The sequence below is a fragment of the Vanessa cardui genome, chromosome 29, assembly GCF_905220365.1.
Source record: "Vanessa cardui chromosome 29, ilVanCard2.1, whole genome shotgun sequence".
In the NCBI taxonomy this organism is placed as follows: Eukaryota; Metazoa; Arthropoda; class Insecta; order Lepidoptera; family Nymphalidae; genus Vanessa; species Vanessa cardui.
Window position 1 is genome coordinate 7,137,332 of NC_061151.1, and position 241,966 is coordinate 7,379,297.

The following is a 241,966-nucleotide window of genomic DNA, read 5'->3' on the forward strand; positions in this document are numbered from 1 at the left end:
AGATGTCATGTCCCTTGTGCCTGTAGTTACACTGGCTCACTCACCCTTCAAACCGGAACACAACAATACTGAGTACTGTTATTTGGCGATAGAATAACTGATGAGTGGGTGGTACCTACCCAGACCCAAGTAAATTGAAGATAAAATATCATTATCATTTATTTATCCTACTAATAAATTCTAAATGATATGAGGCAACTTGGCTCCTAATTAAATAATTATTAGAAACAAATAACTTTGGACGTCATATCGCGCTATTATTTATGTTTCTGTTTACTAATGTAATAATGAAATGTATTCACGACCAAGTGTCAAACGACAGCAACGCGTTCTCTCGGCGAACGGAAATAATATATCATTCATTGAGATGTAATGTTACGAGAACAGAAAATAACCTTAGTTGATTAATATAGTAAAATTGTTTCATCTTCGTCTAATCTCGTCCTAGTTTTATCACCCCAGTATTAAAATATAATAATTTTATATACGATATGTTATTGTGAATTTATAATGATATATAACACGAATTAAAATTAGAAATATTTTTTTTTTATAAATTAACACGTGTTTTTTATATTGTATACAAGTTTTTTTTTATCTGTAAATACTCATAACAAATCATTGGTATTGGCGGGAAAAAGTTTTTAAAGTTGATTTTTCTTCTATAATGGTGATTCGATATTGTTTGTGACGCATTTATGCATAACTGCTGGAAAATCATTTGTGCCCTATATGATTTGAGAAGACATTGTCATTAATAACAGCACGCATCAGTTTAAACTTTAACCGTCGATCTGCCATAGGACAATGCGAAAAATAAATTGTCAATTACTGTAATCAGTGTATATTATGAGTTTAAAAATGGTTATTTATTAACGAAAGTTGAAAATAATACTTAATTTATTCAAAAATCCATAAATAAAACTGCATATTTTCAAACGATTGTCACGTGACACGAAACGCTACCGAATTTTTCACGGGGAATGTTCCGAGGAATTGTTCGGATTAATCCCGGCTGCTGAATTTCACCTTCGGACATCTCGTCAAAATTCTAAGTTTCACCCGCACCTCCTTGATGTCCGAAAATCCACAACAGCGCGATTTCTTAGACATTTTCTGCCTCGCACAACCACTCTGTGGAACCAGCTTTCGCCGGCGGTTTTTCCGAACCGATACGACATGGGAACCTTCAAGAAAAGAGCCTACTCCTTTCTCAAAGGCCGGCAACGCACCTGCAAGCCCCCTGGTGTTGCAGATGTCCATGGGCTGTGGTAGTCACTTTCCTTTAGGTGAACCTCCTGCTCGTTTGCCACCTATTCCATAAAAAAAAAGAAAAAAAAACGCTCCTTATTGGCCGGGCTTATGATGAAGTCACTTGCTTGTTAATATCGCTTTACGATATGTACCACAGATTAAAATTGACGGGCAAGTGACGTCACTGACCCCATTGCAGCGCCATATTGTCCAAGTAGCGTTTTCGCGCGCTAATTAAATATGATATTTTTCGGAAAATGTGTACTAGAAATAAAAAAATCTACTTTTACTGGGCTCCTTAACCTCTATTAAATAATATAAAATGGATTTTAAAAGCCAGTCAAATAGCCTATTATTATTGTATTTCCAAATATAACAAAAATAATTGGAATAAATTTGAATCGTTTCGTATAATAACAAATCGACAAGCTCAGTAGATATTACTCAATACATACGTCCTGTACGTATTGCAGTTTTTACTGAATGCCGCTATTAATGCAATGATCCTCTAAATATTTAACTTCCGAGCAAAATGTTTTCTATTTAAGTAAAGTAGCGTTTATACCGCTTCAGTATAAATTAAGCTCATTAAATATTAGCGGTGCTAACCCAGCTATGTATTGACCTACAGTCGGCCATCTTAAATGCGTCATAAGACTCGTCACCTTTCTAAGTAAGCCTTATTCAATGATTCGTTATATCGAGGCGATATGTAATCTCATTAAAAGACTGTTTGTTTATAATAAGTGTTATTTATGTGACGTATTATAATGTAATTCAACAGTGATTATGAATTGCACGTAGGGTTGCCATCTCTAAAATTTGGAAAACATATCAACACTTATAAACATATTCAATGTAATAAAGAACAATTGAAAATGTCATAAATTACCTTTTTTTATTCATTCATTATATTGTCTTCTCCATCGCACGTGACATTGGCGAAATACTCTGTGCCCTCTTGGCGCAAAGAAAAGCCATTAAAAAAAAACAATTAATTCATTATTTCAATAAAATAGTATCATATTACAATTTGTTACAAATTGTTTATATAAATAAAACAAATCCGGTGCTACCCGGACGGATGGCAACCCTAATTGCGCGTAATATATGTACTTGTAACGCAGAGGCTCATACAATAAAAACTCTCTCATATAAAGTAAAGTTACACTGGATTACTTCAAACCAAAACAACAATATTAAGTATTGTTGTAAAGCTGTTGACTATATGATTGAGTTGTGCTAGACTGGCTTGCAGTATAAATATGTACGGTTTCAGAAGTTTCACAGCCGTTTTTGAAATCGCGCATGCGCAGTCTTGTCTGTAAAGGCCCGTATTCTCCAGTATTCGTAACTTGACAACTTAAGAAGCCTTTAGCGTTTAAGTAATTACGTTGTGGTTCATACAGCTATTCTATAAGAACTTACTCGAATCTCACCACAGACTATAACAAGTCAATAAGTTATACCATAAATTGACAGTAGTTTCAGTATAACATTGATATACATGTAAAAATAGAGTATCATAGTAATCAATTTGCTACTAGTGTACAAAATTTAATTGAGTTTGGTTTCCTTAATCGTACCGATCAATCTCTTATGTTTCTTCTGCATTCTACGTAACAATGGCTGAATATCGGGACAACTAAAATCCAAGAATTGAATTGAAGCCGGTTTTCAGTTATAAGAGTGACTTCTTACAGAATAGTTAGCTGTTTGTTCTTTTCTTTTTATTGTAATCGTCGCATGCTCTCGTTTTTCACTGCATTTATTTTTTACCTACAAAAATGTGCTATTAATTGTAATAATAAATATACTATAAATAACAAGTTTTGTTTTATTTTCTTTATATGTGTGTATGAATGCTTTATTGATCAATATATTTAATGTATTTAAAATTATATATTTCAAAGGCTCATATAGCTCATTGTCTAAATAAATTGGTAAATTCAGCAGAAAAAAGCAATTAATTTTATATACATTTATTAGATCCCTTAATTAATTTTTATTATGTATTGAAATCAAATTTCACATATTCGAATAACAGCCAATAAGAACTCCTTTACAGTATTACTGTATCGTTTTTGATGCGACTAGTAACCAGAGATGATCATCCCCTTTTCCACTTGATCAGCCTTCTCCTTGCCGGTCAGCATTTCAATCAGTTTCAGTCCAAACCAGTAAGCAGTGCCGGGACCCTGGTAAGAAATATGTTACATATTAGAATTATATTATGTTAACAAAATAATGTATGATATCAAATCGGAAACGTTATGTCTATTTCATATGGAAAATTATTGACCAGTTTGATACGTTACGGCTACGAAATTATTTCGAGTTATATGATTGTTTAGACAGTTTTAGTTAAGAGAAAATTTCAGGGTATCAGCTTGGCTTTATTAGTAGCCTATTTTGGCAATAAAATACAACAACAACAGCCTGTAAATTCCCACTGCTGGGCTAAAGGCCTCCTCTCCTTTTGAGGAGAAGGTTTGGAACATATTCCACCACGCTGTTCCAATGCGGGTTGGTGGAATACACATGTGGCAGAATTTCTATGAAATTTGTCACATGCAGGTTACCTCACGATGTTTTCCTTCACCGTTGAGCACGAGATGAATTATAAAGACAAATTAAGCACATGAATCAGCGGTGCTCGCCTGGGTTTGAACCCGCAATCATCGGTACGATATGCACGCGTTCTAACCCCCTCGGCTCCAATAAAATACAATTATAACTGAATAACTTTAATAAATATGATTTTATCTGTTTTCGGATAGATTATCATTACGAATATGCGATTGATTCGTTAACAGTTACGGAAGCTCCCTGACTCATATCTAACGTAAAGTACATACATTAAAATACCATGACAGATGACTAATACCATCCAAACCATCAATCCAATGACTTTGGTTTGTGATGCTGCTTCGATAAAACACGTGCAATCAGATCAAAGAAATAATAATAACAATAATTGTATACAAAAATAGCAAAGAACCTGAAAATGGCCAGCTAAGATGAATTATCAGGAGGCCCTTAGAAAAAATCCCAAACATCCAGCGGAGTAAGACTCACTACAGTCTTAAAAACTGCAAATTTCCCACTATAAGACTTGAGGGGTGGGCGATATTCCAATACATAACATAGTCTGGCAACTACGAAATTGATTCCCTTAACTAACACAGACTAAACATACAATGAACATTTGACCATGTGATAGTTTATCTTAGAGTAATTCTCGTCTGATTGGTTTGTCAAATTAGACCAGCTTGATGACTGGCTTCTCACGAGGAGGATGACCCCAAAACTACTTGGTGGTAGAGCTTTGTGCAAGCCCGTCTGGGTAGGCACCACCCACTCATCAGTTATTCTAACGCCAAATAACAGTACTCAGTATTGTTGTTTTCCGGTTTGAAGGGTGAGTGAGCCAGTGTAACTACAGGCACAAGGGACATAACATCTTAGTTCCCAAGGTTGGTAGCGCATTAACAATGTAAGGAATACTTAATATTTCTTACAGCATCATTGTCTATGGGTGATGGTGACCACTTACCATCAGGTGGCCCATATGCTCGTCCGTCAACCTATACCATAAAAAAAAAATGTGATAGTGTAGCAACACTGACCCTGCTGGTGACGATATTGCCATCCACGACCACCCTCTCGCCCTCCACGTAGGTGTAGTCCGATGTGATCTTGTCCTTGGTGGTCGGGTAGGATGTGACGCGCTTGCCCTTCGCCACTCCGTGCGCTACGAAGGCCGTGGGCGCTGGAACACATAACAAGAACACATCAATTAATTGACAATAGGATATTTGACAAAGCGAAAAATAAATTCTGAATTATTGTAATCAGTGTATATAATGAGTTTAAAAATGGTTATTTACTAACGAAAGTCGAAAATAATACTTAATTTATTCAAAAATCCAAAAATAAAAATGCATTTTTTAAACGTTTGTCACGTGACACAAAACGTTCCTGATTGGCCGGGTTTATGATGAAGTCACTTTCTTGTACCACAGATTAAAATACAGGAAAGTGACGTCACCGACCCAATTCCAGCGCCATATTGTCCAAGTAGCGTTTTTGCGCGCTATTTAAATATGGAATTTTTAATATGATATTTTTCGGCAAATATGTACTAGAAATAAAAAACACAACTTTTACTGGGTTCCTTAACTTCTACTAAATAATATAAAATGGATTTTATAAACCAGTCAAATAGCCTATTAATATATAAGTGACATCAAGACTGATGGTAATCAATAATCTCCTTACTTTCTCAGAGTAACATCAATAATTATTTCTAATAAATATTCACTTATATGACCAATGTTATAAAAATGTTGGTTGATTGCACTAAGAGCCTTTCTCTGTTTTTAGTAGTATGTAATTTTACTATTATTTTTTAATCATGTTTAAGAAAGATTCACAAGGCGGCCTTATCACTAAAACAGTGACCTCTTCCAGGCAATCTTAAGTTAGAGAAAAGACACAGATATAGGAAAAGATAGAGGTGTACAAAGCAGATATAAAATAAAATATAAATATAGTAAAAACTTCGTAAGGTTTCACTATACATGCCTGTCAGTCCGTAAGTCAGCCTTACTAAAGATTAATGAATAAATAAAAATTCTTTTAATGATAGTTTATGTCTCTCACCGGCACATATCGCGGCGACTATCTTCCCGGACTTCTCGTGTTCCTTTAGCAGAGTACCCACGACGTCAGATTTGGAGAGACGCTCGGAGCCCTCCAGTCCACCAGGAAGGATTACCTAGAATAAGAAAATACAACTCTCATTCATATTGCATAAAATTATACACAACAAGGTTAAGTGCTGCGACCATTTACATCGAATATCTCTTACTGTTCCTCGCAAACATCCCCGAAGTTACATAACAAAAATATTCCATACTCCTATCACGAAAACTCGTCTTGGAAAACTGGCTCCGATAGTGCGCATATGTGCTCGACATAATGAATTGGCAAAAGTTATACATGGCATTGACATCTTTCAAGATAGCTTCATTACTTTTAGAAAAAAGCTCATGGATTACTTTTTGTTAGCTAAATAGTGCGTTAAATTCCTGTTGTTTTTTGTTTTTTTATTTTTTCTTTTTTTTCTTTATTTTTTGTTTTTCTGTTATATTATTTAGTTATTATGTTTATAAACAACGATAGCATAGGTCAATTTTTTTTTAAATTGTATAATATATTTTAATTTCAACTTTAAACAAATATGTTGACACGATACATACATATCAGAAGTTGTTTTTCTTTTTTGAATGTTGTGTAAGCCATCAATTAATATGTATATTGTTAGTGTACTTATTAAATAAATAAAATAAAATAAAAAATACAAGTATTACAAGAAAATCATTCGAATCAAAAACAATTTTATAACAGGAGATTATGAAAATATTTAAAACTTGATATGTATAAAATAAATATAAGTCATATGCCTGGCCTAAAGTCTTCCTTTCTTCGAATTTGGTTTACTAAAATTTTGAAATTAAATAGCTAATTTCGAAATATTAGTAAAGCCAATAATCCCAAAATAATTATCATCAAATGATTGAGGGTATATACCTATATAAAAAGCAAAAACAAAATACAATCAATTTACCATTAAACAAATTAAAATAATATATATTCAGATGAAATGAAACAATAACAAAAATACTTTTTGTATAAGTATGCCTGTATCTAGACTCAGGTTGTTATAATTCAAGATTGATTATACAATAATTGTAAATACTAATATCAGGGTAAAAGCTATCTAAAATACTGGTAGAGATGAAATATTGATAAATAAAAAATGCTGTATTGTAAAGTTACATCAATAAAATTAATTTGATTTGATTTTATTTTGATCATGGTAGGTAATTACATTTATCAACCATAATTTTATGAGTGGTACCAGCCTGCTGGCTATCATAGATATAATAAAGAATAAACATAGCTCAGAGCCCACTATTGGGCTCAAAAAGGTTTTTGTAATTAAAAAAATATGTACTTTATATTTTATATATAAATAGAAAAAATGTCATACAGCATCATACTGAGGATTTTCAGCCAGTGCAGCAGCCAATGATTTGTCTGGCACGAGTGTTACTTGTCTAGAGCATAGAACAGGGGCCTCTCCGTCTAATCCAGCGAGGGTCACTGTCACCTGGGAACAAGGTTGGATATTAAGTAGCTATGAATAGATAGCTATCTTATGTTGTCTTCTGTATCTCTTTCAGCCTCTCTGTATGCAAATTACATTAAACGAATATCATATTTAAGTACTTTTGAATCTTCAATATTTAAAATATTGTTAATAAAAATAAAAAAGGTCCATGTGTGCTATATGATTCAAGATGGCCAATCTCCACATCACTGAAGATCTGCTGATTAGTCAATAAAAAATAGTAAACTACCTACTACAAACAAATTAAAAATTAAGTAAAAAGGGATGGGTAACTGTGAGCCTGTGTATGTTATGAAATATATAATAATATATAAAAGATGATTTAAATTTAAAACTACATATTCATAATATACATTCTATCACGAAAAAGTAAAAAACTCAGTTGTTGCATTTTTCCATTACACATAAACAAATCACATGTAAAAGTCAGCAATCTTTTTTCACATCTTTTGTTAATATACAATAGAAGACTCACACCGCCCCTCCTCAGCATATCAACAGTAATGACTGTCTCCATCTCTTCAGCACCTTGAGACAGAATCATTAGTGCTGTTTTTGACATTGTTGATGATGAGAATGACCTGTAACATACATAGGTTATTATAAGTAATATCAATACATAATCTAATTGACGCCTGCTTTTCTCACGTTTTAAGGGTAGTGGTAGGTGTAAGGCATAAAATAGTATCGAATATCGTTCTTTGGAAAATGCAAATTTTAAGAAATTCGGTATAATAGTATGGCCGTTATAGACCGATATACCGATAGAGTTACTTTCGCATTTAAAATATTAGAATAGAAGTATAAATTAGCTAATAAGAACCTGGCTGGCTCCGAACTTGTCTATTAAAATAAATAAGTATTTTTAAAAAAATAGTGTTTTTTTTTTAACGAAAGGCCGGCTAAGGTTATATTTAAATTCATAGACTACGTAGGTATTTGAAATTAAAATAGGGTAAAATATATTAAGACTTACTTAGGTTGCAGCCAAACAAAATCAGCAGTATATTTAGTGGTCAAAGCTAATTGTGATATCGATTTATGATTTTTCGTACTAAATCGTTTGAGTAGAAACACAAACATTAAAGTGTGATAATTGACAGTTAACGTCAAGGTCAAACAATTTTATCAAAATTTTATAGAACAAGAACTTTGATTACGTAATTCAAGAGCCTAACATATAACTGATTATATATAACTACATTATGTCTAAAAATAATACTTTTCACAAATATATTTATTTTTATGATAAATACTTTTAAATATTAACATTAAGTCTATGTTTGGATATTTTTTTAACATAGGTATTATTTTCTTATATGGTAATCGTAAAACCAATGACAAAAACGACAGATGTTCGTTGACGGAAATTCTATAATGTCTATGGCCAGCTTCCTTTCTTTTGCTCGCTAACGTCAAGCGAACAAAAAAAATATTCTTTTTTTGTTTTATTACTTTTACGAATAAACTTGACCTTTATAAATGAATCATGTAATTTCTCAACTCCGCTAACATTTGGTTTTTTCCTATAATTTTTTGTGATTGTTTTCAGTTATTAATAAGTGTAAAAAACATTGTTAGGTTAGGAACTAGACGTTATAAAAAACCCATAATTCTCATGTATGTCAATTAAAATATATTAAAGTAAATATGGATTTCGTAAAACGAGAAGACAACAATATATTCGATGAGGAAACCTACAAAATGTACTTGGAAACTGTAAGTAATAAAAAAACTTTTCGAAACTTGTTCAAGATTTAAAACTTTTTAGTACTTCGCTAATGATACAGGCTTAAATTATCACGAACCCAATGTAATATAAATTTAAATAATTATATTGCTTTTTATGCTCACTAAATTAAAAAATAATACGTAATAGAAAAAATAGACGATTATTTTTTTATCTGTACAGGATAAAATGTTTTAAAAATTAACTTTAAAACAAAATAATCCCTATCTTTTAATTTTAAACTTTTAAAAGCGAATTTCCTTCTTAACTAGTTATCTTACTCTACGTCAATTTCATTAAAGTATTGTTTTATTTCAGTTGCAGAAATCCCATATGATAGACACACCAGACTACCAACACACCGCAATATCTATGGAACAGCTGCACCAAGCTATGCAGTCGTCCCTCAACTCCAGCTCACTCGTTCACAACTTCCAACTGCCGTTATCACCAAGACAAATGTCCACACTCATGCTAAAAACCAACCATATAACAAGATCACTAAATTTCAACGAGCTACCATCACATTTACCAAAAAATCTGACCATGGAAATGGAGCTGATTTCTCTACCAAACGATTTACCTCATAATCTCCGGCACGATGATATGTTAACGCAAAACTTGTCCAGGAATCTAGATATAACACTAGCAAGGTCGATGAATAATGAATTGGAATTACAGAACACTCTATCTCATGTACAGAGCTTACAAGACCATGAGTTATCAAGAAATATCGGTGCAGAGTTAAACCATAGTCTAAGTAGAGTCAATGAATTATCACAAAATATGGGTCGTGATATTCCACATGAGCTGGGGAATGAAATTGATTTGTCACACTTGAGTCGGCAAAATTTAGAGCCCGATGTTATATTAAGTCAAGAAGATTCTAGAAGAAGTCACTCGGTCCAAGCCGCTGTTGATAGTCATTTGTTGGAACAACAGTTGGTACATAGATTGGAACAAAACATGGCCCTCAGGTTGGACCAAACGTTAGATAGATTAGACCAACCATTAACCCAACGTATTGACCAAACATTAGCTCAGAGATTGGATCAGAATTTACCACAAAGATTAGATCAAACATTGGCTCAAAGGCTGGATCAAAGATTATTTAATCCGAACTTATTACACGAGCAAAAGCTGGAACCAAATGAACATTTGTATTCAGTTGCATGTCATATAAAATCTGAACAAGAGGACGATGGGTATTTCTATGACAATATGAACCAAGGCATGTCAAACGCTGGATTAAATGGTAAGAATGATTTTTCTTTTAAACAAAATACTCTAGGATTCATAAGTATATGAATATTAATGAATTACAATTGAGATTATTATTTTTATTGCCGAGAACATAATAAACTGCATTTATTTTCATTGTATCTTCAAGGATTAATTCAAAATTTGTGTTGGTATTTTTATATATTTTATCAGACATCAATTCATAATAAACTCATCCAAATTAATCCAGTAAAAAGTTATTATGCATGGTCATAGACAATATATGTTTATAAACACTTTTTAAAAAAAGAACAATACACTAGTTGCATATGATGTGTAAAATCTCACAGATAACCTTTTTAACAAGCAACATTAACATTATATTATATCTAACGGGCAACCCTAGCTCGCGCGCTCATTGGTCGAATTAAATAGCGCGCGCTTCACCGGTTATCCGTTACAAACTTCCGTCCCTTGTCGCGAAATCATACATAACGATAGTAGGACAGCGAGGATAGATGTCATATTTATAAAATGTAAATTACAAGAAATAATATATAACACGATTTTAGTAAAGATGTAAAAATATTCAATCGTACAAGAAAATACGTCGTTTCTTTTTTTTTTAACGTGACGCAAACCCTTGACATCCATGATATTTTAATTAATTTGAAATTAAAGAACACAGTGAATGGTGTAAATAAATGTATCTTCGTGGTCGAGTAGTGTGTACACCGGTTTTCATGGGTACGCCACTCCGAGGTCCCGATTTCCCCGTCGATGTAGAAAAGTTCATTGGTTTTCTATGTTGTCTTTGGTGTGGGTGTGTGTGGTACCGTCGTAACTTCTTATTTTCCATAAAACAAGTGCTTTAGCTACTTTGGTATCAGAGTAATATACAGTCAGAGTAAGAAAACCTTCGTCAGTTTTCAAATTCATTCCTTTATCAAGTCTAAAACTCTTAGTACCTTTCGAATCTAAACATCAAATCACTGCGACGCAATATGTCATTCTCGATCGGTAAAGCAGATTATCGCTCATACCGAGCACACGAAAATAGATCTTAAGGTGACGAACCTTTTCTAACCCCGACTGTACATGTGTGATGTGGTCCAATATTTATTTATTTTATACACACAAAAGCGTTATCGTCAACTCTCCTGGGTGATGCCCATAGGACCACGACAAAACCGCTAAACCGAATTTGATGAAATTTGGTATGAAGCAAACTCCAAGAAAGGACATAGGACTTTTTTGCCTAGCACATGACAACCAATACCCTAAAACGCGCGCGAAGTAGTTCCTATGACAATAAAAAGCTTATTTTTCTGTATGAACCTTCTGCAATTAAAATTGTCTGGTCATCAAATAAAAAAGGGCTGTATCAACTATAAATATCTAGTTTTTTATCCATTGGACCACCTCGGCCCTAGTGACAATGATTAAGCTAATGACACAATACACCGAGTATTGGGAATTACCCACAGATAACATTTATCGTAATGAAAATAGATTTGACTAATATCATAATAATTGACAATGTTTATCCTCTTTTGATTTTGATAATTCGTGCTTGTGTCATAGCCGATGTTGTCCAGTGGTTAGAACTCGTCCATCGTAACCGATGATTGCGGGTTCAAACCCAGACAAGCACCACTAAATATTCATGTGCTTAATTTGTTTGTTTGTATCATCTCGTGCTCAGCGGTGTAGGAAAATATGGAAACATGTATGTATCTAATTTCATAGAAATTTTGTCCTACGTGTATTTCACCAAACCACATTGGAACAGCGTGGTGGAATTTGTTCCAAATCCTTCACCTCAAAGGGAGAGGAGGCCTTTCTTTACGCGTGAATGTGTTATTACAATATGTGTGTTAGCTTCTTATTTTAATGTTATAAATGTGTTTGTTTATTTTTTATTATGCTTTACAAAACAGTAAAGAACGTAGGGCATCTAACAACTGCCCCTCCCCCTCCATAAACGAAGCTGCGGGCGAGTACTAGTTTAATATAAATCTTTAAATTAACAAAATAAAAGTACCACTTAAAGCCTACTTAACTAAAAATTTTTTTTTTTTAATGGAAATTTAGTCTATGGTTCCCTCAACTTCTATATGAATTGAATCGCAATGAATGAAAAGTTATTTATACGCCATTATGTAATTACGCGTCAGATAACATATGTTTAGAGTCAGTGTTATCATTTCTCAAGATATACAAGGCCAGAGAAATTTATAAACAATAGTTATATATATGTAAAATACTACACACAAACTTTCTAAGAACACGTTATTTTATATGTGGGGTGTCAAGATGTAGACCTATGCTTATATATATTTTTACAACAACAAATATTGATTTATAGTCACTACACTCTTTACATCCAAATCTGTTCAGGCATTTAAATATATGGAATAGAGAAATTCATACACATATACGAGAGAGAGATATTAGTGACACGAGATGGCCCAGTGGTTAGAACGCGTGCATCTTAACCGATGATTGCGGGTTCAAACCCAGGCAAGCACCGCTGATTCATGTGCTTAATTTGTCTTTATAATTCATCTCGTGCTCAGCGGTGAAGGAAAACATCGTGAGGAAACCTGCATGTGACAAATTTCATAGAAATTCTGCCACATGTGTATTCCACCAACCCGCATTGGAACATCGTGGTGGAATAGGTTCCAAACCTTCTCCTCAAAGGGAGAGGAGGCCTTTAGCCCAGCATATACTCTATTCAAACTTTAAGAGGAAAAAATTGTTTATTTTGCATAAACAACATTTGATGACAAATTGACGCGATATCATTGTGCGAGAGGTATCTATGATTCTCGTTATGGATTTACGAAAAAAATGGCGTTTTGAACGTCACCGAAACTTAGTCCAGCAGTGGACCGTGTACGGGCTGTTACATAACTATTTTGTGTACACAATTTATTACCTTATTTAGTTTTACCCTTGATTTGTTTTATTTTTCGTCGTTATAATAACTTTTGACATATTTTTTAAGTGTTTTGATTGTGATATGCTTTTTGTCTTATTCGCTATACACATAATAATATGTGGAGCATATAATAATTCAATTAAAATAAAAGATTATTTAGAATAGACTGATATTATCTCCTCCTCGCCTTGTATTAAAGGCATGAGGTAGACTAAATAACCTTCGCATAATCTATGCTTATCAATAAAATATTTAATTTTATTTTTTCAGGTGAAATTCCCCAACAAGCGGACCACAGTCAGCCGAGTTCGAACCTCCATCACGATCAAATATACTCCCTGTATAACAATCAAATACCCATACCGGCTTTAAATCCAATAGATCTATACTCCCGCCAACAGAACTACGTCCAAAACTACATCACCGACGTCTCTCGAGAAAATCCTCAAAACTTAGTCGTCCATAGACAATTTGACAACTCAAGTCCGTATACGGAGGAGTTTAAAAAGTTACGTCAAGATGGCGAAGGCGGGAAAAAAGATTCGAAAATCGAAGAGCCGAAGGAAAATCTAAAACCGACCGATCAGAATAAAATGTATTACGAATATTCGAATGATTATATCGTAGCCGAGAAGAATGAAAACGATCCCAGTTCGAATAATAAAATATCGGACGAGTTGTCGATGAGTATAAAGGGCGAGTATGTCTGTTACAAATGCAACGAAGTCTTTCCATCGAAACGCTTGTTGAAACAGCACGCGAAGACTTGCGAAAACGGCGAGAATAGTGAATTAGAAAAGTTGGGTAAATTCAGTTGTAGCCAGTGCGCTTATCGCTGTCAATCGCCGGCGATATTGAAGATACACGAACGGACGCACACCGGCGAGAAACCCTATGCTTGTACGTTCTGCGACTACAAATCCGGTCAGAAGAACAACGTCGCAAAACACATCCTCGTTCATATGAAACAGAAACCTTTCGGTTGTCAATACTGTGACTATCGCTGCGCCCAGAAAAACAACTTAGTGGTACACGAAAGGACTCACACCGGTTACAAACCGTTCGCGTGTCCGTTCTGCGATTACAGAACGGTTCAGAAACCGAATCTAGTTAAACATATGTACTTACACACAGATCAGAAGCCCTTCAGCTGTGATATGTGTAATTATAGATGTGTGCAGAAAACTAACCTCACGAAACATAAGCAGAGACACTTGAACGAGAAGGACGGTGATAAAGTCGATAGCAAAGTCCCGATCAAGCCCTACAAGCCGAGACAGAAGTCGGTGAAGTGTCCTCATTGTGTGTATAGATGTGTTCAGAAATCTAGTTTGGAAAAACATTTGCAATTCAAGCACAATGACATAAATAGTGATATTGTTGATAGTGATTGTGGTCTGAATTTAATGAAGAATACAAGTGACAGTATACAGAATTTGAGTGTTAAGAAAGCTGATTACGAACTGCCGCAAGATAAAGTGTTAGAACCTGTACCATTGCAGTCGTAGCACAGCTTTTAGTGTAAATAGTTTTTTAATTAGAGTGACTGAAGTTAATTGTGAGTTTGGTTTCCATATGTCTGTATGGAATGGTGCAAATGGTTTTATTTTTGCTACGTAGCTAGGTGAATTATGAAGGGATTGTGTGATTTATATGCGGTGTACTTATAATGTTAATGCTCTCTTTTCTGTGTTTTTTATTGGGTGTATTATATTTAGTCAATTTTTTTTTTAATTAAACAATATATTATGGTAAGATTGTTACGAATTTGTAAAACTTGATACCATTTAAGTCTATATTAGCATAGACTATTTTTTTTTTTTGTAATTTGATTGTCAAATGATTACTGACTGTGACAATATTAATTCAAGCTTATGTTTAATGTCTTGGAATTGAAATTTTTTTATAAGCTAGTCAATTGTCAAGGTTTCATTTAAACCAGTTTTGGATAAACACGTAATTATTTAACAATAAATTATGCTCAAGATTGCTTTCCAATAAAATAAGGTTATTGTTTGTAGAGAATGATGTGGCATTCTGTAAAGTAACAACCATATGTTTGAAGTAATTAATGAATGTTATAATTATTTTTTTTAATTTTCACATGCTTATTTTGGCAATTTAATAATTTTTATAATTATATATATATAGGGCCTATATACAAAATATTGCCTACATTTTGGCTCATAAAAGCACTTTATATTGTACATTATACTGTTGCAGTTATCCTGAAGCTACCACCAGTTCAAAAGCAGGTTATGCTTTACCATTTTGATTACAAAGTACATAAATAAAGTACAATTAATTTTATATATCCTTTTGGGAAATCAAATAATACCAATAATTATTTATTAAAAACCTTTAACTATAATATGATGAGTAATTTGTAAATTACAACATAAAAGCTATTTATTTTTGATGTTTCAAAATGACTTGAACATATTATTGCAACTATTTTCATGAGCGCTGAACGAAATAATTGTTTTTTTTTGGTTGGTACTTTGGTGCTGTACAGAGATGTGACTTAGCTTTACAGAGTTGTTGCATTAAGAAAGTGCAGTTGATTCTTAATTGACCTGATTGATTGAGGATCTTTAGCCACAGTTATTGTCTATTCCATGTAGGAAAGGCCTAAATTAAATGGCAGATGTATATTTAATGTAATATCATGTAATAAACAACTCAGTAACTACAGAGTGTTAGGTATGGAAAGCTATATGGGTCTTCACCGCACTAGTACTGTATGAAATAATAATGAAAGTGCTACTGTATATGGACAGTACCTTATAATAGCATTAATTTTGATTGAGATGATTCATAGAAGAATGTAGAAGTACCTTTCTTTAAAAAGGATGATTAAGTTTGTGTGATGAGTATGCTCAGTATAAATTTCAAGCATTTTGGATAACCTATATGCAAAAAAATTGTTTTTTTCCGTATCACCAATGTTTAAAGCAAAGCCGAGTTCATAATAGTCAAAAATTATTAAATGAATGTATCTTGATTTGCTGATTAACTGGTAAAGTTTATTAAATTATGTAATACAATATTTTAAATTTTATTAGTTTTGTATCGAGTATTGAAACAATTATAGAATCAAAATTAAATTATTACATATTTAAGTAAGCTCTTATAAAGAATTTTGTCATGTCACAGGCCTATTAGTCTGCCACTGGTTGTGAAAGTAGATTTTATTGAGAAGAACCATGAAAAACTCTATAATTACATTACATTAATTACTTTTTCTCAAAAGTATGAGCAATGAGCAAAGAATTAACATAAGTAATTGTTACTCTCCGTTACTTGTGAACTATTTTATCGTTTGATAAATTATTTGATTTTGTCAATTTGTATATAAAGGTCAATGATATTCTAATAAACAGATATGTTATATCCATACTAAACAACAGAAAAAAGTGGGCCGCGCCGGGGACTGTTTATTTTAGTTTATTTTTACATTTCCTTAAAATTAAAAAAGGATAGCTTGATATAAAACAATAAGTAAAAGGGATAACTAGATGTTTTAATTACGCAAAACGTATTACTACGTAATTATGATGTATTATAACTTATAACTACGTAAAACGACTAAAGGCAAACGTCCCAATTAGGACGTTTTCTAGTCTTCACTTTTTGCGTGTTAATGAGATCTGTTTACTAGAACATCATTGATAAAGGTTGAATTTATTACAGGTTTTACAAAATATAATCAAGACTGTCAAATTATAGTTATGTATGTTTTTTCAAGGTAAAGTTTAATTTACAGCATAAAATATAGTTGTTGTTGAGTGAGATCGTGGTGTCTTCTTCTATTAAATTTGAAATCAATAGTGTAAGGAAGAGAAGTGTTTATCGATCAAGTAAATAGCATTTATAAGTAAGCCCAATATGATTGATAATATGTTTAGTCACATTTTAAAATATTACAAGTAAAAAGGAGCAGATTAATATTTTAATTATTCTTTTTAATATTTTACGTCGTGCTTTCTACCACATGATTTTATTTAAATGTTTCGAAACATCGAAAAACTTGTGAAATTAAACCAGTATATATTATTTGAAGGGAAAATATTTGACATATACAAGATTTATATTTGCTGGTGTCTTTGTAAGGCTTGACCGCTTGAAATATATCGCCTACGCTTATTAATGGATTATCATAAAAAAAACAATCATAATTTGTTAATAGAAGACTACTGAAGACTATCTTTTACCAAGCTAGTTTCATTTCATTGGTTGACAATTATAAAAGACAAATGCGTAAATTATATTTATTCCTGTATTGAAATATTTATTTACATAGATATTTTTTGTACTTGAGGTTAGTATAGTTATAAAATAGTTAAATACCGCGAAAAGAAATACAGACAAGTTTGACAGTTTCTTGATTTGTAATGTAACAGATTATACGACAAAAAACTTTGTAAAATTTTAAATTAGTAACGATAGACTTTTATGGTTATAAATAATTTTGATTAAAGACAAAGTAGAGAGTTATGTAAAATATATTTTTTTAACTTAAATCGGTTCCATTTTGGATGGAACCTGTGTCGTCATAATATTGAGACTATTCCACAAAACGAACTACCAAAAGAAAAATAGCTCTTGTGTGTTCAATGACGATGTGTGATGTGACATTAGTCTTTCTAGACGCCGGATTGGTCTTGTAGTACGGGACAGCTTACACAACCAATAGAAACAGCTCCCTATCGCGCCGTTCGACGCTATTCGTCGCTATAGATTCTCGCGTCAGTTCGACCCGAGACAGCGAGTGCGTGTAAAGCGACGCGTCGAATTGACGAATATATTCGTATGATATTACAAGTTACTACGTTTGAGTAAAGATCATATTCGCATGAGAAATAAATATTGATAATTTGGGAAAGCGTACTCAATTCGGATGTGATCGGTTTTACGAATTTTGCCGGTGTGACATCTAAGTTGTGTCGTACTTACTATTCGCATCGACCATAAATTAAGGGTTTTTTTTCTTAGGAGTTCGCTTCGGGGAATCGTCTGCGAATGCCTATAGGCTGTGATGGTATTTCCATAATAAATTAGCGTTACCAAGAGATTTTAATGTACCTAATGTTTTGACATCACATTTTTTTTTTCTAATTATAAGTTTTATTTTAAGATTTCTAGTGATATTTTTTAATGTTAATCTTTTCTATGTTCTTTTTATAATTAAACGCCGCTTACCAAAGTGAATAAAGTGTTTGTTTAATATTATCTGCTTGTTAATACCCTTACTAAGCACCGTTAACAAAAAAAATGGCGAAAATAGGAAATTTTCTTTTTAAACTTAGACTACAACAACAACAACAGCCTGTAAATTCCCACTGCTGGGCTAAAGGCCTCCTCTCCCTTAGAGGAGAAGGTTTGGAACATATTCCAGCACGCTGTTCCAATGCGGGTTGGTGGAATACACATGTGGCAGAATTTCTATGAAATTTGTCACATGTAGGTTTCCTCACGATGTTTTTCTTCACCGCCGAGTACGAGATGAATTATAAAGACAAATTACGCACATGAATCAGCGGTGCTTGCCTGGGTTTGAACCCGCAATCATCGGTTAAGATGCACGCCTTCTAACCACTGGGCCATCTCGACTCAAACTTAGACTAAAATTCTTTAATTTAACATAGAAGCATTACATTAACTTATTGATGGTCAAATTAAAATCTGCTACCAGTTCGGAAAAAGGAACGCCCTGACCTGAGAAGAACCGGCGAAAGAAACTCAGCGGGTCTTTTTTTTTGACAAATTAATTAAATACATTATTGTGTATGAATAGTTTCATTCCCAAGGTGTGCTATCAAACATAAACTCACTAATTGTATAGTAACCTTTCGCACACAAGCGTTCATTAACAATTTTTTAAAATCGTCAACAGAAGCATTTTGAACGCTTTCTGGGATCCTGTTGTAGAAGCGTATACATTGCCCCACAAAAGAGTTACTGACTCTATGCAGTCGAGTAACAGGAGTAAGAAGAACTTTTAAGGATCGTTGGCAAACAAAATAATTGCTTATCAAATGATTACAGAATATATTCTACGTGTTTTCATTTAATTTATATTATAACGAATGATTTCTGTATCTGCTTGAGATACTCTGCTAATAGACTGATTGACAAATTACCATGACTGTTGGCTAATACTGTTAACTTTTTATAATACGCCGCTAGATGGCGCTTTCGACCGAAAATACCTGTTCGATTTTGCTAGTAATGTAACTAAACCTCTCTTGCTATGTATTACGAATAAGAGTCAAGATGAAGTTACTTTATGAATATTAACAAACTTTATACGAAAAATTATGGACAGATTTTTTTAATATCCAGACTCTTTCTAGTGGGTACATTTAAGGTAGATCCTAAATCCTGAGTTCCTGGGTTCGAATCTCAGATCGGGTCGATGAGTGTTTTTCTTGCGAAAAATTCAGTAGTATTCCCAAGTCTGTAAATCAGAAATGTGCCCAGTTCCGTGTCTTAAGCACGTAAAGTGTCGTATATGCTTTCCAGTCGTGGATTTGGGATTATTAGGAACTAAATGTAATACTACAATTAATTACACATTTACAGAAGGTAAGGTAACACCATATAAATTTCTCAGTTGGAAAAAAGCTCATCTTTCTTTAGGGATAGAACTTAAATTTTATTAGCAGGTTGTAAATATGTATATAAAGAGCTGTGAACCATGAATGTTTAAAAATCGTTTGATTTTGTTTTAGTATTGCTATTCAATAAGAGATGGCGCCTCAAGTTAAGTAGCTTCTTAACAATAGATGGCGTTACTGACAAAAACATTTTTTTTCTTAAGCTTTGCGAATAAATGAAAAGCTATATTTACGATCTACTTGTTTTTATATCTATTTTTAATTGTGTCCAATATCAAGACTTAATAAACAAATATATTAGTCACCGACTTGATGTAATCGTTATATACCTAATTATTTATACTTTTTTTATAACATGCCCATGTATAACCAACGGTATGTTCCTTTGTGCCTGTAATTACACTGGCTCACATACACTCACAACAATAGCAATAATTGCTATTTGGTGTTAGAATATATAGTGAGTGCATGGTACATCAATTAAGTTTTGGTCTAATTAATTTAATATCTAGAAGATATTACCAATAAGACATCATCACGATGAATATAACCATTTTTGATAGTTCTTCCTACAATCATTTATTTCTCATCATTGTCTATAATAGTTATGAGATATATAATATTAATAAATAAGGCATATAACCAACATAAGACCCTATATGTACATAATAAAAAGTGTAGAGTTTGTACTCTTTGCCTTTCAATTATGATAGAAAATATAAATTTAGTTGTCTTTCATTGTCATACACACATAGATTATTTTTTCTTAGATTTAATATGAAAAGTGTGTTTCAAACGTTTGATATGAGTAAATATGTATTGCGTTTCTAACTTTCTTCACTGGTTAGGAATGTAGATCATTCCGAACCGGTGAAATTTCTGCTTTTAATACCTACAAGCTGTTGGAGATCAATAAAATATATTTTGATTTGATTTCAGTTCAAAAATAAAGACGACATATTTACGACTATAATTTTTTTTAAATTAAGAATTGTATACGACAAGAGATTAAAATTATACAGCAATAATTTGTAACTGGGACTTTAATTTTTTTTTTATACTGAGCGAATTAAGGTAACTTTAATTACGGCCGATACAGAGTTTTAAAACAGGATAAACAATAATTAAAACGCCGTACTATTACAAAACGAAACATTTTCCCGCCATCCGTAACAGAAACAATTAGCGAGCTTGGAAATTCGAATTTCGAATAGATTGACGTGGCCCGAGGCGCGGTCAGGCACACGCTTCCTTCATTTAAATCAATTTGATTCGGTAACTGGCAACACTGGGGAGTTTTTAAAAAGTTTGCATATCGAGCTACGGACGCTACGGACTGAATATACGTTGCTTTTTTTTTGTGAGCTGAAATGCAATATTGTTTTACGAGTGTGTTTTAAATAGATATACAAATTGGCTATGCTATTTATATAATTTTAAACTGTTTAATTTTAAATAAACCACTATAATAATTGGAATTTATTATCAGTATTTAAATTCAGATCTTCATATCAAAAAATAATAAATTTGTATGACACAAAAATATTTTACTTTTATAATTTTAATATGGCTTTTTTTAATATGATGACGTATTTGATTCAGAATTTATTTCTACTCATAATATAAACATTTCAGATGCTTAGAGTTTAATATTGAAGGATGTAAACAAAAGTAACCTCATAAGAAAATGTAATTTAAAAAAGAAATAAAAGGAACCGGGTAAAGGCATCCCATTGTGGAACTGTCACTTGCAAGAACATTATCTTATCTGTATTCGTCTTTCATCTTTTATCTTTCCGGGGTTACTGAACCCGGACTATATTATCTGTGGTATTTTTTATAAGAAGGGTAAAGATGTAATAGAAAAATTTAGTTTTAGTAAAATATTCAATTATCTGTTTCGTAAATAATTTAGGAATTTTATTCATAAACGTTTTATTAACAAATGTTATTCCTTTAAAGCAGTGAACTTAAATTTCTGTCGCATAAGATACGGGTATCACTAGAGGTGTAATCTTGTTTTTGAATAATCAAAGATTTATTAAGAAATTATTATTTTAATGAGTAACATAATCTTGTTTGATCAATTTTGTCTTCATAAAAAATATAAATTGACTATATTTTTCTGAAAATGTTTTCTGTACTGCATGCAAGCAGAAAGTAGAGATTCAATTAATAATAAATCAAAATGAACTTTATTCAAGTAGGCTTTTACAAGCACTTTAGAATCGTCAATTTACAATTAAGTGAAGCACCGGTTCGGAAAGTAGATTATCCAGAGAAGAACCGACAAGAAACTCAGTAGTTACTCTTTTTCAACATTTAAAAAATACAGTCATGTTAGTGAATTACACATATGTATATGTATGTGATATATCCTACTTGGAAGTCCACAAGTATTAATTCCACACTTTTTTATCGTCTGTATAATGTTGTAACGAATAATATGCTTTCCTTACAAATGTATTTTTTTACAAATGATTTAAATTTATGGAACGGCAAAGTTAAAATTGTCTGTGGAATTTTATTATGATGTCCGTGGACAAAGCCGCGTGCAGAGCTAGTTAGAAGCTGTTTTATCTGAACAATTGATATTGTTTACATGAATTCCGCAACTATCATTTATCAGTTTGGGGTCATTTTGTAACAAAATCCTGTAACGGGAGCCAATGTAAAGTGCTTCGGTAAATAAAGAGGGGGACTCCAATCGTTTGTTTTCTTGTCATGCGGTTTAAAGATGCCGCTGACTGAGTATAGAAGCCTTGGAATATACATAGGCTTTATATATTATATATTAGTATTCGCTCGCGTTTCATGGCGTTGGTTGTCTGAAGGAGCCCATGCCCTTTCTAAGAGTTCAAGTTTACTTTACACAAACAATAACAACAGCCTGTAAATTCCTACTGTTGCTAAAGGCCTCCTCTCCCTTTGAGGAGAAGGTTTGGAACATATTCCACCACGCTGTACCAATGTATGGAAGGAGAAGACATGCTGCTCCGACCCCGAATAAAATTGGGATAAGGGCGGGAGGATGAAGATTTCATTTAATAAAAAAGCAGATTATTACAGAGGTTCTGCATGTTGATCTTTCACGGCTAAACCAGAGAACTAACGTAGATGTAATTAGGTACGAAGCAAGCTCGTTCCAAGCCATTTTCTCAAAGGTAGGCCTTAGCCCAGCAGTGGGGAATTTACAGGATGTTGTTGCTGTTGTTTGCTGTTTGTACGGCAATTAACCCTACACAGTTGAAAAAAGTAAACAATTTAAACTGACCTGGAAATTGAACCCAGGAACTCGAGCTAGCCATACACTAGCTGTATTTAATATACCGCTCGTATGTACATCGTATACTCCATTCCATCAGACAATATGTAGTAAATAAAAGTCCATTATGTGCGAGTTGTGTGTTAGTTTGTATCGAATGTGAGTAATTTGCTCGAAACATAATACCTTGCGATTTTGAGAGAAACGCCGCAGGGGTGGACTCTGGCTGCGGAATATTTATTATTAATGATTCTATGATTGCAAGAACATAACATAGTATAAAAGTAGTAGTAGTAGTAAATAAAACAAAAGTAAATAACAGTGTATAAAACTCTGAATAAATTCATACATATAATAAAATTGAAGTATCTGTAATATTAAAATAGTCCTTTTTATATATATGAATGTATACGCGGTACATATACCAAAATAACATTTTTTACAATTTTTGTCTGTCTGTTTATTTCGGCTAATCTCTGGAACGGCTGGACTGATATAATAGGGAGTAACTTAGGTTACAATATTTTTTTGTTAAATTCAAGCTAGTTGCTAAATATAACTTTCAAATACTTACCATCAAGTGACTTATTTGCTCCACCTACAAACTCAATAAAATAATAGTTAATCTATTTCTTAATGATACAATATCAAATGAAATCTTAACATAGTATAAAACAAAGTCACTTACTGTATTCTGTTGCTATGTATGCTTAGATCTTTAAAATTACGAAACGGATTTTGATACAGTTTTTTTAATAGATAGAGTGATTCGAGAGGAAGGTTTGTGTATGTAATACATGGACAATATAGTAAAGAAATACTAATAGATTTAGAAGTTTCTAATATAATGTCGTAGATAAACAAATTCTGTAGTATATTTAGTATAAATATTGCACCCGTGCAAAGCCGGGGCGGGTTGCTAGTTTATTTACATATTCTTGTAATAAATGTGTTAACAGTAATTTTGTTTTTCTAGTAATATATTATTAATTGATAATTTGAAATGTCAGAAAAGAGTATTTTCCAAACAGGTTTTATATACGATTCAAAATAAATTGTTTTGTAAATGTTTATTCGGATGTTACTTAAAAATAAATGCCAAATATAACATTTCATATTTGTCCTAATTTATTTTACTTCCATGCCCTAGCTGGAATTATTCCATGGAAGGTGTGAGTCATAAAGTATCCAATATGGCGGCGGAGTCCGTCCCCGGCGACGTCAAGCGGCGTGTTTACAGGCACTACGCTTGTATGTTCACTATTGATGGCTGTTGTGCGATGCTGATAGTTTGGATACGGCATTTAATTAACATTTTAATAATATTGTTATTTATTTAGTATTTAATAGCTGTGCCCGCAAGCTTGTACGCCTTTGAATATAACAAAAAAATATATAAGAAAATTGCAGTGTCTGTTTGTAATAATAAAATAGCACTTTATTAGTCAATGCATATGTATTTATATACGGTACATATACCAAAATCACATTTTTTACAATTTGTGTCTGTCTTTCTGTCTGTCTGTTTGTTCCGTCTAATCTTTGGAAAGGCTGGACCGATTTTGACGGGATTTTCAATGGCAGATAACTGATATAATAAGGAGTAACTATGGCAACAAAATTATACTATTTTTTTTGTTAAATTCAAACGCTGTTCACAGCTAGTTATAAAAATAAAGTACACATATGTGGCTATTCTGAGTTTCAATTCATAATCATCGCAATATAACACAAAAGGGCGTATGTTATGTCAATTAACTAACATCATACACTGTTTCTACTCTGGTTATCAATAAGTTGATATTGGTCTTTTAAGCACGGGGTCTCAGGAATATCCTATGTTCCACTATCTTCGCACATCTTCGCGTAGTTCTGACGTAACACACTTTAAACAAACATTCAATTTATCACAAGATGTAATACAACTAAGAAATACAAGACATAAAGTATACTGAAACGTTGTGGGTGATTCATTTGTGAAGTATTCCATTAAAATGAACTTAGTTATTTTTATTATTACATTTATTAAATGATGGTTTCCATGTTTTTTATTTTTATTTGGTGGAGCTCGATATCGCAAACTTGTTTCGTGAACAGGACATCGTAGATAATGTCGAAATATCGAGCTTTCGACATTATCTACCTTTCACCAACATCAGCCTGTAAATTTCCCACTACTGGGCTAAGGCCTCCTCTCCCTTTGAGGAGAAGTTTTGGAACATATTCTACCACGCTGTTCCAATTTGGTTTGGTAGAATACACATGTAGCAGAATTTTTATGAAATTAGACGCATGTATGCTTCCTCACGATATTTTCCTTCACCACTGAACACCATTTAAGCACATGAACATTCAGTTGTGTTTGCCTGGGTTTGAACCCGCACTTATCGGTTAAGATGCTCTCGACCACTCAGCCATCTCGCCATCTCATTTGAGCAGTAACAATATTTATTTGTATATAATTAAGGATTTAATGTTAATAATTTTTATGTTAATAATTGCATACATTTAATTTGGACACAATAAATATAGTGTGGTCTGCGAACAGTAGGACCACAGATAATTTATGAAAATGTTTTATTATATCAGTTATACAGACAGGGTTATTGGTAATTCGACGTATATCCTTTAAGAGGATAAGGGTGACTATTTGCAATAATTCTAACCCCCATATGCGATGGTGGGAATTCGTATTCGAACACGAACGAATTTGTACTAAAGGTCGCTCTTTAAAATTCCCACAAAATTAATTAAAAATATCCAATATAAAAAATCTTACTTACTCACTTAACCTATTTACTTAATACAAGTTTAAAATAAAATTTAAATACAGTTCAATAGCTAAGTTATAAGTAAGACATTTTGTAATATAGTATTATTGTGTTAGTTTGAAAGGGTGAGTGAGGCAGTGTACTACAGGCACACACTTAGCAAATTAGGTCTCAAGTTTTGTGGCCCATTGGTGATGGTGAATACGGAACCCAATATCTAAGGATTATTTACAGAATTTTGCTGTTTGGCGGTAGAATATAGCTATCATGTCAGTAATGAGACCGGCTTACTACCGAGTTGGTAGATGTATAAGGCTCCGGCCTCGCTGATACTAAATATTATATACTGATACTACAGTAATTATTGATCTACGACATCACATTAGAAACTTCTAAAATAATCAGTGTTTCTTTACTATATTGTCCATGTGTTATATACAAAAACCTTCCTCTTGAATCATACAATCTACTTAATAAAAACCGCATCAAAATCCGTTGCGTAATTCTAAAGATCTAAGCATACATAGATACAGACAGTGATAAGCGACTTTGTTTTATACTATGTAATAATTACACAACATATGCAGATAAATAATAATTTAAAACACATGTCTTCTTTGGGAAGAAAATTTGACAACTATATTATGAATACAAAAAACTTTAAAAAATAAACAATCCAAATTTCTCGCGAGTGAATCTTCTGGTTCAATTATACTCAGAGTGTTTGGAGCACGACATTGTTGTTTTTTAATGCGTTCGCACGCAACACGTGTAATTGTAACAAAATGGCGTTATAGACATACCTGTTGGGATTAACTCTGAAAAAAGTTTTAATCCAAAAAGGCTTTATAGGGCCACACGCAACTGAGTTATCATGTCTTAAAATAAAACGCGTATGTTTGTACGTTGCGATTCGTATCTGTTATTTTATATTTCGATTAATTAATAAATAGATACCGTGACAGTCAATGATGTTCTAGTAAATAGATATGTCATTAACGCGCAAAAAGTGAAGACTAGAAAACGTCCTAACTGGGACGTTTGCCTTTAGTCGTTTTCATCATAATTATGCCAGTAATACGTTATAATACATCATAATTATGTAGTAATACGTTTTGCGTAATTAAAATATCTAGTTATCCCTTTTACTTATTGTTTTTATCGAGCTATCCTTTTTACTTGTAACGAAATGTATGGTATATAAATGTATGGGTATAACATATCTGTTTGTTAGAATATCATTGGTGACAGTTGATAAAAATTTGTTTTTAAAATGACTTGGGTATTGTCAAAGGCAGGCCAACATCAGCCAGCTTTTTCTTTATATAATTAAAATACTGGCAAGAAATATGTTAATATTGTATCGTATTTTTAGAGTTGCAATCCTCCGTTCTGGTAAGATTTATAGCACTCAGCTTATGACGGCAACTTGAATGCCGCGGGGTTCAAGATCCAAGGCAGATTTTCAGTGGCCGACGTACAATAATTGCCTACGACGGAACACTTACAAATTTTAACCAATTTAATTAATTTAATTTGTTCCAAGTCATCAAGTTGCCTATCTTTCATTCTATATTGAATTTAAAAAAGTTTAGTATTGTAATTCGTAACAAGTACGTCATATTCTATGGCATTTTCACGAGTTTTAAGTTCATTATGTAAAGTATTTTGTATATGATTTTACAACATGTATCTAAAAATAAGAAGTTTTCTTTATAAGGGCAATTTAAAAATATTTGGAAGAGTGTAGATTAATTTTGTAAGTAAACATTTATAATAATTATATATTACATAAATTATCACATAATCCCAAACAATGTTTATCGTTGAAAAGTTCAAAAGATTTTATAAAATTACATTTTATTAAATAAAATGGTAGAAGCAAGATCATATGAATACACTAGTATAGATTCCGAACTCCAAAAAGTCACCCCTTCTTATTAAAAAAAGGAATAAACGCATGAACGCACCCAAAAAAAAGAACAATGGCTGACAATATGGCTGGCTAATTTGACATTAAAAAACGCGCCAATTCAATTGTCAGATAATTTATCGATGTTTTGATAATAAACGTTTTGAAACTAATGATGGGCCTTTTTAAATTCATTCTCTCGTATTTAGAAGCTATAAATAATATTTATTTCACGCAACAGTTAATTTTAAAGATTAAAATGTTAATGTTTTCGAATTGTCATTGTTAACTCATATGAAGAGTTGTTTCGTATTTTTTTTTATCTGTGCCTGTTTTGTAAGAAAATGTTTGTCAAATTAACCGGCCATGCATGTTGAGGATACTTTATTCTGGTTAAAAAGATGTTGAATTTATTTAAGCTAAGTTTCTTGATAGAATAGTATTCTATAAAGAAATATATTTATGAAAAAAGAGTTAAACAGTTCATGTACTTTTATTGTTAAAAAACAATATCGCACATAATCGAGAATGTTTATAAATATTATTGTTGCACATTATCCAAATTAATTTTCTCCATATTAAAATATTAAATAAATATAATCTGTCATTCTTCTAGCAATAATGAAAGCGAACTATTTTTATCAAGTTGTAGTATCCTATAACTATAATAAAGCTATATTTAAATATAACATATGTATTTCTATAAAAAAAATATTATCTCCTGATATTATACATGCGAAAGTAACTGTCAGGCTTTTACGATTAAGCCACTGAACAGATTTTGATGACATTTGTTAAGGATTACTCCTTTTGCATGAAGTATGAACTGAGGCTTCTTTTTTTATTTACCGAATACCAGTCGAAAAATTAAAGTTTTAAATTGGTGTTAAATAAGGCAAATTTATTATTTAAATAAAATTAAACGTATAATTATAATGATTAATGTTTTATCATATTTGTGTTGTTAAATAATAAAAATAAAATTCTGCTCAAATTACAAAACAATTACAGATAATAAATACACAAGTGGATAGAATGTTTATTTTAAAAGGTGACAAATGACAGAAAGGGTTTACACTTTACGATACTTTAATATAACATCTGTGGGGTCGTAACTTAGGGAATTCAATGCGTTACTATTGATCAGTAATATTTATAACGGATTTCCGAACCATTAGTTTATTTATTGATTTTTTGATTGTACAATAAATCGTTAAAATATTTTTATTTAATATTTTGAGATATATTAAAGAAGCTTCTATACAAAATAATCTTCAATTAAGACTTGAAATAGTTTTGTATAAAAAATAAATGTAATGATTTATAACAGTTTGATAACGTTTGTTTTTTTATGTTAAGAGGTCATAAGTATTCTGCCTCCTTCCTCTGGTTCATCTTAAGAAAACAACAGGCAGATAATTATAGCAGTTTATTTAAAAAAATACATTATTTTAATTCACATTTATTGATTTTGTTTTATTTGACCAACACAACTTTCTGATTTTTATTCGTTGAAACGAAAATTTCTGACTTCGTTTAATCCGCCATTTTGCAAAGGCTGAAAAAGGTGGGAAAAAAGTGTAAAACAACAGAACGCTACAAAATAGCAGCTGCCTGAAGCAGCCTCTCGCTTTGATTGAGCCTCCCGCCTATTTCAAATTTCGAACGCGTTTGACACGCCACGGGAGAAGTTCAGGTGTCGAGCGAATATAATTTTTTAAAAGTTTAAAAATGGAACGCATATTTTTTACTGTGTATTGGTATATTTGCACAGACGAAAAATCGTGTATTTATATGAAGTATGTTAACAATAATGGTGAAGATATTACTAAAAATTTATTTAATATTAGTATTTAAACAAAAGAGAAAAAAAACTTTTGATATATACTATTTGCCGAGACTTATAGCTTTGGGATTTAAAACTAATAAATTTTAGTGTGGATTTCCGAAAAGTCATTGTTTTTTATAATTATTATCCAAATGAAAACTCTGAGTTTTTTGCCCGGTACGACGCTTCGATAAAATTTCGATTTTGGCTGTCTAAGAAAAATCATAGCGACTAATATTTATTAAAATAAAAAGAAAAAACGACTGTTGCTTACTCCTCGATCAATTCAGTATAAAAAAGTTAAGAGTTAAAACATTATTGTAGCACAAGTAGGTCACACCAATGACAATGACAATTTCTGTAGGGGACTTATTTTATTTTGTCTCGTAATAATTACCAACGATTTTATGTAGCGTTAACTTATTTAAAAGTTTAAACTAGTTCTCATTACAATAACGCTTTGCATACAGGCAGACGCATATGTGTGATCTTATTGCCGCCATAAAAAAAAAAGAATAGGTTGGCGGACGAGCATGTGGGCCACCTGATGGTAAGTGATTACCATCACCCATAGACAATGACGCTGTAAGATATAATAACTATTCCTTACATCGTCAATGCGCCAACCTTGGAAACTAAGATGCTATGTCTCTTGTGCCTGCAGTTACACTGGCTTACTTACCCTTCAAACCGGAACACAACAATATTGCGTACTGTTATTTAGCGGTAGAATATCTGATGAGTGGGTAGTTACCGAAGTAAATATGTGAGTTTTATTAAGGAGACTTAATTTCAAATTATCTACGATTTAAATTTATGTCTAAGCATAATTACAACACCTCGCTTTACCCACTGGTGAAAGGAGGGCTGGTTCGTTTGCCCAAGGGATCGGATAACAATTCAACGATGAAATACTGCTAGTATTCTTGCCACCATTCCACGCGGTCAATTTTAATACAGTAACGAGTTTTAGTTCGTATTTAAAGTCGAGATGGCCCAGTGGTTCGAACGCGTGCATCTTATCCGATGATTGTGTGTTCAAACCCAGGCAAGCTCCACTGAAAATTCATGTTCTTAATTTGTGTTTGTAATTCAACACGTGGTCGGCGATGAAACTAAACTTCATGAAACCTGCATGTGTCTAATTTCATAGAAATTCTGCCTCATGTGTATTCCAGCAACTCGCATTGGAACAGCGTGCTGGTGGTGCTTAGCCCAGCAGTGGGAAATTGATAGGCTGTTCTTGTTGTACATATTTAGGCATTTATTGTTATTAATTCTTATGTTAAAACGACCTCCGTGGTCGAGTGGTGTGTACAACGGTTTTCATGAGTTCGCTACTCCAATGCGATCTCCGGTTGAGTCGATGTAGAAAGTCATTAGTTTTCTATATTGTCTTGGGTCTGTGTGTTTGTGGTATTGTTACTTCTGATTTCCCACAACACGAGTGCTTTAGCTACTTACATTGGGATCAGAGTAATGTATGTGATGTTGTCCAACATTTCTTTATTATAATGTGCAAGATACTATCTTCAATATTCAAAACAGTAGCCCACTGCACTTGCAAACTCAAACTCAAATAACTTCATTCAATATAGAAGCATTACACTTTCTTATTGATGGTCAATTGAAACACTACCACCGGTTGGGAAAGAAAATACCCTGACCTGAGAAGAACCGGCGAAAGAAACTCAGTGCAACTCATTTATCAGACTCTCTTGCCGTCTCGCTCGCACAGCAGACGTCACAGGCACGTGCCGATCACGTGACCACTTGGCGGGATTTTCCAAACATGTGCGTTTATTTTATTGACAGAAATTATCGTGTTCGCTCCGGACTTATTTATTTTATGACCAGAGATTTAGGAATATGTTTTATTTAGTTAAATAAAAAAGTCTTGTCATGATTTTTTAAGTATACTTATTTAATTTTACTTGATATAATAATATTTAGTACTGCTTTGATTCCGTTTGCATACGGTAAAGAGAAGGTTTTTGGGAAATGATATACGCATATATAACTTACCATTTTGAAAAATTTATACAGATTATTAAGACTAAATTAATAAATAAATCATATTATTCATTAAAAGAGTACTTTTTAGAAAGAAACGCCTGGAGTTAGGCCCGGGTCCAATCATAGGACACACTAATTACTGTAAATAACAGCATTGTAAATCTGTTTATATGAAAATAGCAACTATGCGAGTTTCTTGCCGTTTCTTCTCGCTAGAAGCTGCTGCCGTAACGGTGGTAGTATTTAAATATTGACAATTCAAAAACCTAATTGTGAAGTTTACTTGAATAAAATTGATTTGATTTTTTTTAAAGTTAATTTTTAAATACGTTTTTAATTGAGATAACATTTGTTAGTATGATAATTGATTCGGTTATCGACACCGTATTGTGGGACTCCCGTCACTTCCTCTCGTGGCGTGGTGCGGCGAGCTGGTACTGCCTGGCACGAGAAAAACAAAAGACGGTGGATTTTGAACGGGAAGTGGAGAGGAAAACCCTCCATACTAAACCATAAGCTTCAGAAGCTAGAAAATCACGACCCTACGCACATTTTTTATTTGGTATCTATAATTTTAAAGGGTAATTATTAGTTAAAGAGCTATGGGAAAGAGGTGAGGTACCGATTATTTTTCTATGCTCCTGGGGTCTTGCTAACCTAGCTACACCACTGGGTAAAAGTATTATAATTAATATACAATAAGCGGATTATTAGTATATGTATCGATTGCTAAATTAACATAGTGACATAAATTAATGTTATGTGAGTAGCTTTATTACAGTCTGTGTATTAAAATTGGAATATAAATATGTTATACTAGCGGCTTCGTTAGAGGGTATTTGATATATATATATATTAAATGATGAAAATACATAAACAAACAAACACAAGTAAATATACAGGCAAAAATCAAAAAAATCAAAATCAAAATAAACTTTATTCAAGTGCGCTTTTGCAAGCACTTTTGAATCGTCATTTAACAATTAAGTGAAGCTACCACCGGTTCGGAAAGTAGATTCTACCGAGAAGAACCGGCAAGTAACTCAGTAGTTACTCTTTTTTTTTTGACACACAGTATAGCAGGACTATCAGTGGTAGTAGTTGTTCATATATAATTCAGCCTACTTATATTATCTTCGTTCAAAGACAAATACGCTGAATTATTAAAAAATTTCCTTTATTCCAATGATATTCTAATAAACAGATACGTTATATCCATACTAAACAACAGAAAAAAGTGTCCCGCGCCGGGGACCGTTTATTTTACATTTCGTTACAAGTAAAAAGGATAGCTTGATAAAAACAATAAGTAAAAGGGATAACTAGATGTTTTAATTACCCAAAACGTATTACTACATAATTGTGATGTATTATAACGTATTACTGGCATAGTTATGATGAAAACTACTAGAGGCAAACGTTTCAATTAGACGGGTGATATACTGATAATAAATATACTACAGAATTTGTTTATTAACACACATTAGAAACTTTTTTAATTATCAGTGTTACTTAACTATATTGACAATGTATTATATATAAAAACCTTCCTCTCGAATCACTCTATCTATTAAAAAAAAAACCGCATCAAAATCCGTTGCGTAGTTTTAAAGATTAAAGCGTACAAAGGGACATAGGTACAGAAGAAGCGACTTTGTTTTATACTATGTAAAGATTATATTTAAAAATTGATCAATCTGTGTTATATATATTAATGACATATCTGTTTACTAGAACATCATTGCTTTATTCATAACTAAAAACAATTCTTGTTTCGTTGATTTGACGAGCGACCCCACGATATCACGCTAGTCTTTCTAAAACATCTCCAGGAGCAATTTATTTAATCTGCCCTAAATAGTGGTGCTTAGATCAAACGCGCCGTGTGCGTGACGTTAGTGGGGGGGAGGGGGTTGTTCGACACGTGTGGTGCCGTCTGGTCACCATCGATCTGTGATTTTTTGATGTTTACAAACGCTGTTATTGCAAGTGTTATTTGACTGAGTAAAATACTTATCGAGTATTAATTTTTTTTAATTTTGTTACATATTTTGGCTCTTTAAATTAAATAATTAATTCGATTTTGAATTGTATAAACAAGTGAAATTCAATAGATTAAAACAATATAAATAATATGGTAGGTTGAAATGCGAGGTATTTTCTAATGAAAGCAATGAAAACATAGAAAAAATGTAATTATCTTACAAAGCATAGTAATCAGTATCAGCGCCAACTACAGAGTTAATTACTACGCCGAGAAAAGAGTTGCAGGTTTAGCCGCGTTACTGCAGAAACTCAGGATCTCATTCTACAGCAGAGTAGCATGAGTAACAGCATAATTCTGTCCTCTGTATTGCATATCATCCATCTAAAAAGAGAAAGAAAGACTTACAGATTACAGATACTCATTTTGTTTTTATTGTTATTTCTTTTTATTGTTTTTAAATTTAAATGTACGTTTTGTGTCTATGGGTTTGAAATTGCCTGGAATAAAGAATATTTAATTTAATTTTATTTACTTCTATAACTGTCAAGGTGATCCCATCAGTAGTTTTATCCAGGTCTGTTCCAGGAGAAGTATTACGGACAACTACAGCCTACTTGTAAATATAATATCTATGAAGCAAAGTCTCTTTTATCTACACCCTTAGATCTTTTAAGCCTTCTTCTTCGGCTTTTTATTTCTAATATTTTTATTTTGTTTATAGATACCTTATGTGTAAACATATAGTTTTGACGAACTCCGTCGTCGAGTAGTGAGTGCACCGTTTATTTCTAAGTTGTCTCGGGTCTGGGTGTTTGTGGTGCCGTCGTTACTTCTGATTTTCCATAACACAAGTGCTTTAGCTACTCATATTGGGATCAGAGTAATGTATGTGATGTTGTTGGTCAACTAGATATTAACTAACATGACTTTGTATATTTTAAATGTTGAAAAAGAGTAACTACTGACTTTCTTGCCAGTTCTTCTCGGTAGAATCTACTTGCCGAACCGGTGTTAGCCTCACTTAATTGTTAATTGACGATTCAAAAGTGCTTGTAAAAGCCCACTTGAAAAAAGTTCATTTTGATTTTGATTTTTTGACCTACTGGCCAATACGCTGCCAACCTTGGCAGCCAAGGTATTATGTTCCTTGTGGAGTTACATTGGCTTAGTCACTCCTTAAATCCGAATACTGAGTACTGCAGTTTTGTAGAATATCCGATGAGTGGGTGGTACTTACGCAGACAGACCGACTCAAAACCCTACCACCAAGTAACTATAACCATTTCCTAATATATTACTTATTATATTTTTACGTCATAACTAGCTGTTCACGACATCGTGTTTGAATTTAACAAAAAAGTTTTTGTTGTAACCTAAGTTGCTCCTTATTGCACCAGATACCTCTCATCAAAATCAGTCCAGCCGTTCCAGAGATCAGCCGGAATAAACAGACAAATAGAAATTGTAAAAAATTACATTGTGGTATTTGTAAAATCCAATTTTATTATGTGTATAGATTATTCCGACGCAGAATAATATCTAAATATTTTGATATAACATCATGAATTCTGTATGAAAAACACCTAAAGGCGTGACCACACGACGAAGGTGCTAAATAAATAACCTTCCCTGGTCCCGACGTGTCGACACCTCGGTATTTATACCGCGCACCGCCCCTTGGGGGGTGATGGGATATTTTTTTTCTGACGTTCATTTTGTTAGCAGTTCATTGTTTTAAACTTCATTGCTCTTAAAAATATATTAATATGATATACATATATGTATATATGTAAAGCAACGTAACTGTCTCTAATTTAATACATTTTATTTTTATTTTTCGAGTTTTATCTTAAAATCCTAATCTATAATAATATTATAAATGCGAAAGTAACTCTGTCTGCCTGCCGCTCTTTTACGACCAAACAGTAGAAACGAATTTGATGAAATTTGGTATGAAGCAGAGTCGAGATGGTCCAGTGGTTAGAACGCGTGCTTCTTAACCAATGATTGCGGGTTCAAACCCAGGCGAGCGCCGCTGATTCATGTGCTTAATTTTTCTTTATAATTCATCTCGTGCCCAGCGGTGAAGGAAAACGTCGTGAAGAAACCTGCATGTGACAAATTTCATAGAAATTCTGCCACATGTGTATTTCACCAACCCGCATTGGAACAGCGTGGTGGAATATGTTCCAAACCTTCTCCTCAAAGGGAGAGGAGGCCTTTAGCCCAGCAGTGGGAATTTACAGGCTGTTGTTGTTGTTGGTATGAAGCAAACTTGAATTTCAAGAAAGTACATAGACTACGTTTTTACCTATCACATCACAACTAAAACGCAAGCGAAGCCGCGGGCAACAACTAGTACTATATATGTTATAGTTTTGTTTGATATTGACGCTTTACCTCGAAACTAGAATAATAATCTTAAAAAAAAAATGCAAACACATGTCTGTCGTAAGGAGAAAGGCGATCAAGCCCTTTTCGATCTGCTTGATCCTTTGGCTTTGTGTAGAGATGTTGGATCACTCTGCATCTTCTACCGATTTTTTTACGGGGAATGTTCCGAGAAATTGTTCGGATTAATTTCACCTTCGGACATCTCGCCAAAATTCTAAGTTTCACCTACACCACCTTAATGTCCGAAAATCCACAACAGCGCGATTTCTAAGACATTTTCTGCCTCGCACAACCACTTTGTGGAACCAGCTTTCGCCGGCAGTTTTTCCGAACCGATACGACATGGGAACCTTCAAGAAAAAACCGTACTCCTTTCTCAAAGGCCGGCAACGCACCTGCATACCCCCTGGTGTTGCAGATGTCCATGGGCGGTGGTAGTCACTTTCCATCAGGTGAGCATCCTGCTCGTTTGCCACCTATATCATAAAAAAAACAGAGAGTCTAACTTCTCTCTCACACACCGGTGAAGCCTCGAATTATTTTTATTGTATATTTTCAGGCATGTCTAAATCGATATATTTCTGATATCTATGGTTTCAATACAATTATGAATGTTTGTATGTGTGTGTGTTTGTGTATTGTGTATGTGTGTAGGGAGCGTTTAAATGTAATAAAACCGAAGATGGATTTTCAAAGTTTATTTCTCACATGGATGACATAAAATTATGTTATGTAATTTTTCAAACTTAATTAATATTTACATATTTGGTGCATTTTAAGTTTATTTTAAAATTTATTTAAACGTGTTTTATTTATTTTATACAATTATTTTGAATGTTATATAATCATAAGTGTAGGCGATTTACATACAATCAATATATACTTTATACACAGTAATACATAGACTTTTATTAAGAAGTAAATACAGATTTATTTCCAAAATTTAATTTGAAAAAAGGTTTTAAGCAAAGAGATACATAACAAAATTTAATTTGCAAAGCATCATCGTTTCTTAAGCTATATCCAGATCGACGCCATGCTGCGGCCACACTTACTGAATTTTAAAGTATTACTGTATAAAGTATTATTTGCAAGAATTAAAAATATATTTTACACTAGAGAAATTATTTTTTACTTATATATAATAATGTTATTGATTTATATTACACTTTATTATCTATATTTACAATTGATTCATAAAAAAATGTTAGGTATTACAGATAATAAATATTTCATAACTTTTTTAAGATTAAATTACAGATAAAAAATTAGGTATTAAATTAACCGGTTAAAACCAGATAATATCGGCTAATAGTGACAGCTCATTCGAAACAGCTATTTATGTGTGTGTGCACAAACACAGGTGAAATGTGTCTTTAACCCATACAAGACAACATAAGGAGTTTTGGACAAGATATCAATGCCGAATTCGCATTGACAGTTTAATGTTGACAATTCAAAAGGGTTGGTTACAATACTATCACTCCTGGGTTCACTCAGCAAGCCAAGATAATCTAGATAATCTAGTTGACAATAATTACAGCTTATAAGTACTCAACAACACCTGTATAGTATGTAAATATATGCCATTGCTGTATATGACGTTATCAAGAGCCAATCAGCGACGCCTAAAATGACGCGCAAAATGCCTCCGATTGGTCAATATTGTTTTCCCTCTATCAAAGAATATTGAATATATATTCATCAAATTCAAATTTTGAATGTACTTCCAAAAAACGCATATCATCCATCCATCTGATACTGTATAATAAATTAGACTTTCTCATCACATATTATATTTATACATATTACCGTTACGAAAATAAGCTCAAAGGGAATATTGTATATGATAATCTAAGGAAAGCTGATCTATATAAGACAAATATTTAAATAAATGATGTGAAGCCATTTCTCATATTAATGGCGTTTTCATAACAGATTTCAGATCGGCCGGAGGTCTACGCTTTTCGGAAGTTTACCCAATGATGCATCATTATCTTTTATATCAAATCTTTACATAGTATAAAACAAAGTCGCTTACCGCTGTGTAAGATCTTTAAAGTTACGCAACGGATTTTCATGCGTTTTTTTTTATAGATGGATGGATTTGAGAGAAACGTGAAGAAACACTGATAACATTTTAGAAGTTTCTAATATCATATAAATAAACAAATCCTGCAGCATATTTACCATCAGTATTGCACCCGTGCGAAGCCAAGCAGGTCGCTATAGTATTCAATAATGCAAAATTTCATCCCAAACGCTGTTATATCTATTGAAATATTAGCCGATATTATTCTAACTCATGAAATTGTTGTTATGTGTTAAACAATTATAATATATATACAAACACACACATATACATAGACTCATATATCTCATATATTATGTTAAAAATTACAAAGATCGATTACATTATGTAAAATGTTTTGTAAAGTTTTATCTAACTATACGGTAATCTCTTTTTGTAGAAAATGTGCAACAAAAAAAAAAAATCGTCAATGTTAATTTGGTTATCTTTATTTGTTTATTGCATTCGTAAATTGCTGTACTGCATGTCGTTACGAGGAATACGAGATCATCATCTATATCCATACTAATATTATAAATGCGAAAGTAAGTCTCATTTGTCTGTTTGTTTTGCTTTCACGGCAAACCCACTGGACCGTTTTAAATGAAATTTGGTCCAAAAATAGTCCAGAGCCTGAGAAAGGATATAGGCTACTCGAAAGCAGTGGGTAAGAGCTAGTATTTTATAACACGGACTCTATAATATGGAATAGGTTGGCGGACGAGCATATGGGCCATCTGATAGTAAGTCACCATCACCCATAGACAATGACGCTGTAAGAAATATTAACTATTCCTTACATCGTCAATGCGCCACCAACCTTGGGAACTAAGATGCTATGTCCCTTGTGCCTGTAGTTACACAGGCTCACTCACCCTTCAATCTGGAAGACAACAATACTGCGTACTGTTGTTTAGCGGTAGAATATTTTATTGGAGGTTAATGCTAGCTGTTTTAAATTTGAAGATGTCGCTATGATTATCTACACAATTATAAAGTTAGGTTAAAACTATATTGCAGAAGAAATAATAAATGTTATATTGCTAAAATTTAAGGGAAAATTTAATGACAAAAGAACGTAGCTAGATACGTCTTTTTGAAATTAGATTAGTAATATCAAATATAAAACCGTTAGATACCGTTAGATTATGATCTATCTCGCACAATTGTAAGCTGTCGATAGATTGTGAATGTTTATTCAACTTACAATTAAATGTGTACAATTTCGATAGTCCATAATATTTCAATTAGATTAGTTTTTATAAGATAATTGAAATTTACTGCGACATATTCTAAAAGTCTCGAAAAATAATGAGTTACATTGTAAGCAGTACGTTATTGTTGACCATCTCGCGACATAGATTATCATCTAATAGTATTTACAATCTTACGGTGACATATGTCTATAATATCGCGTCTTTTAAATTGTATCATTATTTTAGGATTTTTGTTTGTTTGAAGATTTGATATTGTCTTTTGCAACAACTTTTTGTGTAGTCTACGTTTTTGTGAATAGGTGTGGCATTTGTTAGTGTTCCCGGACACCATTTTGACAGCCACTGACCGAATGCATTAAGATGTACACTTGTTATAATTAGGCAATTAATCTATGGCATTAATTATAAACTATGAAACACGTCATGTCACATTGATCTCCTCGTCGGAGGCGCTCGCGTCGCTTTCGTAGTCGTCCTCCTCCATGTTAGCGAACACGTTTTCCCGCGCGAACAGACCGCCCGCGGCCATCTTGTCGTCGTAGCGGTAATCATTTTGACAGTTCGAAGTTGTTGTGTACATTTTGTTTTTGATTTCCTCGTCCTCGTTCGAGACCGGCGACATTTTTGGCTTGTCTGCCTCAGCGTCGGACAGGTCGGGGTGCGGGTTGTTTTTGTTGGGTAGAGTCTGTTCCCTGGAGCCGCCTGACGCGAGCAGTTCCCTTTCTTTCGAGTTGCGCCATTTCATGCGACGGTTTTGGAACCAGATCTTTACCTGTGAAAAGAGCAATGATTCAATAAATAGATTGAAGAGTCACTTAACCTAGTGGTTATAAATAAAAATTTTAACAAAAAGAAAAACCGACTTCAAACAAAACACTATCTTAAAACAAATAAATATGCACTAAAAAGTAATAAAAATAATTGCGTATTGAACATATTTTTAGAGTCCTCCTAAGTAAAATGAAATGAAAAATATTAGACTACTTAAAAGTCGATTTACGATTATATAACGTAGTTATAATTATTGTTATATTTGGAGCCGGTGTTTGAGGTTAGACCCTTGGAGAACATGAGAGAGATGAAAATCTACCACGTATCCATTAACTAGCATAGGTGTAGCTCCGAAACTTCACTTCAGCCCATCAGAATAAGGATTAGGAAAAATCTTGTCAATGGAAAATAATAAAACCACATAAGGTATTTTTGCGAAAATGTGTTTTAAACTTAAGTTAACCTCATTTAACGTGCGTATAATTTTGGTGCCTAATGCCTTTTTACCGATTTCAACCACAGCGATCATTCTATACTGACTCCACTGACTGGCAGGATACTACTCACTCTGATTTTCTAATAGGTAGGCAATCTTACACGGCTCAAGAGCCATCGCGTGTAATATAAAATTCCTAATTCTTGCTTTTGATAATATGAGACTCAAAAAGCGTTATAACTTTTATTGACTTGAAAGCATAACTTGGATTGCGTTTAGTTTAAACAGATCTGCTACTAACCCTTAAAGTTTATTAAATATTTTAAATATGTAACAAAAAAATAAAGCTTTCAAATAGTAATCTGAATATCATTTATAAATGAAACGAGCTAATGAAAAATCTTGTATTGTAATAACTTGTGACTTTTTTTTAATTTTTAATTTTAAAATAAAAGGTTATTATACAATTAATGAGTTTATGATTGGCTATTTCAATTCATTTAAATTGTTTATATAATACATTAGACAAAAAAAAATATCCGCTGAGTTTCTTTCGCCGGTTCCTCAGGTATTTTATTTTCCGAACCGGTACTGTTTCAATTGACCATCAGTAAGAAAGTGTAATACTATATTGAATAAAGCAATTTGAGTTTGAGTTTTTGATTTATATAGGACCAAACTCAAATTAAACCTTCCAAATAAAAGTATTCTAAATCATTGAAACATGTGTTATGTTAGAAAATTACAACCGAATCGAGGACCTCCATCTTTAATCTATTAACTGTATACCAGATGTCAACTGTCAGATATTTTTTTTATAAATGAATATTAACAAAATCCGACGCGTGCGTGATTCGAATAAAAATACGAAAAAAAACTCCATCATTATCGTTAAATTTGTGAATTATCATCAAAGGGGCAGTTTTTATGACATCGATTCCTCATTTTCTGGTTATTTTTGTGAAATCTAACAGTTTCGCCGTGTATTGTGCGGGTGACGGCTTATTGATGGCGGGGCGTGGCGCGCTCGTATGTGACTTGTACATTTATAGCGAAATGAGAATAATATTTTCTAGAAAAATATTTAATATAAATAAAATTGCTAATAAAGTCTTTTACTCAAATTTCAGATGATTCATTCATTCGAATATGTTTGGTTTGTGAACAACCATTATGGTTATGAATCTGATGGACTGGCAGAGTCGAGATGGCCCAGTGGTTAGAACGCGTGCATCTTAATCGATGATTGCGGGTTCAAACCCAGGCAAGCACCGCTGATTAATGTGCTTAATTTGTCTTTATAATTCATCTCGTGCTCAGCGGTGAAGGAAAACATCGTGAGGAAACCTGCATGTGGCTAATTTCGTCGAAATTCTGCCACATGTGTTCCATACCTTCTCTTCAAAGGAGGCCTTTAGCCCAGCAGTGGGAATTTACAGGCTGTTGTTAGACTGGCAGAACAGGTCGTTTTGCTATGTAATCATCATCCCCCATTTATATTGGCGCTTTAGTGACCTAAGAAATATATGTACCATTGCCTACAATCCTACATCGCCCATGTACCACCAATCAAGGACACCTGTGTAATATCCCTTGTGCCTGTAGTTACACTGGCTAACTCATCCTTCAAACTGCAACTCACATATGCTAAGTATTGTTGTTTGAGGGCAGAATATGTGATGTTATTTATGATAAATTAATTAAATTTTAACTTAATACGTATTATAGAGGGCTATTCGCGCAATCTAAAACCTAGGAGCTAAAGAATCGTTAAGGAATAAATTTAAAGAAATCAAGATATTAACTGTTCTTTCTCAATATATATTCTGCAATGTTATGTATGTACGAAAACATATTACTGATTTCATGAGAAAATGTGATACTCATAGCATTGGTACAAGGAACAAACACAAACTTGTTACTCCTGTTACTCGACTGCATAGAGTCAATAACTCCTTCGTGGGGCAATGTATACGGTTTTACAACAGGATCCCAGAAAGCGTTCAAAATGCCTTTATTGCCAAATTAAAAAAATTAAGGTGTGCAAAATATTATGAAATTATTGAAAAAAATTTGATTTGGTTGGCTTCAGGGCAATAATATAAAAATAAACCAACAATAAATAAATACTATACATTCTAATGGCGTATTTATACAAATAACAAAATCAAACAATTAGCTTTGTCTTTCGTCGTTTTAATTTAAAAAAAATCTTCTTGTATTCATATATGTTTCTAGTAAATATTTTTTTTGTGAAAGTAAATGGTATCCTCGGCATTACATACGCTCGACTTGCATTCCAGCTATTTTTGTCCGAATCGAAAATACCTTTGCTTATTAAAATTATAATACACTTTTTAACGTTCACACATGTTACAACCGTTATTTCGAACCAGAGAATTACAACGGAGACATTATCAAAAGCCAAAAATCTAGCATAAAAATCGACACGAAATCAAAATGACAAATCACTCTCACCGAACGGAACCAATCAGTTATTGATCGATTTTGAAATTCGAACGAGTCATTTGTCACTTTTGATTGTCGAATGTTTTTTTGGCGCGAATTTCTGATAATTGAAACGTGAGACAGATTATACATGGATGTCTAAATTGACATTATCTTGATAATGATATCAATACGATTAAAAAAAAAACTATTTTATTTTCTCGTGGAAAATATTTTAAAATAATTATTTTTAATTAATACTTGGTGGTAGGGCTATGTGCAAGCCCGACTGGGTAGGCACCACCCACTCATCAGTTATTCTACCGCCAAATAACAGTACTCAGTATTGTTGTGTTCCGGTTTGAAGGGTGAGTGAGCCAGTGTAACTACAGGCACAAGGGACATAACAACTTAGTTCCCAAGGTTGGTGGCGCATTGACGATGTAACGAATAGTTAATATTTCTTACAGCGTCATTGTCTATGGGTAATGGTGACCACTTACCATCAGGTGGCCTATATGCTCGTCTGCCAACCTATACCATAAAAATAAAATTAAAGGAACGGATTTATGGGAATATAGTATAATTGTATAATACTGGTGGTCGTATCTTAAATTCGCAAATTTACATTGGGGAAACTTGGAATTTCAATGAATCTATTTTTTATTTTTGTTGCCAAGATTGTATGTCTGTATTTTGGATGTTTTGGGGATGCCTCTATTTACAAATAAAACTAGCTGTAACTACGGCTTTACCCGCGCTTAATTTATAAAACACAAACTTCCAACCCCCGTTTTAACTCCTGGGATGCAGTTTTGTAAAACTCTAGTGGTTCTCTATATCCTGTAAGGAACCTGCCAAACTTCAAGCTATTAATAGCTAATTAATGAGGGGTATTTCACTTTTATAAATATAACCGACCAACCGGCGTTCATCCAGCACTTCACTTGTTACGTAAATTTATAAAGAAACAATTGTCAAGCGCTTAAATCACTACACGTTATAAAACAAATTTTCTCCTGCGTCTAATTAAACGCGGCTAACTCAAAAAGTATTAAACCGATTTTCATAAGATTTCCTCTAATTGATGACGTGATTTATGAGGAAGATGCGCAGAGATATAACGATAGTTGAACCACCACTTGGAAGAAGGGAATAAACGCCACTTTTCGACATATTCACTTTTATACACTCTTACATTCTTTAGACGTAGGACTAAATATTATACATTTAAGGTCTGTCGGTGAATAGATCAGGATTGATATTTTCTTAATAAACATTGATGTCCTATAAGTTTATAAGTTGAAAGCAAAAAGTTATGAAGTTTTTTTTATCATCTCCGTTCGTATTTTTTGCTGTCAAAAAAACGGTCAGATTAGCCTAACCAACAACTACAACAGCCTGTAAATTCCCACTGCTGGGCTAAAGGCCTTCTCTCCCTTTTGAGGAGAAGGTTTGGAACATATTCCACCACGCTGTTCCAATGCGGGTTGGTGGAATGCACATGTGGCAGAATTTCTATGAAATTTGTCACATGCAGGTTTCCTCACGATGTTTTCCTTCACCGCTGAGCACGAGATGAATTATAAAGACAAATTAAGCACATGAAACAGCGGTGCTTGTTTGGGTTTGAACCCGCAATCATCGGTTAAGATGCACGCGTTCTAACCACTGGGCCATCTCGACTCTAATTTGCCTGACCATTGAATACGAATTCCTGTGTTATCAAGATCACGTCTTATGTACCCTTATGTCATGTAAGCTTATCTTGGAGTACTTAAAACCGCATGTAGCTCACAGAAGCGCGCCTTCGATACCCCGGGCCCCTTATACCCCGGGCCCCTTGACCGACACGTACTCGCACATTTAGCGACAATGCGCCAGATGACGCGACCCTTTCTGATTCTGACGTTAGTGATGGGACAGACGATGAGACGTTTAAAATGTCGATGTTTTATTATTTTCTTTCCATATAAACAAATGTTTCAATCGACTTGTTAAATAAAAATTGTGAATGAACATAGCGTTTTTTCAATATTGATATTTCCTTGTTGTCAATATGAAAAAGAAATAGGCTGATAGTTTTTAAGTTACATAACAGAAATTGCGAAGTTTTTGTCTTTTTTGTAACGAAATATAGATTCACTTATTTAAGTAAATACATTCATGTTTAAAGATCACTCTCATAGTTAAAGTAATTTAAAAACAAACGCAGAAAATCAAAATACATTTTATAATAAAAAGACTAAATGTAAATTATATAAAACATTAACTTAGTACAATAATTTCGCCCAAATTGGTTCAGGGTACTCTCGCAAGTGATTAGTAGATATACATAGTCTCATGACAAATACTATATTAAGTACAATAAATATCTAAATTTATCGATATCGAATATTTAATAACAGCCCATCCCTTAATAAGACAGGGGTGGATTCGACTAAGAATTAATTACTCTTTGGCATATTCACTTTTATTGCGAATTATACGGAATAAAGAGATAGGCGCGACTGACGCGGAGGGGAGGGGGGGGGCGCTATAGTGCTGTGATTATGATTAATTAGCTTTGAAGCTGTTACGTCATAGTTAGAAATGTAATAAGACATTTTATGTCAAAAATATCATTCATTCAGTAATTTAGTTCTTAGTATTTTTTGAATTTGGAATCAGGAAGATTATATTTAACTGTTTTAGATTGTTTCTCGATTACAGCTTACCGTAAGTTAAATATGATTATATTTATAACCGTATGGAGGCCAAGATATATATGTATGTATATTTTGTCTGTATGTTTGTCTGTTGCCTTTTTCACGGCGAAACGATTGCAACAAATTGATGCAATTTGGTATAGAGCAAGCTTGAGGTCCAATGAAAGATATCGACTACTTCTTTAAGACTAACTTGTAACGTGGAGTTTGTAGCCATTTTCTTCTATAAATCAATTAAATGTTATAATTATGAACAACATCAATATATCTTTTTTTATTTTTCAACAAGCCCGGAGTCCATTCAACGTAAATAACATAGGAATCTATTTCGACGTTCGTCCAATGAATGATTTTCGGACGTTCGCGTTCCAAATTTGAAATATTCATATTTGGTATGAATATTCAAACGGCCCGCTGTTTACATTCACGGCGTTCCAATTTCGAAATATTTGCATTTATTTATTTTGAATCGGGAACTTTTTGTTGGCGCGGTTTTCGCGGTTTGATTGACACGACGCCATGTTTGTTTGTTTAATTTCGCGGTAATATTTTTTTCCCGAATGTATTTGCTTAGTCAAATTTTGTTTAATTTAAATAGTGTTCGTAAATATCTTTTTACAATAACCCTTTTACTGTTTCGATCACAATGACTGACATGATACTGTATGTTTATTTAATTTAAATGTCGGGTACTATTTGAGTGTCGTTTTTTTTAATTTTATTGTTAAGCTCTGGGAATATAGTCAAAAACTATAATTCAATTTAAATATATTTAAAAATAAGTTTAGATAAATAAAACAGATGAAATAAGTAACGCTTAAATTCGTCATTACACCAAGCGGCCCCGCGCCACAGATAACCAATAAAGCTAGCACAGATTAAACCATTGTTTGGAACAATTAATTCGAACAAAGCATAGATTGACTTGATAGGACTCTGAAACTAAAGATGGCGGTCGGTGGATTTGAGTGATGTTAAAAATCTTTCATAATTTAATTAGATAAAATATACTTAATATTGAGTGATTTGGAATAGTTTAATTTGCTTTTTTTTAATTACTAATTTTATTTGACAGTATTTTATTATCTGTACAAGGAAAACAGTAATAAGCGATATAAGTTACATAGCTGGTGGAATATTTAATTATTTTTGAAGTAGTAAGTAGATATTGTACATTATTTTCTTAATACGTATTACTAACTCATGTCATTTTCAATTGTGAACACACACTTTTTTGGTATTGTTGTGTTCCCGATTGAGAGGGGTGGGGGGGTAAGGTAAGCCAGTATAACTAGAGTGATGGTGATTACATCTTATTTTTCAAGCTTTGTGGAACATGTAAAAGATTATTAATGTTTCTTACAGTGGAAATATCAATGGTGTGGTAACCATTTACCAGTATTAAAATATAATAATTTAATTTTATGTTTATTATGAATTTAAAAAACCTAAACTTAATATACGTTCGACATGAAACTTATTTATAAAAAAAAGTAAATCTGAGAATGATATAAAAATTTAAATATCGAACGTAATAAATATAAAGCTGCTTCCACACCCGCGGAGCGTGTCCGCAATCTTGGCGCGCTGCTTGCGTTTGACATTAAATAATTGTTGGGCGCCGACGGGGATGGCTGCGGTTAGCTTCTATTAGACACGGCTGTTTATTTTCCCTTAAGAATTGTTTTATAACATAATTTTATTGTTGTATTATTTAATAATACGTATTTACGTACTGAATAAATAAATACTTTAACAAAATAATTTTAAATGTTTGTTTGTCTGACATTTTTTTATAAACTGTATGTTTTATTTTTATGGTCCTTTGTAATCTTAGTCTAGGTCCATTATTGATAGATATTTATATCAATCATGTGTTTATTGAATGAAGTCAGTGTATAAAAACATATAGCAACCGTATTGTGGTTTATATTGGCTATAATTATCTATCTATACTTGTCTGAACTTGATTCGGTTGGGATCCACGTATTCCGTTTATTTTCATTTTATATTACAACTTAAGAAGATCACAAAACAAATTAATATTTTCCGTTTTAATAAAAAAAAAAATTAACAGATCATTATCAAAATGCTACTCACAATTCGATGAAAAAAAAATCAGTTTAATATTGGTGGTAGTTTCTCTTAATATAGTTGTTAAATGATTCAAAACTGCTTGTAAAAGCCAACTTGAATAAAGTATAATTTGAGTTTTTTTTTATTTTGCCGCTCTATCTCGTTTCTAGGTCTATAGTTGGGGGAGGAAGTTGGAATTTATTTAATGACGCCGTCCTGAGGGGTTGAGCCGGATTGTGATGGGCGCAGACATTTTTTTTTATATATTTTTATCGCGAATTAGGAACCTTTGTATAATCTTTGATGGTAATATTTGAGATGATATTGTTTTTTTTTATTTATTAGATATTTTGGAAGCTCTATGTTTTATATATTAATGTTTTTAGCCATTTAGAAATTCCTGAGTAACTAATGGAAATAAATGAGTTTTATTATTATATGTTTATTTATGATAGATTTACAGTAGATATATGTACACTTATTCATTACTAAATTAAAAACAATTAAATAATCCGTCTTATACAAGTATTGACCACAGATAAACACAAAATCGACAAATTAAAAAAAAAATCAATTGTCAATATGGATGTTTTTGATTATATGATATCACAAATTATTACGTTAGCGTAAAGATCATTTTCCAATAGGAAATAGACTAAGATTGATTATTATACATTTAAGTATTATATATTTAAGTACAAAACAAATTACGATTAGTTTCTATTAATTTTTTTTAAAGCTAAATCGCGAATAAAAATTACATAATAAAAATTTATTAATCTTGTGGTAGAATTACCAAAACAAACCTACTTATATTCGTGGAAATTGGGATTATAGATAATTAACTTATAAATATATAAATGAGAGCTATATAATGCTATTAACAATAGGTACGACTTTAATTCAGATTCAAAAGTCCGCGCTGTAACAGAGAAAGATAATTATAATAACGTTTTTATTTTGCGTTAATTTACCGTTGAAAAACTAATACATAGCTTGTTGAGATATATATTAAAAAGCTAGGAATATTTCGTCGGTCGTGTAAATATAAACTTATTTATGTACGTATGTGATATCAAAATCAATTAATTACACTCTTTCGAGTTAATATTATAAATGGAAAAGAGTGTCTATGTCGATAGAAGAAGGAAAAACGATAAACAATCCTTAGATCTAGATACGTATTTCATACGGTTTACTAATAAGCAATATTATGCTCTACTAAGATTTGATTATTAACATATCCTTATTTATAATACAGCACTGTTACACTTAACTACATTTATCCATTTTAGCTTTACTTCCAAAATGCCAATAACAGTTTCGTCGACGGTCAAAGCGGCAGTTTTTCGCAAATCCGCAGCGAATATCACAGAATAATCAAGCTCTTGACCATGACCAATGATAACTAGCTGTAAAATGTTTTTCTCCTTTAGTGGTTGCATCTATATTAATATTATAAATGTTGAAGTAACTGACTGTCTGTCTGTCGATCTTTCACGATCAAACCGCTTAACCGAATTTGATGATATTTAGTATGAAGCAAACTTGAGCTCCAAAAAAAGACATAAGCTACTTTACCTAACATGACAACCAACCTCTAAAACGCGAGAAATGCCGCGGGCGACTACTAATAGAGTATAAATCAATCAACTGTCATAAATATTGTATACGTTATAAAGTCCAAAAAGACGTAAGTAACCTAACAGCTGTGATCTCATACGCGGGTAACGCCGGGGGTAGTAGTATAAGAAATACTATAATAACATATATTTAAATGCTGAAGATATATTATGCGTCATGAGATATGTGCGGGTAAGCTACGGTCCGGGTGCTGCGGCGACCAGCGGCAAAACTATATCAGATATCCCTAAACTTCGTGTAAGGGATTTGTGGACAGACGATGGGCGCTATTTAACTGTTCTGAGTAAGTTTCTGAGTAAATACTTACTGTTGACAATCGATTGAACACTAAATAAAGACTCTAAACTCTATATAGGTACTTATATTCTTCTCGAAGGAATCTACTTTCCGAACCGGTGGTAGCTTCACTTAATTGTTAAATAACGATTCAAAAGTGCTTGTAAAAGCCCTCTTGAATAAAGCCTTCACACGGGTGCAATACTGATACTAAATATACTACAGAATTTGTTTATTTACGACACATTAAAAACTTCTAAAATTATCAGTGTTTCTTTATCTACTATATAGTTCATGTGTTATATACAAAAACCTTCCTCTCGAATCAGTCTATCTACTAAAAAAAACCGCATCAAAATCCGTTGCGTAGTTTTAAAGATCTTAGCATAAGTACATAGATATAGGGACAGAGAAAGCGACTTTGTTTTATACTATGTAGTGATGAGACGTATGTATATTAAAGTTATCGGAATCGATTAAGGTAATTCGTTTATCATCGATTCCAACCACTTTTGTAGAGGGTAATTAGGATGTGCTTTGTGTAGACTGTTCAATAAAAATGACGACTTAAATAGAAGTGAAGTTGTTATTGGAAGCTTGGAAGTGAAATTAAATTAAATTTATGGAATTCTGTGAAATGGTATCATGTTGTAAATAAATAATAACCTAGGAATTGCTTGTATAACATAATATGGAACCATGTATCAATTATATGAAAAATGTATACTATTTGGTTTATTATCTGTAGTCTTCATACAATTGAAATGGACTTTCATAAATGGCCTCACATTAAATTTCCATGAAAAAACTAGAATCGCATATATATTTATTTAAATTCAAATAACCCAACTGATGTTTATTTAACGTGTTTCTTTTACATGAAAGCTTAATTTCAAATTTATAAAAAAAATACGAAATCTAATTCAGGATTACAATCGTAGATCTAAACCCACCTTTATATCAAACAAATGTACGAAAACAGTAGACCATAAACCACATTCGAACTGCCTAATCCGAAAACATTCAATAAACAGTAAAACCTGCTTGGAAGTATCCTATAAAAATCAGATATCATAAAAAGGCCGGTACGAGAAACCAAACGCAAAAAAAGTTAAGCGCTCAACGACCAATACGACGCGCGGATACACTTTTATACGATACAAATCGTCCAATAGAATCGCGTTTTAAGACGTAACACGGAGTATACGACCGTCTCTCTCTAACTTATACGTTAAATATACTACCATTTCGCTTAGATGCCCTGTCTTGAGCAGTTTAGAGGTTATTTTGTAAATTTATAGGTGTCATAGAAATGAACTTTTTGTTTAGTGCGCAATTTCTTTTTCATTTGTGTTTTTATTGGGTTGAAATGATCGTCTCAATGGCCTGACGGGTTATTTAGATCAGCGTGGGGTTGAATGGCCATTATTAAATCAGAAATTTTATTTTATAACAATACAATATCGTACGCGTTCGTTCGGTTATTTCTTCGTTAAATTTGAATTTTTAATCTGTGAAAATTTCATTGCAATCTAACACACATATTATACTTGTATTAATAATGAACGTAATATTAGTTTTTTATCATCGTTATGGTATATATTTGTTGCGAGTAATATTATATTTTGTCTAATAAGACATACATCTATAATATTTGTAGGAATCTAGCTAGCTATGCATATAGCTAAGTGATGACAATTTATTAAGCTTAGAGTAGGTTTTAAAGTGATAGGCAAGTTATTTGGACGATCCAACGAGTCAATGGTGATATCAATGAGATATACAGTCAGTGTAAAATTCGGATACTTTATTGTTAATTTCCTTTTTAGCATTAAAAAAAAAACTATGTTGAAAATAATTGAATTATAATTTCTACTCCATAGATACACACAAGTTATATTATACATAAAGGCGTTAAGTTTTGTTTTTAAATCAAAATTAAAAGTATACGTATATACAATTTAATTCAAGTGTTGTTTATAAATGTTTAGGTAGGTACTTTTAGCGTTCAAGAAGTATTAATATTGTCACAGCGTATTATAGAATATTGATTACATCTCATCTTATAAAAGCATAAATTCTATGAGAAATTAATTCATTAAACCTATGCCCAAGTGATTGAATGAAGTTTTAATTCTTCAGGGGAATGCCTAAACTTTTTCAGTGTTCCTTCACATTAGAAAATACTAGATTTGATTAAGATTTAAATACGACAAAAAATGTTTATTGAAATGGCAACACAATGATTATAAATGAAAAAGTTGCAATAATTAAATATGATGTAATATTGACATAACTAAATATATATAAACTACTTTGCAAACATCTAAGTGTCTGTGATACAACAATAATAATCGGCGGCGGTTGATGGTAAACGATTATTCACCAATGACTCGTACAGACACGTATACAGTCTTAGCTAATATAGGAATTTGATTATGAAAGATTTCCTCAAGGATCCCACTATAAAATCTTGGTCAATCTTTGTCAAATATAGATAGCACCATCCCTAAAGTATCTTTTTCTTAAAAAACAAGAATTTTTGAAATCGGAGAACTAAGTAATAATATCACAGATTAAGTATAACATCGTTACATACTCGTTACTTGATTATAACCTTACAAAATTATTTCGTCAAGTGTTGCCACTGTTAAAAACGTATACTTATTTGTAAGTAAAAACATCGACGCAGTCTATATATCCGTGTAAATGCCCCCATATCGGAATAACGAATCAATTGTCGTATTATCTTAAGCCTACAAATGCTTTGTACACAAAATCTCAAAATGCAAATAATATGTAATCGTTGGAGCTTGCAGGCGCGGCTGTTTCTGACGCACCCCTTGTTGGGGGATGAAGAATTTTTTTGTAACACGCTCCCCCGGAACATGGAAGCAATATTTGATATATCATATTCGTTTGCTTTCATCATTTACTTTACGATTTTAACTTACGGAATTTGTAACATGAGGATTATTATAATTGAATATAAAGTAGATTATAAACATGCCAGGACTTATTTAATTAGTTTTATTTGTTAATATTATTATAGAAGCAACATATATTTTAATATATTTGTAACTTTAAATAACGACATAATTTAATATTTATTTAAGGCTTGTAAACTTAGTACCTTAGTCTTAAAAATGCAGGTTAAATATTTAAAAAGTATTCATGATTAAAATGACATAACATAACAAAACATAGCTGTCAAAATAGTTTCTTTTTAAAAATCTGATCGCAGTTCAAATTATAGAGGCTAAAATTATTTTTTTTATTACAAAAAATATTTTATCTGTTAACGTTGAAGAGTGAACACATTTTTAATAATACTTATATCATTATTATTTAACATATCGATGTAGGTATATAATTACGAGTCGAGATGGCCCAGTGGTTAGAACGCGTGCATCTTAACCGATGATTGCGGGTTCAAACCCAGGCAAGCACCGCTGATTCATGTGCTTAATTTGTCTTTATAATTCATCTCGTGCTCAGCGGTGAAGGAAAACATCGTGAGGAAACCTGCATGTGACGAATTTCATAGAAATTCTGCCACATGTGTATTCCACCAACCCGCATTGGAACAGCGTGGTGGTATATGTTCCAAACCTTCTCCTCAAAGGGAGAGGAGGCCTTTAGCCCAGCAGTGGGAATTTACAGGCTGTTGTTGTTGTATATAATTATAGAATGGGTTTTATAGGAACTTTAGTACTTATTTTAAAGATTAGGTTAGGTTAGGTTACAGTACCTGGCTGTCTTTCAGTCCTAGTTTCTCAGCGAGCTTCTTCCTGTCTGGCTTCGAAATGTATTTCTGCACTTGGAATCGCTTCTCCAGACCCTTTCTCTGCAGGTCCGAGAAGACCGCCCTCCGCATCATCCCACGTCTGGGTTTACCTTTGTAACATATTAAAAATCATATTTAACAAACATAAGGGATATTATTCGTAAGAGTTTAGTGGTTTTTATATTCTACAAGTTTTATGTGTTGGTTGTCATGTGTTAGGCAGAAAAGGTAACCTATGTCCTTCCTTGTTGTCAAAGTTTGATTCATACCAAATTTCATCAAATTCGGTTCAGCGGTTATCTCTGACTGTCTGTCGCTCTTTGACGACCAAACCGCTGATCCAAATTTGATGAAATTCGGTACGAAGCAAATTTGAACTCCAAGGACATAGGTTACTTTTTTCTTAGACATGATAGCTAACAGCTAAAAACGCTAGCGTAGCCGCAGGCGACCACTAGTACTCATATAAAAGTTTCCTTAGTTATACTTGTGGCGTTAGAGTCTGTCCGTTAATGGACGATCGTTGAGACAACGCTTTTCCAATATAACGGTGATCGAGACGATTTATCGTTGAATTAGGGAATCCTTTATGATAAGACTTTTAATATCGTTTATTTGAAAATTAGTTTAAAGCGAGTGTTTGGTAAACTGTGCTATCTCTCTTTATCATTATTAATTTGGCTTTAGAAAGAAAGAGACAGCATCGTTTAACTCAACACACGCTAAGCATTTAAATGTATACTGCTACTACTGTGTCTGCTTAGAATAAGTGCTAGACTTGATTAATTATTTTTACAAGAAAGCGATGTTTATATAAAATACGTCGACTGTTTATTGTTGTATTGTTACGTTAGGAATCGTTACACTGTCTCAGCAAATGGATTTTAAGTTATTAAAATACAATTGGATATCTTACCTCTAGAACTATGCGCCCAGGGAAACCCACCGGGCAATGGGAACACTTGTGTATGCGCCTGCGCAGGCCTCACTGTCAAATACAAGGAATAAAATTAAAACAAATATGTCAAGTAAAACAAAATAAAACTAAAGTAATGGACTCTAAAAATACCTCTGCTGGGGTAACAAAACTATGTGACCAATTTATAAGTGCCTGTGAGAATTGATTATAATTATTTAATAAGATATGTGTACCTATTTTATTTAACACAGTTTGAGATGAATGTTCGTGGTGGTTTAAAGTGATACGGATAGCCGAGAAATTATGTGGAAAGTGGCTTGTAATGCGGAGGAATGAGAAACGTATTACGAGGAAGGCCTTGAGCATGGATGTGGATGGATATATAGGTAGAGGACGACAACAACGATGGATGAATTGTGTGTAAGATGATTTGGTTAGAAATAATGTTACTTGTGAGATGAAGACATGCCGCGCCGACCCCAAATAAAATTTGGATAAGGGCAGATACACAAGACTATCTTGACAACTTATCATGAGAATGAACCAAACATTTTTGAAACCATGGCACCTCAGTGATGAGAACGCGAGGAGCACTTCTCAAAAGGAGAGAATAAACATGAGATAACATTAATGGGAGCCGACCATAACAGTTATAACACACATTTTAAATGACACATAAGTTTTAAAATGTTAAATCAATTTTGGCAGAAAGGGGCGAGTTAGTTGTCTAAATACCGCGAAATCTTTATCAGTATTGGTGGTTTGGCTTATGCTAACTCGGGTAGGCACTCATCAGATATTCAACTGCAAACAACAATAAAAACCACCAACAACACAATATATTTATTCAAGTAGGCTTTTAGAAGCACTTTTGGAACGTCATTTAACAACTATATTAAGTGAAGCTACCGCCACCTCGGAATGGAGATTCTACCGAGATAAACCGGCAAGAAACTCTGGTTACTTATTTAATATTTAAAAATACAAATCAAATCAAATCAAAATAAATTTTTACGAGCACTTTTGAATCGTCATTTAACAATTAAGTGAAGCAAGTTTGACAATGATTAGTTTTGATCTGTTCCAAATTTGAACGGTAAGTCTGCCAGTGTATCACGCACAAGGGACATCATATCTAGTTGGCAATATTTGCTTCTTTTTTAATATAAATTAATTCATGTTACCTTCCCTAACGCCAAAGCCCAGCGGTGGGATCTTAAACAGCTATAAAACACACATAGTTAATCATGCCCTCATAAAGTGTTTTCGTTGTAACGCTCCATTACACGGAAGTAATCTCTTTGTATTGTTGCTGATTTTTAATGTTGATCGAAAGATTTAGGGTCGGAACAACAATGAGAGAGAATTATTTGTAAACCAAACGGTCTATTGTTTGCTATGAAAACAGATCTTCAAATCGGTTTTTTAACTGCTTACAATATTGCACGTGTTGTTAAATTACAATTTAATTGTTTTGACGCCATTTTTGATATATGACTATAATTTTTAATGAGAACCTCCTCCTTTTTTGAACTTGATTGGCACACGGTTACATCGTTGTTAATTTATTTATTTTAATACTATTTTATATATATCTTGCCCTTTTCGATTTCTTTCTTATCCTGGCAGGGTCGCCATGTATTGTTGGGTTTACTAGTAATTGAATGAGAGATGTTCACTGTTCTGAATACGTTTATTGACTGCCCCGTCTTATACTTAATTACATATTGTAAAGTACTGTATACCTAAGGCTAAGCACACACTACACTAGTGACCCGCCCCGAACTGCTGCTCAAACGGATGCAATGCTGATACTAAATATACTACAGAATTTGTTCATTTACGACATCACATTAGAAACTTTTAAAATTGGCAGTGTTTTCTGACTATATTGAACCTGTATTATATACAAAAACCTTCCTTGAATCATTCTATCAATTAAAAACCCGCATCAAATCCGTTGCGTATGTTAACTTTGCCGTCTCGTAAATTCAAATCGTTTATAAATAAATAAATTTTAACAAAAAGAAAAACCGACTTCAAACAAATCTCAATTTTAAAACAAATGAATATGCACGAAAAAGTAATAAAAATAATTGCGTATTCAACATATTTTTTAGTCTTCCTAAGTTAAATGAAATGAAAAATATTAGACTACTTAAAAGTCGATTAACGATTATATCATGTAGTTATAATTATTGGTATATTTGGAGCCGGTGTCAGCCACGGTGCCCTTGCCCCAGCAATCAAAAGAAAGAAGCGAGCCCCTTGATTGATCCAGTATATTATTGTGTAAAAGGTAATCTGTAAAAAACATATTTGTTAAAGTATTCTCGTATTGTTTTTTGATATATATACTGTAGGGTTTTATTGGCTGACACCGACTCCAAATATAACAATAATTATAACTACATGATATAATCGTTAATCGACTTTTAAGTAGTCTAATATTTTTCATTTCATTTAACTTAGGAAGACTAAAAAATATGTTGAATACGAAATTATTTTTATTACTTTTTCGTGCATATTCATTTGTTTTAAAATAATGTTTTGTTTGAAGTCGGTTTTTCTTTTTGTTAAAATTTTTATTTATTTTTTGATTTTAAGTGAAGCTGATGTTGACTAACTAATTTTTTTAATATGGATAGATTAAGCGTTCCGTTTATATAAGTCAGAAACTACTTCGAGGACAATTCCAAAGGAAACTTGCGAATAAAGCAAAAATAGACTTTCGAAAATGCGGATTTAATACGTCACGCGGCGTAAACTACAAGGATCCCTCGAAAGAGCTGTAATCGAACTCAGCAAAAAAACTTTGAAAAAGACCAACTATATTTCGTACATCATATGACATCACATCACATACACAAAATTTGATTAAAGACAGTAAGAAATTCTGCCCCATATCGCACCCTAACTGCGAGCCGAATAGGAGTTCCATCACTACATAGTATAAAACAAAGTCGCTTTCTCTGTCCCTATATCTTTAAATCTACGCAACGGATTTTGATGCGGTTTTTTTAAAAGATAGTGTGATTCTAGGGGAAGGTTTGTGTATATAATACATGAACAATATAGTAAAGAAACACTGATAATTTTAGAAGTTTGCGATGTGATGTCGTAAATAAACAAATTCTGTAGTATATTTAGTATCAGTATTGCACCCGTGCGAAGCCGGGGTTGGTAGCTAGTTGATTATAATATTCGACTATGATAATTACATAAACATAACCACATTACGGAAGGTGACTCAAATATCCAAATAACCTATAAATAAAAGATTCGACTGAGTATCGCTAACGTGCTCCACAGAATTGTTCCGTTCCCTTCCGTTCCGTTACTTTGTCATGGATCCTGTGCTCAGAACCTTACCAAACTTTCACCAAATTACCCTTGAAGTATATATTTTATAATAAAAAAAGAATTATCAAAATTGGTTAACGTGATTTTCAGTTATTCACCTATTTGTCGCGCATATACATAATGCAAATTTAAGACTTATGTCGTTTTCACATGGATACCATCATCAGAAAAAAAAAAAATGGGACCCCACGGGACGCACTACCTTTCAAACAAAAAAAAATTATCAAAATCGGTCCACCCAGTGAAAAGTTATGAGGTAACAAACATTAAAAAAAAAAAAAAAAAAAAAAAATACAGACGAATTGATAACCTCCTCCTTTTGGAAGTCGGTTGAAAATATAGTACATTGGTAAAAAAGGCGTATTATTCGATACAAGATTTTGTAGATGATAAAAAGGCGTGGAATTAATACTACCTGTAGACTTCCAGGCAGGATATATTAATTTAAATAATTGTATTAACTAACAAGACTGTATTTTTTTTTAATGTTGAAAAAGAGTAACTACTGAGTTTCTTGCCGGTTCTTCTCGGTAGAATCTACTTTCCGACCCGGTGGTAGCTTCACTTAATTGTTAAATGACGATTCAAAAGTGCTTGTAAAAGCCCACTTGAATAAAGTTTATTTTGATTTTGATTTTTTGATCACAATTGAAATGTCTGATTTACAATTTCTTTCTATTTTTGGTTGATTAATTATTATTTACAATATATAATACATTATTTAGTTTACGATTCTTTAATCTAACTACCTATAATATTATTAACTTTTCTTTGTTACTTTTCATAATAATATAGAGCATCAATAACTTTACTATGTTAAGACAGTTGTAATATATATATTAGTTTTAATATCTTTGCATTAAGCTAAAGTGATTTGTTGGTCCTTACCTAAATAGGGGTGATGACAATGGGCCAGCAGGTGCTGAAGATGATGTTGGACAGGTATGGGCCGACTGGCGATGGGCTTTGCGATGGGCCAAGGATTCCCAAGCACCGGTTGGCGGTATTCTGTTAACAAAAATATTAATTTGTATTCAATTCATAGAAATATATGTGTGTGCATGAATGCATAAAATATATACACATAAAATTATATTTAGACAATATCAGACAAATATAGATATGAGACAACATCACATACATTACTCTGATCCCAATGTAAGAAGCTGAAGCACTTGTGTTATGGAAATCAGAAGTAACGACGGTACCACAAACACTCAGACCCAAGACAGCATAGAAAACTAATGGTAATCTACATCGACTCGGCCGGGAATCGAACCCGGAACCTCAGAGTAGCGTACCCATGAAAACCGGTGTACACACCACTCGACCATGGAGGTCGTCATATTATAATTGATTTCAAACCGATCGAGAATATCAAAATCCAAATAAGAAAAAACTATGATAAGGATAAATGTAATTATTTCAAGAGCCGCAACAAATTAACAAATGAATAATTACCTAGAGTTCTCTTACTAAGCCTTTTCTCTTTAAGGGGCAATTCAAATAACATAACAATACCCGATTACCTATATTATAAAATTCTACGCTTCTGTAATACTACAACAACCATAACAGCCTGTAAATTCCCACTGCTGGGCTAAAGGCCTCCTCTCCCTTTTGAGGAGAAGGTTTGGAATATATTCCTCCACGCTGTTCCAATGCGGGTTGGTGGAATACACATGTGGCAGAATTTCTGTGAAATTTGTCACATACAGGTTTCCTTACGATGTTTTCCTTCACTCGCAATCATCGGTTAAAATGCACGCGTTCTAACCACTGGGCCATCTCGACTCGTATTGGTAATACTACACTTGTGTACTAGCCATCGAGTAGAGTAACACGTCACTTCGATTTGAATGTCCAATTAATTTTATAATTATCATACTCAATGTCATAACACATGTGATATTTCACACTCGTTGCGGTGAGATTCGAGTATCTTGTTACATAATAGCCTACGGAAAGACAGACATATCTTATTGTATTCGACCGATCTAATAAATCAAATCAATTATATTTAAGTAAACTTCACAATGAAACGTTTTTGAAACGTTAATGATTAAACACTAACACCGTTTCGGAAAGCAGCCTCCAGCGAGAAGAAACGGCAAGATACTCGCATAGTTGCTCTTTTCATATAAACAGATTTACAATTTCGTTTGTTAATGCTTTTTGTTTTGCGATAATTAGTGTCCTGTGATCGATTTTCAAATTGCTGGCGATTTTTTTTTACAAAGTATTATTTTAATTAATAGTAAGATTTATAATGAACAAACATTCTTATTAATGTTGTCTTAAATTTTCGCGATTACTCATCCTACGTCCACCCGTGACCACGAACGCTGTATGGTGCTCGAAACGTCGGGATGTTAAAAATAATTAATATACGCGATTCAATTCCGTTATAGCTAGTTTTATTTTAAACATTCTTATTATATATTCCGTCATGAATTCGCTCGTGATATATGTGTTACATAAGCTGGTGACGGGAAGCTCGCTGTGTAGATATCAAGGAATTGATCGTTACAATCTTGGCTTTATCGCGAGACCACTATTTGCACATTTTCAAAAGAAAATATATTTTTTTTTCAGTGTGGAAAGAAATAGCAAATAGGTATTTTTTGAATGATTTATTAGTAATAATGACTCAGTAACTCAGGATAGCTACGTAAAATGCATATATCTACAAATTGAGATCTCAGAGCAAAGTGGTGAAAGCAAAAAATTAAACTTTGTCAATTATTCAATTAAGTAAAGACGCCTCTCAAACGAGCATAAAACGATCGACTAATCGCCGAACACCCTAATCGCATAACGCTATTATAAACAGAAAGCGTATCCCGCGACAGCGGCCCAACTCACGCGCGGCGAGCGGTTTGAAACGCTTTAAAACAACGCTAGATTCTGTGTGCTCATTAGTTTTATACCTACAATGACGTCACTCTAGCCATACTTGAATTCATCTGTATTAATACAGTTATTAACTACGAGATATTTACCATGTTTTTATTTCTTTTCGTTGGAGCTCAGAATTCCAGTCTCGTGAACAAGACATTCGTAGGTAATGTAAAAATATCGAGCTTCAACAGATAAAATTAAAAAACATGTTAAATACAACAACAAAAACAACAACAACAGCCTGTAAATTCCCACAGCTGGGCTAAAAGCCTCCTCTCCCTTTGAGGAGAAGGTTTTGGAACATATTCTACCACGCTGTTCCAATGCGGGTTGGTGGAATACACATGTGGCAGAACTTCTATGAAATTTGTCACATGCAGGTTTCCTCACGATGTTTTCCTTCACCGCTGAGCACGAGATGAATTATAAAGACAAATTAAGCACATGAATCAGCTGGGCCATCTCGACTCAGGTACTCTAAATATGTAGTTAAAACGTACAGCCGTTAATAAAAACGCACATAGATTGTCGCTATTTTTATTTACACTAACTACTTGCCCCTACTTTTCACGGGTAGAGTATGCATACAAAAAATGTTTCTATCGTTTACGATACCTATTAAGGTATATACTCTTAAGGTATAACTATTGGTGACGCACGCCAGTTGAGTGGGAGTCACTTGTTTTTTATAATCGTAACATTTGACAATACAAAATATTATTCAATAACACACTTAAGCCTTAACACGTCCATTAGTGAAAGATGAATCGAAATCCGTGAGACAATTTTTGAGTTTAACGCGTTCAAATAAACAGACATACAGATGGACACAGGTTTGTTTTATAACATGTAACTATATATAGCTATCAAAGTAAATAGTTTTAGTTTTTGCCTTCATTTAAAAAAGTACGAATGTTTTGAATATTAACAGTTTTTTCTTGTTTGTCTTGTATTTTTTTCAAATTTAAGGTAAAAACCTAATCATTTAGGTAGGTAGTTTTGACAACGGATTTTGACGCGGTTTTTTTTTAATAGATTGAGTGCTTATACAAAACGGTTTTTGTATATAATACACTAGCTGTGCCTGCGACCTTGTACTCCTTATTATATCAGTTATCTGCCAGTGAAAGTCCCGTCAAAATCGGTTCAGCCGTTCCAGATATTGGCCGGAAAAAACAGACAGATAGAAAAAAAATAGTAAAAAAATTATATTTTGGTATACCTTGTATGCATTGAGTAAGAAAGGGCTATTTTAATATTACAAATAGACACTACTATTTTATTAGATGTATAGATGAACAATAAAGTTAACAAACAGTAATCATTTGACAAATTGATATCAATAAACAAATTCTGTAGTACATTTCGTATCAGTATTGCACTCGTGTGGCACTGGATCGCTAGTAGATAATAAACCGCAGTGAAAGCCGTTGAAATAAGAGCGAGTATGGAAGTAAGTCGCGGGGCCCGCTGCGCTCGCGTCTTGGGCCCCACCCGACACCCTGTTTCTTACCTCCCCGTCTGTCAAAGGCACGCCGGCCGTTATATATTGTATGGCCTTTGTAATACCATTAATCATGTTCAAAGTGTTTTGTTTTTGACTCCGCGTATTAATTTAAACCTATATTATGTGAAGTGTATTGAGAGATCTTTGCTTGCGAACCGCGTCGGTGAGGAAGCGTGCGGTTACGCACTGCGGTGAGGAGCTACTGATATACATATATATACATATACATACTAGTGGTTGCCCGCGGCTTGCCTCACGTTTTAGGTTTTGGTTTTAAAGACTTAGGCAAAAACGGAGCTATGTCCTTACTTGAATGGACTTTGAGTTTGCTGCGTAACAAATTTCATGATATTCGATTATTTTGTTTGGTTTTTTTATGACATAGGTGGCAAACGAGCAGGAGGCTCACCTGATGGAAAGACTACCATTACCCATGGACATTTGCAACACCAGGGCTTGCAGGTGCGTTGCCGGCCTTTGAGAAAAGAGTACGCTCTTTTCTTGAAGGTTCCCATGTCGTATCGGTTCAGAAAAACCGGCGGAAGCTGGTTCCACAAAGTGGTTGTGCGAGGCAGAAAATGTCTAAGAAATCGCGCTGTTATGGATTTTCGGAGATCAAGGTGGTTTGGTTGTGAAAGAGCAACAGACATAAAGATAGAGACAGAACTTTCACATTTATAATATTATTATAGAGTTATCGCCAATGCGCGGTAGATAGGTACTCATGTGGTATAATTTCTTATAAAATTAGGCATGTTTTGGATTTGAAACATAAATTAAGCACATCTTATTTCAGTGGTGCTTGCCGGGGTTTGAACCAGCTTCCTGTAATTGTATAGCTCTGTAACCACTCGGCCACCTCGTCTCGGTAAAATGCAAAGTGCTATTCCAATTCTCGCTTCATATATATTCATTGGTATAAGTTTTACGTACATTGGTTGATTACTTTTATACTTGGTGGTAGGGCTTTGTGCAAGTCCGTCTGGGTAGGTACCACCCACTCATCAGTTATTCTACCACCAAATAAAAGAACTCAGTATTGTTGTGTTCCGGTTTGAAGGGTGAGTGAGCCAGTGTAACTACAGGCACACAGGCACAAGGGACATAACATCTTAGTTCCCAATTAATATATCCTGCTTGGAAGTCAACAGGTGTTAACTCCAGGCTTTTTTATCATCTGTAATATCTTGTATCAAATAATACATCTCACCAATTGGAGTTGTGTCCAAAAGTCTACACCCTAGTCTTGATATATTACAGATTTCAAAACTCCGAACGACAATCATCCCCAACGCTTTTGCAGTTGCTGACGCCTTCTTCCATCTACTTAATCTAACCAAGTCGACTTTGGCTATGGCAACAGTGGCTAGGATTTATTTACGCCATAAAAGCGAAAAAGGACAACGCCATGCGCCACCAATCTTGGGAACTGAGGTTTGCTGCTTGTAAATTTAGGATGTGGTCTTTGTTTATGAACGAAAGAAAGCTGACAAAGTTTTGATTCTAAAGTGTCACTGCATTAATAAAACAAATTGGGCTTAATTACCTGTAACTTTTTTTTATGGTACAGGTTGGAGGACGAGCATATGGGCCACCTGATGGTAAGTTGTCACAATCACCCATAGACAATGACGCTGTAAGAAATATTAACTATTCCTTACATCGTCAATGCGCCACCAACCTTGGGAACTAAGATGTTATATCCCTTGTGCTTGTAGTTACACTGGCTCACTCACCCTTCAAACCGAAACACAACAATACTGCGTACTGTTATTTGGCGGTAGAATAACTGATGAGTAGTTGGTACCCAGACGGGCTTGCACAAAGCCCTACCACCAAGTAATTAAATTCAATTAACACAACAGACAGACACCAAAAGATATCTATACTTCTATACTAATACTATAAATGTGACAGTAACTATGTCTGTCTGACGCTGTCACTAGCAAACCGCTGACCCGATATTGATAACATTTGGTATGAAACAAACTTGAAACAACATAGGCTTCTTTTTGAAAAAATTAATTTATCAAGATTACAACAATGTCTTTGCATAAAACAGCGATTTAAAGTAATTTAATTGGAAGCTAAATATACTAATCAATTATGAAATAAAGCTATTAATTTTATAATCGAAGCCCTCAGGGTGCATTAAGGGCGGCGGAGGCGTTGTCGCGGAAAACTTCGCCCTCAAGCATCCCTTCCCGGTGTGATTTTAATTATTTTCACGTATTAATTTCTTAAGGGACGGGGCGTGCTGTGAAATTGAGACATCATTTGCTTTATTGGTTGCCCTTGCTCTTGTTTATATAGTTATATCCTTTATATATTTTAACATAATTATACAACACAATATATTTTGACACAGTTTAATAACTAATGCAGTTATTATGGTCACATTTGTCCTACTATGTAATTTTTACTTGTTCCTAATAAAATATATATATATATTTTCCTGCAAAATAATTTAAAAAAAATTTTTGGAAAAAGAATTGATTCTTCTAAGGAGAATTTCCTATTTTAAAAAAGAAAATTAATGTAATGTTTTTTGTTTTCTGTCCGTTAAAATTTAATATATATAATAATATAATAGCACATCTGATAGTAGGTAGGTATTTTTATATTAAAAATGAAAACTTATTTTTAAATGTGTGTAATATATATTAAATTATTGTTATTTAATTTAAAACATAATCTATAACTGAGTTTATAAAACCTATTTAATACAAAATAATTACTTGATAGTGCTCCTTCTTCGAAGGCCGGCTCAAGTTGTGTAGCCAAAACATATTATATTCAATTTTTTAATTCTAAAGATTTTTTTTTAATTTACAAATTATAACGGCCAAGATGATTATTTGTAAGTTAGAACCGTTTTCAATTTATTTAGTGGCGAGCTATTTGAGATACTAAGGAAGATAATCATGTGCAAGGAACAATGTCCAATATAATAGATCCAATACACAATATTTTAGCAGTCAATTGAACAAACGATAGCCATACAATGAAATATTAATATATTTTATTATAAATCGCAACCATAATCCGCAATTCGCCAACAATGAACATTAAAAGACGTGCCTTAATACAAACACTTGAGAAAATATTAAAAACGAATAAAATATTGCAATAAAACATGCCTCTAACAAAACGGTAATCCCAAAAAAAATATGACGTAAAAAACAACATGGCGGGCGCGCCGTTTCAACAATAGATGAATTATCTTTCACGATTCGACTTTGTATGGGATTAAAATAATATTTATATTGTTTGCCCATTTTATTAGCTGTTTTGTTAGCTGTGTGGTATTAGTAATTGTTAATTTTATATTCTTTCATTGTTATCGAATGTTTAATGTGGTTCGAATGTGGTGACATTTTGCTTTTTTTTTCTTTACGTGTCAATGAATTTTTTTTTTCAGATCGTTAAAAATTGTGTGAAATGTTTGTTTTGACACTTGTCATATTTTTAAATATATAACGGCCGATTTTATTTCTGCCACTGTCTGACAAATACAACAATATTTGAGTTAAGATTTATAGTAATTCGCTTGTATTTAATTAAAATACGAATCTTATTTATGTTTTTGAAAATATATAGTCGTATACAACACACTAATTTTAATTAAAGTATTCAAACTGCTTTTGATATAAAATAATTTAAAACGTAAAAAAAATCTGGGACGCTTGTGTGTGAAAGGTACAATACAATTAGTAGATATGAAGAACACAGCCCTTGGGGGAATAAATGAAAAAGAAATATTTATATCGCACCTGGGAACTATTTTCTTTATCTTACTGATAATTGAAATCAATTACCTCTAATATAGGCCAGAAAAATCATTTTACGTGTGATAATGAGTTTTTCCAGGTCCTTGAAAGAATCTACATTCAAAACCGGTGGTCCCTTTACATATTTACTCAAATACATGTAGTATTTGACATGACATTTACCCTACCTAAATTAAAAATATTTTGTTTCTTTTTTTTAATTATAGTTAAAATTAACTGTTATATTTTCACATCAAGCCTAAAACTCTTTAAATTTAAAAATTAAAAAGTTATTTAAAATACAATTCTTAAGCATAAAAAAGGACACAAGCTAAAATGTAACCTCAAAACAAAGCAGCAAGTCACACTCAATACACCGGAGTCCAAAGCCGGCGTCCCCTCGGAATCAATTATTTTCACACTCCGCGCGAAAAATTGGCGCCGAATCGTTACGGGAGTCGTTTAACGAATAACAGTTAATTAAATAACGTTATACGTGTATCGGTATTGTTATACGGTTTTAAGTGATTTGTAATGACTCGTTATTTTTAAAATGTTAATAAAAGTTGTGTTGTATTTTAAATTGTTTTATATTTTTTTTTCGACATATGTAGATGGTATGTTATGTTTAGATTTACCATCGTACATTATGTATATACGATGGTAAATCTTTTACACATACATAGGTACAATATATATCATATTTTTTTGGATATTTCGCTGACTTCCTAACGCTGGTTATTCTCAGGTCAGGGTTTCTTTTGCGAACCGATGGTAGTGTTTAATTTTCAATAAATAAATGTATGTCTGTATTGAATAAAGGAATTTGAGTTTAAGATAACCACGAGAAGATTACTGGACGTATCGTTATGAGCCTAAGACCAATAGATATTGAACAAACGAGGTTTTGATACATATAGACTATTATTTCTTTTTAATTCCTATCCCTCCCTCTTTTTTTCCTAATGCCCAAGGCAGCGGCTGGTTGACAGTTAGGCAACTACTTGCGTGGATTTTCAAGAATAACACAATTAAAATGTTTGTTGTATATAATATATAACTATAATTCTCTTCGTACGGTCTAGTCCAAGGACTATATGCTTTTCCGCTAATCAGCGAAAAAAAAAAGATCTTACCACCATCGACTATCCTGCTCTTATCGAGTTTGCGGCGTTAGTCGTGATGATGGCCAGAGGCCTGATATACTGATTTTGGTTACTTGAGAGCACAGTCGAGTCCTAGTCAAAATCAATAATCAAAGTAGGCTTTTACATGCACTTTTGAAACGTCATTCAACAAATATTTTAAGTGAAGCTAGTGTGTGACACCACAAGATTCGACATGCTGGTTCAGGGAAACAGTGTTAAAGTCTGAATTTCCACAAAAAAGCTGAAGCTAAGATAACAAACGAAGCGAACACATGTAAAGTAAAGAGTAAAGTAAAGTAACAGCCTGTACATTTCCCACTGCTGAGATAAGGCCTCCTCTTCCATTAAGGAGAGGGTTTGGAATATATTCCAGCATGCTGTTCCAATGCGGGTTGGTGGAATGCACATGTGGCAGAATTTCGATGAAATTAGACACATGCAGGTTTCCTCACGATGTTTTCCTTCACCGCCGAGCACGAGATGAATTATAAACACAAATTAAGCACATATGTATAGTGGTGCTTGCCTAGGTTTGAAACCGCAATCATCGGTTAAGATGCACGCGTTCTAACCACTGGGCCATCTCTGCTCTCATGTATCTAATTCCAAATAATGTCTTTGTTCCGATTGCAGTTGAAACACTAGGACATTGGACGTTTAACTACACACCTACACTGGTAACAGTACAGCTGGTTCATTTTTTGGCCAGTTTTGGAATTTCGATTCAACAGGGAAATTCTGCTAGCATTCGTGCTTATTTCCATAAAGTTCCTTGACTATTGATTTTTAGGGAAAGGCAACTACTTTTTTTGGCAAATAGTCCATCACACGAACTTTTATTGTAGTACATTGAATTCACGCTTACTACATCAATAAACCGGTGATTTAAGAAGCGGGCTCATCATACCATAACGTTATATAAACCTGCTGCAAAATGTACTGTATCTTCTTCTATAAGTTTTATCTATATTGATTTAGTAGATTTTTCAGTTAGACAAAAAATAATGTCTAATGATCAGTAAGATTAAAATTTCAATATTATTTCTGGATCTAGATAATGCGTCAGCAAAATCTATTAATAGGCTCTACTGCTATTGATTCACTTGAGGTTTCCGGATGTCACGCTGGGATATGTGGGACGAGCACTCGATAGAAAATCACTAAATAAATCTCTGATTAGTTTGAGAGATTGGCAAATAAAAAAAATAGCGATATTATTATAAAGCAAAAAAAAGGCTACAGATGATATAATTACATTTCTACAAATCTGTAATGAATGAAACGACGTATTAATATTTTTTGGCACAATCGGATTTGTATGTTAATAAGTGTGAAGATCAATGATCATTATAAGCCAGGCTTTAGACCAACGAGAGGTATTTATTTAAATGCAGTATTACTAAGTCTTTAACGTTCATTTTAACTCAATTTAATTTATTTTTTATATAATAACCAGTGTCGTATAAAAACAATCTTTTAAATCGAAGTAAATATAAAATATGCGTTATTTGTTTAACGTTGTCGTAACATACTTCATTTTAATACAAGTAAAATAGCGTTATTTTTAGCGTTATATAAACACCGTGTATATAACAAGAACAAAGTGCAGAGTCACACTAAATGATTAAATGTAACTCTTATAATTAGAATGTTAACTTACGAATGTAGTTAACGAGATAATCCCGCTGTATTTATTGCGGCCGTGCTCGCCTGCGGGGAGTGGCGTTGGCATTATAATGTTTGGAAATGCTAGTTTATATTGTATTAACGAGGAATTGTTTCACTTATTTTTTGTGGTTCGCAATGTATTCGTGTGGAATAAAAGTTGTTGCGTGCACACGAAACGAAATGGCAGAATATCACAGCAATACATAAATCAACTTAAATCAAAAGTAATTTTATTCAAAGAAACTTTACAGTCATTTTTGAATCGTTAATATTTCAGCACTACCTTCGTTTCAGAGAGCAACCTCTAGAAGAAACGAAAAGAAATTTGCACAGTTGCTCTGTTGAAATAAAGAGATTTATAAAGTTGTTGTGAGGGACCCGAGCCTAAAGTCGGGCATTTTTTCTGTATAAGTTTTTGATTATGTTCTTCTACATTTATTATGTTGGGTTAAATCGTATATCGTTTAGAAAGCTTAACCACCACAAATCACTATATGTAGATTTAAGTTTTCCATATAAATCGTTCGATTCAGGGATTGCCTTCACAAAATTGCAAGAGATGTAACAAACGCAAATAGTGTTAAAGGTATGCTTTTGTGGATTTAAATTTCAAGTTAATTCCATAATGGCTAAAAATCCATTATTGGGTCTTTCTCTGTTTACGGAATATTATTTCGAGGCTCTTGATGAGAAACCTTCTATGAAAAAGAAAGTAAATCTATTTAAATGTTTACAGAAAATTAACTGCAGAATGTACTCTCACTTCTCATTAACAATAAGAATGTTATCATTTTAAACACTTTCCATAATTATAAACTAATAATAGAAAAAAAAACTTAATTTTTGCACAAAGAATCCTTAATTCAGTCCAAAAAATCAAACCGAAACGAAACGCAGATAATATAAAACCCGTAAAGCCGAAATCGTTCCAAATTCGAATAGCGTTAACTCGCGACCGCATCCCATTGGGTCGTTTAAATTCAGAACGCGTCTGCGGTCGTGTTAACCGTCACCGAGTGTTTCAAAATTAGAACGTGTGTTCAGGTTGTTACATTAGTGCATTAGTGTCGTGTGGTTGACTGAGATGTTTAAAACTGTTCATTTTATTGAATTCTAATGTTAAAAAAGTTTATTTTTATTTTAATATTTAACAAAGCCTATTAATAATATCTACATATTAAATATATTATATTATATAATGTGCAACAACAATAACAGCCTGTAAATTTCCCACTGCTGGGCTCTTCTCTTTAAGGAGAAGTTTTGGAACATATTCCAGATCGCTGTTCCAATGCGGCTTGGTGGAATACACTTGAATTTTAATGAAATTAGACACCTGCAGGTTTCCTCACGATGTTTTCCTTCACCGCCGAGCACGAGATGAATTATATACACAAATTAAACACAAGACTATTCAGGGTGCTTGCCTGGGTTTGATCTAATACGGGGCAAAAAAACGGGGAAAAAACTACGGAGCCATCTCGGCTCAATATAACGTACGTATACATATTATTGTTACAACTAAATATATTACTATTAATTAATAGATTTACTGAATTAACATAAGAATTAACAACATTAAATGCTTAAATATATATATACAAATATGAACTAAAACTAGTATTATATTAATATTATAACATTATATTAATATAATATTACTATTGTTAAAACTTCCTAGGGCGGTAGACCAAAGACGTCACATTTACTTAGCTATTGTATCTAGTCTACTATTCCTAAGAATTTTAATATAGCCAAATTATATAAATCATGACAATATTAATAATTATTGCACAAGATACAATCAAGAATCCACAATCAAATCCCTTCCATTCGAAACGGCAGCCGTAAGCCATCCAACATCACTAACTAACAGAATAACAATGAAACGCACCTGCAGACGCTTTCCCCTTTTATTTCACTCAATAATCGAATCGGAATCAGAACGATTCATACCGATCAATCGATTCTACATCGGAACTTTATAGCTTTCACGTAAAAAACCTAAGTAATATAAACTCCGACCGACTTATATAACACGAAACGGCAATAACGTTAAACCGTATTACAGCGTGTTAGGGTCGGTTTTCGAGTGACCGTTATATTTAACGTTATAACGTTACTCGGAGTTGAGTGAAGTTAGAGCGCGCGAGTCGTTCCGAATTCGAATATTATCGCAATATGGCGTAGAATGACATGTTAATATGAGCGTCCGGGACCCGAAATGTATAATTTTATTGAATTTTTCCGATATCGACTTATAACGGTCTCTTTTATGTTCGACTTCTTATTGTAACACTAGCTCGGCATGGCGGCTTTGTCTTTCTTAATCTCTTTACTTTTGAATTACTTTTTGCTTTAAAATTTACTTATATTGGCGAAATGAGGTTTGTTTTTATCTTTTTTCATGTATGATGTTATCTGATTGACGTTCAAATTTCGTTAAAAAAGCACAGTAAGAAGTTTTCCGTACATCTGAATGTTTTTCTGAATCACGATGGTCAGTTAAGATGTAAAAGTCTAAAAATCACTTTGGCCATTGTAACATTAGGACTACAGAAACATATAACTATAACTGATGAGAACTGATATAAATATAACTGATGAGTGGGTGGTACCTACCCAGACGGGCTTGCACAAAGCCATACCACCAAGAAACACTTATTGAAAACGACTCATGTTCTCTTGAGTTTTGGTTTAATTTTTAATGAAGTATTGTTGATGTTAGAAAAAATCAACAGATAATAAAGCGTAACGAGATTTGCTGTAAATGAAAGATTCAATGCTTCGTAACCAAAAACTCTATAACGTGCATATGAAATCCATGTACTTCTGTTGAACATTCTTTTAAAATAATACAACACGACAAGACACAATGTAACATAAGTCTAAATGTATTCAAAGGCGAACCACGTTTATCTAAATGGATATTACATTATAAAACATTAGTGTCGATATAGTTTTCCTATAATACATTATTATAGATTATATAAATTCAATAAAATAAATAAGAATGCATCTTAATATATTTTTTAGTGATTAATAAACCTTGACACTTTTTAACTCATCACTATGAAAGTTATCACATTTGGTTTTAAAGGAAACGTTTTGTACCCATCTCAATGCATTTGACCACAAATTGACGCTACGGCACATCTACTGCTACAGCATTCAGCATGGAAGCGTTTATACGCTTACCGCGTGATAAGGAATCCTCAATTAGCTCTAGGTTTATTAATAGTTATATTGTTTACCAAATTCAACTCAACTGCAACTGCTTCTTCTACTTATGCAAACTTTATAAATCATACACAATACTATTATATCTATCAAAAACAAAGAAAATTAGATAATCTTTTTATTACATCATTATTTTTAAAAAGAGGCACATTCATTTAAAATCTATTCATATAAAATCACGTTTTTTTTTAATTATACTTATTAAAAAAAACATTGGTAAGTCTTTATTAGACTTTTAAATCCAAAAAATTAAGAAATGAAACATCCCTACCCTAACAGCCGAGTAGTAGGTATTGGACCTCGTTAAATATTATGAGACGTGAAGAAAAAAATCCGAACAACATCTTGTAATAACTCTTTAATATCAACAAAAATATAATAGAGATATATCTTGACATCAATAATAAAATAATAAAGCGACTTGAGTCCAACGAAAATGCTAAGAAAAAGACATATTAATTTCGACATCTCCCATCTCTGTCTCGACAATTGCTCTTTGTATAGCGGTATCTCGCTCACGCCCCCGAGCTTAAGTGTCCCGCCAGATGTTGCCAGTTTTATTGAAAAAGTCCGGACGCCATATTGTGACTGTTAGTGAATTAAGATGTAGCATAGAGAAAATTGTTATTGGCAACGTTATTTTTATAACGTTTAACGTTATTTTTTTCGTTAATTGCTTTTTTCGTTGTGAAAACATTTATGAAATAGTTTTATATTTATTTACTGTGATATATTCAGTTAGAAAATTATTTATTCATGTATCTATTATAATACGTAGGTATGAAAGATAATCTACGGACTATCTCGTAGGCCTCTCTCAGTGTAGTATTCGCTACGAAAAAAAAAAGACTTTAAATATCTTGTAAAAATATGCTTGAAATAACACTGACCCACCAAACCCAGTGAAAAAAGGAACTAATATGAGTTGGCAGTGAGTTTTTGACTCGCTTAATTTTCATTATAGATCAGACAGAGAGACAGAGAAAGTCTTCACAAGTCATGTTAAATAGGCTATTTGACAATGCGAAAAATAAATTGTGAATTATTGTAATCAGTGTATATTATGAGTTTAAAAATGGTTATTTACTAACGAAACTTGAAAATAATACTTAATTTATTCAAAAATCAATAAATAAAAATGCATTTCTTCAAACGTTTGTCACGTGACACAAAACGCTCCTGATTGGCCGGGCTTACGATGAAGTCACTTTCTTGTTAACCTTGCTTTTCTACTATATGTACCACAGATTAAAATACAGCAAAGTGACGTCACCGACCTCATTGCAGCGCCATATTATCCAAGTAGCGTTTTCGCGCGCTATTTAAATATGTACTAGAAATAAAAAAATAACTTTTACTGGGTTCCTTAACCTGTACAAAATAATATAAAATGGATTTTAAAAACCAGTCACAGCCTATTCCGTCAGAAGTGCATAAATCTAATGAAGCACTACAGAAGAATAATCTGTTAAAGAAGAGGGAAGGAGAGCATCCACAGACTATTATACCGGATCTTCCTGTTTATAGTACTTATAATTGCGTCGTTGATGTAGGCCTCACGAGGCTGCAGCTTCCAGGGTCCTGCTTTAAAACATCGGGCCAGGTCAATGAAAAGTGTTTGATTGTGTTTATGGTGAAGCTTTTGGTCCTCTGCTTAATGTCAGTCGTATTGGAATAGGCATCCTCGTGCCGCAGGATATCGATAGTGAGAAAACAGACTCTACTTCTGTAAGTAATATTTCATTCATTCATTCATAATATTACTTGTTGTTTAAATGGTTAAATACCTTGTTAATAATATCGCAATATAAATAAAATATCTATTTATATAAATACGTCATCCTAGATTGTACCAAATCTATATCGAACAAAGGAACTCGATTTGATATGAATAAAGATACCTCGTACTACAATGAGAATAAAATATTTTCGTAACATCGAGCTGATCCAATGTCGTATCCGGCAGTCAAACCCAGTTGCACTCTGTTTCCTCATTGGCATAATCCGTAGTGACGGCAAATCCACACTGCCTCAGAGTTTAAACGCATCAACACCGGCTTCACTTCGAGCTTTTGCTGAAATTTAATTCAACAGAAACTATCGCGTCTTAGGACCCAAATATTGGTCACTTGAACACATAATCTTGGGTTAAACTAGCCAATAGACTAATTAGACAGTCGAAACCTCACTTGTCTATTGTAACTACAAGCAGTAAAATCAAAAAAGCAACTTTGTCATTGAATTCACGTGTCATTGATATTGAATATTCAATATGAATTCGATAAAAATACGCTTTGAATATCAACGAAATTATAGCATAAATAGCTTGGTAGATTCTCTTAAAATAGTTGCTAAATGGCAATTCAAAAGTGCTTGTAAAAGCCTACTCAAATAAAGTAAATTTTGATTTTGATTTTTTGAGTTAAGTGGAATAATGCTGTATTATAAACTACTTTAATATTTAAACTATATTAATATTTCACTGTATTTATTTAGTATGATTATATCTGTTTTGTACAGATCTACCTCTTTCTATATCTGTTTCTCTCCTCTGCCTTAAGGTCGCCTGGAAGAGATCGCTACTTTAGCGATAAGGCCGCCTCTTGTGCATCTTTCTCAATCGTGTTTAAATTATTTATTTATCGGTGTACAATAAAGGGTATTTTGATTTGATTTGATTTGATATAAATAGAGATATAATTAATGAAGAAGAGTTTGTAGAGCATAATACAGCTGATCTATTAGCAAATGGCGGTGATAATGTCAATCTAAGATTGATAAGTCCAGCGAGTCAGTTCTATAAAACATGTTTGTAATATGCGTTTTATACACTTATTGCCTTATTATTAATGAATATTTTAATTAAAAAAAACGTTTAAATATTAAATATGAGTAAGGTTAATTCGTAAAAAGTTACTCTTCCCATTCACACCCCTTAAAGCTGAAATTACCAAAAATCCTTTCTGACTGAACACATATACATAATAGTATAATAATGTTTGGTAAAACCTGAAACTGAAACGCTGAATATAATACACATAACATATAAAAATATTCAGAGGCTTTTACGTAATGCGCGTTTATATATAAATGTAATTATGACATATACAGATAAGTAAATAATAACTTCTGCACAAATCATCACCGCGTGGGTCTGTGGGTGGAATAGAATTGAAATGATTTTTTAAGAATAAGTGCCAACGGCCGCAACGGATTTAGCAAAATACACACTACATACTTGGCATAAATTTGCCATCAACGGAGTCAATCCCAACACGAAGACTATGGATTAAACCATTATAACATAAGACTACAACCTGCAGAGCTACAGCAGAGAGGTTCAATCAAATCAGATCAAATCAAAATAAACTTTATTCAAGTAGGCTTTTACAAGCACTTTGGAATCGTCGTTTTACAATTAAGTGAAGCTACCACCGGTTCGGAAAGTAGATTCTAACGAGAAGAACCGGCAAGAAAATCAGTAGCTACTTTTTAACATTTAAAAAATACAAAGTCATGTTAGTTAAATACAATTATTTAAATTAATATATCTGCTTGGTTGTCAACAGGTATTATCCCCACGCTTTTTTTTTCATCTATAAAATCTGGTATCGAATAACATGCTTTTTCTACCAATGTATTTGTTACAACCGATTTGAATTTACGAAACGCCAAAGTTAAAAATGTCTGCGGAATTTTAGTATAGAAACTGGACTGGACTTTGGAATTAATGAGAGAGGAATACACTTGCACCAGCTATTGAAGCAATAAATAAATCCATATTACCTTTTTCTCCAGATTCCGTGTAAGGACCAGTCGAACCATAAGATTATTTATTTTAACTGACAATATAATTAATGTTTCGGCCTCAAAAAACTTAATAAACTCATTAAAATATTTAACTTAATTATTGATAGAAAAATATATTACGACAATGTAATATTTTCTTAACGGCAGGGCTTTAAGCCCATTTCCAAGATTAATAGCACATTAGTGTTTTAAGAATAAGTAAAAAAAAATGCCATTGTATTTTTATGGTATAGGTTGGCGGACGAGCATATGGGCCACCTGATGGAGTGGTCATCATCACCCATAGACAATGAAGCTGTAAGAAATATCCCATCAAAAACAATACTTGTCAAAAAAACCAAGTCTCGCAACTCAGTTGTTCTACGGTAAAAAGTAGTGAGATCCATGTAATACCAAGTCTTATCCATGTAATACTTAAGCGACTTCCTGTCTTAATACGTCCACTCCCTAGGACCACGATCGTGGTCCATATATTGACTTGGTTATCGCACTAAATAATTTAATTAACACGTGTTTTCATGCGATGACCGAGTCAATATATGGACCACGACGCTCTTTTGCTCGACTTAGTGGGGGCACTACCGTGCCCCCAGATTAACTATTCCTTATATGGTCAATATGCCACCAGCTTTGGGAACTAAGATATTATTTTCCGTGTGCCTGTAATAACACTGGCTCACTCACCAAACCGGAACACAACAATATTGAGTACTGTTATTTGGCGGTTGAATAACTGATGAGTGGGTAGTACCTACCCAGACGGGCTTGCACAAAGTGCTACCACCAAGTTTAGTTATATAGGTTATGATCCCACCTGCCATCAAGAGGGCTATATGCCCGTCCACTTACCTAAACAATTTACGTATTAACCCATGAGTTATAACTAATAACTAAGTTAAGTAGAGCTACTCAGTTACAGCTAAGTAGAACCTCACCAAAGAACGCGAGTATGTCTAAAAGCGACATTACCTGTTATATACTTAATTCAAACATAACTAACTAAGGTACCATAATAGATCCAGCTATAACATTTGTAACTATTGAATACTGAACGATGTAATGTCAAGTTTGTCTTACCTATACACGTAGGTACAAAATTATACGACTGACTTCTCTTGTCTTATGCTGATAAACATTATAATATGAAATAACTTACTAAATTAGCTATATTTCTACTCAAACGGACTTAGATACGGTACGTGATGTTCCACATTCTGTCATTGATTTGATATAAAACTGCTATGTTAAAAAACTCTAAACAAAAAAGCTAAAATCTACCCTCAATAGAGTCAATACCCAAAACGACAATCTACAACCCAAGAGCGAAAAAAATTACGTTCAGTGGGAGACATAATATGATACACGCTAAGTAGCTATTTAAGCATAAAATAAAGATATCAAATATTAATAAAGTTATTAATTGCGGGACATTTACCTGATATCAAATATTGCCTGTACTAATTGTAGCTTAGAACATTTAAACATTATTGAATAAAGTTAAAGAATTATTAGAATTAGCTTAGAACACTATTGAATAAAGTTGACTCACCGTTCACATTCTTGGTCGTTTCCCGTTCTTCACCCAGAATGGCACTAACACTAAATTTAAGCAACGGTTTCTTTTGTTCATTATTATACTCCTCACAACTCCTAACCATATCGTCCGTGCTGTACTTCTCCTTGTCGCCCTCGTCGCCGGAATTCTCGTGGTAACCCGACGTCTCTTGGTAGCTGTGCAAGTTGAAGCGCTTCTCCAGCTCTTCCAGCCGTCGTATGCCGGACTTCTTGCAGGCGAACGGCGGGCACTCGAACGAGCCGCAGTGACAGCGCCGCGAGAGGGTCGGTATGTTCAGAACTTCTTTATCGGAACATCTGTCTTCGTTCCTCTGATACAAGTCATGATTGTAATACACCACATCGTTTTTCGTATTAAAATCGTCACTTTTGGAATCTTCATCATCTACTTTCTCGATTTCATCTGTACGCATTTCATCCTCGTTTTCAGCTGCTTTAGTTTCGTCGACGTCTGGAGTGTTCTCTCGGGAAACGCTCTGGCGTTGCATGTAATTCTCCAGCTGCTGGTTGATAAACTGGTTGTGGAAATTGACGGTCTTCTGCTGGTGCAGGATGTTGTCGACTAGAAATGGCGACGTCATGTTGAATGTGCCGACGTTGGTCTTGTTGTAGCACAGGCTCTGAATGGTCTTCAACATAATGTTGTGATTCGAGACAAAAGGGTTTAACTTGATTCCATTCTTCAGATCCGTTGGGTACATAACTTTATTTTTAGGACAATCTCATTATTTAATGTCGCCCAAACGTCGAGGTGCGTAATATTATTCGTCAGTTCGATGAGCGCGAGGCGTGCGATCTGTCGCCTGGCTGGGTCCCGACTGACGCTGGGGTGTGTACGCAAAAGGGGCGGGAACTGGGGTGGTTTTTAGCGGTGCTTTTGTGTTGGAATGGCCAAATTATGTTGACCTCTCCCTGTGCTAGTGGCGGACAAAACATTTCGCTGTAAAAGAGAGATAGGATGTAATGTCTTAGGTCTGATATAGTGGTCACTTAGTTTTGCGGGCAAGTTTTATTTTGCGCTCGCTTTCATCGCAATTTCGTCTCCATTACTTGGTGATAGGGTCCTTGTTTTCGTTCTTGGATTAGAGTTTTAATATTGCCAAGATGTATGCAACGCTATGTTTGTATGTAAGTTTTATTCATAGGTTAAATATAGAAGGGTGTATGTTTTAAGTTAAATGGCGTCCATTGTGCGGTGTGTGTATTGATGATGTTTTATTTATCGGTGCGCGTATTAATTTGATTTAGATTGCAATTTCCATCTTAATGCCTTGACTTACGCCGTATATTATTAATGATATGGTCTTATATAGACGTTTTTATTTTAAAAACGGCTTAATTTATTTCTTCGCTCTCTCTGTGAACTTTTCGTTTTTTTTTTCTGTTCACATTACATGACAGTTCTAATTAAATTAGTAAAACTCATATTTGAATTATATACTCACTAAATACATAATTGTTCATAAAAACTCAAGTATAATTTAATAATTCAACAAATATCAATACTATACAACATATTTTGTGCGCTACGGAATTCCGTAGCACTTCTCGTAGAGCCTACGTTACAATTGATGTATACCTATTATCAGTAAGATGTGATCATATCAGAAAATTAACTATAAAATATAATACTTTAAGTTGTTTATATTGTACAAATTACATAATTAACATTATTAATAATATGTTTAAATAGAAATATTAATAAACATTAAAGTCAGTACTTCTATATCAGAAGTTATTAATCGTTATAGTTTTAATTAATTTTATGTATATAATCTCCTATTATAGACAAGTATTGCCCTTGTTAATTCGTCATTCAGGACCGTCCTCAGCGACGTCTCGTCCAAGACTGACTTAAAATTAAAAGAAAAAGACCGTTGAAGAAAAAAGCGTTTCGATTTTGAAATTAGCCACACCCCGCGTTTGTTATTGGTTACTCCTCTCGAAGCGAAATGTCTTAACTACGACATTACACGAATTGGAATTTAGACTTTATTATTTAGTAGCTAAAGTTGATATTATGTTGGGGGTGTATCGAAGGAGGTAACAAGAAAAAAGGTTTTAAGGGTTCTGTATGAATATAATTCCACTGTATTTGAAGTAGAATAATGGTTGACTATAGAGGTTTTATGAAGACTTTTTTGTATGAATTTCATCGCATTATTTACGTAATCATTTAGTAGGCTCTGATTTATTTAAAGTTTTCGAATTATACGAAACGAATTGGTCCAACGGAATTAAATTATCATTGTTTGATCTGATGAGCTAATATTTATGTATAGATACATGATAAAACAAATAAAACACTATAAACGTATGACCTTATTCTTTAATGATAAGTAAATAAACAAAAGCCTATAAATGTCCCACTGGGCTATGGCCTTCTCTCCTTTGAGGGGAAGGATTAGAGCTCAATACACCTCGCTGTTCCAGTGCGGTTTGGTGGAAAATCGGTTAAGATGCACGTTTTGCACAATTAATGAGCAAAGTCTCCGCTTCTTTTGGAGTAAAGTAAAAGTAAAGTAAAGTAACAGTTTATAAATTTCCCACTAGTGGGATAACGCCTCCTCTTCCATTAAGGAGAGGGTTTTGGAACATATTCCACCACGTTGTTCCAATGCGGGTTGGTGGAATGCACATGTGGCAGAATTTCGATGAAATTAGACACATGCCTCCTGTTTCCTAACGATGTTTTACTGCACCGCCGAGCTCGAGATGAATTATAAACACAAATTAAGCACATATATATAGTGGTGCTTGCCTGGATTTGAACCCGCAATCACCGGTTAAGATGCACGCGTTCTAACCACTGGGCCATCATATTCCACCACACAACTCCAATTTGAGACAGACATGCGAATGACTATCAATTAAATTCGAGACCTCAAATCTAACGGGTTTGCACAAAACCAAACTAAATCACTTGTATATAGTACTAGTTGACGCCTGCGGTTCCGCTCGCGTTTCAGGGGCTTCATTGCCACTTATTTGGCAAAAATGTCCTTCCTTGGAGTTTAACTTTTTTTTTTATAATTTTTTTTTATAATATCCGGTTAGGCATATGACTACACTCCACCTGATGGTAAGTGAAAATGGAATCAAAACGCGAAGAAGACTAGTACGCACAGCAAGAATGAGCTGCACTAGTTACCCTCGCCATGCCGGCCCGGCTTAAACTTTTAACTTTGCTTCATAGGAAATTTCATCAAATTCCGTTGAGTGGTTCGGTCGTGAAAGAACGACAGATAGACAGAGAGACAGAGAGACATTCACATTTATAATATTAGTATATATAGGTATTTATATTTTTTAATAAAATATTTTATTGTATTCGGTAATTGGTTTATAATAGGCTATTTGACAATGCGAAAAATAAATTGTGAATTATCGTAATCAGTGTATATTATGATTTTAAAAATGGTTATTTACTAACGAAAGTTGAAAATAATACTTAATCTATTCAGAAATCAATAAATAAAAATGCATTTTTTCAAACGTTTGTCACGTGACACAAAACGCTCCTGATTGCCCGGGCTTATGATGAAGTCACTTTCTTGTAAACCTTGCTCTTCTACTATATGTACCACAGATTAAAATACAGGAAAGTGACGTCACCGACCCCATCGCAGCGCCATATTGTCGAAGTAGCGTTTTTGCGCGCTATTTAAATATGGAATATTTAATATGATATTTTTCGGCAAATATGTACTAGAAATAAAAATCCCAACTTTTACTGGGTTCCTTAACTTATAGTAAATAATATAAAATGGATTTTATAAACAGTCAAATATATTTGCATGTAATATTAATCTGTCGTATTTAATTAGAATCCAATGTGCGACATAGTTGTAAGAGTCCTGGGTAGGGGGTTAAATACGCGTCCAAAGCGCCCCCAGCGCGGTACTGCGCCACTATTTATGCAATTACGACCATTGGTCACGGACAGTTGTGGAAGGGTTCGCGTCACAACAAACTTTAATATTTATGCCTTTAGACAAGCAACAATGGATTGTATGAATTTAGTATTATCTTCTGATTTTTAATTTTTTTTATGGTATAGTTTTACGGACGAACATATGGCCCATCTGATGGTAAGTGCTCACAATCACCCATAGACAATGACACTGTAAGAAATATTAACCATTCCTTTCGGATCCTTAATCGGTTCGGAACGTAAATTCAACCGAAAAAAAACCTGAACTAATCAACTAAGTACCTAGTTACTCTTTTTTAACCTTTAAAATACAAAATATATAATTATGTCAGTTTATATTTTTTTTATGATATTAATATGATCAAATGGGCATCTAGGTGTTGCGGTTTGAAGGGTTAATCAGTGTAACTTGTAGTTACATGACATTGAACATTGTTGTTGTTACGTGAAGTGTCCCTTGTGTTTGTGCACAGGCCCATATCCCAGTTCCCAAAGTCGGCACATAGGCGATGTGCGATTAATGTTTCCTACAGCGCCGTTGTCTATGGGCGGTTACACATCCTCCTCTTAAGTATCACATAAGCTCTTACCTACCTCTGAGGAAAGTTCAGCTGAAACAAAGAAAAAGTTATTGAGAGTTAATAACCATCCATGACATAGATAATGATATTCATTATTTTTAACTTTTTAAACCTTGCCTCAAAATCTTCGTAAAGAAAAGATGTGCCTGATATAAAATATAAAATATGTATACTTCGTATAAATAGCTAAAAACTGAACAAATTAAAATAAAACATACGTTTAACAATAAAAACTTTGATTAAAATATATTATCTACTCAGTCCGAATGCTTTATAGAATTATATATTTCTAGAACTTTATGTATAGTAGGTACATCAATTCAATTGTTTTTAATTAAAAAAAATCTTAACTTCTCGGTAAGACCTACATACTACACTCAACACTGGTTGTAAATTTATTTAATACAGTTGTTAAATGACGATTCAAAAGTGCTTGAAAAAGCCTACTTTACTATTAAATATAGTTTGATTTTTATTTTATGTAACTTTAACTTCTTGTATCGCTTACATAAAGAGGTATACTAATAATAAAAACAATTAACAAAATCTCATTATGAAATAATGTAAATAATTGAAACAATAGTTATAAAAAACTGTGACCTCTTTACGTCCCCCAAAACGTCGCCGAGGGTCACAGACCACAAACCTCCCTTCACACTACACATACGAATACAATTCTAAATGTTCTGTTTCGAGGGAAATATAGGGTAATTGATAATGTTAAGGTTTAGATCGCATTACGGAACAATTAAGACAACTGTAGGCTTTGATAACGATTTGATAATATATACGAGTAAAAAATAGTTATAATTATAGTACCTATATTATAGTATTCAATGAAAATGAAATTTATTTTTTTTAATTTTATTCTAACGTCAGCTTAAATTTAAATCCCTAGCAAGATAAATTATCAATAAACTGTCCCATATTTTTAACAATTTAACGAACCGTTAAATCCTTCATAAATATATTCTCATAAATAAAACTATAATAATAAAAAGAAACAATTATAACGATATAATCTGCGTAACTAATTCGCAAATGGAAGCGCGTCGAAATGACAATAGATGGCGCCACGTGCTCTCCCGCCGAAATCTCTGTCAACTGTCAACCGCATTCGGCCGTGAATGATTTTATTTCTTTTTAAATAAACGTGTCTGTCTGTGGGTGAGTTTAATTATCGTCATATTAATAACTATGTGAAATGATAGCTGTCTGTGTTTTATTGATTTTCTAATTCTAAAATTGTTTTGTCAATTAGTTTTTTTTTTAAACTTACCCGTAAAGTGAATAGCTTGTGCTAGGACTATAACAGCCCAAAGGATTAGTATCGAAACAACTAAACTGACCAATGATGTTTTAGTAAACAGATATGTCATTAACGCGCAAAAAGTGAAGACTAGAAAACGTCCTAATTGGGACGTATGCCTTAGTCGTTTTTTTAATTAAGTAGTAATACGTTTTGCATAATTAAAACATCTAGTTGTCCCTTTTACTTATTGTTTTATCAAACTATCCTTTTTACTTTTAACGAAATGTAAAGTAAACGGTCCCCGGCGTGGCACTTTTTTCTGTTATTTAGTACGGGTATAACATATCTCATGTCATAATTAAATTAATAAATATTAATATATATACAAGATTATATTAATGCTAAAAAGCGTGGAGTGTTTGTTGATTTCTAGGCAGGGTGTAATAAATGTAATTGTTCCTTGTACTTATACTATAACTAGCGACCCGCGCCGGCTTCGCACGGGTGCAATACCGTTGCTTAATATACTACAGAATTTGTTTATTTACGATATCACACTAGAACATTCTAAAATCAGCATTTGCTTACTAAGTATATTGTCTATGTATTATATGCAAAAACCGCATCAAAATCCGTTACGTAATGAAGATCTAAAAAAAGATGTAGGTAAGCATACATACATATCCTTGCTGGTTCTTCTCTGTAGAATATAGTTCGTAGCTTCATATTTAATTCAACACAGTAAATGGACAATTCAAAAGTGCTTATGTTATAGTACTCGAATAAAGACTATTTTATTTTTGAGTTCGTTAGATAGACGACCTCTTAAAAGTAAAGTAAAATAACAGCCTGTACATTACCCACTGCTGGGCTAAAGCCTCCTCTTCCATTAATGAGAGCGTTTGGAACATATTCCACCACGCTGTTCCAATGCGGGTTAGTGGAATGCACATGTGGCAGAATTTCGATGAAATTAGACACGCAGGTTTCCTCAAGATGTTTTCCTTCACCGCCGAGCACGGGATGAATTATAAACACAAATTAAACACATATATATAGTGGTGTTTGTCTGGGTTTGAACCCGAAATCATCGATTAAGATGCACGCGTTCTAACCACTGGGCCATCTCAGTTCATACTGGGCTATCTTAAGCCGCTATGATATTGATATAAGAAAGTACTTAAGGCGTTTATTTGATATAAAAGTTGATTATATAGTAAATTTTGGTAACGACAGTGATGTCCTGACGGATTGCGGTCACGGCGACTCTCATCGGAGAACAACCAACTATTCTCTAGACATCTTACTGCTCTAGCGATCTACTCAAAATGTAATAATTCGGACCAAAAGGAAGCAGGTGCAGAACCGAAAAAAGCACGTAAGCATTCCTAGACAAGGGTTTCAGAATTCGGTGTTGTGTGCACTAAAAACCGTTTGTTGGAGATCGCAAATACTCTCTGTAATAATTCTCGGTAATTCGTGTTTACAATTCATCCTGCTGGGTGATCAAGAACAGCTAAGTAAAATAAACTACAAAAAGCATCAAAACAGTACATATGTACATATATAGCTTATTCCAATGGAAGTTGGAAAAAGATATAAAAAAAACCTATTTTCATATTTCATGGGATTTGGTAATAACTTAGTTTTATTTTCGTTATCTATAGTAATATTATAAATTTGAAAGTATCTCTATCTGTCTGGCACTCTTTCACGACCAAACCGTTGAACCGAATTTGATTAAAAATGGCAAAGAAAGGACTACTACTACTTTTTTGGCTGATACATAACAACAATGTTTAAAGTCGCTCAGCGTGCTATGGAAAGGCCTATGCTCGGCGTTTCTCTGAGCGATCGCATCAGAAATAAGGTGATCCGTCAAAGAACCAAAGTCATCGACATAGCCCACCGTATTAGTAAGCTGAAGTGGCAGTGGGCTGATCATTGTCGTAGAACCGACAACCGTTGGGAAAAACGTGTTCTAGAGTGGAGACCACGTCTCGGCAAACGTAGTGTAGGACGTCCTCAGGCACGGTGGAGTGACGATATACGCAAGGCGGCAGGCAGGAGCTGGATGCGAGTAGCCGGAGAAAGACCACAGAGGCGTGCGCTTGGAGAGGCCTATGTCCAGCAGTGGACAAAAACGGGCTGATGATGTGATGTGATGACATGACAACCAACACCGAAAAACGCTAGCAAAGCCGAGGGCGACTTGAATACAACACTATTCCACTTAACCATTTATTTACACTTCAGTATTACTTTCAAAATTCCGATAACAGTTTTATCGACGATCAAAGCGGCATTTTTCGTTAATCCATAGTGAATATCATAGACTAATCAAGCTCTCGACCAATGACATCGCGTCGATTTGCTGTCACATGTCATTCATTTGGCTTTTTTCCTGTTATGGTTAGAATAGAGTATACATGATAATTTAAAACAAAATTAAAATGTCTCTATTTAAAATAAATTTCAACTTTATCTCGGTATTTGTACTTACAAATTTAATAATTTTATGAGAATAATTAATCATTAGTAATATTATTTTATTATTAAGTTTAGAACGTAAATCATTAAAGGTTTTTGTTACTCCTTTGTTACTCTTTTTTTTTTCAAACTATTATATCGATATTGTGTAAATGTTTAAATCATTTAAATATAAATATCTCATAACTCTCACATTTTGAAATTTGTAATTAATAAAATTTAAAAAGAAAAGAATAAAATGCTTTAAGTTGAATTTAATAGATTCCCGAAAGTGTTATTCAGTAATTCAAGAAGTCTTGAAACACTAATAACTGTTAACGTTATTTTCCATCTAGTGACAAATAGCAGCAACTGTTAAAGACGCCATCTCTTATTAGGATGTTGAAACTTTATTGTTTACTGAAATATATACTAGATGGCGTATCAATAACTATATTCTTGAATTTTGCAAACATTATAATTACATAAAAATTGATTATTCCCATTATTCTTTTTTAATTTTTTTTATAATAACTGTTATTAAATATTTGTGTATTTAAATAAATAAGTAAAAAGTACATTATGTTTAAAAGGTAAATGTTTAAAAGGTACAATTTATATGTATTTTAAACAATATTATTTAAATGATAAACATAATATACAACTTTTGAAAGAAATATTCAGTATTTAATTTACAAAACTTTCGTTAAATGCGAACGCATCCATTCGCCTTCAATTAAAAGCACCAAAGCTACTTCGTTATTTAAAAAAAATAACCCGAGCCAATACGAAGCGAGAATTCATCTCACCGGTCAAATCTTACGCTGTGATTGGTCGGCCTATTGAACAGGTGCTATGCGTCATCCGCCATATCGTTGGATTTTGAGAAAGTACATGTTGTTTGCTAATCGTAATAATTCGATTAATTTGTGATTAAACTATTAAAAAGTGTGTTAAATGTGTATATAAGATGAGTGAGTGGTACAGGATGAAGAACGGCTTCAACAATAAACATAATTCATCTGAATTGTCAGTGGAAACATCTTGTGATATGTCAGACTCTTTTAATATATTTTCTGATAATTTGAGCCCAATACCGGCTTCAATTGTGCCTCGAAAGTTGGATTTTAGTGGAATGGACGATGATGAGGGTATGAGGGACCCTACATCAGCTCCTGCATCCCTCAGTCCTCCATACAAAAGGGTCAAGGCTCTGAAGTAAGTACATTTCTCTCATTAGCTAATCAGGGCGAAAACCCCACGTTCCATAGCGATGGCATTGTGTAAAGGAAAAGAAAGCTGACTTAAATAAACGTCCTTATTGTTATCTGTTTAATATTCTCTTCGTTTTTGTTTATATAACAAACTATTTCTAGACTATTTATGTAATGACCTCTTAAAACAACAATTTATGGTAAATTATGTTTTTCGAGAAATTTAAACAAGTTGATATCTAATTACAACAAAACTTATTTTTATTAATTTTTCATACCAAACATTTCAATAAAATACCATATTAAAATAATATACTAATAATAACTTGTGACAAATATTTCGTAAATTTTACGAAATTCCCAGATCAAAACCTGATTTGGATCTTTCTAGAAGGTCAACAGTAAAGAAGAAGCATGTTTATCTATCATAACTATTAATATGAATGAATGAAAACAAATAATATACAAGTAACTTAAACTTTTAATTTGCTGTTTCAATAAAAAGTTCAATTTTACATCTAGCTAGTTAAATCTGATCCAAAAAATAGTGAACATAGTTACAAAATCTAGATTCAAAAATTGCCATCTGATTTCCTGTCTAAACATGCGTTGACATGAACAATTCCATTGTTAACTGGTTTGACAAGTTTTTGAACTATTTGGGTCGAAAAGAAAGTTGTGTTTGCTTTTAGACATGTTTAATTCAGTGTTGTGTTATTCTATTGACAAAAGCACAAAGATATGTTTCATAAAAAATATCTTCAAAATCTTTGTGAAGAATCATTTTAGCAAGTTTTAAAAAACCATAAAAGCAATTTCATTTTATAATTATAAATATGATGCCTTCGTTTACTTATAGTATTTGTATAAAATCTTGTAAGCTAATTTAATATCACTAAAAGAGTGCTCTTTTTAAAACCTTTCATAAGAAAGAGAAAGCAATATAGTATTCCTAAATTAGTTTTAAGATGTATAAAGATGATTTAAAATTTGTTTAGACCATCTAAGATAAGGAATATTAATTAAAATGAAATAAATATAAATCATTAAACAAAACTTATAATTTTTAGATATCTATTCAGTGGAAATATAACATATAAACATATGTTCAGCAGATGTTTGTATTTTCTGTTTTATCTGTAATACAAATAATAAATTGAGTTGATTAATTAAAGTTTGGTCTACATTTCTTTAATCTCTTACTTCTGAAGTATTTATTACAGATACTGAATTCAAAAACAGATATATTTTGTTATTCAGGTATAATACATATTTGTTACAATACAGTTTAAGGTGTAAAGTTTTAAAAGCCATAACTAACGTACAGAAATTTACGGTGATGTTAAAAAAAGTATTGTTTAGTTAAATGTAGAAGATTAAAAAACTGATCTCGAGTTTTGAGCTTATTTTGAAACAGTAACCATTTCAATTATAAATACATTAATATCATATTCATACAACTTTTATACTGTACATAACAAAATGGATGATAAATGGCTTACAGTTAATATTTACTTATTTTCACACATGATTGCGTTTAATGTTATATACATTAAAAAGAAGCTAAATTTAATGCTGATATTTATTGGTATTCAAAACTTGTGTTTAACTTAAACTTATAATTACTTTGAAAGTAGTTTATAACAAATGTGAAATAGTGTAATAGTCTGATATTATAATCAATACCGGGTTCCATTTGAAGGTGCTAAATAAACAAAGCTTAGATACATTACATTATCATATACATACTTTGTGTAGTTTAGTAACAAATATAATGCTGTACAGATAGTTCTTGATTCTTGATTTTACCATAATTAATTTTACTTCTGAAGTTCCAGAAACAATACATCATATTAAACAATATATTATATTAGATCTCAATGAATATAGGGTCATTTCAATTTCATAATTTCAGTGCAGAAATCAAGCAAATGTAACTACTGTATTTATCAACGAAAATATTGTATCAAGTCCAGTGTAACTTAATAAGTTGACATAGGGTTAAATATTGGCATGTGCAATATTTTTTATATTTATATCATAAGATTCATCATGAAAATTGTGTAATATATAGCTAGACTATATCATATTATATAGTATATGAACAGAATTGTATATGAAAGCTCAACAGATAAGCCAATTGAAATCAATCAGTTGAATTATCAACATGATTCAATTGGTCCTATGATCATTATTAATTCGACGAAAATGTTTCAGTAATAGGATGATTTGATGAGTACATTTTGGTGGGAATTCTGACAGCAATTGTTTTTTTATCTTGATTAATTCAATATTCATGACAAAGGTACTTCACCAACAGCCATTAAATCAATTATATGTATCTTTAAAAAAATCTTATTAAAATTATACGATATATTTATTTAAATTCGGTAAATAATATTTAAAATTTAAAAATTCCGTAGTCAAAGAATCTGCCCAAAAATTTCGGTTGAAATCAGTTAAACAACAGTTATACGCACAATAACACGAGCATATGATTCAACAGCTGACATCTGCCGCAAAAAACACCTACGCAGAAAAAAAAAATCCGCCAGTGTTGAACTTGAAAACACCTTTAAATAAAAAAAAAAATCGTGGCAATTTCTTTACGCCTCTATTGCAAAGGAATAACGTCGTTTATTGCGTGCTTCGAATGTTGTTTTAACAAAAGATGAAACGAATAAACGAATTCTGTTTTTAAAAATAGATCGGAATTTCGAAAAAAATATGAAATTTATCCGTTTTTAATTGTAATGATCGTTGTTCGACTTTAAACTCTATTTATCTTACTTTTAAAATACCAATTTCAATCGCGCAACTCTATAGGCATAATATTTAAATGTTATTACCATTAAGAGTGATATTCAAATTTGGAAACGATTTCTATTGCGTAATATTCTCGAAATAGCTGAATATGTAAATTTCAACTTTATTTGTTAAACTTTAGAGTTGATTTTAAAACGAATTACCTCTTTATTGCAATATTTGTCAGGTGTTCTAAAAATGAATGGCATTTAAGTTTACGAAATTTGACTCTTTAATAAAACGTGCCTTAGCGCATTGTAATAGGGATCAGTTTTAACGCACTTGTAACTTCAGGTGTTCGAGATGACGTGAACTTGTGTGTGTAATCTTTGGTTACAAGTGTTTTTATAGAGTTTATGCAAGTGTGCGTGAGGGGAGGTTAGGGGAAGTTGAACAAAGGCTACGTTCTTGCTACTCTCTAGATCCTTTGAAAATGTTAAATAATATCATTAGTTTTATTATTTGTAAAACGAAACTTACATTGTGTGCAGTCTAGTATTCGTTTTTTACAGTTTAACATATCCGTTCTGCCGTGCGCATCTCTGACGCCATTAAATACAATATTTATTTTTGATTTTCTGTAGAATAGTATATAATATCTTGATAGAGGATATTCTTTGGTTAAAGTATTAAGAGTAATAGTTACTATGGAAAAGACCAATTCAAAGTTGTAATAATAATTAATCTAAGTGATGAAAGACATTTCTTGATGTGTAACAATAATATAAACAGAGTATCATAGGAATATAGGTATTTGTAAATCGAAATCGATACTATTGCATAAGTAACATGTTTTGTTTTATGTTTCTAGATTATTCGATAGTCCTCACACGCCGAAGACGCTTCTAGAGAAATGTTCGACGCCCTCCCATCACCCCCCCAGATCAAGACTCTTCCCGCCAAAAGTCAACGCACCTACTGGTAAGTATTGTTTATATATTTATTTGACCAACAAGTAGTACAACACACAATAAACCAAAAGTTGTCATAAGTAATTGGGTAATTGCCTGCTAAATTATTATTTATTCACTGTTAAATGTTCCCAGCCTTTAATCGTCCCACTGTTGGGCTAATGTGTGGAGTATACGTCTACAGGTGGCAGGTTTTTAATCAGCTCATTATGTATGATGTTTTAATCCATCGAGCTTGTGATAATATTCAAACACAAATTAAGCTTCCCCTAAAATGTCAGTGATGCTTGTTTGGTCTTGTTTGGCTCAATCACAAATATGCACCCAATATTAATATACTTAATATTATGTGCATATAGTTAATATACTGAGTCGAGATGGCCCAGTGGTTAGAACGCGTGCTTCTTAACCGATGATTGCGGGTTCAAACCCAGGCAAGCACCGCTGATTCATGTGCTTAATTTGTCTCTATAATTCATCTCGTGCTCAGCCGTGAAGAAAAACATCGTTAGGAAACCTGCATGTGTCAAATTTCATAGAAATTCTGCCACATGTGTATTCTACCAATTCTCATTGGATCAGCGTGGTGGAATGTTCCAAACCTTCTCCTCAAAGGGAGAGGAGGCCTTTAGCCCAGCAGTGGGAATTTACAGACTGTCGTTGTATTAATATACTAATGATTGTACGTAGAAACTTTGATCAATGTTTTCTATTCATCAGGCATGCCGTCTGGCTCGAGTCACCACCTGCACCCACCGTCGGACGAGGACAGCGCGCTCGGTAGCCTGCCGCCGGACGAGCTCGACGACACGAGGCCGGCGAGGCGACCACTTGCAAACATCAACCCTTTCACACCTGACGGTAACACCCTGCTACCATCCTAGCCTCGTCTCAGTATTATTGTTATTACTGTTAAAATGCTATAGACTCATAGAGCTGTCTGTTAATTTATTATTTCCAAAATGTAGGCAATTATATATACTATTTGATAATAATAATAATTTGTTTCAGGCCAAGCACTGAATAAGAAGAAGAGGGCCCTGTCGAAGACGCCCACGTGGGGAGACGCGACGCCCGAGCAACCTGCCAAGCGGCTCCGAGTGAGTTGAGAGTTTGATTAAATGTTATGGACCGCTCGGTCAGTAAAGTACCTGTAGAAGTACTAATAGAATTTGTTAAGATTTACAACAGAAATCAATGCTATGTAAAATAATGATGCATAGAATGTTTATGTGTAACAATTTCTGTTCATATTCAACAACAACAACGACAGCCTGTAAATTCCCACTGCTGGGTTAAAAGCCTCCTCTCCCTTTGAGGAGAAGGTTTGGAACATATGTGGAGTATGTTGTTCCAATGCGGGTTGGTTTAATACACATGTGGTAGATTTTCTATGAAATTTGTCACATGCAGGTTTCCTTACGATGTTTTCCTTCACCGCTGAGCACGAGATGAATTATAAAGACAAATTAAGCACATGAATCAGCGGTGCTTGCCTGGGTTTGAACCTGCAATCATCGGTTAAGATGCATGCGTTCTAACCACTGGGCCATCTCGACTCGTTCATATTCAATATGTATTTAATGAATTTGACAAGAAAAGACCCGCTGAGTTTCCTTCGTCGGTTCCTCTCAGGTCGGGTTCAACATGATTATCGATAAGTTTCCATGTGACTACAGTAATGTGAGTTTGTGTGTGTTTGGTTGGTCGGCAGGAGTCGAACATCTCGCGCTACAACGTGGAGTTCGTGGAGCTCGGCGTGGCGGGGCGCGGCGCGTTCGGGCGCGTGGCGCGCTGCGTCAACAAGCTGGACGGCTGCGTGTACGCGCTCAAGCGCTCGCTGCGGCCCGTGGCCGGCTCGGCCGCCGAGCGCGCCGCGCTCACCGAGGTGTACGCGCACGCCGCGCTGGGCCGCCACCCGCACCTCGTGCGCTACTACTCCGCCTGGGCCGAGGACGACCACATGATCATCCAGAGCGAGTACTGCGACGGCGGCTCGCTGCAGCAGCTCATGGACGCCGGCCCGCTGCCCGAGCCCGAGCTGCTGCTGCTGCTGGCGCACGTCGCCGACGGGCTCGCGTACATCCACTCGCAGCAGCTGGTGCACATGGACCTGAAGCCGGCCAACATCTTCATCGTGCGCGGCGAGGGCGGCGCGGCGCCCGACTCCGACGACGGCTACGACGACGACGAGCCCGACCCGCCGCTCCACAAGTACAAGATCGGTGAGCTGTATACTGATACTGTACAATAGGGTACTCTACTGTGTTTCAAATAGTTGTACATCCTCATGAAAAGCCACAAAACATATATTTTGGCCAAATTTAAACCTTTTTATTCGCGCAAAAAACGCTATGAGTCATTTTGGTGACGTCACATCTGTGTAAATAACAGTCCGTATTCATAAATACGACCGGCATTCTGCTTTTAGAAATTTGGTTTGCATTTTAATAAATAAGTACGTAATAACTTAACACTGAACTGACCGTATTTGTCGCTCTTACGTCACAGCACGGCGGCTCGCGTTTTGCGTCACGTGACATGTAGACTAAAAATGACGACTCTTTAATTTAGTATAATAAAGTTGTAATGCGCTTTTATGGCTCGAAATTAGAATTTTTCAGTATATATCTATATCATCTTTTATAATTTATTTTTCACCACCGAAAGTACCCTATTGTTATTCATATCATACTAAAAGACACAGTGAACGTCACAATAAAGTCACTTTTGCGAGCTAATATTATGTAATGGAAGTTCGTTTCCCGTGTCGACTGTGTTGTGTCCGTGCCTCACCCGTGTCGCGCTGCAGGCGACCTGGGCCACGTGACGTGCGTGTCGTCGCCGTCGGTGGAGGAGGGCGACTGCCGCTACCTGCCCAAGGAGGTGCTGCAGGAGGACTTCTCGCACTTGACCAAGGCGGACATATTCGCGTTCGGTGAGTCGCGTGTTCCATCATCGTTACTAATTATTCAAAAAATTATAGTTAAATTGTTCATGTTGTAATATTTCATCTTGTAGGTCTCACCCTGTACGAGGCCGGCGGAGGGGGAGCCCTGCCCAAGAACGGGCAGGAGTGGCACGACATCAGAGACGGGAAGCTGCCCGACTTGCCGAACCTCTCCCGGGAGTTCAACCAGCTGCTGAAGGTGACGAGAGGCTCTATGTCTGTATGTGGACGTGGCGGCAGTCTCGAAGGCGACCAGTGACCACGATCGGCTCGGTTTCGCAGAAAATGGTGGACCCCGACCCCAACCAGCGGCCGTCCGCCGCGCGCCTGCGCCGCCACCCGCTGCTGCACCCCGCCGGCAACAAGAGCAAGGCGCAGCTGCGCCGCGAGCTGGCCGCCGCCAAGCTCAAGAACGAGCTGCTCGCGCGCAAGCTGCAGGAGGCCGCGCGGTACGCACGCGCACACACACGCACACACGCACGCACACGCACGCCCCCCACACGCACTCTAACGCGCACGCCGACGCCCGCAGGTGCATCAAGTCGCTGACGCCGAGCCTGGTGGCGCCCGAGTCGGCCAAGGTCCGCACGCGCTCGGCCAAGCGCCTGCAGAAGCCGCGCGCCGACTGCGGCGTCGGCGACGTCGCGGAGCGCCGCCCGGACCGCCGGCGGAGGCTCTAGGGCGCCGCAGGGGCGCCAGCCGAGTGCCGGTCGACAGAGGATATTAGTATAAGGGAAAAGTATCATATCAATATCAATATTATGTAGTAGTAACGAACTAACTAAACAATGTAAGATTTGTGATCTAAAGCAACGTCTGAGTACAACATGAAACGAACGCGAGAGAATACTTAGTAAGAAACGGCTCCAAGTGTCCACACGCAGACTCTAACTCGGCTGCCATTTTTAATAGTCTGTATTAAGCATAGTTAACGTTATTACGACCAGATGGATGTTTAAATATTATTAGAAAATATTACAGATTAGTAGAGAAAAACCATATGTATGTAATTAGTGTCTATGTATACATGTCGATTCTATACATAACACTAATGCAGTAAACCTCCGTACATATGTGTAGTTTGATAGAAGCTTAAATGAAAAATGTACTGAAAGGACTGAAATTTTGAACGGCGTTCATTGCACACGTGTGAGTGAAATGGCAATGCGCGAGTGACAGAGACAGCGATAGGTCAACGTCCGAAGTTCTTCCTGGTCCACGACTGGAGTCCAGTAGTCTCGCTAATCTATGCCTGCAATAAATTTTCAATATTTAACATTTACAATTTCAATTTTCATTCAATTAGTTTGATTCAAGGAATGGTTGAATTGTGGTGACCACTCCACCGTCCAAACCACCATCAAATAGCCCATGTGCCCTTTTAGCGAGGCTTGTAATTCGATTTTAAATAATCCGGTTTCAACGTACACACGAAATTGTCAATTGTGTTGATAATAAACTCAGTGATTTGACATTGGAGACCAATCAATGGATTCGTTAATAACTAATGACTTGTGTGAACACGCGCGCTCTGATGACCTCTGACACTCGTGAAACACTTTTATATACATCTGACAATATTACAAGATGTATCGAAAGTTGACTATTATAAATATTTTGGTACCGTTATAAGAACATATGAAACGATTAATAATAGAATGTAATAAATACAATTTTAGTGTTCGTCAATTTAATATATCAATAATGACTTTGCCGTCTCATTGTAATGTTGAAATGCTAATTGTTATGTGAAAACAATACCAGTGTCTTTGCTTTGCACAGTACTAATGTTATTTCAGCTGATAACTCTTAGAAAATAGACTAGAAACCGATTTTAGACTCTCTTGCTAGTGATCATAAAGTCGAAAATGTTTAAAACTAAATACTCGATTGATTAAATGACATTACACACCTTAGTGGTTTAAGGTGATATGATCGTCAATGTAATCGTAAATACATAACAGGTGTATTCTTGTTGCTGTTTATACGGAACTGAAAATAATTAAAATGTTAGTAAACTTCGTTCGTTCTTCGAATTATTTTTCAGTAGTTTCGCAATGAAGTGTTTTGTTGACGCTACTCAAGAGAGAGATAGCAACACTGTTCAACATAATATAATAATTGTAAATACGATGGGCCGTAGAAATCATTGAAATTCTCGAGAAAAGTAACATGTGATTGCTAGTATATAACGAATAGTTAGTCGTTGGTGGATAAACTACTCGCCGGGTGTACCGTTACACTCGCACGCGTACAGACTAAATATGACTATAAGTGCCTTCGGATATTGAACGAGAATAAAGTGATTATATTTGCTATTAAAACGAATTTACTGTATAGATGTTAAATGTTTCGCGGTGTTTAAACAGATCCCGTTTTGTGAGCAAGTTATAAAATAATCTCGTTATGTAATCGTCTGCGGAATAAAGTTAAAATGCTTTCAATCCAAATGTTAGCAGAACGCGAAGCTGTTTAAACGGCGCGACAATAATTCTTCCATTATTCCCTCGATGTGATATTTGTTTGAATGAAAAAAATTAAACTTTAATGTTAAGCTTTAGGTAAGTGTAGCTGTGGAATACGAGGCGGTTTGGACCTCGTAGGCGGCGAGCGGACCTGTCGGGGCTCGGGGTCGGTCGAGGTGGCGAGGCGTCATGTAGAGCTGCTATAACCTCCGTCTTTATGTAGAAAATGATAAATCCTCCAAAGCTGTTCATTGTTTTTGTATTTCAAATAGTCGTTCTACTTGCTACCCCTAGTTCTCTCGTCCTGGAAGTATAGCACTGTATCGCAACACAAATTTGCTTTATTTATTCCATATAATTGTATATGCAATAAATAAACAGCAATCGTTTCGCGCCAGTGATTCTCTGTCGCTCTCTTCGCTCCGCGTTGTCCGGCGGTGTGCGAGCGAGAGGCGAATACAGGCGACGCCATTTTGTTTTTTTACTCGAGTAGTACGACGCAACTTAGATGTCACATCGGCAAAATTCGTAAAACCGATCACATCCGAATTGAGTACGCTATCCCAAATTATCAATATTTATTTCTTATGTGAATATGATCTTTGCACAAACGTAATCACTTGTAATATCATATGACCTAGTATAGTTGTCAATTTACACGCACTCGCTGTCTCGGGTCGAACTGACGCGAGAGTCTATAGCGACGAATAGCGTCGAGTGGCGCGATAGGGAGCTGTTTCTGTTGGTTGTGAATCGGCAGTGATCGGTTTTATTGTATTTGCCGACGCTACATCTGAGTTGTGTCGCACTATAAGTAGAGTCGGCGGTTGTAGCAGCTCTCAGTGAGGCCTCGCGGGTCGTTATACGAGCACCGTCTGTCCGTATCGCCATCGATAAATGTATATTTATATTAATTGTATAGATGTAAAAATTAACAAAAAAATATAATCGGAAATTGAATACGTGTTGAATTAATTCATCGTTCCGATGCCAGCTAGTGTTAAGATGCAAATGTGAAATGTACTTGTGAGTCTGTGTTAACTGTCCATTAGATTAATTTATTGGATACGATTTATACTAACAGGGTGTTTTGAAATTTATTAAATTTGCAAGTTGGAAGTTTGAGTTTTTGTTTTGATTCGTAACTAACACTGGTTCCAGTCTGCGATTTATATTCGCGTAGGTGCGGACGCCGCTTTGCTCGTTCACGACTCTGTAAAAGCTAAGATGTAATCTATATTCATAATTAAGTTCTTCGATTAATGTTTCCTTAAACTGTGCCTTTTATAATTATAATCGATGTAATACTATTAACTAGCTTATGTTTTATCCTTAGTAATGTAATTCGTGGATTATTGTGTTATTGTACGGACGATAGCGCGCGCGCCAGACATTCGCCGAAATTGATTTATCAAATCCAATACATTCGTAACGAAATCTCCAAATATGCAGTAAAATTAATTCCTTTTGATTATTGTTGTAATTAAAATATTTGTGTTTGTAAGTGTAAGTGAATAAAATGTTAAATAATAATACCGTGATCGATTTCGCGAATGTGTGGCGCGGGTGTTATCGTTTATAGTGATCGTTATATTTAGAATCCTAATGTGCTATCAATATATAATTAATGTCTGACTTAATTATACAAAATGTAAACAAAACGCTCGGCGCTACAGTCGGTCGTTCGGTTCACATCGTGTATAAGTCACAATATATAAATTATAATTCGTAATATGAGTGTATGTACAAAGAGATTGATCTATAAATATGTAAATAGCTCGAAATTACTCGATCCGTCTTCGTCGGTTGAGATGTCGTGCGGCGGCTGCGGAGAGGTCCGGACCGGGCCGGGTGACGACTCGAATGACGCCTAGATTCTGCTGAGAGCTGCCAAGAAACTCAGCAGTTGCTATTCTTCGCTAATTGGATTACGTAATCACCAATCGCATAAGTCGCTCCACGATACGTCAACCGCACAAGAGACTCGGTAGGCAACTAGAAATAAAACAAATCCTAATATAAATACGATTTCAATACTCCAACGCACAATCAACCCAAGAAAAGTAATTGCCGCGCTTTTCGTTCCACAGATTAAACATGAACTATTTGTTTTTGTTTTTTTTTTTTTTAATACAGTTCCCGGCACGGGAATCGCATTAGTGGTTGTTTATAAAAATAAGATTATATTATTTTAGCGTAAAATATTTATGGCTGTCCTACTTGGTGGGTTGTCTTTAGATTTACGGATGGATCTCATGATTACTTTTTTTTTAATCTATTAATAATATCAATATCGAGCGAGGGCTGAGTGTTGGGTCAAATCTGTTTTGGTGTTAAATAAAATAAAATTAATAAAAAATTACTTTCGATTTTCAAATGTATATAATTTATTGTATTTCTATATGCGTAACTGTCGGTTTGTTTGTAAAAATTCTTGTTCGGGGTATGAACGCAAATACCAAATATTAAATTTGTAAAATGGCGTAACGCGCTGTGTGTCGGCGTCGTTCGGCTGTTGTTTCGATTTGACCGCAGCGGAGGCGGCGACGGTCGCTGTGAATGTATTTTTGCTAAACGTTGTAATGAACAAATAAATGGGCTTGTTTCAATTATCATCTCGTTTCATTGTTCCCCGAGAGCCTTCGATTGTGTTGACTGGTCGTCTTCAGGACCTAACGTGCCGTTGAAACGGACAATTTGATGTAACGAAAAAGAATATTGCTGTGTGTGTGTGTGCTTTTTTCCATCAAATTGTCCGTTTCACCGGTGCAGAATAGGGTATATGACTGGTTTTTAAAATCCATTTTATATTATTTAGTAGAGGTTAAGGAATCCAGTAAAAGTAGATTTTTTTATGTCTAGTACATATCTAGTAGCGTTTTCGCGCGTTATTTTAAATAACGCGCGAAAACGCTACTTGGACAATATGGCGCTGCAATGCGGTCGGTGACGTCACTTTGCTGTATTTTAATCTGTGGTACATATTTTAGAAAAGCAAAGTTTGCAACAAAGTGACTTCATCATAAGCCCGGCCAATCAGGAGCTTTTTGTGTCGCGTGACAAACGTTTGAAAAAATGCATTTTTATTTATTGATTTTTGAATAAATTAAGTATTATTTTCAAGTTTCGTTAGTAAATAACCATTTTTAGACTCATAATTTACACTGATTACAATAATTCACAATTTATTTTTCGCTTTGTAAAATAGCCTATTGCAATAAAAGTTAATACCTATGATTTACATTTTTTTTGCTGTCCTTACTCTTAGTCGTCCAGCTAACACCCACACTTATGAGACAAGGGCGAGGGGCTGTAGCTTCCGCAGCGTCAGACACGACACGTATCAAATTTCTAGTCAGAAATATTTTAATTCTGTCGTTAAGACTATCAGCTCATTGTCAAAATAGATTTGTTTTTCTAGAATACCTCGAGGTTATTTTACAAAAACAAATCCACCTCATCAATTTACACTGAGTACTCATTTTTAATAGTAGTCGTATCTGAGGGGAGGTGACTCCGTCCTGTACACCTCTCAGCTCACCCTCGCCTGCTAATGGATTTATATTTTGTAGCGACTGCAATATCGATATTGGGAGTTTGTGGAAATGTTCATATCGATTAGCTAATGGAAATGCTTCAAAATGTACACGTTTGGCAACTCGCCTTTCTCAGAAGTAAATGGCCCAACATGATATTATTTCTATCATGTACAGCTTTTGCAGGAGACAATATTCTGTGACAGCAGCATTTGGGGGTATAAATGCAAATAACATTTCAAAAAAATAAAAACTTTTTTTCTTTTATTTAAGTTTGGGAATAAAATTGACGGGCATTTTGCCTCTTAAGCTGAAACCGCACTTTAGCGGCGCGGAGCGGAGAGGCGCGGCGCGGAGCGTCGTCGATTAATATTATATCCTAATAATAATATGATTCAAACCGCACCACAGCGGCGCGGCGCGGCGTGAGGCGACGCAGCGCGGCTTGTTTGGGCACCAAAGAATATTTTGCCGCTCCGCGCCGCGCCGCTGCCGCCAGTGCGGTATGGCTAGCGGCGCGGAGCGGCCGAATGTTATATACTCAGTTCGAGTTCAACTAGCAGCCAAACAAGACGACGCACGATGGACGACGAGAAATTGATATCGATATGAATTTTTCTTTTGACATTCTCAAATTAGTATGAAAACGAACGGTGTCTTTCAGGAGTCGTGGAAAAAGTTTGTGGTATTCTCCCTCTTTGTAGCGAAAACGTGGGATGTCATGTATCCATGTAGATTTCATACATTTCCTTGTCTCTAATTTTTCGGCCTCTTCACATAGTAAAGACACCGCGATCACTTTTTCAAAAGTTTCGTCCATCTTCAATGTCGTCTAGCTACGCACTGACTAGCGAGAAGGCCGCAACGCGCCGCTCCGCTGCAGTCTAGTGCGGTTAGGCGAGGCCGCGCCGCGCCGCGCCGCTAAAGTGCGGTTTCAGCTTTAGGTTCGCTCGTCCCCCTACAGAAGCACCGCGGCGGCGGAGTCCACATCTCGCGCTGCAACGTGGAGTTCGTGGAGCTCGGCGTGGCGGGGCGCGGCGCGTTCGGGCGCGTGGCGCGCTGCGTCAACAAGCTGGACGGCTGCGTGTACGCGCTCAAGCGCTCGCTGCGGCCCGTGGCCGGCTCGGCCGCCGAGCGCGCCGCGCTCACCGAGGTGTACGCGCACGCCGCGCTGGGCCGCCACCCGCACCTCGTGCGCTACTACTCCGCCTGGGCCGAGGACGACCACATGATCATCCAGAGCGAGTACTGCGACGGCGGCTCGCTGCAGCAGCTCATGGACGCCGGCCCGCTGCCCGAGCCCGAGCTGCTGCTGCTGCTGGCGCACGTCGCCGACGGGCTCGCGTACATCCACTCGCAGCAGCTGGTGCACATGGACCTGAAGCCGGCCAACATCTTCATCGTGCGCGGCGAGGGCGGCGCGGCGCCCGACTCCGACGACGGCTACGACGACGACGAGCCCGACCCGCCGCTCCACAAGTACAAGATCGGTGAGCTGTATACTGATACTGTACAATAGGGTACTCTACTGTGTTTCAAATAGTTGTACATCCTCATGAAAAGCCACAAAACATATATTTTGGCCAAATTTAAACCTTTTTATTCGCGCAAAAAACGCTATGAGTCATTTTGGTGACGTCACACCTGTGTAAATAACAGCCCGTATTCATAAATACGACCGGCATTCTGCTTTTAGCAATCCGGTTTGCATTTTAATAAATAAATACGTACAAAAAAAAATCACATTGATTTTTTGAAATTTAATGTTATAGGAAATTCTTGAAGTTAAAGTCGATTTAGGTCACGTGACATGTAGACTAAAAATGACGACTCTTTAATTTAGTATAATAAAGTTATAAGGTGATTTTATGGCTCAAAATCAGAATTTTTAAGTATACATCTAAATCATCTTTTATAATTTATTTTTCACCACCGAAAGTACCCTATTGTTATTCATATCATACTAAAAGACACAGTGAACGTCACAATAAAGTCACTTTTGCGAGCTAATATTATGTAATGGAAGTTCGTTTCCCGTGTCGACTGTGTTGTGTCCGTGCCTCACCCGTGTCGCGCTGCAGGCGACCTGGGCCACGTGACGTGCGTGTCGTCGCCGTCGGTGGAGGAGGGCGACTGCCGCTACCTGCCCAAGGAGGTGCTGCAGGAGGACTTCTCGCACTTGACCAAGGCGGACATATTCGCGTTCGGTGAGTCACGTGTTAGACCACCATTATTGTTACTAATCATTCAAAAGATTATAGTTAAATTGTTCATGTCGTATTATTTTATCTTGTAGGTCTCACCCTGTACGAGGCCGGCGGAGGGGGGGCCCTGCCCAAGAACGGGCAGGAGTGGCACGACATCAGAGACGGGAAGCTGCCCGACTTGCCGAACCTCTCCCGGGAGTTCAACCAGCTGCTGAAGGTGACGAGAGGCTCTATGTCTGTATGTGGACGTGGCGGCAGTCTCGAAGGCGACCAGTGACCACGATCGGCTCGGTTTCGCAGAAAATGGTGGACCCCGACCCCAACCAGCGGCCGTCCGCCGCGCGCCTGCGCCGCCACCCGCTGCTGCACCCCGTTCGTACTAATGTTATTTCAGCTGATAACTCTTAGAAAATAGACTAGAAACCGATTTTAGACTCTCTTGCTAGTGATCATAAAGTCGAAAATGTTTAAAACTAAAAATTCGATTAAATGACATTACACACCTTAGTGGTTTAAGGTGATATGATCGTCGATGTAACCGTAAATACATAACAGGTGTATTCTTGTTGCTGTTTATACGGAACTGAAAATAATTAAAATGTTAGTAAACTTCGTTCGTTCGTCGAATTATTTTTCAGTAGTTTCGCAATGAAGTGTTTTGTTGACGCTACTCAAGAGAGAGATAGCAACACTGTTCAACATAATATAATAATTGTAAATACGATGGGCCGTAGAAATCAGTTAATTCTCGAGAAGAGTAACATGTGATTGCTAGTATATAACGAATAGTTAGTCGTTGGTGGATAAACTACTCGCCGGGTGTACCGTTACACTCGCACGCATACAGACTAAATATGACTATAAGTGCCTTCGAATGTTGAACGAGAATAAAGTGATTATATTTGCTATTAAAACGAATTTACTGTATAGATGTTAAATGTTTCGCGGTGTTTAAACAGATCCCGTTTTGTGAGCAAGTTATAAAATAGTCTCGTTATGTAATCGTCTGCGGAATAAAACTAAAAACTACTTAAAACGCTTTCAATCCAAATGTTAGCAGAACGCGAAGCTGTTTAAACGGCGCGACAATAATTCTTCCATTATTCCCTCGATGTGATATTTGTTTGAATGAAAAAAATTAAACTTTAATGTTAAGCTTTAGGTAAGTGTAGCTGTGGAATACGAGGCGGTTTGGACCTCGTAGGCGGCGAGCGGACCTGTCGGGGCTCGGGGTCGGTCGAGGTAGCGAGGCGTCATATAGAGCTGCTATAACCTCCGTCTTTATGTAGAAAATGATAAATCCTCCAAAGCTGTTCATTGTTTTTGTATTTCAAATAGTCGTACTACTTACTACCCCTAGTTCTCTCGTCCTGTAAGTATAACACTCTATCGCAAAACAAATTTGCTTTATTTATTCCATATAGTTGTATATGCAATAAATAAACAGCAATCGTTTCGCGCCAGTGATTCTCTGTCGCTCTCTTCGCTCCGCGTTGTCCGGCAGTGTGCGAGCGAGAGGCGAATACAGGCGACGCCATTTTGTTTTTTACTCGAGTAGTACGACGCAACTTAGATGTCACATCGGCAAAATTCGTAACACCGATCACATCCGAATTAAGTACGCTATACCAAATTATCAATATTTATTTCTTATGTGAATATGATCTTTACAGAAACGTAATAACTTGTAATATCACATGACGTCTATAGCGACGAATAGCGTCGAGTGGCGCGATAGGGAGCTGTTTCTAATGGTTGTGTGAATCGGCAGTGATCGGTTTCATTGAATTAGCCGACGCTACATCTGAGTTGTGTCGTACTATACGTAGAGTCGGCGGTTGTAGCAGCTCTCAGTGAGGCCTCGCGGGTCGTTATACGAGCACCGTCTGTCCGTATCGCCATCGATAAATGTATATTTATATTAATTGTATAGATGTAAAAATTAACAAAAAAATATAATCGGAAATTGAATACGTGTTGAATTAATTCATCGTTCCGATGCCAGCTAGTGTTAAGATGCAAATGTGAAATGTACTTGTGAGTCTGTGTTAACTGTCCATTAGATTAATTTATTGGATACGATTTATACTAACAGGGTGTTTTGAAATTTATTAAATTTGCAAGTTGGAAGTTTGAGTTTTTGTTTTGATTCGTAACTAACACTGGTTCCAGTCTGCGATTTATATTCGCGTAGGTGCGGACGCCGCTTTGCTCGTTCACGACTCTGTAAAAGCTAAGATGTAATCTATATTCATAATTAAGTTCTTCGATTAATGTTTCCTTAAACTGTGCCTTTTATAATTATAATCGATGTAATACTATTAACTAGCTTATGTTTTATCCTTAGTAATGTAATTCGTGGATTATTGTGTTATTGTACGGACGATAGCGCGCGCGCCAGACATTCGCCGAAATTGATTCATCAAATCCAATACATTCGTAACGAAATCTCCAAATATACAGTAAAATTATTTCCTTTTGATTATTGTAGTATTTAAAATGTTTGTGTTTGTAGTGAATAAAATGTTAAATAATAATACAGTGATCGATTTCGCGAATGTGTGGCGCGGGTGTTATCGTTTATAGTGATCGTTATATTTAGAATCCTAATGTGCTATCAATATATAATTAATGTCTGACTTAATTATACAAAATGTAAACAAAACGCTCGGCGCTACAGTCGGTCGTCCGGTTTACATCGTGTATAAGTCACAATATATAAATTATAATTCGTAATATGAGTGTATGTACAAAGAGATTGATCTATAAATATGTAAATAGCTCGAAATTACTCGATCCGTCTTCGTCGGTTGAGATGTCGTGCGGCGGCTGCGGAGAGGTCCGGACCGGGCCGGGTGGCGACTCGAATGACGCCTAGATTCTGCTGAGAGCTGCCAAGAAACTCAGCAGTTGCTATTCTTCGCTAATTGGATTACGTAATCACCAATCGCATAAGTCGCTCCACGATACGTCAACCGCACAAGAGACTCGGTAGGCAACTAGAAATAAAACAAATCCTAATATAAATACGATTTAAATACTCCAACGCACAATCAACCCAAGAAAAGTAATTGCCGCGCTTTTCGTTCCACAGATTAAACATGAACTTTTTGTTTTTGTTTTTTTTTTCTTTTAATACAGTTCCCGGCACGGGAATCGCATTAGTGGTTGTTTATAAAAATAAGATTATATTATTTTAGCGTAAAATATTTATGGCTGTCCTACTTGGTGGGTTGTCTTTAGATTTACGGATGGATCTCATGATTACTTTTTTTTTAATCTATTAATAATATCAATATCGAGCGAGGGCTGAGTGTTGGGCCAAATCTGTTTTGGTGTTAAATAAAATAAAATTAATAAAAAATTACTTTCGATTTTCAAATGTACATAATTTATTGTATTTCTATATGCGTAACTGTCGGTTTGTTTGTAAAAATTCTTGTTCGGGGTATGAACGCAAATACCAAATATTAAATTTGTAAAATGGCGTAACGCGCTGTGTGTCGGCGTCGTTCGGCTGTTGTTTCGATTTGACCGCAGCGGAGGCGGCGACGGTCGCTGTGAATGTATTTTTGCTAAACGTTGTAATGAACAAATAAATGGGCTTGTTTCAATTATCATCTCGTTTCATTGTTCCCGTTGACAGCCTTTGATTGTATTGACTGGTCGACTTCGAAACGGACGATTTAGTGGAAAAACAAACGAAAATGAGAGACACAACTTATTATTTTAAACCAAAATATGTTTATATCATATATATATATAACAATACATTGTATCCACCTCTACCTTAAGTGACAGCCATTTTAATAAAAGTTCAAACCTATAATATGATTTACATTTTTTTGCTGCCCTTACTCTTAGTTGTCCCGGAGAGTCAGACGACACGAATAAAATTTCTAGTCAGAAATATTATTTCTATCGTTAAGACTATCAGCTCATTGTCAAAATAGATTTGTTTTGTATACCTCGAGGTTATTTTACAAAAACACATCCACTCCATCCATTTACACTGAGTACTCATTTCTAACCGTGGTAGCGGAGGGGAGGTGACTCCGTCCTGTACATCCCTTAGCCCACCCTCGCCAGCGAATGGATTTATATTTTTTACCGATTTCAATATCGATACTATTGGAATTCGTCGAAATATTCTTATTGATTACTTAATGTTAATTCTTCAAAATATACTCACTTTTCTCAAAAGAACATTGCTTTAGATCATATTGTTTTTATTACCCACAGCTTTTGCAGGAAACTTTTTTTCTGACAAAAATATTTGACTATAATATTTATACCCATAAATGCAAACAACAAGAAAAAACCAATTTTTCTTCAATTCAAGTTTGAGAATAAAATTTACGGGCATTTTACTTCTTAGATTCGCATCACGTCGAAATACATCTAATTGGAATCGGCTAATCGGAAGTTTATCCGTACTGTGTAGTGACAGACCTATTTCTCTTTTCAATAAGTCCAGTTTTACTTAATAAACATCGTAACCAACAGATGTTACATTTTAAAAGTTCATTACACAGAGTGTAGCTTCGCCAAATTCATGCATTTATTATTTTTATCTAACTACCTACCTATTTTCTTGCTTTTGACTGATTTAACTGAGTTTTTCGACCTAGAGGTGTTATCGTAAGCCAATCACTAGCCATTGTTGGATATAGGGTTGCTAGCTGTTCTCCAATATTTCGGGTGCTCATTCATCGATCATATTTACATACGCCTTTTATTTCCGCCACTTCAGCATTGAAATGGCTAGAGTTAAACATATGTGGAGTTCATAAAAAGAGTCGGATACGTTTTGAGTTTAATAAATCAAATGGTAGTTTTTATAAACATTTTTAAAAGATGCAAATCATGCAAGGTTACTTACTAACTAATACATTTTTAGTCGTTTTACAGTTTTCTCATAAAATACAATATCAATTGGAGTGTTACGTATTTTTTATAGCTTATTGAAATATCATACGAATAAATGTGTGCAGCCCTAGTCTGACCAGATAATTCCATTCGAAATCACTAATGTCATATTTCCCTTGTCTTTGTTCATTTGACTATTCTGACGTTTGTCACTGTCTAAAACAGTATTTTCCAAATGTTTAGTATTTAGTGAATTATTGCAAAACAAAAGTATTATTTCCACAATATTATACACAGACGATAGATGTATTGACGTAACAAGATGAAGAGTTGTTGGCTGATAAAATTCGTATTCCTATTTTTAATTCCTCTCTCCGTTTGCCAAAGGATAAATGATGGAATTATATTCCACTACAATAACACGTAAGTTTGTTATAGTCTGATTGTTTTCGCCTTTCAGTAATTTCAGATTTTGTTGAGTAAAGCAATTTACTTACAAACTGTGTATCAGATGTACTGATTATTCTTGCATGAAATGTTTTTTTTTTTAATTTAAATGTTACTTGTATAATAGGTATTTAATACATTATATTATAATTATACAAATAAATCGTTTTTAAATATATTTTGTTAATTAGTCAATTTTGGATAATGTTATTAATGAATATATTAATATGACTTAAAATAAGTGATTGCTGATAGTCTGTCTCAGAGTAAATAGCCCTATTGTAGCTAGAGATATTTTAACAGACACACTTTATGCTGTAGGTTTGAGAAGTGTAATATCTTAATTGATGTTCCTTTTATTTATATCTCTACTGTCTCACCATTAAATGACCAACATACTAAAATGCATTATTTGCAATTTTTATTACATTTAAGCTTAATTATATTATTTAGAATATTTTAAAAGTAGTAATATAGAGTTGGTAATGAAAAATATGATTCATAATTTCCTAATAAACAAAGAACAAATACACAAGAGTTCCTTGACACTAGCTGTACAGATAAACACAAACACTCAGATAACTCTATTAATTGTATTAATAACTGTGCCACGGCAGATAAACTTAAAAAATAAAATTGCTGAGTAACTACGACATATATTTTAATATATTGGATCGCCCAACTTATGATAGCTTTACTGTACCTTTGAATAAGATAGTATGGATTTGTTTTACCCTTCCGTTTTGTAATGACTCAATTACATTAGACAACTCACACTCGGTTGAGTGGTGTGTACACCGGTATTCGTGGGTACGCCACTCTGAGGTCCCGGGTTCGATCGCAAGTCGATGTAGATTACCATTAGTTTTCTATATTGTCTTGGGTCTGGGTGTTTGTGATACTGTTGTTACTTCTGATTTCCATAACACAAGTACTTCAGCTACTTACATTGATTGGGATCAGAGTAATGTATGTGATGTGGTCTCATATTTATTTATTTATTATTATTATTATTATTAATTACTGACTATTTAATTCAAATGCTTGTTATTTAGTTACTTTTTACTATACACCTATTAGTTTTGTTTTGTTCTGTGTAGTGGACACATTTCTACATATAGTTTATTTCATTCAAAGAAGGAATTATCACAAACAAACTGTATATTTACATATTTCATGTCATTGGCTAACAGTTCAGCAATATTGTGTACAACCCACAGTACTTGATTAATATATCGTTATTTATTCACATACAACAACAACAACAACAGCCTGTAAATTTCCAATGCGGGTTGGTAGAATACACATGTGGCAGAATTTCTATGAAATTTGTCACATGCAGGTTTCCTCACTATGTTTTCCTTCACCGCTGAGCACGAGATGAATTATAAAGACAAATTAAGCACATGAATCAGCGGTGCCTGCCTGGGTTTGAACCCGAAATCATCGGTTAAGATGCATGCGTTCTAACCACTGGGCCATCTCTGCATTATTCACATAACTATGCAACTTTTATGAAAATCCATACTAAATGAGATAACATATAAAAGCTCAATCAATAATATAGCATCAATTTAATATCAAATATTTTAAGCCAGTGAACATAACAAAGCATTGTTATAAAATGCTTTATTCATGTACAATAACAGCACTTCCAATAGTTTGAGTTTTGATACCTATGTGAGTGAAAAGGAACTTAAGATTATCCCTTAATATTCTTCTCTAAATAGTGTAAAGCAAAGTTGCTTTCCATCCTCTGTACTTGAGATCTTCTAAACTATGCAACGGAGTTTAATGTGGATTTTATGAATATGGAATAGTAATAAATAATGATTGGAAAGGAAGTTTCATAAGTATTATACATGCTTATTCTAGTAGAAAAAGATGAGAATTTTAAATGCTTCTAGCCAGAACAACAATAAATTTGTTTTTGTTTGTTTTTCAATATGAAGGTTGTATAATATAGAGTCTTAGTCTTTCTTTATTTATGAAGTACCTTTATGAAGATATAAAGCTAGTCTTTTATATTGAATAATATGATTTCTCTGTCTGTTTGTGTTTTAAGTAATTTAATTTTTGTTTCACAGATACAAATACAATGTTCCGTACACAATAGAAGTCAGTAAAAATACAGAATATATTATGGAATTTGGTGGCGTGAGTATTATTTATTTTTATTAACCTACATTAAATGCAAAGAATTGACATTACTGAAGACTCCGATGGTGTACCATGTTTAAAATTTAGGTTTGAATTAGCCTAACTGGTCGTTATGTTTTCTATAGTAAGTTTTAAGTTAACATGGGTGATCTGGCTAAGCCAATCTAGTGTCTTGATTGTGGTTTTGTTATCCTTACTGTTTTTAAACACGGTGGCTTATCTCAACGGATGCTGAATAGTTGTTCAGTGTCCCTTGAGATTTGAACCCAGGACATACTATTGTGCAAAAGTGTGTGCATTCTCATAATCCACATACCCGACTTATAATTGTTGTGTGCAGTAATGCCAGTCTGATTTCTAACGCAGATCACATTGGTTAAGTGTCATGACTTGTGTTGTATATTATGTGTCTTATTTATTCTTTAAATGTTTTGTGTTGTATATTATGTGTCTTATTTATTCTTTAAATGTCTTGTGTTGTATATCATGTGTCTTATTTATTCTTTAAATGTCATGTGTATCATGTATATCATGTATGTGCTTCATGTATATCATGAGTCTTATTTCAGGACGTGGAGGCGTACGACACGCCCGCCAGGGTGACGGTGGCGAGTGACTTCGCCAACCGCACGTACCCGCTGTTCATAACGGCGAGGCAGCAGAAAGGTGAGGTCAACACGGCTTCAGGGGTACAGAACAGTTACATGATCTAATTTAAACCCTTAATTACCCCTCCCCCTCCCTTCACAAGCAGGTGATGCGAATGAATTGATTGAAAAAGGTGAAGTAAAGTAACAGCCTGTAAATTTCCCACTGCTGGGCTAATGGCCTCCTCTCCCATTAAAGAGAGGGCTTGGAACATATTCCACCACGCTGTTCCAATTTGGGTTGGTGGAATGCACATGTGGCAGAATTTCTATGAAATTAGACACATGCAGGTTTCCTCACGATGTTTCCTTCACTGCCGAGCACGAGATGAATCATAAACACAAATTAAGCACACACATATATATATATATATATATATATATATACACAGTGGTGTTTGCCTGGGTTTGAACCCGAAATCATCGGTTAAGATGCACGCGTTCTAACCACTGGGGCGCCTCGAAATGTGATTGACAATAACGTCTAAATATTAAATTAATTACAAATTTAAATTGTATACGAAACAGGTATGTCATGGTGTACCAATTTTCCAGGTGTATTCTCCTGGCAGCTGCCCATGCTGGTACAGACGCCGGACACGCTGGAGCAGTTCACCAACATATCCAGGACGCTGTGCCCTCATAACAACATCTTCTCTGAGGACCAGGACACTTGTGGTGAGTCCTAAGTCAATAATGTGTTATTTTTGTCACGTGTAGTATGGACTGTAGGGTGACTGACCCAATTATTGGCACCTCGAGGCATTTGAATTCAAATTGAATTTATAATCATGAATAATAGTCTTTATTGAGTGTTCCCATTTTCGATTTAGTTCATTTTGCTGATTATATGTGTAATGTTTTTCTTACTGTGGTGCTGATTTTTTGTGTCCGTCACTTTATAAAAACTACATATATTTTGTATGGTTATTTTTAAAGAAAATCTCTAGTGATCTAGTTATAACCAAAACAATGATGTTCTAGTAAACAGATATGTTATTAACACGCAAAAAGTGAAGACTAGAAAAACGTCCCAATTGGGACGTTTGCCTTTAGTCGTTTTACGTAGTAATACGTTATAATACATCATAATTACGTAGTAATACGTTTTGCGTAATTAAAACATCTAGTTATCCCTTTTACTTATTGTTTTTATCAAGCTATCCTTTTTACTTGTAACGAAATGTAAAATAAACGGTCCCGGCGCGGCACACTTTTTTCTGTTGTTTCGTATGGCTATAACATATCTGTTTATTAGAATATCATTGACCAAAAATAAATTGGCGTTCTGAATCGATATAGAAAATTTAGTCGTTTTAAGGATATCGGCCCTCATTGACATGTTTCCTAGGTCCGGACCCTAAACCTGATCCAATGCTAACAGCAGCTTAACCGAAGCTGTGATTAATCTTTACGCTACTCCTGAGCGAGTTTGTGTTATTAGTATTCGATCAGTTGTGTGAATTATCTAATGCTTATTTTGTTTTGTTTTTTGTTCACGCTTTCTATAGTAAATGGAAACCGGATTAGGGTCTACTGTGGCCCTTTGATACGTAAATAAGTTTTTATATATATCTTTGTATTTATATCGTCGTCGTTGAGCGAAAATTTTCTATTCCGTTGACGTAATCGACTTTAAATCTCGTTATTACCATCAGATTAAGATTTAGATTGATTAGGGTTTTGTGTTAGAAGCTAAACTTACTATCATATACCACAAAAAGTGTAATTCTTAGAGCTTAGAGCCAGTGTAACTAAAGGCTCAAGGAATCTAACATATCAGTTTTAAATGAGCGAGGATGACTGTTGGTAATCACTTACAAGGTATCCATTGCGAGTTAAATAAAGTAATTTTAGTAATATAACTCTATAGGTGACATATGACCTTATAGTGAACAGTACGATACTCAATCTGAGTGCCGTTCGTGTGGACTTTTCTAAAGCGAAATCCTGATGAATATGAATGCGAAAGTGTTAACGTTAGTTACGTTTCGACTCAACTGATTATCATCAAATTATATACATATATATGTATGTATTATCAAGGGTGTTGTACGTTGTGTAAGCCATAATTATATCCCAACACCGAAGCCAAAGGGCGAAGCCGTCAGTTTCTGTTTTAAGTCAAAAGTCAATGTTAGTAAATTTTCGCTCTTTGTAAACGATATAATTGTTATTGTTTTTATAAGTTTTTTCGCTTATATTTTTAATTATATTTTGCTGTTTTTTTTTTAAATCAATATACAGTAGGTTCATGCGTAAAGCTTTTTACACATATTCATGCGAATATTGCTATAGTAATGATCGCTAAAGCTCAGTGCACGTTACGTTACTCATGGAACGATGAAGCAGCTTTAAAGTGCTTAAAAAAGTGCTTATTGCATATCCGTCATTGTGTTATGTCTAAGCTATGTTTGTGTTGTTGCTGCACTCTGCCGCTAAGCTATTTTTGTTTTACCCTAGTGAGAGTGAGGAATATTTACAGGCACAAAGTACATAACAAAATAAGCAAATGCATAACTATTTTTAAATTGAACTTATTCAACAATTATTATCGCTTAAATACAAGGAGTCAATAACAGGGGATACTTACCTTGTAACTCTGTTATTGTTGTTGTGACTGTTTATATTATTAACAAAACAAAATTAATTTTGATAAATTTATTACAACAAAAATTATACAAAGATCCAAACTCCAAGCCCGATAGGAGCCGACTTTTCCTATAAATTCTAAATCAAGCTTTCATCAAGACATTATATTTTTAAGAACTTCAAATAAAGAATAGCATTGACTGTATTTACGATACGATACGATGTGTATTAACACAATACACCAACAACATCAGCCTGTAAATTCCCACTGCTGGGCTAAGGCCTCCTCTCCCTTTTAGGAGAAGGAACATATTCCACCACGCTCTTCCAATGCGGGTTGGTGGAATACACATATGGCAGAATTTCTATGAAATTTGTCACATGCAGGTTTCCTCGCGATGTTTTCCTTCACCGCTGAGCACGAGATGAATTATAAAGACAAATTTAGCACATGAATCAGCGGTGCCTGCCTGGGTTTGAACCCGAAATCATCGGTTAAAATGCACGCGTTCTAACCACTGGGCCATCTCGACTCGATTAACTACAAGAGCGACATCGTAATTGCGTCACAAGATATATGTCTCTTTATATGTTCATATTACGAACAGCAGTGATTGTGATAAGTGGTGGTAAGTGGTCGCCTAGAACACTACCGCTACATGAACACCTCACTCCTAAAACGCTGCCTGATATATGACGTTATCTCTGTCTGTAACCAGTTCTCCGAACCAAACTTGGTGGTAGGCCGTCTGGTGAGGTACCAGTCACTCATCAGATATTCTAGGACCACCCAACAGAATTCAGTGGTATTGTGTTTCGGTTTGATGGGTGAGTGAGCCAGTGTAACTACAGACACAACGGACATAACATCTTAAGTTTCCAAGGTTTGAGGCGCATTGGCGATGTAGGAATTGCTTAATATTTCTTACAGCGTCGCTGTCTATGTACAGTATTGACCACTTACCATCATGGTGGTCCATAAACTCATCATCATCCTCCCTTATCCCAATTCTATTTGGGGTCGGCGCAGCATGTTTTCTCCTTCCATACCTCTCTGTCAGACGTCATCTCACACGTAACATTCTCTCTAACCATATCTTCTTTCACACAACCCATCCATCGTTTCCATGGTCGTCCTCTACCTCTATATCCACCCACATCCCTGCTTAAGACCTTTACTCAACCTATGCCATAAAATAATTCATAATAGAGATGTTTGGGATACAATAATTGATAAATCACTGGCCTAGTAAATGTTTTTAGTAGTCTGGAGCTAGAAGTCGATAGCGTTACACTAATCTGCGCTTCTGGTCTCTGTCTGTGTCGGTTTGCCGTCTTAAATAGAGAATGTCCGTGTTTGCACACAAGCCCGTTTTGTATATCTTATGCTTATTGGCCAGTCGTTAAAATTTGCCCGGTCCTGATTGGTCAGGACGAACCAGTAACATCCGATCGTGCACCGCACACTCATTAACATAAATGCGTTAGTTTTCGTTGCAAATTATTTTGAATTGTGTTTAATTTTCAATGAAAATATTGTATATTGAATATTGTTTGTTTCAGAGATAACAAACTTGAACACGCCAATAGTGCACCTGACGTCATCGTCACCCGATCCGATAAAGGTGACCATAGTGGTGCAGACTGTGGAGAACTTCTACATAAAAATGAACACGGTGGTCAATATGACGAGCACGCCCAGTCAGCCCAAGTACTACTTCTACCCCTTCGACCAGGGGCCCAATGAAGTCGTGGACCTCGACTCTCAGAGCATCAAGAAGAAGTTCATTTGTAATAAAGAGCTGGATACGAACGAGAAGGTGACCCTGGACAGGTACATGCTGAGGAGCAACCTGAGGACCGACTACGGCTGGCTGTCGAAGCCGAAGAGCGTGATCGTCATGATAGAGTCCGATGACGACATCTGCGCCGTCGTCTCCATACAAAACTTCTCGGTGAGCTTCTATGCATTCTGCTCTAAGCATCTGTTCTCGTTGTGTATACTTTGCTGACCTCATCTTAACTAATGACTGCGTTTTTCGAATTCAGGCAAGCATCAATGGATTTTTAAGAATTTTTCAGGTTCCCCTCATGATATTTTTTCAATAAAATTCTGCCACATGTCCATATCATGTCACTAATCCGCATAGGATTATCGAGGTGATATGACCTCCAAACCTTCTCCTCAAAAGGGAGAGTAAGGTATTATCCCAGCAGGGGGACATTTACGGTGTTAATTTTCTATTTTTGTGCAACCCGTATCATAGTATCACGATTAGAACAACAATACTTCATCTGTATTGATCCAATTTTAGTGTCGAGTTCATGGTGTCACATCTTTTCACCAAGTTTCCATAATTGGTGGTGACAAAGACAAGTTAGTACATCTTCCAGAATCGACGTCTTACGATGGATCCCAAAACAAAATTTAAACATGTATATTAATATATATATGAGTCGGCTTCGAAATTTATCAGTACGATGGAATTACTAAGTACTGGCTAACCCTTCATGGTATTTCCCTGGAATTTGACGACCTCCGTGGTCGAGTCACTACTCATACCCACTTGTACTCCGGTTTTCACGGGTATGCCACTACGAAGACCCGGGTTCGATTTCTGTCCGAGTCGATGTTACATCTGATCTTCCATAACCCAAGTGCTTCAGCTACTAACATTGGGCTCAGAGTAATGCACGTGGTGTTGTCGGCAGTGCCCGGTGTTCGACAACGAGCGCGACATCCTGTACGACGGGTACTACCTCACCATGACGCGCCGCGGCGGGATCACGCTCACGGTGAGGGTTGTCACCTGGCTAACTTTATTTTGTTTACAGATATAACCTTGTATTGATTTAAGTACTTACATTTAAGTGTATACATATGTATATTCTTATGGTAGCTATATAGTGCGTAGTTATCACCTACTCATCAAATATTCTACTGCGACACAGCAGTATTCAATATTGTGGAGGTTTATTTTGTGAGTTTGTGTAACTACAGGTGGCGCATTGGCGATGTAAGGTTAATTATTCTTACAGCGCCATTGTCTATGGGCGGTGGTAACTACTTACCATGAGGTGGCCCATTTGCTCGTCAAGTCAATAACATAAAAAAATACGCTTCCCCATTTATTCGCTACAAATTCAATATTTCTCCTTGCCCTAGACCGAGTATAGTACGACACAACTTAGATGTCACATCGCCAAAATTCGTAAAACCGATCACATCTGAATTGAGTACCCTGTCCCAAACTATCAATATTTATGTCTCATGCGAATATGATCTTTGCACAAACGTTATAACGTGTAATATCATATGACCTAATATATTCGTCAATTTGACGCGTCGATTTACATGTACTTGCTTTCTCTGACGCGTGAATATATAGCGATGCTACACCTAATTTGTGTCGTACTATATATATATATATATCTTTTGTGATTTATTTTGTGAGTGAGTGTAACTACAGGCATTAGGGATATAGTATGTGTGCCCAAGTGGTGGCGCATTGCATCACATGCGATGTGAGGTTAATTATTCTTACAGTGCCATTGTCTATGGGCGGTGGTAACTACTTAACATGTTGCCCATTTGCTTGTCAAGCAACTAATATCATAAAAAAATACACTTCCCCATTTATTCGCCACATATTCAATCCCTCCCTTGCCCCAGACCAAATATCTTGTGATTATATATATATATATATATATATATGTTGTATCGTTAAGCTGAAGTGAAACACTAAATGCCATCGCATTGGTGACGTGACGTGACGTGTCGTGTTCGCAGCAAGACACGTTCCCGCTGGGCTTCTACATCGTGTTCATCGTGAAGACGTCGGACGACGACTGCGCGGGCGCCGCCAACGACTCGCTGCCCAACATGGCGCACTACTTCGGCTGGCAGGGCCGCGCCAGCGTCGCCACCGGCGACGGCAGGGTCAAGACCTTCAGGTGAGAGAACAGGCCAACTCAAATGCTGTTGGCTAAAACCTTTGTGATGGATGTTATGCACGAGTCAGATTGTTTTGGCGTAACGTATCAGATTATCTTGTGTGGTATTTCGCGCCAACGCAAAGACCTCGTCTAAGAGTAGAACCTTCACGACCTTGGTGGCAATGTTACACGCTTGTGGTCCCAAGTACCAGTCCACAGGCTTTTGTTTGGAGGGTCTCAGACCTTTCGGCTCTTTACGTATCCCTATCTGCCGTCTCCTTCCAGACTGTCTGTTTTACTAATGGAATAAACCGGGATTTCTTCAACTACCTAGAAATACCAGGAACTACACGTATGGTACCAGTGTCTTTTCAATCGTGAAGTTTGAGACATTTCGTAGAAAGTCCGGAATCAGCGGCTGTCAACATCTAGTAAACTATTTGTGTGTGTTTGTGTGTGTTACAAAATGTCGCTGAGATCGTATGTGAGTGACGTCATGTAACGCGAGCAACGTGTCCGTTTCAGCTTCAAGATAATCCAGACGATATCGTACCAGGAGTACTTCATCGCGGCGGGCGCGGCGCTCGCCTTCTTCCTGTCCTTCTACGTGCTGTTCGCGCTGGCCGTGCTCTGCCAGCGCTACCGCCCGCGTGACCGCCAAGGTGACAACATACCCCCCCATCCCCGGCCCTCACGCCCCCCCCCCCCCCGGCCCGAGCTAACGAGGGTTGTGTCCGCAGAGCGGCTGCTGGCGCCCCCCACCCCGCACGAGGGGGGCGACTCGCGCGTGCGCAGGCGCCGCGTGGTCAACGACTCGAGCGGCAGCTCCACGCACGCAGCCGGACAGCACGGAGGTACGCACGCACGCACTCACCCACTCATCACCACGTAGCGTATCTTTTTCCGTTTTTTCTCTTTTGATTTGTTAAATAACTTTCAAGCCAGTTCTTCGTAATCATTTACATTCCAAATCGGTGGTAGCGTTAATTCGAATACAGTACAGTCTACACAAAATTAGCCAAAGCTTACGTGTTCAGGTCGTTAACGTACTTTCTTATACAACACATGCAACAATTTCTGTGTACACGATTTCTTTGCTCATTTATTTTCTTAATTGGCGCAAATCAATTAATAATGATGACATTCACTATCATAAATTAATTTGGCAAATAACAAAATTAAATCGCCACTAGATGGCGTTAGTTAAGTTTGAGTGATGTTTCCTTTAATTCTCTCGCACCAGAATTGTTGTAGCATCGTCGCTACTTCTGACTTTCCACAACACAAGTGCTTCAGCTACTTACATTGGGATCAGAGTAATGTGTGTGATGTTGTCCAATATTTATATTTATTTATACAACCAGACGGCAGCTCGTCGTCGGACACGGACACGGACCTGTCGACGCTCGACGGCGCCGCCGAGCGCGACGCGTACCTGCTCGGCGGGAAGCTCTGCGTCGCCAGCTTGTCGAGGCAAGACTTTAATAGAAAGAATATTAAATAAGCCAAACTTACAACAGATAATGTTCAAAATAATTCGAACTTCGGTACCCAATTGATATTTTGCATAAAAGTAAAAAGGTAAAATTTTCTTGTATATAGTCTGTACCGACCACAGCACTAGGCACCATTACTAGGATTTTCTAATCCTAAAGTAAAACCTTCTTGTATATAGTCTGTGCAAACCACAGCACTAGGTACTACTATATTTTGTGAGAAGTACTCCTCGTGAAGATAAAATAATGTTGACATTGAAATGACGCGATTTCATTGGTCGAGATCTTTACCTTGCCCCCCCCCCCAGGTGCCGGGCGCGCGTGCTGTCGGCGCGCTCGCGGCTGTACCTGTGGAACGTGCTGACGGTGGCCGTGTTCTACACGCTGCCCGTCGTGCAGCTCGTCGTCACCTACCAGCGGGTGAGCGCCCCCCCCCCCCGCCCCAGCGCCCCATGTCACGCCGCGCAATAACGAGACCCGTTGCCGTCCGCAGCTGCTCAACCAGTCGGGCAACCAGGACCTCTGCTACTTCAACTTCCTGTGCGCGCACCCGCTGCTGGCGCTGTCGGACTTCAACCACGTGTACTCCAACCTGGGCTACGTGCTGCTCGGCGCGCTGTTCGTGGCGCAGGTGTGGCGCCGGCAGCGCGCGCACGAGCGCCGCACGCAGCAGCAGGTGGGCGCGGGGGGGGGGGGCGGGGTAACGCACACGCACACTCACTTGGTGGTAGGGCTTTGTGCAAGCCCGTCTGGGTAGGTACCACCCACTCATCAGTTATTCTACCGCCAAATAACAGTACTCAGTATTGTTGTGTTCCGATTTGAAGGGTGAGTGAGCCAGTGTAACTACAGGCGCAAGGGACGTAACATCTTACCATCAGGTAGCCCATATGCTCGTCCGCCAACCTATAACCATTACAAGTGCGTCTCCGCCGCAGAAGGAGCTGGGCATCCCGCAGCACTTCGGGCTGCTGTACGCGATGGGCGCGGCGCTGGTGAGCGAGGGGCTGCTGTCGGCGGCCTACCACGTGTGCCCCAACAGCATGAACTTCCAGTTCGACACGTCGTTCATGTACGTGACGGCGGTGCTGTGCATGGTGCGGCTGTACCAGGCGCGCCACGCCGACGTCAACGCGCGCGCGCACGCCACCTTCGGCGTGCTCGCGCTCATCATATTCATCGGTATAACACAACCCCACCTCACCTCACTCTCACTCTCACTCTCACTCTCACCGACATGCTATAATAATAATAATAATAATAATCATTTATTTCAGACCATAATTTACATAGATCCATTTAGTGTTAGTAAAAATAAATAAATTAATCTTAATACCTAAATTTGGTTAGTAAGTTCACAAAAGCAATTTTACTTAATTATGTATGTATAACATTTTTTTTAAACTAATTTTAAACTATTCTACTGGACTACGTGAAGTCGTATCCAGTGAGCTAGTATTGGTGAATCCCAGCGGTCCGACAATGCACGCAAGATGGTATCACAATTCCTTGTAAAGTTACAATGTCCGAATCAAAAATATACTTTTTGGTAAATTTACTTGGTGGTAGGGCTTTGTGCAAGCCCGTCTGGGTAGGTACCACACACATCAGTTATTCTTCCGCCAAATAACAGTACTCAGTATTGTTGTGTTTCGGTCTGAAGGGTGAGTGAGCCAGTGTAACTACAGGCATAAGGGACATAAAATCTTAGTGCCCAAGGTTGGTGGTACATTGACGATGTAAGGAATGGTTATTATTTCTTACAGCGTCATTGTCTATGGGCGATGGTAACCACTTACCATCAGGTGGCCCATATGCTCGTCCGCCAACAATAAAAAACAAAATATTGCTACTATTTAATTTACAAACGTAATTTACATTTATGGTCCTTCTAGTTGGATCCTCATGTATTAATGATTTTTCTAAATTTTGTGTACCATAATATTTTGACCCTTTATTGCTTTTTTAACTTTAAATGGAATATGTTCGTTTGAAAGACATAACATATACTGTGACGGCACAGGACTCGTCGGCGTCCTGAACGCTAACTTCTACTTCTGGGTGGCGTTCACCGTCCTGCACCTGGTCACGTGCCTCGTGATGACGTTCCAGATCTACTACCTGGGCAGGTTCCGACTCGGTGAGTGGCGCGACTGCCTTGGTAGAGGTCTTAGAAAATGTTTTAGAAGAGGTCGCTCGACAACTGATACCAGAATAGCACTTTTAACATATTTACGATGTTTGGGAGAAATCACAGAATGCTTTTGGAGTATTCTGTGATTCATCTAAAGCATTTGATTGTGTAAAACACGAGACGCTTCTTTATAAGCTCAAATATTACGGCGTTAAAGGTAGGGCTCTTGATCTCATTGCTTCATACTTCAGCAAGTTTTCATTAATGGAATAAAATCTTCTGGATCTGGATCTGGACGTTAAAAATGAGTGTTCCACAAGGATCAATTTTGGGTCCCTTTCTATTTCTTTCTATTTCCGTACCGGTGGGAACTTAACTCAATAATAGTTGCTAAATGTCGCTTCAAAAGTGCTTGTAAAGGTCTACTTGAAGAAATGATGATTTGATTGTGTTGGTCCCGCAGACGGCGAGGTGCTGTGGCGCGCGGCGCGCTCGCTGTCGGCGCGCCCGCTGGCCGCCGTCACGCCCGCGCGCGCCGGCCGCTGCGTGCTGCTGCTGCTCGCCAACCTCGCCAACTGGGCGCTCGCCGCCTACGGGTACGCCCCCCCACACACACACACACCCGCACACCCCACACACACACTCGGCGCGCCCGCTGGCCGCCGTCACGCCCGCGCGCGCCGGCCGCTGCGTGCTGCTGCTGCTCGCCAACCTCGCCAACTGGGCGCTCGCCGCCTACGGGTACGCCCCCCCACACACACACACACCCGCACACCCCACACACACACTCGGCGCGCCCGCTGGCCGCCGTCACGCCCGCGCGCGCCGGCCGCTGCGTGCTGCTGCTGCTCGCCAACCTCGCCAACTGGGCGCTCGCCGCCTACGGGTACGCCCCCCCACACACACACACACCCACACACCCCACACACACACTCGGCGCGCCCGCTGGCCGCCGTCACGCCCGCGCGCGCCGGCCGCTGCGTGCTGCTGCTGCTCGCCAACCTCGCCAACTGGGCGCTCGCCGCCTACGGGTACGCCCCCCCACACACACACACACCCGCACACCCCACACACACACTCGGCGCGCCCGCTGGCCGCCGTCACGCCCGCGCGCGCCGGCCGCTGCGTGCTGCTGCTGCTCGCCAACCTCGCCAACTGGGCGCTCGCCGCCTACGGGTACGCCCCCCCACACACACACACACCCGCACACCCCACACACACACTCGGCGCGCCCGCTGGCCGCCGTCACGCCCGCGCGCGCCGGCCGCTGCGTGCTGCTGCTGCTCGCCAACCTCGCCAACTGGGCGCTCGCCGCCTACGGGTACGCCCCCCCACACACACACACACCCGCACACCCCACACACACACTCGGCGCGCCCGCTGGCCGCCGTCACGCCCGCGCGCGCCGGCCGCTGCGTGCTGCTGCTGCTCGCCAACCTCGCCAACTGGGCGCTCGCCGCCTACGGGTACGCCCCCCCACACACACACACACCCGCACACCCCACACACACACTCGGCGCGCCCGCTGGCCGCCGTCACGCCCGCGCGCGCCGGCCGCTGCGTGCTGCTGCTGCTCGCCAACCTCGCCAACTGGGCGCTCGCCGCCTACGGGTACGCCCCCCCACACACACACACACCCGCACACCCCACACACACACTCGGCGCGCCCGCTGGCCGCCGTCACGCCCGCGCGCGCCGGCCGCTGCGTGCTGCTGCTGCTCGCCAACCTCGCCAACTGGGCGCTCGCCGCCTACGGGTACGCCCCCCCACACACACACACACCCGCACACCCCACACACACACTCGGCGCGCCCGCTGGCCGCCGTCACGCCCGCGCGCGCCGGCCGCTGCGTGCTGCTGCTGCTCGCCAACCTCGCCAACTGGGCGCTCGCCGCCTACGGGTACGCCCCCCCACACACACACACACCCGCACACCCCACACACACACTCGGCGCGCCCGCTGGCCGCCGTCACGCCCGCGCGCGCCGGCCGCTGCGTGCTGCTGCTGCTCGCCAACCTCGCCAACTGGGCGCTCGCCGCCTACGGGTACGCCCCCCCACACACACACACACCCGCACACCCCACACACACACTCGGCGCGCCCGCTGGCCGCCGTCACGCCCGCGCGCGCCGGCCGCTGCGTGCTGCTGCTGCTCGCCAACCTCGCCAACTGGGCGCTCGCCGCCTACGGGTACGCCCCCCCACACACACACACACCCGCACACCCCACACACACACTCGGCGCGCCCGCTGGCCGCCGTCACGCCCGCGCGCGCCGGCCGCTGCGTGCTGCTGCTGCTCGCCAACCTCGCCAACTGGGCGCTCGCCGCCTACGGGTACGCCCCCCCACACACACACACACCCGCACACCCCACACACACACTCGGCGCGCCCGCTGGCCGCCGTCACGCCCGCGCGCGCCGGCCGCTGCGTGCTGCTGCTGCTCGCCAACCTCGCCAACTGGGCGCTCGCCGCCTACGGGTACGCCCCCCCACACACACACACACCCGCACACCCCACACACACACTCGGCGCGCCCGCTGGCCGCCGTCACGCCCGCGCGCGCCGGCCGCTGCGTGCTGCTGCTGCTCGCCAACCTCGCCAACTGGGCGCTCGCCGCCTACGGGTACGCCCCCCCACACACACACACACCCCCACACCCCACACACACACTCGGCGCGCCCGCTGGCCGCCGTCACGCCCGCGCGCGCCGGCCGCTGCGTGCTGCTGCTGCTCGCCAACCTCGCCAACTGGGCGCTCGCCGCCTACGGGTACGCCCCCCCACACACACACACACCCGCACACCCCACACGCTCCACGCTACACACAGGGTCGTTAACCCCCCCGACGCTCGCAGGCTGTCGCAGCACGGCCGCGACTTCGCGTCGCACCTGCTGCTGGTGCTGATGAGCAACCTGTTCCTGTACACGCTGTTCTACATCGCGATGAAGCTGCTGCACCGCGAGACCATCGCGTGGTACAGCTGGGCGTTCATCGCGCTGACGTACGCCGTGTGGGCCGGCTCCAGCTACCTGTACCTGGACCTGAGCACGGACTGGGCGCTGTCGCCGGCGCAGTCGCGGCGCCGCAACCGCGTGTGCTCGCTGCTGCAGCTCTACGACTCGCACGACGCCTGGCACTTCCTGTCCGCCACCGCCATGTTCTTCTCCTTCAACATGTACCTCACCATCGACGACAACCTCAGCGACACGCCGCGCACCGACATCATGGTCTTCTAGACCATAGCCACTACCGACCGACTCAAACACGCTAAGATAACGCGCCGTCACGGGTAGCCGTAAGTAAGTGAACATGAAAGTTGCCACGAAATATCCTGTAGTCAGGACGCTTTCGAACGACGCCGGCAACAAACTCAACCACAGTATCGACAAAATTGTATAATATGTTCTGCATACAAACTGCTTGAGCAGTCACTTTAGTCAAATATATACACAACGTTTTAAATGTTATACTTTAATAAGCAATAAAACGCCTCAATCAAAAGCGAAAAAAGGAGGAATTGAAACACAGCTTTTAGCGTTGATTATTTTACTTTAGTTACAGTTACAGGGCTTTGTACAGGCCGGTCTGTCTGTCAGTTAATCGCGAGGGCGCTCCCAGCTAACAGATCTGTCTGTCAGTTTAATCGCGAGGGCGCTCCCAGCGTATTAAACTAATTCATTAAATAAATTTAACTTGTATTGTTTTGCTGTCTCTACTTTTAGTTACTCACGCACACTAACGCCTACTGTAAGCACGAGTGCCACTCACTCAATGTCGATATGATTTGCCTTGGAGCGTCGCCGCTATCAAATATCTATATACTATCTCCGTTGAGTAATCATACACATACATGTATGTAAGTATGATTAATGACACAACGGAGGTCTGAAAATTCATAAGGTAATATGTAGTGGTCCCATCACCTACCACAATGAATACATTTCGACATATTTCATAAATAAAATCAATTTCGAAAGTAATATAAATATAAAATAGCGGAGTGTTTGTTGTTAGAGTGACCCGGTGCACAAACCTACTTCATGACAACGTTGGTTAATTAATGTCGGATAGCACTCGCGATCGGCTGTAACGGCGTTGGTGACGGTACGCAAACGGTGACCTTGAAACATTAGTCGAGATCTGAATAATCTGTGGGTTTACGGTGTCGAATATCGTATATAGTACGACACAAATTAGATGTAGCATCGGAAAATGCAATGGAATGAAAATAAAGCCGATCACTGCCGATTTACACGACCAATAGAAATAGCTCCCCATCACGCCATTCGACGCTATTCGTCGCTATAGATTCACGGGTCAGAGAAAGCAAGTGCATCTAAGTCGACGTGTCAAAATCAAATCAAAAAATCAAAATCAAAATAAACTTTATTCAAGTAGGCTTTTATAAGCACTTTTGAATCGTCATTTTACAATTAAGTGAAGCTACCACCGGTTCGGAAAGTAGATTCTACCGAGAAGAACCGGCAAGAAACTCAGTAGTTACTCTTTTTTAACATTTAAAAAATACAACGTCATGTTAATTAAATACAATTATTTCAATTAATGTATCCTGCTTGGAAGTCAACAGGTCAAATTGGCGAATATATTAGGTCGTATGATATTACAAGTTCTTACGTTTGTGTGAAGATCATATTCACATGAGAAATAAATATTGATAATTTGGGAGAGCGTACTTAATTCGGATGTGATCGGGTTTACGAATATTGCCGATGTGACATCTAAGTTGCGTCGTACTGTACGTAGTTTGGCTGTCAAATTCAAGTCAGTGTAGCAGAACTATAGTTTGACCATTTTAACTTCGAAACCTTTTCAGGATATCTCCATAAGCAATAATATTCGTGCTACATCAATGTCGCTGGTTTTGGACTGTCGGTAGCCAGTGATTCGTTGAAAATGTCGATTCAATAAATCAAAGATAAGACTACTGTCTTATCTTCAGTAATCAGTATGAAATTTGAACTTTTTCATTTGCGCAAATTGTATTTTTGCTAACATCTGATGTTCCGACGACATCTGGTTTTAGATGTGTTTCGATGCACCGAACACATGCCTAATGGTTGGAATAATTGGTGCGTACGCAGACAGAAGTAGTTGAAGAAAGATAATTAGAAACATCATGTTCACTGTTAAAGTTTTAAACAAACGAAATATAGTACAGTTCGCAGTAGAGGCACTAGGCTATAACGACTGCACACTTCATATCTCTCGCCTGGCGTCCGTCAGCTCTGTCCTGGAGCGAAATATGCCAAAAATTTATTCCACCATCAATGGGAATTGAATCAAAATATACTATATTCATGTAACTCATAAAAGCACTCTTGAATTATCAAATTATAGTGTTGAGTTAAAGGTAAAGCTACTGATTCGGAAGGTAGAGTGTCTCAGACACCAGTTACCTTGACAACAGCAGGGATTGATGTTTACTAGACTGATGTGATATAAGACATAATTTAATCATATCTTTGCACTAACAGTGACGACTCCACAAATATTATGCGTTACGAACGTATTAACGCCACCGCAGCGAGAAAAGCTTGGGTTTAGCGTTGTATGTGGTAGAGATTTGGTTCCTGATTGCAACAATATGTTTGTTGTGGCTTATTTAAGATGTGTGTGTGATCATTTTGTTAGCTTACTATTCATCCGTTTGAGCGCGCTAAATTGACACAAATAGATTCTCTTAAGGTATTGTCGATGTTACCCCTAGAATGTTTTTGAAATGATAACTGCTTATGGAAGGGTAAACCGGTTCGTTACGTAACGCATTACGGCGCCAGTCTGTCTGCCTTTCCTTTCTCTTACTCACGTTCGACTTAGATTAGTTAAAACTATCACTTTCGTTCTTCCCGAGACGTACACGCGTTTCTTTCTTCATGAAACCGAAGTGCTGCGCATGTCATAGCCGCTGTGTTTCGAAATTGGTGACAGTCAAATTTTAAAGTTAGAATTACAATATCTCCAAAATGCTCCGTACTTTAGGTTAGGTTACTAACCCAAACAATATGAGTGCATTCGTAGATTTATTTGCGGCGCTGGTATTAATATGTAAGTACTAATTCGAATAAATATGAAATAGATTGATGCAGACAAATTGAATGATTTGAATGAGTTTTGACACTCGTTCGCGTCTTGTAATTGTTTCGCGAATGGAAATTAAAGCTCAACTGTAACTCTGTGTACTAGACCCGCGCTAGAGTATCTTAAGGCGTTCAGTCGCGTTGTTAAACATTCATACAGGTGCTCGCATGACCTGTTTACATTTTAGTAATAAAGTCTATTCATGACATAAGTTTGCAATACATTGTGATATTTATTTATTAAATTAGAAGATCGATGATTTCATTCGAGAATGTGTTGTTTGAAGGAAATAATTGTAATACTAATAATATATACAGGCGTGGTTGGTTTGTTTGTTCACAATTCGAGGAAATAATATATGATGTATATTTTGTTGTTGACATAGTTCGGAATAAAATAATATTGTATTAAACTATTCATTCGTATTCCCTATTTGAATGATTTTGATCGAACGAAGCAAGAGTGTTTTGAATGAACGTATTCGAATGATCTGTCAATTAGATTAAATACTATGAATATAAGAATCCTTTTAATGGTTTCGATCAAAAATTTCATATATTTAATTTTGCAACGAAGTTCTTTACGTGACTTTTTGCCCCCCAGGGGACCCATTTTCTATCTTTCGGCCAATACGGATTAATAAAACATTATTATTATTTTGCCTTTGCTCGAATTGACGCGGATTTTTTTAATAATTCCGACCGACATGTCACCCCTCTATTGATTATGTATGTATGGAGTATACCAAAGATATTTTTGTTGAACTCGGTAAAGACGCTTCGCTATGCTTATGAATAGGTATATTAATCATTTATATCATTTGACTGTTTTAATTATCTAGGACGGATTGATATAAAAAATACATATAATGACAGCAATATTAGTGTATATAAAGCGCCAGCTTATGCTTAAAGCATTCTTGCTGTTTGATAATATTCTAATAAAATAAATTATACGTAGAACCAGTATTGCCTTCACAAAAAATAATATAAATTGAAATAAAATGTCTTTAATATTTGTTTGTTTCTCGATAAATTTACATATTTGTGTGTTTTGTAATCGTTTCTAATTCCTAAGATATCGTTTGATTGTTCCGAGTAGTTGTAACGTCGATGCTGCGTCGTGATCTCTCTAGGCAGGTTTAACTTCTAATGTATTAATATGTGAATTTATTTAGTATAGATTTTTTTATTTGAAATTTTCTTGTAAATAAATAGCTTTTTTATGAACTTGTGTTTTATTTCCTTGATTTTAAGTTGTTTACTGGATCCGCCATGTGTCAATATTATTTAAAGTGATTTCCAGATTTCTAAAATCAGAAATGACAATTTTTTTTATATCAACTTTAATCCTCCATTTAACCCCTTAGGTATCCCCTCGCACCTTGGGCAAGTGCCCGACCCCATGATCGATAGGGGCCCCTCAGATCAAATAAGTATGATATAAACAGGTGATTGTTAATAAAAATGAACCAATAACCTTGTTTAAAAATAAACAAAATCCCATCAAAAACATAAATGTGAAATGAGAGCCAAGTACAATATTAAGATATAAGCCTTGGTTGTTGACTCCTGACGACAAAAGAAGCGAGATCTAAGATCTAATTTTTGATGGGATATAATTACTTTTTATACTTAAATTATTAGGACGTAGGTACCTATTTGAAACAAAATGTTTTTTTGTTAACTTTTTATCGTGTGAAGTGAGATAGAAATATAAATTGTAACATAGTAGTATATTTCGAATGACTAGACGATTGTTATGGTTTTAACATAAACGTATAATCTTAAACTAATTCTACCGAATGCAAATACTTTATAAACGATTTCGAGAAGACAATACGTTATTAACGCATGAAGTATTGAATCTCGTACTAGAGGTACAGCTTCCATCGGAAGGCATTGGAATAATTCTAATGAGCGCGGTTGCCACTGGCGCGGGCACGTTCGTGTCAACGTTGTACCACAACGCTCCTATCCCGGCGTCGCGTCGCGCGCTGTATTTCGAAATGCATATTATTTATTTTTTAATCTTGGTGGTAGGGCTTTGTGCAAGCCCGTCTGGGTAGGTACCACCCACTCATCAGTTATTCTACCGCCAAACAACAGTACGCGGTATTGTTGTGTTCCGGTTTGAAAGGTGAGTGAGCCAGTGTAACTACAGGCGCAAAGGACATAACATCTTAGTTCCCAAGGTTGGTGGCGCATTGACGATGTAAGGGATAGTTAATATTTCTTACAGCGTCATTGTCTATGGGCGATGGTGGCCACTTACCATCAGGAGGCTCATATGCTCGTCCGCCAACCTATACTATATAAAAAAAAAAAATATAAGTATAATGATTTTACACCATTGATGTGCGCTAAATATTGAAACAAAAATTAATACTAAATCCCAGTTTTTGATAAAGTAATAAATACATGTAAGTAACAAGTGTTCCTACTAAAACCAATAACATGAAATATTTTTATAAAATGATCAAAAATTACCAGTTTCAGATTTTCCCTGTATACACCTGATTACCTACCTGTATACCAAATTTGAACTTTCTAGGTCACCTGGAACTGGGTAAGAATTTTGATCTATAGGTCAGTCAGTGATAAAAATGACGATTTTTGACCATTAATATCTAATTAATTATTTGAGATGTGTTTTTGAAATTGGGAGCACATGTGTATTTCGCAAGTCTTAATCTATGTGCTAAATTTGATATGATTATGTCAAATAAATTTTGGGTTATGAGGGGGCTAAAAGTGGCTCCAAATGGTTCGTGTAAAAGTACACACGGTGCTGCTCGCCAGTTCTGTTACCTGAACTTGGCTGACACGCTACCGCGTGTCTAGATAGTTATCTGTCGAAGTCATAGAGGCTCTATTATCCTGCCCAGGCCTCCAAAATGTTAAAGACGTTCCTGCCTTTAGGGGATGAGATTTGAAGAAATCCTCTGTAGATTTCATCGTTCTTTCCATAAGCGTTTCCTGTGCAGATCACCCTGTCTGTGCTTGTCAATGTGTAGCACAGAGAGCACGTGTGACGAGGTGACGAGGAAAACAAAACAAATGAAAGACGTAAAAATAATTTCAATAATACGTTTTTATTGTGTATATTCAATTTCGTTCGCTACTCTAGGTTACAAGCCGGTAGAACTTTTCATTAAACATCACATAATAAATTACACTTTATAAACACAGCAAAGCTCCGAGGAGTCGCTTAAAGCTCAGTTTGTATATTACAACACGAGACTGCATTTGGTTAAAACAACTACAACCTATTAAACTTCACTTTCCACTGGCTGACTATTGGAGATGACTTTATATTCTAACACAACAGAGGACAGCGGATCCGGCGATCTTGCCTCGTGGTCCCAATTTGTTACGATCACACATTCGTCCCAAATGCAGTCCGAGGCCGCGCTCGTTATATTTTACAAATACCCTTACGTTACGTTACGCTTATGAGAAATGGATACAATGTAGAACCTTAAAAGATCGCTTGGAAATATAATGGGAGTGACCAACGCGGTGCGACGTGGCGCCGCTCCTTGTAAATATTATATTGAATTGACTCGGGAGGGATTAGTTAACTGCTACGGCAGCTAGTATTCTCCCAGTTGTATCTTCGAAATTATAGAAAATTTTACTATTAAAGATTCAATTTGACTTACAAATAATAAATTGAGAAAAAGCACTTGGTCACTTACAACAAATGTTGAACTTTTGCGACAGATTTATTTTTGAACAACGCAAGGAAACAACGATTCGACTTTAAGCCCAACGTTTTAAATAATAATATTAAGTTATAGAATCATACGCTTTATTATAAATGATACTTGTTAACTAAAATATTAATCTCATCGCACAGATCTGATCTTCGAGTCAAATATTTGGTCAAACTCATTATATTTCCACAGATACAAATAACAATTTACAAAATGCAGGAAATATTACATACATTTGGCAGATTTACAGTCTGTTATATTTAAGAAGAGATTTATTACGACGGCTTAAAAGAAATTCTTTAAAACAAAGTTCTTGCTCAATTAATTTCACACAATCTCTAAATTAATTTGTCAATATCGATATCTCTTTCTAACGCGTGCGTTAAAACGAGACAGCAGGAGTTTTAGTAATATCGAATTAGTTTAGAGATTGTGTGAAGCGAATCATCACTATATTACGTCATAATGCCACGTTTGATTTACATTTATTAAAGTTTTGTGCAGACGTCTGTACATACAGATAATAAATACATTTCCATCGTGTCGATCGTATCGCGTTCCGGTTCAAAAAATATAGAATTCCTTTGAAGCCGTCCAGTAATTCTCACGTATATTACAAAACGTCAAAAGCTTTTATATAAGAATATTGAAACATTTCGGGTAAACTATGAGAGAAGGAAAAATGCGATTTACAATAATCAATTCATTTTATTGTCTTAAATTTATTATTTCATAAAACTTTCCATTTCTAATCGATGTGTCGCTAGCGAGAGAACGTCACTACCGGTATTATCAAGAATTAAATTTCAAATCTATGATTCTTATTTTTAGTAATATAAATTTGTTCATTTGTCATTATTGTTGAACTTAACATATATACTTAATATTATTCGTCTTGTATTTTAAAATTCAACGTTAGTTCATAGAAAATCGGTCCTTGTAAAACAATAAATGCAACTTTTAATATGGCAACACGGCGTTTCTCATTTAATACTCGGAGTGTTGCTATATGAAATAATAAGTCTATAGATAAATATGTTTATCTAGTTGACTTCGACGTGCTGGAGATAAAAACTAAGAATATTTTACAGTTTATAAGAAGTATTATAAATTAATATATTATTGTTTTTAGCAGAAACACTTAAACAATTCGTATGTAACAGTACATCTCCTTGCGCCCGTGATCACCATCCATCCTCGCAGTCGCCGTGACGTCACACCTCTCGGTAATTGTAAAATAAGAGATTCAAATGTTCACAACACATAACACAACTATTCATAGAATAATAGCATAACCATTAATAATACTACAGTCGTGATGTTTCGTTACCGACTTCGACAGAAAATACTGCATCACTTGACGAATGTAACGTTGTTTACGTTAATGATTAACGTTAATAACGTAAATAGAAACGAAAATGAACTGACCGTTCTGTCTAAATGTGACATTTTGTCGTTATTTACTGACTGACTGATGTTGACAGTTGAGGGCGTAATTGAATGAATCCTCGTTAATTTATGCGATCAATTTAACTTTAATAATAATATGAAATCAAAAGATAACTATAGCTAGCTTTAGGTAAACAAACAATGAGATAAGCTGAGTGTGATTGCTGTTTGCTGTATCAGCCATGTCACCGATTAAACGTACTCGAATGACAGTATAGAATAATGCTAGACCACACGCTCTCATCTCTTTTGTCATATAATAAATGGCGACACCAATTAATGCAGTATTTTCTCAAGTCAAATATTAAAACTAAAGTTTAAAAAATAAATAATAATAACAAACAACGATCCCTAAGCTTCCAAGTTCATTACACGAGAAACATAATTATACTCAGTATGGCCATTCGCAGTTAACAAGAATCATCCCAACTTATGCGTTACGCATAACGTTATCCGCTATATTTGTGTTAGAAATCCACATCTGCGGTCTCGTTGCTAGCGCTCTGCCACCATTTCAAGCTGTCAGCATTTGTACAGTTATTTTTAACATTTTTTCTGCATAGGTTTATTTATTAAACTAAGATTATAAATAATTCTTATGTATAAAAAGTTTAACTCAGTTGACACAAAATGGTGGCGTTTGAACTAGATAACCTTCTTTTGCAGATACTTGTTTTATATTTTAGAATTAATTAATAAAACTTAGCGAAAAACAACAATACAATCAGCGTTTATACACAAACTCGTAATTAACAAACGGACCTGTGACTTGTGTGTGTTATCGACACGTCGCTTACAGAACACGTAACACCAAACCCTTTAACGATCGAACTTTCGCGACGTGCGCCGCACTGACGATCACTCGTTGACAAATTCAGCTAATTCAATTATAAGTAAATAATTAATCTTAGCCAACATTAAACACATTACAATTTCAAAAAGCCTTTCAATAAAAACGATTTCAAACAACTTAAGTAATAACGGTTTCACTCGCAACGGGACTATTGTTATTTCGTAACGCTGTAACGGCGGCCGTTACACGTTGTAACGGCGCGCGCGTCAACCGTTGCTCTGTGATTTCTGCTCGAAAATGGCGGCCATGTCGCGAATGTTGTATGAAGGTGATATTTTTTCTCTCCTGTGGATTTAGTTTAGTATTTACAATAAAATAAGTTTAGTTACATATAATCATGGAATGATTCAATACTAAATATCCTTTAAAATCAATATCATACTATATAATATAGTATATAAGTATTGAAACATAAATATATAGATATCACTGGCTACAGAAGCCCTGTCAGAAGTAATTTAGCTAAAGATCTAATCAAAACAACTAATTTAAAACACTTATAAAATGTATAAGACATTAGTGAAGCAAATTTTAAATGGAGTTTAATTTACAAACGAATTAGGAATCGATTCGCGGGATGAAACTTATATTAAGTTATCTATAGTCGACACAAGCGTTTGAGCGTACCTGTCGTCGCGGGCGCGGTCGGGCGACGGGATGCTGTCCAGGTTGTTGGCGCTCCTGGCGAGGGAGAAGCGCATCCGCTGGCCCAGGTCGACGGTGTTCCGGCGCTCGAACTTGGGCAACTCCTCCTTGAGCCTCTCGCAGTCGCTCTTGTCGTCCTTCCTGAGTTTGATGCGCGTCAGCTGCTCTGGGTTACTCCTGAACGACTGCGAGCTGTACTTCTCCCTGAGGAAGTTCCTCCTCTCCTCCTTGTACTTCTCGATCCTCTCCCGACTCAGCTTCTTCTCGGTATCGAAGCCTATGATGTTCTTGAGGTCGGCCGGCTTCTTGACGTCGAACCTCTGTATCAGGGACAGCTTGTTCTCCGTGGTCGGCGTGATGCTGTCCAGCTTCGTCTCCGCCTCCTCCATGTTCAGGTTCAGGTCCGGGAAGTACTTCGACTGCCGCTTGACGTCTTTGACCTCCATGCTCCTCCGCCGGTCCTTGTCGCTGCCGAACTCTTTGATGAACGCGTTTTCGTCCAGCGACCGGGCATTCGAGTTCTTCGTCAACTTGTAAGTTTTCGGTGATATCGGCGGCGGGTTGTTTGTCTCCTTCCGCGCCTCCCGCGTGTCGTCCTTCCGCTCCAGCGTGGGGAACTTCACGTCCGCCTTGTACTTGTCGAAGGCGAACGGCCCCTTCTGCTCCGTCGGGCTCTCGAACCGGATCGCCAGCTCCCTGACGTTTAAGTTCTTCGTCGCGATCCTCGGCTTTATGACATTACCGTTTTCTCTCTCCAAAGATTCGTTTTCCCCTGTATCTACACTACTTATTTCTACTTTATCACAGATTTTGAGAGTATCAACATTTATATTTTCGTACTCGCGCTGTCTCGTTTCCGCAAACGCGACATTCTCGTACTCCGTCTCTTTCTCGGGCGTTTCGAGTATCATCGCGTTGACTTCCTCTATGCTCTTCTTGAAGAACTTAACCTGACTGTACACGTCGGCGCCGCTGTCTCCGTCGGCCTCCGTCGGGGTCTCGAGTATGATGAGGTCGTGTCCGAAGTCGTCCGGCTGGCACGCCTGCTGCGTGGGCAGGCTCGCGTCCGTCTGCGGGACGCTGGCGTCCTCGACGATGGACAGGTTCTTCTCCAAGTCTATATCCTCGTAGACCGAGTCCCTCTCGTTGGTCGGAGTCTCGCCGTTCCCAATGGGCTCGTAGTCGGGAGTCTTAGTCCTGACGGGCGACCGGAACGTGATGCTGATCGTGGACTTGATCGGGCTCTTCAGCGGGCTGCCCGGCGAGCTCTTGGAGGTGCTCGACGAGAGGTTGATGTAGCTCGGCCTCGCGAAGTTGTAGCACTCGTACAGCTCGTCCTGCTTGTAGCTCACGTTGGAGTAGCTGGACGAGCTCTCGTGCGAGGACGTCATCAGCCTGGCGCCGTCCGGCTCGCGCCGGTGCGAGTGCGGCTCCGAGGCGGACGACGTGGACACGGCCGACAGCCGGTTCAGGTTCTGGTAGCTGACGTCGCAGGAGTGCAGCGGGCTGGGCTCCAGGCTGTCGCGCGCCGTCTCCCGGAGGCCCTCGTAGTCGGTGGCCCTCAGCTCGCACTTGAGGCACTTCCCCTCGTCGCAGGTGTTGCAGTCGCTGCCCTTGATCGTGATCGTGTGCTTGTTGTCGCTGAGCTCCGAGTCGCTCTCGAGCGGGTCGTACAGCGGCGTGGCGGGCGTGGCGGGCGTGGCGGGCGTGGCGGGCGTGGCGGGCGTGGCGGGCGTGGCGGGCGTGGCGGGCGTGGCGGGCGTGGCGGGCGTGGCGGGCGTGGCGGGCGTCGAGGCGAGCGTGCTGTGCGAGGCGTCGGCCGGCCAGTCGATCTTGATGAGCGTCGAGTGGCCGTCCTTGCCGTGCCACGTCAGCCGCGAGAGGGGCTTGTCCGGGTCGGCCAGCACCGGGTTGTGCAGGCCGCTGTACCGCGACGTGTTCTTTTGTTTCCTCGGCGAGTTTCGATCTCTGCAAGTCATGGATTAGTCCGTGAAACTTAGTAGTGTTATTAGTGGGCGCGGTGTTCAGTGTTAGTGCTGACGTTACCTCGTATGTTTTGTTTGGTGATTGTAAAGTGTATTTGATAATCCTGGAAAAGAATCGACATCTATTTATGCTCATTGTGTTTTAGGGAGTTAGTTTGAAGTTTAATCGACAATAAAGGTAGTTTTCGAACGATCATGTTTGACAATTTCTCGAAAGACATATTTTATTACAAAGCACACAGTTTTCCATCACAGAGTACTTTTTTCACTTTGTAATCGCGAGACTGCAGTTCTGATTTGCTCACGATCGTCAGAAACGATCTTCCAATAGTACATGTAATCTAAATAATTCAAAGTAATTTTCTAATTCTGTTTTCAGAACGCGTAACATGACAGTTTGTATTATTGCTTCAATATACTACAATATACTTTAAATATTTTTACAAGAGATTTGACGATATAATTAAGAGTGTTTTCAGCAATAATTATCGTTAAGCGTATGAGACGTTTGTGTGACGGTATCTAGCGTCCGAGTTTATGTAATTGTATAAAATGACAAGAATTGCAGAAAATAGTTTCATAATCGTTATGGACGTAAAGAAAATGGTGTAAATAAATATTCCTCTAAATCTCAAAATATTACTGGCTGATGGCAACAACAATAAGACAACAGTTTCGAATTAGTAAAGACATCGAACAACGAGAACAAACACCAGGGCAGACCCACACGAGCGACTCACCTGAGCTTCACATTCGTCAGGGAGGTCTGGAAGTCGGACGTCGACGACAGCGGACTGTCGCGGTCCTTGCATACTCTGTAATTAGACACAAGCGGACGTTTTACTTTTGTTGACCTAATTTGAAAGCAAATCTACTAACAGCCTTCCGACTGGGGGCGCCGAGCGGGGGTACCTCTTGGCGGGCTGGCCGTCGGCGGCGGCGTCGGCGTCGCCGTCGATGTAGCCCAGCTGCGCCACCTGCGCCTCCAGGCGCGCCAGCGCGGCCCGCTTCCTGCAACACGTCGGCGGTCAGAGTGTGTGTGTCTCCCCCCCCCCCACACACACACATACAGTCCCCCCCCTCACCTCTCGGCGGGGTCGGCGTCGGGGCGGCGCGGCGAGGCGGCGGCGCTGGCGGGCGCGGAGTCGGGCGGGCTGGCGGCGGGCGCGGCGTCGTCCTCCTCGCTGAACATGTAGCGGTCGCGCTCCTGCGGCGAGAGGCGCAGGCGCATGCCGGCCAGCTCGGCCTGCCACGGCTCGAAGTACGAGTCGCACGAGGCGGAGCGCGTGTGCTGCTTGAGCGGCGCGCCGGCGGCGGCCAGCGGCGGCAGCGCGTCCGCCTCCGACGCCAGCGACTCGCACGACTTGGCGGGCCGCAGCGCCGCGGGGCTGGGCGCCGCCTGCGGGCCGAGCGTCAGTACGGGTCGTGCGCGCGTGTGCGTGTGTGTGCGCGCGTGCGTGCGCGTGTGCGTGTGCGTGCTTACCGGCGCGGGCGGCGCGGGCGGCGCGCTGGGCGGGCGCTTGCTGCGGCTGAAGAGGCCGCGCCAGCCGGACGGGGAGCGCTTGAGGGCGCGCTTGGAGCCTGCACACCGTTATTGTATGCATTATATTTTGTGTCCGGATGTTACGTGGCATTTCAAACACGAGAAATTCTTGTTATATAGTCTACCTCGACAAAATTAATATCGAAAATTAATCGCTATTTCTAGAACGGTTGATTCTTGTCATGTACAAAGATTTTCAAGCGGCAAACGAACAGACTAATCGCACTTATCTTTTAAAAAATACACTTAAGAGTATGATATAGTCGGTTGTGTGACAAATTGGTTTCCATCCTGCTCCGCAACACAGATTCCATAGGCGTTGTAAACGACTGTGAGTTTAAATCATTATCGGGTGTTCCTCAAGGTTCATGTCTCGGTCCAATATCGTTCAACGTTTTCATTTTTGATTACTTCTTATACACTAATGTGATGCGTTATTACGAGTCTTTCTTCCCAATGATAACGGTCCACTTTGAGATGTCTATCGCCTCACGGTTTACCGGTATATAACCGGTACGAATCTCAACAATGTTATTAATGTCGTATGCTTTCGAAGACAAAAACTATTTCTCTGAAGAATATAAATTGAAAAACTGTACTTCTAATTATTAGATGTTCCTCTTCAGTAACCCTTAACTTCTGCAACACGTACTGAGTGTTATAATGTTGTCTTAAATTTTCGCGATTATTACACATTTAAATAAAACTAGTTATAACGGATTTGAATCGCGTATATTATTGGGATGCCAAAAATAATTAATATACGCAATTCAAATCCGTTATAACTAGTTTTATTTAAATGTACTGAGTGTTGCCCTAACTGACAACGCAAGTGGTGAGACTCACCGGGCACGGGCAGGTCCAGTATCGTGTGGTACTGCGGCAGGTTGTTGGGGCCCGAGCCCACCTGTGGAAGCAATCAATGCTACAGATAAACTAAAATAACGATATGATTCACCACTTTTGTTACGTAAGGTGGCAGACGAGACTTCACGGCTCATATTTTAGTAAGGATCCAATGTAATGGAATTTATTATGTGATATAGTTTTATAACATCGACATCGGTACATCTCGCCGTTAGATGGCACTGCGGCCAATTATTCACCATTAAACCGACTTTCTATTGGTATATATTTGTGTACGAAGAATATTTTAGCGGCCAAAGCAACTCACCTCAATATACTTGGGCGGCACGTGACCGGCGGGTCGCAGGGTGGGGGGGATGACCTCACGACCGCGCCGACGGGCCTCCTCCAAGCTGCGCGGGGTGGACACGATACGGATCAATTTGAATATATTTATACAACTGTATTATTAAGTTGATAAAGCCATGAATAAACGCACAAAAAACATAATATTCTTAGGTGACATGAATGCTAAAATAGGATGGCCCAAAGAAAATGAAGAACTCATAATGGGCAATTATGGCTACGGGAAAAGAAACGATAGAGGGGAGAGGTTCATAAAATTTTGCTTTCAATATAATTTAAAAATTTCGAACACGCTATTTAAAAAACCAGAAAAGCTACGATGGACCTGGAAAACACCTGACGAAAAAGCTAAAAATGAAATTGATTTTATAGCTACAAATGTGACAAAATATGTACAAAATGTAAATGTGTTAAGCAAACTATTACATCCCAGTGACCATAGAATGCTCAGAGTTACTTTAAATATAGAGGGCAATAAAAAATCACGAGCTCACTATCGAGGCAAAATACTTAACAAAAAATATGAAAATACAATTGAAGACCTACAACCCTTGATGAAATGTGAAACCGATAACGTACATGAAATCACTAAGAAAATAGAGACATATTTACTTAAAGACTTTAGCTATAAAAATACAACTAGAGAAAAAAATAAAGGAATCATAACAGAAGAAATAGAAACTCTGAAATATAAAAAACATTTATTAAAAAACAAAGAAAATAAAACTAGGAAAGAAAGGCAAACATTAAGTAAATTATACAGAATAATACATAAAAAGATCAAACAAAATATCAGAAAGAAAAGGCTAGATACAATTAGCAAATTCATCGAAAAAACCGGAGAAATAAAAAAGGCTTATAAAAATTAGAAATAACCAAATATGTAATAACACAACTGGAGGATAGTTCAAAAACCACTACTACAAACAGAAAAGACCTAATGACTATAGCTACACAATTCTACAAAAATCTCTACACCTGTAAAAATAATCAAAGCAAAGAACTGACACTTAAAAATATAGAGCCAACTCAAGAGCCACCCCCACCCTTTTTAGAAAGTGAAGTAGAGCTTGCGATAAATAAATTAAAATTAGGAAAGAGCCCAGGTCCAGACGGTGTGACAAATGAAATTATTAAAGTCGCGAAAGACAAACTGGTGAAACCCCTTACTAAGCTCTTCAACAAAATTCTTTCAACAAAAGAAATACCAGAAACATGGACATACTCAGAAATTACACTTATATACAAAAAAGGAGACCCCAAATTAATATCAAATTACAGACCTATTAGCCTTATATCTTGCCTATATAAAGTATTCGCATCAGCCCTCCTAAAGCGTATTGCAACAAAAATTGATGAGAACCAACCTGTAGAACAAGCGGGATTTATGAAGAACTTCTCTACAGTTGACCATATCCATACAATAAAGGTAATAATAGAACGTTTTAGAGAATATAACCTTCCTTTGTATATTGCCTTTATTGACTACTGTAAAGCGTTCGATTCAATTTCACATGAGTCTATCTGGCAAGCTTTAAGGCAACAAGGTGTGGACTACGACTACATAGAAATTATCAAATCAATCTATATGAAAAGTACAGCAAGAGTACGCTTAGAAAAAAGAGGACCAATTTTTCAAGTACAGAAAGGAGTAAAGCAAGGGGATCCTCTCTCTCCAAAACTATTCATCGCAGTTCTGGAATCCATCTTCAGAAATTTGAATTGGAGTGAATTGGGAATAAACATCAACGGAAAATGTCTCTCACACCTTAGATTTGCAGACGACATAGTATTGCTGTCAGAAGACCCACACAAGCTGAAATATATGATAGATTCCCTTAGTCAACATAGCGATATCGTCGGTCTTCAAATCAACTGGGACAAGACAAAAATAATGACCAACTACGAACAAATTCCTATATCTACACAATCAATAAATATAGATTATGTCACAGAATACATCTACCTCGGACATCTAATTTCAATTAACTCCTGTACAGAGAAAGAAATCGACCGCAGAGTTAAGAGTACATGGAATAAATACTGGAGTATGAAAGAAATCTTCAAAGGACCTATATCAACTAAATTGAAAACGAAAGCTATGGATATATGTCTAACACCAGTCCTCACTTACGCCTGTCAGACCTGGGCACTCAGAAAACCTCTCTTAAATAAGATAAGAAGTTGCCAAAGAGGAATAGAACGCAGCTATATGAACATTAAACTAAAAGATAGAGTGAAGAGTTCGCTTATTAGAGAAAAAACAAAAGCTAAAGATGCGGTAAAACGAGTGTTAGCGCTGAAATGGAAATGGGCAGGTCACATTCAAAGAACGTCAGACGACAGGTGGTCAAAAACAGTAACAAACTGGTATCCTATTGATAAAAAAAGGAGGAAAGGAAGACCACCTCAGAGATGGAGCGACGATATAGTAGGAATAGCAGGAAATTTATGGACTAGACTGGCAAAAGATAGAAACACCTGGAACAGTTTGGAGGAGGCTTTTACCGCAAAAAGCGGCCCTTACACTTAATAATATTAACCTTAGATTAAGCACAAATACTAACAATACTAACAAATAAATAAGAACATAACTATTATACAAATTACCAATCAATATATGTCTATCAAAATTGTAAGGGAGATAAATAAAGCTTATATATTATTAAGCTCAGAACCAGTCCTACATTTAACCCAAGCGGTTACTGTATATGAGATCGTACCTCAACAGCTTGGTGGGAGGGTTGAGGGGCAGGCTCTTCGGGCGCCTGCTAACCTCGTTGAGGCACCTCAGCTCCACGTGCGAGTCGTAGCAGTCCTGCTCGAGCGAGGCGGGCCCCGAGTCGGCGCCCTGGTCCTGCGCGAACAGCTCCTCGGCGTAGCAGATGAGGAACTCGGTGACGACGGCCTGCACGGCCACGCCCTGCAGCGCGTGCTGCGGCTCGGGCGAGCGCAGCAGGTTGGGCGCCCACACGATGGCCATGTTGCGCGCCGTCATGCCCGTGGACGCGCTGAGCTGCGACACGCGGCGCAGGTGGCGCGCCAGGTAGGCCAGCGTGCGGTAGTGCGGCGGCGGCAGCTTGGCCACGGTGTCGCGCATGGCGCGCAGGCGCCGCTCCTCGGGCGCCTGCACGGCGCGCACGAAGGCGTCGTACAGCTGGTACGTGCACAGCGGGTTGGGCAGCTCGCGGAAGTACATCTTGAGCAGCGAGGCCAGCGCGTGCGGGTCGCGCTGCAGCGGCTGCGCCAGGTCCACGCGCGCGCCCGCGTCGAAGGCGGCGCGCAGGCGCTGCGTCAGCGCCGCGCCGCCCGACAGCCGGTACACGCCGTCCACGGCGCCGCGCCGCTCGATGCCGCTCGCGCACTCCACCAGCACCTGCGGCACTGCGCGCCCGCCGCTCGCTCACTCGCTCACTCGCCCACCCGCCCACTCGCCCACACCGTCGCGTCGCGTCACTCACCCTCGTGGCCGCAGTTGAGCAGGTGCTCGCCCAGGTCGCAGCCGAACACCCTCTCGCGCAGGATGCCCTGCTGCTTGAGGCTGCGGCGCGACGGCCGCGACAGGATGAAGCTCCGGAACAGCGAGATCAGCTTGCCGTGCTTCCGGAGGACCGGCTTGATCGGAGCGACCGCCACCGACCTGCGCGATGAATACACACTGACGACCGACTTCGTTCAGGAAATGCTCCATTAACTTCTAAGTCGTTCAGCAGACGAGAATGAGGAGCGTCTCGGGACGAGTTCTTTTTTTTTTATGGAATAGGTGGCAAACGAGCAGGAGACTCACCTGATGGAAAGTGACTACCACCACACATGGACATCTGCAACACCAGGAGAGCGTACTCCTTTTTCAAAGGCCGGCCTTTGAAAAAGGAGTACGCTCTTTTCTTGAAGGTTCCCATGTCATATCGATTCAGAAAAACCGCCGGCGAAAGCTGGTTCCACGAAGTGGTTGTGCGAGGCAGAAATGTCTAAGAAATCGCGCTGTTGTGGATTTTCGGACATCAAGGTGGTGCGGGTGAAACTTAGAATTTTGACGAGATGTCCGAAGGTGAAATTCAGCAGCCGGGATTAATCCGAATAATTCCTCGGAACATTTCCCGTGAAAAATTCGGTAGAAGATGCAGAGTGATCCAACATCTCGAAGAGTTTGTCGTCGGTCAGTGTCGCAGAGCGCATAGTTACCCGACGATGGGGGGCGGCTGCGTCATGTGGCGCGGCACCTTGTCCCCGATGACGGCGACGCAGTGGTGCGGGAAGAAGCCCACGCGGAAGCCGCGCTTGCCGCGCCACCACGTGGACTCCTGCGGGCCTGCGGTCAGACAACTGTTAGCGGGGGCGCTCCGCGGTGTGGGGGGGGGCAGGGTGCAGGGGCGACGCGTTACCTGGCATGTCGATAATCGATATCATGTCGCCGACCTCGAAGCTGATCTCGTCCCGCGCCTGCAACACGCGACGCTGTTTTATCCACTCGATGGAAATATACTAACATACAACTTTTATGCAATAATTTGTCTGTATGTGAATCTAAGGTTTGTCAATATCTATTTCTTTAATTTGAATACAGTACGACTTTTGGGAAATGCTGCTAAAGTACATTCCACAAAACGAGCTCTCAAATGTCCCCTGTGCACTATTGGTTGCGCTGCCCGGAATGTGTTTGACCAGCGCGTCAGGGCGGAGTACCTGCGACACGTATTTCCGCACGGAGTAGGCGGCGGCCACGGCGGGCGTGTTGATGGAGCTCGAGTCCTCGTTCGACACCAGCAGCTTGTGACCTGCGGACGGCGGGGCGAGTCACGAGATTGGTCTTCGTATCCAGATTTCTAACTAATTGTAGTAATCTCATTACTTAAATGGCAGATTTTATTCTCGGATTTCAGAGGATTTCATCTATATTATATGAAGCCATTTTAATGATCAAATATTAATCTGTATGTTTTGGTATGTAAAAATAAATAAATAAATAAATATGAGACAACATCACATACATAACTCTGATCCCAATGTAAGTAGCTAAAGCACTTGTGTTATGGAATATCAGAAGTAACGAAGGTACCACAAACACCCAGACCCAAGGCAACATAGAAAACTAATGATAATCTATATCGTCTCGGCCGGGAATCGAACCCGGGACCTCGGAGTGGCGTACCCTTGAAAACCGGTGTACACACCACTCGACCACGGAGGTCGTCATAATCTATGTTAGCATGGTGTAGGGATGCGATAACTGGCGTTATGTAAGCAGTGAAAGTGATGTCAGTGCGAACCCTTGTTGTCCATCTGCAGCCAGTTGAGGGCGGGCCCGCAGTTGATGGAGTCGTCGGCGATGATGGACAGGTGGTGCACGTAGTCCGAGATCAGCTGCCGGTACTCGTCCTCGTCCTGCAGCAGCTCCGGCGTCATCGCGTCCCGCAGGTTGGGCAGGCCGGACACCTTGCGGTCGTATATGCACCTACGGAATGCGAGCATGCGCTGTAAGACGAGTGCTGTACTCGTGGCAGGCGCCAGGCCGTCGGCGAGCGCTCACCGGTGCAGGATGTCGTCGAGCTGCAGGAAGTTGTCCTTGTTGCGCGTCAGCGTCCACTCGCACACGTCGCTCGCCTCCGTCCAGCTGGCCGACAGCGCGCGCGACGCCGTCGGCGACTCGCTCACGTGCGAGCGCACGCGCAGGCACACCCAGCCTGCACACGACACGCGTCACGACACGCCCCCACCCCTGAGGGGGGGTTAAGGGGGGCGTGTGGGGGCGCACTCACCCTCGGCCGGCGAGTCGGCGGGCGCGTCGCAGGGCACGAGCGTCACGCGCAAGCCGCCCAGCCGCACGCGCTCGTAGTGGAAGTGCGCGCACTCCTCCAGCTTCGGGAAGCGGCACGACGCCGGCGGCGACTGCCGACACCGGACACGGCTTTAGCGAGAGCACGCTGGGCAGGGACACGAGTGTCCCGAGCAAAGCGGATCGGACGACGATCGGAAGCGACGATGGAACACACTTTCCACCAATGAGGAGAATTTTTGACATTTACCGACAATGGCTCGCTTAAGACAAGTAAACTTGGTGGTAGGGTTTTGTGCAAGCCCGCCTGGGTAGGTACCACCCACTCATCAGATATTCTACCGCTAAACAACAGTACGCAGTATTGTTGTGTTCCGGTTTGAAGGGTGAGTGAGCCAGTGTAACTAGGCACAAGGGACATAACATCTTAGTTCCCGAGGTTGGTGGCGCATTGACAATGTAAGGAATAGTTAATATTTTTTACAGCGTCATTGTCTATGGGTGATGGTGACCACTTACCATCAGGTGGCTTATATGCTCGTCCACCAACCTATATCATAAAATAAAAAATAAATAAATAGTAAACACACATTAATGCTGTAAATGAGTTGTGTTTGCACGCCGGGCTATTTGTTTCGTTAAGTGTGTAAAATTAATTAGTAATTGTTTTGTTGTCGCCTGTCGCTGCTATTGTCGTTAATTACCGATGTGATACTTAGCCGTCTTATCGTAATGCCGGCTAAGCTATGCGGAGTGACGCACGTAACTACTTAAAGTGTAATAAAACACTTAGAAAGAACCACTTGAACAAATAAAATAAATTCACTATTTGAACCGCTTACTTCGGCTAATTTGACAAGGTACGCACGCGAGCAAATATACTTAATGGCGACCTTAATGTAGCTAATGTAGTTTATTCGTTCAAACTTTTTTGTTGACCCTACTAACAGCACCTTGATTGTTATACATATGTTTCAACTGGCATGCGTTTTGTTTGATGAAGTGTTTATAAGTTAATCGGGGCGTAATCGTCTGAACTAGATTAGTCTCTGACTTTTAATAAGCAAGCAACTAACGGCATTTTTTTTAATAAAATAATACATTCAAATATTCATCCTCTCCTCTCAAGGTTTCAAGCTGTTCCATCCCGCGCATCGCGCAAGAACAATTTGACAATTAGCACCTCATCTGAGGAAATTGCTCTATTGATGAAATGATACCTGTTGACTTCCAAGCAGGATACATTGATTTTAATAATTGTATTTAATTAACATGACTTTGTATTTTTTAAATGTTAAAAAAAAACTAACTACTGAGTTTCTTGCCGGTTCTTCTCGGTAGAATCTACTTTCCGAACCGGTGGTAGCTTCATTAATTGTAAAATGACGATTCAAAAGTGCTTATAAAAGCCTACTTGAATAAAGTTTAAAAAAAAGGTAATGGTGGGGTCAATTAATCAACAAACAGGAAGAGTATCCTTAAAATGGTACACGATTTAAAGCAATGTAATTGTATGGAGGTGCCAGTCGTGCGCAGAGGGCTCACCGCGTCCCGCAGCGCGAAGGCCTGCGCGGCGCCGGGCGCCGACTGGCTCATGGCGCCCGCCAGCGCGCTCAGCGACAGCGAGCCTGCCACACACCGACACAACAACACTTTGGTTACTAAGAGCTGCTTTTGGAAAACGACAAACTTTTCGAAAAACGCATTATTGTCTACGGTATCATTGGAATTTATTTATGGACTTTGCGGACTTTACTATTTTACATCTAAAGCACAATTCCAATTTTATTCAACATTATCAAATTTGACATATTTTGAACAAATTAAACTAGCGTCTGCTTCGACATCACCCCAAAATACTATATTTACAGTACCTCTACAAGAAGTTATAAGACAATACTATTCCACTTAACTACATTGCTACAGATAACGTTTTCACAAATCCACAACGCCTGCGACGGAGGACGATTGGTCAATAACGTATGTCATTTCATACACACGGGGATCTCACCTGACGTTTCTCGCTTGCATTCAGTGTCATTGGGAGTTCTAGACTGACTTCTAGAATCTGGACTGAAGCGCACCGTTCTGGAATTTATAAATTATTCAAATTGTAAGGTTTGATAGACTTAGCTGCAATATTTCAGTCACGAGGGTTGATTGTCGTGTGGAAAGTCATAACACAATTTGCTTTATGCCCGACTGCGACTCCTATATTTAAGGAATCGTTTCTGCACACCAGTAAGTAAGAGATCGGGTTTAACTGACGTTATATCGATACGACAGAGAATCTGAGGAATCCTTATCTTTAGGAACTTTATGAATTATACGTATGCGGTTGGCTATTCAACCATACGTAATCGTCTCCACTGCGTATTAACTTTAACTTTACTATGCACTAATTAATAACCGTATTTATGTTAGAAAACGTTTACAGTTATATTTTCGGTTTTCCTCGTTTTCAAACATATACATAGCTTCAAAAATACACGATTCCTCTGCGTCTCTCTCGGCGGAGCGTACGTACCTGTGGAAGGTGGCGCGCGAGGCGCAGTGCGGGTCCTTGTCTGGCTCGGCGAACGCGCGCGCCGCCAGCGACTGGCACGACATCACCGAGCCGTGGGGGGAGCCCTGCGGACGGACACATTGCATACAGATTGCGTTCTCGCTCATAGCCCAGCGAGAAGGTACACGCGCGGTCACCAGCGCGGAAGAAATATCGACCACTTCTTACGCGATCATACGTTTATTGCTGTTTTCTTATTTTACCGCAGAATGGACTCATAGAGGAACAGTCCCGCGGTAACAGACTTAATGCCATTTTAGAATCAAATCTGAAGCGATGTTCACCTTTAAGTATATTGATTTTACTTATCACTTAACCCAAGTAAGCTATTATTATTTGCAATGCTTAGTGTGTCTCTTAGGTCTGGAAAACGACTTCAAACCGGAACACAGTATCGAAGAGAATTGCTGAGTAGCGGTAGAAAAAGTGATCACAGTGTATGAGGTGGACCACCAGGATGGATATGTGGAGCGAATATCAATTAACATCATCTTAATTATTGGTACAGATTACGAATATATAATACGTTATTTAAATAGAGACTCTCCTCCTCGACACTGACTAAGAAAATATTCAGTAGGTATATTCATTTATTTGTCTTTAAGAATTGTGTAAAGCCGACAATTGCAACCGATAATAGACATGACCTTCGCAGTCACTGGCGGGCCCTGAATACGGAATAGAGCAGCTAACTCAGTAGGTACTGACTCTAAACTTTTTATTTTATGATTACATTGTATGCGAAGCAAATGAGCCACTTGGTGGTATGCAGTCCATGGCCCATAATAGCATTTTTCGAACAGATACAAGTTGGAAACCTTTAAGAAAAGAGCGTACATATTTCTTAATAATGCCGCAATCACTTTCCATTAGGTGAGCCTCTTGCTCGATTTCCTCCAATATAAAAAAGACATCATGTCTCGTGGGCGTTGGGAATAAATAAGTACCAAAATGATACTAATCTCGACTATTTACTAAGTGCACCGTGACGGACGCTCTGTCTTCGGGATTGAACCCGCGATGTTCACGAGCCACGTGCGCGGTTAATCAGCGCATTAATTGAAAAGTAGTCTCAATTGTATGCGGTTGTTGTGCGCATCAATTAAAGCAATTAAGATCAATTAATATGCATATCGTATACTCGCGAGGTTAATCTTATTCTCAGCAAACAAACACGCTCCCGTCGTACGACACTAGATTCTACAGTTTCTTGAACATTTTTAGAGCTGGTAGTGTATTTATATTAAAGATTTGAGGGCGTCGAGATATTTATGGATTATACTGTTCGCGAAATTGCCTGTCCTTGAGTAATGTTTACGAAAGAACATTTGTCAAATCTTTACGATCGCCGGCCGTCGGCCATTGACCTTGGCAGAGCTTTTCCCGCTGCTGCGGTTGACGCGCTTACGTGCTCGACTGATGGGTAAGCTCTTTCCGGTCGTGTCGGATTCTCCATCTCATTTGTGTGGGAAGATGATTCGTTGGCACTCACAATTGTGTATTAACATATTTTTAAGAGTATTGTCTGAAATCGTTAAGGATGTATTTTAATGTGTATTTTGGCTGCTTCAGCATTTGTAACGCACGATCAAAACTATTTGACAGTACACCTAAGACTGTTGGGTAAGGTCAGTGTTGAATAACTGTCATAGTATTGGCATAGTAGTTACTTGTACTGTAGTATTTAAATACAGCACAGAAGAATACTTATGGTACCTACTTCTTGCTCAGATTTCAACCCATTCTTAGCCATAGATTTAATCTTAAAGTACTTGACTAAGGGATTAGTATATTATAGCCTCAATCGAAAAATTTGAATGTACCTGTGACTGTACCGCGGCGGATCCAACTTCAAGGGAGACCCGAAAAACAAGTTATATAGGTTTCGCCGTTTCTTCTTATATAGGGTTTTGAAGGTAAATGTTCAACTTGTGTATAAATTGAAATGTACCTTATTGACACACTCTGTAATGGGCTATTTGACTGGTTTTTAAAATCCATTTTATATTATTTACTAGAAGTTAAGGAACCCAGTAAAAGTTGTGTTTTTTATTTCTAGTACATATTTGCCGAAAAACATCAAATAACATTAAAAATTTCATATTTAAAAAGCGCTCAAAAACGCTACTTGGACAATATGGCGCTGCAATGGGGTCGGTGACGTCACTTTCGTGTAGTTTAATATGTGGTACATATAGTAGAAAAGCAAAGTTTACAAGAAAGTGACTTCATCATAAGCCCGGCCAATCAGGAGCGTTTTGTGTGTCGTGACAAACGTTTGAAAAAATGCAATTTTTTTTTAGATTTTTGAATAAATTAAGTATTATTTTCAACTGTCTTTAGTAAATAACCATTTTTAAACTCATAACATACACTGATTGCAATAATTCACATTTTATTTTTCGCATCGTCAAATAGCCTATTTACATAGTGAAAAAGACTAATTACTGAGTGACAAGCTAGTTCTTTTCGGTTGTATCTAGTTTTCAAATTGGTGGTAGTTTACATTTAAGTCAACACTGTAGCATGTGACGACCTAAAAGTGCTCGTATAAGCCTACTTGATTAAATAATGTTTCGACTTTGACATATAATCGTTTATATTTTCATACCTAAATTCGGCTCAAAGAAATGAGACATAACTCTTGATTTATGAGACAGTGTAGTGTATCGGTAATATAATGGTATTAAAGGTATTTTTTCATTTGAACTGGAGAGGTTGTTTTTTGTTTTTATGGAATAGGTTGGCGGACGAGCATATGGACCACCTGATGGTAAGTGGTCACCATCACCCATAGACAATGACGCTGTAAGAAATATTAACTATTCCTTACATCGTCAATGCGCCACCATCCTTGGGAACTAAGATGTTATGACCCTTGTGCCTGTAGTTACACTGGCTCACTCACCCTTCAAACCGGAACACAACAATACTGAGTACTGTTGTTTGGCGGTAGAATAACTGATGAGTACCTACCCAGACGGGCTTGTACAGAGCCCTACTAAGTCAATGTGCTACAGGTACAAGGGACTTATCATGTTAGTTCCCAAGGTCGATGGCGCATTGGTGTATCTCTTACAGCTTTAATTTCTATGGGCGGTTGTGGTCATTCACCATCAGGTGGCCCATATGCCAAAAAAATTGTTTACCGTGTAAAATTGCCTATTTTATAGCACTAAGTGTTGTAATATACTCGAAATACGACAGCATAGAAAAATTCCCTCACGTTCACAACAACTTTACGTCTCTCCAAGTGGAGTGCGACGGTGGCATTATCATTGTCCTGGGCTACCGGGAATTACTACACAGGAACTCTATATGTTTCTTTGCTTTGCTCCGGTTCGAACTTGGGGCGGCGCCGTCTTATGCGCCCGCCAGCAGTGACACACCCGCGCCATCGCTTCCGAGACACGAGCTCATAACATAAACTGTAAATAGGTTAACAGGCGTTTCTATCGCTTCAAACGGCGTTTTATTGCTCATGAAGAAACCCATATAAATTTACTATATTGTAAAATGCATAAGGAATAATATTAAGTTTAAAATAATTCCTATCATATATTTTGACTTAACTAAAGAAAACCTTCTCATGTAGCGGCAAATGGGCTGTCTGACGATAAGTGGTCACCCTTACTCATTGATAATGGAAAAAGTTTGCTCTAAAACTATGAGCTAAAAATGAAGTCTACAAGTTGAAATGGATAAAATGATATGGGCCATCTTATAGATTTATTCAAGGAAAAAACAAACAAATAATAACTATACAATGATACAAAATAATTCTCTAACGATTTAGTTTTTAGAACTTTCTCGTTAATATAAAACGTTAAGACGCAATATTACAGTACAATGTAATAAATATAACAGTACATTCCTCCCTGCGATTCTTGTCATAAAATAAAATGTTACAGCAATATTATGTGTTCCCACCGGCCTCGTAACGCCCGCTGTATTTAACCAGAACACTAAATAGATGCAGTCAGTTTCGCATCGCGTATAAATCATTGAAATTCCTTGCAACCAGTGACCTTCTATCGAGCGTTTCCTGATGGAGCTTGAGAAATAGTTTAGTTCGCAATTGCTTTTTCAGTGCTCAAGCCAAAGGCCTTGGTTCTCATTATTAGGGTAAGAGAAATCAAGATATTGCCGTTTCATCGCGACAAATTAGTTAATTCAAGATCTCAAAAAAAAAAAATTTTTTTTCGAAAAAAATATTCAATGAAGAAAAATCCAAACTTACACTTATATAATTAATGTAATTAATGCGACAGTAAATGTATCTGTTCGTCACTGCCAAATCACAGATGCGAAGTAAGATACAATTTGGAATTGAACGTTAATTAAGTAGTCGTAATTATTAATATTAATTATTATTTTTGGATGTTTGGATGGGTACAACCAACTAACTTATTCTACTGCCACACAGCAGTAGTAAGCATTATTGTGTGCCATTTTCCAGTTAGTGAGCCAGTGCAACTAAAGGCACAAAAGATGTAACATCTTAGCTCCCAAGGTAGTAATGGTTCAGTGGTGACCGCTACCAGATGACCCATTTGCCAGTCCTATACGACATAACAAAAAATCTCGTGAACTACGAGTTGATAGCCTCTTCATTACAAGAGACTACAGATGGAAATTGCAAAGATCACAGTTATAATATCAACAAATTCAATCAAAAGTCTGAAATTTGATTGAATATTATTGATTTTTAACATCTTTAAACAATCAATCATTTATATAAATTTGTGAATATTCAATGTACTAACGTCAATACTTTAGATCTGTAACTATTTGGAGTTTATCCAGTTGCCAAAGTGAAATGAAACAGCACTGAAGGGTTAATCTATGTATATCTGTTGTGGTTTCATTAATGTACAACACAATCTTGCCGTAGTTTTGATACTTGTAACATGTTTATTTACATATATAGAGAGCACACTTTCTACTAGTATTTTTATTTCTTTCCCTAGTTTCCTGGAAAGTAATTAGCTCAGCTTAGTCAATTTGAAGCATATCAAGTAACATTGATAAATAAGTCACTCTTTACAAGATTATATAAATGATGAAAAAGTTTGAACTGAGATTACATTGATTTCTGGGTAGATATGTATAAATTGAAATGTAATTAATTATCATTCTGTCATCTGTAATTGAAATTATTGAAGAGTAAATAATGTGTTTGTTGCTAGTTTTACTCAGTAGCATCTACATTCTAAACCAGAGGTACCTTACACTTCATACATTGAAAACCAAGACAATATTACATGCTGTTCCTGGTGAATATTGGGCGAGTGGCTGCCGCAATAGTACTCAGAGACACCTTAAGTGTATTACCACAAATGATAATGTCAATATCAAAGTGTACTTTACTCAAGAAGCCTCTTGTGATATCACAAGATAGCATTTATTGTTAAGTTCTCACAAGTTGTCTAATTTTAATGATATTCTGCCATCTTTATGTCCACCAACAGTTTCCTGACCTACTCTTCAAAAGGAAAAGGAACCCTTAGCCCAGCACTGGCAAATGTATAGATTATCACAAGTTCTAAATGTAGATTCTACCATGACAAAGTTACTTTCTTGTTTCTTTGGGAATTGCAAAAATTCTAGTAATATTAACTGGTTACTTATTTGATCTTCGGGTAACAGCTGTATTAAGTGTTGGAACTATTTTATTAGTCTAACTTGAGTTTTAATAACTTTTTTGTGTCAAATTGTCAATTACCTGAAGGGAAGAAATATGTTTTACACACTACATCACCAAGACCCTTAAGAGAATAGTTGTTGAGTATAATCTAAATTTAGTACATGAATATATCGTGTTAATAGTATGTCTTAAAAATAGTACCATTTGTCTATGTTGATCTGTTTAAGCCCCTATGTTGATGTTTTATCTTATTAATCATAATAATCTAACTCTGATGAACATCCATTCCACAAAAACATCCATCTCAAACACATGCTCGTTCCTCAGACAGAGTAAGTTGAACAAATGCAATGAAGTAACTATGAAGAGATCACACAACCTTGAGCATAGGGGTGCCATGCTGGGGACCAATGTGTTTATATATACATTTATCTGTGAAAAATGAATCATAAGTATTTGTTGAGTTTTTACACTGAGCATGAATAGAGTAATCATAGAAATGTGTTATGAGTATATACTTAATGTCTATTGTAACATTCATAGTTAAATAAATACCTCCGCACAAGTCAGAACTACGATGAATGTGTTTAAACAAAACCTTTTGTCTTCAATTGCACACAATGTTCTTTATTAATAATCTTAGATGCCACTATTTAAAGCATGCAACATTTGTCAAAAACAGTATAAGTCAGGCCTTATTATAATTATGTTAGAAGTTCATAATAAGGAAGGAAATTAACGAGAGAGATGCAGAAATTAAAAAGAAAACGATAAAACATACAGACAACATATAGTCAGGCAGCTACTGGCCGCTCACATTCTGTCCGCAGAGCAGCCAGCCGTCGGAGCAGGCGCCGAACACTCTTCTCATGATCGAACAGCAGTCATACATAATAATATCGAGCCTACCGCCATTGGACAGGGAACTACGGCACTTCGAAATCTGGTCCCTCCTCTCAAAGGCTTTGAGCAATGCGAGTCAGGCATGTGTGGCCGCAGCGCTCGGCGTGCGCGCTGGACGCGGTCAGTGCGAACATTTTCACGGTTCAAAAATGGTATCGATTGCTTGTATTAAGTTACTTTGGCACTTTAACTAAACATCACTTTATTGTGACACCGGAATCGGATTTCGTAAGATTTTTGCAACTTCACGCTTCAGTACGGCACTGCAACGGAGGAAGAAGTTAAAAAAAAGTCACTGCATCAACACATTTCGACATTAAAAACAATATTTACTGTGAAACTGGGCTACAAACAAAAATAGCTGGCCCTAAGGACACACGCAGCGACGCGTCCGCGACGTGCACTGGGTATCTTCGTGTCTCGGCGTCGTTCGATCGACATCAAATCGTTTCAGCGACTAAATTAATTCAGGAAAAGCTTTTTCACCGAAATTAATGCGAATCGTAACTGAGGGACATAATTCGATTTGACAGCACGCCCCTCCGCCCCGCGGAGCTATTCTGCCAGAGAGCGGTCGATCGTGGTGTTGCCCGTGCACAAGTTCGCCCGCATTCTGTGGAACTTGTTATATTTTCCACACGGTATTCTCATCATAATATAATCATTTAAAAATAAATGTATATATATTATTGTTTTGACAAAAATTAAAACAAACACATTTTTGGAAATTAATAAGAAAGAACCAGTACAATTCAAACGTCCCTAATGCGTAAACGAGTACTGAGCAGACCTTACAAACGGGAAGTGAATTAATTAAAAAAACAAGTTTAATATCCGTCGAGGTTGGAAAGCAACGAATCAATTAGCATTTAATGACTTAGTACTTTTAATATGAATGTAGATATTAATAGACAGTTATATATTAAACATTAATAAATATATTTACTACACTGATACAATATATTATAATAATTATTATTAAATATGATATTTCATCTGTTATAAATGGTTCGATAAGATTTTTTTTAGTAAAAATATGTACATTTTTTGCCTTTACTTTTTATAACTTATTAATAGTTAAATAAAAAAACAACTGCTCGTCCGGCGTTAACCTGTAATTTTATATCAAATTATTTAATTGACTTAAATTGACGGAAGTTCATTGTGGTATAAATGTTTTCGCTATATCAACTGTTGGTTACCGTTTCCATGATAATTTTCTGTTCGTATTTTTTTTTTAATAGACATTACTATATACTACTAAATGTTTACAATTTGAGATTATACCTAACTGATTTTCAAGAGGAATATCAATGTAATTGAGATTTATGTTTATCGTGATCCACTATGAGATATCCAAATGTGATGATCACAATAGGCGGCACTGAGTACGGTGCACTTTAAAAAGTTTTTTTCTTTAAATCGATCTTTCTTTTAGCCAAACGCTTTAACTAAAGTTCATTTGATATGAGGTTCGCATGGTAATTTTAACTTAGATTACCAGTTAATCATTTCGATTGTTTTAAAGCAGTAAACCCGATACTGGTTAAAGAATAAAGCGCGGAATCGTTTACGGATAATTAAACTGATTTGGAAATTTAGAAAACTGTCATTGAAATTATTGCACAGTTTGAGTGTCGTTAAAGAATACGAAGGCGTTTGAATTGGTTAATCTATAACTATAAAATAAGTTGTATGTTCGCGTTTTTTTGCCGTAAATATAATTATTTATATGTAATGGAAGATTTAAATTAAAAATAGCTAAATAAAATACATTACTTATTTATGACTTATTTTGTATAATTATAATTAAAATAGAAGATACACCAAATTGAATAAAAGTAATATTTTAGTAATAGGCTATTTGACTGGTTTTTAAAATCCATTTTATATTATTAAGTAGAAGTTAAGGAACCCAGTAAAAGTTGTTTTTTTTTATTTCTAGTACATATTTGCCGAAAAATTATATATTAAAAATTCCATACTTAAATAACGCGCGAAAACGCTACTTGGACAATATGGCGCTGCAATGGGATCGGTGGCGTCACTTTGCTGTATTTTAATCTGTGGTACCTATAGTAAAAAATCAAGGTTTTATAAGAAATTGACTTCATCATAAGCCCGGCCAATCAGGAGCGTTTTGTCTCGAAACGTTTGAAAAAATGCATTTTTATTTATGGATTTTTCAATAAATTACGTATCATTTTCAACTTTCGTTAGTAAATAACCATTTTTAAACTGATAATATACAGTTTATTTTTCGCATTGTCAAATAGCCTATTGGTTAAATTAATATATTTATAGTTTTATTTAACTACAAGTCTCGAAAGCAAAGCAGAGTACTGCTACACGATTGTCAGAAAATAAAAATTAATTTAAAAAAGTGCACTGATGATAAACAAATACATAATAAGTATATGCAAACAATTTGATATAATTATTTGAAAAAAAAAGCCATTTACATTCATTTTAAAAAGTCATTCTTGTAATATTGGTTATATTGAATTTTTGTCATACTCGAGGACTTTATTTTGATTGCGTACAGAAAAAAAACGAATGAGTATATTTGAATATAATGATAATTGAAATATTGAACGTTCGTCATGTTCACTCCATACGCTTGAGACGCGTCCGCATGACGCAATGACATAATTGTCCGTGGGATGGCGTTCTCAGTACTCGCCTGAGATGTACGCATCGCAAGGTCGATTGAATATGAACTTTGAGGACAATTTCATTGCCTTTGTTATTGTTTAAGTATTCGAAACGTTATGTTAATAAATCTTATGTATACTTTAATTACCATAAGTCTAAGCCTCTATAAATTATTTTAAAGAATGTTACCGCAAAAAGCATGTATTCCGAGTTGATGCCATTGTTAAGAATTATATGAGCTAATTAAAAATTTAACGGCGGGAAAAGAAATGAAACCAACGCTTCGCGACGAGTTGTCCGAGCGAGTGCGTAAATATCTTTAGCGTTTCCCGCGATATAAACAAACAAACAAATCCTTGTCAGAATAAATTCCGCGTAAATCAATATAACAATTTTCGTCTTCTTAAATTACCCACCTGATTCTTTACATAATTTAGGAGCCCACGCACGGACAGATTCGACGTGTGATTTATACAATCATAAATTCTATCTAAGGACGCCCGTGTCCTCAAAAACATCTCTAATATTATAACTGAGACATGTAGATTCACGACAAATGCGTGAGGTTTGTGTTACATTGGCAAAGGATCTTAATGGAGATAAATAATTAATTATGACAACACATTTAGAAATCCGCTATATATAGCCCAAGCAGTGATAAAAAGTACTAGGTTTGAGGTTTAAATATCTACAACGATTTTGGCAAAATTGTAAGTTAAGTGGTAACATTCCTAAATGTCAACGTGACCCGTAATCTAATCTAGTGAATGGCAAACACCTTATTGCAGTTTTTTTCGCTTGCGTTAGCGTTGGTTAACACACGTGTTTAGAGATTCTGAGTGTTTACGTTTAGTTTTGTAGTATATTTTATTGTTAATAGTGCTTTAGTTGGTAGTTGGGTTAAGTGGTGTTACTAATATTTTTAAATCTTGTAAGTATTTATAGTATATTAATAATTTTTAGCTTGTAAGTTTTATAATGGAGGTTGATCCTCCGCCTGAACCCCCGGATCCGGGTGGCTCATTACAAACAAATACTGATACGCCTTGTCCTACCTCTACTCCTGTTTCTCGAAAACGCCAAGTTGACGAATCAATTAATTCCGATAGTAATCCTAAAAAAACAATAATTCATCCAAATTCGGCAAATCCCTCTATCCAAACAATTTATACTCACCCATCCTTCTCTGAAGGCCCTAAAATATATTCTGACGATGACAAAGGTCCTTTCATCGTTCAAGTGTCCCGGGAAGTGTCTGACCCAGCCTCAGGAACTACTATCCGAGCAATTAAATTTGGACAATTTCTGCACACCCATAAAATTCAAGGAATTATTAATGATGGTGTTAAAAATATAGGTCGAAACAAAATTTCTGTTGAATTTTCATCAGCTAAAGCAGCAAACTCATTTCTGGCAAATCCTATCGTTGAAATGTGCAAGTATAAAGCAACTGTACCGACTTTCAATGTAACCAGAATGGGTTTGATTAAGGGTATCCCCGTGGACTGGACGATGGAAGAACTTGCTATGTCACTTGAACTTCCCACTGGATGTGGTGAAGTAATGAAAATAAGAAGACTAAACAGAAAGACAATTAATGACAGTGTAACAACATGGGTTCCTACCCAATCTGTCGTTATTACGTTTAGAGGGCAAATACTTCCTTCAAAAGTTTTTTCCTACCATACATCCCTTCCAGTAGAGACTTACAAACTTCCGACCATCCAATGCCTTAATTGCTGTCGTTATGGTCATATTAAAACACAGTGCAGATCTCAACCTAGGTGTTATAAGTGTGCCAAATCCCACACAGGTGAGTCTTGTAGTGTAAGTAAGGATAACGCCACTTGCTTACACTGCTCTGGTATCCATTATACAACAGACAAGGACTGTCCTGAGTTTTCCCGTCAACAGTCAATTAAAATAGTTATGTCTCAGGATAACATATCTTATATTGAAGCATCCTCTCGGTTCCCTCCTGTTCGTAGATCCTATGCAGAGATTGCAAAGGAGATGTTTACCCCTCCCTCATATTCTCCAAATATCCAAAATCAACCTATCCCTTCAACTAATAGGTCCTATCGGAAGACTGTTATCAGTACTCCTCGCCCAAGATCACCTCTTGGTAAGGGGTATGATAAGCAGGCCCACCAGTCGATCATTAGTAATTGTCCCTCTTCTGCTCCTAACGGTTGTGCTCTCAACCAAAACACTCCTAATCCTCTTAATAGCAATCCTAACTTCTTAGAAATGCTAACAAAAATACTTCTTAGTATTATTTCAACATGTAACGACATCCCCTTACCGTCCAACGTTGCTCAAGACTTATGTCAATTATTCTCAATCCTTCACAATGGCCCTAATCAGCTTCCTTCAATGGAACTGCAAGAGCGTCCGTCCTAAAAAACATGAACTCCTCTCACTGATTAACCTCCATAAACCTATCATTATTGCCGTCTCTGAAACATGGTTGATCCCTGGATCCCGATTCCGGGTCCCAGGCTTCTCCTGTTTGAGGGATGACAGAAATGATGGTTATGCAGGGAGTGCCATTTTTATACGGCACTCCCTCCCCTTTTCCCAAATTCCCTTATCCCTTCCCAACCAGCATATTAATGCTGTTGCTGTCCGAGCCCTGAACATCTCTTTTCTTTCCCTGTACATTCCTCATCCTAATCCAGCTTTAATTCCTGATATTTCTGCCATCATTTCCTGTCTTCCTAGTCCTATCCTTGTAATGGGTGATTTCAACGCCCATCACACCTCCTGGGGTTCACATTTCTGTGACCCATTTGCTCTCTTGTTGATGGACATATTTGATGATGCAAACCTTTGCATCCTCAATAATGGCTCACCAACTCGTAGAGTATACCCTAACCAAAACCCAAAATCCGCTGTAGACTTATCCTTATCCTCTCCAGTCCTCGCTTCTCAAATATCCTGGAATGTCCTCTCTTCCTCTTTTGGTAGTGACCACTTTCCTATTGTCCTTTCTTTAAATCACCGATCCATTCCCCATATAAATCCAAACCCCTTATTAAAATATAAGTTAAAAAATGTTAACTGGTCTGCATATGCTGAGTCTGTTGATACCATGATCGACAACCTCTTTGTTTCACAAGACTATGGAGATGTAATTGTTTGCTATGATCTTTTCCTTAATGGCATTTTAACTGCAGCTGATCTTCATTTCCCTAAAAAGCGTATCTCAAAAACTCATTTGCTTTCCACCCCTTGGTGGGATGAGGAATGCAAGCGATTATCTGAACAGAGGCTAGAGGCTGAAGTTTCATACACATTGTGTATGTCAACGGATAATTTTAGTAGGTATCAGAGAATCGACGCAAAATTTAAACTGCTTATTTCTAAAAAGAAGAAAGTCAGTTGGATTCATTTTTGTGAATCCCTGAGTCCTCGTTCCTCTTCCTCTGCAGTTTGGTCCCAACTAAAAAAATTTCGCCGTTGCCTTAACTTTGTCAATCCTTCCTCAAATACTCCTTCTGAGTGGCTTAACAATTTCGCTGACAAGCTTGCCCCCCCATTTGTCCCTTATGAGGACAGTTTTCTAAATTCTACGCCTGCATCTACTTTGGATGAAATGGATGCCCCCTTTTCTTTTTCTGAACTTAATTGTGCTTTAAATGGTTTATCTGATTCTACTCCTGGGGAAGATGGCGTTCCTTACTCTTTTATCTCTAAATTAAACGATAAAGCGAAAACTTGTTTTTTAAATATAATTAACTCGGTTTTTATCAAAGGAATCGTCCCGCAATCTTGGAAGTCACAAATTGTTGTCCCGATTCTTAAACCGGGTAAGAACCCTTCAGATTGCAACTCATATAGACCGATAGCTTTATCGTCAACCCTGGCAAAGATCACTGAACATCTTTTGAAGAACCGCTTGGAATGGTTAATGGAAAGCAGAAATATACTTGCTCCCTCTCAATTTGGCTTTCGGAAGGGGTTGAGCACCATTGACAGTCTAAGCATACTTACAACAGACATTCGAATTGCCTTTGCTAAAGGAGAGTACCTTGTGGGAATCTTTCTTGATATATCTTCTGCATATGACAATGTCCTTCTTCCGTTACTCAGGCAGAAAATGCAACAGCTGAGTATTCCACCGAGGATTGTGCATCTCATATGTAATCTGTTAACTTGCAGATCCATAACGGTAAGACACCAACATCACTCTCTTCCCCCCAGACTTGTCTGGAAAGGTCTTCCTCAAGGCTCAGTACTCAGTCCTCTGCTTTATAGCATATACACCCATGACCTCGATTTGTCTGTTAACAATTTTTGCAACATACTCCAGTACGCTGATGACACTGTTTTGTATTTTAGATCTAGCTCCATTGAAAATTTAACGTTTCGATTAAACTCTGCTTTGCATTACCTACACCAATGGCTCTCTGACCATGGCTTATCGCTGTCGTTGGCCAAAAGTCAAGCAGTGATATTTACTAAAAAGAGACATATACCTTCTATTAATTTGTTTTATGAGGGTCAACGTATCAATTTTGTAGACAAAACAAAATTTCTTGGTATTATTCTCGATCAACGACTGAACGGAATTTCACACTCTGACCATTTAGCCAAGAAATGTGAAAAATCAATTAATGCCCTTAGAGCAGTATCTGGAGTTTGGTGGGGAGCTCACCCTTATACATTGAAGTTGATCTATAACGCAATAGTTCGTAGTCATTTGGACTATGGACTGTTTGTTCTAGATCCCTTCAATAAATCTGCTTCAGAAAAATTAAACAAAATTCAGTACAAATGTTTGCGCATAATCTTGGGTGCGATGAAATCCACCCCTACTAATGCTCTGCAGGTTGAGTGCGTTGACCCTCCTCTACATATAAGGAGGCAATATTTATGTGACCGCTTTGTCATCAAATTGTTACAGTTATCTTCCCATCCTCTATTGCCTCGATTAAACAAATTATCCCACCTTTACAACCCAGACAGTTCGAAATCCTCGTTCCTATTAAACAGTTTCCTCAAGTACACCAACCTCCCCCATCCCCTTTCCACTTTTCCTTCTAATCCCCTTTTTTCCACCTCATTTAATGCTCTTTTATATAATCCTCTTATTATCACAAATCTCGGTCTAATAAAAGGTTCTTCTGATACTGCTATCCAATTTCAAAGAATCTTTCATCAAAATTGGCCAAATCACCTCGCTATATATACTGATGCCTCTAAACTCTCACCCAACAGATGCGTTGGCGCAGCTTGTTGGATACCAAAATATAAAATAGCACTCCTTTTTAAATGCCCCCCAGAAACTTCTGTATTTTCAGGTGAAGCCATTGCTTTACTGGAAGCTATTAAGTATGCCCAATCGCACAACATACCTCAGTCTATTATTTTATCTGACTCTTTAAGCTGTCTGTTGGCCATTAAGGAAAATCCTTTTCGTAGCAAATTAAGACTTTCTATCGTTTTTAAGATCAGAGAGGCCCTGTTGTCCTGTCATCAACAGGGTCTACAAGTTTTGCTCGTCTGGATTCCAAGTCATTCCGGTATTATTGGAAACGAGATGGCTGACTCATATGCAAAGACTGCTATTCAATCTGGCTCATCTGAGCATTTTGTCAATTCCGCTAGAGACTTGCTCACTCTTGCGAAGGTTCAAATGGTTAAATCCTGGAGCTCTTTTTGGATTTCATCAAAATCGGTTAAGGGTAAGTATTACTCGGCGTTACAACCTGAAATTCCGAGGCGTCCTTGGTTTTCGTTTCTCAGGCACGCTGATCGTTGGGTCATTTCCACTATCTGTCGATTACGCCTCGGCCATTCCTGTACTCCTATCCACCTAGCTAAGATAAGAGTTCGAGATCACTCGCTGTGTGAATGTGGCCTAGACGAAGGCTCCGCAACCCATATCCTGTTCCTTTGTCCCAAACTTCTTCATCCCATTTATGATGTTCTCCCTCCTAAAGTCCCTCGCCCTATAAATGTTGAATGTTTGTTGACGTTTGTGTTTAGTCCATTTTGTACTTTTCTATGTAAATATATTAAATGCAATAAAATTAAGTTGTAAATAGTCCAATTGAGTGTGATATTTAAGTATATTATTTAGTTTAGAGTACTAACAATTATTTTTACTGTACCTTTTCATTAACCCTTAATGTTTGTGTTGTTCTAGGTTAAGGATTAACAAGGAAATTACTACGACTATGCTAATCTTCAAAATTTAATTGAGTTTGTTTCCTCAACTGTACCAATCAATCTCTTTCGTGTCTTCTCCATCCTACGTGACATTGGCGAAATAATCTGTGCCTTGTCGGCACAACTAAAAGCCATTAAACCAAGAATTGAATTCACCTTATTGCAAAATCTGGTAAATGCACTTGTTTTTTAGTGTTTCAATTTCAATGTATCACTATCCGGTAGTCAATCATTTAAATTATTAAACGATTTGTATAATTAATGCGGTTTTTTTATTCTGTTGAATGCATAGCCGGAGGCATTTCGTGCAAACAATTTATTAAAATATATAGAATATCATTTAGTCAATTAAATTATTTCACAAGATACAATTAACAGCTTCCTAATGATATAATTAATTTATTTATTTATTATATTCTATGAGTACTATAATACAAACAGATAGGTGTTGTTATGTCGCAATTCGAAACGGCAAGCATTGTTTGTATGTTTAAAAAGCGTTAATGTTTATAATTTAACAACTAATATTAATGCCAGTAATAATGATAATATATAACGTGGTAATTGTAAAAGTTTAACGTAGATAATATTGCTAACTACACTTTGCAATAAAACACTGCGTGATATTTAAATAATCGCGTGAAAAATTAAACGGGGGTTGCAGCCCCTGCTGAGTACTTACAAGTACACAACAGGGGCGAGCTGATCGAGTGGCGATTGTTTATATCTGATTGCATTTGTCAAAATATCCTTACTGAGGGATATTCAATGATATCATTTGTCAAACCACACGAACGCGCCCCTAGTGACCGATATTCCAATTCCTAAATATATTAACGTTGACGACCTCCATGGTCGAGTGGTGTGTACACCGGTTTTCAGGGGTACGCCATTCGGAGATCCCGGGTTCGATTCCCGGCCGAGTCGATGTAGATTACCATTAGCTTTCTATGTTGTCTTGGGTCTGGGTGTTTGTGCCGTCGCTACTTCTGATTTCCATAACACAAGTGCTTCAGCTACTTACTTTGGGATCAGAGTAATGTATGTGATGTTGTCTCATATTTATTTATTATTAAGGACTTAAAAGGTGATCCCTTATGAAGTTAAACGTGGTTGAGCCGTCTATTTCCTCGTAAGCGTATATTTACTCGAGAAAAACGCAAATTAGCAGTCCGTTTAATTACGGCTCGCGTTGATAAATTAGTTGAGTCACTTTATTGCGTCGTTGAAGGAGTGATCGTCGCTCGTCTGAGTGGCGGCGGCGTCGTCGGTTGAATAAGATTTAGGAGGCGTCCGCGTCAGCTCAAAAATGCGAGACTTACCTTGTAACTTAATTAGGTAAATTCCTTTTCAATAACGCGTGCTTTAATGCATTTATTAACATAATTATTTACGCTAAGGACACAAATAACCAAGTGTATAAATAAAATCAGTTTGTATACTTGACCATTATTTTTCGCAGGAAATATGCATTAAATAGGTACCTAACTTTGAGATGGATAGAATAGGTATTTAATACCTATTATAAAGTAAATATAATATGAATATATTATAAAGTATATATAATATGTATTTTTAGAACCAGTAGTAGGAAGTAGGTTAACCTCTAAAACTCTTATCTTTAATTTAAAATAACAATCAATCTACCACATTAGAAAAACTTTTACTCTACAACACAAATAACCATCAATAATCACATAAAACCGTAATAATTATATTGGCGAACCCAATGTGTCAACTACGAATCTCCCGCCTTTTTTTTTAAAGGGAAGTTGTGTGACTTGACACAGATGTTGCTTGTTTATTCCAACAGTATATATAAAGTTATAAACATTATTGCAAAAAGTAGGTGAGTATTCGTCGTAATCTTTATGTCCTTTGATTACGAACTCGATTCTATGATTCTATGATGATCTATTATTATGTAATGTAAAAAAAAATATATAAAATAATCATAGATGTTAATAAGTATGAAGCATGAGGTCAGCGAATAATTATTTAAATACAAGCCAGCGATTGTTATCGACGTCGGAGGGGTCTGCGGGTTTTTTTGCTTGAATTCAATATTACGAGGCATTTCCAGGATTATCGATCGTTTAATCGAAAAGAAAACGCAATAACTACGTAAACGCTAAAGCCTTGCTTCTAGCATTTAAACAAAGCGACTACGATTTTATATACAATAGCGGGATCGTCGAGTTCTTACAATGGCAGGTCGATGACCTTGCATCCCGATTAGCCTGCTGCCTGATCCTACGAGTGGGCACCTTAAAGTTCAGTTCAGATTATTCTAGAACAGGAAGGCGATACGTATACTATGAAAGCGGTAACGCGACGCGCTCGCACAGTTAATAGCTGATACCATCTTTATGGTCGCATTGTATTAACTCACTAACTTACTATACTCGGTGCAGTCAGTCATATCTACCGTTAAGCAGTAATACTTAGTATTGTTGTGTTCTTGCGATGTTGGGAACTATTAAATATTTCTTACGGCATCAATGTCTGTGGGCAGATTTGGCTAGCCATCAGGCGACTCATTAGACCGGTGTTTACTATATTTTTTTTTTATTTTTTTTTGATGGAATAGGTTGGCGGACCATATAGGCCACCTGATGGTAAGTTGTCACCGTAACCCATAGACAATAACTCTGTAAAAATTATTAACTATTCCTTATATCGGCAATGTGCCACCAACCTTGGCAACTAAGATGTTACGTCCCTTATGCCTGTAGTTACATTTAAAACAGATAAATAATAATTTCCAGGTGCAAATGAAATTAAATTAAAGCAAATAGACGCACCGAAACGATGCAGCCGTTGCAGCTGCGACGTTTGGCTTCACGTGTGCTAGTTACCGACTCAATTGAAGATTTAATTAACTAATTAAATCGAAAGCTTTTAAATATCAATCAACAACAATGCCAATGAATAATCTTTGATACCGCGCCCCATTGTAGCGGCGGCCTTATTCAGCGTCGTATTGCTTCATTGATGCGATAAGCCCATTCCATTAAACAATCGCTGACATAACGTCTAGTCTCCGACAGGTTGAGTAAACATCGGAAACAATGGCGCCGACTTTCTATAAAAATAAATATATGTGACAGAGTTCAATAACATATACCGGCCCAGCGCGTCTGCACTTAATACATATATGCTGCACCGCGCTGAAGCCTCGTAACATAAGTTCAAGTCTGTATGATCCCTAAATATGATTACGATTTGAGTCTAGTTACTAGCTCAAGATTTCAAGACTGGGTTTAAGTACCGGATTGAGAAAACTTTTTATTTGACAAATTCTCTCGAGCAATCCACCGGAAAGTAGATTAAGCCGTCAGTTTCTTGTTATACTCTGGTCGTAGAATCGCTGATCCAAGGAAGTATGAGAGCCTAACTCTCATCTATGGTGTGGTCTGCTGTATCCATCTTCATGACCGAAAACATTCAGCAGTCTATCGACACTTATTATGTTAAAGGCTATCACTAAACCGTTTCAATTAATGTATGCGTCATCTAATTACATAGCAAACACAAGAAATAGTGTAAATAGATTATGCAATTAATTTAGTATAAAAACTTGCTCTAGTTGTAAGACACTTTAGGTATCCGCTGCGAAATATTAGCACTTCCTGTTTATTGATAACTTGTTTAATTATTCCGATAGCTTTAAATTCAGTAATCAAGTATTTACATGATAAAATCTTAGTGATTATTATCAAAGATAAACCGACTAAAAATAAATTGACAAATTGCGAATATATAATGAGACAACGTCAGAAATAGTGTGGTAAAAGAAAATATGCTGCGCCGACCCCCTGTATGATTGGGATAAGGGTAAGATGATGATGCGAATATATAATCACTTCTAGAATTAATATCTTGTTGGTCGAGGTTTATTCGCAGTTGGATGCAAACCTGACTCGTCCAGATTGGCACCAAAAAGGCATTCGTGCCGCGATGCTCAAATGAAAAGCCGTAGGTCCTGCGTGACGTCCTAGAATACATCCAATACAAAGGTAGCCGAGACTGGATCCTGATGGAAGGTTTCGAACAATGAGTAACGGTACTGCGTCCACAGACACTAGTAGTAAATACCTACAACACTTTTCAGTACAATTGGATTTGGAGTAATGTAAAATTAGATTCAGTGAATTGTTATCGCCATCCGATTTCCGGTCAAATTTCATCTCAACGGATGGCAGCACTGTGCAACGTGCAGTTCGTAGGAGGCAACTTCAGGGATACCATAGCTGAGTATTATTTGGTAAAAGTACTTTTGACAGTGTACCTGTATTTTTGTTATTATAATAGATAATAAATTATAAGTGTATATCGTGTTACATTGTGTTAAATAAAACAATAGTTAATATAATCAAGTTAAACAGACACGGACGCTTAGTCTGCACGGATAAAAAGTATATATATGTATGTATATGCAGATTCTGCCTAGAATACCGTCCTGATGTCGTATACACTAATTACAATGCGTGCGACGTGACGTCACTCGCCTCAACGAACACGCGATTCTTGCGGCGTGTGTCGTGTCGATAATAACTCAGATAAACAATTATTGTCATTTCGAGAGTGTAAACAAACTTGACATCCGATAGAGTTGAATTGTTGACCGCTGTATTGTTTTAATGTTACGATAACCTCCGTATTTCATGCGATATCACTACACTACTTCACTACTATAAAATAAAGTCGCTTTCTCTGTCCCTATATCCCTATAGCACACTTCAGACATACGTCTTTAAAACTACGAAAAGGATTTTGATGCGGTTTTTTTAGTAGATAGACTGATTCGAGAGTAAGGTTTTCTTGGATAATACATGGACAATATTGTAAAAACACTGATAATTTTAGAGGATTCTAACGTGATGTCGTAATAAACAAATTCTGTCGTACATTTAGTATCAGCTTTGTATCAGAACGAAGCCGGGGCGGGTCGCTAGTGCGTATATAAAATTGAAGTAAAAACCTAAGCTTTTTTTTCATTTTAAGAGCTAATTCACATAGGTCGCTCTGGTAAATTACACAAATATTTCTATCGTTACATTAATTATACTGTGTTACCGAGTGCCGCTTGTTTATATTACGTTTACCTATATTGTACATAATTTTGGGTAAGTAGGATTAGTAATACATATAAATATAACAAATTCTAATTGATCTATCTATTAGTTGTGCTAGAAGGAGTTCGCTAGGAACGCACTCCAATAAATGTGGTGTATTGGGATTATTTTAGGATTGGAATTGGGAACTTAAGTGTTTCTTAAGTCAAACAATTTCAATATCACAAATAGTTGTATTAGTTTAAGTTATCCCTTCTGCCGCGCGTCCCGATACGCACATTCAATTGTCTTGTCTGACACGATACTAGTGCAGTGTAGTGGGTGCCTTTATAAATGTACTCGCTACGCACTCGCCTATACATATGTATATGTACATATAAAATCTGATATTTTTGTTTTTTATTGAGCTATATTTTATATCGAGGGATTATTAAGTCGTACGGCAGTGTGCACACTTCCAACTACCAGACAATTTTTTTTTTTTTGCAATAACTTTTTATCGGCGCGATTTGGTGTTTCGCCAGGAGATCATGATAATCGTATATCGTATGAGAATCGACGAATACTGCAGCAACCAAGCTGTATATGACTTCAGCTGACGCCGCTGTGATTGAAGACAATAGCGATTTATCACTAACGCATTGTATTGTCGCCGCTGATAACGAGTCGCTGTACGCACCCGACGAGCGGCACGTAGTACCAAGTAAACAGTAAGTACCTTGTCGGCTGTGCTGTATTCAGCTAAATCTATACGAAGCATCTCTAAATATATAACTTAGGAGATTAAATTAACGTACTTCAGAACAACACAAATTAGTTAAGTACCTGCTATACAAGAAAAAAATATATCTGTAAAGTCACTGCTATAAAACAAAGTATAGTACGACACAAATTAGATGTAGCATCGGAAAATGCAATGGAATGAAAATAAAACCGATTACTGCCGATTTACACAACCAATAGAAATAGCTCCCCATCGCGCCATTCGACGCTATTGGTCGCTATAGATTCTCGCGTCAGAGCAATTAAGTGCTTGTAAATCGACGCGTCAAATTGACGAATATATTAAGTCATATGATATTACAAGTTATTACGTTTGTGCAAAGATCATATTCGCATGAGAAATACATATTGATAATTTGGGAGAGTGTACTCATTTCGGATGTGATCGGTTTTACAAATTTTGCCGACGCTACATCTAAGTTGTGTCAGACTATAACCACGTCTGTGTGTCTAAGCGATAAACACCACAACTTGCTTCTATTATTCATTCGGCTTTCACTGATGGAAGAAGTGATTTATGAGGGAGGTTTATGTCCATAATTAATTATAGTTTTGTGCGGCGACTGACAAATGGCTCAAACACGGCGATCGACGAGGTAGTCGGCCATAATCATGTTAACTGGACACTAACTGCCAACGCTTGATGCAATCGAGCTACATGGAGGATATAAGCTTTCTATATAGAAGGGAAGCTGGTAATATATTATGTATTTATACTTATTGTTCTCACGAACAAAACACATTAACACGTTCACAGGTATATAATAAATAATCGGTATCTACGTTGTATACTGAGCAGTAGGCGGCCTTATCGTTAAAGCTATCTATTTCAAGCAGACTTAGGGCGAGGGAAAATTCTTAAAAGACCTAATGATTAAGTAAATATAAATTGTAATATATGGCGCAGCATTAGATAATTAGATACTTTGATTCACTTCGTTTAGAGATTTGATTCTGGATGCCAGTGAGAATCATGTTAGAAAAACAAGAAATGTCAGCTGTCAAGCAGGATATGACAGAAAGTGTGGCGGCTTCTAAAATATTGTGAAAATCAATACCCAGTTGTAGATTTGTTGTATTATTTAATATGTCGAAAATGAGTACCCCGAACCAAACAATCTTGCCGGCGCTCCGGAATATACTACATATTTACAATGGATAATATATCTGTTACTTGGAAACAGAAAATGATACGCCAAACGGTAATTTTGCCTAGATAGACGATGAAAACTTTAGACAAAATAAAGTGCGCATAATTTTTTGCATATTTAAGGGGACTACAGGAGCTAATTGCCCTTGAGAATCACGCGCACACATACATACACTAACGAGTCTAACGACAAAAACGGCATGTCCCCCCGCGCACTACGCTTAGCGAGGCGGCGAGGTTACGCCTGAATATTCCAATAGATGGCGCCGAACCGCCGCGCGCCGCGCCGAGCGAAAGCGAAGCGAAGTCAATTCTATCAATTCTATCAATCATAGATTTCATAAAAATAGACAGGACAACAGAATTATTTTAATTTCTTTGTGTCATTTAAAAAATTATGATAAAATTAAACAGAATTAATTAAACTTAAATTATTATTATTTTATGTACAAAAAATAGTTAATTTAAACATTTTTTTCTTTAATTTTTACTGTATCAATTCAATTAGTTGTAATACTAAATATTAAATCGTACCTATTTTTAAATTTTGTAAGTTTGTTAAGCGATTTATTAAATAAAATTGGAACTGTTCGTAATTTGTACACTGACAAAAAGCGTAGAGTTTGTTCGTTTTACTAATATCGGTACACAAAGTACAGTAGTAAAAAAAAATTAAGTTAAAAAAGTCAGCATCAAAAAGTTACTATAAAAATAATATCGTCAAGTCAGTTTAGTAGAATTATTGGTTAACTCGGTCAATCACAGTGGGTTTAGTCATAAATCTCATAAAAATAGTTTGGATATTAGAATTATTTGTATTGTTTTTGACTGATATTTCAAATAAAACTGATTCAATTAAATTCAAATATTTTTATTTATTTTTGTTTTAACAAAAAAACAAATAAATTTCGTTTCAATTTTTTTATTAAAATATTTTTTTTTATTATTCGTTCGTCGTCGTTCGTTATTAAAATATCTTGGATACTTGCAATCAATATTTCACCCACTTTCACTGAAGCTACGAGCTAAAATTTTTCAATTGATACTATTTCCAATCTTTAAAAAATATTGAATTACGTATATGACACTTCTAAATATTTTAGTTCTTTGGTTCACAAAAATTACATATTTCAAGATGGCCCAGTGGGTAGAACGCGCGCATCTTATTGCGGGTTCAAACCCAGGCAAGCACCACTAAATATTCATGTGATGTGCTAATTTGTATTTATTTATTTTTTTTATTATTAAATTTCATCCATACATAACTATATTTCCTATTATACACAAAATTGATAAAATTAAACTCTAACGTAATAGAAATAGCTTCCGTGTTATTTTTTTTCGATTTTCTTAATTCTGAAAAAAATAAATGCATAGTTGTTAGGAATTAAATTTTAATAATTATAAAATATATATATTTTTTTAAATATAGTCCTTTAAAAATAATAAAATTTTAGTCCAGAGTGCGGGGATCGAACCCGCACATTCTTCTTGGACTTGCTTGCATTGACCAAATACTCCATGGTGACTGTAAGAAATCTGTCGAAAAATCTGATTCTATGCGAACTAATTGCATTGTTTTTAATAAATGTTTCCAATAATCATTATTTATAATATATATATATATGTTTACTAATTAAATACTCTTACCTTTTCATATTATCTTTCATATGTTCGGCTTTTTAATTTATATGAACGTTTTTTAGTTTTCTTCACAGATTGTACTTTATTTCCCATGTTTACAAAATTAAACTTTATAAAAAATAACTTAACAAAAAAATAAATGGCTAACTACAACTAGACTATTTTAACTTAATATATTTATTTACATAAAAGAATAATATTCGACAATTAATTTACAATTAAATTTACACAAAAATAAAATCTACGAGATTTTATTCGCAACGATGCGGTGAAAAGAGCGACACGTCTGTATAGCAACAGGCCTCGGCCGGCAGTGTCTGTACGAGGCGCTCACGCACACATGCTTACGCATTTTGGTCGAAAATAAGAAAATCTGATTTAAAAAAAATCTATTGATTTTACTAAATAATTAACATAATAAATTTTTAGTATATTGTTTGTAGAATAATCTGACAAAAGACCAAAATTATTGAAGGTATATAAGTGTAGTTAAAAAACAAAAAAAGACTTTTTTAGAGGTAACTTTGCGATTTTTTTCTATCGTACCAAATTAATTACATCATGTTTTCAACACAATTAATAACTAGCATCTATCCTGAAGATTAACATATATTTTTTTCATTTGGTTTATTGCATTGGATTATATACTTTTTGGCATTTTAAAACTTGCATTTAGCTCATGTAGTCCCCTTAATAATAACAGTTATATATTACAAACATTTAATTTTATTCATAAGTATATTTCAGCTAAATTTATCGAGCGACGCAAACCGTTTTTGCGCTGTTAACCGACAAAAAGTCTCCGATGATATTTTTTATAATTCCTTAAGCGATTCCAAGTTAACTGTTTCGCAAAAATAAATTATGATATGCGGCAAGAAGTATCGGTGGCTCTCAACGCTGGCATTGCGGTTGTTATGGGTAAAAAACTGGAACAGTTATGGTTGGCGCTAGGCGGGTGCACACGACCGCCGGAATTGTTGCCGAGACACGCTCAGTGCCAACACTTTGATACGTCAACTACTGTATAGGTAATTTTCGTTGTTATTTCACCATGTTTGTTTTTTTAATTATAAATGAATTTAATAATAAATCAATGAGTATTAAATTTATTTACATTATAATATTTGTCATTAAAATCGAAATTACTTTACCCGAGTAGGCTTTTATAATCAAGATTTTACAAAACTATATGAAATGAAGCAACCACCGGTTCGGATAGTAGATTCTACCGAATAGAACCCCAATAAACTCAGTAGCTACTTTTCTAATCGGTAGGTCATCATTAAGTTTTTTTTACATTTATATTTAACTTATATTCGCGTTAGAAATCAAAATAAACTTTATTCAAGTAGGCTTTTACAAGCACTTTTGAATCGTCATTTAACAACTATATTAAGTGACGCTACCACCGGTTCGGAAAGTAGATTCTGCCGAGAAGAACCGGCAAGAAACTCAGTAGTTACTCTTTTTCAACATTTATAAAATACAATCATATTAGTTAAATACAATTATATATGAACGTAATGTCGAATAATATACCTTTTTTATCAATTTATTTTTTTACAAACGATTTGAATTTACGAAACGGTAAAGTTAAAAATGTCTGCGGAATTTTATTATAGAAACTTTATTATTCAGTTCGTCAACCATGCAAAGTTGTCGACGCGTTATTGATACGACGCTTCCCCTAAAACCGTTGCTACCGATAATTTCCTACTTTTTTTTATTGGCAACTTCATTTCATATTTACAAAAATAAAAATGAAGCTCGTTTTGTGTACTTTATAAGGATAGCGCGTGTACACCGGCTTTAACGAGTGAGTCGCTGATGCAAAACAAACGGCGGCGAGACGGGCGCGATGTGAACGAGCCGCAAGCGCAGTCCCGCAACGACGGCGACGTGACGTGGAGCGCGCGCTCATCCGACACACGACTGTGTAATACACTTCGACACCGATGTCTGCTGCGGAGTCGAGATGGCCCAGTGGTTAGAACGCGTGCATCTTAACCTATAATTGCGGGCTCAAACCCAGGCAAGCACCGCTGATTCATGTGCTTAATTTGACTTTATAATTCATCTCGTGCTCAGCGGTAAAGGAAAACATCGTGAGGAAACCTGCATGTGACAAATTTCATAGAAATTCTGCCACATGTGTATTCCACCAACCCGCATTGGAACAGCGTGGTGGAATATGTTCCAAACCTTCTCCTCAAAGGGAGAGGAGGCCTTTAGCCCAGCAGTGGGAATTTACAGGCTGCTTACAGGCTGGCAGTCGGTGCAGCGGCGTACTGAAGGTTTGCTCCGGTGATCTACACGTTAGATAGGAGGCCGTATCCCGAGCTCTTCAAACTACAAACCCGAGGATGGGGGTAATAAAAATATTCGATTTTGCCGTCAACTTCCGGTCGTGTTCGGCATGCCGCCCATCTGATTGGCCAAAACGGTCAGGACGACAACAACGTAAATTTTCACGGCGGTGTTTTTATTCCAGTTGGTCCTGACTTGTTGTGTAGCTACATTTATTTATGATTTGTATAAACTTATTCAAGTGTCCGATGTATTAAAGTTCTTATGTAATGAGTCATTTCCCAGTAACGGTCATTTTTTTTTTTAAGGTATAGTTTGGCGGACGAGCATATGGGCCATCTGATGGTATGTGGTCACCATCGCCCACAGACAATGACGCTGTAAGAAATATTAACTATTCCTTACATCGTCAATGTGCTACCAACCTTGGGAACCAATATGTTATGTCCCTTGTGCCTGTAGTTACACTGGCTCACTCACCCTTCAGACCGGAACACAGCAATACTGAGTACTGTTATTTGGCGGTAGAATAACTGATGAGTGGGTGGTACCTACCCAGACGAGCTTGCACAAAGCCCTACCACCAAGTAATTATATCTTATAATTGGTTAATGGTCCGCCCGGTGGTAAGTGGTCACTATGATCCATAGACATTGGTGCCGCAAGAAATGTTAACTACTCGTCATATACAATGTGACGTCATTCTAGTTCGCAATTCTTCAAATTCGAATTCCTGGAACACGTGACACTATATGTAGCAGGTTCAAAGCCTTCGTGTTTACAATTCTAAACGCGGCTAGCGTTGATGGAAAACCTCGTAAGGAACCGCGCAAAAGTAAGATGTAAATTTGCGAGCTTTGTCTCCTCAAACCCGCAACATTGCATTTGATTAAGCTCTCAGCAGCTCGCACCGACATAGTAGGGAACCTTCTCCAAAAGTTGGACTATCTGACACAAACACTAGCTTACTATTCTATTTCTTTGCGTAAAGATAAAAGTGTACATATGATTTGTAGTATTTTAGAATGTATATGTATTACGGCTGGTGAATGATCGCTGGTCTGTATCAATTGCCGGATCAAGCGTGAGAAAATGTCAACGAGACGTGAAGTTTCTTTGTATATATAACTGTGGTAACCTGTACGTGAGGTGACAGCAACCTGGGTTTGGGTACACCACCTGGGGGTATTACGAGATCTGTTCGCTGATGCGGCTGGTTCATTGTGTGACAAAATGTAGGTTCTATTCGACGAGAATTGGATCATTAAATTCGTGTTCTTCAAAGGCAGATCTTGGAATGTTTCCATTTTATACCATTAGGAAAAAATTTTTTTATGTATTTTTATCATTTGCATTTTTAAGCACGCACAGTAAGTAGTAATGAGCACTAACTCTTGCACACACAGCACACACAATACTGCCTAGGAATTTGTAACCACGGCCGAAATAGATCAGAACGTATCTTACTCTTATTTACCAGTTGAATCTTAGCCGATCACGTACTATTTCCGGCAACGACTTTGGTTACTGTACATAGCTATTAGTATATATAAATATTATATTTAAAATAGGCAATGATCAATTTTTCAGCTCCAAATGTGACAAGTAGAGCCTTCGACTGTCGCGTGCTCCGTGTCGTCAAACATCGCAATACATCGTGAGTGAGTGAATGAATGAAAGAAGATGAATGATATTCATATCAGATTTAGTCACGTCACTAGTAAAGTATATACCTTATTTAAGTAGAATCTTAATGTTATTATTGAATGGTCGTGAAAGCTACTGAATGTGGATTCCACCGAGAAGAACCGGTACGATACGCTATAGTGACCGATAAATATATTCAAATCTCACCTCGAGATATATTAATAACCACAGCTTAGTATACTGCACCGCGGTGCGATTCTGTTAGAATTAACTTCGTAACCCACTCGTAACATCCTGACAGGCGACTTTCAGTGAATCTTTAGATTTTATTATTGTCATAGTCAATGTCACATATCACATTCAGACATTTCACTCTCGTGTCCAGCGGTGAGATTCGTGTTACTTGTTACAGAATAGCCGAACTGAACTATATACTTATGTTATGTTATCACGCCTGACACATAGATACATTTTTTATTATAACTGGCGTGAGCAATGTTACGTCTTTAACAATTCCCCCACAGTCGCGAAGCAAAACCGCACCTTAAAGGAAAGCCATCGTTTGTCGTCGTATTCAAATCTGAACACACTTTGATCGAGTATTTCCTCGGTAGGGCTTCGTGCGAGCAGCGAGTTTAAATTCCTCACAGCACCGATGTCTGTGGCCAGCGGTGACCACTTACCATTAGGTGGTAATGTCACATTTTACTACGTATAACCGGAACACTACGTTACATAGTCATATATATACGCGTATGTATATCGGGGTCAAGATAAGAATGTACTTTTACTGATCTCGAGGTCGCTCGCTGAGTCAGGTCGTTCGTCACTGAACAATAAGGTCAGAGTGAATGATACATTGTTGAGAAGTCAAGAGAATGAATTAGAAAACTGTAAACGACGCACGCCCGCCACACGCGACCGGACCCGCGCGCTGGCTCGAACCGACGGCGAACTTATACTATGCTAATTACTCACACGAACGAACGCACAGTATTGTGGTTTGAATATTCATTATCCCCTAAACTCCAACTCAAAGCTTGTGTTAGGAGTGGGGACGACATTAGGCAAAGGGATTGGCATCAATCCCGAGACTTTTACGTCTTTCGACTTTTATAATTCATCTCGTGGTCGGCGGTGAAGGAAAACATCGTGAGGAAACCTGCATGTGTCTAATTTGATCAAAATTCAGCCACATGTGCATTTCACCAACCCGCATTGGAACAGCGTGGTGGAATATGTTCCAAAACTTCTTAATGGAAGAGGAGACCTTATCTCAGCAGTGGGAAATTTACAGTCGTTACTTTACTTTACTTTTAGTCGAGATCGTCACAAAAGTCATGAGATCGCAGATTCGATTTCAAAATCTCGGAATGTATTCAAAACATTTGTGTATACATTCACGCTGCATTTAAACCGAATCTCCGCGTGAAGACAGTTAGTGTATATTGTAATAAGAGTCCGTGAGATCATCGCGATGATTCGCTTTCGATCGCCGGTTAGCGAACGAAAACAAAAGTTGACGATCGTCAAACCGTCGGCGCGCCCGAGACACGCACGCAGAGTGCCGCGCGCTCGCGTGCTCGATGCGTCGCCCGTGGTACCTACACCAATACGAGCCCGTTACCATCCCACTGCTCTCTTATGTTATAGGGGGAAAACGAGCTGGAGGGTCATCCGATGGAAAGTGAACGCCCATGGACATCTGCAACACCATGCTGTATAATTATACGTGAATCTCAGGGACGATAATTTCTTTAAATCTCTTGCTTCCACTGTGGTACTCTCTTTATCTTTTTCATATGTTATACGTGGTAATACAGGATGCTCAGCTAATAGACAGTGACTACCACCATCCATGGACATTTACAATAGGGCACTTGCTGGTGCGTTGCCGGCCTTTAAGGAAGGTTCACGCTCTTTTCTTGAAAGTTCCCAAGTCTTATCAGTTTGGAAAAACCGCCGGCGAAAGCCACAGAGTGGATGTGTGAGAGAAAAATGTATTAAAAATCGCGCTGTTGCGGATTTACAGCTGGACTAACGCCCCTTCGAAGATGTTTGTTGGGTGATTACGTCACAAGCTGCAGTACGGGTTGCTTGACAAACGTGTTCTCTTGTCAGTATGTACGCTATGGTGGGTTACCACTGGTCATAGACCTTTAATTGTAAGAAAGTTTCTATGTATCGCCGATACGTCGCTATAAGCTTAAGTCATGTCATGGCCAATGTCACATCCCTCACGTACCTGTAATTACACCGACTCAGTCAATACCGAAAAGCGACAAAACTAATGTCGTTTTGAGCACAAAGCCTTACCGGAGCACACAAAATTTGTTGTCTGACACATTTGTTTGAAACTTGTGTATTCTATTCCCACTGGGTAACCCGCGGGTTATAGTGACTCTGTTTTAGTATATTTACGATTTTAAACTCCTTTAACAACAGAAATTGAAATTATTGAATATAATTTTAAAGATGTTCATAATTATTATCTTATGCTATTCTACATATTGGATTAGATATGAGACAGTGCGTCCCCAGGGTCTAAGCTATTCTATTCGCAAACGAGGTATGTGAGACTCAAGATGACTTCCTTAAAAACCTTCTGCATTAAAAACTTACTAATTTTGCAATTTTATTTCGAATCAGTACAAATCACAAATGAAAATTATCAAATATTTTGAAGCAGTTTCAAACTCAAATTACTTTAATCAATATAGAAGCATTACACTTACTTATCGATGGTCAAATAAAACAGTGTCACCGGTTCGGAAAAGTAAACACCCCGACCTGAGTAGAACCGACGAAAGATACTTTTGGTCTTTTTTTGTCTATTTTATTATATACACAATTGAATATGAAAGGAAATAGCCAGCAGGAGGAGCCAGATTGATCTCAATCAACAACAGATGGTACTTATTATCGTTACCAAAAATATTCCGCAAGTTCTGAGTTTCAAGTTCAAGTTTTGAGTGAGCCAGTGTAACTACAGGCACAAGGAACATAACATCTTAGTTCCCAAGGTTGGTGGCGCATTGACGATGTAAGGAATAGTTAATATTTCTCAAAGCGTCATTGCCTATGGGTGATGGTGAACACTTACCATCAGGTGGCCTATATGCTCGTCCGTCAACCTATACCATAAAAATAAAAATAAAGTTCGGGGCGCCGCGTGTCGTGAGGCTGGCAACACCGCGACATTCAATTTCACGGCCCGGCCGCGGCGAAAGTGAACGCTCGACCATTAGCGCTTCACACGCGGCGCGGCTTTAGTTTCGCTGCCGTTTGGATAATGAACGCACACACGGATATTAAGCACCTCGTTTTTTGTCGACTAGGTAGACTAGACCAGTACTAGACCACCTACTGTAAGATATATTAATCATTATAATAGTCATTACACTCTCATATTTGCCCTTGTTCTCCAACCAAGGTTCTCTGATCGAAGGCTGTGTGAGAGATCGCTATGTGCGCAAATGTTACGACCGCCTTTAAGCACCATTTGTTTATTATTATTATTGTGGTGGTGTATCTGGATTCTCTATCGTCAACAACTGACATATATTGTGCAATCAATTATTTAGATGCGTAAAAACAATCGTTATAATAGTTGTTGCTTTCCAGGCAGTATGTAATATATACCGACATATATAATTGTATGTAACTAACATCGTTTTGTATTTTAAATATTCAAAAAGAGTAACTACTGAGTTTCTTGCCGATTCTTCCGAATGAAAATATATTTTAATTGATTTCACCTTTGCCTGTTAGTCACACTCTTCAAATCAAGATACAACGGTAACAAAAACTAAGTGTTTTTGTTAAATCAAACCTGTAGTTACATTGGCTTAGTCACTCTTCAACTCAGGACATAACAAGAGACCTAGCGTTGTTGTTTGGCGGTATCTAAACCTACCTACCGCCGAGTACCGTTCACGTAATCTAATTAGCGAGCATCTATCTCTGTGTAATACAACACTAACTAACCTTTTGACCCTGTTAACACCTCTGAGCCTGGAAATCGTAAAAGCCCTTGGTCCAGAGACAGATTAAACGTTAGCGAACTATGAATGATCGTTCTTTATAGGTGTAGTTAAAAATAACTACACAACTATTTTATGGTTGACGACCTCCCTGATCGAGTGGTGTGTACACCGGTTTTCAAGGGTACGCCACTCCGAGGTCCCGGGTTCGATTCCCGGCCGAGTCGATATAGATCATCATTAGTTTTCTATGTTGTCTTGGGTCTTTGTGTTTGTGGTACCTTCGTTACCTACACCTGATTTTCCATATCACAAGTGCTTTAGCTACTTACATTGGGATCAGAGTAATGTGATGTTGTCTCATATTTATATAAAAAGAAAACTATTGAATGGTAGAATCAAGTCAATCGAATTATCAGGGAACAAACGAACTTTCATCTTAACGTTAAAACACGAAGTATGAGACCGTAATTTGTAGACGGAAGTCATTACCTGCGATCATAATATGTTATAAATGCAGAAAGTGTTATAGAAAACTGTTACGCAACCGACACGTAACGAATACCGGGCCGGCCGCGGAGAGAACAGCCGCCTCGCGCGTCTGACACCTCTGCATACCTGTACAGTCCTAGACATACTCTCGCCCAAAACGTTTCTATCTCCAAGTCCAATTACAATATTCAATAAACGTTATGCTTACGTATAGTAGAGCTGTCTATATTATAGCAGTCATCTTAGTAAACTAAGTACTTCACTTTCTTGAATATTTTAACGGGTATTGAAAAATACGTAATAATGACAACTTTGATTTCTTTAATTAACGTCATTAGATTAATACTGTTTTTTATAATTCCAAACGGAACATATCACAGCATATATCTTAGAAATATTACGATAAATCTAAATAAACGCGGGGCGTGTTATAATATGCATCAGTACAACGCGGGCGATTAGATCGTTTGGTGAATGTTAAAATCTCGTCAGATGAAAAATAACAAGAGGCTTCGCATCTAAAACGAGTAATTAAAAGCAATCGTTATCAATTTAAAGCATACTCATTATCAATTTAACTATAATAGTATTCATTAGTCATCAGCGAGAAATAGCCGAACACAACCGCCATCACTAAAATTCCCTCCAAATGACAAAAGACAAACTCCGCGAGCGATTGATACGAGTCCAGTCGCCGATCGAAATTTCGTCGTTTGTCAAAGTTTCCGGGTCACTGTTCTTTTGGCGCCACAAACTGGATGTAAAGAGCTCGTGGGCGGTGATCGTGTTAAGTGGGCATATGGAGGAAATCGGTAATGGCTCAAACAAAGACCCGAGCGTGAGGCTATACGCTGGAACTGTACCGGTAAGTACACCGGCTTACTCATCACTCACACTTGAACTCAACAAAATAGTATTTTTTTTTTAATATATAAATATGAAACAACATCACATACATTACTCTGATCCCAATGTAAGTAGCTAAAGCACTTGTGTTATGGAAATCAGAAGTAACGACGGTACCACAAACACCCAGACCCGAGACAACATAGAAAACTAATGGTAATCTACATCGACTCGGCCGGGAATCGAACCCGGGACCTCAGAGTGGCGTACCCATGAAAACCGGTGTACACACCACTCGATCATGGAGGTCGTCAAAGTACAGTTAGCGGTACAATGGCGATATGTGTCCACCTGATCGGCAGCCGACGGTGCCGTCATGGCCGTGTCCAAAATGTTCTTACAAAAACTAGGGGCGTGTGTTGTAACACTCACAGAGGAAAATAAATAGAAAATACCGCGTGAAAAAACTCAAAATATGACAAATATAAGTTAAATTGTACGTAATAGTAAACACAGAAAAACAAATTAAAATAATATTCACTGATTAGATTATAACTGAAATATGAAAATGTTTCTGAATAAGCCCAGGCCAGAGTCTTAGCTCCGGGATGTAAGAGACCGCGTAGTTCTCGATACAGGAGTCGAAATGACAATAACACTAAGATGAGAGCTGAACTTGCTACAATATTAACTTTGAGCCTGTCGTAGTTTAGTATTTATTTTGGTTCACGAGTCAGATGGCAAGTATCCGTACATTTCGGTGATTAATATCCGGTTGCTATATATAACGAATCGTTGTAACCGATCGTTTGACGAAGTTCATGAAACGACACAAAACGAATCATTTCATGAATACAGTTTCATCCATGACCGATACATAAATATTAAATATGTGTAATATAGATGGCAAGCGAGCAAGCTTACACGATGATAAATGTCCACCGCCGCCCAGGGACATTTGCAGGTACTTGAAGGGCCCGTAAGAAATGCTCTTTTCCTGAAGGTTCTCGAATCGTATTTTTTTTTATGGTATAAGTTAGCGGACGAGCATATGGGCCACCTGGTGGTAAGTGGTCACCATCACCCATAGACAATGACGCTGTAAGAAATATTAACTATTCCTTACGTCTTCAATGTGCCACCGACCTTGGGAACTAAGATGTTATGTCCCTTGTGCCTGTAGTTACACTGGCTCACTCACCCTTCAAACCGGAACACAACAATACTGAGTACTGTTATTTGGCGGTAGAATAACTGATAAGTGGGTGGTACCTACCCAGACGGAAAGACGGTATCGCTTCGGAATAAAAATGTTTGTTATGTTTATAGCTCCAACGTTTGGCTGAGCTTCGTATTAAGTCTCAGCTATTTCAGGGCGGTCACCGTGAACTCGTATCCTCATTATCTATGTGTACTCGGTTAAAAAGGGTAATTGTTATAGAAATTGTATCCGAGTGAATTCCCGTCGCGCGCTGTGTAATAAAAAGCCGTTTCGAGATATCGTCTCGTAGTAGAAAGCGGACCGGTCGCCGGGGCGCCGGCCACGCGCAACCGGTAACGCACGCCGAGGATGAGTTCGTACTCGCTCGTTAGTCGTTCCTATTCGCTAAGGCAAGCCTCACGCCGACTTCGCGACTCAACAACAGCCTGTAAATTCCCACTGCTGGCCTAAAGGCCTCCTCTCCCTTTAAGGAGAAGGTTTGGAACATATTCCACCACGCTGTTCCAATGCGAGTTGGTGGAATGCACATGTGGCAGAATTTCTATGAAATTCGTCACATGCAGGTTTCCTCACGATGTTTTCCTTCACCGCTGAGCACGAGATGAATTATAAGGAAAAATTAAGCATATGAAACAGCGGTGCTTGCCTGGGTTTGAACTCGCAATCATCGGTTAAGATGCACGCATTCTAACCACTGGGCCATCTCGACTCCGCGACTCACACTGACTCTATTTACCTACTTCAAAATAAACTTCAATAAATTGTTTGTCTGTGCATTTTTAAAAATCTAGCCCAACAGATCACCAATGAAATCGAGACGGAACCACTTCTGAGCTCCTGAACCCGACGCAACAGGAATCAACAAAAATTCATGAACAACAAAGCTATACAGAAACATGAGTGTTTCTGTATAGCTTTGTTGTTCATGAATTGTATATGTATATACATAAGATACGAATTGATATCCTCCTCGTTTTTAAGTCGGTGTATTCGTTTCACTTACCTGCTTCTAAAACGGTGATCAAAGTGAAATTAATTTACAAATGGCTCGCTCGCGGGACTATCAACTCGGCGGCCATACTTAATGACGTCATATACCTGTAACAATAACACAATACAAACATTAGTCGTTTAATATTTTTTAAGATAATTTAAACCGGTACTTTACTGTACACCACAAAATTCCTGAAGGTTCAAAAGTCAGTTTAAATAATAATCATTTAATTGAAAGTTACGGCGGTTCCACACAAGTTTAAAGTCATTTCTACGTACGACAAAATCGTGCTTAAGCTGTGCGCATGGAACATTCTCCAGATAACGTTACTGAGAGCCAAAGGTCGAAGTTTGACAACAGGCCGTCTCGCGCTCGACTATAAAAGAGAATTAAAATGCTTCGGTCAAGCGTGAGTTGCTCGTGAAATAAATAATATTAATAAAACAGCCAAGATTTATTTTTGGGCGGCATATTCAAAGTATATTCCAGCTCTGGAAGGAAGGGTCAACGCTACTGTGGTGTTGTAGGCTTTAAGCTGACCTGAAGCTGAGATGTGCTTAATCCAAGATAAGAAGGAAACCGCGACTTAGAATTACTTATTTTTAAAACACTAAATGCTTGGTCAAGCCTGTCAATAAGTTATATTTATTTTAAACTCCTTAAAGTGACGACTCTTAATGGTATAGTTTTTTTTTAAATATTTAATTAATTTATTCAAAGAAAAAGTACATTTGGATAATCATGTCTAGCGATGCAACAAAAACAACAAATTGTTTGTCTGTGCGCCGTGGAGTCTAGAACAGTATAAGATCATTAATATAAAATAATAACGTACAAACATGCGGTCAATTGGTTTTTATATATCTTTTCATAAACAATGTATCGCATGCGTCCGTTGCATTCGCACTTTACGGGGTGCAGCATATGACTCCAACCCCCTCCGCACCGCGACATGTGTCGTGTGCAGACATTCACAGAGCAGGTCGTTCGCTGGACCCCATACGGTGTCCCGACCGGTGCGCTCGCATTGAGAATGCACGAAGGATCAAAGATGTCTGTTGCACGTGTCATTAGTATTGACACCGCCACTCATTGACAATAATGGCGCTGTAAGGAATATTAATCAATCCTTACAGCGCTGAAGATGTTGTGTTCCTCATGCCTGTAGTTACACTGACTCAGTCACCATTCAAACCGGAACACAACACCACTGAGTACTGCTGTTTGGCGGTAGCATATATGGTTAGCGGTACCAACGCAGACGGGCTTACACAAAGTTCTACTCCATTAACACTTCAAGATTGCAAATGCCTTCTGTGGGTATGTGTCAATTCGCCTTCCGCGAACGAGTTTAATCGATCGTCGTGGGATTCTGGTTTCGTAGACTTGTCGATATGAATACGTTGAAGGCGGACGCCGTCGCCGGCCGCAGCTAGCTGAGGTAAAAGTGTAATTTGACATTAGACACAACAATTACGGGCGCGACGGCATCGACGCATTAAGCGGTGGCTGATCTCTCCGACTGACACACAAACCTAGCACCGTTTGTTTGAACACCGCCTCCACTATTTATAAAGATACAGACGATACCTGGCCATACCGTCCTGTGACTAATTAATTTTAATTAAGAGTAAGTTAAAGTCGAGATGGCCCAGTGGTTAGAACGCGTGCATCTTAACCGATGATTGCGTGTTCAAATCCAGGCAAGCACCGCTGTTTCATGTGCTTAAATTGTCTTTATAATTCATCTCGTGCTCAGCGGTGAAGGAAAACATCGTGAGGAAACCTGCGTGTGGTCAATTTCGTCAAAATTCTGCCACATGTGTATTCCACCAACAAGGGAGAGGAGGCCTTTAGCCCAGCAGTGGGAATTTGCAGGCTGTTGTTGTGTTGTTTTTGTTTGTTGTGTGCGTGTGTGTGTGTGTCAGTCGTGTAGCAACAATCGGCGCACAAAACTGTATTTGTAGTTACTGTATGTGTATCTGTAGTTCAGTTAGTGCGTACGGAAGGATTGTTATATTTAACTTGTGACCCGTCCCGGCTTCGCACGAGTACAATGCTGATACTAAATATACTACGGAATATAGAAACTTGTTTATTTAAGACATCACATTAGAACCTTCTAAAATTATTAGTGTTTCTTTACTATTAAAAAAACCGCATCAAAATCCGTTGCGTAATTTGCAGTAAGCGACTTTATTTTATACTATGCAATGATTTACTAGAAATCACTAGCGGCTTCATTCGCGTTTCAAGGGTTGGCATAGAGAGAGAGAACCTTTGTCAATCGTCGCAACAAACAGACGGACAGAGAAACAGAGTTACTTACGTATTCAATATATTAGCATACAGTTTAGCCATGTTTGTGGATCATATAAGCACGCAAGGTGTGACTACGTCGACGGAGTTCATTCAAGCGTTTTCCAATGTTACGTGTACTGGTTGGACCTGTTTTTTATTTAAACATTTATTAATTTTTATTTCACAATTTACATTAATTATATATTTATATTACTATAATTTACATTGTTACGTATAGTTTTATTGAGAGATATTATATTTCAAACATGCAAGGGTTCCGTATAGTATTGAAATTAAAAATTTGTATACCTATTTGTGATAATATACACAATAAACTGTAAATAAATAAATACTTCACAAATGAAATAATACGGTAGTACTGTCCGAACTCAGTTCTTATCCAACAAATAAATCAATAATAAAATAAAAAATAAAATAAACAACTTTGATATAAAAAAACATGTCCGTGTTAGTCGTTGAGAGACATTTACTCACTTAAATACATTTTTTATAGAATTAAAAAAAAAGTTTTTATGAAAGACAAACTTTAAATACTGTTTTTGTTATTAACAATACGACAGTTGATTAGAATCGGCGAAGCTTGGCCTTTGCCTCGTTCGACGCGAGCCGTTATGAAGCAGAAAAAACGTTCGCAGGGCCGATGAACCTTTTATCTTATTTAAATAAGACACATTAACGTGTCGTTGGAAAGTGTCTGGTCGACGCCGTGACGTCACTCGAATATATAACATCCACGTAAATATACACAACAGCAGCCTGTAAATTCCCACTGCTGGGCTAAAGGCCTCCTCTCCCTTTGAGGAGAAGGTTTTTGAACATATTCCACCACGCTGTTCCAATGCGGGTTGGTGGAATACACATGTGGCAGAATTTCTATGAAAGTTGTCACATGCAGGTTTCCTCACTACCACGATGATTTCCGCTGAGCACGAGATGAATTATAAAGACAAATTAAGCACATGAATCAGCGGTGCTTGCCTGGATTTGAACCCGTAATCATCGGTTAAGATGCACGCGTTCTAACCACTGGGCCATCTCGACAAAAATATACACTTTTTATTTATTAATTGTGACTAGTCAGGCTTTTTATGATAGAGATGACAAGCGCGCAGGAGACTCGTCTGATGGTGAAAGTGACTACCACCTCCCACGGATATCCGTAACACCGGGGAGCTTGCAGGTGCGTTGCCGGCCTTTAAGGGATGAGTATTCCTCCTTTGAAGGTTTCCAAATCGTTTGGAATCGGAAAAACCGCCGGCGAAAGTGCGTTTAAAAACAATATTACGTCAAAACAGCGGAAAATGTTAATGGCCCTCTCATAGACCTATGGACACTAAGTTATAAGTAATTAAAAGTATGACTAGTAATAATTAAGAGAAAGTAGTTTTATTACACAAGATCAATTTCCGACGATACGATTATTTAAATCGCTGATTTAAGATGATTACATTAAACGTCGCTTCCTCCGGTTACGACTGTCGTTTCTTAAGAGAAAATAGCAAATAAAAGAAACGCAGCAAATCTTTGCCCATTTAAGCATCGTTATTATCTATCCATATCTAAATAAAGCATGAAATTACGTAAGTATGAAATAATATGTAGTTTATTATGAATTGTATATAATTTAACAGTCTATAATCATAATATTATGTGTATTATTGAGATGTAGTAGTGTGCAGTTTATTGTTATACTTCAATAAAAATATTCGAATGTTGTACAGTTCCAAGCTTCTATTACTAAATTTTAATATTATTATTTATTGGTTTCTCTTGTGTTCACTCATATTTTGAGCAGTAAAGCATTTCAATAATAATAGATACTCCACTAATTAAAATATATGTATATGCTGAATGTGAGCAAGTTATGCAAACTAATACAGAGCATAATATAAATGAAGTTGCTTTAAGAATATAAAACTTAAATATAATAACTTCTAAAAAATACATTACATCAATAGAGGTGTTTTCGAAGTAATGTGTCGTTTGGAAGTTATTGTTATCTTATTTTCCCTTTCGCATTTAGCCTCTATCTTGAACCGGCAGACAATAAGTCAAGGGCTTAAATAATTAAATTGAATATTTAAATAAAACTAGGTCTAGAAAGGTAGACTACCACTACGGGTCTACCCGTGACCACGAACGCTGTAAAGTGCTCGAAACGTCGGGATGTCCAAAATAATTAATATACGCGATTAAAATCCGTAATAACTAGTTTTATTTAAATTGAATATACCACTACCACAGTTAGCAGACACTTCGGAGCACAGATTCTACCGAAAAGTACCACACGAATCTCAAACCATGAATGTTTGAATAATTCAACTGACATATCTTCAGGAGAGTCATTCAAATAGTTGTATTTAAAATTGTGAATGTGTCAAAATGTTGCAAACAGCTGTCCCGTACAACGAGCGCTCGTTTTATTCGGCAGAAATAAAGGCAGCCGTAACAATGGACACGTACCCGCACTCTTACTCGATCGCGTATGAACCGTGTAATTGTCTGTCCGTGTGAACTGTTGTTACTCATAAACGCAAAGAGTAAAGTAACTGCCGTTATATGAAACTCATTCGACCACGCCGTTTTATTGCACTGTGTATTTAGATGTGGCAGATTGCGTTTTTTGTAACTCGTAGAGGGCCGTACAAATGTGCCACCTGATGGTGAATGGTCACCGCCACACGTACAACTTCAAGGAATACTTACGCAGTAATATTAAAAATAGGGTGTATATTTCTTTTTCATTCGGCTAAAAATAAGTTAGCTACCGTCTTCATATGGGTAATAGAATATGTACTAATAATTGGCACACATCGCCACAGCCCGGCTAGCTCAGTCGGTAGAGCATGAGACTCTTAATCTCAGGGTCGTGGGTTCGAGCCCCACGTTGGGCGAAAACATTTTTGTTTTTATTTTTTAATAGCCTTTTTATTTATCCTTACATATATTTTTTAAATACCGGCAACGTTAAATACAAGCATATTTTTCTTTTTGTATAAAACGAACATCATTTGCCATTAATAAACATTTTGTACATTTAAATATATCTAAGTCATCAGAATAAAACACAAGTTATTATTTACGAAGATATTGTCTGAATAATACCAGATCACCATTCCCCTAAGCGCGAGGGAAGCTGCAAGTGTATACTAGTTAGTACATAATGCTCGTAGTAAGACGCAGGTACAAGTAGCAAGTAGCAGGTAATACATATTAATTCCATGGTGAGCATTTAATGCTTATTTATTTATTGACGTAATACTTTACTGCGCAACACAATGATGATATTATATATCTAGTGCAAAAGACGAACTGTTGCTTTATATATTTTAAAATCCGTTCAACAGCAACTCAGCCATTTAAAACTAACAGGCAGTGTGTCCCACTGTTGGGCAGGATACACATGTGGCAGAAGTTAAATAAACTAAGACACATGTAAGATTCCTCGCCAGGTTTTCCTTAGCCGAGCACGAGATGGATTGCAAACACAAATTAACATCATGATAATTCAGTGGTATATGGCTAACACGCATGCGTTCTAACGACCCTCTCATCCATACAGAGACGAGTTTCTCAAAATTCTTTATAATAAAGGGCGCGCAAAACGCGTTAAGTTGAGAGCCAGGTGCTCGCAACTTGAGATGTAAGTGCGAGTCAAGCGGCGAGATAAAAGGAACAAAAACGGTCAAGCACATGACGCCGCCTCGCGCCGAGTGTCGCGCATGGTAAGGAGAGTAAGGCCTTATGTGCCACTGTTGCCTCAGGACCTTTACTCTAGAGCAGGATACTGCTAGAAGGCCGGTTGGTGGCTACAGGCAAATGTGCCACCCATTGAAATATTAACAATTCCCTACATCGTTAGTATGCCAACGTCTTTGGGAACTAAGGTGTTGTTCCTTGTGCCTTTTATTATAGTTATCCAGCATCACTCATGATTCAAATTGGTTACACTAAAAGTATGGCAGATTTTCATTAATTTAATTTCAGTGCGTACGTACTGAGTTTCCTGGTTTTTCTCGTGAGAATCATAATATTCTTCAATCAAGTAACTCAGTAAAGCATTACTGAAAGTGGTGGCGTACAGAAATAAGATTTAATGTAATTTCATAATCATAATATAGCTTATATTATTGAATATATTAATATATTATTATACTTTACTAAATAGCTGTGAAGAAGTAACAAAGATAATAAGGATTTAGTTTATATTTCATTATAATATTAACTTAGGTCTTTTAAGCACTGTGTCACAGAATTATACACCCAAATGAAACACAATGTTTCAGAGGGCATTGTGTTCGTACCTGACATAGTACCTATGTTGCGATTCGTGTGTACTAACCACTGAAATATATCGGTTCCACGTGAGAAACATCAATAACAAAAAACTCAATACAGAACAGTTTCCTTTCATTGAAGTCGGTTAAGAAAGCCGCAGCGATTAGAACGCCAATATTTAACCAAATCCCCAAAACAAGTAAAAATAAAACCGCGTGGGAACTCAGTTGCAATATTGACGAGCCAATCTATCTTTTATTACAAAGGTTTAAGGACCATTTAACAAAAAAAAATGCGTAAATATTATTTCAATAAAAAGTATACCCTATTCCATATAATTAAAGTCCATTATTGCGAAAAAAAACTGTACGCAGCATATGGTCAACGTATTCTCTTGGCCACATGTTGCGGATGCTGGATTAGAATTCTTAAAAAGATAATCATGATGAATTTAATATCTCATACTAATTATAATTATGCTCGGTTAGTATATTTAAATAAATATTCAATTTGATTACGGATAATAGCCAGTACAGATGGAGGAAACGGAACAATTTAGTTTCTTAAGTTGGTACTGCATTGTTAGTGATGACGTAATTAACAGCCCGTATATATCCCACTGCTGGGCTTAGGTCTCCTGTCACAGGCGGATACACATGTGGAAGGACTTTATTGGTATCACAAACATGGTTCTTCAGGATGTTTTCAGATGAATTACAATTTGCCTTGGTTTGAATACAAAATCATTGATTTAGATGCAGGCGTTCTAAACACTGGTCGGTTAATATGACGTAAGAGAGGTTTAATGTTTGTGCTCGTTATTCAGAAGCTATAATCATTTCTTGCAGCAGGTATTAATTATCTCGCGGAACGGATTGGAGTGGCTCACGGAGCGCCAGTGCCTCTCCACTGGCGACGGCTCGAGTGGGTATAATGCAGTCATTAAAGTATAGATGGCAAATTGTAGTTCATCAAGCAATTAGAATATAATTAGGGAAAAGAAAGTGAGGTTAGAAAACTGCCTCACAAACTACATTTCCGCAACGACCCCAAAGGTCACCGTCCAATCGACCTCGTCGGCGCCGTTAGATGATCAGCTGCTTAATTACATTTCAAGACCTTAGATATCATTTCTACAAACTGGACTTTTATATGATGAATATTCGATAGATTTCTTTTTATTCACAACTTTTACACATTGTGAATCATCATATAACAGAATGGTATTCAACGTAAATATACAAGTGCACGGTGCATCTTCGCAACTAAGTCGAGCCAGATACAAAAAAAATAGTGTTCTCTGACTCTCGTAATCCGATGGGGCGGCAAATCAGTCACAACCCGTACCAATTCAAAGGCGGGACCAACGTTTCTCCTTACTTTTATAACGCAGGGTGTAAATATTGATGACTCCTAAACTTTGGACTTGCATAAAAAAATCTTATCTAAAAACACAATCGATCAGATTCTATAACACTGTACGCGCGCCAATAGACCAATGGACCTCCATTTAAATATTTAACACATTAATGGTGCAAACAAACATTGTGCTTACGAGAGCAGTCTCCCGATCCAAAATTGTTTTTAACACGTCTATCGATCCATTCATAGCGAATAACGAACTTTGAAACGAGCTTGGGGTAAATTTTCCCATTTGGCTGGCATCCCATGGGGGTGGGGGAAGCTTAGGGAAATGACTTCATCCGTCTCGGCGGCTGTCGCGACAATATGGCGCTGAATTTTTGGACTAGCGGTCAAAATCGCTTCTATCCTTCATATACGTTCGTAGAAATAAAAGATAGCTTTGATTGACGATGTTTTATGTCCTGCATTTACAATACGTATAGAATAGCTTGCAAATCATCATAATGAGTAAAATTAATGCCAGTGTAATGTAATGAAAAAGCACAAGAGAGATGCTGTCTTCATTTTCATAATTTTAAGGGGATTGACGGTGTATGATTTGACTAAAATTTCCTATAAGAAAATGAATACAAGGAATTGAGCAACATTCCACCCGCGGTACCAGCAGCGCATAAATGACTAAGATATTTTCAGGATAATCAATTGCCCGAATAACATCGCGACGTCCTGAAGTCTGAGCAATCGCTGACTCAGACATCAAAATAAATACGGCCATAGACGAGTAGGAGAAACGAAACGAGTAATATAATAATATATTCCCATTGCATAAATCCAGTCGAACCGAGAATTTTGTACTTATAATAAAAAATTCCTGTAGGTCTACGTTGGATCCGATTAAAAACTTATCCCCAGTTACATTATATTTAAATAAGATTTATACTCAACAAGACATATCCACAAAATTCGTATAATCGAGATATTTCGATATGAAATCTATAAAATTCAATGACATGAGTTTAACGGGCGTTGTTTGACGTTTACGGGTGTCTACAGAAGGTGTGCTCCAAATAATAATTTCGTGCAGGAGTACGGAAAACTCTTCTATTAAACTTCTTATATGAAAAGTAAAGGTTATACCGTATTTGTTTGGTTTTATTTATTTTACCCGAGCGAAACCGGGTCTTTGTTTAATTAGTAAAATAAAAATGAACTCAATCAGCACAAAATGGCAAAACGTACAAGACTCCAAATATACACTTAACTATGTCCAGTATCAAATGTATCATGATGGGACTACTTTGGATTTATACTGAATCTAACGATGAATGATTCATTAAAATTATACAGATTCTTTGTAAACGCCTTTTTAATGTCAATTAGTAATGAATTGAACAACCGATAACTATGATTGTCGTGGAATTATGAATTATTTCGTAAGTTATCTGATGACAACAAGTGACAAGCATGAGCATCACGGCGGATCTCAGCGACGCTCAAGTCTCACGAGTGACTCCTTAGACTCAGCAATCGATCACGTCCAAACAGTGAGATTTTCCAAACCTATCATTTTGCAATGTTTCATTGCAAGTTGAACAAAATAGGAGATCGAGGACGATGCTTAAGGACAGGGTCAGCCGCATTTCTTTTTTTCGAAATTGTTTTGTAAAATCAATCCGGATTCCTATAAATAAAGATTTCGGCCAACAATGAGAATTTGTATATACATACTACCTATATCTATATAGTTTCCCTGTTTCTGAAATAAAGAGTACTGTTCCGGATTTTTCATTCGTATCCGTTCAATAACAAACACCCATTCATCCAAACTTTCACATTTATAATAATAGTAAAATAATTACTATCTACAAATCTTGTAACCCTTTATTTGGCATTGGGTAGGAAATGGATCGCCTGGCCGTGGGATTGGGTCGAAGGACCCCACTTAAATCTCCCCGGAATTTAGCCTCGCCGCACATTCGCAAGATTACGGGAATTCTGTCGCTTACAACCGTGACCCTACCAGCGGTAGTTGCCAGTAGGTAGGCTTGCACCTAGAAGACGAACTAGGATAGAGCACGCATTTCTTTTCTACCTCTCGGACGAACTCCCTGAGTCCACCATTGGAGGATGGGAAAAGATCATGTAACCTAACCAAAAAAATAAAAATATTTTTATTTTCAGAAGAAAGAAGAGTAAAGTCGGAACTCTAATCTATGTTCAGAATATGTATTGTCTGAATGTCATTCAGAACGCTGGTTGACGTCGCTTTTTTGTAAAAGGGCGAGGCTGTTAATTAAAAACCAATTCTAGTTTTCTAGTTTGTTAACAAAAATAAAAATCAAAATGTAAAAACACAAAAACACTGTTGGCTGCGACGTATGCATTGAATTGAGAACGCTCTGATTTTGAAAAGAAATACTTATTAAAAAAATGTCAGTACAATGTACACACCTCGGTTTAGTATTAAAATGAAATAAATATAAAAGAGAGAAAACTGCAGTATTTCCAAAGAACTGAAAAAACTTAAGACGTGTACTTTCTTGAAATATTGTTAACGATAGATGTTTTAAGGCATTAAGTATATTTGAGAATATTATTAATAGTGTTCCTATACATATGTACTGGGATAAAATGTTTATTTCAAGGCTGCGAATTCACAGCGCTATGTGCGAACCATCGTACATAGCATAATGTACTTTAAACATATAGCGATAAAGTTGTGTATTCATTATAATTTTCGTCGCTATCCCTTGACCTACAACCATCGTTGGCGCAATGCGTAATACAATGATCAATTCTGTCGGGACTCGCCTTGCCAAAATATTGCTATTGTGATATATATATATATAGTAAAACTGTAATTAGGGCGTCGACGCTGTGCGAGAGCTACTGTCTTGTAATTATTGGCTTGGACATCGCGTAGGCTTCGTAGTATTCAGCAGATCTTTGCGTATTTCTATCTAGACGCTAACGGCCACGAATCATTTTGGATCAATGAAGAAGTCATATATGAGTAATAACAACAGCCTTGCTGCGAACCAAATTTAACGAGATTCATAGACTAAAGGGTAGATGTCGCCTGAAAGCTACGACGTGCAGACACTTCGAAGGCAATCTTAAGATACATACATCACGAAAATACGCTGGGGACGGATCAATTGTCTGAAAGGATTTGATATTTGACGAAAGTGTCCAAGGAAATGAACAGAACCTTTATATGAAAATCCGTATTTTAAGGAATGTTAAATAAATATATAATTCTGATTAATGTCAAGGTACCGGATGGAGTTGGTTTTGACCAATTTTTTATTATTGGATTATCAGGTCTGCTGATGTCATATTACCTTCTGGAATTTTCTCTTATAAAATCTCTCCTTAAAGTTTGATTACAATATCACCACAACATTTTATGATTCCTGATTATTTTTATACACAAATCACTACAGGTTAAATAAATAAGAAACCGTTTTAAATCAACGATCTCCAAATTGTGACCTATGTGAGTACACTGACCCGTGAGTTCCATTAATAGGAGAGCACTGAGGAGGAGGAGAGAACGAAACTGGCCAAAAATTAGAAAATTATTTCGGAAGACCGTAACAAATATTTATACATACGAGTATACATAAGTTTGGCATTTTCCTCGCTGTGATGTTGCCGTATACGCCGTAAATAATTGCGCTAGTTGTGATCTACTTGTACAATAACACTGTAGGCGGCAGCGCGAAAAGGTCAAATACATATCCCGAAGCGAAGTTCCGTACTTCTGTCTCAATCAAATCTGTAGCGCAGATCTATGCAACTCGCTTAGCGGAGAATAATATTCTGTTCTAATACGCGTGTCCTTTACATTTTATAATAATTTAACACTCCGTGTGAGATTTTGGAGAGAGTTGGTTCTTAGAGAATGACATTTAAAAGCAAAACGTACGACATACCTCGGTTGAAAGGACAATTTGGTACAGAGTACTCTTGACTAACGACTAGGTTAGGTTTATTTTTGTAAGCGCCCATCTGGGGCGGATGGATGGGACGGCGAGACCGCGGAGCACTGGTCACACGACACATCTAGAGAGAGTTCTGATCGAATGCAGAGAAACAACTGTGGGAAAAACATAAATTATATATAACAAATATAAATATATTTATGCTGGTATTTTTGAGCCTGTCAAGACAGACGAGCAAACATGCGTGATGGTAAGCGGTCAGCAATGCCAGGGGCACAGCCTAATCGCTACCTTACACTATAATTGGTTAAATATTCAGTCATATAAAATCTATGTTTTCATGCGTTCATTATGCTTAGCAGTACTTAGCCTTGACTTGAACTCCAAGGAAGGAGGACATGGGCTAATCTTTTTGCTTAACACATGACAACCGAACCCCTAAAACGCGAGCGAAGACGCGGACGACTAGTGTTAATATAAATAACCAATGTTGAACGTTAAATACGCCCAGTCTTGCATTTGGGCGATACTCTTTGACCTACAAACTTGGCGCAATGCGAAACACGATGAGAGCTGCATCGTGTTGCCAAAAAAATAGTATTGTTTTTCTTGTACTAGAAAAGCTTTATTTCACACCGACATTACATCAGGTGAATGCAACTCCGTAAGAGGAATCTCGACACAAACCGAACACGAGCGCGTATTACGCGACATTGCCTACGATCATTATGACAGGTATATGATACACGGCTCAAAATGGCGTGTCACCGTAAGTCGGTGTCAATATCTCGAAAGTGAGATACGAAGTCGATTTAAAAGAATCGAAATGTTGATCTATTACGTTTTCACAAAACAGAAAAACGCTTGAGTGCAGTTTGTAAGTAACGCCTCCACATGGCCCACTGTTGGGCTAAGGAGCTGCTTAAATTCGGGATGTTAGATAAACTTATGACAGAATATATTTCGAAACATACAGGTTGCCTCACGCTATTTCCCTAATTTCCCTTACGGAAAAATGATAATCAGTGGTGATAATTTATTTTATCTTTAATGGATCCAATTGGCCCTCTCGACTGAATGATACGGATTGCAAGTAGCTTACTGAACGTATTGTATTGTCTTTTGCAATCTAACGGCGGATTTAATTTTATTTTATCTTGCAAAATTGCTTGTATAGGCAGACTGAAAAATGGGCATGAGTTCATAGACATAGGCGCTTCAAGAAATATTAATCATCTATTACACCTTGCTAGCGCGCTACCAACTTAGGGAAAAGATGTTATATTATTTGTGTGTGTAGTAACACTGGGTCACCCATTTCAAACACAGATATTAAACAGCCATCAAATATGGAAGTATAGGAAGAAGTATAGTCGATTAATGCCATTATTCATTTCATATTTTTGAATCCTAGACGAAACTTTATCTAATAATATATTTGTTTAAAGGTTACGCAAGGAGCAACCGTGTATGTGATGCAGCGTTGCATTTGTTTACAACTTGATCTATTTTAATCCGAGCCGAGAGTTTTAAGTAAACAAGAAGAAATTTGGAGATTCCGAGACTTTTATCGCTTAAGTTTTGTAAAACTTTGTTGCAGGATTTAATCAGACGAACGTTTCCGTATCGAAATGAAGATTCTGCAGACCATAAAACAGTTAATAAACAAAGCATATTATTCAACACGAGCAAAAAAATATATTATATTATTTATTTAATTATTATATTCATTTCCGCACGTGCTTAGCTCCGAAATTAAATAATATGTATTTTAATTTTGGACTGAGAGTGTTTTCATTAAAGTTATCCCTTATCAATTAAAATCTATGAAGAGGAGATGTTAATGATTAATTTTATTATTAAAAAAAACGGTTAAAACAATAAATAAAAACCTATACCTATACACGTAGTGCGTTTGGGCGAGGTTTAAGTATCCAAATGAACAAACAGCACAACGCCTGCTGACGGTTTTGCTCTATATAGAGTACCCACTATACACGGTATACGCGATATATCAACCTTTAATTCGAATCAAGGTGACGCGTATCACAACCCGGGGTGTGGGGGAGTCGCGGCGCAGGGTGTGCCGGCGTGAGTCACGTGACCTTTGGAGTCTCGATCTTTAAGGCTGGTCGGGCAGGCGGTGCTGTAATATGCAATGTCTTCATTCGCTTGAGCTTTCCCTTTTCATTCGGAGTCGTTTTATTGAATTCAGTGCATAATTGGGAGTGTCCCACCACAATTTACATCTTTACTTGACATCTTCGCCGATTACACTGAGGGTGTATGTCTGAGCCTACAGCTCATATAATCCCTCCCAGTCTTTATTATCACAAAGGCTTTTGATATTTAAATACGGTATATAGCTAGCTAGCTAGCTAGCTGTGACACTACATGCCCTACTGAACCCTCTTGTTAAATCTATCCGTGTGGCGAGTTTCTTTTTTATGTACAGAAGTTTAGAGGTGACTCAACTACAAACGTTTCCAATTGAAAAATTCTATTCCTTATACTAACTATGAGTAGGAAAACTTAACTAACTTAATTCTAAAGCTTTATTTAACAGTTGGGAGACACTCGGTGTCCCTTGTATAGCACGGCGCGCCGTGGAGCGCCGGCCGAACGCCGCCACCCCGTGACCTACAAACGTCCACCGCAACACTTTCATTACTAATATTCAGCCATTTCTACAGAGAAACACTGATACACACTGAGCAGAAACACGAAACATTTTCCGATTGGACAGAATATTTTTCTTACGTACAGCTGTACTTTGAATAACGTTCGTTTTCAGTTATTTTTCTGTTCGATTTCTGGGGTCCTACATGGATTCGTTAAGATCTGATAAAGGTAAGAGTCGAGATGGCCCAGTGGTTAGAACGCGTGCACCTTAACCGATGATTGCGAGTTCAAACCCAGGCAAGCACCACTGTTTCATGTGCTTATTTGTCTTTATAATTCATTTCGTGCTCAGCGGTGTTTTCCTTCACCTTCCTCACATCGTGAGGAAACCTGCATGCGACAAATTTCATAGAAATTCTGCCACATATGTATTCCACCAACCCGCATTGGAACAGCGTGGTGGAATATGTACAAAACCTTCTCCTCAAAGGCAGAGGAGGCTTTTAGCCCAGCAGCGGGAATTTACAGGCTGTTGTTGTTGTTCGTGTATTACCTTTAATATTACATGTAAATGGTTCTCAGAAAAGTAACTACTTATTGCCTTGCCGGTTCTTGCAGAATCTACATTCCGAACCAATAGCTGACTACAAATAAATGACCATGATCCAGAAATGCTCGCAAGAGCCTACTCGAGCTAAGTATACGATGATTTGTATATGGTGGAAATAGGCTGTTTTGTGGCTGCCTATTTTGTTTTTATCTTGCAGCTATAATAGGTGTAAATATTAATTAATATTAATTATACAATAAGAGACGCTCTCAAGTATTAAACTGTATTGTCGAAACACATTTTTTTTGCTAACAGCACTCGTTCGGAATCCGATACCAACAAAAAGTGACATTAATTTCAGTATTTACTAATTTTCCATATGTATTATAACATAATCATCTATTAATACATCATTACATGTGCATATAATGATACGCATTAAATGGATGCCTTTTACGTGCCCGGCGCGTAACACGTCTGTCGGTGCAATCATTTGAACCGCAGACACCAAGTTTCCGATTCGGGGAGTCAATACATCCTTCCTGGGCAATCGTTTGCAAGTATAAAATACGATGCTGTCGTTCCAACTAACCTTTAGAAATGCGTACGTCAGATTGTATTCTATTTTATGTTTGTCCTAAATACTCGATTGGTCATGAGATTTTGGTTACAAGTTTGCGGGTACAAATAAAGTCTATAAAGTAGTTTAAAGTCGGTAACACTTCCCCTGTCCCTTCTCATTCCCAAGTAGACAAGTCATATTACTCTTCACACGATTATAACATGGCGTTAGTCTTTCTGCTTTTTAAGTAAGACGTGTAGACTTAATATCTTAATAAAAAAAATATTTAATTTAAAAGTATTAAACAATCTTCTATAGTTTAAGTGCTCTAGACTTAGACTCTATCAGATCTCAGTAGTAACTGAGAATTTCCGTGCTAAGAAAATAAATAACGTTTTAATATTTAGCCCGAAGATTGGACGCAGGACCAGCTCGACAGCACCTTACGAACTTAATTAATGATTTTTTCGTAGTCCAGATTAATTTTACAGTTTTACTTAACACTGAAGCCATTACAACTACACCATCTTGTAACTATATCTTTGATTCGACCACATTGCGGGGACATTAGCGTATCGAGTGTCTCAATCTGCCAATATGTCTTTTTATCTACGTGTTAAGGTTGAAAGTTTTCTATCAATAGAGTCTGCGGCGCATTGTAATCGAATAAGAGCGACCTTGATTGAATTTCTGTTTTTTTTGCAGTAAAATTACGCAAATGTCTCAATCATTTCGTTATATTTAACGTAAAGGTTCCATAAAACTAATTGCGCATTCATTTAGTTCACAATTTGGTATGCATAATAAATTTATAAGAATAATTGAAAACCATTCTATTTTTAGTGTGGTGTGCGAAATTCAAACCAGAACATATTAGAGTTCTGCAATCAGCTCCTTTGCTTCATTGCCAGATCACATCGGTGGTGCATTCGCCATTTCACTTTGCCACCACTGACCAACACTGCGTTTCTTGTCGGTTCTTGGTAGAATATATTAACAGAGAAATGACGATATAAATGTGCTTGTCAAACCTACTCATATGAAGTATATCTATATACAGGAATTAGGACGATGTCGGATGTGATCGGAATGTATCGGACGTCAGATTCCTATTTTACAATTAAATGAGAAATGATGCGCAGCGCGTCCGCGGAGTTTCACTCACAACTTTCTATTCGCCACCTATACTTTACAAATGCCACTGAAGGTCAGGCGACGCCGAGGAAATACTAACCAGCTGAACGATCTGGAGGAACACGCTCGCGCCCACCGCAGAAAACGATCGTGAAATTTTCTGAAAGCGACATGCGCTGTTGACGTTAAAAAATATGCGATTAAAGGACACAAGGTCCAAAATCAGCGTAACATAGTAGGCGGACGTGGCTCCCCCCTGGTGTGCTCTAGTTCCACGGTATGGCATAATACGTTGGAGTAACGCAGTAAAAAAATCGCAGATTCTTTAGCCAGATTCCCTCAGCTATAAGGCGCACTATATCCAATCGTTAGTGAATTTTTGAAAGTCAATTAGTAAGGTTAAGAGTTCATTGCTTTGGTTTGGTTTGATATCATATTTGTCCAGCAGAACCTGTTCTTTAGTATATCAAACGAATCTTGGTCTGAAGTTTGTTAAGAAATTGAGTCAGTGATACGTTTTATTTTATCATACTCTTAAGTGTATTTATATCGGAATTTGCGTCGTGGACACACTTCGTAATGCGTCAAACATGATTTATATCCCATAACAATGGAGACTGTATGCGCTTTTAAGATTGATAGATTAGGTCAATTAAATCCGCATAAAATATAGAATTAGATAAATTTTATTTGCTTACTACATCTAGGCACTGTGTTAATATTTGTGGATCAGGCTGGGGGAAGCGAGTAAATGTCATGTATATCCTGCTTACCCATTTATAGAGTTTGGAGCATCTACTGCGCTGACACAATGCAATTCGCTGGTTCTTCTTGGTATCGCAGCGGATGAAAGTGTTCCAAATCAAATTTTCAAGTTTGAAGTTAGCGGTATACGTCTCGCATATGTTCGAAACAATGGCATTCATTACACCGACTCGCCCGTACGTGAACGCAATTATAAATTCGTGCCATACACGACACCGGTAGCGAAACGTGAAGGCAATGAGTAACGATAAGATATATCAAAGGAAGTTGGACTGCCCGTGATTATTTAAAAACTCATATATTTCTGCGGCTGTACTGGCACGTTTAAACTTTTTTCCCATTATATAATCTATGGTATAATCGTTACATTATATTATTCAATAGGGAATATATGATGACTACTTTAAGGTGTACTTTTTTTACTCACACAATATCTTCAAAAGAACCTCCTAAAAAGGCCTGCGTTCACAATACGGATTGGACGTGCCGCGGAATCGTCTTAACAAATCTGCTGTGTATTTCTACGCGAGTGTCGTCAGGAGGAGAATGATTTCACCTTTAGAACAACTCGCTTCGTCATCTCCTCAGAGAATTAGGAACAAGACTAGAAAGCCAGTCTAGTTTATGTTGACTTTTGACATATGATGTAACAAACAAATTTTGGACAATGTCTGTCTGTGTTTTGCCGACGAGTGACTGCTCACGCCTCTATGTAAGCATTAGTATTGTCTGGAGCATAAGCATTGCATAATTCTTATAAGCTACGAATTGGGACACTTGAGTTCTTTATAATTATGAATATCTGAGCGCCGGTTCGCAACGTTCGCACCGGAATGCAAACAATGCAAGGCATTGTTGATAGCTAGAAGGTTATTCGGTGAACGGATGATAGCTTTACAATTATGTACTTTATACTAGTATATATACACCAGCCGCGTACCCGCTGGATATCCAAATCGGGAGATTGTAGGGAAATCTACTGATTTCTTTATATTGTATTTGGGTTTTTCGGCCAAGTTTATCAATTTCCATATTTGATAACATTTCTACCAGGTCTGTGATAACTTAGGGTACAGTGGATCGCCTCGACAATGATGATCCAGTCTTGGAACGTGGGTATGGCGCCCAAGACAAGCTCAAAAACCGTTTCTTACAAATTTGTCTAGAACTCATAATATTTTATACTAAGTATAACAGTAACACTTTATATTCCAGTCAGCTGCGATGTCAGCAGATGCAACATCATCGTAAAGCCTATGCTTTATAATGCTAACTCGCTTCGAGCGATGTCACCTGCGTCAAACGTCAATAGCTGCGGACCAAGTGGGACCGTTAGAAAAGTAGCCATTCCCTATCATAAGGAATTATTAATATTCCATTAAAGCTAAAGCTTAAGAAATGGGGACGAAAATAGCTCAAAAGGTCGGAATCGATCCTGCGACTATACACATCGCAAGGGGTTCTACAAACCATTGCGCTTAAAATTATGCTCAAAGTCAGTTTAGATGAACTATGTGTCCACTCATGGACTGGCGACTTTCTAGGTTTAAGTCATACTTTCAAACACAACGGTTCAACCCCCTTCCTTACTTTATAAACTAATACTCGGTTCACTTCAAATCAAACACATATAAAACCATCCATCAAAATCGGTCCAACGGTCGGTTATTTATATAATACAATACTGTTAATATTCGCGTTAATCTTAGTTCCAAAGTTCCGATATCAACTTCACCGACATTCAAAACGGCATTTTAGCGAATCCATAACAAACATCATCGATTATTCAAGATCGGCTAATGATATCGCGGAGGTTCAATGTCAAAGCTATTTCTTGGTTTTAACTGCTCGTGTTTGAAATAGGCTGCAGGCATTTGCACGTAGTAAATAGGCTCCCATTGCCGGTGCATCACTATTCTCAGCCGTCCGAGTCAAGAGGCGAGCTCGAAGAGGAAGTGAGATCGACTGATATACTGGTGGAAAGTGGCATTGCAAACATTGGAAAACATATTCTACGGGCAGCTCGCTTTAGTGCCGTTTATTTACTAGCTCAAAGCCGCGACTGCATCTGCGTGGAACAATAACGTCGACAGAACACGACAAATATATTATTCCTCCACTAAAACCATTTAGGCGACTTCCTGTAGCCATTATCGTTAAATATAGCTTTAAATGTTCATCGGACTTTTACAAACAAATAAAGGAACCCGTCTCATGATATTTGCATTCGCTTTTGCGTGATGCGAGCGCGAGCACGAAGCGATGAATGTATTCATATCGGCAGAGATAGTATTGTTACGATGATATTACACAGCTATGTGGGACAGAAATTACGAGGTTGATCTGAATTGCATAATCAGCAAGAGGCATTCTTATCGCTCATGAAAACTCTGATAAAGATCTCTTTCACGAATCCGGTGATGATAGGACCGAGCGAAACCTTTCACTGTGATACCGATCTAACACTATAATTATCAAACCGACTTTTACACATCGGTAGCAGACACCGACGCCTGTAATACTAATATATCGCGTCAACTTTATCCGATCTGTTGAAATATAAATTTGCCACAAAATGATCCAGTGACTAAATCATGAATATAAACCAAAGTTCTAGGCTGTGCGTTTCCACTGCTGTGTGTGTATCCTACAACCAGAATTGTTGCAGAGCTGCCTGGTCGAATAACAAACACTCTCAAAAGGAACTTTGACGCGCAGTGAGACAGTTACCGCTTTGTATTATTATTTTTCACAGGTGGCTGTGTATGTCAAATACTTTGCTCATAAATGTTGTTAGGATGGTGCTTAGTAAAATATGGCTGTCTCCTTCATTCAAAATTCAAATCAATTTTGTGTAAAAAAAACGTGATAACTCAAAAATTGTTGATTTTTGCACCATGCATATGGGGGTTAAAATTATTGCAAATAGTCATTCCTATATAACTCTGTATATGTAAGTATAATTATCAAATAAAGTTTGTTAACAAGGCTGAGTGCTTACAATAATCAGTTGTTTATTAAACCCGAAATACAATCGTAGACCAGTGTTATCATTGTTTGTATAACTCTTGTTTGCTGAACGAGATATTGGAGTGTTATGTAGACCATACGGAGATAGTTCCACGATGATTTTTAAACTGTACATTTATTAAATTACCAAATTACAAAGTCAAGCGTTCACCGAGATCATAAGGAGCACTTTTTAATCGCCATTTTACAAAACTATATTAAATAAGCCAAGCTAGCGATTCGGGATATAAATATTCTACTACCTAAAAGAACCGGCAAAATCACATGAATCAATGTTTTCTAAATTTAACAAAGTTAGTTAAATACAATTAAATATAATATCAGGCCTGAAAGTCAACAAGCATTAGCTTCACCAGTTCGGTATTCCGAATCTAAACCACGAGCTCTTTATTTTTTCAGTATAAACGAAGATTAGATTTGTCTGTCGTTTTTATCTTCTAAATTATATTTCTATAACATTAACGCTAATAAGCATTAACATTCAAAATTTATCATATAATCACACTGAGTTTCTTTCGACGACGAAGCTTCAGAACTGAGGTGTCCCTTTCCGATAAATCGGTTTTCGCCATCATAGGCTTTTGTTAATAAATAAGAAAGTGTTATGATACCGTGTCAAATAATAATTATGATACTGGCAAATAATTGGTGATACATAGGTCAGAACATTCCTCGTGATGTCCATGACTCTTTATCACTGGAAAGAATTTAAAAGTCAGTACAGTTCGTACGTACCAAAACAAAGGGCGCAGTTATCTAAGCATTACAATTGGGGCCAATTAGTGCAGCGGCGACTGCCGGCGATTAACAGAAATAAGTAGGTTCCGTTACACATACGTAATCTCTGTTTGAGCCCTTCGGACGACGAAAGATACGAATGTAGGGAAATAAGCACGCCCGTACCTTCGTCAAGCAAAGGTCAAAAATCTTAACTTTCCTTATTAAAGTCTTAATCTTTAACATTAGCTGTCGCTAATTTGAGGGTAGTTCTGTTTTATAATACTGTACTAACTTTCCTTTTATAGTCAGAACAAATACTTTAAGCCGTTTATTAGTTGTGCATGTCGAAGTGATGAATAAATTTGCTCAAGTTGTCTGTGCTCAATATTTACACTCTACTACGTTTCGGAAATTATCAGGCGGGAAGAAGCGGCAAGAAAACTCGCATAGTTGATTTTTTCGATTAAACATTTACGTTATTTGCAATGGTTCAATTCTTTAGTCCTCTGATGGAACCCGAACCTAAGTCCAGGCATTTTTCAATTTAACCTACCTACTAGGACGCATTGACGCCTTGAGCCAAGCCACAGGCGAGTCTCACAAAACTAACCCATCATTCACCGCTATTATTTATAAAGTTAATTACACATAAACAATATAGTTTTAATTTCATTACACTAAGATATCAAATGAAAATGTGTCTGATATCAATGGTATCGGCAGGGTTTTACCTCATTCAGTCAATGACTCATAATTACGAATAAGGAAAGTAATACTGCGTCTCACTAAATGGAAATGCAACTTTGCAAAAGGAACATTTTAAACTTTTGTATTTTCAAAACTCAGTTAATTATATGTTTCTTATAGAAGTAACGACTATTTGATGATACCTCAGCTCGGGTATTACATAACAATCACGAAACTGCTCATATAAACACATTAATTTTAAACAAAAAAGTCTGTTAAATAGACTGATACTGCTTAATATCTTGTGAATTGTTACATAATCGCATATAGATAATACAACAAATGGTTCATAAATATACATAATATATCACTTGTAATATTTTTCAAGTGAGTCTGCAATAAATGCTCAATAAATGCAAACATTGATAATACAACAGATTACACTTTCATAAAAGCATTTCATGAAATTATCTATATTATATATAAGTAATAAAAGAGTATTGTTGATTGTATCTCTACATTAGACTATATTAGACAAATTTAAAAATAAATTATTCATGTTCTGGCTCCATTTTCAGCAATTCTATTAGATTTTAATTAAGTGTATTAATGATTGTGTGAATAGTCAAAATCTTGTTTTATTCACAAGAGGAAAAGTTGAAATCAGGGGAATTAATGTTAAAGAATTAATCAATTATTGTTAATTGTAATATTTGGAATAAAGTATAGTTTTATTATTGGTGTATATTATATTAATATTTACAGACATATTTTGCTGGACAGTGTTATATAATTACATCCCAATATCAGTATATTCTGTACTATTTAATTAATTTGTGTGAATTATATTAACGGTCAGATTAATTAGACCAGCAGCTTCTTTTTAATGAATCCTTGGCCCAGTAAAACTTTTAGAGTAGCAATGTTTATTGACTTTCCAAATTTAATGAATCGGTAAACTCATTTTTTAGGTAAGTTTACTAAAATCATAAATAGAAAAGAGGAAATATAATACATAATTATAAGTTTTTGTAGGTAACCTTAGCATTGAATATGCAACATTACTACTTCCTTCTTTTTTAACAATATAGTCAATATTTTATAAGTAATCACAGAAAATAAATTGTGATATAAGTACAATTGTAGGTATATTATACCTAATTACAGCTTTAATTTTATCTCAGCTATTATAGATAGCTGATATTTTTTAATTTTTTTTATATAATATATTTTTAATATTTTTTAAAATTACTTACTCTTTTTATAAAATAATGAGCTGTTTTTTTATTTCCTATTCAACGTGTCGTGTCAACGAAGAACACATTTATGTATTGGTTTAATATATTATATCAGCATCTAATTTATAAATAATATGTACTGCTTAGTACTCTTTAAGATTATTTTTACACCTACCTTCTATGCAGGGGGTAATTTTAACCACGCCTTTGCGGAAAATCCATCACACATTCACAAAACACATTTTTTATTTAATCAACAAGCACTGTACTAATTTTCACTTTCTTAATTTCGTTTGTCGTAAAATATTTCGGTGCAAAAATGTAAATGAAAACAGTATTTATCAGTTCTTGGAAAGAACCAGGTACAATAACGCGAAAACGAAGAAAAGGTGTGTTGCACTTTTAAAAACAGGACGTGAAAAGCAAAACAAGATGTATTTTACGATTCACGCACCAATAATTCAGTTTTAACGAACCGAGCACGTAAATCGGACTTTATACGGCTAGTGAGGCATTACTTTGAAATGATATAATCACTTTAACTCACTGACAACACGACATTCTGCGTCGAAAAGAATTATTGACATTAATTTGTTGTTATTGACGATCGAGGAAGAGGTCTGAGAATTGAGATACACTCGCGAGTCAACAACCGTTTGACAGCGGCTTCGCAACTTGGGTCACGGACGCGACGCCATAGCGGTTAATCATTGCCACTGCTATTATTTATTTCTCCCCATTTTATTTCAAAAATAATGTTCACTAAAAGAATTGTAACTTTTTTAATTTCGAAAATTTGAGTTATATCTTAATTATAACAAATTTCATTATAATGGTCACAAATCTAAATGGATACGCCATCTAGAATGGTGTGACTATAACATTACGAATCGCTGTGTACGAAACATCATAGATGTCGTTGTTTAGTAATATAAAAGTTCTCATTAAAAATATAGATGGCATTCTAAATTTAGTATACTTAATATAAAATTCTCGCTTTCTATATTTTAAACTATTTATTAAGATTTTCTGTGAATTAATTAATTTAGTTAACACAAACAAAGTGATGTTTTTTATGTTGAAAATATAAAGTCGTGCTTGTCAGGCAAAATTTTCAAGTTCTACTGCTGAAGACCTGTAGCAGGTGTTCATTTTACCGCTTTTTATGTCGATAATGATAGTTACAAAGTTGTTACTTAAAGACGGTATGTCTTTAAAGTAAAATATTATGTTGAACTTCGGATTGATAATTCTGGTCAGGAGATGACAACGCAATAATTGTTATTATTGTAGTATTTTCAATAATATTTTGCATTTTTGTGGATGAATGGTACATATTTAAGTACGTTGGTTTGAATTTAAGCAAGTACCATCGAGTTCTTCATGAAAAGCAAACTTCATATAAGTATTAACATTGTTCTTAAAGCTATGCTTTATTACCCCTACACATATACAAGATAAACTAATAACACCTATTTTCCGACTTCGCAAAGATCCTTCTTGGGGCAAAGTATTCGTTTTATAATAAGATTCTTAAGTTATTTTCAACTAGACTTATTAAAAACTTAGAGGTCATATATAATAAGTAACCCATATTATTCAATACAAGTTTATATTATAGGCGAAAAAGTGTGGACTTAATATTTGTTAATTTCTGGGTGAATGTGGTCTAGACGATGGTTCCCTATTCCATATATATAGGAGAACACTCCTGCGGCCCTGCCCCAAACTCATCCATTCTATATACGACGTTCTCCCTCCTAAAGTCCCTCGTCCTATTAATGTTGTATGTTTGTTAATGTTTGTGTTTAGACCATGTTGTAAATTTCTATGTAAATGTATTGAATGTAATCAGATTAAGCTGTAAATTATTTTGTGATTGTTGTTATGCGTTGTAATAGTAGTTGTCATATTTTTTTTCTCACTCACCCTTCAAACCGGAACACAACAATACTGACTACTGTTATTTGGCGGTAGAATAACTGATGAGTGGGTGGTACCTACCCAGACGGGCTCGCACAAAGCCCTACCACCAAGAAATTTTATTTATTATTTTTTTATGTAATTATTATTGTTGTGTTGTTTTAGGTTATGGGTCTCCAATTCGTGTAGTACTATTATGCCCTCATAATTAATTAGAGCATGTAATCTCGACCGTACCCATCAATCTCTATCGTGTCTTCTCCATCGCACGTGACGTTGGCGAAATAATCTGTGCCTTTTGGCACAAATAATAGCCACAAAAAGAATCTGGGCTAGATTTAACAAAATTTAGTTGTTGTTACTTTACTGCCATGCACTTTAATTGAAATAAAGCAAAGGCTAGGAAGCAGTAGCCTCGTTAGTAACTACTGAGTTTACTGCCATTTCCTTTCGGTAAATTCTACTTTCTGAACCGGTGGTACTATTTTTTAATTGAACACTAACATTATTATTTAAATGTGCTTTTATGAGCCTACTTTAGTAGATAATATTTTGATTTATACCTATATGTTTTGTTTGACAACTTCGTATCAATGCCTTAATAATCGTGTTCACAAAATTCAACTTGTATGGGAGAAATCATTTTTGTTTGTGGTATAGGTTGGCGAACGAGTATATGGGTCACCTGATGGTAAGTGGTCATAATCACCCATAGACAATGACGCTGTAAGAAATATTAACTATTCCTTACATCGCCAATGCGCCACCAACCTTGGGAATTAAGATGTTATGTCTTGCCTGTAGTTACACTGGCTCATTCACCCTTCAAATATTTTTTTAAGTATGTAATTTGATACTAATATCAGCCTCATATAATACAGGGACGCATAGACATTTTGTGCAATATAAATTTCTGTAAAAACGTTACAATGAAGTTTTATCACTGTCACATTTTCACAGAAATTTATATTTCTCAACAAACAGAAGGTGAATTGAAAAAATCCGGTAGTAGTCAATACTAGGTTGCACGCAGCTGACGGTGTCGTTATTCAATGGTCTAGTCGTGAGTTAATTTACTGGGACTTTCAAGCGAAAAATTATTGCTAGGGTTTGCCGTCGCACTGGAGTGTGTGTTGCACACAACGGGTGCGCTATAATATGCCCTGCGATGTTGACTCCCCTTGAGATTTAAGGCCAAAATAAGCCAAAACTCATCGTCATCAGCATTTGTATGTCTAGGGGGTGTCGGTATGACATTTTTGGGCTACCCAAAGAACTTGTTATATGTAAGTACATAATATGTTTCATAAAGGAGAAATTCATAATTAAAGAAAGGTATATTACAAGTACCGATGTTGTACATTCATTTATTTAGAGGCGTTCTCATATTTTGCTTCGCCACCCCTTGTTCAAGTGTCACGTCGAATGAGCTCACCATTTTCTTAGTGTTTCGGTTCGCCTCGCGTGCTCATTTGAAAGTATCGTTTATGTTTTGTTGGAAAATCAAATCTGACCAAACCTACCAACCACACGATGAAGACTGGATTAGTTTGTAATTTTGTCAAGTAATTATGGTGCACTAACAGAACGGCTTAATGTTGCCCGTCGCAAAAATAAAACCAACAAAAAGCTTTCAAATATGACTTCATATCTTTATTAAAGTCTAACACAGCATCATGATTTACTATTATAATATCATACTTATGCTTACTAGTACGACATAAAATAATGAATAATTTGATTATTTATCAAGTAAATATAATTTATCAATATATTTAATACAATATGTAGACTTCATACTTTAAAACATAGTTATTATTTTGGTATATGACTAGATAGTTATAATATTTAATAATAATAATATTTTATTCCTTCTACATCAATATAAAAAGGTAGGCTGTAATGTATGAGGAACGGTCAGAATGACGACTTGACTAGACGAACTCACCTCAAGTGGCCGTGTTATATTTGTAATAATTTTGATTCTTCTAATAATAATAGTAACTAAATACCGTTTACTTATAATGACATAAAAATAAGTTACGAATTTGGGCAAATTTCTCAAGACTATAAATAAACTGCTGGTTCTCTAAACTGACCAAAACAAAAATATTTCAGGCATCGAACTTCAACTAAAGAAACTGTTCTTATTTTCGCAATATAACATACATTGAAAGGCTTAATAATAGGTAGTAACATTTAAGATATATACCATGTTAAAGTATTTTGATTAATATTCGCAGTCATTAAATGTTTCCCGTAGATAATTTGCCTAAAGACAATTGATCTCTAATTAATCTCCAGAGCCATCAGCTTTGAATACTTCGTATCCCGCTCCACTCCGGGGAATCGGAATCCCTCTTTGGCCAGGTCCTCGTAGGATATTTGGTAGAGGTCTTGGAAACCAGCTTTCTTGGCGACAGCTTGAGACGCCGCAGCGGTGAACACGGTCGCCGTGACTTTCACGCCGATCGCTTTGCAGAGAGGAATCCTGCCAAGAGTCAAATCAAAATTATATGTAATACTTTCTTTCGTTCTTTCTAAAGCTAAGATGCTCGTTTGAAATGATCATCGTGTGTGCATGGACATAGGCTACTTTTCTTAATTTATTCTTTGAGGGGGTAAATTGGGGAGGGATGACATTTTGTGTGTATAAAGTACGAAATTACGAACTGATTTTTTATTAGGTAGTATGATTTTCTGATCGTTATCTTAATCGCAATTGGCGGGAGGCAGCGCGACATCCGGTCAGTAGTATCATTATTATACTGCTAGTGTACTAATGGAAATTGATACCTGTATCAATATTAGCAAACCAGAAATTGATAAAAACCATTTTGTTATTTTTTCAATATATTCTTGTAATCATTTATTAATTTAGAAATAAAACAGTTAAACACAATTATAAATTTCTTTAAATGTATAATCAATTAAAACAATAATTTAATTTAAATAAACAAACCATTAAAAATAACATTATTATTAAATATATATATATTTGTTTTTTCAAGTTTATTCCGTCAATTTACTGTAACAGTTTTCTTTTCTGGCAACACATTTCTCTTTATATGAAGTATGGGAAGCGCGTATCCGAACTCCGATTCATTATAGTAGAAATGTTTATTTCGATCTGATGGGTTGGGGTAGTAAGCCGCGTGCAGAACGCCATCGACTTCGTAAACTTTGACATCGATCGCGTGTTGAGACAATGCGCCGCTGAACAGCATTCGCTCAATGATCTCGCAACTCGGGTGACCTATTTTATTACCCCATAAGTTTAGGAAGCGCAAATAAAACGTCTTTTTTATCGTGTGTAATAAATGGATAATACCATCGTCTGTCAGTTTGTTACTGGCCACATCGAGGGCACGAATTTTTGAATATGGCAAGCCAGAAGTTAAGGCTATCGCTCCAGTGTCGTTGATTCCATTACCGGCGATCATTAGTAGGATTAGTTGTGGATTTTCCTTCAAGTACTGCCCCAGCAACTCAGCGCCGTAGTCACCAATTCTGTTATAACACAGATCTAAGTAGATTAAAGTGTTATTCCGTCGCAAGCCTCGAACGAGGTATTCCATGTCGTGTCCGATCAGTTGGTTTTTCTGTAAATGTAACTCGGTTATTGTCGAGTTTCTTTCCAGCAAGTACTCGATGTGATACGCCAGCCATTTAGTTTCGTAGGAGTATCGATTGAAGAGCGGCACAATTCGGCTCAAATCGATCACTTTGACCGTCTCGTTCCCGTCGTAGTCTTTCCTCAGGGCCGTGATTACATGGGCCAAGCTCGTCAGCGTTATATTCGTCTCTCCGATATCGCAGTACTCAACACTAGCATTATTTTTAAGGAACTTCGCGAAATATTCGCCACCTCTCGAACCAAAATCGTTTCCATTCAACCTCAAACACTTCAGTCTAAATAACGTGGCATATTTAGCCAAATTCAAAATGGACGTTTCGGTTAAGTTGTTGTTCATTATGTCTAGATGGACGATACTCGATCGCCCTTTGATTAGAAGTTTCTTTATTAGCGTTAAGAACCCCGCGTCCGTGATGCTGTTGTAGCTCAAGTCCAGCTTAACAATAAGTCTGGGAGAAGTCTTCACGTGCCGGCAGAGAGCTGGAATGTCTTCGTCGGTAATTCGGCGATTATATCTGTCGTGAACATCCTTCCCTCTCAGAACTAAGAAAGCAGTTCTGTCTGAATTCCTTTCCGTGAACAATTCAAAACGCGTGCTATTTACTTCTTGCGTTGGCAACGGTTTCGGTTCGCCTGTTATTTGTCGAAGTAACTTTATTGTATTGCAAATACATCTTCTGCGTTTTTTCATTTCCTGTTCATGTATAAACCTCTCTCAAGTATTCTTTAACAGAAATAATGATTGTATAAACATGTGTAGGTATAACTGTCAAATGATATATTAACAAGCTTGTCAAAATATGCTATACAAACTTTAAGCATGTAAATAACTTTTTACATTCGTAAAAAAGGCGTATTATTCGATACAAGATTTTGTAAATGACAAAAAGGCGTGGAATTGTAGCAGCACTGTTAAGACGCGTCGTATTGAAACAAGATTAGTCCTGAAAAGGACTGTTTTTCGCGTCGTCGTTGAAACAAGTTTAGTCCTGAAAAGGACTGTTATTTGCGTCGTAATGAAACAAGATTAGTCCTGAAAAGGACTGTTTTTCAAGTCGTATCGAAACAAGATTAGTCCTGAAAAGGACTGTTTTTAGATTCGTTTATCTTCATATCTTCATCTTTCTTCAACACTTCACTACACAACACATGGCAAGTCGACACGGCGATCTTCAGTGCAGTCGTCCTCTCTCCGCGCGGCGCTCGAACGAAATGGCTGACGCGACGTGCGGGGGCGATATTTATAACATCGCGGCAGCAGATACGCGACCCGGCATAATACGCGCGCAGCTCGGCGCGTGACGTCAGCGTGTGCGAGCAAGACGGAACGATATCCTCCGTCTCTTTTATTTCTTATTATTTCTTTATACTGTTTTTTGATTGGTTAATTTATTTTGTATTTTTTGTATATATATCGGTGTAATTTTTCATTAAATCATTCCTTCGACCACTCATCAAGAGTTTTATTCAAGAGCCCCAACACTCCTCTAAAGTGGTGACCCCGAACAAGAGCACTCTGAAGAAAGAATACTATCAAAGAAGAAGAATCTCTGCCCAGCTACCTAAAAAAAAATCTGCTGGAACGAATCCCTGCTCGACGGATCCCTGCTCGACGAATCCCTATCCGACGTGAATCCCTGTTCGACACAATGGAAGACAACAATCAAGCTCTGCCACAAGCCTTCGCAAGCACCCCAGAAGTATCGAGTATTGCGCTGTCAATGCGAATACCACCATTCTGGCGCGAAAACCCACGGCTGTGGTACCTCAGCTTCGAAGCCGCAACGGAGGAATTGAAGAGGAGCCAGGCTCAACTCACACAGATGGTCCTCGTACAATTAGAAAAGGCGGATATCGAACAAATATCCGATATCCTATTCAACGTCCCGAAGGAACAGCAATACCAGGCCATCAAGGATCGACTCATCTCCGTCTATGAAGAATCTGACAGCCGTCAGTTCCAAAAACTTCTCGCCGAGATGGAGCTAGGCGATCAAAAACCCACACAACTACTCAGACGCATGCGAAATCTCGCTAGAGACAAGGTCTCGGACTCAACGCTGCGTATGATGTGGACTAAACTCCTACCAGCACACGTCCGTTCTGTTCTAGCCGTCAGCGAAACCTTCAGCTCAAAAACGACACTTGAAGAGCTCGCACTCCTCGCCGACAAGATGATGGAACAGACACAAGAGGTCGCCGCCGTCTCCACGCAACCATCTACAATACAATCGCCGATGCTATCAACCAATCAAACCGACACACAATTTCTTATAAACGAAATCCGAAAATTATCTCTCGAAATCGCCGAGTTAAAAGCAAGACCGAATACAAGACCGCCATACAACTATCACCGTCAACGTTTCCGGTCCCGCCAACGAAGCTCGTCCCGATCCCGCACACGTGAAGAATCATCATCACCCTACTGTTACTACCACCGTCGTTTCGGTAGTCAAGCGAGGCGCTGCACAACACCCTGCAGCTATAAAAAAGAAGCATCGGAAAACTAGAAAGAACGTTGGCTGCGGCGGAATCCGGCGTTCCTACTACATCATACCGCCTATTCGTAACAGACAAGAAGACGAAACTATCTTTCTTAGTAGATACTGGGGCTAACATATCCGTTCTACCAAGAAGACAAGGCCAGAAAACAACGCCGTTACCATTCAAACTGTACGCTGCGAACAACACGACAATATCAACATATGGCGAAAAAACACTCGAACTCGATCTCAACCTACGACGTCCGTACAAATGGAAATTCATCGTTGCTGACGTGTCGAAGCCTATACTAGGAGCCGATTTTCTAAACCACCATCAATTGATCGTAGATTTAAAAAATCGAAAATTGATTGACGCCGTCACAAATCTCAAGATCAACGCTCCTATAACATCAACAGACACGCCGACAGTCCGCAGTATAGATATCCGCAACGCCTACCACGAAATATTAGCAGAGTTTCCCGGCACTACGCGACTAACTGCGATGCAACTACAACCGAAGATTAACGTCGAACATTACATCGAGACACAAGGCCCGCCTATACATTGTCGCGCTCGACCGATCCCGCCACATCGATATGAAAAAGTCAAGAAAGAGTTCGAAAACATGATTCAACAAGGACTCTGCAGACCGAGTAAAAGCCCATGGTCATCGCCACTGCACATCGTTCCTAAGAAAAACGGTGACATACGAGTATGCGGCGATTACCGGAGACTCAACGCGATTACAAAACCCGATCGCTATCCGGTACCGCGAGTCAAGGACTTCACGTATCATCTCTGCGGGAAAACAATATTTTCAACGATCGATCTCAACCGAGCATACCAACAACTAAGCGTAAGGGAAGAAGACATCGAGAAAACCGCCATTATAACACCAATGGGTTTATTCGAATTTCCCCGAATGTGTCCCGGATTAAAAAACGCCGGACAGACATTCCAACGTTTTATACATCAAGTACTTCGAGGATTAGACTACGTGTTTCCATTCATCGACGACGTACTCATCGCTTCAAACAATGAAACCGAACATCGAGAACATCTCCGAACAGTGTTACGAAGACTCGAAGAGAATGGAATCACTATCAACCCCGCCAAATGCAACCTAGGCCAGTCTGAAGTCAAATTCCTCGGGTACATCGTTTCTAAAGAGGGAATTAAACCGCCTGAAGAAAAAGTAAAAGCAATAGTCGACTATCCTAAACCGAAAACAATAGAAGAGTTAAGAAGATTTCTCGGTATGCTTAACTTCTACCGTGACCACATACCGAACGCAGCTACACTACAAGCTCCGTTAAACTCATACCTACACAACGTAAAGAAGCGCGATAAAACCGTCATTCAATGGACCGAAGAAGCAACGCAAGCCTTCGAAGCGTGTAAGAAGAGCATAACCGACGCCACCTTACTCGCTCACCCTTCACATCAAGCTACGCTTGCGATATTCTGCGACGCATCCGATACATCCGCAGGAGCCGTCCTACAACAATATATCAAAGAGAAATGGCAACCTATCGCTTACTTTTCAAAGAAATTCTCCGACGCACAAATCAAATATTCAACATATGATCGAGAACTCCTATCTATCTACATGGCAGTTAAACACTTTCGTAAGATCTTCGAAGGACGACAAATAATAATATTCACCGACCACAAACCGCTTACATTCGCTATGAACAAGACGCAGACATCGAACGAAACTCCGCGGCGAACAAGACAGCTGTTATACATAAGCGAATTCACCACGGACATACGTCACATAAGCGGGAAAAATAACATCGTCGCAGACGCCTTAAGCCGAATCGAAGCAATAGCCTGCCCATCCACAATCAATTACAGCGAAATAGCGAACGCTCAAGAAAGAGACAGCAACATTCAACAATTATTACAACAGAACAACTTATCCTTCAAAAAAATAAATATCCCGAACACCGACAGCGAAATATACTGCGAAATATCTACATCTCAAATCCGACCTTATATACCCGAAGAATATAGAAAGCAAGTTTTTAACAGCGTACATAATATAAGTCATCCCGGAACCCGAACAACGCGCAAGATGCTTACGAAAAAATTCTTTTGGCCTTCAATGAACTCGGACATCGCTCAATGGACGAAAAGTTGTATTAACTGTCAAAAAAGTAAGATACAACGTCACACGTCAAGCCACATCGAAGCATTCCCGCCAAGCGACCGTTTTCAACACATCCACATAGACATCGTCGGACCGCTTCCTACTACAGCACAAGGACATCGCTATTTAATCACGATGATAGACAGACAAACCCGCTGGCCCGAAGCTATACCTACCGCCGACATATCAGCTGAGACAGTCGCAGAAGTCGTCTATAATCACTGGATAGCAAGATTCGGATGTCCCGCCACAATAACAAGCGATCAAGGTCGACAGTTCGAAAGTCACCTGTTCAATAACCTTGTAAAAATTCTCGGAATAAACAAAATCCGTACTACGCCATACCATCCGCAAAGCAACGGAATCGTCGAACGCTGGCATCGTACATTGAAGACCGCACTGCGAGCGAAGCTATCGAACGCGAGTTCGTGGAGCAATGAACTCGCTACAGTACTACTCGGACTGCGAGCCGCACTACGCACCGATACCGGCGTTAGCACAGCTGAGCTTACCTACGGCTATAACCTACGATTGCCCGGCGACTTTTTCGACGCAAGCACATCCATACCTACATCTACGATGGATAGTACGTACGTCGAAAAACTACGCGCGAACATCGCTCAATATAAGCCTCAGCCGTTCGAAACACATCGAAACAATAAACACATCTTCGTGCATCAAGACCTACGTACATGCAGTCATGTGTTTATTAGAGTCGACGCATTAAGAACGCCACTTCAAGCACCATATGAAGGTCCCTATCGAGTCGTACAACGATCGAATAAGGTGTTTACGATTCAATTACCCGACCGTCAAACCAACATATCAATCGACCGATTGAAACCTGCATACGTGCTGCAAGAACCAGAAGAACAAAATAACCTCACTCAACCAGATACAAACCTTACCATTACCTTACCTTACCACAAAAAAACCGTTACCATAGAAAACCAGTTACCTAACGTATCGAATAACTTGACGTCACAGCCTGTCAACATCAAAACATCAAGGTCAGGCCGCAACATCAAACTGCCGGTACGTTTCACTTGAGGGGGACTCCTGTAGCAGCACTGTTAAGACGCGTCGTATTGAAACAAGATTAGTCCTGAAAAGGACTGTTTTTCGCGTCGTCGTTGAAACAAGTTTAGTCCTGAAAAGGACTGTTTTTTGCGTCGTAATGAAACAAGATTAGTCCTGAAAAGGACTGTTTTTCAAGTCGTATCGAAACAAGATTAGTCCTGAAAAGGACTGTTTTTAGATTCGTTTATCTTCATATCTTCATCTTTCTTCAACACTTCACTACACAACACATGGCAAGTCGACACGGCGATCTTCAGTGCAGTCGTCCTCTCTCCGCGCGGCGCTCGAACGAAATGGCTGACGCGACGTGCGGGGGCGATATTTATAACATCGCGGCAGCAGATACGCGACCCGGCATAATACGCGCGCAGCTCGGCGCGTGACGTCAGCGTGTGCGAGCAAGACGGAACGATATCCTCCGTCTCTTTTATTTCTTATTATTTCTTTATACTGTTTTTTGATTGGTTAATTTATTTTGTATTTTTTGTATATATATCGGTGTAATTTTTCATTAAATCATTCCTTCGACCACTCATCAAGAGTTTTATTCAAGAGCCCCAACACTCCTCTAAAGAATTAATACCTGTTGACTTCCAGGCAGGATATATTAATTTAAATAATTGTGTTAACTGACATGACTGTATTTTTTTAAATGTTGAAAAAGAGTAACTACTTTGTTTCTTGCCTGGTTTTTCTCGGTAGAATCTACTTTCCGAACCGGTGGTAGTTTCACTTAATTGTTAAATGACGATTCAAAAGTGCTTGTAAAAGCCCACTTGAATAAAGTTTATTTTGATTTTGCTAGAGTAACCTTGGAGTAGTAAACCAAAAAGCTTCAGTAAGAGTATAACTCACCTTGTTGCCTCCACTGGTGACGAAGGTAGGCTGGTTAGTTTTTGGTCAGATGAAGGGAATTGCGATTCAACGCAGGCAAAAATTAAAGAGTTCGTATAAATTTAAGGACTTAATGTTAATAATCCTTATTAAATAGTGGTGTAGAATCAAAAAGTACAAATTAAATAGTTTAAGCTTCCTACAAAAAGTGTTTTGATTACGATGTGACAAATGATGTTGTATATGTAATTAAAATTTCAACATCCAACTTTAACGTGATCAGTAACCGCGAAAGTACTTTCAAAGGGTTTAGATAAATGAAAACTACTTGTTGATAGCGGACATGCATAGTAGAATACAGAACATGGATTGATCTTACCTTACGAAGACGAGCGTTGAACAAAAAAAGTTAATTATAAATCATAATTTTCTACGACCTCATTGTTAATCACGTGAAATTAATGAGTACATCGCTATGGGATGAGTCCGATCGGCGCGGAATCGTCCGTAGATGACCTATAGACTATGACTTGTTTTAATGTCGGAAAATCAACGGATGGTTCACCTTTATAAAGTTGATTTAATGATCAGCGAAACGGACGAGTAACAGCTAGTTGGTAACTAAAATTATAACAATATAACTTAGGATTTAAACCTTCAGCTAACATTTGATGTTTGAGTCAAATGTTGTAATAAAAATACATAACAATATAAATACTAATGATATTCGATAAAATATAGTCAATGCGCCGCGCTCGATCCCATTCCGAGGACGTGGCGGAATGCTCAGCATTCCCGCTGAAGATATTTCTAATTTTCTCGTCGATGGCATTCTATTATATGAGAAATAGAATTCCAATACGCTCGACAATTAGGACGATCTATTTCTTAAGCGCTTTGTAGGTGTACACCCGCGTTACAGCTATAATAGTCCGCTAAGCGTTCATGTTTTGAAGCGTTTTTTTTTAGAGAACTCAAATTTTTAAGGATAAGGCATCGTGGTTCGGCCACATTTATGCTGTTCTATTTTCACACAAATACCACATAATATGCTAAGTTTTTAGTATGTATGATGAATAAATGAAACTAGTTAATCAATACATATTATAAAATAAAGTCCCCCGACATCGTCTGTCTGAGTGCGTGTTCGCGATAAACTGCAAAACTATTGAACGGATTTTTATGTTAAGTCAATAAGTCCTTCTTGGGGCAGTGTATCCGTTTCTATAACAAAATTCCGCAGACATTTTTAACTTTGCCGTTTAGTAAATTCAAATCGTTTGTAAAAAATACATTGGTAGAAAAAGCATATTAAACATATTCGGGTTTTTGTGTAAATAAGTTGAAATAGAACGACAATTGTTAAACATGTCGGAAAAAGCAACGAAAAAAATATAAAAAAATTGCCTTTTTTCATTACATTTCTATGTAATGAAAAAAGGCTATTTTTTAACATTTCAATGTAAGTGGTAGGTGGACTTGCGAATGGGTCCCTGGTGGTACGTGGTCACTACCTATTAACATTTGCACTGCAAGAAATAATAACAATTCCTTACATCACCTTTGTAACTCAGCTGCTATGTCTCTTGTGTCTAGTTACACCGCCTCACTGACCCTTCAAACCTTGTTTATGACAATACTAAGTATTGCTGTTTAGAGAAAGAATATCTGATATTGTAAACCCTACTGTCGAGTTAGACTACTATTTGTTTTTTTATTTTAATTTGTACTTTAGTTACTCGTACACGTAAAGACAAATAATTAAGCCAGTATGTAAGAAAACAATACGCATTACGTCTATATTTTATTAGGACATACATGCTTTAATTAGTCTCTTATCTACTTATATACTCATATTTACCTCGCCAGTAATATCTCCTTGCCGATGCCGCATCCCCTCCACTTGGGATCAACTACTAGCCCGTATGCCGTCAAGTACTGCTCTACACCGAACTTGGTGAAGATGTCCACACTACGACTCACTAGGTCCACCGCACCGAAGAGCTTTGCCCATATTTTGTCAGCAGTCTGTTTGAAAACATTAGTTTTAGTTTAGGTCAGCAAATTAATTTAGTTTTTTAGACATTGATTACAAATTTTTTGATGGCCCAGTAGTCAGAACGCGTGCATCTTAACCGATAATTACGAGTTCAAACCCAGGCAAGCACCACTGAATATTCGTGGGCTTAAACCAAAATCAAAATATACTTAATTTAGTGGGCCTTTTCAAGCACTTATGAATCGTAATATAACAATTAAGTGAAGCTACCACCGGTTCGGAAAGCAGACTCTACCGAGAAGAACCGGCATGAAAATCAGTAGTTACTCTTTTTTTTTCATATACAATGATTATCACTGATTTTATCAAAGTGATCAATGTTACTGTGAATATACATGATATTGTTGTAAATATGTAAATATTGCGACGCAACAGTGAGTATTCCTACTCTCTTAAAAACATCTCGAAGAGAGTCTCTAGCTCCAAGATTATAAATAAACCGGATTGCTCTCTTTTGTAAAATAAAGACAGATTCAATGTCTGCAGCGTTACCCCAAAGTAATATGCCATATGACATAATACTGTGAAAATAACCAAAATAAACTAAACGAGCGGTATCAATATCAGTTAGTTTAATTTGTGTTATAATACATTTCGTGCTCGGCGGTGAAGGAAAACATCGGGAAGAAACCTGCATATGTCTTATTTTTATAGAAATTCTGCCACATGTGTTTTCTGCCAACCAGCTTTGGAACGGCGTGGTGTAATATGTTCCAAATTTTCTCCTCAAAGGAAGAGGAGGCTTTAGCCCAACAGTGGGAAATTTACAGGCTGTGGAAGTGTGTTTGTGTGAAGTGAACAGCTCTTCGATACAACAACAACAGACCGATCATTTCAATTTGCCCACCTTAAAAACTTCTTCCTTGTCAGTCTTCGCGGCGACGGTGAGCACGTTCACTCCGATGATCTCCGTCGCGTCGTCTTGGTCTTCCACGCAGACGACGGAGATCTGGTCCCTCAGGGTGTCGCGCCAAAGCTTCTCCAGTTCGAACAGCGCCGCCGGGTGCTTGTGGATCTCTTCAAATAATTTGCATAATTACAGTGAGGTGAATCTCCAGAAAAGGAGAAAATTGTTGGTGACTGCGACGATTTTTCTGATAAGAAGTATTTAATAAGCTCCAAGCCTTAAGAGTAGGGAGGTTTAGCGGACTATGAGTTGGAGTTACTGTGAAGTTCTTAGTTGGTTCTTCTAGGTACTATATTCCGAATCGTAGATCGCTGTACATATAACTCAACAAGGGTAAGATGACGAGCCAAACGCACTTAAATAAATAGTATTTATTGAAATAGGCTCGTAATACCTACTTGAATAAAGAATATTTTAATTTTGATTTGAAAAAGTAATAAAATAATACTTTTAATTCAGCTGCAAATACTTTAACTCGAACTTAATATCGAATAATATAAAATAACTATTTTTTTTAATTATTTTATCGTAATCCTAAAATTTGATTGATGAAAGCGTGGTCTATGGTGGAATTGACTAATTTAATTTTATATTATCATTAACACATTTATATTCCATTCTTCGGTCGTACCTTCAACTTTACAAATAAAACACTTGGATTTTAAAACAAAGGTAATTTTATATAAAGGCTATTTTTATGCAAAATGTGTCAACCGGAAGTCCGATTGAAGACCTTTGATACTGACATACACGTACCTATGTACTTGCACGGAGGCTCGTCTGCTGTGAAGTACTTGATGAGGAGCTGGACAGCTGGCTCCACCTGCTCGTCCGTGACGTCCTGCACTCTGAGTTTGGTGCCTCTGGCTGTAAAGCGGTGCCACACCGTCGGCAGGGGGATGTTAGCGGGACGCGTGTAGACCATCTGGAACGGGCAGACCATTACCGAAGGGGAAAGAGGAGCCAAAGATTCCCTTCAGTTTTGGATATGATCTAAGCAAAATATTTTCAACAAAGAACAATAAATTCTCTCCAATTTTATTTTTCATGCTGAACAGAACAACAACAACAACAACAGCCTGTAAATTCCCACTGCTGGGCTAAAGGCCTCCTCTCCCTTTGAGGAGAAGGTTTTGAACATATTCCACCACGCTGTTCCAATGCGGGTTGGTGGAATACACAAATGGCAGAATTTCTATGAAATTTGTCACATGCAGGTTTTCTCACAATGTTTTCCTTCACCGCTGAGCACGAGATGAATTATAAAGACAAATTAAGCACATCACGCGTTCTAACCACTGGGCCATCTCGACTCTTTACAGACTGAACAGAACACGGATACATAAACACTTTGCCACTCAGAGTGTAGAAATCATATTACACTCACTGATCTCAAGAGGTTTATCTTGAGTAACGAACTTATACTCCGTTGTTCGTGTAACCTCAACATCAAAGTCAGAGGTCGACATAAATGATGGGCAGAGCATCAATGCTCGATATTTTGTAGCAAACGAAAATCAAAGAATTCGGCAGCCAAGTGCGATACTATCCATTAAGTTTACCGTTAATGGTTTTGTTTACAAATCTCCTCTGTGTTTAAGCAGTAATAGAATATTCGCGTTCCTCGGCCCTCTTAGCGGGATGGGCTGCAAACACCCTCATAAATATAAATGACGGTCTGTTTGTTTGCTTCGCGCCTCATTGTTTATGGAGAATCAGAGTTAACCTACTTTCCACACAATTCATGGTATAGTGGTTCAATTTTGGGTCGAAATTATAAAAAATAGTAAACAATAACATACCTGTTATGTGCAAATATGATTTAAGTACTTTATATTCATATAAATTGTTAATAAAATTATTTTATAATACGTATAAATAAATTAAGTGGCAATATAAACTTACCGCTAAGTTGGTTTGATGGGGGAGCGATTAAGTTTGACCCGTCGAGGAGGCTCCAGCGCCGAGACTGAGCGATCTTAAGGGATGCTGCAGGTGTGCGGCACACCGCGAGAAGTGCCCACATATATATGGGATTGTAGTTGGTAGCAGATACAGTGGTGCCGTACATTATTTCATAGTAAATATGCATTTATTTAAATTACTTTCCTTTTTATAAAGTGTTTTCTATATTTTAGTAAATAGTAATAATAAACATATTAAATGTTATATTTTCTACTAAACATTTTTATTGAATTTAATGTAAACCCTCCACCGGCTAGGAAAGTCATACATCACACCCTTGAGTATCGTCGCCGATTTGCCAGCTTATCATCTTTTTATAGGATGCGCTTTGGACAGTGCTCGAACGCTCTTTTCGACTGATTTACTATCCATCCATTCCTTTATCGGCCTTCTAGGCGCAGACTAACGTTTCACACATACATTGTTGACACACCCAAAAGTTGAGTCGAGTTTGTTTTTGGTGAGAGTCGTCAAGAATTGGAACGACCTGCCTGCCTCAATTTTTCTGACAAGTTGAACTCTGGAGCCTTTAAAGGTAGAGTGAACAGGTTGGGTGGGCGTGTACCGCCTTCGTCTTCATCTACAATTTACACTGCACAAACGCCTATTCCATTACAACTGTATTAAAAAAAAAATAAAGAAACACAGTAGACACTCTTTTCAATCCATTTTAATTACAAAATATGTCGAGAATGTACAATTATTATTGTTCTTATAAATCTTTAGTAAAAATCAATAAATATGAATTCAACTCCTTCATTTCTTATACCTATCATCTGGCATTGGGTAATTATGACTTATTTATTAAAGCAATCAATTCAACATTGTTTTTAAAAGTCAATATCAGTAATCTACATTCAGTATATTACATGAGTTCATTTATGGAAGCTCGGTGTACCCTCGGGCGGCAATAACCGCGTCACGGGGTAATCTAAGCCGCAAAACGGAATCTAAGTGCCGCCTCACCGTGACGACACGTCGCTATGTCGTTAGGTCGCCGGAAACGCGTTTTAAATAATTACTTGTAAGTTATATTTAATTATAAGATTATATCAAAGGCCGTAGGTTAACCACCCAAACTAAATTCCATTTCTGAATTATCTTGCAAAGCTGTATGGTCTTAACTTGGAATATGTATCATATAAAATCAAAATTTTATTCATGTCGTATGTTACAGAACATAATAAAGGTTGAGCTACCGGTAAGAACCGGGAAGAAACTCAATAGTTACTCGTTTCTAACTGCTAGCTGACTCCGATCGCGTGACTTAATCCACCGTAGCCCTGCCTAAAATTATTACGTAGCTAAGTTTCAACCAAACCAACAATTTGTTTAGACATATACATAGACAATATTATTTTATATTTTATTAATATTTGGAAGTTATTTTCTTTGAAATTGTCATAATATACATATTTTTATTTGTGAACCCATCTCAACAACGCTACATATTACCGCAAGATTTCAACAGTATATCTGTTATAAAAATTTTAACAAAAAGAAAAACCGACTTCAAACAAAACACTATTTTAAAACAAATGAATATGCACGAAAAAGTAATAAAAATAATTGCGTATTCAACATATTTTTAGAGTCTTCCTAAGTTATATGAAATGAAAAATATTAGACCACTTAAAAGTCGATTAACGATTATATCATAATCCTAACTGCGAGCCGTATAGGAGTTCCATCACTACATAGTATAAAACAAAGTGGCTTTCTCTGTCCCTATATCTTTAAATCTACGCAACGGAGTTTGATGCGGTTTTTTTTAAAAGATAGTGTGATTCAAGGGGAAGGTTTGTGTATATAAAACATGAACAATATAGTAAAGAAACACTGATAATTTTAGAAGTTTGCGATGTGATGTCGTAAATAAACAATATCTGTAGTTGATTATAATATTCGACTATGATAATTACATAAACATAACCACATTACGGAAGGTGACTCAAATATCCAAATAACCTATAAATAAAAGATTCGACTGAGTATCGCTAACGTGCTCCTCAGAATTGTTCCGTTCCCTTCCGTTCCGTTACTTTGTCATGGATCCTGTGCTCAGAACCTTACCAAACTTTCACCAAATTACCCTTGAAGTATATATTTTATAATAAAAAAAGAATTATCAAAATTGGTTAACGTGATTTTCAGTTATTCACCTATTTGTCGCGCATATACATAATGCAAATTTAAGACTTATGTCGTTTTCATATGGATACCATCATCGGAAAATTATCAAAATCGGTCCACCCAGTGAAAAGTTATGAGGTAACAAACAAAAAAAAAAAAAAAAAAATACAGACTAATTGATAACCTCCTCCTTTTTGAAGTCGGTTGAAAATCGCATCAACATTGGTAAAACGTTTTAAAAATTAGTGGTAGCAAACCAACAGACAAAAAGGCCCAAATTCTAAAAGTCATAGTTATAGGTATATTATTTATAACCTTATATATTTAGCATACAGAAGTGAAATAGAATAAAGAAAAGGACGAGCATATAAACTACTTAAAACAATTTACTAACAAACGAAAATGGTTTCTTTCGAATTTACCTTAATATAAATAAATCACCAATTCACACATATTTTATTAAATAACTTACTCAGTTGAGCTTACAGTCCAAAAATATTCACTTATAACACTTTTAACAAATTACAAGTCGCGCCAATATTGGCCTTACTGTTTGCGCCCAAATATAAAAGATATTGACGGCTTGATACGGTTTCGCGTTTATTCTTTCCAGCCAGTTGTAAAGTTAAAGGAATCTCCTAATCGTCCTCGTAGCGTTGGTAGAGCCGCTCTGGCTCGAAGTCATACTCGTCGCAGTGTCTTCAAAAGAGACAGAGAATTCAGTGTGGTCCAGGGCTCGCCGACGATTTTTCTAAGATTCGCTCACATTCGTCATCTGAAACATTCACATTCTACAACTGTTATACACGGTGAGGGATCTAGGTTTACAATAATAGCCCAGGTAACGAAGCTAAAATAAAAATAATAAATATGAAAGTTATGAAAATTGGTGACAATGTTTATTCTGGCTTATTATTGAATGTATTAAAAGTTCTGAACAATTGAAGCTATGAATTTTTCTGTTCACAAAGTCTCCACATCCACATTCGTAATTCATTTTAGCATAAAAATATAACTATTACAAAAAAAAAATTTAAACTTTTAACGAAAATTTAATGCTCTCCAACTTTTGTAATAACTACTTTTTCAATAAATATCATAATTGAGGAATTATTTAGCAAAAACCATAAAAGTGCACCTTTTTTTCAAGATGGCGGCGATTCCGGAGCTTCAATTGTTCAGGACTTTTGACTTGTTCATTAATAAGCCAGAATGAACATTGTAACCAAATTTCAAAACTTACGTATTTATTATTTTTATTATGTGAAATTTGGCCTTCATTGACTGAGCTATAAACTAGGTTTCTAATAAACGTTACAAGTGAGAGCTCTCTTTGCTAATTTTCCCCAGTACCACCTCAAATATTTCCATAGTGGTGAATCCTCCGAAGACGGAGTCCGGGTGTTATAAAACCTGTGAACAGACAACTGTGACAGAAGGCGTCCCGACTGTCTGAATAGACCACGTGTCCAACATAAGCAAGCCTTCTTCAGGACCACACATCCAAGACCAAGCGTCTTCCAGGACCAGGCGTCCAAGACCAAGCGTCTTCCGGGACCACACGTCCAAGACCAAGTGTCTTCCAGGACGGCATGTCCACCATGACGAATCTTCCACGAAGATCAAACGCCTTCCTGGTCGCTTCTGTAATAAGACTTTAGAACCAATCAATTAAAATGTCAGTCTGTATGTCTATATTGGGATTATGTCAACTATACCACTCTCCACTCCAAGGAATACGGAGGATATACGAGTATATGGTGCCTTGGAGTGGAGAGTGGCAGCGGCTTGTGTTGTTTTCCCGTAAGAACTGCTCAACAATTAAAGTTAATAGCGATTACTAGGCAGGACTTTTATCACTCGATAAGGTCCTCTCATGCCCGAATCCAGCTATCCTGTCGACTGGGTGTACTTAATTACGAAAACTGAAGTTTAAGAATTAATTCTCAACTAGCTATACCCGCCCGCTTCGCTGGGCATTAGTCGCAAAAAAAAAATCATTTTGTAATTAATTACTGATCGTCAACAATGTATAAATAATAAAGAAACAAATAAAGAAACATTTGAGATCTAATCAAATTCTTAAAAAAATATATATTTAATATTCGTCATCTATTTCATCTTCTTCAATGATGTTCTTGATAGGCTGCATATTGGTCATAATACCCATAAACTTATACGATGTTATATATGTAGGTACGATAAAATTTTTAATTAAATTTCTATAGTCTGTAAAAGTTTGCATCAAACCAACACGTCCTCTTTTATCCGCTTCTATCGAATATCGATGTTATTACATTTACAACCTTGACAATACTTGCGAACGTACGTCAAAGCATCCTGAGCATATTCGTGCATATGTCTTGGACTTCCACTGTACGAAGATCTTTGTCCAATATCAGCAGATACTATATCATTCGATATTGTATCTCGTAAATAAATGTACTCTTTGGCTCAGAGTTTTGATTGGTCGTATCAATCTAGTTTAATCGTTCGTTCTCGACCATAGCGTACATGTCAACAATGAATTGTTAAAACAGTTGACGATACTTCAGAATATGGTTAGATTGATTATCTCTAATCATTATACGATACGCAAAAAAATCCATACAACTAACTCTTCGATGTCACAGAGCCTGTCGTGAGAATATTTTGATACAGTCCGAGATGATATCCATCTATAATTGGATAATCGTAATAATTGTCATACGATTGATGTGTTTCAGCGACACTTTGATTGTTTTTGTGTCGCTTAGTGATAACAATACCTCGTTTTGTAATTTCTGTACCGACAACTACAGCTGTGACTTTAGGAGTTACGGCAGCATTAAAACGCTTTTCATGCTCTGCATTCAATGGCGTTCTATCTGCATTAATAATGACTTTGAATAATTTGTTGTTTGACCAGAAGGTCAGAGCAGTTTTAAAATCTTTTACTAAACATTTATTTTCATAAAGCATACCTAATCCTAAATTTAGCGATGATTTCTCGATTAGTTGTGGTACTGAACATGCATTGAAGATCAATCTTTTTCTACGTTTTCCATGGAATAAATTTCCAGAAACTGGAGATTTTATTTAGATACTGGAAGAAGTGAACCAATCATATGATACACTTTCAACGTAGACGCGAAATTATTGAATTGTACGTACAATATTTGTTGCTCCAAATGATGTCATTTCAAAGCAAGAATTTTAATTTCTAATATGCTTAAGGAAATATTCAGACTCCTCAGTAGTTCCCGTACTGTAGATAAGAAGAGGTTCTGGTGGTTCAACCAGTTGTGGTAAATATATTTTGAAAGTGGAGTAGCACTATACCAGCAGTTTATTTTTAACATCATAGCGTGACAATATGGGCAAACTACATTCATTGAACCAATGATCACACCGGGATTTATTGAGATTGGTTCTAGTTCTTGACTTAGTCTATTTTAATCGTTGATCACCCAGTCGCTGGGCTCGCTCATCAGGTTTTTCAGTATCTCTTGATGAAGATGCTTGTTCGAAGATCTGGAACTTGATCATTACGTTGACTGTTTTGGCAACTCTCAAAATATAATTTCGGATTCTATTTGTTTCTAAACGTATTTCTTGTTGGTATGTTGTTTGCGTAGCTCTTTTGGATGACGCTGCGCATATATTGTTGACGTTCCGATCTTTTGTTTCTTGAATGGCATGGTGGTTTCTATTTATATAAATTATTTGATTCAATGATGATCAATGATTTTCATTTTTTATTTCATATTTTAAATTTATCGATTGATCGGCATAGAAATGCATCGTGATACTCATAAGGGCCATCTGTTGGTTATTTTTAATGATACGGATGAAATAATCACTTTCTCCGTGAAAAAATACTTGTACGTACTCATTTTCGTGACAATGGGTTGAACGGTGTAAATATATTTATATCGCAGCGCAACCTGGTGGCGAGTTATATCAATGGGGATAGCATAACCTCTTTATTCATTTAATCGTAATGATCGATCAATTAGTTTCTGAGTTTATCGATGACACACATACAAACACATCCGCTTTTGTATATAGATAGCCTATCATTTGCGCAAGCACGTGTTTTTCCTGTATACCATTTTTTATAAAGATGCACGGTGCATCTGTTCTCTAGTTATAGCAGAACATACAGACCGACAAAAATGTCTAAAATGGTAAAAATTATGTCAGTCAATCATAAAAGGAATACTTATGACGAATTACGACAAAAATAAGTGTACAGACAGACTCTAGAGATTTATATAGTAATATAGATTTAGTATTCACGTGCGATAGATTTATTATTAGCGTATTTCATGTATAAGTTGGGTGTTTCTATACCGATTTATATGCTTCTTTTTTATGGAAAAGTTAATACTGTTAACTTTTTTAATTTGGGATGATTGAGAGTGTTATAAACGCAGGAATAGACAAATATAATCAGAGAGCTTCGAACTACTAAGCTATTGGGAGTGACACGTGTTATTGTGAGTCAACCATAAAAGATAGACAAAGGCTCTCATGGGATATTTTATACATAATTTTAAGGAGGACATTTCCGTAATGCACAATTTCTATGTAGCTTTAACCATTAAAGTTGTACACGCGACGGAAGCTTAAAATATGGAGTAATTTCTCCCGTTTTTCCGACATTTCCCTTCACTGCTCTGCTCCTATTGACTGTAGCGTGATGAAAAGTATACTATAACCAGCTCAGGAGTATAGAAAATAATTGTACCAAGTTTCATTAAAATCCGTCGAGTAGTTTTTGTTTCTATAACGGTTATACGGACAGACAGACAAAAATTTTACTGATTGCATTTTTGCCATCAGTATCGACCCCTTTTCAACCTCTGATAGTTATTTTGGAAAAATATTTCATGTACAGAATTGACATCCCTACAGATTTATTATAAGTATAGCAGATTCACTTACATGAGAACAGTATGATAAATGTAACAATAACAAAAAATATATTCGCCTTTAACGGAATAGAATATAGTAAAATAGTTGTGTGTATTTTAATCGCTACAAAAATGGGTATTCTCTAAAATATATTTTGAGAGTTGAGACTTGAACCCGCTAACTGAGCTTACATTTTTTATATAATATAAATACAATTTTAATAAAAAGAAAAACCGACTTCAAACAAAACAGTATTTTAAAACAAATTAAAATGCACTAAAAAGTAATAAAAATAATTGCATATTTAACATATTTTTGAGAGTCCTCCTAGGTAAAATGAAATGAAAAATATTAGACTACTTAAAAGTCGATTTACGATTATATAATGTAGTTATAGTTATTGTTATATTTGGAGCCGGTGTCAGCCACAGGCACACGCTTCAACAATCAAAAGAAAGAAGCGATACGAGCCTCTTGATTGACCCAGTATAATATCGTATAAAAGGTAATTTGTAAGAAACATTTCTTAAAGTATTCTCGTATTGTTTTTTGATAGGTATAGTATAGGGTTGGCTGACACCGACTCCAAATATAGCAATAATTATAACTACATTATATAATCGTAAATCGACTTTTAAGTAGTCTAATATTTTTCATTTCATTTTACCTAGGAGGACAATTTCAAAAGAAACTTTCGAATAAAGCAAAAATAGACTTTTGAAAATGCGGATTTAAAACGTCACGCGGCGTAAACTACAAGGATCCCTCGAAAGAGCTGTAATCGAACTCAGCAAAAAAACTTTGAAAAAGACCAACTATATTTCGGACATCATATGACATCACATCACATACACAAAATTTGATTAAAGATAGTAAGAAATTCTGCCCCATATCGCACCCTAACTGCGAGCCGTATAGGAGTTCCATCACTACATAGTATAAAACAAAGTCGCTTTCTCTGTCCCTATATCTTTAAATCTACGCAACGGATTTTGATGCGGTTTTTTTTAATAGATAGTGTAATTCAAGGGGAAGGTTTGTGTATATAATAAATGAACAATATAGTAAAGAAACACTGACAATTTTAGAAGTTTGCAATGTGATGTCGTAAATAAACAAATTCTTTAGTATATTTAGTATCAGTATTGCACCCGTGAGAAGTCGGGGCGGGTCGCTAGTTGATTATAATATTCGATTATGACAATTACATGAACATAACCACGTTCCGGAAGGTGATTCAAATATCCAAGTAACCCATAAATAAAAGATTCGACCGAGTATTGCTAACGTGCTCCTCAGAATTGTTCCGTTCCCTCCCGTTCCCTTAATTTGTCATGGATCCTGTGCTCAGAACCTTACCAAACTTTCACCAAAGTACCCTTAAAGTATATCCTTTATAATAAAAAAACAATCATCAAAATTGGTTAACGTGATTTTGAGTTATTCATCTATTTGTCGCGCATATACATAATGCAAATTTAATAATAATAATAATAATAATAATAAAAACATTTATTGCTTCAGATAAAATCGCACATTACAAAATATATCTTAAGAAAAAAAACAAAAAAACTATACATTCTACTTAATTGCTAATATTACAACCTATTTTTTTTTCTTACATAGTGCTTTTTTCTTGGCGACAGTATCGCAATTGGATGCTAGCTCAGCTATGTGCTGTGCTACGCACAGCGCTGATTTTCAGCTTGCTCCTTCTAAATTACTTATATTTAACTTATAGCGCCGCACCGTTCCGTAACATGTTTATGTATAACAAAAAAAAAAAAAGTAAAAAGAAACCATTGACATATTAAAGCACCACGACAAAAATTAAATTAAAAAGAAAACATCTATTCTACATTAATATATAATAAATAAATAAAACGACTAAAAATTAATTTACGCTCACATCTCCGTATCATAACAACCACAACACTATGTTTAAAAGGTATGCCTACAAAAAAAAATATATATATATATTGATATATAAAATTAAATTAAAAATTAAATAAATAAATATCTAAGCTATTTAGGATTTTAGGTATTTTTATTTTTATACGTAGCTGCATCGACTTGTAGATGAAAGTAAAATTCTTTGAGATATTTTTTTAAAGTTATAAGTGACAGGTGACATTCACGTAGAGGTGGTGGGAGGTCATTCCAAATTTTTGCTGCAGCGTATTTGAAAGCACCTTTAAAACCTGCAGTGTTATGTTTAGGAATTGATAATTTAAGCTTCACAGTTTCTCGGACACTTCTTTCTTTCCTATCTTCCAGCCAGTCGAGCTTTTTGTATAGGTAATGTGGCCTTTTGTTACGCACAAGTTTATGTATAGAAACTGCTAGATGTAGCTTCCTACGTGATTTCATGTTTAACATATTGTGAGAATTAATAAAGGGAGTTACATGGGATCTCTTTGGTATGTCAAAACAAAACCTAATGCATGCATTGTGAACTCGCTGTACAGCTTTTTCTGTCTTTTTCAATAATCTGGGACCATACACTGTGTCACAGTAATTAAAAATAGATAAAATAAGTGACTCGACTAGGGTAATTCTTACTTTCTCAGACATGAAAGATCTCAAACCATATAGTACTTTTAATTTATAAAAAGCATTTTTTATTTTCAGATTAAGATGTTCTATAAACCTGAGATTTTCGTCGACGTAGAGACCAAGATTTTTTGCAACTTTAACTTGTTCTAGCGATTCATTGCCTATTTTAATCTGTGGATTATGTTCCTTAATACATTCCATTTGATATTTGGTGCCCAGTATAATATAGTTTGATTTATTCGCATTAAGAACCAAATTGTTTTCTTCGGACCATTTAGATATATGTTCCAAATCATTATTTATGGAATTTACTGAATTTGATGTATTTTTTGGATCAAAATGTAAATAAACCTGCGTATCATCGGCATATTGATGCATCTTACAGTATTTTATCTCGTTACTTAAATCTGCTGTATATATAATAAAAAGGATTGGGCTTAAACTTGATCCCTGGGGTGTTCCACGCGTGTTATATTTAATGTGCGAAATCAGCGGTTCTTTTTGTTCTCCATTTATAAAAACATACTGTTTTCTATCCTTTAAGAAAGACTTAAACCATTTACAGGCATTATGAGATATTCCGTAGTAGTATAGTTTTGCTAGCATAAGTTCTATATTTATACAATCGAAAGCTCTTGAAAAATCTAGTAAAACGAGTATACTTCCATTGCCATTGTCTGAAGCCGATAAAATATCATCTGTTACTGCTGATAACGCAGTGGCAGTTCCATGCGCCTTTCTAAATCCAGATTGATATTCTGGGAGTATATTATGTGTTTCTAAATAGCTGGTTAATTGTATACAGACTATCTTTTCTATTATTTTTGCCATAGCTGGGAGAATACTAATGGGTCTTAAGTCTTTATAATCTTCCACTGATGTGATCTTTGGTAAAGGTATTACTTTCGCTATTTTCCATGAATCTGGGAACGTGTGAGTTTTGATGGACTGATTAATAATATAGGTAATGATCTCAAGTGTTACAGGTAGTGTTAATTTTATCATAGTTATTGAAATGTCATCGTGACCTATTGCATTTGAAGAGATTTTGTTAATTATATTAAGTACTTGTTCTTGCGAGCATTCTTTTATGGAAAATTCGGTGTTTGAGACTCGATTGGTTGTAAATTTATCTAATGTCTTTGCATTTGTTTTTTCATTGCCTGGCAATGTCATAAAAAAATCATTAATTTTATCAGGTTCTTGCAAATGAGGTGGTATATATCCGGAATTGTCTTTGCCCAAGGGTGATATTTTCTTAAAATGTTGCCACATTAAATTTGGCCTATTAGCATTTTTATTTACATAGAATGTTATATAAGCTTTTTGTTCCCTTTTTATACTCGCATTGGTAAAATTTTTAAGCATTTTATAATATGACCAACTTACATCACTTTTACTACTATGGGCTTTTTTTAACGCTTCGTCTCGTTTTTCCATCATAATTCGAATTACATCTGTTATCCATGGACGAGGATTGTTTTTTAGTTTAATGACTTTAACAGGAGCGTGTCTATCAAATAGATTTAGTACTTCACAGTTGAACTTAGCTATCATATCGTTAATGTTTTCTAATTCCCTAATTTTATTCCATGAAATAGCTTTCAAGTCTTCTCTAAATTCTTCCTCATTTATATAATTAAGACACCTTTTCGTGATAAATTTTCCCCCATCTTTTTGTTTTTTTATATCAAAGTCTGCTAATATTAAGGCATGATCACTTAAGCAAGCATTGTGTACTACTTTGATATTTTTACACAGTTTTGGGGTATCCGTTATTATTAGATCTAAAAGTGTTGCTGATGTTATTGTTACTCTTGTACACTCTTGAACTAGCTGTGTAAAATTTTGTTGGTCAAGGAAACTTAAAAAATCTTTTGCGTCTTTTCCCTTATTATTCAAAAGGTCAATATTAAAATCGGTTAACAGGCATTGAAAACTGTATGCTGACAAGGAGCTCAAAGTTTCGCTCAATTCCTCTATAGATTTCCCAATATTTTGTGTTTCGGGCCTATACGCAGTACCGATGGCTAAGCGAAGCCCTTTAATTCGTAGCTCAATCCACAGTTGTTCTAGAGATGTTATCTGATGCTGTATGATGTTAGTCCTGAAAGTTTTTTTTATATAAAAACCAACTCCACCTCCTCTTTTACCAGTAGATCTGGGTAAATGTTTAAAAATATACCCTGGTATTTGAAGCAAAGAGATATCATCTCCTTCTCGAATCCAGGTTTCATTTATGGCTAACACATCAGGCGAATGCTTTTGTATAGAAATAAAGAGTTCCTCTCGTCCAGTGTTAAGCGATCTAACGTTGAGCAAACCAAGTCTTATATATTCCGTCATTTAATTGTATGGATTTTATAATTATTGCGCAAAAATGAACACGCATAAAATAAGTAATGACTTTTCACTTTTCTCCTAATGTCCTTTTTAATGAAAGAATTTACTAACTTAGATATTATCAATATAGTTGTGCATAGAATTATGTAAATAAGCATATTTAGTGTCTTTTTCATTGTTATGGTTATTATGATTACACAAAAATACGTAGTATGTTTCTGAATATAGATACAGTAAATGTGCATTTTTAGTAGGAAAAATATGAATAATGTTGACAATAAAAACAAAGTAAGTATGTAACTTAAATGCAACAATAGATCAAACATGATCAATACTAAAAATACGCAATATATCTAATTCGGACTTGATTCTATGACTCGGTTTTCCTTCGTTTTGTTTTGTATATATCCTACCTTCTCGTGTCCAGGTAAACTTCCACTTAAACTTTTTTGCCGCAATTCGCGTCTTTTTAAACAATTGCCTGTTATTTTTTGTCAGGCGTTCATTGACATAAAACTTTCTAGGGTTTCCTGGAATATTCATATCCGCTGTGTCTGCACCACGCCGAATACGTGCTGCTCGTAGTAAGTCGTCCCGTAGAGATTTCCTCGATAATCTAACTACAATAGGTCGCGTTGCGTTCTCTCCTTCTTTTGTACCGTGCGCGGGCCCTATACGCTCTGCCCGCATGATGTCTCGATCGTCGATTTTAATATTGAGTTTTGCAGCTATCAGCATTACGATATGAGAAGGATTTTCACCTTTGGTTTCCGGAATGCCGGTGATATCGATATCATTGAGTAATAGATCTTGTTCCCTATCGTTAAGGTCTGCTTTAAGCTGATCTACAGTAGCTTCCAATGATCCGTCGCTGTTGGAAATATGATCTTCGAATCGCTTTTCTATGCATTCTAATCTGTTCTCGATCCCATCTATTCTTTCATTGCAAGCTAATAATGAAGACGATATACATGCCATTTCATTCCTGAACTCTTTTAGCTCATTCCGAGTAGCATACAATTCTTCCCGTATACATTTCAATTCGCTTATAATTGATGATTCTGACATTGTATTGCTAGGCGACATGAAAACGTCCAAGTTCGAAGCTGGCTGTTTACCGTCACGTACGGTGTTCAGTTTTGCAGGAGTAACGTCGCTATTTTTCCTTGGAACTTTTGACTTACATTCTGTACACGCCCAATTAGTAGGTACTTTGGATTTCTCTGGTAATCCAGCGCAGGCAAGATGAAATAAACCGCGGCATTTGCAGCAAGAAGCACCATCTCCTGAAGCCATAAATTTTCCACACGCAGCACATTTAGGCATTTTTAAAAAAAAAAATATTATTTATTTTGATATAACTAATTACAATGTATACGTAAACAACTCAATTTAAGACTTATGTCGTTTTCATACGGATACCATCATCGGAAAAAAAAATGGGACCCCACGGGAAGCACTACCTTTCAAACAAAAAAAATATAGAGATATGGTATCACGGACTTTTATGTAGAATTAATTAAGATGAACCAGGTAACCATACATTGTTTTTAATTTTAAGCAACTGTTTAGGCAGCACACGCAAATATTTCTGTTTTATGAAGTATTTTTTTCCAACTTGCTACACAATAGTTGTGATAGCTCGGTTAATATAGGTACATGTTATAGAAATAATTTATAGCCTATAGCACTCAGGAATAATGAAGCTTTGTGTCAGTTAAAAATAATTTAGAATTGGATTATGAGTTCCAGAGATTAACCCCTACATACAAGTAGTATTAGTATAGAAGTATAGATTTATAGCCTTCAGCACTCAGAAATCAAACAATCAAATTAAACAATCTAGCTGGACGTTTACATACAAACTTACAAATTTTACCCTTTATAATATTAGTATAGAAGTATAGATTTATAGCCTTCAGCACTCAGAAATAATGTAGCTTTCTGCTAGTTACGAAAATACTGCAAGGCTCTCACGTCCGCCAGCGTTTCTAACTCGTAAGAGTGTTCTCTGCATTCCGCACCTTGAGTAGTTCCCAATGAAATACGACGTCTTTCTTGATCAGGCGAGATATGCAGGTGGTCTTAGCTGCATAGTCTCGGATGTAGCGTCGAAAATATACCGTCAGACCCAGAAAATGTCTAACTTGTTTGACATTACCGGGAGGTGGTGCGTTAACTAGGGCTTTGATTTTCTGAGGGCTCGGCTTGACCTGACCCTGACTAATGACACGTAAGTATTCAACTTCTAAAGTGAAGTAAGAACAGTGGCGTAGCTATCGTAGGGCAGGTGGTGCTGTGCACCAGGGCCCCGGAGGTCAGGGGGCCCTCTAAACTAAACTTTAAGCTTCTGAAGCTAGAATAACACGACCCTGCGTACAAGATTTCTTATTTGGTGTCTATAATTATTAGTTAAAGAGGGATGGGAAAGAAGTGGTGAGGGCCCTATTCTTTTTCTATGCACCGGGGCCCTTCCTCACCTAGCTACGCCACTGAGTAAGAACATTTACTAAGATTAATCGAAATCGAAAAACTTGCCCCCGTTAGAGCTGTTAAAACTTCATTCAGTAATTGTATACCCTCTTCTATGGTATTGCTCATAATTAATGGTCAAACGAACTTACCTGTAAGTGAAGTTCGACCACAATTATGTGAGCAGCTTCATTCGAAGCGATTTACTTTTAACATATTGTAGATGCGTTCCCACGTATCAGCCTTGCACGGATTTTCAGAGGGTACCTTCATTTTTTTTTTTTTTTTTTTTGTTTACGTACCCCTCTGCCCGCCGGTTCGGTCTAATCTCTCTCGGACTCGTCATTTCGTTTAAAGTATTTCTATTCTTATTTCACGTAGCAGGGTAGGGTAAAGCATACTGCATGAAATTATTTCAACACTATTACGGGAGGGTGATTGTAAATCGCTTCGAATGAAGCTGCTCACATAATTGTGGTCGAACTTCACTTACAGGTAAGTTCGTTTGACCATTAATTATGTTTCGCAGCTTCATTCTTTGCGATTTACTTTTAACATATTGTAGGATGTTCAGAGAAGGTAACGTGAAATAAGAAAATAATAAACAAATGGAAATATATATATGTATATTTTACTATGTAGGTATATGCTTTATAAAAAAAAATTAAATAATCTAAATAAACATCTTAAAGTAAACTAAGAATAGAAGAAGCGAAATTATTTTCAACAACTTGTCTATTATAAAATTGAGCAAATACCAAAGAGGATTGACTCCAACCTGCGGTTTTTCTAATTAGTTCGATATTAACACCTAACCTTTTCGCAGCTGATGTAGCAGCATGTCGTGTGCTGTGTGCACTGAATATACTAGTGTCAATACCGCTGCGCTGAAGAGTATCCTTAATCCAGTGACTTAATCTTTGAGAGGATAATTTATGATGAGGTTTTCTGTAACTAATAAATAAAAAACTATTGTTTTGATTACGTAAAGATTTTGTTTTATTTAGGTACTCCTGCAGACTTCTAGCAGGACAAATTTCTGGATGAGCATCGTAAAATGGAATTTTAAGAAGTGGTTGAAAAGAATTTGGCTTCGAGGTTTTAATAAAATCGGGTATCTTAATCATAATGTCAATAGGAATATTAAAGATAATATTTTCAATTTTTATTAATGACAGAGTCTGTATGCGATGTGCAGTGACCAGTGATAACAAGGTTACAGTCTTTTTAGAAAGTGTTTCCAGATTAAGCTCCTCGTTTGGCCATTTTTCCGATAAATATTTTAAGACAATATTTGGGTCCCATGTAATATCGTACTTAGGATTGGTTGGTCTTAATCTGAAAACACCTTTCATAAATCTTTTTATTCGTTCATCGTCTAGGGTGTTACTACCTAAAAGTAGAGATAAGGCAGATTTGGTGGAATTGACAGTGCCATACTTTGCGCCACTGTCAAATATTTCCGTAAGAAAATGTAATATTATAGGTACTGATGGTTTCATATAATCGACATTATTTCGCGAACAATAAATTAACCAATTTCTTATTGAACAACCATATTGTTTATATGTATTATTACTAATCGATTCTAACATTATATCGACTGAACGAGGGGAAATAAATCTTCTTAATAAAGTTTGCCGGATAATTTCACGGCAATTAGGGAGAGACTTTTGTGAAGCCTGTGTGGTAATCTGAAAGGAGATAATATTAAATTAGGACTTGGTTCGAATTGTAAAATTTCGCCGATAGACAATTTCTTTATTAAAGGAAACCAAGCTTGAGTCGGCCAATAAGGAACCACAACGATTCCTTCTGCCTTATCATTAATAATTTTTTGCAACATTTTTAATACCAACGAGAACGGTGGAAATGCATAAAATTTAAGTTTATCCCAAGATATGGTAAAAGCGTCTATCACCCAAGCATCAGGGTCGTTTTTCCAGGCCACGTAAGTTTCACATTTTGCGTTACAACGACTAGCAAATAGGTCGACCTCGGGTTTACCAAATTTTTCTATAATTTGGTTATATTGACTAACACCAATTTCCCATTCCGTATCTCTAAAGTGTTTTCTGGACATAGCATCTGCTTTATCATTATTTTTACTACTGATATATGAAGCAAAAACTAACAATTTTCGTTCTTCACACCACTGCCAAATCATACGAGAGATTTTGTTCAAATGAGGAAATTGGACACTGCCCATTTTATTGATACAAGCGATGGCAGTTACATTATCAATTCGCAATAAAATTTCACAATTAAAAAGATCTTTACAAAAAACTTTTAAACCGAAAAAAGCTGCCATGAGTTCCAATTCGTTTATATGTAGATTTATTTCAAAACTATTCCAGAAACCGAATGCTGTTTCATTATTACAATATACACCCCATCCCGTGGTCGACGCATCTGAATATATTGCTTTACTATATTTATTATTTTTAAGAAGTGCACTACCGTGATCAATGTTTTCAATCCACCAATACATATCTCTTAATAAGTATGAGGGTATTTTAATAACTTGTTCGTAACTTGGGTTATTTAACAAACACAAGTATTTGTATCTTTCAAATTCTTTTGTATAAACCCAGGAATATTGTAATGCGGGGCAAGCAGATATCAGAACACCCAGAAATCTTGCGAAGTGTCTTAATTTACACTTTTTATGTAAATAAACTGATTAATTAGTTCCTTAATTTCAATTTTCTTACTTTCAGGTAACTTTAATTGCATGGATGAGGAATCAAACACAAAACCTAAAAATTTACATAACTTCTTCGGAACTAAGCAGCTTTTTTCATAATTAATTAAAAAACCTAATCTTTCCAGAGTGTGTTTTGTATATTTGATGTTATAATTACATTCAGTATAATTTCTACCGACACAAAAATAATCATCTAAATATAAAACGGACAAAAATTTTTTTGAACGAAGAAAATGAGAAACAGGTTTTAATAATTTTGTAAAAACATACGGAGCAGTACTAAGTCCAAAAGGTAGACAATTAAATTCAAATAAAGTTCCATTGTATTGGAAGCGAAGATATTTACGATGAGATTTATGAACAGGCACTAAAAAATAAGCATCTTTTAAATCGATAGATGCCATAAAACAATCCTTTGTGACTAATTTTGCTGCCGTACGGTAGTCCTCCATCTTAAAGTGGGTATTCTCAACAAATTTATTTAAACATTTTAAATTTAGAATAAAACGATTATCGCCGTTCGGTTTAGGCACGAGAAAAATTTTTGATAAAAATTCGTCTGGAACGTGATCACATTTTGAGATAGCTTTTACCTTAAGAAGCTTATTTATACATTTATTAAAATTAACACGTTCTTGTACAGACTTTGTTATAACTTCTGGGGAAATAGATTGTGATGGCGTACACATAAAGGGTATTTTGTATCCTTGAATTATTGAAAAAATATAACGGTCGCTCGTTACCGTAGACCACTGGTCTTTAAAGTATTGCAACCGACCTGCGTACCGTACCTCGGTCTGCATTAGCGTCGTGTTCTGCGCTGCGGCGGGGGAGACGGCGGTTGCGGGGCGCGAGGTGCACGGTAGCTGCGCGTGGCGGTGGGCGGCGGCGGCGGCGGCGGCGGCGGCTGACGTGCTGGCCCTCGTGCGCGGCCTGCATCGGCTCTGTATGTTACCTTCTGTTCCCGATGCAGGCCCCGAGAGTTTAAACGTGTTCTGTAATTCGGTTTAGATACGAAATTGTTTTTATTGAACTTTTGACGAAGCGATTCGCCTGACTGTTGAATTGTTTTTGCGGTTTTTAACCGCTCTGCTAAATTGGTACCGAATAAGTAATCGTCTCGGCCAGTTTCCATTAAGGTATCCTTGAGGTTCGAGTTGACGGCTGAGATCACAAAATTCCTTCTCAATTTCGTGTCACTATTATGCACTTCGCACAAAATGCGACATGCATCACTGATAGGTTTAAGTATTTTTAATTTATGTTCTTTGTTTGCAATTGATATAATTTCGTCTATGGCCTGCGACAGCGCTGACAACGCAACACCAACTTGTTTCTGTCTATCCAATAAAGCATGGTCTCTTTTAACAGTGGCATCGGTTAAAGCCGCCTTCGCCTCGGGGTTGAGTATTGGTGCAACTAGCATTTTACAATTATCCGGAACCATATATTCACTGAGAAGTTTTTCTTTAGTTTCTTTAGGCAAACCCTTCCCTAAGATATTTTGCCATCTATCCGCAACGTCCTTGTGCATGCTTTTACCGAAACATGTATTTGGCTTCAGGGTATCACCGAGTAATTCCAAAATATCTGAGTCCAACTCTTCGGCATCTGCAGAACGCTGTGGTGTCATAACAGCTGGCGGTGTGGCCGGTAAGGGTGAAACGATTGGCATAACTTGTGCCATATCATGGCCCATTCGGTAGACAGAACTTCTTGGCGAAGAAACTGTTTCAATCGTATTACGATTAGGACCTGCAATATGCAGAGTAATAAGTTTTTGTACATATGAAATGTATAAATATACATTCATTTAGCGTGACAGATACAACCCAGGATAGTTGTTCGCATCACTTAGTACATGAACTTACTTTCATCCAACGAAGAGTCTGACGACGAGCTGAGTATGCGGCGGCGTTTCGGCCGTGATTTTTCAGCAACTTCTTGTAGTTTACGTTTTCTTCCCATAGTTTAGAGACGTGCGTCGGCTTCGACACGGAAACACATAATGACGAGTCCGAGAGAGATTAGACCGAACCGGCGGGCAGAGGGGTACGTAAACAAAAAAAAAAAAAAAAAAAATGAAGGTACCCTCTGAAAATCCGTGCAAGGCTGATACGTGGGAACGCATCTACAATATGTTAAAAGTAAATCGCAAAGAATGAAGCTGCGAAACATAATTAACACATCATCGAGATACACCAAGACATTACCCGCCGCAATATGCTCACGAAATGTGTTAGTAATAATACGTTGGCACACAACTGGCGAGTTAGTTAAACCGTAGGGCATAAGCAAGTACTCGAAATGACCTTCGGGAGTTACAAAGGCTGTTTTACAAATAAACTCATGACTAATATGAATCTGGTGAAAACCAGTAGCCATGTCAAGGCTAGTGATCTACCTCTACGTACGTCCGTTCCTTAAACGTCAGTCGGTTTAGCGCTCGATAATCGACAAATATCTTGTCGCTTCCATCTTTCTTTTTTACAAGGATAATGGGGCGGGCATACTCACACTTTGAGTCTCGAATAATAATACCCTTGTCCTTAAGGTCATTTATTGTGTCGCGAACTTTAAGTTTCTCTGAGTGTGATAGTCCGTATGGTCGGTATGCAACAGGAGTGTTGTCTATGACGCTAATGTGCATCTCACCCGAGGTTACAGTAGTTGATTCTGTACCCGAAATAAAAACTTTAGAGAACTGTTCAACTAATGTTGTCTTAAATTTTTGCGATTACACATTGAAATAAAACTAGTTATAACGGATTTGAATTGCGTATATTAATGCTGCCAGTCGCCGCTACTCGTTGGCACTTTGCAACCGTAACTGCCCGCTGCGACACAGCATTATAATCTGAAATAATTCATTAACGATTTAATTAATATCATAACTGTCCAATCGATTTTATGATTTATATTTTTTAGTTTACTATTTTATAACTAGATGGCGCTAGTAGTACATTGAATCACGCTATCGTTTGGTTTGGTCAAAGTTATATAGTATTAGTATTAAGAATAACTAAATTCCTGTACGTTCCGGGAAGTGTGTTTCATTTTAGCATACATATCTCTATGATCTCTATCCCTGGCTTTGAGTAAACACATCAGCAATAACCCTTACGTTTAAAA

General features: G+C 36.9%; 9 protein-coding genes and 1 non-coding gene across 13 annotated transcripts; 5 read left to right on the forward strand and 5 right to left on the reverse strand.

Moving 5' to 3' along the window:
- Positions 1-3,220: 3,220 nt before the first annotated feature.
- Positions 3,221-8,569, reverse strand: LOC124541913 (protein dj-1beta-like). Its single transcript, XM_047119838.1, has 6 exons — positions 8,430-8,569; positions 7,929-8,034; positions 7,313-7,432; positions 5,920-6,034; positions 4,884-5,026; positions 3,221-3,452 (listed from the first exon to the last, which is right to left on the reverse strand). Exons 1-6 carry the CDS (start codon positions 8,534-8,536, stop codon positions 3,348-3,350), a joined length of 696 nt encoding a protein of 231 aa, XP_046975794.1. The 5' UTR covers positions 8,537-8,569; the 3' UTR covers positions 3,221-3,347.
- A 275-nt stretch (positions 8,570-8,844) lies between these two features.
- On the forward strand, positions 8,845-16,173 carry LOC124541970 (zinc finger protein 460-like). Its single transcript, XM_047119910.1, has 3 exons — positions 8,845-9,172; positions 9,501-10,437; positions 13,621-16,173. Exons 1-3 carry the CDS (start codon positions 9,104-9,106, stop codon positions 14,856-14,858), a joined length of 2,244 nt encoding a protein of 747 aa, XP_046975866.1. The 5' UTR covers positions 8,845-9,103; the 3' UTR covers positions 14,859-16,173.
- A 23,679-nt stretch (positions 16,174-39,852) lies between these two features.
- On the reverse strand, positions 39,853-78,179 carry LOC124541822. The gene is made up of 6 exons (XM_047119728.1): positions 77,453-78,179; positions 63,262-63,267; positions 58,748-58,867; positions 54,494-54,565; positions 53,542-53,687; positions 39,853-40,203 (listed from the first exon to the last, which is right to left on the reverse strand). The coding sequence occupies exons 1-6, from the start codon at positions 78,177-78,179 to the stop codon at positions 39,853-39,855; spliced, it is 1,422 nt and encodes a 473-aa protein (XP_046975684.1).
- An 8,351-nt stretch (positions 78,180-86,530) lies between these two features.
- On the forward strand, positions 86,531-98,671 carry LOC124541947 (wee1-like protein kinase). Its single transcript, XM_047119886.1, has 9 exons — positions 86,531-86,932; positions 90,545-90,654; positions 91,365-91,505; positions 91,656-91,744; positions 92,359-92,869; positions 93,457-93,582; positions 93,666-93,793; positions 93,877-94,043; positions 94,127-98,671. Exons 1-9 carry the CDS (start codon positions 86,685-86,687, stop codon positions 94,272-94,274), a joined length of 1,668 nt encoding a protein of 555 aa, XP_046975842.1. The 5' UTR covers positions 86,531-86,684; the 3' UTR covers positions 94,275-98,671.
- Positions 98,672-100,520: 1,849 nt separating this feature from the next.
- LOC124541882 (wee1-like protein kinase) lies at positions 100,521-102,210 on the forward strand (the record flags this gene model as incomplete). The annotated part of the gene is made up of 4 exons (XM_047119790.1): positions 100,521-101,085; positions 101,677-101,802; positions 101,892-102,019; positions 102,103-102,210. Coding segments are annotated over 4 exons (927 nt in total), but the record flags the coding sequence as incomplete, so codon positions are not given.
- Positions 102,211-106,861: 4,651 nt separating this feature from the next.
- Positions 106,862-123,333, forward strand: LOC124541946 (SID1 transmembrane family member 1-like). The gene is made up of 16 exons (XM_047119885.1): positions 106,862-107,094; positions 109,206-109,275; positions 109,848-109,944; positions 110,481-110,603; positions 114,081-114,472; positions 115,230-115,313; positions 116,308-116,471; positions 116,979-117,115; positions 117,194-117,307; positions 117,818-117,926; positions 118,258-118,369; positions 118,443-118,625; positions 118,888-119,131; positions 119,973-120,089; positions 120,547-120,679; positions 122,941-123,333. The coding sequence occupies exons 1-16, from the start codon at positions 106,994-106,996 to the stop codon at positions 123,320-123,322; spliced, it is 2,562 nt and encodes an 853-aa protein (XP_046975841.1). The 5' UTR covers positions 106,862-106,993; the 3' UTR covers positions 123,323-123,333.
- An 8,017-nt stretch (positions 123,334-131,350) lies between these two features.
- On the reverse strand, positions 131,351-205,364 carry LOC124541989 (GTPase-activating protein CdGAPr). Of its 4 annotated transcripts, none has more exons than XM_047119935.1 (21): positions 152,836-153,070; positions 152,397-152,745; positions 145,894-145,997; positions 145,378-145,454; positions 144,912-144,994; positions 143,350-143,479; positions 143,121-143,274; positions 142,861-143,045; positions 142,277-142,368; positions 141,976-142,033; positions 141,776-141,902; positions 141,052-141,230; positions 140,314-140,974; positions 137,553-137,637; positions 137,225-137,285; positions 136,319-136,416; positions 135,921-136,234; positions 135,748-135,846; positions 135,576-135,650; positions 132,833-134,818; positions 131,351-132,490 (listed from the first exon to the last, which is right to left on the reverse strand). In XM_047119935.1, the coding sequence occupies exons 2-21, from the start codon at positions 152,469-152,471 to the stop codon at positions 132,412-132,414; spliced, it is 4,722 nt and encodes a 1,573-aa protein (XP_046975891.1). In that variant the 5' UTR covers positions 152,472-152,745; positions 152,836-153,070; the 3' UTR covers positions 131,351-132,411. The 4 variants fall into 4 exon arrangements, with proteins under 4 accessions (XP_046975891.1, XP_046975890.1, XP_046975893.1 ...); XM_047119934.1 differs by having other exon boundaries at positions 152,816-153,070; XM_047119937.1 differs by lacking the exons at positions 152,397-152,745; positions 152,836-153,070 and adding an exon at positions 204,859-205,364.
- Positions 186,607-186,679, forward strand: Trnak-cuu. The gene has a single exon. It is a non-coding gene; the product is annotated as a tRNA-Lys (tRNA).
- A 3,191-nt stretch (positions 205,365-208,555) lies between the features above and the next one.
- LOC124542014 lies at positions 208,556-220,684 on the reverse strand. Its single transcript, XM_047119967.1, has 4 exons — positions 220,516-220,684; positions 219,700-219,869; positions 218,655-218,821; positions 208,556-209,097 (listed from the first exon to the last, which is right to left on the reverse strand). The coding sequence occupies exons 1-4, from the start codon at positions 220,682-220,684 to the stop codon at positions 208,896-208,898; spliced, it is 708 nt and encodes a 235-aa protein (XP_046975923.1). The 3' UTR covers positions 208,556-208,895.
- On the reverse strand, positions 209,613-211,099 carry LOC124542013 (leucine-rich repeat-containing protein 34-like). Its single transcript, XM_047119966.1, has one exon. The coding sequence runs from the start codon at positions 210,932-210,934 to the stop codon at positions 209,627-209,629; it is 1,308 nt and encodes a 435-aa protein (XP_046975922.1). The 5' UTR covers positions 210,935-211,099; the 3' UTR covers positions 209,613-209,626.
- Positions 220,685-241,966: the final 21,282 nt, after the last annotated feature.

Bases quoted from the DNA above. Each gene is read 5' to 3' on its own strand.
- LOC124541913 (XM_047119838.1), bottom strand. From the start codon at position 8,536: ATGTTTGTGTTTCTACTCAAACGATTTAGTACGAAAAATCATAAATCG. The intron at 7,433-7,928 runs GTGAGTCTTCTA...CCTTGTTCCCAG, and splicing joins ATATGCTGAGGAGGGGCGGT to GTGACAGTGACCCTCGCTGG. The intron at 3,453-4,883 runs GTCAGTGTTGCT...ATTTCTTACCAG, and splicing joins GCAATATCGTCACCAGCAGG to GGTCCCGGCACTGCTTACTG.
- LOC124541970 (XM_047119910.1), top strand. From the start codon at position 9,104: ATGGATTTCGTAAAACGAGAAGACAACAATATATTCGATGAGGAAACC. The intron at 9,173-9,500 runs GTAAGTAATAAA...GTTTTATTTCAG, and splicing joins ACAAAATGTACTTGGAAACT to TTGCAGAAATCCCATATGAT. The intron at 10,438-13,620 runs GTAAGAATGATT...TTATTTTTTCAG, and splicing joins GTCAAACGCTGGATTAAATG to GTGAAATTCCCCAACAAGCG.
- LOC124541822 (XM_047119728.1), bottom strand. From the start codon at position 78,179: ATGTACCCAACGGATCTGAAGAATGGAATCAAGTTAAACCCTTTTGTC. The intron at 53,688-54,493 runs GTAAGATATCCA...TATGTTACAAAG, and splicing joins CTGGGCGCATAGTTCTAGAG to GTAAACCCAGACGTGGGATG. The intron at 40,204-53,541 runs GTACTGTAACCT...CTCTTTTCACAG, and splicing joins TAGGACTGAAAGACAGCCAG to GTAAAGATCTGGTTCCAAAA.
- LOC124541947 (XM_047119886.1), top strand. From the start codon at position 86,685: ATGAGTGAGTGGTACAGGATGAAGAACGGCTTCAACAATAAACATAAT. The intron at 86,933-90,544 runs GTAAGTACATTT...TTATGTTTCTAG, and splicing joins AAAAGGGTCAAGGCTCTGAA to ATTATTCGATAGTCCTCACA. The intron at 91,745-92,358 runs GTGAGTTGAGAG...GTTGGTCGGCAG, and splicing joins AACCTGCCAAGCGGCTCCGA to GAGTCGAACATCTCGCGCTA.
- LOC124541946 (XM_047119885.1), top strand. From the start codon at position 106,994: ATGAAGAGTTGTTGGCTGATAAAATTCGTATTCCTATTTTTAATTCCT. The intron at 117,927-118,257 runs GCAAGACTTTAA...CCCCCCCCCCAG, and splicing joins TGCGTCGCCAGCTTGTCGAG to GTGCCGGGCGCGCGTGCTGT. The intron at 118,370-118,442 runs GTGAGCGCCCCC...TGCCGTCCGCAG, and splicing joins TCGTCGTCACCTACCAGCGG to CTGCTCAACCAGTCGGGCAA.
- LOC124541989 (XM_047119935.1), bottom strand. From the start codon at position 152,471: ATGTATGACTGCTGTTCGATCATGAGAAGAGTGTTCGGCGCCTGCTCC. The intron at 140,975-141,051 runs GTGAGTGACGCG...GCGGGCGCGCAG, and splicing joins GCTCAACTGCGGCCACGAGG to TGCCGCAGGTGCTGGTGGAG. The intron at 136,417-137,224 runs GTGAGTCTCACC...AACGGTGTGCAG, and splicing joins ACTGGACCTGCCCGTGCCCG to GCTCCAAGCGCGCCCTCAAG.
- LOC124542013 (XM_047119966.1), bottom strand. From the start codon at position 210,934: ATGAAAAAACGCAGAAGATGTATTTGCAATACAATAAAGTTACTTCGA.
- LOC124542014 (XM_047119967.1), bottom strand. From the start codon at position 220,684: ATGGTCTACACGCGTCCCGCTAACATCCCCCTGCCGACGGTGTGGCAC. The intron at 219,870-220,515 runs GTACGTGTATGT...AATTATTTGAAG, and splicing joins GCCTCCGTGCAAGTACATAG to AGATCCACAAGCACCCGGCG. The intron at 218,822-219,699 runs GTGGGCAAATTG...GTTTTCAAACAG, and splicing joins ACAAGGAAGAAGTTTTTAAG to ACTGCTGACAAAATATGGGC.